Below are 288,358 nucleotides of genomic sequence, written 5' to 3' on the forward strand. Positions count from 1 at the left end.
AGTCAATACCTTTAGAGGAATTGATTGTAAGGAGAAGACAACAATTAATAACAGAATTGGAACAGCAGGTGAATGACATTAAAGTAAAGGTAGATGCATTCAATAAAAGATAATGAATACTATAGATTGCAATCCTCCTCCTCCTGATGTCGGCTGTGCTGTGAACTGGCGCGCACAGCGTGAGGTCACAGAAAGCACTCACACTGTGCGCAGCCTTCACAGCCGACAGACGAGGACCAGGAAGCGGTGAGTACAGAGCCTTCACCGCTTCCTGGTCCTCCAGTACTAATGAGTGCTTTCATAATGGAAGCACTCATTAGTATTCGCCCCATAAGACGCAGGGGCATTTTCCCACACTTTTGGGGGGAAAAAGTGCATCTTATGGGGCGAAAAATACGGTTTATGTCTGTGATTAAATGTTAGTACATTGTTGATGAAGAGCTGGCCAGTTATTACATATTTTACTGAGTTATCTAGGTGGTATAGCAGCCTGAGCTATATTCCAGTGAGCTCTCATATTTATATTACTTTTTGTTTACACAAAAATTGTCAGTTCCCATGAATCAGCGCTGGTATGGAGCCCTCCTTCTCATTTAGGATGAATTGCAGGCAGCATGCATCCAACTTTGTACAGGGGGTGGAGCTTATCACAGACAGCTTCTAAGCAAGGAAGCTGACTGCTGGTTCGGGGGCCCACCAAGGATTTTACTGGCTCTCCGGTGGGCCAGTCCAAGCCTGCCAAGGGAGATTGGTTGGCAAGTGCTCATGTGCACGCTCCATTTCTGGGGGGGAAACAAAAGACTCCATGTGTGACAATCGGAGAGCAAGTACGTTCTGACAGCAGGATTGCCAACCTGAATTTTTCTTTTTTCTGGACAACTTATCCCAAAATCACGGACAGTCAACATTTTTTATGGACAAATTGGAAAACCATAATAAATAGAGATGAGAAAATTGAAGTTTTTTTTTGAAAATCTTTATTTGTGTCATTTTCCAATAATAAAACACGCAAAGCACATTCTTGTACATCCATAAAAGCGACATATCCTTACAAAACATAGACCAAGATCTGTTAATCCAGCGGGATGACTGTGGAGCCCCACTCATAGTAGCTGGAAGACCTGAACTACATATAAGAGGTAACAGTATATAAAGTATACAATGAGCTAGGGTCGACTAACCCCTCCAATCATGCTGATATCTACTGATACCGTATAAATTATTTATCCAATGAGCGAATCTCTAACGTTTGGTCCTGTTCCATAATGATCAAGTTGGAATGTGATTTACGAACAAAAAGAACTACACATACAATAAACAGAGTTCAGAAATAAAGAAATAATAAGTCAGTCAGGATCTCAACACACGAGTATTTGGTTTTAGCTACTCAAAGTGAACCTCTATTCCAAATGTAGTAATAGGGATGACATTGCACATATCTTGCACCCTATTGAGGAAAATACATATCTGGTGGATCTACACAGCAGCCAAGGCATATTTCTCTTCCATATGTGAAAGCCAAGGTTGCCATATTTTCAAATAGTTACCCCTATTGTTATTCTCCCACCCCGCCAATTCCTCCATTTGACACAAAAGGTTCATTTTTTCATACCACATGTTCAAAGTGGGGGGATCTGTTTCTCTCCATTTAATTGGAATGAGAAGTTTTGCAGCAGTAATCATATGTGTGGCTAAGGAAGATTTACTTGGTCTGAACTCCTTCTCAGGAAGCCACAATAGAATCAAGGGGCCTGTAAGTTTAATTTGAGAACAGCACACCTTGTTAATAGCTGATTCAACCTCATGCCAAAAATGTCTCAGAGCCGGGCAGGACCACCAAATATGGGAGATATTACCCACTCCATTAGAGCACCTCCAACAATCATTAGAAGGGATCAGATTAATCTTATGAAGAAATTCTGGTGTGCGATACCACCTGGTAAGTATCTTTACCGAGTTTTCTTGGACTCTTACACACCTCGAAAATCCATGAGAATGGGAAAGTATAAACGCCTTATCAGGGTCATTTATTGTGATGTTTAGTTCTCTCTCCCACTCTCTCAAATATGCCGGCGTATGTTTATCCCTTTCAGTTAGCAAATGTCTATAAATTAATGACAAGCACTTTGGGGGAGTGGAAGGTAGAAGTACATAGTTCTCTAACCAGGTTGGATCTGGAAGAGGTAGGAAATCAGTCTTTGAAAACTTGGCACACGTACTCTCAAAGTCCCATTTCTGGATCATGTTTATTTCGGAAGCAGAAGTCCCAGTGAGGGCCTTGAAAAACTCAGAATTTGGTGGCGATCTAAATAGATCTCCTAATCTGTAACTTTGAACAAACTTCCAAGCCGTAGGTCTTTTGATGGGATTGCTTGAAAGTACATGTGGTAGCAAATGAAGCGGCATTAAAGGAGAAAGTCTCTTGCCACTCATGTTAAGTGCCGGAGACATATTACAATGAACAATAGTACACCTCGTAATTTCACTTTTTACCTCTCCTCTAACGGGGGTTTTGCCGTTGTAGCTCCAAAGAAGGTGTTCCCTATTTTTTCCCATCACCGCTCTCTCCATAGCTACATGAAGAGGAAAGGGTTGAGGCCTGGACAAAGCAATCCACCTCTCTAAATGTATAGCTTGGATATAGGCATTCAAATCCGGAAGGGAAATACCTCCTTGTTTCCTTTTCCTCGTAAGAAGAGAGAAGGAAAGTCTAGCTCTTTTCCCCGCCCATAGAAACTTTCCCATGAGTACCTTAAGACTATTAAGGAAAGATTTAGGGACTGAAATGGGGAGAGATCTAAAAGTATACATAACTTGGGGTAGCACATACGTCGTAAGGATGTTTTTCCTCCCTAGCCAAGACAGATTAGGCACTGAGGCCCTAGAGAGAAATGATTTGATTTTATTTATCATGGGGCTATAATTCAGTCGAAAGAGAAGGTTCGGGTTAGCCGGTACTAATATTCCTAAATATTTTATGGCCTCACTGGGCCACTTGAATGGGGTCAAGGCCATTATGTGACTCTTTGTATCCGGATCAAGTGATACTCCCAAGGCTTCAGATTTTCCCATATTTATTTTAAAGTTAGAGATAGCTCCAAAGCTCTTGAAAATCTCCAATACATGAGGCATTGCTTCTTTGGGGTTCGTTATCATCAGTAAAAGGTCGTCGGCAAACGCCGCCATCTTATGTTGGACACCTTCTAACTGTATCCCCTCAATATTGGTAGATTGTCTGAACTTCAGTAGTAAGATCTCTAATGTTAGAACAAAGAGGGAGGGTGAAAGGGGGCACCCCTGTCTAGTGCCGTTCCTAATCTGAAAGGCGTCCGACAGAGCTCCATTAACTAGCACTCTTGCGGATGGGGCTGAATATAGGGAAAAAATGGCATCAATAGTTTGCAAAGGGAAGCCGTAAGCTACTAAACAGGACTTCATAAACAGCCAATTAACTCTGTCGAACGCCTTTTCAGCATCGGTTCCTAAAAGTAACAATGGCGATTTCTTCTCCTTGGCTAGGAATATTGCATGCAGTACTCTACTGACGTTGTGTCTTCCCTCCCTGCCAGGCACAAATCCCACCTGTTCCTCTCCTATCAGCTCTGGGAGCAGCTTAGAAATGCGTTGGCTCAATAGTTTCGCCCACCACTTCAGATCTGTGTTGAGGAGTGAAATGGGCCTATAACTACCACATTCCTCTGGATCTTTCCCCTCCTTATGTAGAATGGTAATGTGAGCTAATTGAGCCTGAGGAGAGAGGGAAGACCCCAACATCAGAGAGTTGCACATTTTGGTGAAGTGTGGTATCAGGACCTCTTGGTACTTTTTATAGTAAGCAATAGGAAACCCGTCAGGGCCAGGGCTTTTTCCAGATGGGATAGTATTAAGTATTTGTCTTACTTCCAACTCCGTGAAAGGTGATAGAAGGCTATTTTTCCCTGCTTCTGAAATAGTTGGGATTTTAATGGATTGGAGAAAGGAGTCAATGAGGTTTTGTAGGTGAGAGGGATTATCTCCTGTAACATCTGAGCTTACCTCGATGTTATACAGTGATTTGTAGAATTTACAAAACTCTACTGCAATGGCAGGAGTCGTGATCAGCCTATTACTATCCTTATCTTTAACTGCGCTAACAAAAGTTTTATTCCTCTGAGCTTTCAAAAGAGAGGACATTAATTTGGAGCCCTTATCTCCATGCGAGTAATACTTAAACCTTAGCGACCTTAAAGTTCTAGCTGATTTGACATTTAGCGTATCTTTCAACTGGGAACGTAGCAGATTTAGAGCATTTTGTGTAGCCTCTGTCATGTTGGACTTATGTTGTTTTTCCAGTGCGGAAATACGTGATAGAATGTGTTCTATTTTTTCGGTTCTCTGTTTTTTTACCCTAGTACCTAGGCTGATCAATTCCCCTCTAAGAACTGTTTTGTGGGCCTCCCATATCGTTGTTTTAGGGATATCAGGCGTGTCATTATTCCTAAAATACTCTAAAATATTCTCTTTAATTTGGTCTCTATTAACCGTATCTTCTAATAGTGTGGTATTAAGTCTCCAAGACCAGGCTTTAGGTGGTATGTCCTTAAGCCTCACTTGCAAGCTAACTGAGGCATGGTCAGAAACTGTTATAGAGCCTATAGACGCGCCCATGACTGACCCCAGGGCCGTATTTGACAGGAATAAATAATCCAACCTTTGGTAAGACCTATGGACCTGTGAATAATAAGTATAGTCTCTCTCACCAGGGTGGAGGATTCTCCAGGCATCTGATATTCCCAAAGCTGCCAACCCTATCTGGAGCCTTCGGATTTGTTTCGGGGATATAGAAGTATGTTTAGAGGTGGAGTCTTTTGAGGGGTCTATTGCTAAATTGAGATCACCGCCCATGATGAGCGTTCCCTCAGCAAAGGATTTCAGTATGTTTAATGTCTGGCACAACCAAAGGACTTGCTTGGTGTTAGGAGCATACAAATTAGCCAGCGTAACCATGGAGTTTAAAATTTTACCCTTGATAAATACATATCGTCCTTCAGGGTCCACTATCTTATCCATGACCACCATAGGAATATTATTACTAATCCCAATTGAAGCACCTCTAGCTGCTGAAGTATAAGTAGAATGATACCAGTTTACAAAGTGTCTGTTTACTAAATTGGGTATATGGAGGTGTCTGAAATGGGTTTCTTGAAGAAACGCTATATCCGCTCTCTCCTTCCTAAGCATATGGTATATTTGACTACGTTTTTGTGGTATGTTCATCCCATTCACATTTAGTGTCACAACCGTAACCTTAGCCATTTGAGGAATACTTGAGCATGTACTCTATCATTAAAATTAAGATCCTGACTAGTTTAAAAAAAAAGAAGAACAAGAAAAGGTCATAAACCAGCGTCCACCTACCATATGGGTGGGGACACCTCAGGAACCTAAAACTAAACAAAGGTGAGACTACACACATAAAAATGCGTGTTGGGGGTAATAACATAGTGGTGGGAGCCAAAATCACATTCGGAGCACCACAACCACGGCTTAGGCAAAATGTAACCTGCAATAAGCTGTATACTGAGGGTCATAGGATGTCTCCCCAGGGTTGACCAGTCTAGCAGTCTAAAGAGAAATCATTGTTATGGCCTAGTCACCCCCAAGTATCCACCCCAAATCCCACTGTTAACCCTGCGATTCATAAAAACAGTGACATTACCGGCTACATACTAGACATGAAAAAGATAATTAATCAAAAAGCGTTGCATACTCCTACATCCTATAATAAGGGCTCGATGCATGTCCAGACATCAAAATGAACACAACTGTTGACTGACAATAGTGCAGATGAGTCCCTTCACTCGGACCTAAAAAGCAAAGGGTTAATTCAATAATCACAAGAGTCTCACGTGAGGGACCTCAATCGGCCGGAACAACCCTCTTCTTTGGAGACTTGAACTTCGCCACTCGATTCCATGGAGGAGGCGTAGATAACTGTGGGAGCTCCTCAAAATCGGCTACTGGTAGCCACGGTGGGATGTCCATTGGTGCAATATCGAGTGCTTCCCATATCTTTCGTAGATCTTCAGGCTGTTTCACTATGATCTGTCTCCCATTAATGGTGGTGCTTAGGCTGAATGGGAATAGCCATCTATGTGGGTGCTTCCTGGATCTCAGCTCCGATGTCAGCGGCCGAAGGGCTCTGCGCTTGGCTAATGTGCTTGCAGCGAGATCCTGGAACAGTAAGATCTTGTTGTCATCAAGCAGGATTTCTTCTTTATCTCTAGCAGCTTTTAGGACTTCTGAAGTGTCCAGATAATTGAGCAAAGCACATATGGTGTCCCTCGGGGGGTCCCCCGCCGGAGGTTTTGGCCTCAGTGCTCTATGCGCTCTTTCAATAGTGATAATGGCTGCGCGCTCCTCTCCCAGTAGCATGGCGAATATGCGGCGAACCGCTCCAGTTAGCTCTTCTGCAGGAACTGATTCAGGGATGCCTCTCAGCCTCACATTTTTTCTCCTTCCCCTGTTTTCTTGATCTTCAAGATACAGGTAGGCATTATTTATCTGTGAGCGGAGCGTTTGCACTTGCGACTGCATCCCTGTGCTATGTTGGACTATCGCGGCCTGAGAATCTTCCAGAGCCTCCACTCTGTGACCCATAAGCTTCACCTCCGATTTTATATCCGCCAGCTCCTTCATCACCGGCGTTAAGGCTTGTGCTAAGGTGTGCTTCAGGAAGGATCTAGTGATGGGCATCGGGTCTTTCCCGCCTCGTGCTTCGGACTGGGTGCACGAACTCGCGCCATCCGAGTCATCCTCTTCTTGTGCCGCGTCGCTGAAGTCAGCAGGCGCCATTTTGCGGCGCTCGGCCGTTAGAGACAACTTCTTCTGGAAGTAGTTATTCATGTCCCCTTGTGATTTCTTGACCCGTGTGGTAGCCTCCGGGTCCTTGCTTCTCTCCTTGCCGATCTTGCCCATGTTTAGGCAGGTGAAAATGCTATTTTAGCTGTTAAGCCGGGCTGTGTGGTGAGGAGCTCTGAGTTCAAGCGTCCTGCACCATGCTCCGTTGGCTCCGCCCCCGAGAAAATTGAAGTTGACGAAGTGGAATTCGATCCGAATTTCAGGAAAAATTTGATTCGCACCGAAAATCGATTTAGAAGTTCAAGGTGTAGGGAAATGATAGGGAGGCATCATCTACACTATAAAAGGAGAACAGGGTGCAATAGAACAGCCTGGGTAATAGGAGCGATTCTATTACACCTTGCTGCACTAATTGGGGGTCCAGATTGCTGTTATACTGATGCTTTTAGGTTATTTGCACTATATGATACATCAGTAATTCCAGCAAACCTTGCTTTTTATTGGGGTGCAAGTTCTGTGTGATACAGCCATTTATGGGGTGTATTAATAGGAAATATATGTACATCCTATTAGCCGCTCTGCATTGATTTTACATTGTTTAACTTTTTTTTTTGGGGAGGGGGGTGTATTAATAGGAGAAAAAAGGAAAAACATTTATGTCATAATTGCCTTTCAGCAGTAAAGTTACATTGTACTACAGCCATTTACGGGGGTGAATTAATAGGAAAGATACGTGCGTCCTATTAGCCGTTCTGTGGTGAATTCTGATTATTATATTTCTTTTTTTGGGGTGTATTAATAGGAAAAAGAATACGTCTTAATTGCCGTTCTGCAGTGAAGTTAGATTGTACTACAGCCATTTGCGGGGTGTATTAAAAGGAAATAAATGTACATCCTATTAGCCATTTTGCAGTAAATTGTGACTGTTATTTTTTTGTTTTTTGTTTTGTTTTTATATGTCTTAATTCGCCTCCACTGCAGGGACAATTCACAGTGCTCCTCCAGCATACCACATTATTATTATTATTTTTTTATTAATTATATTAATTAAAAATAATATGTTTTAATTGCTGTTCTGTGGTGAAATTACATTGTACTACAGTTATTTACGGGGTGTATTAATAGGAAATATACCTCTGTCCTAGTAGCCGTTCTGCGGTAAATTTTGATTGTTTTTCTTTGGGGGGGTTAAAAGGAAAGATATGTTATATTTCTTTTTTTGGGGGTGTATTAATAGGAAAAAGAAACAGTCTTAATTGCCGTTCTGCGGTGAAGTTACATTGTAATACAGCCATTTACAGAGTGTATTGAAAGGAAAAAAACGTACATCCTATTAGCCATTCTGCAGTAAATTGTGACTGTTATATTTTTTTTGGGGACGGGCCATTAATCGGAAAAATATGTCTTAATTCTCCTCTGCCTCATCATCCTCCACTGTGTCCTCAGCCTCCACTGCAGGGACAATTCACAGTGCTCCTCCAGCATACCACTTTTTTGGGGGGGTTTATTAATAGTAAAAATATGTTTTAATTGCCGTTCTGTGGTGAAATTACATTGTACTACAGTTATTTATGGGGTGTATTAATGGGAAATATACCTCTGTCCTAGTAGCTGTTCTGCGGTAAATTTTGATTGTTTTTCTTTGGGGGGGACTAATAGGAAAGATATGTACGTCCTATTAGCTGTTCTGCATTGATTTTATATTGTTTTACTTTTTTTGAGGGGGTGTATTAATAGGGGGGGGGGGAAGAAAAAATATGTCATAATTGCCGTTCTGCGGTGAAGTTGCATTGTACTACAGCCATTTACAGGGTGTATTGAAAGGAAATATTAATCGGAAAAAATATGTCTTAATTTGCCTCTGCCTCCTCATCCTCCACTGTGTCCTCAGCCTCCACTGCAGGGACCATTCACAGTGCTCCTCCTGCATACCACATGTACAGGGCACGGATGTGTCACGCTTTTCTGCTCCTAGTTTGCCTGGGCGAACAGAGTCACACAGGGGAGGAACTGCTCTGCGTCCTTCATCAAGAAATCAAATCCTGTCTTTCTCCTCCACAACTCAAAATTGGAACCATGGTGACAGACAATGGGAAGAACATGGTGTCGGCGCTGCGTCAAGGAGGGCTGAGTCATGCGCCCTGCATGGCGAACGTGTTCAATCTGGCTGTAAAGCAGTTCCTGAAGTCTTGACCCCATCTGCAAGACATCCTGAAAATGGCCAGGAAACTTTGCATGCACTTCAGCCACTCGTACACAGCAAAGCACACCCTTCTTGAGCTGCAGCTGTAGAACGGCGTCCTCCAACATAGGTAAATATGCTAGGTTTCCACCCGTTGGAATACCACCCTCCATATGTTGGACCGATTATATGAGCAGAGAAAGGCAATAAACTATTTCTTGATGATACAGGCTGACAGAGGTACTCCCCTGTGTAACTTCGATGGTAGCCAGTGGCAGCTCATGCGTGGCACCTGCCGTTTGCTTGGGCCCTTTGAGGAGGCCACTTTATTTGTCAGTCACCAGGACAACCGGATGAAAAACGTCATTCCACTGATTCATGTCCTGGAACAGATTATGCTAAATCTGGCTGGCCAGGGGACAGGAGACATGGCGACTACATCTCATGCCACATGAGCCCTGTGGGGGCTGAACTAGAGGAGGAGGAGGACATTCGAGCACAAGCAATGCGTAGAGAAATGGCTGTTTTTCTACACAGGTGACAGGAGAGGAGGAGCAGGAGCATCCTGAGGAGCTACAGTTAGATGAAAAAGATGAGCCAGAAGACCCAGACACACTGTGGCAGGGAGTCCCTCCGAGTCACTTACACAAATGGCCCAATGGATGCTCAACTGCTTGCGTAGTGACAGCCGAATTGTCACCTTTCGGCAGAAGGATGACTACTGGCACTCCACCATGTTAAACCCTTGCTACCAGTCCAAAATAGGGGCCTTTTTTACACCCGCTAAGGCCTCTTTCACACTTGCGTTGTCCGGATCCGGCGTGTACTCCACTTGCCGGAATTACACGCCGGATCCGGAAAAACGCAAGTGAACTGAAAGCATTTGAAGACGGATCCGTCTTCAAAATGCGTTCAGTGTTACTATGGCACCCAGGACGCTATTAAAGTCCTGGTTGCCATAGTAGTAGTGGGGAGCGGGGGAGCGGTATACTTACAGTCTGTGCGGCTCCCGGGGCGCTCCAGAATGACGTCAGAGCGCCCCATGCGCATGGATGACGTGCCATGCGATCACATCATCCATGCGTGTGGGTGCCCTGACGTCACTCTGAAGCGCCCCGGGAGCCGCACGGATGGTAAGTATACTGCTCCCCGCTCCCCACTACACTTTACCATGGCTGCCAGGACTTTAGCATCCCGGCAGCCATGGTAACCAGCGCCGAAACGACGTTTAGCTTAAGGCCGGATCTGGATCAATGCCTTTCAATGGGCATTGAATCCGGATCCGGCCTTGCGGCAAGTCTTCAGGATTTTTGGCCGGAGCAAAAAGCGCAGCATGCTGCGGTATTTTCTCCGGCCAAAAAATGTTCCGGTCCGGAACTGAAGACATCCTGATGCATCCAGAACGGATTTCTCTCCATTCAGAATGCATTAGGATAAAACTGATCAGGATTCTTCCGGCATAGAGCCCCGACGACAGAACTCTATGCCGGAAGAAAAGAACGCAGGTGTGAAAGAGCCCTAAGAGGGAGGACAAATTGAACTACTATCGAGACATCCTATGTAGTCAGTTGGCCACTGCCTATGTGCTCCATCGACCATCCTCACTCAGGTCTGACCGGGGGGCCCACTGCGCTCTTGTTCCACTGCCATGGCTGCTGGGGGGGCAGGAGCAGTACGAGCTCCATCAGCAGCAACTTAAGTCTAGAGTCGCTGATGAGCAGTTTTCTTCACCCGCCTACTAAAGAAACTACTCACCCGCAGCAGCAGCTATACATAGAGCAGAACCTGAACCAGCAGGTTGTGGCATACTTGGAGTGCACCCTGCTACCCCACATCAAAGATCCCCAGGACTACTGGGCAGCCAAACTCGATTTGCGGCCCCAGCTGGCTGAGTTTGCCGTGGACAAGCTTTCCTGCCCGGCAAGCAGTGTGGCATCAGAGCGGGTGTTTACTGTGGTGGGGGCCATAGTTACCCCAAGGACAACTCGCCTGTACACCCAAAATGTGGAGAAACTGACCTTTGTGAAGATGAATCAGGCGTGGATCAGCCAGGATTTTCAAACACCAGTGCCTGATGCATCAGATTAGATCATCCATGGTGCCACACCTAAACTTTGTCAAAAGAGACCTGGTTCTTCTGGCTACCTGCTTCAGCTACTATTCTAATGCTGCCATCCGCCTGATGCCACACCTGCTGCCAGGTACTCCTACTGCCACCCACCATCTTCAGCTGGTACTGGTATTGCCCTCCACCTCCCCACTCTGTCAGTGGGAAACTCTGTGGTCTCCTCATGCTGCTGCCACCTCACCACTATGTCACTGGGCCACTCAGTAGTCTCTTCATGCTGCTGCCACCTCATCGCTCTGTGGACTCCAAATGCTGCTGCCACCTCACCACTATGTCACTAGGCAACTCTGTGGTCTCCTCATGCTACTGCCACTTCAACACTCTGTGGCCTCCTCATGCTGCTGCCAGCTCACCACTATGTCATTGGGCCACTCTGTGGTCTTCTCATGCTGTTGCCACCTCAACACTCCATGACAAGGACACTATTTTGCCTTTTTGGCCTGGTTGACATCATCATTTATTTGACCCTTTGTTCTGGAAAAAAACATTTCCCGAACTCGGGTTCAGTTCCAAGGTACCACTTGGAACCGAACCCGAGTTTGGGAAATGTTTTTTTACAGTGCAAATTAATTTATGAAGTTATTAACTTTGGCTCTATCAGAGCAATAAAGCAATAACTATGGCTCTATCAGAGCCAATACATTCTAATACTGTACGGAGCTCCTGCTTCGTACAGTATTTGAACGAAGTTTTATGCCAATCGACTTCGGATGTTTCATCCGAAGTAGATTTGCTCATCCCTAGTTGTAACCATGGAAACGAGCAGTGTATAATGTGATGAAAAAATGTATCAAACCAGCAAAGCAAGGCAATATAGATAATTACAATACATTAGTAAATGCCTTGTATTAACTTCCTTTACATAATAAATGCCATTTGCTAAAGTGAGACAATCCCTTTAAGCAATCCAGAGAAGAAACAGAACAAATGAACACTGCATTATCCAATATCTGAAGGTCAAACGTCTAAAGAAGGTGCATGTTCGAACCAAAAACGTTCACTTGTATCTATTTATTTTGCGGATTGCTTAACAACTTCAAATCCGGGCCATTTCCCCCTTCCTGACAGAGCCTAATTTTGCAAATTTGACATGTGTCACGTTATGTGGTAACAACTTTGGAACGCTTTGGTGATCCGTTACATTGGTGGCAAGCAGTGGGATGGCGTCCTGGTGTGAGAGGAACAACACCCTGGAGACACAGGAATTATTATGGAGCGGCATAGAACCAGCGAGTCCCTGGACAACGCTCGAGGTAGGAAATGAATTTAACCGGAGGTTACAGAACCTCTTGGCACCACTGGTCAAGCCAATAGGAGAGGCAACCAGGTTGGACTGCAGAGAGAGCGCCCGACAAGAGATGTGGGAAGAAACCCTAGAAGGTGTCCAGCGTTGGCGAGGTGAGTGTCTTCCCAGCAAGGAGCAGCGGTTACAGGCCAGAGTGGCCCTACGGATACCTATGCTGGGAGAACAGGCCCAGGAGGAATTGGTGATGCAACTTAATTCACTGGCATGGAGGGAACTGGGTCTCGATGATGCATACCAAGCGCTACGTTGGTACGCGGTTCAGCGGGTTCCCGGAATGGCCAAATTTGACAAACCCGAGGGCAAGGATTATAATGGCCCTGGCTTATTATGGGGGACCTTTGCAGAACCGGAATTTGGGAGTGCAGCAGAGTCACGGCTTTGGGACATATTTGACTACAGAGAGGCCGTGCTGGATCTCCCTATGGCCGAGGACCTAAGGCCAGACCTCATTGAACTAGCTGTCCAGGAATGGGAACTGGAGCAGGATTACCAGCACCTGTTCAGCTCCAGTCAGTCACCCTATACCCTGCAAGTACCACCACAGCAGTGGGAGATTGAACGGTATTATGCGGACTTATATAATCAAGTGACACCGCCTGTCTCTAACCTGATGGGGCTTATGGACTGTACACCATTAGGAGCGGTGAGTTTCGTTCCCCCTCCCCAACAGCTAAGCCCGTCATCAGGAGACTTGCATTCGGTACCTCCTACCCCCCAACCAGCTCCAGAAATAAGGGACCTTATTGACTGGTCCTGGGAAGACCCACAGATGGCAGGTGGAGATGGGACTGCGGTCTCTCTACCGGCTCTACAGGGATGCTGGGCAGTTGGCCCAGATCCCCAGCGGCAGAATATTCCACCGGGAGGGGAGAGTCTCGTTCCCCCTCCCCAGCGGCAGCCTAGCCCACCAAGGGGAGACAGTAAGCCCCACAACAGTGCAGATGGGACCGTAGTCTCTGCACCTACACCACTGGGGATAGGGACAGTCTGTCCTGGTCCACAACAGCAAGACAAAGTATTGGAAGGGGAGACAGTCGCTTTTCCCCTACAACAAGAAAGGGTGTCGCAGGGAGAGGAGCCTGTTACCCCCTCTCCCCACTGGCAGTCTACGGTTCAGGGAGAGGAGCCTGTTACCCCCTCTCCCCAGCGGCTGAAAGTGTGTAAGGGAGAGGAGTTTGTTACCCCCTCTCCCCAGCGGCGGCCTAGCACACCAAGGGGAGACAGTACGCCCCACAACAGTGCAGATGGGACCGTAGTCTCTGTACCTGCACCACTGGAGATATGGACAGTCTGTCCTGGTCCACAACAACAGGACAATGTATTGGAAGGAGAGGCAGTCTGTTTTCCCCTGCAACAAGGGAGGGTGTCACAGCGAGAGGAGCCTGTTACCCCTTCCCCCCAGCAACAGCTTTGTTCCACCAGGGGAGAGGGCACCCTGGTTATCTTCCCCCCAAGCCATGGATCTACAACTGGGCACAAGTGGCAGGGGGCCATAGGGACAACTACACCCTTTGAGAAAAGCCGGCTGACTATCAGAGCCCCAGACCGACTGGAGGTCTGGAGTCTGGATAGTCTCAATGGGAAAGGGGAGAAATGTGGCGGAACCCGCCTCGCCACTGGGCATTGGAAAGGACTGGCTACCCGCCTCCTACCTGCTGACTATGGCCCCTGGTAAATTTGTACGTTTGAATGCAATTTGGGCATGTGGTGTTTTGTGTTGCTGCTGCTGGCCCTTTGGGGACCATCCGTGGACATGTGACTTTTGGGGAACAATGGCCTTTGAGACTGTGTAACAGATTGCATTCGGGCTGTCTTGAATATTGTGTATGTTGTTATGGGTTCGGTTGGATTGTATTGCGATGTATTGTGGGCTGTGTGTATCTTGCTCTTGCTGTGATGTTAAAGGCATTGCTGTTCTGTGCCTCTTCTCCTCCCCCTTTTCCTGTCCCCCCTCAAATCTCCCATCAGCCCTTGCTATTGTCGGGCCCCACCCTTCCTTGTACCATAGCCCTCCATGTGCCCTATTGTATGCAAATGAGGCTGTTGGGGGGGTTTAAAGTAGGTGTGCTATGTCCAAATAAAGTCAGTTCCTGTTTTTACCCTCAAGGTGAAGTGTCGTCTCATTCTTGGGGGAGGATTTATTGCATGCTGTCCCAGTTTGACTGCTAGGAGTGTAAACCTATTCGTATGGTTTCCTATTCAACTGTCTACAGCATTCATATGCTTGAAGAGGATTTCTATGCTGCTTCGGTTCGGTGATTGTGGTGTCTGCCAGAGTGCTTGGAGATCTCAGGAAAACGCTAGGAGCATCCAGCAACGGAGGTACTCAGTCGGGGTGCCAGGTGATCGGTTACAGCTTTTACTTATCCAAGCCATTCTGGGATTGTTTTCTCCTGACACATTGTACTTCATGACAGTGGTAAATTTGAGTCAATATATTTCACCTTTATTTGTAAAATAATCCAAAATTTACCAAAAAGTTTGAAAAATTAGCAATTTTCAAAATTTCAATATCTCTTTTTAATAAAAAAGTGATACCTCATAAAATATCTATTACTTAACATTCCACATATGTCTACTTTATGTTGGCATCATTTTGCAAATGTCACTTTATTTTTTTAGGATGTTAGAAGGCTTAGAATTCTAGAAGCAATTCTTAAAATGTTTTTAAAAAATCAAAAACCCACTTTTTAAGGACCAATTCAGGTCTGAAGTCACTTTGTGGGGCTTACATACATAGGCTTACATAGTGGAAACCCCCTATAAATGACCACATTGTAGAAACTACACCCCTCAAGTTACTCAAAACTGATTTTACAAACTTTGTTAACCCTTTAGGTGTTCCACAAGAATTAAAGTAAAATGGTCATAAAATGTTTAAATTTCATTTTTTGGGCAGATTTTCCATTTTAATCCATTTTGTTCTTTAACACATCAACACATGGGCGATTTTCTTATGTAGGGGCTCATTTTTTCGATTTTATTGGTTCCGTTTTGTGGGACATATGCCTTTTTGATCACTTTGAGTTGCACCGTTTGTGATGTAAGGTGACAAAAATGGCTTTTTTTGACACAGGTTTTTTTTATGGTGTTTATCGGACGGGGTGGATCATGTGATATATTTATAAAGCTGGTCATTATGGACGCGGACATACCAATTGATTTCTCCTGTAACTGGGACTGACATAGTAGCCCCAGTTGCAGGTGAAATACAGCTTCCAGTGAGGCTTTACAGCAGAATACAACACTGTACAGCCTAAGTGCAGGGCTGATCATGGTCTGTGAAAGACCCGACAGCTCCTGCACTCTCCCGGCCCCGGCAGACACATGACCACCAGGCCGCTTCCTGATCTCTATACACAGCGCTCCCTGAGCGCTGCATATGCAGCGATTTAGAAGGCAGGGACACCTGGGAACTGTCCCTGCCATCTCCAGCTGAACATCCATTCAGAGATAAACATCCACCCATAGGACGTTTATATCCTATGGGCGGATGTGAAGTGGTTACATTTGCAGCTTCCATTTTGTTAACCACTTTATTACCGATGTGTTTACCACCCGTCCTTACCAGGCTAATTTTGAACAGGAGGATAATGGTTCAAATGGTTCAATGGTTAAGGAATTTTAAACTAAATTCAAATCCCATGGAGCAAAACTGGGAGACTTTAATAGCAATATTCTGTCTATTGCTTTAAAAAAATCTTACTACCCATGGGTTGGAAGCAAAATTCCTATGGAAAAGGGCAGAAAGTGCAGAAACCTGGAACTTTTAGGGTACTTTTAGCTAACCCCCAGATAACCCTTTTTTGTAGAAACTCCAGAATCTGGAAAATAGATGTTTCTGAAGGAACAGAGCCTGACCTGATCCCTCGAAATTCAAGGTATTTCCTCCAGACTCTCACGTAAATTGATATGGTAACCTCTTTCTTGCTCTTTAGCAAGGTGGACACCGCAGCCTCAGAAAACCCCTGGTTGATCAATAGCGTCCTTTAAAATTCCAGGCTGTCAGATTTAAACCTCTGAAGTCTGGATGGCAAACAGGACCCTTTATGAGAAGGGAAGGTCTCTGCTGAACTGGAGACCTTCTCCTCAAACAGGAAAGAATTGTTGGCAGTCAGACTTGCCCTACAAAAAGAAGTCCCCCTAATCTATTTAGATCATATAAGAATATTATCAGACAATCGTGCATTTATATAGTGGCATATATAAATCACCGGGGGGCACAAAATCCAGATCCCTCATGAGGGAGAGTTCCCTTCTGTTTTAGTTTGTGGAGGGGAAGATTGGACAGATCTCGGCTCTCCACATAACGGGAAAAAACAATGTCCAGGCAGATTTCCTGAGTCGCCAACAGCTAAGACAGGGGGAATGGTCACTAAATCAGATTATCTTTAGAGAAATAGTCAGTGCATGGGGTCTTCCGTCTATCGTCCGGTTTGCCACCTGAGCAAACAGGAAAGTGGTCATGGTCCATATCAGAACCAATGACAAAGTTAGAGGAAGGGGGGGAGTCCTTAAAAATGATTTTAGGGATTTAGGTAAAAAGCAAGGACCTCAAAGGTAGTGTTTTCCAAAATACTGCCTGTACCACGAGCCACACAAGAAAGGCAGCTGGAGATTAGGGAGGTAAACAAGTGGCTCAAGAACTGGTGTAGGAAGGAGGCGTTTGGGTTCCTGGAGAACAGGGTTGACTTCTCTGTCAGCTACAGGCTCTATCGTAGGGATGGGCTGCACCTCAATGGGGAAGGGGCAGCTGTGTTGGGGTTAAAGATGGCTAGTAGGTTGGAGGAGTGTTTAAACTAGGTACTGGGGGGAGGGTAATTATGTTATAGGATGGGAAGATAGGGCAGATAGAGACCCGGGGCAAGGTAATGGGACTGGGGGAGGAATGGAAGGAGGGACTAGAACAGTTCAGAAGGATACATAAACCTCTTAATTGTATGTATACTAATGCCAGAAGCCTGACTAATAAAACTGGTGAACAGGAATTAGTGATGTGGAAGGAGGACTATTGCATAGTGGGAATAACTGAGACATGGCTGGATGATAGCTATGACTGGGCAGTTAATGTAAAAGGTTACAGTCTGTTTAGAAAGGATTGTCAAAACCGGAGAGGGGGAGGGGTCTGCCTTTATGTAAAGTCCTGTATAAAGCCCACAGTCCGAGAAGATACAAGTGAGGGACATGAACATGTGGAGTCACTGTGGGTAGAAATACATAGAGGCAAAAATAATAATAAATAACTAATAGGAGTTTATTATAAACCACCTAATATACCAGAGTCCACAGAAAATCTACTACTAAACGAGATAGACAAGGCGGCAAATCATAATGAGGTGGTTATTATAGGGGACTTCAACTACCCAGATAAAGACTGGGAAACTGAGAGCTGTACATCTCATAAAGGAAACAGGTTCTTGGCAATAACCAAAGACAATTTCCTTTCCCAAATGGTTCAGGACCCGACTAGAGGGATGGCCATACTGGACTTAGTATTAACTAATAGACCTAACAGAACAACAGAAGTGCAGGTTGGGGACACCTGGGAAATAGTGACCATAAAGGAATAACCTTCCAATTATCCTTCAAGCGAGAATTTCTACAGGGAGGAACAAAAATACCAAACTTCAAAAAAGCAAACTTTGGCCAACTAAGAGGCCATAGGCCTAACTAACTGGGACAAAGTCCTCAAAAATAAAAATACAGCCACAAAATGGGATATTTGTAAAAGCATCCTAAAATCTAAATGTGAGAGGTACATACCTTATAGGACTAAAAGGTTAAGGAACAAGAAGAAACCAATGTGGATAAATAGAACTGTAAAGAAGGCAATAAAATAGAATATGTAAAAAACAAATAAAAGCCGCCAAACTAGAGACCGAGAGATTAATTGCAAAAGAGAGCAAAACTAACCCTAAAATGTTCTTCAATTATATAAATGGTAAAAAGTATAAATCTGAAGGTGTCGGCCCTCTACAGAGTAATGAGGGGGGAGATGCAGAGAGTGATGAGGAAACTATAGGTCGGTAAGTTTAACATCTGTTGTGGGTAAACTGTTTGAAGGTTTTCTAAGACATGCTCTCTTGGAGGATCTCAATGAAAACAAGCAAATAACATCATATCAGCATGGCTTCATGAGGGATCCGTCATGTTAAACTAATTTAATCAGTTTCTATGAGGAGGTAAGTTCTAGACTTGACAGCGGCGAATCAATGGATGTCGTATATCTGGACTTCTCCAAAGCATTTGACACTGTACCACATAAAAGGTTAGTATATAAAATGAGAATGCTCGGACTGGGAGAAAACATCTGTATGTGGGTAAGTAACTGGCTCAGTGATAGAAAACAGAGGGTGGTTAATAATGGTACACACTCAGATTGGGCCCAATTTTTGCAGATTACACTAAACTGTGTAAAGTAATTAACACTGAAGAGGACACTTTACAGCTACAGATGGATCTGGATAGATTAGAGGCTTGGGCAGATAAGTGGCAGATGAGGTTTAACACTAACAAATGTTAGGTTATAATAAATTCAAGAGAGTTTAAGACGCACAGGTCTGAATAACCACCATACGGGGTGCCCACAGTCGAGTAGTAACACCCCACTACTCAAAAATGGAAATTGTATATATTAAAAAGAGACTGGGCACACCTCCAGATATTTGGCCACTAATTTTAATAGTTAAGATGGTTAAAATAATTTAGACAGACAATAGTAAAAATAATGTTCAAGATAATATTGAGACTGATAATTGGATATTCAGACAAATAGTGATCATAAAACTTCCAATAGATAGTGAGCACTAGTGGATAAAATACTAAATAATCAGTATTACTAAAATACTTGACTCATAAAACTTCAAACACAATAAAAGACTTAGGTCACATGAAATATCAAAGCATTAGTGGTGGTTTAAAATGGAGCTCGATAGCAGTCATATGAGTGGCATATTGGTCATAGCCTAGTTGCGGAGAATGGCTAGCACTAGTATGGGAGAGTTCATTGAGAGTTGCCGTAAAAGGAAATAAACTCCGTATCTCACAGGCGGCTTTGTACTGCCTATATAGCGCATGCAGTGAAAGCAAGGAGAAGTTGAACAAACAGCGGCGTCCCGCTGTATGTGTGCTTCTGCAGTGGTGTCCTGTTATATTGTGGGTATAATGACCTCTAGGTCGGAATGGTCTTACCCTCTTGGTGCGGCTCCAGCCGTCCTGCAGAGATCGAGTATACTTGCGTTGTCTTTTCCTCCAAAATATCTTACCCTGGCGTAGACTTGTACACGTGGGTCCGCCGGTTTGGCTTCGGATCCAATTGAGTGTAATTTTCTACGTGGGTTTTCAATGGACACAGAATAAGGTCTTTGTCCTTGTGGGTAGTGCACTACTCCTTTGGTTGATGGGGGGTCCGACCAGACGCGTTTCGGGGCTGAGATATCCCCTTCTTCAGTGGTAATCAGACCTCCCCCCCCCCCCCCCGAAGTGTCTCTTTTATAGTGAAAAAGGCTTGAAATCTAGGTTCGGCTCAGGTCATCACCCGGAACTATTCCCAGCTTTTTGTTTATTTAACCCTTGCATATCTTTTTCCAGCTTGAGCGCAATGGTTCCATTCTTTAATACATCCTCCCATTTTTTCTTTATTCGTACGTATAGCACACTCATCTGTAGTTTCATATATATTATAGATGACTGCAATGTATGTGTACAAATATCCCTATATTTTTCCTCATAATTGTCCATTTTATTTTAAAACAGTGTTTATATAGTGGCGCTCTATAACTTTGATATAATTACATCTAAATGAATAATGATAAGATATATAGAATATATTATAAAGTACATCATAGATTATGTTTTAAAATATGCAGTACACGGAAAACAGGGCACGTAATATCCCGAATTTATAGTTAATATTGTGAACACGTACATTTAAAATTATAAAATATATAAAATATATATTCTGTGTCCATTGAAAACCCACGTAGAAAATTACACTCAATTGGATCCGAAGCCAAACCGGCGGACCCACGTGTACAAGTCTACGCCAGGGTAAGATATTTTGGAGGAAAAGACAACGCAAGTATACTCGATCTCTGCAGGACGGCTGGAGCCGCACCAAGAGGGTAAGACCATTCCGACCTAGAGGTCATTATACCCACAATATAACAGGACACCACTGCAGAAGCACACATACAGCGGGACGCCGCTGTTTGTTCAACTTCTCCTTGCTTTCACTGCATGCGCTATATAGGCAGTACAAAGCCGCCTGTGAGATACGGAGTTTATTTCCTTTTACGGCAACTCTCAATGAACTCTCCCATACTAGTGCTAGCCATTCTCCGCAACTAGGCTATGGCCAATATGCCACTCATATGACTGCTATCGAGCTCCATTTTAAACCACCACTAATGCTTTGATATTTCATGTGACCTAAGTCTTTTATTGTGTTTGAAGTTTTATGAGTCAAGTATTTTAGTAATACTGATTATTTAGTATTTTATCCACTAGTGCTCACTATCTATTGGAAGTTTTATGATCACTATTTGTCTGAATATCCAATTATCAGTCTCAATATTATCTTGAACATTATTTTTACTATTGTCTGTCTAAATTATTTTAACCATCTTAACTATTAAAATTAGTGGCCAAATATCTGGAGGTGTGCCCAGTCTCTTTTTAATATATAAAATGTTAGGTTATGCACATGGGAAGGAATAATGCAAATCACCCGTACATACTAAATGGTAAAACACTGGGTAACACTGACATGGAAAAGGACCTAGGAATTTTAATAAACCGCAAACTAAGCAGTAAAAACCAGTGTCAGGCAGCTGCTGCCAATGCCAATAAGATAATGGGTTGCATCAAAAGGGGCATACATGCCCTTGCCCTACCACTTTACAAATCACTTGTCAGACCACACATGGAGTACTGTGTACAGTTCTGGGCTCCTGTGAACAAGGCAGACATAGCAGAGCTGGAGAGGGTACAGAGGAGGGCAACTAAAGAACTGGAATGGGGCAACTACAGTACCCTAAAAGATTATCAAAATTAGGGTTATTCACTTTAGAAAAAAGACAACTGAGGGAGATCTAATTATTATGTATAAATATATCAGGGGTCAGTACAGAGATCTCTACCATCATCTATTTATCTCCAGGACTGTGACTGTGACGAGGGGACACCCTCTGCGCCTAGAGGAAAGAAGGTTTGCACACAAACATACAAAAAGATTCTTTACGGTAAGAGCAGTGAGACTATGGAACTCTCTGCCTGAGGAGGTGGTGATGGTGAGTACAGAATGAGTGAGTAAAATAATTCAAGAGGGGCTTGGATGAATTTCTGGAGTGTAATAATATAACAGGCTATAGCTACTAGAGAGGGGATGTTGATCCAGGGAGTTATTCTGATTACCTTATTGGAGTCGGGAAGGAGTTTTTCCCCCCTGAAGTGGAGAAAATTGGCTTGTACCTCACAGGTTTTTTTTGCCTTCCTCTGGATCAACTTGCAGGATAACAGGCCGAACTGGATGGACAAATGTCTTTCTTCGGCCTTATATACTATGTTTCTATGACTTCTCCTGACACCATTCCAGACTCTTCAGAATTTTCGATGAGATTTTTATTTTTGTCTCTAAGGAGTTCCCCTGGATTCTGAAGGCGAACAGGATCTCCATTTATAGGGCTCGAGTGTGGAATTGAGCGAACGCTACTGCTGGGATACAAGATGTCAGTGACCCCAGCAGAGACATGGCCTTCCAAATGGACAGGTGATTTGAAGATTTTAACATATGACGCTTCCTCTGTATCCTTGAAATTTATTCTTCCGTAAGAAACACCCTCTGGGATCTGGAATCCAGGAGGAGACCTAGGAATAATTGATGCATTTTTGGTGCAGCCGGGACTTCTCTTCAGATTTATAATCCAACCTAAATACTGTAAATTCTTTCTGAACTGCATTTACACAATTCCGATTAGAGTCTGCAATGATGAGGAAATCGTCTAGGTATGGTAGAAACAGTATGTCTTCTTTCCTTGAAGGATGTCACTTCTGAGATGACCTTCGTAAAAATTCTTGGTGCCATGGAAAGACCAAATGGAAGCGACGGATACTGGAAATGATGAATCTGGCCTCTGATTTTTATAGCCACTCTGATGAACTGCTGGTGAGAATGGTGAATGGGGACATGGCAATACGCGTCTTTCAAATCGAGTACTGACATGTGACAATTTGGGAAAAGAAGTTGAATTGCGGATTTTATTGTTTCCATCTTGAATTTTCTCTGAACAAGATGATTGTTTCAATGTTTGAGATTTATAATCGTGTGAAAGGTTCCATCAGTTTTTTTTTTTTTTACCAAAAAGAGAAGAGAATAGTATCCCCTTCCTTGTTCCCCTATTGGCACCGGAATTAGGATCTGTTTTTCCACTAAACGTAATACTTCCTTCACCATTGCTGACTGACCTAAATCTGAGACTTGAGGATCTGTGATCCTGAATCTTTGAGGTGGGGGGGGGGGGGGGTAAAATGGAATTCTAGTCTCAAACCTTCTTTTATTATTTTTTTAACCCAACTTCTTCCCAAGCGGAAAGGAAGTATTTTATTCTTCCTCCCACCCAGCTTCTGGCATCATGGTTGCTGTTGGGATGGTTTTTTAGGTTGGTATGAGGCATTTACAAAAAGGAAACCTCTGCCTCCAAATCCTCTGGACTTAGCGTTCTGGCTTCTTTTATTACCACGGCTCCTTGTTCTAAATCCGGGGGGCGCAAAAGGAACGCCTGGGTCTTGAAAAGGAATTTTCAGGGAACCCTGAAGACACAGCCTTCTCAATTAAGGAATCCAAATCAGGCCCAAATAGGAATTCACCCTGACAGGAAATGCCACATAAACGTTGCTTTGACACTAGGTCACCTCCTCTCCAAATCTTTAGCCACAGAGCCCTGCGTGCTGAATTAGAAAGGGAAAAGGCCTGGGCTGACAGTCTGATAGAATCTGCAGAGGCATATGCCAAAAATTCTGCTGTTTTCTGTAAGGTAGGAATGGAGGATGGGATCTGATCTCGGGGACATTTTTCATGAATCTGGGCCTCTAACCTATCTAGCCAAACAGTTGAGGCTATACTAGGTCTAAAGGCGGAGGCTTCCCAGATACTCTTTAGGCAGGAGTCAATCTTTTTATCTAATGGATCCCTTAAGGACCCCAAGTCCTCGAATGTAAGAGAGGATTTTTTTTAGATATTTTAGAAATGGCCACATCAATCTTAGGCACTTTGCTCCAGGAAGAAGCAACCTCCTCCTCAAAGGGATAATTCCTTTTAAAAATTTTGGGACTAAAGACTTTTTTGTCCGTTTTTTTCCACTCTTTATTAATGAGGGCTATAACACTCTTATGTAAAGGAAAGCATCTTACTTTTTTTCTGCTGAAGACCTTCAAAAACCGTATCCACCACCGACCTATCTTCTTTAATATCCTTCAATTCTAAGGTAGATCGGATCGCTTTTTAATAACTTTTCTGTATCTTCTGCTGGAAATAAGTTACTCTTCTCTAGATCTTCCCCTGAGGATGAGGAGTAGTCAGAATTACATATCTCCTGCTCTTGGTTACTATCTGAAGAATCTGCTTCTGATGACCAAGCTTCCGTCGATCTTATTTGTTTTTTACAGGATTTTAAGGAGGATTTCACTTCCGTCCTAATGAGGGATTTTATGTTCTTGAGAAAACAAGGAGACTATTCCGCCACTGTTTTGTCTATACATTGTTGACACAACCTTTTAGTGTAGGAGGAAGACAAAGAGCATCTACACAGGGCAAATTCTTAGTTTTTACGTTTTGTGAAAACTTTCCTGGGTCTTGTCTACAACAAAACAGATAAATGACCCCATCAATCTCTCTCGTATAGTCTTGGGTACTTACCCCTATGATTTCTAGCCTCTGAGATGAAATAACGGCTCAGGGTTTTCTCCTTCCGCCAAGTTGGGTCTCTTTTCTTCTTCCATACTACTAGAAAAAAATACATATTGAAAGGATGCAGAGTACAAGCAGCCAAGATCCAGGCAAGGAGAACCCGACACTTTAGAATTTTCCTGATGCCAAATACCTGGCAGGAGGGCAGACAGCTTACAGGGATCAGCAGATAGGACCACACTTGTGTCACTGCTCTAGCAATTTAACACTAAACGCGCTCCACCCAGGACTTCCTCGGCATATCCAGCCAGAAAAAAGGGTAGTGGAACGAATGCCACCGGTAGTGCATCATGTGAAACGCACCCGTCATCCAAAGGGGACTCAGTGGAGCGCCCGCCGCCGGAAGTGCTTCATCTGCTTAGCGGAAGCTCCTGGAAGGCGTCCCTCGCTGTCTGCAACTGCACACCGGGAAGAGGTTCTTTCAGCTGCGCGCATAGGAGCGCATCACTCCGACTGAGGCTGCTTCCAATACCCATTCTTACGTGGCCTGACTCCAACCGGAGGGGCGCACGTACCTGCCACAAGTGACTGTGGCAGGTGATAGACCCCAGCAGGTTAGTCTGCCAGCTAGCCCTCCAGAACCTCTGGGACTTGCAGACTAGTGGCACCTAAAAGTAAACTGCAGGTTCCCAGCTCCAGGGACCGGAAACCACTGAGGTGGGAGAGGGGCGCCTCCCTTTTATTTCTGCAGGTTTCCTGTCCCTGGGGGCGGATCCCCTCTCTCTGTGGTGCTGTCATGGGGGAAGGGAAAAATGCTCATATTCAACAGGGAAGGATAAGGAAGGGGGGGGGGAGTGGATGATAAGGTAGGTCAATTTAGAGGTAATCATCATTTCACATTTTTATTTTTCTCTTTTTTCCCCACTAATGTTTTTCTTTGTTTTTAGTATTCACAGGCGCATAATTGGCACAATTGTTGGACATTATTTCACTCTCATAATGGATCCACTGGAACCTCTTACCTACCCGATGTCCTGGCTCACGAACACTTATTGTATACTTACTTGGAGGCATATGATTTGTATAATAATGGACATCTTTCTATTCTTACTACTCGCTTTCTCCATTACATAGTGGATCCACTGAAGCTTTCCATTTTATATGATATTCTGGTCCCTGGCTGCTATTACTTATTTTACATGAATTAAAGAAAGAAGAGGAGAGAAAGAGAAAAATGTAGTTTTTTTTTTCTCCCTTTCCTGGTGTCCTGAATCCTGTGTTGTGCTGCAACTTTTGTATGAATTTTTGGGATTTTTATGGTATTTATTATGGTGAAATTTTATAGATTATTTATTATATATACACTGATATTATGAGTTATTAATTGGATCATTAGTTATTATAGCATTTATTGGCCAATAAATCATGATATGGATAATTTATATATATTCTTAAGTATTATATATTTTTATATATTTTTTAATTATCATGTGCCAAATTGATTAATCATGAATTTTGAGTTTTATTATATTTTTTTCGTATCTATATATGTATTTTAATTATATTTTATATTGTAATACATACTTTTGCAAATATAGTTTTTGTCACTTTTGGTTATTAGGGTACGAGTGCCTTTCAATACAAATATACATTACAGACCAAAAGTTTGGACACACCTTCTCATTCAAAGAGTTTTCTTTATTTTCATGACTATGAAAATTGTAGATTCACACTGAAGGCATCAAAACTATGAATTAACACATGTGGAATTATATACATAACAAAAAAGTGTGAAACTACTGAAAATATGTCATATTCTAGGTTCTTCAAAGTAGCCACCTTTTGCTTTGATTACTGCTTTGCACACTCTTGGCATTCTCTTGATGAGCTTCAAGAGGTAGTCACCTGAAATGGTTTTCACTTCACAGGTGTGCCCTGTCAGGCTTAATAAGTGGGATTTCTTGCCTTATAAATGGGGTTGGGATCATCAGTTGCGTTGTGGAGAAGTCAGGTGGATACACAGCTGATAGTCCTACTGAATAGACTGCTAAAATTTGTATTATGGCAAGAAAAAAGCAGCTAAGTAAAGAAAAACGAGTGGCCATCATTACTTTAAGAAATGAAGGTCTGTCAGTCCGAAAAATTGGGAAAACTTTGAAAAGGGTCCCCAAGTGCAGTCACAAAAACCATCAAGCGCTACAAAGAAACTTGCTCACATGCGGACCGCCCCAGGAAAGGAAGACCAAGAGTCACCTCTGCTGCGGAGGATAAGTTCATCCGAGTCACCAGCCTCAGAAATCGCAGGTTAACAGCAGCTCAGATTAGAGACCAGGTCAATGCCACACAGAGTTCTAGCAGCAGACACATCTTTAGAACAACTGTTAAGAGGAGACTGTGTGAATCAGGCCTTCATGGTAGAATATCTGCTAGGAAACCACTGCTAAGGACAGGCAACAAGCAGAAGAGACTTGTTTGGGCTAAAGAACACAAGGAATGGACATTAGACCAGTGGAAATCTGTGCTTTGGTCTGATGAGTCCAAATTTGAGATCTTTGGTTCCAACCACTGTGTCTTTGTGCGACGCAGAAAAGGCGAACGGATGGACTCTACATGCCTGGTTCCCACCGTGAAGCATGGAGGAGGAGGTGTGATGGTGTGGGGGTGCTTTGCTGGTGACACTGTTGGGGATTTATTCAAAATTGAAGGCATACTGAACCAGCATGGCTACCACAGCATCTTGCAGCGGCATGCTATTCCATCCGGTTTGCGTTTAGTTGGACCATCATTTGATTTTCAACAGGACAATGACCCCAAACACACCTCCAGGCTGTGTAAGGGCTATTTGACCATGAAGGAGAGTGATGGGGTGCTGCGCCAGATGACCTGGCCTCCACAGTCACCGGACCTGAACCCAATCGAGATGATTTGGGGTGAGCTGGACCGCAGAGTGAAGGCAAAAGGGCCAACAAGTTCTAAGCATCTCTGGAAACTCCTTCAAGACTGTTGGAAGACCATTTCAGGTGACTACCTCTTGAAGCTCATCAAGAGAATGCCAAGAGTGTGCAAAGCAGTAATCAAAGCAAAAGGTGGCTACTTTGAAGAACCTCGAATATGACAAATTTTCAGTTGTTTCACACTTTTTTGTTATGTATATAATTCCACATGTGTTAATTCATAGTTTTGATGCCTTCAGTGTGAATCTACAATTTTCATAGTCATGAAAATAAAGAAAACTCTTTCAATGAGAAGGTGTGTCCAAACTTTTGGTCTGTACTGTATATTATACCTCATTATTTTCTATATTCATCATGTAATTGTTTATTTATTTAACACAATCATGTTTTTTTAAGGATTCGCTTTATATTTCAGGATTAATCATTGCCACATAACTTGCATTATCTCATAGATCAAGATGTATTCACGTTTCATATGGAACGCATTTGCGTTCCATTTGGAAGACGCGCACTTCCGGTATATAGCGTCACATGATTTGTGAGATTTCCGGTTGTGCGGCCATATTGGTTAGATGCGATGGTCACTAGATTGTACTTCCGGAATGAGGTGTGTTTCATTACTTTTGATCACATGTTACTTTACATTTCCTGTTTGTGGATATCTTGCACATGCGCAGCACAGGGTCCAGGACGCTGGGATCATATAATTATGTACCTTAGAATACAAAGGTGATGGCCTTTACAATTTTGATTAATTACATTGGTGTATATAAAGGACTCTATCACACACAGACATTTACCCCTGAGGAAGCTGGATGGTGATGGCGATACGCGTGGGGCGCAATCCTGTGACCCATATACACCCTTCTAGTCCGAGACTCACATTTTTTTTTTATTCCTTTCAGGTATTATGTAATGTTATTTTTTGATGCCACATTATCATTATTTATTGTGAACCTGTTTGGGTTTAACATTGTATGTCATTCTGTCTCAGACTATATACACTGTGTCCCTATTTGTGGACTTTGGTGGACACTGGGTCTGCGCTTGGTTTTACTTTTACCAGCACATGATGTATTGTATAAAAATTTTAATTTATGTTTGTGTGTCTTTGTAGTCCAATAACATTGCTCTATTTTACAATTTGTGGATATGCACATTATTGCGGGTCTCTTGGGCCTTGTGGCCTTCTTTGGGTAATTTTGGCAATGTCTGAAGAAGGACCAAAAACGTTCACTTGTATCTATTTCTTTAGCAGATTGCTTAAACATTTGCAGCTTCCATTTTTTTAACCACTTCATTACCGGTGTGTTTACCCCCCTCCCCCCCATCCTTACCAGTCTAATTTTTCAATTTTCACAATAGGCCCATCTAACTGCAAAAACAGCAAGGTCCTAATTTATCATTCCTTCACTCCAGAATTATGGCATCAAAAAGTCGCAAAATAGGGCTTTTGCGACTTTCTTTGCACTCACTCACGTAAAATGTGCACAAAAATTTTCGACTTTTTACACTCACTTGTGCAAAAATGTTGCGACTTTTTGCATTTGTACACCACTTAATCCAGTTTTGTAATATGGGTGGAAAAATGGGTGTGGTTAGCTATGTTAATGAGTTTCAATATAGATTTATCATTGAGCCTTTTTTAAAAGTCACAAGCTCACTCCAGGAGGAGGGTGGAGTAGGAAAACTGGAGTAGCTTCTCTAGACAGAAGTGTTAGGTTTAAGGACAAGCCAAATTTATCAAACAACCTGTGACATTTGATAAATGTGGCACAAAGTACACCAACACAGACTCCAGACTGACTTCAAATATACTCCTCATGATAAATCCCCCCCATCCCAAGCATTTAACTTCTGAGCTAACCTACCTGTATTTGGTATTATTTTTCACAGAATACATTTCTTATCAATGTCTGTTCTGTTACAAAAGATTTCAAGACAAACATTTCTAAAACAATTACCATATGTTTGTACTATGAAAATGGATGCTACTTGTGCAATTTATCTACTGGCTGGGCCCAAAGCAAGACTTCAGTGGACCAGAACGCATTTTGTATTTTGGCAGCCTATTTCTATTGCTGGGTCTAAATATTAGAAACTCCTTCAAAATTATTTTTTATGTTGGCCTAAGGAATCCATCTTGGAGAAATGTAAACATTTTAAACTTTTGGCTTTTTTTATTTTTTCATAAAAGTGTATGTTTTCTTTATATTTAATGAACACAAAAAGCTAAGCGATACTAAATATAGCTAAAATGAATACCTAAATAAAAACAATTATGATATAAAAAGGGAAAAAATTTGTATGTACATAGTCTGCTAATACTCTTTTGTTAACTTCTTATTTTTTTAAGAAAAAAAGTGAATTATTAGAATTCATGGGCAGTAAGCTCACAGCTAACTTTTCAACCAGCAGGGGTTGCGCTCACATCAAGGATCTTAGTTGAGAGCACCCCTGTCTGTTCAGTTACAGCCTGTCACAACAATCAGATGGATATGTAAAAAATACAAAATACAAAAGAGGGTTAATCAGATCTTTAAGGAAAAGGTTTTTTTCCAAAGATAAGAGAAACTGGAGGCACCAGTGGAGGGAAGGAGACCCGAAATGTTATGAATTCCCAAGTGGGAACGGTAGAGTGAATGAGCGCTCGTACAGAGCACACTAATGTCACGATGGAAGATGCCTAAGGAAGTGTGATATAGTTTAAAACATCCATTACCTTGTGAAAGGGAATGGGTCCGCATCCATGATGCGCAGTGCACAAGGGCCGGTGCCCGTGTATTGCAGACCCGCCGGCCACGGGCACGCGACGTTCGCGTGCAAGAGGCCTAAGGCAGACTGTTCGATCATAGACGTGTTGGGTGGAATTTATCATGAGAGCAATTATTGAAGTTGATTTCGCTTTGTATCTGCTATGTATTAATTTACATCAAATGCATTATACATTGCAGGGTATTTGATAAATTTGGTGCTTTTTTTTTACGTCAATTTTTTTACCCCTAGTAAGTTATTTTAGCCTTTAAGGGGTGATACCAGGTTTATAAAAATAAAAACATCAGACATACAGGGAGTGCAGAATTATTAGGCAAGTTGTATTTTTGAGGATTAATTTTATTATTGAACAACAAACATGTTCTCAATGAACCCAAAAAACTCATTAATATCAAAGCTGAATATTTTTGGAAGTAGTTTTTAGTTTGTTTTTAGTTTTAGCTATTTTAGGGGGATATCTGTGTGTGCAGGTGACTATTACTGTGCATAATTATTAGGCAACTTAACAAAAAACAAATATATACCCATTTCAATTATTTATTTTTACCAGTGAAACCAATATAACACCTCAACATTCACAAATATACATTTCTGACATTCAAAAACAAATCAGTGACCAATATAGCCACCTTTCTTTGCAAGGACACTCAAAAGCCTGCCATCCATGGATTCTGTCAGTGTTTTGATCTGTTCACCATCAACATTGCGTGCAGCAGCAACCACAGCCTCCCAGACACTGTTCAGAGAGGTGTACTGTTTTCCCTCCTTGTAAATCTCACATTTGATGATGGACCACAGGTTCTCAATGGGGTTCAGATCAGGTGAACAAGGAGGCCATGTCATTAGATTTTCTTCTTTTATACCCTTTCTTGCCAGCCACGCTGTGGAGTACTTGGATGCGTGTGATGGAGTATTGTCCTGCATGAAAATCATGTTTTTCTTGAAGGATGCAGACTTCTTCCTGTACCACTGCTTGAAGAAGGTGTCTTCCAGAAACTGGCAGTAGGACTGGGAGTTGAGCTTGACTCCATCCTCAACCCGAAAAGGCCCCACAAGCTCATCTTTGATGATACCAGCCCAAACCAGTACTCCACCTCCACCTTGCTGGTGTCTGAGTCGGACTGGAGCTCTCTGCCCTTTACCCATCCAGCCACGGGCCCATCCATCTGGCCCATCAAGACTCACTCTCATTTCATCAGTCCATAAAACCTTAGAAAAATCAGTCTTGAGATATTTCTTGGCCCAGTCTTGACGTTTCATCTTGTGTGTCTTGTTCAGTGGTGGTCATCTTTCAGCCTTTCTTACCTTTGCCATGTCTCTGAGTATTGCACACCTTGTGCTTTTGGGCACTCCAGTGAATTTGCAGCTCTGAAATATGGCCAAACTGGTGGCAAGTGGCATCTTGGCAGCTGCACGCTTGACTTTTCTCAGTTCATGGGCAGTTATTTTGCGCCTTGGTTTTTCCACACGCTTCTTGCGACCCTGTTGACTATTTTGAATGAAACGCTTGATTGTTCGATGATCACGCTTCAGAAGCTTTGCAATTTTAAGAGTGCTGCATCCCTCTGCAAGATATCTCACTATTTTTGACTTTTCTGAGCCTGTCAAGTCCTTCTTTTGACCCAGTTTGCCAAAGGAAAGGAAGTTGCCTAATAATTATGCACACCTGATATAGGGTGTTGATGTCATTAGACCACACCCCTTCTCATTACAGAGATGCACATCACCTAATATGCTTAATTGGTAGTAGGCTTTCGAGCCTATACAGCTTGGAGTAAGACAACATGCATAAAGAGGATGATGTGGTCAAAATACTCATTTGCCTAATAATTCTGCACTCCCTGTAATATAGAGCATAACAAACTTTAACAATGCAAGAACCAGCCCTGTACCTCACATGGATCCCGAGATTTTCTCATTCATTGCCCCAATTGCTATGACCTTTCTCAAGTATTCAGATCCAGGGGCTGGTTTGAAAAATGTAGAATATTTTTTATGGGGCAACTCTTTTAAAGACCAGTGATTTTTTGTCCTCTTCTGTGTTTCGGCAGTCATATTTTGTTATTTAATGTAGCTGTATGAGAATTTGAATAATAATAATAGTTTTGATAGGAATTATAGGGTATGTATGATGTATTAAAGGGTTGTTCATGTCTGGGACACAGTCACGCCCTGCCCTGTGGGTTTTCTGAGACGACCTGTCAGAATTGCTGCACGTGACTCGATCTGACAGTTTGTTTTGGGTTTGAACAGAATCCCACCTCCTATCGGGTGTGGTTCGTTTGGTCATTGGGGAGGCTATTTATTCCTACCTCCCCTATAGCCTTTGCGGGTTATAGTTCTTCCTTGTTTGAGTGCTGGAAATTTTGGTGGATCGTCTGCTCCAACTCATCTATAGATAAGTCCTTTTGCCTTTTTCCTTTTGTGTCTGTTTTCACTAGGCCCCTAGAGTGACGCTAGCTCTTTCGGTGGTTGAAGGAGCTGGTGGTCTCTTTCCCTTTTCCCTACTGCTGAGGGTTTGGTCCAGTGTGTTACAGCTTTAGGTACGTGGGCCTGTGCACATCTACCATCGAGATATGCACATGGGCATAGCAGCGTAGGGAAAGTCTTTTAGGGATTGCTAGGAGGTGACCCCTTTGTTCCCTAGCTTTTGGGGCCTAGTCAGTTGTTTTGTTTGCTTTGCCGTATTCCTCTTTCTTTCCCTTATCTTACTTACTGTGACAAAACACAGAGACTCCACAGTTTCTCTGTCAGATGGAGGATAAACCACACCCAGATGAGAGTCCTGGCTGTTTTTTATTACATAGGCCAAAAAGACCCGGCCTGGAGCGTGGGGAGAAGCCACCCACCCAGCACATTGGCTACTCCCAGTAAGAGCCGGCCCGGATCGGCTTTACAGCCATACTAACAGAAAACTGTGTCAGTTAGCACTAGCTGCCGCTGACACTTAAAACTCCCTGCTCTTACCTCACCGAGGCCAGAAATCTCAGTGACACATACCTTCCATCAATGACGGCCCCTTGCGACTTCCTACAAACCTCCCTCCTTTGTTCAACCCTGAGGGGGTGAGCACCCACCAGACAGTGTACCCAGGACAGGGCATCTGCATTTCCCTGTAACCTGCCTGCCCTATGTTCCACGGAAAACTTGAAGTTTTGTAAAGATAAGAACCATCTGGTGACTCGAGCATTCCTCTCTTTGGCTGGGCTCATCCACTTGAGAGGGGAGGGTCGGTCACTAAACTGAGCTTTCTCCCCAACAGAAAATAGCGGAGAGACTTGCATGCCCATTTGAAGGCCAGGCACTCTCTCTCCACTATACTGTACCTAGTCGTGGCTGGGGTAAGCTTCCGGCTCAGGAAAATAACAGGATGTTCCCCCCCATTGATGTCCTGAGAGAGTACAGCTCAGAGGCCTACTTCAGAGGCATCTGTCTGTACCACAAACTCCCTCTTGAAGTCAGGCGTCACCAATACCAGGGACCCACACAGGGCAGACTTCAAAGCAGAGGAAGCCTTTTCCGCCTGCTCATTCCACTGAACCGTCACTGACTTGCGTCCCTTCAAAAGGCCTGTCAATGGTGCGGCTACTGTAGCAAAATTGGGGACAAACCTCATATAATACCCCACCATACCCAGGAACGACTTTACTTGCCGAGTAGTGACAGGTCGGGGCCAATTCCTAATTGCCTCAATTTTGTTCACCTAAGGTTTGATAGTTCCGCACCCAATTACATACCCCAGGTACTTGGTCTCTTCTAACCCTATTGCGCACTTTTTGGGGTTAACAGTTGAGCCAGCCTTCCTAAAGTAGTCCACTACAGCCTGTACTTTAGGTAGGTGACTTTCCCAGTCGGTTCTGTGGATAACGTTATCGTCCAGGTACGCCGAAGCGTACCGACGATGTGGACGGAGTATAATGTCCATTAGCCTTTGAAACGTGGCGGGAGCGCCATGTAGACCAAAGGGTAATGCCTTTTACTGATATAGGCCCTCTGGCATGCTGAAAGCCATTTTTTTACTTGGCAGCCTCTGTCAAGGGTACCTGCCAGTAACCTTTGGTGAGGTCCAACACAGAAAAATACAGGGCTTGGCCCAACTTCTCAATAAGCTCATCCACTCGGGGCATGGGATATGTGTCAAACCTGGACACCTCATTCAGTTTGTGGAAGTGGTTACAGAACCATAATGTCCCGTCCGGGGGTATTAAGACTATAGGTATGTCGGTCTATGGAAGCGCATCCAGGGAGGTCCGAGAACACATCTGTGTTTCGACTAATAAACTCCCTGGCTTCCTGAGCCTGCTTAGAGGAGAGGCTGTCAGCAATTTTCACTGTGGCAGCCGCTTCCCTTGCTTCAGACAGAGGGGCCAAAACCGCTTCCCCTAGGAACCCTGGTCGCGGGCTGTCTTCCGTACAGGTTTCCCTATCTTTCCAGGGTTTGAGCAGATTCACATGGTACACCTGCTCTGACTTACGCCTCCCTGGATGGTGTACCTTGTAATTTACCTTTCCAATTTTTTCAAGCACCTCATAGGGCCCCTGCCATCTAGCTAGGAACTTACTATCTATGGTTGGTACCAGAACCAATATCCGATCACCCGGGTTAAATGTCCGGACTCGAGCCTGCCGATTATAGATCCTACTCTGGGCTCGCTGCGCTGCCTCCATATGCTCCCTAACCAGAGGAAAAACTGTTTCCATCCGTCCTTGCATCTGGGTGACATACTCAACAACACTTCTGTGCGGTGTGGGTTGTTGTTCCCACACCTCTTTGGCCACATCCAACAGACCACGAGGGTGTCTGCCGTATAGCAGTTCAAAGGGCGAGAACCCAGTAGAGGCCTGGGGCACCACTCGCACTGCGAACATGAGATAGGGCAGAAGAAGGTCTGAGTCCCTCCCATCCTTAGAGACCTCTTTTTAGCATATTTTTTTATGTTTGATTAAACCTCTCTACCAGGACATCCGTTTGCGGATGATACACAGACGTCCGTAGCTGTTTTATGTGGAGCAACTTACAGAGTTCCTTCATGACCTTGGAAATAAACAGGGTCCCTTGGTCAGTCAGAACCTCCTTAGGCAGACCCACTTGAGAAAACATCTCCATTAACTCCTTAGCTATGAGTTTGGTTGATGTATGACGCAGTGGCACTGCCTCCGGGAACTGAGTGGCGTAGTCGAGGATAACCAAGATGTGTTGGTGTCCCCTAACAGACTTCGGTACCGGGCCTACGAGAACCATAGTGATTCGCTCAAACCGGACCTCAATAATCGGGAGGGGTACCGGGGGACACGGAAATGTGGCTGGGAGCTTGTTATCTGGCAGGTTGGGAAAGACTTACAATATTCTTCTACCTCTCTAAACACACTGGGCCAGTAAAACCGCTGCGCTTTTTGCATTCCCAGATGACCCCCGAGAACATGCTGGTGGCTTAACTGTAACACGAGTTTGCAATGAGCCTGGAGCACCACCAACTGTTCAATGGATTCACCTCGCAGCTGTTTTACTTGATACAACATCTCTTGACAAACCACAAAACGGGAAAACATTGACTCTGCCCCAGGTTGTTGTGGTTCCCCATCTATTATTAATACATTTTCCCAGGCTCGGGATAGGGTTAGGTCCCGAAGTTGTGCAGTACCAAATTATCCCCGGAGACATTGAGGTTGACTAGCTCCGGACGTGGCGGAAAGTCATCCATGTCTCCCACCATCACACTTACCAGGGCCACCGTTGATATAGAAACCAGGGTGGTGGGATAGTCCTTTAAACGAAACCTCTCACCGGGATTTTGGGTATAGAGCTGATGACATGGGTTGCTAGGTGGCCACTAGCACATCCGCAATACCCAGTCCCCGTAGCTCTCTGTGCTTTTATTTAATGTGTAAAAAAACGATTTGATACATATGCAAATTAACATAAAATAGTCATATCTTACTTGTGTGACCAGAGAAGAGTCATATTTTCAAGCTCTGACTCATCTCAGGTTAATTTGCATATGTATCAAATCAGTTTTTATACACAATAAAAGCACACAGAGCTATGGGGACTGGGTATTGCGGATGTGCTAGTGGCCATCTAGCAACCCATGTCCTCAGCTCTATACCCAAAGTCCCCATGAATGCACTCAACGCCGACCTTTCGGCCAATATAATCGACGGACCGCACCAGGGCAGCTGTTGCCAGGGACACCAGGCGCCCTGAATCCAGCAGTGCCATGGCCAAAGTGTCCCCCACTTCCACCTGGCATAGGTGGCTATTGTCTACAGTTTCAGAGGTACCTGTGGCACACAGCTTCCTGGCATACAATGAGTGGCATACAATGAGTGGCGGTAGCCATAGTTGGTATCCATGGGCTCATCCCAATGGGGACAGTCGGCCCTTATGTGTCCAGGCTCGTGACACCGCCAGCAAACCACCGGGGCTGGGTCTGCAGGGGATACGTCCCAGGCGGGTTTGGCAGGCAACCGACTGCCGGGTCTGGGGTGGAGATTTCCGGGGTTTGATTGCCCCCCTCCCAAAATACCCCCCCCCCTGCAAATTTCTGGTGCCCTCGTAGCGCTTTACCAGGTCGACCATCTCTAAGGCATTACCAGAAGACACCTGGCCGATCCACTGCTGGAGAGGGTACAGCAAAGCCTTCCAAAACCCATCCGCCAACAGACGGTCCAGCATTGTAGTGGGAGTCAATGTGTCAGGCTGCAGCCATTTCTGAAACCGGTGTAGCAGGTCATAATATTGTGGTCTGGCGGGTTCAGCCAAGTTAAATTCCCATTGGTGCACCCGCTGAGCCCGGACCAATACATTCACCCCCAGTCTTGCCAGGATCTCACCTTTTACGGTCGGGTAGTCGTCTGCTTGATCATTAGGGAGATCAAAAAAACACTTGCTGGGGTCCAGACGCCAGGTGTTCTGTCCTCCTTATGTGTGAAGGTACATAACTTGACAGACAGCTAAATCTTATCCCGGCAATGAATTGACAATGGAGTAACGTCCAACTTTATCTTTATTGCAAGGATGTAAATGCGCGGTAAAACTGGGGAACAGAAAAAACAATGCGCTTACTAATGGGGTCTGACATATAATAATACATTTCTATGCATAGCAATGCAATACAAGCAGAGATGCATCTAACCAGAGCATGTTTCTTATCTGCATAACAAGCATGGTCCCTAGCTGCTAACTGTAAGCTGCTATAAAGGAGAGGAAAAAGATATGCAAAATACATATACAAACAGGCTGTAATGTGGCTATGTGACATACCAGCGATGCTACTGTCAGCTTAGATGTAGAGGATGACTCAAGAGACTTCCAAGCCATGTGCTATCCTCATGCATTGATGACTGTGAATGAACAAAATGGCTGCTATGTGCAGGGATGATGATGTCACTAAGATATGGAAGCTGAAGTAGACCAAACTTGTAGTGTGAGTAGCTGCAATTGTAAGTAAAATAACCACTAGATGGAGCTGTTACACAATCAACAGAGAATGATACAGAAAACACATTAACTATGTATGAAAGTTATGCATAAATTAACAATAAACTTGGTGAAGGCATGAGACCAGGAAAGGAGCGACGACCTCAGCCCACTGATCTCGGGGCAGTTTCTCCCTCTCGGCCACCTTTTCGAACATCGCCATGTTGTAATAGCAGCTAGTTCGTTTCCTGCTGATGATTGTTAGCCTTCCGCTGCTGCAAGTTAGTCTCCACGAGGGCTTTCACGACCGCCTCCATTTTATCCAGGGACACGGGTCGTAACCTTGCCGGCTTAATATAGGACATGCACTTGTGCACAGAAAAAACGAAAAAAACTTTTCGGCTTTCAGGCCTGCCTCACTGCATTTAGCCGCATCTGACACCAATTGTGGGGTTTTACTCTGGTAGACAGGCTAGCGGACACAGTATAGAGGCAATCACAAAGTCTTTAACTTAAACAGTTTGGTGTTTATTCACATATAAGGAAAAACTAAAATGACTGTTCACAGTCTTAGTGTTTGTTCACAACATGCAATGTCCATAGAACAAAATCTTCACCTGGTTAGCAGTTTTCCACCCGCAGGCTTTAGGGGCTTGTTTCCCAGCATGCGGCTCTCAGCACTTTAGCACGGCACAACTTCACAGGTCCCAAAACACACAGACTCCCCAGCTTCTCTGTCAGATAGAGGATAAACCACACCCAGCTGAGATTGCTGGCTGGGTTTTTTATATAGGCCAAAAAGACCTGGCCTGGAGCGTGGGTAGAAGCCACCCACCCAGCACATTGACTACTCCCACTAAGAGCCGGCCCCGATCGGCTTTACATCCATACTAACAAAAAACAGTGTCAGTCAGTACTAGCTGCCGCTGACACTTAAAACTACCGGCTCTTACTTTACCGAGGCCAGGAATCTCGGTGACACATACCTTCCATCAATGACGGCCCCTTGCGCTTTCCCACAGTATGTGGAGAGTGCATGTATGACTACGTCCATGGCTGCAGTATGAAAGGTACAGAGGCTAAAATACTTGTGGATATGTAGAGGTAAATCAGACATGTCTATTACAATTGCAGCACAAGTTTTAAAGGGGTTGAGTTGAATATAAACTCCGTCAGCAACTATAAATGTTAAAAAACAATAAAGCTGTGCTAAAAATGACAATAAATACAGTAAATAAAAAGTCACAAAATAGCCATATGAGAGGGGTTTGTACAGCAGGAGGGGGTTTGTGAAGAAGTGTGTAAGTGTAATTTGCTGTGGGGCCCAGTCAGTTCTAGCTATGCCTCTGCTCAGGATAGCTCACTAGTTTCAGATCTGAGGGGGTAACAACACTCAGGACCCCCGTCGACTAGCTGCAGCCTCTTCCTTGGCCAGTGAGAGCTGAAGCCTCTTCCTAGGCCAGTGATATCACTGTACATTGGTCACATAGCCTAGTTCCAGCTCAAACCAGTTCAAGTCAATGGGGCTGAGCTGCAATACCATTGTCCTTGGAAAGCCTCCATCGCTTACTAGAGCTCCCGCGAGCGCAGAAGCTCCCTGAAACAACTGATCGGTGAGGGTGCTGGGACTTGGACCCTACTGCTGTGATCCTGAGGATAAGTCATCATTGTTATTTCCCAGATAACCCCTTTAAGGATTTACTTGCTGTTAATAGCTATGCGATTTTAAGCTAAATCTTGAAAGAGATTTCTGGGCTTCATGAAAAATACAAGCATTCCGTGGACCTGTGGAATAAAGATGGTTTCATTAATCCTTACCCTTCCCTTGCTCTGCCAATGTCCCCACTGCGCTAGCGCAGGCCGTGAGCTCTTCTCCTCGTGGCCCGACTGGATGTGTGCACATCTTTTTCTGTTCTTCTGCATTTACTACCATGTAGCTGAACAGGAAAATAAGCACACACATGCAGTTGGGACCTCTGTACGTACAGCACCCTTAGGCATTAGGGATGATTATTATTATCATCCACAATCAGTATGTTACTCTTTTTATCACCCAAATGCACTGGAGTATATCTGATGCAGTCTGTTTTACTGGGAAATAAAATTTTTGTTTAGAAGGCTCGAATTAATAAATTGTTAATGCACTTAGAAGCATCATATTGTATATTTGTAGAGAAATCCTGTTTTGTCCAGCAGGTGGCATAGCTCCCATAGTAGTAGAGTAAAAATACTGGTTAACAACACTTATTGTACAGTACATGGCAATTAAGTGTAACATCTTTTTTCAATTAATAAGCACGATTAAATAATTAACACAATAAAATACATAATCAAAAAACACAAAGGGCAGCTGTGGCATAGGGAGTGCTTCTTCCACTGGTGTCTATCTTTGTCATGCCTATAATGTACATATACTATGTTCTTTTACTGTGACCATTGTAAGAAGGTAGAAGGAATCATCATGGATGATAGGTACGTGTCACCGAGGTTCCTGGCCTCGGTGGAGTAAGAGCCTGTTTTTATGTGTCAGCAGCAGTTGCTGTTTGACACCTTAATACTTAGTATGGCTGTAATAGCTGATCAGGGACGGCTCTTACTGGGAGTAGTCAAAGTGCTGGGTGGGTGACTACTCCCCATGTTCCAGGCCAGGCTTTGCCAGGCCTAAAAACCAGCCAGCACTGCCAGGTGAGGAGGATTACCTCAGTCTGTCAGTGGAGCTCAGGAGGTGTGTGTGCTGGAATCTGAGGCTTGTGTCGCGCTGGAGGGCTGTAAGGGAAATGGGCCCCCTAAAACCCTGCTATGGACTGCTGGAGGCAGAACTGCCAACAAGGTGATTTTTGCTTTGTGCACTTTCCATTGTGTGTGAACTAACACCAAGACTGCAAAGTGATGCTTTGTTTTTGCTTTATGTGTGAATAAACACAGAATTTTGATTTAAGAACTGGTAATTTGCCTCTGTACTGCGTCCGCACACCCTCTGTATCAGAGCAAATCGCCACACCATACACACTTGTGTGATTAACAACAGTACATGGCAGTGGCTGTATCTTCTAATAACGTACTGTATGTCTGTTTTTTGTCCCTCCATTTAGGGCTTACAGCCAAGTTAGTTAATTTCCAGCGTTCCCTCTCTCCATCCCGCATGACATTCCTCAGTTGCTTCAGTCACTCTGAAATTATACTGCCTCAACCATACTACATTGCTGCATTAACTGTCATACTCCTATTCAGCTGTACTGTATCAGGTCTACATTCTGCCACTCCAGTTTTCTGGCATTGCTACATCTGCTCCACTCTACCACACCAGCGCTTCCTATCTGTGAGGCTGAAGACCTGCTGTTAGAGAATCCATATCATCAGTTGGGTACATAACAGAATTATCAGGCCATGAATCCCAAAGGTGCAGCACCATCTATACTGTACAATTGTTGGTAGAACTCGATGAATTGGCTGGTTTTGTTTACTACAAGTCAAGGAGAAATAGTTCAGACTGTGTGCAGGGGCGGACTGACCATTCGGGCACTCGGTCATGGACCGAGGGCCCGCGGCCACTAGGTGGCGTGGCAGCAGCAGGGAGAGATAAGCGCTTCCATTGTGGAAGTGCTTATGATTATATTCATCTGCATCACCGTCCGGAGGACGGCGATACAGATGAACGATGGGGGGTAGGGGAGAGGCTTCTCCCTTGCCCGTTCCTCTGATAGGCTGCAGGTATAGTGCCTGTAGCCTATCAGAGGCCGGTGCAGGAATGACGTAATCGCGCCGCCTGAGCCATACAGAGCGGGACACAGGCCGGAAGAGGCCTGCATCACATCACTGAGAATGTCATGGAGATAAGTATAAGTGTTTATTATTTTAATTATTTTTAGTATAGTATGGCAAGAAGGGGGGTGGGGGGAAGTAGCACTATGGGGGCATCTATTGGGGGCCCCTATATACTGGCACATTATGGGGGTGCACTATGGAGAGGGGGGAGAGCACTATGGGGGCATCTATTGGGGGCCCCTATATACTGGCACATTATGGGGGGCACCATGGAGAAGGCGGGAGGAGCACTATCGGGGCATCTACTAGTGGTTCTATATACTGGCACATTATGGGGGGGCACTATGGAGAAGGGGGGAAGGATCACATTGGGGGCATCTACTTAGGGCTCTATATATTGGCAAATATGGGGGGCACTATGGGAGCTTCTACTGGGGGCCCTATACACTGGAATGCATTATGGGGGGGCACAATGGAGAAGTGGGGGAGAAGAGCACTATGGGGGAATTATATAGGGGCATTTAATACTGGCACCCATTTCGGTGCCACTATGGGGAAGGGACAGTCTATAGGGGCATTTTATACTGGCACATTATGGAGGGCACTATGGGGACGGGGGGAGCACTATGGGGGCATCTTCTGGGTGCACTATATAGGAGTATTTTATACTCGCACAAATTATAGAGGCAATATGGGCACCTTAGCTCAACTGGGTGGCACACAGTACGGGTCATTTGATCACATGAGGGCACTCTGGGGACATTGGCTGTACTGGGGGCACTAAGAGTTTTTTTTTTTTTTTTTTTTTTTTTTTTTTTTCTGTCACAAGACAGGACATTTTTTGTACTGGCGCACATTATAAGGGAGCTTTATTACAACTGGGGGACTATGGGAGCATTATTAATTCTGGAACACAATTACTCTTGGGGGCACTGTAGGAGCACTATTACTACTAAATGCACTCTGGCACAGAATTATTTCTATTGCTGGGATTTTGGGGAGCACTATTACTATGGAGGCACCCTGGCACAGTATCAGCTTAGCATAGTTATTTTTAGGGGACATTATGGCTACACTATTAGTGTCAGGGGCACTGGGTGCAGATATTTTTTAGAGCATTGTGTTCCAATAATTATTGAAGGGGGCGCAATCTGTGTGTAACTAGTATTTTCAGGGGGTTTATCTGTTTCTACAGTATAGTTTTGGGGGGTACAGCGTCTCAGTATTGGGGGTGCATGATGGGATATTGAGAAGGTGGGTGTCACTGTAGGTAAGATAAGGGAAGGAAACAGAACAAGGCAAAGCAAACAAAAACAACTAGGCCCTAAATGCTAGGGAACAAAGGGGTCACCTCCTAGCAATCTCTAAAATACTCTCCCTAAACTGCTATGCCCATGTGCATATCTGAATGGTAGATATGCACATGCCCATGTACCTAGGACTGTAACACACTGAACCAAACCCTCAGCTGTAGGGAAGAGGGAAAGAGACACCCAGCTCCTTCTACAACTAAAGGAGTTAGCGTCACCCTAGAGCAGTGGTCAGCAACCTGCAGCTCTAGAGCCACATGCGGCTCTTTAGCCCCCTGATATTGGCTCTTCCAGGTGCGGGCTCACATGTACAGTACGATAGCATTTTCGTTGCCCTTAGCAAAAATAGGTAGGAGGGTGAAGACCAGGAAGCGGTGAAGGCTCTGTACTCACCGCTTCCTGGTCCTCGGTTTTGGGCTGTGCAGGGCTGCGCACAGTGTGAGGCGCTCTGTGATGTCACTCTGTGCACGCCAGTTCACAGCACAGCGGACAGCAGGAGGAACACAGAGCGTGGGTGGTGAGGAGCAGCGGCATCCAGGAGCCGGAGAGGTAAGTGCTTTTTTATTTTATGAAACTTGGGGCTGATCTGAGGCAATGAGGTGATGAGAATCATAATGGGGGATATGAGAGGCATCATGGATGATGAGAGGCATCATGGATGATAATGGTGATGATGAGAGGCATCATGGTTGATAATGGGGATGATTAGAGGCATGGGGCTCTTATCTGAGGTCTGATTGAGGGGGTCATTTACTTTGGGGTCTGAGCTGACATCTGATCTCAGGGAGGTCTTATTAACATTGAGGTTCTGCTTAAGTGCTTGAGGCATAAGGTCACTGACTTTTTGAATGTTCGTATTGCGCTTCAAACAATACCTTCATGGGAATAGGGGTTCTAAGTTAGTCTCCAACCTTATTAAGAACCAAAGAAATAAATCCTTTATTCAAGCCATCAAATCAGCATCAGGCCCCCGACTTATTAATACTCCAGCGATAGCTCAGGAGTTTTGCTCCTTTTATTCAAATCTGTATAACCTCCCAATACCCCTCACCAGCCAGCAAATCGAGACACGCACATCGGAGTTCCTTAGCTCTATTAACATCCCAAGAATTTCTGAGGTCGATATACATCAGCTGCTTCAACCGTTTACAACGGAAGAGGTAGAAAAGGTTCTAATGTCTATCCCTTCAGGCAGGAGTCCCGGACCTGACGGTTTTCCAAGCTCATATTACAAAAAGTATAAAGATATTTTAGTCCCACATTTTTGCACGGCATGCAATCTCCTCCTTACAGGTGGCTCTCTGACCCCACAAGCCTAGGAAGCGCACATAACGATTATCCATAAAGAAGGGAAGGATAAGGAAGCATGTGGAAGTTACAGGCCGATTTCACTGCTGAACACCGATTTGAAGTGGTGGGCTAAACTGCTTAACAGCAGGATGTCAGGGTTGCTCCCTGGGCTTGTGGGTGAAGAACAGGTAGGTTTCGTTGCAGGTAGAGAGGGTAGGCATAATATCAGTAGAGTCATACATGCGATCACTCACGCCATCAAATCTAAGTCCCCTCTTGTACTCCTGGGCACAGATGCGGAGAAGGCGTTCGATAGGGTTAGCTGGGCCTATATGGAGAAAGTACTACAAGCCTTTGGCTTCCCTGAAGGCCTCATCAGAGCTATCTATACTCTATACTCTGCACCATCTGCGAGAGTACTAGTCAACGGCACCCTATCGAACGCCTTCCAAATTAGAAACGGTACTCGTCAAGGATGCCCATTATCCCCCACCTTGTTTGTACTCACCCTAGAGACGCTTCTTCTTAAGTTCCGCCAATCCCACACGATCAAAGGAGTGAAACTAGGCAGATTTACTGCTCCTGATGATTTACTGCTCCTGTTGTCAAATCCTGAAAAGGCTTTGCTGGAGGTTATGCAGATTTTCGAAACTTTTGTGGTTATCTCAAATTTTAAGATAAATTTCGATAAGTCGGAAGGCCCTTGGCGTTTCCCTCCCAGCTGTCCTGCGTACTAAGGTCAAAGCCCTCACACCATTCAAGTGGCCTACACAAGCAATAAAATATTTGGGGGTGACGATCCCGATGGACCCCAAGTTGTTGTTTAGTCTTAATTTCCCCCCGCTACTCTCCAAAGTCACCTCTATTCTCTCTAAGAGCAGCTCTCCTTTCCTAACCTGGCTAGGCAGGAAAAATGTCCTCACCACCTACATCCTGCCGCTGATAATGTACACCTTGAGAGCCCTACCCATATCGGTACCTGTTAGTTTCATTAATAAACTACAATCCATCAGCAGTTATTTGTGGGATAAGAAGCGCACTAGAATGTCCTTTCGCCTTCTTTCCCGAAGAAAGAAACATGAGGGTATCTCCCTCCCTGACCTATCAACCTATATACAGGCTATTAGTTTGGAAAGGTGGCTTAAACTGGCCAGACAAGAGACATTCTGTATGCATGTAGATTTAGAATTGGCCCTGTTGGGTAAGGAATTGTTCCATAGGTTATGGACACCTGAGAGGACAGGAGAAGGGACCAAAGTAGATAGCGTACTCACCAGAGGAATGCTGCATATTTGCCATAAGTCTTTGGTCTTAACATCTGCTCAGGACAAGATTTCTCCCTTAGCTCCTATCTCAGTTATCCCCACACTACTGTTCCCACAAATTAAATCTCCATCAGACATTTGGCTATCAATGTCACATCACAGATTAGGAGATTTGAAAGGGTTACAGATCACTTCCGACTTCTATACTGCCCTCTCGGGTGTACCTGCCCTTGGTAAAGATTTCATTCAAAGAAATGACTTTGAGAATGCTTGTAGGCAGTTTATGATTTCCAAATTTACCCCTCTCCCTGATCCATCATGGTTGGAGAATTATGTTCTGCTGCCAAATTTACCTCATAAATGCACCACCCTCATTTATAGGCAGATTCTAAGTGAGAGCTATTCTAGCGTACCGCCCTGGGTTGCTGAGTGGGGAAAAGAACTCCACCTTGAATTTAGTGACACTGACAGTAAATGGATTCAGAAATCTTTGCACGGCTTTTCCAAGTGCATAAAAATTCAAGAAAACTCTGTTAAGACAGTGTTGCGTTGGTACAGAACCCCCGAGTTCCTTTTTTTCAAATTTCAAAAGAGATTTCAAACATTGAGGTTCTGATTAGTGGTCTGACCTGAGGTGTAATGAAAAATATTTTTTTTCCATATTGTCCTCCTCTAAAACCTATGTGCGTCTTATAGGGTAAAATGTTGTGGAGTGAAAGAAGATGTAGTGTCGAGGATTGAGAAAAGTATGTTCAGATGGTTAGGAATACCCTTATGAAGTAAATAACAATGTACCTTCCTATATATTTGAAGTTTAAAAAATTTGGCTCTCAAAAAAATAAAAATCGCTGTTTTGTCGATATTTGGCTCATTTTACTAATAAGGTTGCCCACCACTGCCCTAGAGGCCTAGTAAAAACAGACACAGAAGGGAAAAGGGAAAAGGACTTATCTTGAGATGTGTTGGAGCAGACGATCCACCAAACTACCAGAGCTCACACAAGGCAGAACTATAACCTGCAAAGGCTATAGAGAGAGAGAGGAATAAATAGCCTCACCAATTACCTAAAGAACAACAGCTGGGAGGAGGTGGGATTCAGCTCAAACCCACAACAAAACAAACTGTCAGATTGAGTCACGTGCAGCAATTCTGACACATCTCCTCAGAACACTCACAGGGCAGGGCGTGACAGTGGGAGGAAAAGTAGGAAAGTAAGATGTCTGTCTGTCAAACTCTGCAGAGATAAGAGATGGCTGAAAGAAATCATCATGTCGGTCTGGTCTGAATGTAGAAGATGAAGAAAGAGAACATCTACATCAAAGGAGACGTCACTGGATGTAAGAGGTATGTGGCGCTGTATTAGGCTGCCTTCACATATGCGTTAGTGATTTTGGCAGGTTGTTCCGACTGGATGCAGACAGAATGCCCGCCGGCCACATTAACTATAATTAACTTTTATTTTGAACATAGTGAAGAGAAATTCTGTACATGGTGTAGGTGATGTAGGCGGCCCGATTTGTGGTTGCGGCTGTGTGTGGCTTTAGGGTGGGCAGGGACACAGAGGCCCCATAATCTCCTATTGCCTGGGGGCCCCATGAGTTGTCAGTCCGCCCCTGGATCGAATCAAATTTTTCCCCAAAAATTCGGCGAACCTGCGAATCATTTTTTTTTTACATTCGCTCATCTCTAGTTCTAAGGTTGGGGAAGCAGAAAGAGAGGTTCCTAATGAAAGTAATCATAAAGAAAAGAGTAATGAAAGGTTTTCAGGAGTTTCTGTTATTGTCTTCAGGGTAAGGCGTCGGCTGGTAAAAAGGGGAGCCTGGAAACTGCTATTGAATCTAAAATAGATACTTGGGTTGTTGCTTAAAGAGGACCTTTCACCATGATACATGTATTGAAATAGTTATATTACCTTACAGTGCGGCCCCCAGTGATGCCTTTCTGCTAGAAGATAACCGCGCCCAGGACAAATTCAAGTCCCCGCCTAGTTGAACCAAATCGCCTCATTAGCATATGAGGTGCCAAAACAAATGGGGACCACAGCGGATGAAAGGGGGGGTCCTTTTAAAAAAAAAAAAAAAGCAGAAAGGCATCACTGGGGGCCGCACTGTAAGGTAATATAACTATTTCAATACATGTATCCTGGTGAAAGGTCCTCTTTATAATGGTGGACAAAAGGTGGATACAGGGTTTGCGTCTTTGTTTGAAGGAGGCATTTCTAGTGAGGCAGCAGGTAAAGAAGATATATGTCCAGACCCTGTTATTGGAGAAGGTGAGAACATGGAGTGTCAGGAGGAAGGAAGTGAGGATGATGGGATTACGCCAGGGCAGCAGGAATTGCAGAGTGAAGAAGAGGTGGGTGAACTGGATAGCAAAAAAAAGAGATTGATATTGATGAAGATGTGGTGACTGGTTCCCAAAGAAAGCATTATAAGTCAGGTGGTAGTTATTCAGGAAGACAGGAAGATGCAATCGATCCTGGAATTTATCACAGTGACAGGGACTCCTTGGTGGGGTCGTTTGATGTTTGATGTTGATTACAGCTTAAGTAGGAAGATTGGTGGGTATGACAGCAAATCAGAGTCATGATGGATAAGTTTCAGAAAGCATTATTTTTTGTGATGAGTATTGTTATAGACACACTGAATATGAGGAGCCTCTGCTCCAGCTTCAGGAGGCAGGTAGTTTTTGATTATTTGGAGAATGTGCAAGCTGATATTATTTGTTTACAGGAATGTGCAATAAGATCCTCTCCTCAAGAAAATGAATGGAGAAAAGGACAGTTCTTTTGGTCAACTGGTCTGCATAACAAAAGCGAAGGAGTTGTTTTTTTTAATTAGAAGTAGTCATGTTGTTTTAGACTGTAAAATAGTTTTACCTGGGCGTTTTATGATTTTAAACTTGGAGTTTTTAGGACAAAGGATCCATGTTTTTAACATATATGCTCCTGCTGAGAAACAAGCACAGTTGCCATTTTTAGAAACTCTAAAGTTTTATTTGCCTGGTAGAGATTTTAAAGTGGTAGCTGGTGATCTTAATTGTATCAGATCTGTTAACGCTTAGGCTACCAGCCCCGTACATGTACAGCGCTGGTGCGATGTGTAAACATGACACCCGCTTGCAAGTGCAGATGGTGTCATGGCTGGAAGATATCTGCTGTTTCACACAGCAGAGACCTGCGGCTAATTACCGTGACCGGCAATAATGCCGATGGCGATAATTAAATGCTTTAGATGCCATGATCAAGTGAGATCACGGCACCTAAATGCGCTTCCTACCTATGCCCCGTGTGTCCAATTCGGGCATAGGTAGTTGCGTTGAATATTGTAAGGCTAGGTCTACACAACGACATTTGTCACGCGACAATAAGTCACGTGACAGATAGGGCACAACTACACTGCAACATTTGTTGCGCGACATTTTGTCGCACCGATGTCACACAACAATTTTTATAATAATAGTCTATGGTGTTGCACGGCAACATGAGACGTGCTGCGACTGCGACGCTGAAGTCGCAGAAAAATTAATCTTGAAAAGTCACGCATACTCCAAAATGGTATCCATTAAAAGTACAGATTGTTCTGCAAAAAATGATCCCCTAATGAGTTCAGTAGACATAAGTATAAAAAAGTTATGGGGGTCAGAATATGCTGATATAAAAAAAAAATTCTCAAAGGTTCAATTTATTTTTACACTATTTAGACATAAAGAACCTATGGATATGGGAAATTGTTGTGATCATACTGACCCAGAGAATGAAGGGTATGGGTCAGTTTTGCCATAAACAAAACACTGTGGGAGCAAAACCTGTAAAACTGTGGAGGGATTGCGTTTTTTTTCCAATTCCACCCCATTTGGAATTGTTTTACCGCTCCCCATAACATTTTATGCCATAATTAATGGTGGCATTAGAAAGTACAACTTGTCCCGCAAAAAATAAGCCCTCGTAAAGCTATATGACCGGAAAAATAAAAAAGTTATGGCTCACGGAAAATAGGGAAGAAAAATGAAAATGCAAAAACAAACAAAACCTCTGGTAGCCAAAGGATTAAAGATAGAGAAGGCACTTGAAACGAGGGTAGACGCTACCTCACCTGTGCTAAATGACATAATAAAAGACTTGCAGCTCACTGATGTGGGGCGGATGGTGAATAATGAGGAGAGATCAGGGCCGGCGCCACCCGTAAGCAAGGTATGCCACTGTGTAGAGCGCACTCTTGCTGGAGGCGCTGGCCCCCGGCCCGCGGCGCCACCTCCTAGCTAATTTATTCTGTACATGGTGTAGGTGATGTAGGCGGCCCGATTTGTGGTTGCGGCTGTGTGTGGCTTTAGGGTGGGCAGGGACACAGTGGCCCCATAATCTCCTATTGCCTGGGGGCCCCATGAGTTGTCAGGCCGCCCCTGGATCGAATCAAATTTTTCCCCAAAAATTCGGCGAACCTGCTGTTCTTGTATCTAAGCTGGAAGCCTTATATAAATTCAGACAGATAGGATTAGAGGTGAATCAAGAAATTGTGCAGGTTAAAGAAGAAATAAAGGCGAATCTAAAGAACAGAGGGAAGAATATAGTGTATCAGGCCCAGGGCCGGCCTTTGGGGTGTGCGGGCTGTGCGGCCGCACATAGTGCCATAGCAACAGGGGCGCCGGGCGGCCGACAGCCCGCCGCAAACTAACTCTATCTAGTTACTAGTATTTTGTTGCGGCCGCCGCCCGCTGGCCGGCTAACAGCACGGAGTCACGGACTTTAGAAAAAGACTGAGTGAGGAGGGGGCGGGGCCCGCTGCCGCTCTGCGCTCTGCTGCCTGGCCTGCCTGTCTCTTTAACAGAGCAGACCAGTGGCTGCTGGAGCACGACGCAGCTGCCGCACAGGCACGTCTTTGCTTTTGACGTTGCCACTGAGCTCCGCCACCAGGGCCCCAGTCACAGTCAGAGAGAAGGAGGAGGTGGAGTGAGCCCGAGCGCCAGTCAGCAGCCACAACAGACACAGCTCAAGCAACTAAGCAAGTTCCACCAAAATGCCCGGTGGGGGGGGTGGTATGACAGGCAGGAGGGGCAATGTGTATGCGGGCCTTTGTCCTGCATTCGCTCGGCTGTGCTCGCATACATATCGTGCCCTGTGTCCACTGTCCTGTGCCCACTCTGCTAAAGCCTGGCACAGCCCAGCTATGCCCTGCTTTGCCAAAGCAGACAGGCAGGAGCCGTGTGGCGATCATATTTATTGTATGTATGTGTGTGTGTCCGTCCCTGTGTGTGTGTGTGTGTGTGTGTGTGTGAGAGACTGTCTCCGTCACTGTGTGTGTATGACTGTCCGTCCCTGTGTGTGTGTGTCCCCGTCTCTCTGTGTGTGTGTGTCCGTCTGTGTGTGTGTGTGTGACTGTCCTTCCCTGTGTGTGTGTGTGTGTCCGTCTCTGTGTGTGTGACTGTCCGTCCCTGTGTGTGTGTCCGTCTCTGTGTGTGTGTATGACTGTCCTTCCCTGTGTGTGTGTGTCCGTCCCTGTGTGTGTGTCCGTCCCTGTGTGTGTGTGTTCGTCCGTATGTGTGTGTGTGTTCGTCCCTGTGTGTGTGTGTGTCCGTCCCTGTGTGTGTGTGTGTCCGTCCCTGTGTGTGTGTGTGTCTCTCCCTGTGTGTGTCACCATCACCATGCCCACAGTGTTCCTATGTCTTGACGCAGCTGCTTCAGAACGTTCTGTGCAAGAGAAAAAGAAGAAGATGGAAGAGGAGGCAGCGCCAGCATGAAGTCCGTACGATAGACACAGGATGGCACACTAAGGATGAAAGCAACCCTTCCACATGATCTACACTAGTGTTATCTGTGGTTTTACATAGGACTGCAGGTAACACTACTACATCATCAGCACTAGTGTTATCTGTGGTTTTACATAGGACCGAAGGTAACAACACTACTACATTTTCGGAAATCAGAAAGCCATCAGTGTGTTATCCGTATTCAGAGAGCTATGTGTTATTTGTGGTGTCACATAGGACTGCAGGTGACATCTACTATATTATCTGTAGACTGTACTCAGAGATTTTTTTTCCTCTTTGTGTATGTTTATGTGAACAGGGGTAAGGGGGGGGGGGGGCGCCACAAGGTTAGCTCGCACAGGGCGCCTGAACACCTAAGGCCGGCCCTGATCAGGCCAAAATACAGAAGTCGGATCATGCAATATGTTTTCAACACAGGCATTTTATCAAATTCCATGAAATAAGGTGTGCATAAGAAGGGGGATAAAAGAGATACTAAAAACTGGCACCTGATATCCTTGTTAAATAGTGACTACAAAATTGTTACTAAAATCATAGCAGATAGGATGTCAGAAATAATTGGTTTGTTGGTAGGGGAGTATCAGACCTGTGCAGTACCAGGTAGGAGAATGTCTGATAATCTGATGCTTTTAAGGGATATGGTGCATCATACATATTTTAATAATGGGGTTTTACTGGCTGTTGATTTTGAGAAGGCATACGACAAGGTATCTCATAGGTTTAGGTTTGCAGCACTCGCACGTTTGGGGGTCCCTGAGAAGTTGCTAATTATAAAGGGGTTTACCATAGTGCTACCAGTCAGATTTTAATTAATAGACATGTCGGAGAGAATTTTAGTATATTGTCTGGTGTGAGGCAGGCCTGCCCGCTGTCTCCAATACTTTTTATTTGTATTATGGACGATCTACTGAAAAGCATGCAGAGGGACAAGTGTGTTGATGGTTTTCTGATCGCTGGTAGTAATGGAGGAAATGTGAAGTCTCTGGACTATATGTATGATGTGTGTTTTTTTTTTTTGTAATTCACAAGCAGATTTGAATAGGGTTAATTTGCATATACGAATATTTTGTTGTATAGCAGGGATGTCAGTTAATTGGAGCAAACTCAGTTGTGTAATTTTGGTAGGATGGTGGATGTGGAGGTGGAAGGAATGATCAAAAAGAATGAACTGAAAGTGCTGGGGATTGTTTTTGAAAAAGATCTCAAAGGAGAAAGAAGTTACAGAGCTGGAAAAGAAAGTGAACATGAATATTCATTTTTGGAATTTAAGAAATTTGTCACTGAAAGGGAAGATTTTAATTATGAAGACTGTGATTCTCCCTTTGCTGCTATACAGCAGTGATTTTTCCACCTGCACAGTTATGGACTAAAAGGATGACAAGAAAGCTTTTTGTGTTTTTTTGGGGGGATCAAACATGGAGAAAGTGAGCAGTAGCAGAATGGGAGGATATGATTTCCCAAACATTGATTTATTTTTAAAAATGCATTATTTTCCACAGTTTTTTTTCCCCTCTTCCTTCCCCTATGCATGTTCCGATGCTCCTCACCCCATAAAAGAGAGAGCCAAAGATATCTTCAGGGGTCGGAAGTTGGAGCGTGAGGAGTGGAAAAACGGAGGTGGTTTTGTAAAACTGCACAGTACTGGTATGAGGGGGTGAGTGTCTTTTTGGAGGAAAGAAAGTAAAAAGTGAGAGAAGTGGGAGTAGGGGAAAGAAAGAAGAAGAAGAAAGAAAGGGGTGAAGATACCTTGTCGGCCGTGGACTCCAGGGTATAGCTGCCGGTTTATTTGTATTTTTGGAGGAAAGAAAGTAAAAACTGAGAGAAGTGGGAGTAAAAAAATTAAATAAAATGGGGTGAAGATACCTTGTCGGCCGCGGATTACAGTGCACAGCAGTTGGCTTATTTGTATTCAAGCCCCTACTGCTACCTCCATTTTGACTTCGACTCTAATCCTCTGATGAAGTTCTTCTAAAAGGACTAACCCCCTTTTAACACCTCCAAAACTCTTCCTATTACAGGTTTAAAAGTTAGAATAACTCTACTAAACTTCTCTGGACTAACCACGCTTTCCCATACGCCTGGATTATAGGCCTTTGGTCCTTGGCTCTTTCGGGAGGCTCAGGCTCAAGGTCTAATTAACATCACAGATTTTTTTTTTTTTCCCTTCTCTTTTTTTTTTCCTCTTTTGGATTAATTAGTGTCTAAATATGGACTAATTTGCTGTTATTTGTTTGTGTCTTGATCTTTATGACTAATTTGAAAAGGGGTTTATATTTTGTTTTATCACTGTGTTAACAGGGTTTATACTCTGTCTTATTATTACGTTAGCGGAGGTTAGTAAGTATCTGTAGTTCTTTTCTTTTTTTTCTCCCTTTTCTCTTCTCTCTCCCTGACTCCTGTTAACAATCTTGTAACTAATTGTCTGATAAAATAGGTAGGGGGAAGGGAGAGAGGAGGAAGAGAAGGGAATAGAGGAGACTTTTTTCCAAGGGCTTATATAGTAAGGGGGGAGGGAAGGTTATGAAACTGAAAATGCCATCAAAAAGAAGGGAGGAACAGCGTGGCCCAACAGGGAGTACCGCCAGGCGATCAGTAACAGGGCTAGAAAGTGGATCCAAACAACAGGGTTTAAATAAATATTTGCTCCCGAATTCACCTGGGCCTAGATCCCCACAAAAAGAAAAAACTGCAGATGCTAGACTTCAGGGCCCAACACATGAGATAACACCTGAGGGGGGAGAGGGGGAGAGGGGAACCCCAGTGATATATACAGAAACAGATGTAAAGATGGTGCAGGATATACTTTGCACTGTTTCGCGGATGGAAAATCTAATGGGCAATCTGGTAACGTAGCTCGGGGCAGTGCAAACTGATGTTATGGTTATACGAGGTGAGATGGAGAAAGTAAGGCAGCGTTTGTATGAGATGGAGAAAAGGATCCCCACCCTAGAGCAATCTGTGCAGAAGTTAGAGAAGGAGGTGGTATCTTTAAAACAGATAAATGGTAAGATGGAACAAATACTGGTTGATCAGGAGGATAGATCAAGAAGATCTAACATAAGATGTGTGGGGGTCCCAGAACGAGCAGAGGGAGATAACTGTACTGAATTTATGGAGAAATGGATAAGGGAAAATAGTAAAGAGGGTACTCTCTCCCCTTTATTCTCTATCGAAAGAGTACATAGGGTCCCCACAAAAAATAGGGTCCCAGGGGACTATCCTAGGCCTATATTGGTGAAATGTTTATTGACTAAGGACTGGGATGGAATACTATTTGATGCCAGAACTTCAGAAAAATACCATATACAGGGTGTAAAGATTAAACTTTTTCCAGATTATTCACCCAGTACTAACGCACAAAGAAGAGAATTTATAACCGTAAAAAAAAAGATTAAGGGAGGTAGGTCTAAAGTATAGCTTGCTCTTTCCGGCAAAATTAAGGGTGGAATATAAAGGCAGGAGCGTTTTTTTCCAGACTCTGGAAGAATTTAGTGAATGGGCGGACGGGAGGCCCTTTGAGGCCGGGGGTGGTGGAGGTGAAAGGAGTCTCTATGCTAAGCTATGGAGTCGCCCAGACTGCTGGTTAGCAGAAGGGGTGATTATTTGCATAGGGGGGTATATATGGGATGTGGGAGGGGGAGACGTGTGTGTTTTTTTTTTTTCTTTTTTTTTTCTTTTCTCCTTTTCCTCCCCCTCTGCTAGAAGATGGTTAGGATCCTTTCATTGAATGTGAGAGGGCTTCGCGAGAGGGTTAAAAGATACGCTATCCTTGAGTGGATGAAGAGGTTTCTGCCAGCCATCATCTGTCTCCAGGAGACACATTTGGATAAGGAATCAGTAAGGTGGTTGGAGAGGAAATGGATGGTAGAGGGATATCACTCTGTGTATACTACCCATTCTAGAGGGGTCTCAATTTTGATACACAAGAAGATTAAATTCGAAGTTGTGGCATGTGAGGCCGATGACTATGGCAGATACCTCTTCTTACATTGTTACGTAGAAGGGATTAAAACTGTAATTGCCAATATATATATCCCACCACTTGTATAGATTTATGTTGAACAAACAGGAATGTATATTGATTGCAGTGGGCGATTATAATGCGGTTATGGATCCACTCAGGGATAGAACGTCTGGCAGAGGGGGAGGAGCACAAAATGTAGATTTATGTAAGCTAGCCCAGGAATTTAATTGGGTAGATGTTTGGCGCATTCAAAATCCGGACGAAACTATGTACTCCTGTTATTCAAAAACACATCAAACCTGGTCAAGAATAGATATGCTTTTTGGAAATAAAAATTTAATCTCCCAAAATAGGACCAGGATAAAGTATATACCTATGGCTTTGTCAGACCATAATGCAATGGTAATTGAGCTAGACTTGAATAAAAATAATATTGTGCCGTTGTTCAAGTTTAACCCTCATTGGTTAGCATTGATCACAGATAAAGAGAATATAATTGAGGAGCTAAAAATTAAAAGCTAAAAGTATTTCCTAAAGCTTTATAAGTCTAGGGCACAATACTCAAAACAAGAGTTAGATTTATACCTAGATAAGATTCCTTTCAGTAAGATATCCCAGGCCCAAAAAGAATATTTAGAAAAAGAAATATCGGTGGCAGAAATAAATTCAGTGTTGGGGAAGGTAAAAGCCGAAAAAGCACCAGGGGGTGATGGGCTCCCTTTTGAAATATATAAAACCTTCTCCCAGGTTTTAGTACCTGAGTTAAAAACAACATTGGATGAAGCCCGAAAATTGGGTGATCTACCCAACTCCATGAAGGAAGCAATTATTACATTAATCCCAAAAAAGGGAAAAGAACAATTAGATCCCGGGTCATATAGGCCAATATCTCTTCTGAATACGGATGTAAAAATTTTGGCAAAGGTCTTGGCGGATAGGCTGTCAAAGGTCATTAAAGTAATAATAAATAAAGATCAGACAGGCTTCATTCCGGGTAGAACAATATACTCAAATATAAGAAGGTTGTTCCTTAACATCGAAGCTAATAATTTAGACGCAGGGGAGAAAGCGATACTTTCATTGGATGCCCAAAAGGCATCCAATGAATTGAATGGGAGTAACTATGGACAGTATTAAAAAGGGTTGGTATAGGGGAGGGATTTATAAGGTGGATTCAGTTAATATATCTTAACCCAAGGGCCAGAGTGGTGGTGGACGGGAGCTTGTCCCTGCCGTTTGCCCTATATCGTGGCACTAGGCAGGGATGCCCTCTCTCCCCACCGTTATTTGCTATTGCAATTGAGCCTCTGGCAAGCATAATAAGAAATGATAGGGAGATCAAAGGGTTTCAATATGTGGGTGGAGAGGAAAAAATGTTAATGTATGCGGACGATATTTTACTTTTTTTGCATAATACTGGGGATCAGTTCAATAGAGTGATAGAAATAATAGATAAGTTTGGTTTGTTTTCTGGTTTAAATATTAATTGGGGGAAATCACCCATGCTACTATTAGGAGATGGACAATCACAGGGAGATTCACGGGTTCATGTCCTTGAAAAAAATGAGAATTTTAAATATCTTGGTATACAAATCTCTGGAAATATAGAAGAATATGAAAAACTAAATGTCCTCCCCTTAATAAAAGAATTAAGAACTAAAATACTGAGAATATCGCAGAATATTTTTAAGCTATTTGATAGCCTAATGGGGGAATTTATTTGGAAGGGAGCTATCCCTCGGATAAAGAAAGAAGTCCTTCAGCTTCCAGTGCGGGATGGAGGATTAGCGGTTCCTAATTTGTTTTTCTACTATCTAATAACACAAATATGGGAATATAAAGGGTAGTTTAGAAAGTTTAGTGGGTAGTCAAGAAATAAATAGATGGGGATGGAAAGAGGAGTGGAATCACTTAGAGGTGTTGAAATCAGGTTTTTTGGGGAAAAAAATACTGGTAACAGAATACTAAACTTAATAGAATACGTATGGGGGGAAATTAAAAAAATATTAGAGATTAAAGGATTTTTGCATTATACACCGATTTGGAAAAATCTTAATTTAAAGGAACTAGAAACGATCAGGGTTTATATAGACTGGGGGGAAAAAGGAATGAAATATATAGATCAGATCTTAGAGGAAGACAATCTGAAGGACTTTAATACAATGGTAACGGAATTTGGGATTCCCCATAGAGATATGTATAAATATTTTCAGTTTAGGAATGCGCTGCGGACAGTGGAGCAAGATGATAGGTATAGAAGGGAAAAATCGGATATGCTGGATAAATTTATTAGAGGAGGGGAAGGAGGAGGAATAACCGCAAGGAGATAGGGGATTTTGATGGCGGGAAAGAAAAAAAGGATTATAATGCCGGCCGTAAGAAAATGGGAGAAAGAACTAGAATCTTTTACGGAAGAGAAATGGAGAGATGCCCTTAGAAATTATGCGAGGGTCTCTGACAGGGGTTCACACAAGATCTCACAATTCTTCATACTGCATAGATTACATCGATCTCCATGGATGTTGAAAAGAATGGGTGTGAGGGAGTCAGATAAGTGTTTAAAATGTTGGGAGGAGAAAGCCGATTTAATACATTGCTTTTGGAGATGCCCCAAACTTTTTAGATATTGGACAGAAATAGTAGAAATCATATTTTTGCGTTTGAAAGTTCAGCTGCCCAATGACCCAGTCATCTGTATTTTAGGGGCAACTGAACATTTGAAGTTAGATAAAAAAATACGATTGGTTTTGAATAAAGTATTATTCCAAGCCAGACTTCTTATACTTAGGAAATGGATAATGGCAGATCCACCGACAGTGGGACAGTGGAAAAAAGCAATAGATAACTTAATTATAGAAGAACGTGCGATGGAGAGTTATACTAAAAAATCACAAAATCTTGATGAAGTATGGAAAAATTAGCTATTCTAGGGCTGGATGTGTTTTTTTTTTTTTTTTTCTCACGTCCCCCCCCCCCCCCCTCTTCCTATGGGTAGTGGGAGGGTATAAATAAAGATAAATTACAATTATGAATTGTTAATATCTATGTTCTTTTATTATTAGATTAATGTGTTTTCTGGATGTTTTTTCTATGAAATTGAAATAAAGACTAATTTAATAAATAAAAAAATGCATTATTTTTTAAATGTTTTCAAGACTTAAGCATTCTTTTAGAACGTCTGAAATGTGCAGATTTTAACAGGATGGTTTTCTATCAAGTGGGGCTCGTGTGAAAAGGATTTGAGGAGACCAATGTAATTTGTACTGCCTTCCTTCTATGTGGTCCTCAAGTTCTTTAATGATCAGTATAAGCTAAGCTCTTTGGGTAATCCTGGGGTTTTTGCACGAACGCCCCATCTGCGTATGTGCATTTTGTAACCACTGAGCACCAATCAGTAGTGTCCATTACTGATTGTGTCTGCTCAGTTTGCACTGCAAGTTATTTATTTTTGTGTTGCAGAAAATACTTTTTTGTGCAGAAAATACATTTTGTGCAGAAAATACTTTTTTTGTACAACTTTTCTTCTAAATTTAATTTAAAATGTATTACAAGCCCCTTCACATGTGAAAACACTACATACACACCCCACACTAAATAAAGGTTTACACGTTTCACACATCACACCCCAATAAAATAAAAATGGCACATCCGTTCCAATGTGTATAAATGCTTGCCTCCGATACCGAGTCTGCCAGTGAGGGAGAAGAGGATGCCACTTTCCTCTATTCCTCTACCCCATCATCATCATCCGCTGATGAGGGACCCTCTAGAAAGCACCCCAGGGTAGCAAAGGAGGCAGCCCACCAGAGTGAACCCTTATGGACCCCACCCCCTGACGAATATCAGCCCCAAATTCCAGAGTTTGTGGGAAACTCTGGAATCCAAATTGACTGCACAGGATTCACAGAAATTTATTTAGGAGATGGGCTACCGATACTGAGTGGAACGATCCTGCTCTCCATAGCCAATTCTGTCAGGGTCTCTCTGGACACGTTGGCTTTTCATGAAAATCCTGTGCCATTGGATTCAGCTATGTCCCTTGCTGTACGTCTAGATAGACACCTGAGGGAGAGATCTAGGGGTCCTCACCTTTAGGACATACTGTCCAATAAGGGTACTGCTTCCTTTGACACTTATGGTGGAGAGACACTGGTAGTTGCGCCTTGTGATGAGCCTATGCAGTCAGGAGGAGATACTCCTGGCAAAAGCTTCGGTCATGTGAAAGGAGTCTGCTTTTATTGTGGCAAGAAGGGACATTTTGTGAATATTTGTCTGTACTTGCAGCATCAAGGTGCAAACAAAAAGGAAAAAACTTTTAATCCTCAAATTACTATTGGTGGTGTGGATGGGGAGCAAGTAAACCTACTTTTGTCTTTTACTGGTAGTACCCGTTTTCTCCTGTCTGCCGAGGTGGCGCTAGAGTCCAAAACTGTGAAAATCAAAGCATTTATCGACAGTGGGGCAGGAGTTAACTTGATTGATGGAGAGTTTGTATGCATTCATGGGTTGACTACTAATGCATTAGAGAAAATAATTTCTGTCTTTGCAATTGACTCAGCACCTCTCACCCAAAAATGCCTGTCGCAGATAGTGAATGACATTCATTTAAGAGTGGGTGATTTGCATCAGGAATCTATCTCCTGTTATGTATTGGAGGGTCTGCCTGCTCCGTTGGTGTTGGGCTTACCATGGTTAAGCAAACATAACCCTAACATCGACTGGCAAGCGAGACAGATTCTCGATTGGAGTGACTTTTGCATGGACAACTGTCTTAATGCATCATTCTCTTTGGTTACCACTAAAACTGTACCCTCGTTCATTTCAGAATTTTCTGATGTTTTCTCTGAGAGTGGAAATCAGGAGTTGCCTTTGCACCGGGAGTATGACTGTCCCATCAATCTTATTCCCGGAGCTAAATTGCCCAAATCTCGATTGTATAATCTTTCGGAACCCGAAAGAAAGGCCATGCGAGAGTATATTACCGAGAGTTTGGCAAAGGGACATATTAGACCATCCAAGTCCCCAGTGGCTGCTGGGTTTTTCTTTGTAAAGAAAAAAAATGGTACCCTGAGACCAAGCCTGGACTTCCGTGAGCTCAATCGTATTACCGTCCGTGATCCTTACCCCATTCCTTCGATTCCGGATTTGTTTAGTCAGATTGTCGGTGCCAAGGTGTTCTCTAAATTGGATCTGAGGGGGGCATATAATCTGGTAAGGATCAAGGAGGGGGGGGGGATGAGTGGAAGACTGCATTTAATACCACTGAGGGTCGTTTTGAAAACCTGGTCATGCCCTTTGGGTTAACCAATGCTCCTGCAGTTTTTCAACACTTTTTCAATAACATCTTTCATCATCTGGTGGGGAGGTTTGTCGTTGTATACCTTGATGACATACTAATTTATTCGCCTAATATAGAGACTCATCAGGATCATGTGAGACAATTGTTACAGATCTTAAGAGAGAATAAGTTGTATGCTAAGAAGGAAAAGTGTGTATTTGCTGTACAGGAAGTGCAATTTCTGGGTTACCTGCTCTCATCCTCAGGTTTTCGTATGGATCCCGAGAAGGTCCGTGCCGTGTTGGACTGGGATCGACCCGAAAATCTGAAAGCGCTTATGCGGTTTTTGGGGTTTACGAACTACTACCGTAAATTTATCTTGAACTATTCATCGGTAGATAAACCTTTAACAGACATGACTAGGAAGGGTGCGGATATTTCTGTCTGGTGTGATGCGGCATTACAGGCCTTTTCTGCTGTGAAATAATGTTTTGCTTCGGCCCCTATTCTGATGCAACCGGATGTGACTCAGCCATTTATTGTTGAGGTTTACGCGTTCGAGGTAGGGGTAGGAGCAATATTGTTGCAAGGTCCTTCACCTAGTAAATGGCGCCCATGTGCATTTTTCGCTAAAAAACTCTCTACTGCTGAAAGAAATTATGATGTGGGGAATAGGCAATTGCTGGCTATTAAGTTGGCGTTCGAGGAATGGCGGCATTGGTTGGAAGAAGCAATTCACCCTATTACGGTAATTATGGATCACAAGAATCTGGCCTACCTGGAGTCGGCTAAGTGACTGAACCCAAGGCAGGCCAGATGGTCATTGTTTTTCACCAGATTTAACTTCATCGTCACTTACCACCCTGGGGTTAAGAACGTCAAGGCGGACGCTTTGTCGCATAGCTTTCCTGGGGGGGGGGGGGGGGGGGTGAGTCTAATGACCCTAGTCCCATTTTATTTGAAGGGGTAGTTGTATCCGCTCTTTATCCTGATCTTGAGGCTAGGGTGTTGGAGGCACAGGAGGATGCTAGGGACTCTTGTCCTCCGGGGAAGTTGTTTGTTCCCTCCGAATTTTGTCACAAGGTGTTTGAGGAACATCACTGTTCAGTGCTTGCTGGGCACCCTGGGAGCAGATCGACTGTTGATCGACTGCAGATTTTGGTGGCTGGGGTTGCGTAAGTGTGTTGAGGGCTATGTGTCAGCCTGTGGTACCTGTGCACGTGCTAAGGTGACACATACTCGGCCTTCCAGATCTCTGCTTCCATTGCCCATCCCGTCCAGACCTTGGACCCATTTGTCCATGGATTTTATCACGGATTTACCGAATTCTTCGGGAAAAACTGTGATTCTGGTGGTTGTAGATCGTTTTAGTAAAATGGCACACCTTATTGCATTGCCTAGTCTACCCAATGCTAAAACTCTTGCACAGGTGTTTGTCGACAACATTGTGAAACTACATGGCATTCCCTCTGATGTGGTGTCCGATAGAGGGACTCAGTTTGTTTCCAGATTCTGGAAAGCGTTCTGTATTCGTCTGGGTGTACAATTGTCCTTCTCTTCGGCTTTTCATTCTCAGTTGAACTGACAGACGGAGCGCACTAATCAGAATCTGGAGACTTACTTGAGATGTTTTGTTTCAGAGAATCAGGAAGATTGGTCTTCACCCCTTGTGAAAGTGAAAAATTGGGGTCTGCTAGTAATTTTTCATTTTTACAAATGTGTGCTTTGAAATTCTTTCACCAGTATTTTTGTCTTCTGTGAGACACCCATTTGCTGAAAAGTACCCTTTCCACCACTTAAAATGTTTGTACGGGGGTACTCTTTGCAAAATGGGGTCACTTCTTGGGGTTTTTCATTTCTGGGGAGGTCAGAAAATGTATTTAATACAACATGGCACCTAAAATCCATGTCTGTTTATTCACGGCTACAAAAAACTATTTTTGCACTTTGCCTCTAGAGACCTGCTATGCACCAATACAGCAGGCTACAAGCACATATGGGGTGTTTGCAAAAAGGGGAGAAAATGGGGAATATATGCAACATGCCAGTCTATAGGGGTAGAACACATGAGGTTCACGGTGGGCCGAAGTGTACAAAACAGTTTATCGGTTACTCACGGTTTAGCAGATGCCTCCCTGGGCCAGCAGTGCAGTGAAGGGGAGAACTAGATTCTCCAGGGCACACTCGATTACAGGGGACACCGGCCAGGAGGTGATTGAGGTGCCCTTGATGGTGATTGGGTTGTGCGGCTGGGCCCCTGAATTAAGTAATGTCGTGACGCCAGCACCTTGATGGTGCAAAATGTTGATAGTGGTAGTAGTATGGATATAGAAGAATGAGGCAGGTTTGAATCCAACTGAGAACTTTACTATAACCAGGTTCTTGATGACAGATTACATCCAGTAATAAAGTAGTCTCTGATACACATGCAAGTTTGATGTGATGAATCCCAGTAACAGGCTGTACTTGTAGTTATGTCTCAGGCTACGGTAGTAAATTATGTACTCACTGATATTCTGCTCTTTGCCTTGCTTCAGTCTCAGTTGAGGTAGTTCAAGTCTTAGGCATCTTTCACACGGGCATCGCGTGTAAGGCCCGGATAGGATGCGGGTGCGTCGTGGGAAAATTTTGATGCAGCGTCTTCAGGGGGATGGAGATAGTAGCTCCATCCCCCTGAAGACGCTGCATCGCGGTGAAACATGTTGGGGGAGCTGTGTCTTTAACGTTTTAACGATTATGGCAGGGCTAAGAAAGGACTAGGGATAGGCGACCTGCAGGCGCCGAGCCCACTGAGGGTCAGTTCGGATAGGACAGTACAAGTAGTACAGATACTGAGAGATTATCAGTCAGGGATACATGTATATAACCAAGGGAAGTCCCTTTAGGAGAATATGTAGCCAATAAAGGTGCGGCTTAGATGAACAACGCCTGGTGTCGGCTGACACTAAGGATACTAAAAGTGTAACAACACAGGGTAGATACAAATAGCCTGCACCTGGCTTTTAGTGATACATGGTTCCCCTTATCTTAAAATTAGAGGAACTGCCTCCAAAAGTCCAGCCCTCCATATGTATTTTTAATAACACACTTTATGTTTTTTGTGGTATATTGTTTATTAAAAATAAAAATAAAGGTGATATTTTAATCACAAAACCAGAAACAGAAATTATAGTCGGCAGACTATTGAAATATTCAATTTGATCTTCTGGGTTAGTGGGTCATTTGAAATGTTACACCTCCTTTGGGGTCTGCTAGTGATTTTTTTTCTCACAAATATGTGGTTTGAAATGCTTTTACAAGTATTTCTGTCTTCTGTGAGACACCTGTTTTATGAAAAGTACCCTTTCTAACACTTAAAATGTTCGTACTGGGGTGCTCTTTCTGAAATTAGGTCACTTCTTGGTGTTTTTCATTTCTGGGAATCTCAGGAATTTATTTAATGCGACATGGCACCTAAAATCCATGGCTGCCAATTCAGGCCTGTCAGCAAAATTCATATATTGCTGTTCGCCTGCTATGCGCCAATATAGCAGGCTACAAGCACATGTGGGTTGTTTCATGAATGCGGAGAAAATTGGAAACACAACCTGGCGTGCATTTTCTCCTTTAACCCCTTGTGAAAAAAAATTGGGGTCTGCTAGTAATTAACATTTTTCACAAATATGTGGTTTGAAATGCTTTCACAAGTATTTCTGTCTTCTGTGAGACACCTGTTTGCTGAAAAGTACCCTTTCCACCACTTAAAATGTTCGTACGGCGGTGCTCTTTCCGAAATGGGGTCATTTCTTGGGGTTTTTCATTTCTGTGGACCTCAGGAAATGTATTCAATGCGACATGGCAGCTAAAATCCATGTCTGTTTATTCAGGCCTACAAAAAACTATTTCTGCACTTTGCCTCTGGAGACCTGCTGTGCGCCAATATAGCAGGCTAAAAGCACATATGGGGCGTTTTCAAAAAGGGGAGAAAATGGGGAACATATACTGTGGTGCATTTTCTCCTTTTACCCCTTGTGAAAGTGAAAAATTGGGGTCACTTGCTCTTTCTGAAATGGGGTCACTTTTTTTTTTTTTCTGGGGACCTCAGGAAATTTATTTAATGTGACATGGCAGCTAAAATCCATGTCTGCCAATTTAGGCATGTCAGCAAAATTCATATATTGCCGTTTGCCTGCTGTACGCCCATACAGCAGTCTATAATCACATATGGGGTGTTTCCTGAATGTGGAGAAAATGGGGAACACAACCTAGCGTGCATTTTCTCCTTTAATCCCTTGTGGGGAAAAATTTGGGGTCTGCTAGTAATTTTTTTATTTTTTTTTACAAATATGTGGTTTGAAATGCTTTTACAAGTATTTCTGTCTTCTGTGAGACACCTGTTTGCTGAAAAGTACCCTTAAAATGTTCATAGGTCCACCTCAGGGTGTCTTCACATGCGACATAGCTCTCAATTACCATTCCAGCTAAATCCTCTTTCCTAACGCCCTATGGTGCTCCTTCCACTCTGAAGCATGCTGTGCACCCATACATCAGTTTTTGAGCACATATGGGATGTTAGCGTATTCGTGGGGAAAGGGGGAACAAAATGCGGGGTGCATTTTGTCCTGTTACCTCTTGTGAAATTGAAAAATGTGGGACTAAAGCAACTTTTTCTTGAAAATATTGTAATTTTTCATTTTCACAGCCAAGTGTTTCCTAATTCTGTTAAACGCCCGATGTGTCAAAGGGCTCACTACACACCTTTAAATATTTCTTGAGGGGTGTAGTTTCTGGAATAGGGTCACTTTTTGGGGGTTTACACTGTAGGACCACCTCAGGGTGTTTACACATAAGACATAGGTCCCAATTACCATTCCAGCTAAATCCGCTCTCCTAACGCCATACGATGCTCCTTCCACTCTGAAGCATGCTGTGCGCCCATACATAATTTTTTTTGCACATATTGGGTGTTGGCGTATTCAGGGGTAAATGGGGAATATATGGTGGGGTGCATTTTGTCCTGTTACCCCTTGTGAAAGTGAAAAATGTGGGTGAGAAGCAACTTTTTCTGGAAAAAAAATGTATTTTTCATTTTCATAGCCAAGCGTCTCTCTGTGAAATGCCCGATGAGTTAAAGTGCTCACTACACACCCTTAAATATTCATTGAGGGGTGTAGTTTCCGAAATGGGGTCACTTTTTGGGGGTTTCCACTCTAGAGGTACTTCAGGGTGTGTTTAATTGCAAGATGGCGCCTGTCAATTATTCCGGTGAAATCTGCCTTCCAGAAGCCATTTGGTGGTCCTTTCCTTCTGAACCCTGTGGTACACCCATATAGCAGTATACAAGCACATATGGGGTATTGCTGTAATCAGGAGAAAATGGGCAATAAATAAGGGGGTACATTTTCTACAGTTCCCCCATGTGAAAGTGAAAAATTTGGGCCTAAATTTAATTTTTCAGGAAATAAATTTAATTTTCATAGCCAATTCCATGAATCACTGTTGAGGACAAAATTCTCACTACACATCTTGAAATATTCCTTTAGGGGTGTAATTTCCAGAATAGGGTCACTTTTTGGGGGTTTCCACTCTAGAGGTACCTCAGGGTGTCTTCATATGCAACGTAGCTCCCAAAAGCCAATCCTGCAAAATCTGTCCTCCAAAAGCCCTATGGGGCTACTTCATTTTTGAACCCTGCCATGCATCCATACATAATTTTTTTAGCACATATGGGGTGTTGGCGTATTCGTATTTTCATAGCCAAGCATTTCCTAATTCTGTGAAATGCCAGATGGGTCAAAGTGCTTACTACACACCTTCAAATATTCCTTTATGGGTATAGTTTCCGAAATGGGGTCACTTTTTGGGGGTTTCCACTGTAGGGTCACCTCAGGGTGTCTTCATATGCGACATAGCTCCCAATTACCATTCCAACTAAATCCACTCTCCAAAAGCCATATAGTGCTCCTTCCACTCTGAAGCATGCTGTGTGCCCATACACCAGTTTTTGAGCACACATGGGGTTGTTTCTGTAAACTTCAGATTCAGAGTAATAGATTTAGAGTGTTTTTTGGCTGTTAACCCTTGATGTGTTGCAGAAAAAAAGATTAAAATTTAAAATCAGCAAAAAAAGTGAAACTTCATTTAATTCTCGTGGGGCACCTAAAGGGTTGACAAAGTTTGTAAAATCCATTTTGAATAGCTTGAGGGGTGTAGTTTCTAAAATGGGGGGATTTATGGGTGGTTTCTAATATGTAAGCCCCAGAAAGTGACTTCATAACTGTACTGGTCCTGAAAAAATTGGGGTTTGGAAAAGTTCTTAAAATTTTAAGATTTGATTCTAAACTTCTAAGCCTTCTAATGTCCCCAAAAAATAATTTTGATAATGGTCCAAACATGAAGTAGACATATTGGGAATGTAAAGTAATAACTATTTTGGAGTTATTACTATCTATTATAAAAGTAGAGAAATAGAAATTTGTACATTTTCGAATTTTTCATAATATTTAGTAAATGTGCTATTTTTTTTATAAATAAAAATGAATTTTTTTTACTCACTTTTACCACTGTCATGAAGTACCATATGTGACGAAAAAACTATCTCAGAATGGCCTGGATAAGTAAAAGCGTTTTAAAGTTATTACCACATAAAGTGACACATGTCAGATTTGCTAAAAATGGCCTGGGCAGAAAGGTGAAAAATGGCCCGGTCCTGAAAGGGTTAAAGAATCTGAAAGGCATTTGTTGTGATAAAGAATTAACTTAGTAATGGTGGATCATGCTGAAGATTAGTGTTGAGCACGAATATTCGAATAGGGAATTTTAATCACTAATATCGGCACTTTGAGAATTCGTGAATATTTAGATTATAGCGCTATATATTCGTAAAATCTAATATTTTTTTTTTTTTTAACACAGTACACATCAGGTGATCATCCCTCCCTTCTTCTAGCTTGTGTGCCAATGAGAATGCTTTGTCACAGCTTAGCAACATCCCTATCAACCAATAGAAAAGTTGCCTACCCCTTACTATTGCTGAAAATTCGCAAATATATTGGAGCACTCTATCTGCATATAAAGCTATTCTAATGTTCTGCCGTGCCAACCATTTTCTCCAGTCTCAGGAAACTTATGCCAGCTTGAAAAATGTAGCATAAGTGTCCCACACCTGTATTTCAAACGCATTACGTGAATATTACATTGCCGATTTTCGCAATCAAGAATATAATCTTCAATTCAAATATTGGCCCTGCCGCTCATCATTATTGGAGATTATGAATTCAGTACACTGGCCAGTGAGGATTTGTTCTGTCTGTAACCTCACTTAATCTGGTATTGTATTGTCCAATATAATACATGAAATGAATCGCCACCTTGAATGCTCCAATATCTCCCAATGTAGAGAGGGGTCTGCTTGTGTGGACGAATGTACTTAAAGAGGACCTTTCACTGATCCTGACATTGTGAACTAAGTATACAGACATGGAGAGAAGCGCCCGGGTATCTCACTGCACTTACTATTATCCCTGGGCTCCGCTCCGTTCTCCCGCTATGCCCTCCGGTATCTTCGGTCACTAAGTTATAGTAGGCAGAGTCTGCCCTTGTTCTACTGTAGAGCTCGCAGAGCCTGGGAGAAAATAACCTCCCAGGCTGTGAGCTCTGCGCTGCGACTGGCCAGCGCTACAGCAGAACAAGGGCAGACTCCGCCTACTATAACTTAGTGACGGAAATCTCTGCCTACTATAACTTAGTGACTGAAGATACCGGAGGACATAGCGGGAGGCCGGAGCGGCGCCCCGGGCGCCGCTCTCCATGTCTGTATACTTAGTTCACAATGTCAGGATCGGTGAAAGGTCCTCTTTAAAGGGTTTCTACCACCAGATTTTCACCTATTTAGCTGTCTGACACTAGCGATCTGCTGTACCTAACTATGTTCATGTATTACCTTTGTATGGCGCGGTTAAGCTTAAAAACGTAGCTTTATTGATATGCAAATGAGTCTCTAGGTGCTATGGGGGCGTCTTTTCAGCACCTAGAGACTCCGTCTACTCACTATTTCTGCCGCCCATCTCGTCCCTCCATCCCGTCCCTCTTGTCTAGATTGACAGCCTACTTCTCTCTATCTCGGCCGAATTCCCGCGCCTGCGCCGTGTGCTTCTGTATTCGGCGCAGTGACTGTCGGACTGCTCCCTGCACCGTAATCGGTGCAGGCGCAGTGAGGATGCCGGCGCAGGGAGCGGTCCGACAGTCACTGCACCTGCGCCGAATACAGAAGCACACGGCGCAGGCGCGAGAATTCGGCCAAGATGGAGAGAAGTAGGCTGTCAATCTAGACAAGAGGGGCGGGCTGGACGGACGAGATGGGCGGCAGAAATAGTGAGTAGACGGAGCCTCTAGGTCAGGGGTGCACAACCTGCGGCCCGGGGGCCACATGCGGCCCTTGATACCATTCTATGCGGCCCTCAACCATCTGGTAACAGACATGTATGCCTATGTCTTGTGGCTGCTCTCATGTATTTTTCATGTATTTCTCCCATTAGATGGGAGTCCTGAAGTGTAACTAGACATTAATGGTATATAATGTGTGTTCAATATGCCATAAGTACAATATTTCAGTTGTTAATACACCTTTAAATTTTAATTTCGGCCCTCGTCATTGGTTCAGTCTGGCATTGTGGCCCCCAACCAGGAAACGTTGTGCACCTCTGCTCTAGGTGCTGAAAAGATACCCCTATAGAACCAAGAGGCTCATTTGCATATCAATAAAACTACGTTTTTAAGCTTAACCGCTCCATACAAAGGTAATACATGAACATGGTTAGGTACAGCAGACACTAGCAGATCGCTAGTGTCAGACAGCTAAATAGGTGAAAATCTAGTGGTAGAAACCCTTTAAATAAGAATAGAAAACTTTCTTCAACATCATGTGTGTGATTTGTGTCTTTTTCATGACATTCCCAAGTACAAAAGTTTTGGAATTGTACACATAGACTCGCAGGTTTAATAATATCTTTATTATCAATATTTTATAGAAAATCATGCAATTTACAGTTATTAAAGCTGATCAATCACCTTTTATTTCCAAGGACAATGACAATGTTGTCCACCTATCTCTTCAGCCCCAGCCACGAGTACTTTCTCTCCAGACTATGCACATCGTACATGTGGATGTATTGAGGTGGGACACTATGGAATGAAAGTATCACACTAAGGCCCCATTAATGTAGGCTGATAAAAAGAGCAAAGATCGAGAACGAGTTGTTCATTGACAATAATTTCCTACTCTTTTAGTTACATTTACATGCAGCAATCAATATTCCCTTCTGAATGAAGATGAATGATTGCTACCGCCATCGCTCACCCCCATACAGATCATTTGTCCTGTCATTAGTTGGGAGATTGACAGCACATTTACATGGGCCAATAATCGTGAAAATGCATTCATTGTAATGTTCGTTCTTGATAGTTGGCCTGATTCTCCACCCATGTAAATTCTCGACCCATGTAAAAGGACTTTAATACTAGTAATCTTCCATTATTAATTCAAATGTACTTGTTGCCCACATAAAAAAGGAGGTAGCCATTTTGCAACCCAAACAAAGTGTTTTTGGGCCAAGTGACATGCATGAGGTCTTTTGTGACCATTTCTTTACAAATACATACTGGTCATTTATTACTAAAATAGTATCTAATGTTTCATGAAAAAGGACTTAACCTATATGACCCAAAGTATGTGGACAACCCTCATAATTATGGAGTTCAGCCACACCCCACTGCAAACAAGGGCATAAAAAAAAAAATCAAGCACAGAGCCATTAAATCTCCATAGACAAAGATTCATAGTAGTAGTAGTAGTAGTAGTAGTAGTAGTAGTATGGGTCACACTGCAGAGCTCAATGGGTTTAGCTGTGGCACTATTATAGGATGCCACCTTTAGCCTAAGTTAGCTGATTCTGTCTTGTTTGCTCTGCCTTGGTGAGCTGTGTTATTGCTGGAAAGTGGCAGCATCTAGGTACATAAAAAAACATCTATTCTAAATTGTATCACTCCCTACATAGTTTTAAACTGTCTCTGGAAGTGACATCAGCACAAGAACTGTGCTTTGGGAACTCCAGGAAATGGGTTTCCATGGTTGATCAGTAACACAGAAGCCTCAGGTCACCATGAACAATGCCAGGCATTGTCTGGAGTGGTGTAAAGCATACCACCATTGGGCTTTGGAGCAGTGTTTTCTCTGTATTGAAAACACAAATTTCACTATCTTGCAGTCTGATTGACCAAACTGGGCTTGACAGATGCCCAGAAATTGCTGCTTGCTGGGATTCTTAGTGCCTACTGAATTGTTAGAGCAAGGATGAGTATGGGGCTACTCCAGGATTTGGACTAAGCCCCTTATTTCCAGTGAAGGGTAAGAATAATACTATAGCATACAAAAGGCATTTAAGACAATTGCCCCTTCCAACTTCAAGGCAACAGTTTGGAAAAGGTCCATTCCTTTGTAGCATCACTGTGTTCCTGTGCAAAAAGTGAGACCCATAAATGGGATGGGTGCGATGTGGAGAACCTCGAGTTGCTGCTCAGAGAACTGAGCACAACCCTATCAAACACCTTTGGGATGAATTGGAACACCATTAGTCAGGTAGACTTTCTCCTCAAACGTCAGTCAGCACCTGACCTCACAAATTTACCTTTCGACTGGATGTTAATACATTTCCACAGACGCACATCAAAATCTTGCAGAATAACTTCCCAGAAGAGTGGAGGCTGATAGAGCCACAAAAGTGAGGGCCAACTGTATGTTACCATCCATGGTTTTGGAATGGGATGTCCAACAAGCTCATATAGGTGTGAAGGTCAAGTGTCCAGTCCACATATATTTGACTATGCATTCTAGGTCACAAAATGGCTACATCAATAGATACATGTAGAGGCTTTTGCACTGTATCCAACCATCTCCCATTGCCTGTGCAGTGTAAAATCACCATAATTACATAGGATGGACAGAACAATTTCCATAGATGGTGTAGGCTTTGAAGTAAATGATTATCTCCACCCTAGTATGGCATGTTCCTGTTAGCTTTGATTTCAATTTAAACATCTTCACATAAAAAAATAAAAAAAAAGCAAGAACAATATGGAATGCATGTTATTGCAGCAAAAACATTATGGTTCTTATGAGCAATTCCATTGTCTTGACAGTGTTCATAATAATAACCTATGAACCTTTTTTTTATCAACTACACTTGGACCTTTGATTCTTTCCATGAGCACTGGTCCCACCATGATATGTAGACAGTGTTTGACACATTCTGCTTTCATCTTTTCTTATGAAGGGTATAATTTATTGGGTTAAAAATAGCTTGGGATAGAAACAAAAACGAAGATAACTGCATGTCATATAATTGTACTTTATGTTTGGGCAATAGGGGGCCACATGCAATAGGTTTTTGGTTGTTAATATTAATAATATGTGGCATTTAAAGGTCTCTGTGCAAGACTGTGTTTAAAGTTACAAACGTATATTTATAGGATAATTTCTACCAAGATTTAAAGCTTTCTAGTGAAGACTATTATTTATGGGTATAAGGAGATTGATTAACTGGCTCAAATGTGATTACTCAGAGCCAGTCTAAAACCCTGCTTAGTAGACATGTCAGCTTGTATTTTCATTTGATGCCCTGTGCGTGTCTAAACACAAAAAAAAAACATATCGAAAAAGTTAAATTGTATAAAAATAATAACAATCTCAACACTGGCAAAATGCAAGTTTTAATGATCAAGTAGTTTTAGCTATTATATTGCCGTTAGCAACGGATCACTTGCGGAGGAATTGCTCCCCCAATTATAAACACGCTACAGTGTTTGGGGGTTTTGAGCATTTCCTCCCATTTAGACTACTTTATTAAGTGATTTTTCTTCACATGTATTGAATGTGCTAATGCTTGTCATTGGTAACATTCTGGTGCACCTGGTAGCCTGTGTAACATGGCCTGTTATAGGTGGGGCTCGCAGCCTCCTCCTCCTTCCCGTTGTATTAGGGATCTTACTATGGAGGTATGTAGGAGCTTGGCTGTGAGTCGGTTGTTAGCACCTATCAGACCGTGTTCACACACGATAGGTAGTTTAGCGGTAGGACCCACGCCACACTGAGATACCTTTACAGGATGCACAGGGCTTCGATCTGTTCCTGACTGGAAGATATTGGCTAAAGTCTCAGATTTTAACATCAGTGTGATGGTCTAGCCAGTATGGTCAGTCGCATATTATTGTGGTGCACCTTTTTTCAGTGATTTATGTATTTTTATATTTTCATCCACACATTATTTAATCTTGTGTAGGATGTTTTTGTGGTGCATGTGGTCCGCTGCTGACATCCTCCATTGTATGCATTTTTGCTGGGGATTGCTGTTATCATCGGATCACTTGCGGAGGAATCGCTCCCCCGATTATAAACATGCTACAGTGTTTGGGGTTGAGCATTTCCTCCCATTTAGGCCACTTTATTCAGTGATTTAGCTATTATAGTCCGTAACTTTTGAGGACTAATGAGTAGTTACACACCATATTTTCACATATGTATCTGCAATATCACAGGGCAGACAACAGTATTAAGGTATGTGCCTTTTCTGTGCTTTTATACCTTTGGACTTTCCAAAAATACAAACATTTTATCATGCATTCCCTTTCCAATATGTGATATCGTAACATTCAATAGTCAAGGTAAGGGATTGGTTGGTAATCAGGATGGACACCATCCTTTCTACAAGGATAAGCGCTCATGCTGTGAGTAGAGTGCCTACATTATATGGTAATACACAGAGTCCTAAACGTTTACTACGCAGTTCTAGGTATTCTATGTGCTGCCATAAAAGGCATCATTGCTATATAAAGATTTTCTGTCCTAGAAATAATGGATCTTCCAATGTATAATGCCAAGATGTTTTGATAGTCAGATTCCACGTGAATCTGCCAATACAAAATTCTTCATGTTTCTGCATGAAAATGGACATACAATGCATATGATAAGTCTTCAGGCCCTTTCACTCTTCTTCACATTTTGTTATTTTGCAGCCTTGTGCTAAAATAAAAAAAATAAAAAAAATCAATTTTCCCCCCATCAATCTGAACTCAATGCTCAATAATAAGAATGTGAAAACAGAATTTTAAGAATGTGTATAAACTATAATTTATCATGAACATAAGTTTTCAGACCCTTTGCTATGACACTTGAAATTGAGTTCTAGGGGACTCTGAATTCTCTTGATCATCTTTAAGATGTTTCCACCAGTGGTAAATTCAGGTGATTGGACAGATAATTTGGAAAGACCTACCCCTGTCTCACAGCTCAGAGCAAAAACCAAGCCATGAGGAGGAAAGAACTGCCTGTACAGCTTAGAGACAGGAATATGTAGAGGCACAGATCTAGAGAAGGGTACAAAAAGGTCAGCCATCACTGCTATACTCTATGAATCTGGGCTTTATGGCAGAGTGGCCACAAAGAAGCCTCTCTTCAGTAAAAGACACATGAAAACCCTCCTGTAGTTTAAAATAAAAGCACATAAAGGACTCTCAGACCGTGAGAAACAAGATCCTCTGGTCTGATGAAACCAAGATTGAACTTTTTGGCCTTAATTCTAAGCCTGTATTACACTGGCAGATTCAACAAGCGATTGTCAGGATTGAAGCGTTCCCTCCTGGCAATCGCCTGCTCGCTAGCGAAGACTGCTGCTATTACATAAAGAGATCTCCTTTGCGGCATAGGGAGAAGAAATCGCTAAGCCATCACATGTTCCCATTCTGTCTAGTGGTTTTCCGGCGGCAGATCGTAATTAGACACCACAATCTGCCGCTGGCAAACAATGATTTTTAAGCGCATTTAAAAATCACAATTGCCTGATAACCAAGTGTTTGCTGATTCATTGAGCAATTGGAGCCAGTATTATACTGCAAGATTATTACTAACGAGCGTTCATACGAATGCTCATTAGCAATCATCTGCTGAAAAATCAGCAGGTGTAATACAGCCTTAAAGGGGTTCTCCGGGAATTAAGAAAATGAAAATACTTAAATATTACTTTATTATAAATACAGACGTGGACAAAATTGTTGGTACCCTTTGGTCAATGAAAGAAAAAGTCACAATGGTCACAGAAATAACTTTAATCTGACAAAAGTAATAATAAATTAAAATTCTATAAATGTTAACCAATGAAAGTCAGACATTGTTTTTCAACCATGCTTCAACAGAATTATGTAAAAAAATAAACTCATGAAACAGGCATGGACAAAAATGATGGTACCCCTAGAAAACACAGAACATAATGTGACCAAAGGGACATGTTAATTCAAGGTGTGTCCACTAATTAGCATCACAGGTGTCTACAACCTTGTAATCAGCCATTGGGCCTATATATATGGCTCCAGGTAATCACTGTGTTGTTTGGTGATATGGTGTGTACCACACTCGACATGGACCAGAGGAAGCAAAGGAAAGAGCTGTCTCAAGAGATCAGAAAGAAAATTATAGACAAGCATGTTAAAGGTAAAGGCTATAAGACCATCTCCAAGCAACTAGATGTTCCTGTGAGTACAGTTGCACATATTATTCATAAGTTTAAGATCCATGGGACTGTAGCCAACCTCCCTGGACGTGGCCGCAGGAGGAAAATTGATGACAAATCTAAGAGACGGATAATCCGAATGGTAACAAAAGAGCCTAGAAAGACTTCTAAAGAGATTCAAGGTGAACTTCATGCTCAAGGAACATCAGTGTCAGATCGCACCATCCGTCGTTGTTTGAGCCAAAGTGGACTACATGGGAGACGACCAAGGAGGACACCATTGTTGAAAACGAATCATAAAAAAGCAAGACTGGAATATGCCAAACTACATGTTGACAAGCCACAAAGCTTCTGGGAGAATGTCCTGTGGACAGATGAGACAAAAATCGAAGTTTTTGCCAAGGCACATCAGCTGTATGTTCACAGACGAAAAAATGAAGCATATCAAGAAAAGAACACTGTCCCTACTGTGAAACATGGAGGAGGCTCTGTTATGTTCTGGGGCTGCTTTGCTGCGTCTGGCACAGGGTGTCTTGAATCTGTGCAGGGTACAATGAAATCTCAAGACTATCAAGGAATTCTAGAGAGAAATGTACTAGCCAGTGTCAGAAAGCTTGGTCTCAGTCGCAGGTCATGGGTCTTGCAACAGGACAATGACCCAAAACACACCGCTAAAAACACCCAAGAATGGCTAAGAGGAAAAAATTGGACTATTCTAAAGTGGCCTTCTATGAGCCCTGACCTCAATCCTATTGAGCATCTTTGGAAGGAGCTGAAACATGCAGTCTGGAAAAGGCACCCTTCAAACCGGACACAACTGGAGCAGTTTGCTCATGAGGAGTGGGCCAAAATACCTGCTGAGAGGTGCAGATGTCTCATTGACAGTTACAGGAAGCGTTTGATTGCAGTGATTGCCTCAAAAGGTTGCGCAACAAAATATTAAGTTAGGGGTACCATCATTTTTGTCCATGCCTGTTTCATGAGTTTATTTTTTTACATAATTCTGTTGAAGCATGGTTGAAAAACAATGTCTGACTTTCATTGGTTAACATTTATAGAATTTTAATTTATTATTACTTTTGTCAGATTAAAGTTATTTCTGTGACCATTGTGACTTTTTCTTTCATTGACCAAAGGGTACCAACAATTTTGTCCACGTCTGTATATTCTCAAATACCTTTCATTATTTAGAATGGCTCGTTTTGTCTGGGGAGCGATCATCAGGGGAAACAAAATGGCTGATGTCCCATCAGTTCACACAAAACCTGTCCTAATTACACAGCAGGACAAGTTACTTTACAACACTGAGGTAAAGAGCTGCTTCATCCTCCTCTCTGCTTGTCAGGGATTATGATCCTGAATACAGATAAGATTTTTAGCTGAATCGCTTGGGAATTTAGTTCATGAGGAGACATGAAGTACATAGAGGATGGACAGGACAGGCTGTGGTAATGTAGGACTATGGTAATGGAGACTGTAAATAAGTGCTGCTGCTCATTATCCATACCTCACCCATCTCTCATGTCTCCTCATCTTCTCTATTTCCACAGAGATTCACCTACATGTTTAGGATCATGATTCCTGACAAGCAGAGCTGAGAGGAGGATGAGGCAGCACTATGGCTCAGTCATTGTGGTGCAGTAACTTGTCCTCCTGTGTGATTAGGACAGGTTTTGTGTGGACTAATAGGACGGCGGCCATTTTATTTCTCCTAATGATTGCTCCCTAGAAAAAATGAACCATTCTAAGTAATGAAAGGTATCTGTGCATATATTTATTATAAAATAATATTTAGGTATTTTAATTTTTTTAATTCCTGTAGAACCCATTTAAGCATCATATCTGGAAGAAACCAGGCACTGCTTATCACTTGTCCAGCGCCATCCCTACAGTGAAGCATTATGGTGGTGCCATAATGGTATGGGAGTGTTGGACAGGGAGACTGGTCAGGGTGATGAAAAACTGACTGTGGTACCCAGATCCGAACTTCTTCACTGAAGTTCAGGTTTGGGTTCCGTGTTGTGTAGATGTAATTATTTTCCCTTATAACATGATTATAAGGGAAAATAATAGCATTCTTTAATACATAATGCTTAGTAGAAGGTCAATTGAGGGTTACAAAAAAAATACAAAATTAACTCACCTCCTCCAATTGATTGCGTAGCTGCCGGTCTCCTGTTCTTTCTTCAGGACCTGTCAAAGGACCTGTGGTGACGTGACTAAGCTAATCACATGGTCCATCACCACGGTGATGGACCATGTGATATGACGTCACCACAGGTCCTTTAGCCAGCAGCTCATGATTAAAGAGATAAGAAGAGATCGGCAACTACGTGATCAAATGGAGGAGGTGAGTTCATTTTATTTATTTTTTTAACCCTCAATTGACCTTCTACTAAGCATTCTGTATTAAGAATGCTATTATTTTCCCCTATAACCATGTTATAAGGGAAAATAATACAATGACTAGACTTTCATCCTAGCAACCATGCGTGAAAATCGCACCGCATCCGCACTTGCTTGTGAATGCTTGCGATTTTCATGCAGCCCATTCACTTCTATTGGGCCTGCGTTGAGTGAAAAACGTGACGCGTGAAAATGACCCCTCATCTGCAAAGCCCCATAGAAGTGAATGGGTCCAGTTTCAGTGCGGGTGCAATGCGGAAATCTCGCCTGTGTGAACCCAGCCTAAGTGGCCCAGTCAGAGCCCTGACTTGAACCTAATTGAACATCTCTGGAGAGACCTGAAAATGTCTGTCCACCGATGGTCCTCATCGATCCTGATAGAACTTGAGAGGATTTGCAGGGAAGAATGGCAAAAAATTCCCCAAAGCCAGGTGTGCAAACTTTGTCTCATCATACCCAGGAAGATTGGAGGCTGTAATTGCCACCAAAGGTGCTTCAACTAAGGACTGAGTAAAGGGTCTGAATGCTTATGCCAATGCAATATTTTAGATTTTCCTTTTTAATAAAAATGCTAAGATTTCATTATGTTTCCACTTTGTCATTATGTGGTATTGAGTGCAGATGGGGAAAACTTTATTTTATCTCAATGCCACAGCATAGTAAAATATGAAAAAAGTGAGAGGTTCTGAAGAATTTCCAAATGCACTGCATATAGAGGAACAATATGGACTTGTACACTTATTAGGATGCTGTTTTACTAGAAAATGAACACAACATATAATAGGAAGCTGGTCACACTTGTATATAATGACGCCCAAAGTATATAAACGTTAATTGAATTATGGATAGTCTTAAAAGATAAGTCTTTTGCTGTTTTACTAGAACCCAATGTTTGTATGGAGCCATTATATGGCTCAGTGTATGGGACCTTATTATGATTTTACATAGTGAGAGACATTTATCAAGGCTTATACGCACAAAAACGTTGCATATTATGGCGCATAACATGTGTGCACCATAATTTGTGACTTTTTGAGCTTCGACACTTTTCAGAATTGCAGAGAAAAGGGGTTGTGGCTTCACGCCGCCACCACATTTACTATAGCTTTCGCAAGAATGTGGCGGAAGTTATAGCTGAAGTCTATGCCAACCTGTAACTGGCGAAGAGTTCACTTTCTGGCGCACACCAGGGCAGAGATATGCCTGATTTGTTAAGAGGCTTCTGCCTCTTAACAAATCAGGCACATCTCACGCCAGTGCAGGGAGATCAAGACTGGCAGATGGATCAGCCAGTCTTTGTATATCTCCCCCAGTTAATGTCAAGCATCTGCCTTCTGAATGAAGTTAGATTGTTATATGTCAGCAACAATGTTATATGTTATATATGTCAGCAACAATGTAATGATGATGGAAGCTAAGTTTTGACAAAAGAATCTGAAGCAGAAGTCTAAGTAAATAAGTGTTTTATCTGCCTGAACACTTACTCAGATTATCCTTTCTCCAGCACCGGTATATCAAGAATTTATACAATTACTGCAAATTAAATTCATAAAATGAATTGCTTGACCTGCACCTTAGGTTTCTGAGAGCTAACACAATGGAGCATGCAGAAGATGCAAAATGCTCTATTCTTGCATCTTCTAAAGATTTTTTTTTACACATTATTACTGGCCTATAATCTGTGCATGGTTTGCAGCCATACACAGGGTTCAAGTATACCAGGAACACATGTCAATATTACACCAAATAATTGTCACATTTTCCCATTTTTGTAGAGAAATTTTTCTAGATTGTAGATTTTAATTTCTGTTCTAATCCGTTTATTTTCAAACAGCTTTGGTATTTTAAATTCTGACCAAAAAAAAAATCTATTAATTTACTGCACACTAAGCCTTCCATACTAATTTGTCTACACATACTTACAGTGGTGTCTCAGGACGCAGCTCTAAAATTATTCTCAGAATTTTTAACTAGGGAGCCGGAAAAACAAACCCTGCTCTCAATATTAATCCTCAGATTAAACTTTACTCAACAGCAAATCTGTTCTAACCCTTCAGAGGCCACCTATGCAATAAGGGGTGTAGCCCCTTCGGTGGGAAAAGGCCTCTCTGATTATAGTTGAAAACATTTCATGTACTGGTTACTTTTCATCTTCATCTCCTTCACTCATACTGCTGATTGAAGCAGAGGTTGCACCTTTGGGTGATAATGGTGGCGAGGGCTTATTTAGCATCCATGGCACTATAGGCGAAGGAGAACGAGATGGAGAACGTTCTCGGGTTGGACTGCTTGAAGGACTCTGTCTTGGAGATAGTGCTTGAAGCATCCTCCCACTCCTCTCCTGAAACATCTGCTTCTGGAAGAAAATGAACATTGTCAGTTCAGTTAATTATGTAAACCATGTGATTTTTTGAAAATAATTTATTCCTATTACAGTATATGTAATGGGGTCTTATTATCAGAAAATACAGCAGAAATAACTTTTCTACTACAAAGGATATAAACTAATTCTTATGTTCATTAAAATGTAAATCTTTGCAGGTTGCTTAATTACAACAGAACTACTGTGTCAGTGTTCCTTTGATTCATTGTGAATCTTGACAAAATATAAAACCCAAATGATCTTGGCAATGCCTAACCATAATGGATACACTTTAAGATTATCCATGTATTGTTAGAGGGGTTCCCTAATGATAAGCAGGAAAGGTGTTCTCAAACTGTAACCTGTGTTCAGTTTTCCTGCAGCACCACCATAGATGAAATGAAGCATCTATATAATGTGTGGGTGTGCTGGGTCCTCCAGTGTGGGAGACACTTTGGAGCTGCTTTCCACTTGGACTTATAGAGCCCTTACAGGAACTCAAGATTCCCAATAAGGCATATAAAAATGAGTTTTCTAAATCAGGCATGCTCAACCTGTGGCCCTCCAGCTGTTGTAAAACTACAACTCCCACAATGCCCTGCTGTAGGCTGATAGCTGTAGGCTGTTCGGGCATGCTGGGAGTTGTAGTTTTGTAACAGCTGGAAGGCCGCAGGTTGAGCATGACTGTTCTAAATAATGCTTGCCCTGAGTATATACCTATCTATACGTAAAGCAAAATCAAAAAATTGTTAGCACATACTATAAAATGAAATAAATGTGCAGGAACGCTTCTCTGTGGCTGAAAATACAAAAGCAACTCTTTTTTTGCCCTGTAAGATGCACTTTTTTGCCCCTAAAAATAGGGGGAAAATGTCAGTTTGTCTTATGGGGCAAATACCAATTAGCTCTTCTATTATGGAAGCGCTTGTTACTATAGGAGGACCTGGAAGCTGTGAATGCAACGCTTCCCGGTCTCTGTACTCACTGCTTCCTGGTCTTCCGCTGATACTGCCTGTGCTGTGACTGCGCACAGCGTGAGGACATCACAGCACAGTGTGCGGCCTGTAGACCAGGAAGCAGCGTCCAGAGCAGGAAAGGTAAGTTAGATTTTTTTTTTTTTTCTGATCTCAGGTCTGCTTCACATGGGGACCTATCTACAAACGAGTCTGATCTGAGGTCTGCTTCAAATGGGGGCTTATTTACAAGGACGTCTGATCTGAGGTCTGCTTCAAACAGGGGCTTATTTACAAGGACGTCTCAGCTGAGGTTTGCTTCACATTGGGGCTTATTTACATCAAGGTCTGATCTGAGGTCTGATTGGGGGTCTTATAACAACTGGGTACATGATTAATGGTTTAATTGGGGGACTGATCTGAGGTCTGAGGTCTGAATAGGAGCCTTATGAACATTGGGGGCCTAATCTGAGACCTAATTGGGGTCTTATTAACATTGGGAGTCTGATCTGAGGTCTGATTGGGGGTCTTATTAACATTGGGGGTCTGATGCTGAGGCCTGACTAACATTAGTCATCTAATTTAAATTGGTCATCTAAAAAATGTTTTTTAATTATTTTACTCTTCTAAAACCTAGGTGCGTCTTATGGGCAGGTGCATCTTATAGGGCAATTATATTTTTTTTAATGTGGATTATACATTTTACTAATGCTATATTCACTATGTAAATGAATTGCACCCATCCACCATGACGGGATAACCTCTCTTAGATGGGACTCTCTCCTTGTGTCAACAGGACTGCCTGTCTGTGGAGGCCAGCTCCAGCTGCCACGTTCTGTCCTCCCCTCCAACTCTTAGTAGTTATCCCTAATTAAGATATGGAGGAGGGGACTATAGAGGTGAGATGTTGGACACACTATGGAGCCAGCCCTACCTTCAGAATGTTGCCTGGTTTTTCAGCACTACTAAACATACAGAAGAATACAGCACTACACCTATAACTGACAGTGATGTTTCCTTCCTTCCTTATCTTCTCCATTTGACCACCATGACAACTTCTCCCAACCAAGTCTCATCTATCCACAGTTTGACACACAGACTTCTTAGGTTCTTCAATTTCCTATCACACTCTTCACCATCTCAACACAAACTCCCCATCCTGATGCTCAAGCAGTGTCATCCTGCTGCACCCCGATGCTCCCCATCCTGATGTTCCCCCTATGCTCCCCCAAACCTCCAAATGCTATACTGCTGAAAGATCAATGCCATACAGATAGTTTCCATGAAAGTAGTGTAATAGTACCTTACAAAAATAATTGTGCTAGGCACAAATGCTATACTGCTGAGAAATCAATGCCATACAGATAGTTTACATGAAAGTAGTGTAATAGTACCTTACAAAAATAATTGTGCTAGGCACAGTGCCCTCAACATTAACAGTCCACCCTTATAATGCCCCTAGTACTAATAATGCCTCATATAGTAGCTTCAATAATAAGTGAGACACTCTGTATTCTACTTAGTTACACAGGCGCTTCTACCTCTCAACAACTGACGCTGCGGTACAGCAGCGGTACCGCTGCCGCTGCTCTCCAAAAAAATAAAAATAAATTACATTGTATATTGTGTTTTCAAGGCACTGACAACAGTGAAGGTGGGTAGGGAGTGCATCGTGCAGTACCATAGTATATAATATAGCTTCAATAATAATTTGCTCTCCCAGAATGCCCCCAGTAGTAATAAAGTCCCCCCTACGGGGCCACCAGTAGTGGTAAAGCCCACTGTAGTACCATCATTAGAATTACTGCCCCCAGTAAAAAAAAATGCCCCCTATACTTCCCCAGTAACAATAATGCCCCCTATAGTGCCCCCAGTAATAATGATCCATATAGTGAACTCAGCAGTTATAATATTGTCCCTATAGTTACACCAGTAGTAATAATATTGGCCCTATAATGCCCCCAGTAATAACAATTGCTCCAGTAGTATGTTCCCCCAGTGTGGCTCAGACTATGAAAGAAAAAAATACTAATACTCACCTGAACCCCATTTAATGCTGCATCTGTGGTGCAGACAGGACTGGTGCAAAGATTTTTCCCACCCTAGGCAAAGGCTAATTTGGCCGCCCACTTGACTCCGCCCATTGACTCGCCCCTTTTTTGTCCTCACATCCTCAGCTGTGATCTATAGGCTCCCATACTATGTATACACATCCTCAGTCTGATCTATAGGCCCCCGTGCTATGTATAGACATCTGTCACCTGTATGTCACCTCTCCATCCCATAGCCCAGCTCAGTCCCAGCCTCTCACACATCCTGCCAGCACTAATCCCATCATCGCTTTTGCATGCTGTTCTCCCCTCATTTATTCCCCGCTCTCCCTCCCCCAGGACAGCACGTCCCCATACAGCCCCTATCCGGCAACTTACAACTCTTTTACCAGCACCATGGCCGCTCCTTGTGCCCCCCAATCTTCTCCTCCATTGATCCTGGACCCGAGGGATGGTAACCGGCCACTTCCTACTGCTCACCGCGCTGGGGGTGGGGCGTTGCTGCAGCAACTACTACGTCACTGCCAGAGTGGCGCCCCCAGCAAGAGTGCGCTCTACGCGGTGGCCTACTTTGCTTATGGGTGGCGCAGGCCCTGGGTGCAGGCTACAAGCGTTTTGTGGACTGTGACCTGAGAGTCTGTGTCCCAGCGCAGGGGGTTGTGATAATGTTGCTGATACACTATGTCATAGGCTTCATGCCTAATAACCTGTTCCTTACAAGGGTGAAGAATGGGACAGGGAGACACTGGAAGCTGTGCCTTGCTGTTAGTGAATGGTATCATCATCCTAAGGACAGCAACACAGTTGAACTGAGAAAGAAGGGTACCTGCGACTCATCTTCCAGACCTTTCCAGCCACTGGACGGGTCTATAAGGACCTGACACTCTCAGCAATTAACTCTGGCAGCATCAGGTTTTTATGTATCCAATGGTGGCCACAAGGAAGTTTCCCAGTAGGGTCCATGGTGTCACGGACGTTCCTGTGGCAGGTACCAGGAGATCGGAGAGACTGGCAACTCGTGGGTTAAATAGACAGGTTCCCTGTGGATCTTATTGTGTCTGTGTTTTGGTGAATGCCACACCCCTTGATTCAGGTGTTGCTTGTTGGTAATTTACCTTTCCCATAAGTAGCCGCTTCTCACTCTTGAACATGTGGTTTATAGATTTTCTTCCTCTATTCTAACTAGCTGGTCGGTACTCTGTGGTGTTTCTGGAGTTGCCAGTTTTCTACTTTCAGCTAAGTCTTGTCTTTTCTTATTGTATCGTGTTTGTTATATTCCCTGTTGTATCTGGGCCTTAGACAGAGACTTCCATTCGTCCATCTGGGGAGGAATGGGTTTCTCTGGTCTTAACCTCATTCCAGGGCCTTATAGGGATAGGTATACAGCTTATGAATATTCCTACCTTCAAGGTCTATTCATATTGATAGTTAGTTAGGGCCCGGATTAGGATTGTTTATGAGGTGACCTGTTCCTTCCCTAGTTTCCAGTCCCAGTTACTGTTCTCTTCCCTCCTGTGTTCAGTGAGGAGTTTTCACCCAACACTGATCATGACAATAACCGTCATTTTGTTGTCTGTATCAGTTCAGCCATGGGTGCTATCGCTGCACTGACAGGGGCTGTCTCTTGAGGTGGATGACCTCCGCACGACCGTCTCACAGATGCAGAGACCACTGTTGGCTGATCCTAGTTGTGGTTACCTGACCTGTCCTGAACCTAAAGTTGCTCTCCCGGATAGATTCTCGGTGGGGGTGATAATTTTATTTCGTTCAGGGAGGCGTGCAAATGGTACTTTAAGCTATGTCCACACTCATCTGGGGACGAGAGTGGGTGTGATTATTTTGTTGCTTAAAGGGGACGCCCAGTCTTGAGCTTTTTCTCTGCTGATCGGATCACAGTCTCTCCGATCAGTAGAGGCATTTTTCTGAGCTTTAGGTCTCAACTATGATGACCCGGACCGAACCTCCCTGGCCGAGACTAAATTACGTGGCCTGCATCAGGAAGAGCGTTCGGCGGAGATCTATTGTTCTGAATTTAGGAACGATCCAGCTCTCCGTAGCCAGTTTTGTCAGGGATAATCTGAGAGGCTGAAGGATGCTTTGGCCTTTCATGAGAATCCTGAGTTGACCGAGGACCGAGTGTCCATAATCTGTGGTGTTCTGTAACCAATACTGTGTTACATCAGAAAACAGTGTCTGTATTGCAAATTCCAATATTCCTGGCATAATATAGTGTCCATAATATGTGGTGTTCTGTAACCAATACTGTACTATATCAGAAAACAGTGTCTATATTGCAAATTCCAATAATCTGGGCCTAATATAGTGTCCATATTCTGTGGGTTTCTGTGACATATACTGTCCTGCATCCGAAAACTGTGTCTTTAGCGGTGTCACGGTGGGGAGTGGGGAAAACCCCCTCACCGTACAATGCCATTGATATAAGGTAGCAACTAAGCCTGGATGCTGGGAAAAGGGAGCAGGTCACCTCCTAAAGCATCCCTAAATCTGGCCCTAGTCTCCCATCTGTATGAGCTGACCCAGATGGTATGAGGGCTCATACGCCGGAACCTCAGAACACTGAAATACCTGAATTACCCTGAGATAAGGAGAAAGGGACAAGAGACCAACTGGTTCATCCACAGCACGGATGAACCAGAGTCTCCGACAGGCCAAGAGACAAAGGACAACAACACCAAGGAAATGACAGGTAAGTAACCAGTGGCCAGAAACAATGAACCAACAACAACAGTAAATCTGGTCACTTACCTGCTGCAGCTGCTAGAAGACGCCATAGAAGAACACAACTGAAGTAACCTGGAACCCAAACAGACGCGCTGCCATTCAAACACCTCCCGGATGCAGTCCGTACTGACACACATGAACCAGGACTACAGCAACTGCACATCCTAGGAAAATGATTCACCCCTCCGGGAAACCAACCCCCTTCCGTAGGGACAACACACACAGGGAAACATCTTACACTCATGCAGAGACAAACACTAACAACATCCCAGACACGTAATAAACAAGACGTACAAAAAATCCTGAACATAAACCGACACCAAACATACAAGTGAGGTTGGGTACATATAGGATACAAGGGAGACAAAGGAATGACATTGCTAAGAGACCTCAATGTCCAACAAGGTGGCCATCAATGACTGGGCAGATGGAATAGCCACAGCCCAATGAGCATAGCCCAAAGCAAGGCTAGAGCACAACTAACCTCCAAGCTACAAGCAAAGGCTAAATAGCTAGAAGAAATCGTAAATTGAATACAGCGGCTCACCCCTATTACGTATGGGTAGGTGCTCACCCTCTGGTCCTACCCTCAGGACCCCAAAAGATTCAAAAGGTAATAGGTGAAATGAGGGGGCACACACACCAGGGAAACAATTGATGGATGAATAATTAATATTTATTACTCTAAAAACACTCCCCTAAAAAGATATATATAAAACATACATAAAGGGTATTGATAACAACCTATAATTCATGTACATCTAAATCCACTGGTATAAATGATAATGTCCACTGTTCAACTGCAGTGCTCTGGATACTGTTATGGGTACAATAAAATAAAGTTCATCCAAATGATTACCCAGTTCGCACGGTGCTAAGAAGATGTATAATAGCACAAAATGGTACGGAGTAACCAGAAGATGGCACCAACGGGTGTATTCAATTCAAATGCAATGGAACAATACTGCTGATTGAATGGCAATGTCCAGTATAACATATATGAATGTATGCATAGATCCACAGATTACTCACAGTGTCCAGCCGCTTGCAGTCTCCCAGTCTCACCCGGTCTCACCCCTCCTTGTTGCACGGCTGTAGCGCTGATTTTCCAGGTAGCCGAACACGGCCGTCTGTGGCGTCCCACGTGACCTAATGCTCTGGGGTTCCGGGCGGACGCTTAGATGACGTCACTGCTATGCGGCGGTAATTTCAAATCTGATAGCGGATCTCATGTGCTGGCAACTTGATATTCTGTTTCTTTATTCTTTATTCTTTTGCTTTCCTTGAATCCACGCTCACTCCACAATGCCAGACGCGTTTCGGGGTCTTACGCCACTGAGGAAGGGGCGTAAGACCCCGAAACGCGTCTGGCATTGTGGAGTGAGCGTGGATTCAAGGAAAGCAAAAGAATAAAGAATAAAGAAACAGAATATCAAGTTGCCAGCACATGAGATCCGCTATCAGATTTGAAATTACCGCCGCATAGCAGTGACGTCATCTAAGCGTCCGCCCGGAACCCCAGAGCATTAGGTCACGTGGGACGCCACAGACGGCCGTGTTCGGCTACCTGGAAAATCAGCGCTACAGCCGTGCAACAAGGAGGGGTGAGACCGGGTGAGACTGGGAGACTGCAAGCGGCTGGACACTGAGTAATCTGTGGATCTATGCATACATTCATATATGTTATACTGGACATTGCCATTCAATCAGCAGTATTGTTCCATTGCATTTGAATTGAATACACCCGTTGGTGCCATCTTCTGGATACTCCGTACCATTTTGTGCTATTATACATCTTCTTAGCACCGTGCGAACTGGGTAATCATTTGGATGAACTTTATTTTATTGTACCCATAACAGTATCCAAAGCACTGCAGTTGAACAGTGGACATTATCATTTATACCAGTGGATTTAGATGTACATGAATTATAGGTTGTTATCAATACCCTTTATGTATGTTTTATATATATCTTTTTAGGGGAGTGTTTTTAGAGTAATAAATATTAATTATTCATCCATCAATTGTTTCCCTGGTGTGTGTGCCCCCTCATTTCACCTATTACCTTTTAAATAGCTAGAAGAGACCACACCCTAACCAAGTCAGCATATTAACCCCACGCACGCCACGCAGCAGGGAGACACAACTTAAAGAGAAAGTGTACGTGCAAACCACACGTTGCCACAAGCAACAAGTCTGCACGGCAACAGCGTCACGGTCAAACACCAATATGACAGTGACAAGCAGACTGTGAAACAATCTGCACCACATCTAGTGACAAAACCATTAATATGAAGAAGGCGAGCACTAAGGGATGGGGAAGTGCAATGAAATTATGCCTACTGCAAAAAAAAAAAAAAAAAAATATCCACCGTACCCAGCTTCATGTCCAACTTAGCTGGGCAGTGCAGGACAACACTGTCCAAGTCAGACCAGTGCGAACAGTTGGTCGGTTGGATTGCTGAAGATAATGCTTCCAGTCGGTTAAGCACCACCCTCTCTTCCATCAAGTCCAGTCTTTGTAGCCAAGAGTCTGGTCAACAGAATCCTCACTCTGATCATCCTTCCTTCCACCATGGAGAGGCTTGCCAAACGAGTGATCTCACACTCGGATATTACGAGGAGCTCTTTCCAGCACCACTATTACATTTGGCCCTTGCGCCCAGCACGCTTGAAGAGGGACCTGAGATATTGTGCCCTGATTCCCAAGCTCTTGAGCCTTCACAGTCTCAAGAAGATGACGGTGGTGAACGGCAATCATTCGTTCATGAGGTGGATGATGATGAGACACAGTTGTCAATCACTGAAGTTGTGGTTAGGTCAAGTCAGGAGGATGAGCACAGTGAGGAAGTGGAAGAGGAGGTGGTGGATGATGAGGTCTCTGACCCAACATGGGAAGGTAAAAAGCCGAGCGAGGACAGCAGTATAGAGGGGGAGGGATCCGCAGCACCGCAACAGGCTGGAAGAGGCAGTGGGGTTGCAAAATGGAGAAGTCGGCCCACACCAAACAGGCCTGCAACCGTTACACCGAGCACCCCCATGCGTAAATCTACCTTGCCAAGGGGTAGGCATTCTAAAGTATGGCGATTTTTTGAGGAAAGTGAAGACGACAAAAGAGTGAAAGTTTGCAACCTGTACCATCCAAAAATGAGTCGGGGTGTGAACACTAGCAACCTCATCACCACCAGCATGATCTGCCACATGGCATCCAAGCACCCTAATAAGTGGGCCGAACGCCTGGGTCCACAATCTGGGTCTGCGGGTCACATCACTGCCGCCTCTTCCCCTGTGTTACGCAGTGCTGGCCAATCCCCTGTTGAAGGTGCAGGCCCCATGAGCCATCAGCAACAACATCCACTTCCCTGTCCCAGCACAGCGTCCAAATGTCCATAACACAGTCATTTGAACGCAAGTGCAAATACCCACCCACAGGCCATAGCACTAAATGCGCAACTTTCGAAATTACTGGCTCTTGAAATGTTGCCATTTAGGCTTGTGGATACTGAGGCCGTCCACAGCCTGATGTCGGCGGCCGTCCCTCGGTACGCAGTCCCCAGCCGCCACTATTTTTCACGGTGTGCCATGCTCCTCTTACACCAGCATGTGTCCCAGAACATCCCCCGTGCCCTGACAAACGCACTTACTGGGAAGGTCCACTTCACTACGGACACATGGACAAGTGCTGGTGGCCAGGGACACTACATTTCCCTGACCGCACACTGGGTGAATGTTGTGGAGGCTGGGAGTGAGTCGTACCCTGAGATGGCACAGGTGCTACCTATGCCCAGGATTGCAGGCCCTTCATCAATCAGTGTCTCCGCCAGCCGCTATGTTACTGGCTCCAACCCTCACTTCTCCTCCTCCGCCGCGTCCTCCTCCGCCGCGTCCTCCTCCACTTCCACCTCCAGCAGCAGTCAGCCATCAGTCGCTAGCTGGAAGCAGTGTAGCACTGCTGTGGGTAAGCGTCAACAGGCCGTGCTGAAGCTGATCTGCTTAGGGGACAAACAGCACACCGCCGCAGAGCTGTGGCAGGGTATATGGGACTAGACCGAGCTGTGGCTCTCGCCACTCAACCAGGCATGGTTGTGTCTGACAATGGCCGTAACTTGGTGACGGCTTTGGAACTTGGCAACCTGACACACATCCCATGCCTAGCCCACGTCTTAAACTTAGTGGTTCAGCGGTTTATCAAAACCTACCCCAATTTGCCAGAGCTACTAGTGAAGGTGTGCTGAACAGCATGCACTAGTATATAATGTTTTAGAGCGTCAGCTGAACAGCATGCACTTGAATATAATCTTTTAGAGTGTCATTTGAACAGCATGCACTCGCATATAATGTTTTAGAGCGTCAGCTCACCAGCACGCCCTCACCCCTAATGTTTCAGAGGGTCAGCTCAGCAGCAGGCCCTCGCCCCTGAAGTTTTGGATAGTCAGATCAGCATGCCTCTGCTCCGAATGTTTTTATGGGTCACTAGCAGGCCATCAATCATAATTTTTCAAGGGTGTTTATGATGCACTCCTTTATGTGTAAAAAAAAAGGGTGTATTGTAGTGCCAGTTCCTTGTAATTTTTGACAGCCCTTTCACTTAGTGCATAGGCTTTATGAGTGTAGGAGTCCCACTGCCTGAACAATTGAATGAACATTGAACCACAATGTGAATGAGGCCCTCCTTTATGTGATATACAGGCTGTTTCGGAGTGCCTCTTGCTTGCAATTATTTGCAGCACTTGCACTTTATATACAATTGAATATACAGGAAAGAATGTTTCCTAACAATTTTTCCTGTAAAATAGATTTTTTTTGGGGGGGGGGGGAGGGTTTGTGCGTACTTTTGTCAGTCTGCAAAAGTGGCTTACAACTCGGACAACATGGTTCCCAGCAGCGACCTGGGAGTCCAACATGCATCCAGACATCGTCCCCATGCTGTTCCTGATCCATTTTGGTGGTGTTTGTCACTTTCTGATGTTTTCCAATGGACCAGGCACACTCCCCTCTTCAGAGCAGGGGGTGCCTGGTTGTCTCCCATTGACTTCCATTATACTCGGGTGCTCGGTCGAGCACACAAATATAGCAATGTGTTCGGGCCAAACACCCGAACACCGAATACTTTGGTGCTCGAGCATCACTAATGCCAAGGTGTCCTTCAAGTTGGACTTAAGAGGGGGCATATAATCTGGTTAGGATCAAGGAAGGGAATGAATGGAAGACGGTTTTTAATACTCCTGAGGGGCACTTTGAGAACCTGGTCATGCCTTTCGGGTTGACCAATGCCCCGGCGGTCTTCCAACATTTTGTGAATGACATCTTTCATCACCTGGTGGGGAGGTTTGTGATCGTGTATATGGATGACATTCTTATTTATTCTCCTGACATGGAAACAAATCAGAATCATGTGAGACAGGTGTTACAGATCCTAAGGGATAATAAATTGTTTGCAAAATTAGAGAAGTGTGTACACGAGGTGCAGTTCTTCGGCTACCTGCTGTCATCTTAGGGTTTTCGAATGTATCCTGACAATGACCAGGATCCATAGACCTGTCAAGAGATCACGTCAGGTCTTATTTAAGCCACAGGGTTAACTGTACACATTGGGAGAATTTTCTATGTCTAAAAACATAATTTCCATGCAATGTACTAGTATTTACAGATTCATCTCTATAGATACCAGTACATTGTATTTGTTTAAAAGGATAACAGCAAAACGACTATTTATTTAGGGATCCGTCTACCAACATGTGTCAAATTTATCTTTCACCTTGAACAATTGTGATATATTTTGCATATCTTTAGACTGTCTAGTCTAAGTTTACGCTATGTAAATATGTGTGTGTATATATATATATATATATATATATATATATATATATATATACACACACACACACACACAGTATATACTGTATATACTGAGATAGCATAATGTTAAAAGAGATGGATCAACCCCTTAAGGACCGGGCTCATTTTCACCTTAAGGACCAGGCCATTTTTTGCAAATCTGACCAGTGTCACTTTAAGTGCTCATAACTTTAAAACGCTTTGACTTACCCAGGCCGTTCTGAGATTGTTTTTTCGTCACATATTGTACTTCATGACACTGCTAAAATTGGGTCAAAAAAGTTATTTTTTTTGCATAAAAAAATACATTTTTTACCAAAAATTTAGAAAAATTAGCAAATTTCAAAGTTTCAGTTTCTCTACTTCTGTAATACATAGTAATACCCCCAAAAATTGTGATGACTTTACATTCCCCATATGTCTACTTCATGTTTGTAGCATTTTGGGAATGATATTTTATTTTTTGGGGATGTTACAAGGCTTAGAAGTTTAGAAGCAAATTTTGAAATTTTTGAGAAATCTTCAAAATCCCACTTTTTATGGACCAGTTCAGGTTTGAAGTCATATTGTGAGGATTAGATAATAGAAACCTCCCAAAAATGACCCCATTCTAGAAACTACACCCCTCAAGGTATTCAAAACTGTTTTTTCAAACTTTATTAACCCTTTAGGTCTTCCACAAGAGTTAATGGCAGATGGAGAAACAATTTTGAAATTTCTATTTTTTGGAAAATTTTCCAATATAATCAATTTTTTCCAGGAGTAAAACAAGGGTTAACTGCCAAACACCACTCAAAATGGGTTGCCCTGATTCTGTAGTTTGCAGAAACACCCCATATGTGGTCGTAAACTACTGTTTGGCCGAACGGTAGCACATAGAAGGAGGGGAACACCATATGGGTTTTGGAAGGCAGATTTTGCAGGACTGGTTTTGTTTATACCATGTCCCATTTGAAGCCCCCTGTTGCACCCCTAGAATAGAAATTTCAGAAAAGTGACTCCATCTAAGAAAGTACACCCCTCAAGGTATTCAAAACTGGGTTTACAAACTTTGTTAACCCTTTAGGTGTTCCACAAGAGTTAATGGCAGATGGAGAAACAATTTTGAAATTTCAATTTTTTGGAAAATTTTCCAATATAATCAATTTTTTCCAGGAGTAAAAGAAGGGTTAACTGCCAAACAACACTCAAAATGGGTTGCCCTGATTCTGTAGTTTGCAGAAACACCCCATATGTGGTGGTAAACTACTATTTGGCTAAACGGCAGGACATAGAAGAAGGGGAACGCCATATGGTTTTTGGAAGGCAGATTTTGCTGGACTGGTTTATTTACACCATGTACCCTTTCAAGCCCCCTGATGCACCCCTAGAGTAGAAACTCCATAAAAGTGACCCCATCTAGGAAACTACGGGATAAGGTGGTTGTTGTTTTGGGACTATTTTAGGGGTAAATATGATTTTTGGTTGCTCTATATTACTCTTTTTTGAGGCAATGTAACAAAAAAATTAAATTCTAAAATTGTTTCTACATTCGCTATTTAGTTTTGTGGAACACCTAAAGGGTTAACATAGTTTGTAAAGTAACTTTTGAATACCTTGAGGGGTGTAGTTTCTTAGATGGGGTCACTTTTTTGGAGTTTCTAGTCTAGGCTACATCAGGGGGGGCTTCTAATGGGACATGGTGTCAAAAAAAAAACTGTCCATCAAAATCTGCCTTCCAGAAACCGTATGGCGTTCCCTTCGTTCTATGCCCTGCCGTGCGGCTATATAGCCATTTACGACCACATATGGGGTGTTTCTGCAAACTACAGAATCAGGGCCATAAATATTGAGTTTTGTTTGGCTGTTAACCCTTGCTTTATTACTGGCAAAATGGATTTAAATTGAAATTTTGCCCAAAAATAGGTGTTTTGGCACAGTTTTTATTTTATATTTTTAACACCGTTCATCCGAGGCGTTTGGTCAAAAGTTATTTTTATAGCGACGACTTTTACGCACGCGACGATGCCCAATATGTATGGCTCTCAGACTTTGGACACACTAAGCAGGCATCCTAAATCTGCGGCCCTCCAGATGTTGTAAAACTACAATTCCCACTATGCCCTGATGATGGCTGTAGGTTGTCTGGGCATGCTGGGAGTTATAGTTTTACAACATCTGGAGGGCCGCAGTTTGAGGATGCCTGCACTAAAACTAATATTTTTTGGGGAAAGAAAAATAGTTTTCGTGTCTCCAAAGTCTGAGAGCCATAGTGTTTTATGTTCTCTAGTGAACTGTTGGGGATTATAAAAATTTAGTACTCCATGGAAGTGTGATACTCCCTGAAGCAATTGATAATGCAGAGGCCCGGATGATCGGGGCACGTGTCACACTGAGTTGTGGTGTCCTTCCGTATCCCCCTCTTGTGACACACTCTGCACTTTTTTTGGGTTCGTCCCTTCTTTCCAGTATTGGGGACCACACCTGGAAAGTGTTGGCCAGGGACGATCCGGGCGCCTCCAGTTCCCGAGGTACTCCGGCCTGCTCTTTCCCGGTCCGAAAAGATCAGGTCCTTGAGGACTGCCTCATAGAATTGGAGGAATGTCCCTGTGCTGCCAGCGCTTCGGGATAGTACAAAAGAGTTGTACATGGCAACCTGCACCAAGTAGACCGCAACTTTTTTGTACCATGCCCGGGTTTTGCGCATGGCGTTATATGGCGTGAGGACTTGATCAGAGAGATCAACTCCTCCCATATACCGATTGTAGTCGACGATACAATCGGGCTTGAGGACCGTTGCCGCGGTACCTCGCACAGGGACTGGGGTGGTGCCGTTACCGTGGATTGTGGACAGCATAAGGACATCCCTCTTGTCCTTATACCTGACCAGCAACAGGTTTCCACTGGTAAGTGCACGGGTCTCACCCCTGGGGATAGGTACCTGGAGGGGGTAGGCAGGGAGGCCGCGCTGATTTTTCCGCACGGTCCCACAAGCGAACGTGGATCTGGCGGCAAGGGACCTGAACAAGGGAATGCTGGTATAAAAGTTATCCACGTACAAGTGGTAACCACTATCCAGCAGTGGGTACATAAGGTCCCACACGAGTTTCCCGCTAACACCCAGAGTGGGGGGACATTCTGGGGGTTGAATACGGGAATCTCGCCCCTCGTACACACGAAATTTGTAAGTGTACCCTGAGGTACTCACAAATTTTGTATAGCTTCACGCCATACCTCGCCCGCTTTGTGGGAATATATTGGCGGAAACTGAGTCTCCCCTTGAACGCAATGAGCGACTCATCAACCGCGACCTCCCTTCCAGGTACGTAGGCCTGCTGAAATGTGGCCCCAAAGTGATCGATGACCGGCCGTATCTTATACAGCCGGTCATAGGCAGGATCACCTCGGGGTGGACATGCTGCATTATCGGAATAATGCAGACATTTCCGGATGGCCTCAAACCGGTGACGTGTCATGACCATACTGTACAGTGGGGTCTGGTACAAGACGTCCCCACTCCAGTATTGTCTGACACTGGGTTTTTGGACTAGACCCATATGCAGCACGAGGCCCCAAAATGTCCTCATTTCGGCTGCACTGACCGGCGTCCAGCCACCGGGTCTAGCCAAAACTGAGCCTGGGTTTTGAGCGACGAACTGTTGGGCGTACAGATTCGTCTGCTCCACCATCAAATTCACCAGTGGGTTACTGAAAAAAAAACTAATAGTCTATTTCAGTAAACCCCACTGTGGGAATCTGGATTCCAGGATTGCCAGCGAAATCCGGAATCTCAGGCTCAAAGTCCACTGGGGGACACCAGCTAAGTTCATCGGCAGGGGTCTCCGGTGGACTTATTTGGTGGGCCGGGAAACCAGTAAGTGTCAGGGGGGGGTCTGGGTTAGGGTTAGATGGATAGATGGAAGTTTGGATAAGTTTTTTTTTTTTTTTTTTTTTTTTCCTAACTTACTTTTCCCTTCTTTCCCTGCCTAACGGTGCCTCTCCCTCACTGACCCTAACCTACCTGGGTGGCGATGGGTGCAGGAGGGTGATGGATGCCGATTAGGGGGACACAGGAGCTGGTGCTGGACGATGCTGCCGGGTGCTCGTGCAGAACAGGAAGAGGAGGGGAGAGAGGAGCGCAGGAAGTTTGAATCTCGCGCCTCTCTCCCCTGCACCAATCAGCACCCTGGACAGCAGTGTTCAGCACCAGGGCCAGCACCGCCTCCTCAAATCCTCGGACTGCGATTGGTGGTGTATAATTACGCCACCGATCGCAGTCTTTTTCCGGTTCATCGGGTCACAGGACACCCGAATGGACCGGAAACGCAGAAAACCGCAGGTCTGAATTGACATGCGGTTTTCTGCGATCGCCGATACGGGGGGGTCAAATGACCCCCCCCCCTGCGTTGTTACGGGATGCCGGCTGAATGATTTCAGCCGAAATCCCGTTCCGATTAACCCCCGCGGCGCCGGAGTTACGGTTTTAAGTCAGGACGTACCGGTACGTCCTCGGTCCTTAAGGACTCGGGAAATAGGGCGTACCGGTACGTCCTCGGTCCTTAAGGGGTTAAGACTATCTATAAAAGGCAAATTGTGAACGTACCCAGGCACCATCAGGACCAAACAGCTCTAGAAAATTTCCAATAAACTCCCTTGACTTCTCCTCCCACTTCTGGATTAAGTCATGACTCTTTTCTTCCACCTTGTAGACAAATTCTTTGGATTTTTCTTCCACATTTTTCACTTTTTCTTTCATTTTATCAACTTGGTTTTGAAATCTGTATTTTTTCTCCTGATGACAAACCAAAAAAACAGTTCAAAATATTCTTGAGGTATTCTACAGCAGACATAGAAAGTGCCAGCAGGCATATACCGTAACTGGAACACTAGTTAAATTAATGTGAGGACATATTCAGATGGATGATTTTCTACGACAAATAGGTGCCAAAATTCGCCTGAGAACTACGTTTGTTCTGCCTCCTACTATTTTCAGTAGGAATTAGTGCTGTAGTTGACATGGCGCAGTATTTTCATGCACAGATTTGAAAAAAGTGGAACCCAAAGCAAGTAGCCACACACAGATTAGCCCATTGAATGGGGATAATCAGTGTACAGATCAGTTGCAGTGCACATTGCAAATCCATGCAGAAATCTGAAGCTCACGACAGATTTTAGCACATATTTGTTAACTAGCAGCTGATCTGAACATATACTAATTTATATGCATCTGCTGCCCTGTGGGTAATTGGGGAATGGACTCATCCTTGTTAGTGAGACTAAAAGGCAGATAGAATTACCTGAAAGGAAGCAGAGATCTGTCTGTTTTAAAAGGGTTGTTTCACCATTAAATATTAATTTAATTCAGCATGAAAAAACTATTTTCTTTTGTAATTTAGTTTGTTAAAAAAATAATGCTCGAGCTTGTGAAATATTCTCTTTAGGCCTCTTTCACACAACTGTTTTTTTTCCCCATTTACGGGCCGTTTTTTGCGTTCTGTATATGGTCCATATACGGAACCATTCATTTCAATGGCGCCGCAGAAAAACCTGAATGTACTCCGTATGCATTCCGTTTCCATATTTCCATTTTTCAGTTCCGTTGAGAGATAGAAAAGGTCCCATTATTGCCCGCAAATCATGTTCCGTGGCTTCATTCAAGTCAATGGGTCCGCCCAAAAAAATGGAACACATACGGAAATGCATCCGTATGTCTTCCGTATCTGTTCCGTTTTTGCGGAACCATCTATTGAAAATTTTTTGCCCAGCCCAAATTTTTATATCTAATTACTGTATACTGTATATGCCTGTGACAGTCAGTTATTTAGCTCGCCCTTCCAGCGGCGAAAAGGTAGGGGGATTAGTCAGATTATGTCGCTGAAGGAGACCTCAGGAGACAGAAGTGCATTTCCACTGGCGTCCTGCCAGCTTTATTTCACAGGTTGCATTTAAAGCACAAAAACATAAACGGAACACCTAGCCTTATCCAGGCTCTAACTAAACAATAGGTCCTTCTCTAGGACATGGATGAGCTAACCTCAGTCCACGCAAAATAAGCACGCTGTCTGTACAGCAACCTGTGATACTTGCAGTTTGCAGGCTCTGGACCTTTAGGGTCCCTCAGTGAGATGTGGCTTCTCTCACTCCCAGGGAGTTCTGACCAAGTGTGTTGACAGCCCAGTTTTTCTAGCAACTCCCCAGGTGCAGCTCATCAGGACCCAGGCTTAGGTTTTTCTTAACCCTTTCCTAAACAACTTTCTTCAGCATATGCTAAGAACCTGGGAGACACGTATATACCCTCAATTACTTCACCCTGTGAGACACCACAATGCCATACGGAAAAACGGAACAGACAAACTGAACAGAAATGGAAACAAAAAATCTGTGAAAAACGGACTGCAAAATACTGAAAAAGCCATACAGTTGTGTGAAAGAGGCCTTAGGCCTCATGCACACGACCGTTCAGTTTTTTTGCGGTCCACAAATTGCGGATCCGCAAAACACGGAAGCCGCCCATGAGCCTTCCGCAATTTGCGGAACGGAACAGGCGGCCCATTGTAGAAATGCCTATTATTGTCTGCAAAACAGACAAGAATAGGACATGTTATATTTTTATTGCAGGGCGACGGAACGCAAGCAACAGATGCGGACAGCACACGGAGTACTGTCCGCATCTTTTGCGGCCCCATTTAAGTGAATGGGTCCGCACCTGAGCCTCAAAAACTGTGGCTCGGATGAGGACCAGAACAACGGTCATGTGCATGAGGCCTTACAGTGAGAGAGCTGCAGCACAAACGGCATGCCCCCTGACAAAGGACGTTCCCCCCAAACTCAAAATCGAACTAAAAGTAGAGGAATTGGAGTAATGGATAGGGAGATCTCTGGAGCAATGTGAGGTACAGGGCTGGTTTTATCTTTGTCAGAAAGAGATTGTCATCTACTTTATGATATCTGATTTTCATTTTTTACATCAATCGTGGCATAACCTCTTTAACAATATTTTGTGCAAAGTTAGTGGAGGGGGTGGGAGAGTAGGCCAGGTGCTATGTACTGACTAATGGCAGAAAGGGTCCTGAAATGTAAATTACTCTAGTGGATCCATTTTATCATTAACATTTCCTTGGACCGTCACTATAACAGAGGTTTAGCAAAGTTTTCACATTTCTTTACCAGTCTTCACTAATTTTTTATTTTTTTGTGAGTTCATGTATCCGTAACGCCAGAATATTTCCGGCCACCAAAACCATCTTACGAGGCTCTGTCCCTACCACATTTTTTCAGTTTTCCATCACAAGTTCTGGTGTTTTTGACGGCAAGAATATAGAAGTCAGCACCTCTGTTATTGCTATGCAGAATACTGGACGTATAAGTCAAAGGCATCAGTTAGGATTCACTGGAGTCCTGAAAACAAATCCAGCATGATTTTCATGTCTCAATCATATATGGAAGCCGTGTCTCTAATGAGAATAGGACCTAACATTTTAGGATGGGAAGCAAATATATGATTGGGTAAAGAAAGGCTATAAGGCTGGGTTCACACGGGCGTGTCCAGATTAGGTCCGGATGCGTCCCGGTGTATTGCGGCAAACCCGCGCAATTAGGTACGCAATTGCAGTCAGTTTTGACTGCGATTGCGTTCCGATGTTCAGTTTTTATCGCGTGGGTGCAATGTGTTTTGCACTCGTGTGATAAAAAAAACGACTGTGGTACCCAGACCCGAACTTCTTCACAGAAGTTCAGGTCTGGGATCGGTGTTGTGTAGATGTTATTATTTTCCCTTATAACATGGTTATAAGGGAAAATAATAGCATTCTGAATACAGAATGCTTAGTAAGTGATCAATTGAGGGTTAAAAAAATAAATAAAATTAACTCACCTTCTCCTCTTGATCGCGTAGTTCCCGGTCTCTTCTTTACTTCTTTAATGATGAACTACCGGCTAGGACCTGTGGTGACGTCAGATCACATGCTCCAATCACATGGTCCATCAGACCATCACCACGGTGATGGATCATGTGATTGGAGCATGTGATCTGACGTCATCACAGGTCCTTTAGCCGACAGCTCATCATTAAAGAAGTAAAGAAGAGACCGGGAACCATGTTATAAGGGAAAATAATACAACCATGCATGAAAATTGCTTGCGGATGCTTGCGATTTTCACTCAGCCCCATTCACTTCTATGGGGCCTGCGTTGCGTGATAAACGCACAATATAGAGCTTGCTGCGATTTTCACGCAACGCATAAGTGATGCGTGAAAATCACAGCTCATGTGCACAGCCCCATAGAAATAAATGGGTCCAGATTCAGTGCGGGTGCAATGCGTTCACCTCCTGCATTGCACCTGCGCGGAAATCTCGCCCGTGTGAACTCAGCCTAACAATAAAAATGAACCTAGAACACAATTCTCAAGATATAAATGTATTTCTATATTTTTTATCTGATTGCCATGTATATGGAATGTATTTCATATTTATTATGCAGTGCTCTGGAAAATATCACTGCATATACATAAAGTATATTAAATAGTGGACAGTGGATTGTGGACCATGAGGGAATTTATTGTTCCCTTTGCCAGAATTCACTTGGAATCATCAAAAGGTTGCATCAAAAGGGGCATGGATGTCGGTGATGAGAACATAGTCCTTTACAAATCACTAGTCAGACCACACATGGAGTACAGTTCTGGGCTCCTGTGAACAAGGCAGACATAGCAAAGCTGAAGAGGGTTTCCAAGGAGGGCAACTAAAGTAATAACTGGAATGGGTGGACTACAGTACCCCTAAAGATGATCAAAATTAGGGTTATTCACTGACGACTGATTGGAGATCTAATAACTATGGAACTCTCTGCCCGAGGAGGTGGTGATGGTGAGTTCGCTAAAAGAGTTCAGGAGGGGCCTGGATGTATTTCTGGAGTGTAATGATATTACAGGCTATAGCTACTAGAGAGGGGTCGTTGATCCAGGGAGTTATTCTGATTGCCTGATTGGAGTTGGGGAAAGTTTTTTTCCGCTAAAATGTGGAAAATTGGCTTCTACCTCATGAGAGAAAATGATGAATAAGGCCTCTTGCACACAAACGTTGTGTGCCCTTGGCCGCATACGGCGGGTCCGCAATACACAGGCACTGGCCTGTGTGCACTCCTCATCACGGATGCGTACCCATTCACTTGAATGGGTCCGCAATCACGGAGATGCGGAAAGCAAGCACGGATCGGAACCCCACGGAAGCACAAAAAAAAAATAATAGAACTTGTTTAAGTTGAATGGGTCTCGATCCGTCTCGGCCACTGCACGGACATTGCCCGTGCATTGGGGACCGCAAATTGCGGTCCCCAAAGCATGGAACGGATGCACAACCTTCGTGTGCAAGAGGCCTGAGAAAGGCCTGCTGGCCCGTCCTCTTCCCCTCCCACTGTTTCTAGACCTGGCGTTAGCGGGAAAAAGTTACAGATTGCGGCACAACTAACCGTTTTGCCTCTGTCTTCACCAGAAATATGCCTAGTATAGGCGTAAATGACCCCCTATGTTACTTTTTGCACAAAATATTGCAACTTTTTGTGATTTTACACCACCCTCACCACTTTTGAAAAGGATGTAGAAAAGTCGTGCATTTAGCTATGTTAATTAGGAATATTTCTCTCCTAGGGGGATGGAGTAAAAAGCATCTCTAGACAAATGTGTATGTTAAAAGATGCACCAAATTGCTCAAACAACTTACAACATTTGATAAGCTTGGCTGGATTTATGGCAACACCTGCTGAACAAAAACTGACATCAGAAATCGGCCACATGATAAATTCCCTCCATGTGTCTCGTCAGGTGATGCGGGGTTATCATTACAAACCGTTCTCACTGGGATTTCTAACGCTAAACATTATTATCAGGAATAAGAAATGAACCCTGGTATTACATGTGGAATTCATTTAGGTTTAGGAGGGGATTATATGTCTAATCCCCCTATAATCCATCAAAGTGTAGTAATAATTTATGATTTTGCTCCCATGTTGTACATAACACTGCGCACTCTGCATTGAGAAGGCGCAGCAAATGACACGGTTTTAAACACTGTGCTTAACAAAGGGGGGGAAAGTCGGCGCTCTAGGAAGCGGCGTTGTCGGCATCTTTTTACTTACGTTTATAAAGCTAACATTTAGCTCCTTTGCAGTGTATCCCCTCTGGAGATTGCGCCTGGCATAAACATCATAATCACGGACGATTCTAGTGATTATGTCTGACGTTGAGATACCTTCTGTCCTCTGTGTTGGTACAAACATGCCTGTCACAGAGAGGAAAAGGTGCGCTGGATGATAGGATTTTATTTGAATGTGGTTACAACATGATTATCTACCAATCTCATGGATATCATCTGTAACCCACACAGTTTTTACCATTAATCCCTCAGAACAAATATTGCTTCAGACGCTGTAAAAAACGCGAGAAGTCAATGTGAATCTGGTCATTTTACAACGTTGTGAACTTTGTTTTTGGCAGATCTATGGTAGCTATCATGACTATAGCTGTCTAAATGGAAAAACTGTCTATGTTGCCCATAGCAACCAATCACAGCTGTCCTTGTATATTTTTTTATTTGTAAGCTGTGATTGGTTGCTATGGGCAACAAAGACAGGGCTTTCTTTTAGACAGTTTACTAAATCTGCTATATTTGTAAGAAAAAAAAAAAACACATTAAGGGTCCATTCACACATCTGCAAGTTGCAAATTGCGGATCAGGCCGGCCCTGTGACAAAAATGCCTTTTGCAGTCCCATTGAAATGAATGGGTCCGTGCCCGTTCCGCACAATTGCGGAACATATATGGACCCTGAACTACGGATGTCTGAATGGACCCTAATCCGGCAGATTTGTGAAAACTGTCTAAACAAATCCTGTCTTTGGTGCCAGTAGCAACCAATCACAGCTCAGCTTACATTTCATATCCTGCTCCTGATAAATAAAAGCAGCACTGTGATTGGTTTCTATGGGCAACAAAGACAGGAATTTTCTTATGGAAAACTGTCTAAAAGGAAAAAAACTAGTTGCCACTATCAACCAATCACTGCATAGATTTAAAAAAATACAACAGGAAAGATGATGTGATTGGTTGCTATGGGCAACAAAGACAGTTTTACTGTTAGATGGTTTTCATAAATCTCCACCAACTGGGGCTTTATCAAGACTGGTGTAAAAGGAAACTGGCTTAGTTGCCTACAGAAACCAGTGAGATTACACCTTTCATTTTCTTGAGTGGTCACCTCTCCCACTATACCCAGTCATACCTATATTTTAATAGCCACAGGACTTTGCACATGAAAAATCACACTGTTGAAGCAGATGATACAGTCACGCCTCAGTCTTTTGGATGTCTAACTGTACAATTAAGAAATGCTCAACAGAGATGTCTCATTAAAATAAAGCAGCATTTTTTTCACTTCATTCAATAGAGTTAAGCCATGAGCAGGTCCGCGGTATTTAAAGCAAACAACCACGGCGGAAAACACAGCATGAAAATCCGCCATGTGAACGGACCCTTAGTGATTCAGTTTGTAACCTTGTTCCCACAATACTTCTACAGTAGGATACATTTTATGATAAGGGATTTTGGAACAAGACCTATTTCTTCCCCTTGAATGGACCTCTCTGTGTGTAGATGCTACCCTCCTCCCCCACCGGAACACCTTGCAGATCCCAGGCTGCATCATAAAGCAGATTACCTGCCTCCTTTATGTGTTTGTAGACATCATCAGAACCTGCTGATGAATATGGGATGTCATCATGTGCCACAAAATCAATCTGGAAATAAAGGATACAAAACGTTATTGAACTTTAAAACCTACACGTTATTATACAGGACATGAAGTCAATGAAACCAGTTAATACCTAGTTAATACCAGTTCCAGGGCACAATGCTCACTGGAATATATTGCTTCTGTGAAAATACTAATGTAGAGCTTCACCAGACTGGCCCATAGACATAAAATAAACTATAATCTGATAAGTATAAAAGAAAGATCAGCAAATTCAGCCTAGGTCTAGGTCTGGCAGGGAAGTTCTATGGAACTGTATGAAAACATAAAGAGATTCTGTCACCAGGATTAACGCTATAGCGATATTTATACAGTCCTGATCAAAAGTTTAAGGCCACTTGAAAAATTGCAAAAAATCATGTTTTATATTGTTGGATCTTAACAAGGTTCCAAGTAGAGCTTCAACATGCAACAAGAAGAAATGAGAGTGAGACAAAAAAAAATTGAGCATTCAATTAATTGAAAATAATGATTAAACTGAAACAGGCTGTTTTTCAGCATATCCAAATTTTAGGACCACATGCCTTTAAAAGGCCAAATCTGTGCAAAGATGTGGATTCATTGTCATTTTCTGTCAGGTAGTCACACGTTGTGATGGCAAAGGCAAAAAAACTCTTCCTTTTTGAACGTGGTCGGGTTGTTGAACTGCATAAGCAGGGTCTCTCACAGCGCACCATCGCTGCTAAGGTGGGACGCAGTAAGACAGTCATTTGGAATTTCTTAAATGTCCTGAGGGTTATGGAACAAAAAAGTAAAGCGGAAGACCCCAAAAAATTTCATCAGCACTGAGCTGGAGGATCCAGTTGGCTGTCCGTCAAGACACTGGATGATCCTCGACCCAAATGAAGGCCCTTACTGGTGCTGACTGCAGCCTCATAACCATCAGACGGCATCTAAGACTGAAGGGCTTCAAAAACATAAAACGTCTTCAAAGACCTCGTCTCCTTGAACGCCACAGAACTGCTCCAAACATGGGACATTCAAAGGTGAAAGAAAGTTTTATTCTCTGATGAGAAAAAAATTGACCTTGATAGTCCTGATGGTTTCCAACGTTACTGGCAGATCCCCAGATCCCACTTGAGATGCGCCATAATGGTCTGGGGTGCTTTTTCCTTCAGTGGAACAATGGAGCTTTAGGAAGTGCAGGGGCGTCAAACGGCCGCTGGCTATGTCCAGATGTTGCAGAGAGCATTCCTCATGACTGAGGACGCTCGTCTGTCTGGTAACAGACGAGGACAGGACAACGCTATAGTACAAAATGCCCGCAGGACAAGGGACTTCTTCCAGGAGAATAACATCACTCTTTGGCCCATCCTGCATCTTCCCCTAATCTAAATACAATTGAGAACCTTTGGGGATGGATGGCAAGGGAAGTCACCACTTGGAGAAATGTTCCCACTCACCTCATGGAAACGCTTGCATCAAGCATGCCAAAACGAATTTTTGAAGTGATAAACAATAACGGCGGAGCTACTCATTACTGAGTTCATGTTTGGAAGTTGGAGTTCTGTTTTGGGGGGGTTTAGTTTTTTTTGGGAGGTGTGGTCCTAAACTTTTGATCAGCTGAAAAACAGCCTGTTTCAGTTTATTCGTTGTTTTCATTAAATTGAATGCTCAAAAAATGTTTTGTCTCACTCCCATTTCTTCTTGTTGCATGTTGAAGCTCTACTTGGAAACTTGTTAAGATCCAGCCAGTATTTGATCAAAGCAATCAGTATGGGCTCATTCACACAGCCTTAGGTGGGCCGTTCCGTGCAATTTGCGGTCCCCAATGCACAGGCAACCTCCGTACTGTCGCCGTGATGAATACTTGAATGGGTCTGCATTCGTCTGTTCCGCAAAAAGATAGGACATGTTCTATCTTTTTGCATAACGGAAGTATGGAACGGAACCCCACAGAAGCACTTCGTAGGGTTCCGTTTCATGCTTCTGTTCCGCACCGCTCCGCATCTCCGGTTTTGAGACATATTCAAGTGAATGGGTCCCCATCCGTGATGCAGGATGCACACGGAATGGTGTCCCTTTATTGCGGATCCACATATGCTGTCCGCAATACGGAAGCAGAACCCATACGTTTATGTGCATGAGCCCTATCTCTGTAGAGCATGCAAATACAGTAGGATGAAGAAGAGATCAAGGGAATATGGGAATCATTTCTTCCTAATTTGCTGTCACATCTAAATTATTAATTGTGCTACAAAACATGCTCAGCATTCTGCTTTCCATAGGTAAGGTCATGGGCATGTTCCATATATACTGCTGATAGGGTCCTGCATATGCTGATGTCTATATATACAGTGTATATATACAGTATGTAGATATATATAGAGAGAGAGAGACCACAAGAATCTGTAATAGGACATTGTGAATGAAGCCTTAATCACAGCTGTTTTCCAGTGAACGGGTTAGTTTAATGGGTGTCAACAGACCTATTACCACCCATGATTTTTTTAATGATCTTTTCTATAAGGAGGTCATACAAAGTTATATTAGGAAAACCCCTTTAAAGTGTAACTGTCATTTTCAGTTTTATATTTTGTAATGGAATGTACTTTATTAAAGGGGTTCTCCCGGAATAAAAAAAATGAAAATACCTAAATATTACTTTATTATAAATATATTCCCAAATATCTTCCATTAGTTATAATGGCTAGTTTTGTCTGGGGAGCAATCATCAGGGAAAATAAAATGGACGCCGTCCTATTAGTACTCACAAAGTGTGTCCTAAGCACATAGCAGGACAAGTTACTTCAGAATACTGAGGTAAAGAGCTGCCTCATCCTCCTCTCTGCTCCACTTGTCAGAGATTATTATCCTAAGTATACAGATAATAAGATCTTCAGCTGAATCTCTGTAGGAATGGAGATCATGAAGAGACATGAAGTACAGAGATGAGGTGGAGGTGAGGCTGATGAGCAGCAGAACTTGTCTGCAGTCTCCATTACCACAGTCTGTCCTGTCCATCCTCTGTACTTCATGTCTCCTCATTAACTCCATTCCTTCAGAGATTCAGCTGAAGATCATATTAAACTGTATACAGGATAATAATACTTGACACGCAGAAGAGAAGGATGAGGCAGCTACTTACCTGAGTGTTGTGAAGCAACTTGTCCTCTTGTGAGTAGGACAGGTGTTGTGAGCACTAATAGGACGGCAGCCATTTTATTTGCCCTGATGATTGCTCCCAGACAAAATGAGTCATATAACTAAAGAAAGGTATTTGGAAATATATTTATAATAAAGTAATATTTAGGTATTTTCATTTTCTTAATTCCTGGAGAACCCCTTTAAGGCTACTTTCACACTTGCGTTCGGGGCTCCGCTTGTGAGTTCCGTTTGAAGGCTCTCACAAGCGGCCCCGAACGCATCCATCCAGCGCTAATGCATTCTGAGTGGATGTGGATCCGCTCAGAATGCATCAGTCTGGCACCGTCTGTCCTCCGCTCCGCTCATCAGGCGGACACCTGAACGCTGCTTGCAGCGTTCGGGCGTCCGCCTGGCCACGCCTGGCCGTGCGGAGGCAAACGGATCCGTCCAGACTTACAATGTTAGTCAATGGGGACGGATCCGTTTGAATTTGACACAATATGGCTCAATTTTCATACTTTCACACTTAGAATTTTTTCTAGAATATAATGCAGACGGATCCGTTCTGAACGCAAGTGTGAAAGTAGCCTAAGTGAATTTGTACATTTGTGTGAAAAAAATAAAATGTCTCTGAAGTGTCCCTTACCAGCGCTCTCTAAATTAGAGTTGCTGAGGAAAAACCGTCTTCGCAGAGCAGTACTGAAATGTGAAGAGAATGCTTTACACTACGCTGCTAAGGGATACTTAAATGGAATCTGTCATCAGTGACTTCCCTATCAAACTGTTTGCATAGACACATAGCTGTGGTTCACCTCATTAACCCTTTCCGGGCCTACACCGTACATGTATAGTCGGATTTCTGCTGGCAATTGCAGACATTTAAGCCCTCAGATGCCGTGGTCAAATGTAACCAAGGCACCTGGGAGCACTAAAACTGAGAGACACGTGCTTCCTGGCCAGAGCCACCTTGCCTGGCTGAGATCGGGTAAGGCCTACAGGCCAATTAGTAGTATATTCCACTGCAGATCTGTAGGTGGCAGCACTGCATCGAAATATACAGAATTCAGTATTCTGTAATGCATTGATATGCACTACAGAATACAAGATGCAATCTAATAATTGCATGTTATAGTCACCTAGGGTGATTTAAAAAAAGTAAAACAAATTAAAAATAAAAACATTTAAAAAATATATAAAAATATAAAAATTCCACTCACCCCTCTATCCCCAGAATAAAAAACAAACACATAAACCATAAAATAAAATAAAAATAAACATCATGGGCATCGTCATGTCCGAAAACTCCCATACTATTAATATATAAAAATAAAAAAATAAAGGACACTTTGTCACTGCATCTCCCAAACAAAATGTAATAAGTGGTCAAAAAGTCACAACACTCCAAAATAGTATCAATAAAAACTACAGATCACCCCACAAAAAATGAGCCCTCTCACAGAAATGTAAACATAACTATAAAAAAGTTATGGGGTTCAGAATATGGTGATGAAAAGAGAAAAAAAAATTCCAAAGATTTTCCAGTATTAAAACCAAAAAAAATATATAAATGTGGTATCACCATAACCATACTGACCTGGAGAATGAAGGTGATAAGTCAGTTTTACCGCACAGTAAACAATGTAAAAACAAAAACCATAAGGGCTCATGCACACAACGGTATTTTGCGTTCAGTATACTGACCGTTTTTTTTAGTTCAGTATGCGGTACATATACTGAACTATTCATTTCAATGGTTCAGCAAAAAAAACTGAAGTGTCTCCGTGTGCATTCCGTTTCAGTATTTCCGTACTGTGAAAAGATAGAACATGCCTTATTCTTGTCCGCAAATCACGCTGCTTGGCTCCATTCAAGTCAATGCGTCCGCAAAAAAAGGAAATGCATCCGTATGTCTTCCGTGTCCGTTCCGTTTTTGTGGAACCATCTATTGAAAATGTTATGCCCAGTCCAATTTTTTCTATGTAATTACTGTATACTGTATTTGGCATACGGAAAAACGGAAAGGAAACGGAAACACAACAGAACAACGGATCCGTAAAAAAACGGAAAGAGCCATACGGTTGTGTGCATGAGCCCTAAAACGGTGTTGTTTTTTTTCCAATTCCACCTCTTTTGGATTTTTTTCCAGCTTCCCACTAAATTGCATGCAATAATAATGGTGCCAATAAAAAGTAATACTTTCACCACAAAAAACAAGCTCCCATAAGCTATGTGAATGAAAAAAAAAAAGGTAATACTGCATGAAGGCAGGGAGTGAAAAATGACAATGCAAAAATGGAAACTTACAGGGTCCTGAAGAGGTTAAAATGCTGTTTTTCTTTTGTTGATCTGAGGCCCTTTTCCCAAGTTATGATACTTATTCTGATGTGCAACTTAGGGTGGGTTCACACTAGCGTTATGGAGTCCGTTAGCTTTCCGTTATAACAGGGTTATAACGGAACATAACAGAATCCATAGGATGGAATGCAAAATGGAAGCCTTTAAAAGGCATTCCATTTTGCTCCGTTTTGCTCCGTCCTAATGGAAAGTCTATGGGAAAACATAACGGATCCGTCTGGGTCCCGTTATGCAAGACGGAAAACAAAGTCTTGTCGACAGGACTTTGCTTTCTGTCTTGCATAACGGGACCCAGACGGATCCGTTTTGATTCCCATAGACTTCTATTAGGACAGAGAGCAAACAGAATGCCTTTTAAACGCGTCCGTTTTGCATTCCCACATAATGCAAGTCTATGGGCAGCAAAACGGATCAGTCCTTCCGTCTTATGGATTCTGTTATGTATAACAGAAAGCCATAACGGACTCCATAACGCTAGTGTGAACCCACCCTTAGGCCTTTGGTTCAATGAGGATGTTACTAATGCCCTTGTTGATCACAAGCTCCACTCCTTTCTGTGTTCAGCCCCTTCCTCGCTTCTTTCATTGACAGGGCCGACAGTGGCAACGGAGCAAGGGGGGGTCTGGCCACAGGACAGTGGGGAGCTTGGGTGCAACAAGAGCAATCATGATGCTCTCATTGCACTGAAAGACTAATTTACATATTACGAAGTATCATAACTTGAGAACCAAGCCTCGGATCAACTATAGAAAAACAGCAGTTTAATCAGGTGAACCACAGCTATGTGTCTATTTAAACAGTTTGATAGGGAGGTCGCTACTAGTTGTCCCATGAAAAATATATTAACATTTTTCAAACTACCACCAGGATCTACCGTAAATACTTTTGCAATTGCATGTAATTAAAAATGTATTATACCTACTGAGTTAGTCAATGAAATCTATCTGCCCGAGTTTTATTTTAAGATAATCCCGTTAAATATTATAGGTTGTCCAGTATTGTCCATGACGGGTACATAACCTGTGGGCAGGTGGGACACTGTTTTTGGAAGAAAGCAGATATTTTTCTAACCCTTAATACATCCTGAAGTATTTTCCCCATGACTTAAGTGCTGCTACTCCCATGTTTGATATTTAACATAATAGTTTCTGCCTCCTCGATGGATCCTTTTTTGTATCAGAAGTACAGTCACAAACTAAGAGCTCATGCACACAAACTGATTTTCTTTCCGTGTCCGTTCAGTTTTTTTTTTTTGCGGATGCAGAACCATTCACTTCAAAGGGACCACAAAAAAAACTGAAGTAACTCCATGTGCATTCCGTTTCTGTATGTCCGTATTTCCGTTCTGCAAAAAAATAGAACATGTCTTATTATTGTCCGCATTACGGACAAGGATAGGACTGTTCTATTAGGGGCCAGCTGTTCTGTTCCACAAAATACTGAATGCACACGGACGTCATCCGTATTTTTTGCTGATCCGCTTTTGCGGACTGCAAAATACATACGGTCGTGTGCATGAGCCCTAATTGTGATGACAGGAAATTAGGTTAAATATGAATTATTAGACAGATAGGCAGATCAGTCAGATAGACACTTTTCACATGTGCGTATTTGGCATATTTGGTAAAATGACGGACACCATGACAGAACCCAATGATCCTATTATAAGTCACTGGGGTCCGTCAGTCTTCATCGGTGTCCATCCTGTGATGAACAGAATAGAAAAACTGAATTCCTTACACAGATGTGAACTATAAAGAATAATGAATACAGATTTTTGCAGTTCATAATTACCTTATGTTTCTCTAAAAATTCTGGGGTCAGCGTCCACGGTGCATCGGTGATCACTTCATCCACATACCTACAATGGCGGAGAGCCTCATAGCGTTCATTCTCATTCATTACTGTGAAACCTTTGTACTTGTGAGTTAGCTCATCACTGCAAACTGACAAACGCCATTAGAAAACTGTTCCTGTGGTCATTTCTGCCTTCAGATACTGTACAATGGAGACAATAACAACACCTATACACAATACCCATGGCTAATTGTTTACTTTTCCTAATATACACTCATTGGGGCAGATTTATCATAGCCCAGCACGCCTCGTGATAAATTAGGCGGAGAATCTAGCACTCCGTGCTCGTGAAGAGAAGTCTACACCCTCACTATGCCCCCTTTTCTGGAGAGTGGCAAGGCACCTGCGCACAATTTTCTATGCAACTGCCATTGAAAAAGTCACAAACGTGTAGTCTGCAACTTTTTTACGCCACAAATTTTGACCGTTTGCATAAAAAAATAATGCACCAAGAAAGAGTTGTTGGAATCAATGAAACTTTCTATGTGTGAATGTAATGATGATATATGTAAGTGATTACAATATTAGAGAGAAAGGACAACTGTACAATGGAAAGAAGGCTCTAATATCCTGTTGGGCCACCTCTAGCCTGGATACAAGATGAGATATGGTTGGAGGCACGAAGTTAAATAATTTACTAGTTAAAGGGAACCTGTCGCCGGGATTTTGGCCATAGAGCTGGGGACATGGGCTGCTAGATGGCTGCTAGCACATCTGCAATACCCAGTCCCCATAGCTCTGTGTGCTTTTATTGTGTTAAAAAACAGTTTTGATCGATATGCAAATGAACCTCATATGTGTCCTGTATCCGGAGATGAGTCAAGCGGAAAGGAGCCCAGCACCGCCCCGTGTCCTCCGAATCTCCTCCTTGCTGGCTGACGTCACAGAGCTGGAGCGCCGAAATCCCGCGATGCGCGAGCTAGCGCATGTGTAGTTCGTTCCCTGTGCTGATGCCAGCACAGGGAATGAACATGATGCCGACACTGCGCATGCGCTAGCTCGCGCATCGCGAGATTTCGGCGCTCCAGCTCTGTGACGTCAGCCAGCAAGGAGGAGATTCGGAGGACGCGGGGCGGTGCTGGGCTCCTTTCCGCTGGACTCATCTCCGGATACAGGACACATATGAGGTTCATTTGCATATCGATCAAAACAGTTTTTTAACACAATAAAAGCACACAGAGCTATGGGGACTGGGTATTGCAGATGTGCTAGTGGCCATCTAGCAGCCCATGTCCCCAGCTCTATGGTCAAAATCCCGGTGACAGGTTCCCTTTAAGCTCTCTGCATGGCATATTTGTATTTAAAGGGACAGCCATGAGAGCCCCTACAAAAAGATCACCACTTTCTCCATTTTATAGACATCAATGAGTTTGAGGAGATAGAAGAGTGTGCAATGAACTGGTACTAAAGGCTAATTACTAAAGCTTCATTCACATCATCGTTCAGTCTTTCCATTCTCCTGGCCCGTTTAGGAGCAGAAAAACGGAAAGGACAGATTCGGCACATAACTGAGCCGAACGGAGCCCATGGGCCCCATAGACTATAATGGGGTCCGTTAGATTTCCGCTCAGAAGAAGATTTTTGAAGCGGAGACAAAAGTCCTGCATGCACAACTTTTGTCTCCGCTCAAAAATCTTCTTCTGAGCAGAAACCTAACGGACCCCATTATACCCATGGGCTCCGTTCGGTTCAGTTATATGCCGAATCCGTCCTTTCCATTTCCCTGCCTCTAAACGGGGCAGGAGAATAGAAAGGCTGAATAGTGATGTGAACGAAGCCTAATCTGTTGTAATAACTAAATGAAACATTGATATGAACATTAGCTTCTACTGAGGATAATTCAATTCCTTTTCAGTGCATACAAGGTCTAAACCCTTAGTTTCCTAAGGTTATGTTCACACCATTCTGCTCCTAGTGCATACTATGCACACGTCAATACACCAAAAGGATACCAAAGGAGTGTCCTTTTGGCATCCACCAGGCAGGTATACTGTTTCTTTTGTATAACCTGCTTTCCAATAGAGGTGACCACACCAAAACACTGTATGCAATGCAGGAGGTTTACTTTTGAAGCATTTCTCTAATAAAAATAAAAAAGTTTTTTTTAAAGGGTTTCTACCACCTCATTTTGACCGAATTAGCTTTCAGACACTAGTGATCTGCTAGTGTCTGATCTCCATAACCATGCAATTCTCAGACCTTTGTGTGGAGCCGTTTCATAAAAAAAACTAACTTTTATTCCTATGCAAATGAGCCTCTAGGTGCTGTGGGGGCGTCTTTTCAGCACCTAGAGGCTCGGTCTACTCACACTGTATGCCGCCCCACTCATCCGTCAAGCCCGCCCATCTCGTCTTGAATGCCTGCCTTCATCTAAGCAATCGGACGAATTCTCGCGCCTGCGCCGTTCACTTCTGTCTTCGGCGCAGGCGCAGTGAGTGAATGATGCGCTCCTGGTGCCGGATTCCTCACGGCGCAGGCGCGAGAATTAGTCTGATGGCTGAGATGGAGGCAGGCATTAAAGACTGAGATGGGCGGGATTGACAGACGAGCGGGGCGGCATACAGTGTGAGTAGATCGAGCCTCTAGGTGCTTAAAAGACGCCCCCATAGCACCTAGAGGCTCATTTGCATAGGAATAAAAGTGAGTTTTTTAATGAAACGGCTCCACACAAAGGTCTGAGAATTGCATGGTTATGGAGATCAAACACTAGCAGATCGCTAGTGTCTGAAAGCTAATTCGGTCAAAATGAGGTGGTAGAAACCCTTTAAAGGTAGGCCAATAGAATAATGCAATAAAGCAGACTGAAAAACTCATAGCTGGGTATTTATATTGCATTCCTATTTGATAAAATTATAATTTCAGGATCTATTAAGACAAAATATTTTTTGTCAGTCCATAGTTTACCTCCAACTAGCAGGTAACTGTTTGGGAACAGGTTCTTGGCTTGCATAAGGGCTCTTGCATGACCTGAGTGGAAGAGATCAAAGATTCCATCCGCATACACCCTGACAGGTCGGTCAACTGGAAAAGACAAAGGAAAGACCTCAACATGTGTCTCAAGAGCTCTGCAACTTTCTTTTCATCCTGCACTTAGGGAAATCTAAGTATGGGGTGAATTTATCATAAGGGAGATATTTGAAGTCAGCTTTGCTTGAGTCTGTGTTGAAGTACTTTATGCCACATTTATCAAATGTCTCATGTTGTTTGATACATTTGTCTTATCCTTAAACCCAACACTTTTGTCTAGAGAAGATCCTCCAGTTTTCCTACTCCACCCTCATTCAGGAGTGAAATTGCGACTTTATAGCAACTTTTTTTTTTTTTTTTTTTTAAGTCTCAATGATAATCCTGAAGTGAAACTCATTAACATTTCTAACCACACCCACTTTTCCACCCACATTACAAAACTATAGTGAGTGGTGTAAAAAATTCGAAAAAATGCAAAATTTTGCACAATCGCTTAAATTTTGTGCGAGTGTAAAAAGTTGCAAAAGCCTGAATTCTGGAGTTAGATATGATAAGTCAGGGCCTATGCCTTTTTTTTTAATTCCAAATCCACTTCACCGAGTGTCCACATGCTCACTGGAAATCTATGCAATAAGCATACATAGCATCAGGGGCGTAGCTATATACGGGAAGCCACTGCTTGACAGCCTATTTAATGCAAGATGCAGAGGCCAGCTACTGTCCCCCTTACAAGCTCCCGTGCTGTGGAGTCAGACATACATCTCTTCACTGCTCCTACTTCTTGGAGGGTCTTCTCTCCATTCTGCAGAGCAGGACGTCTTCCGGGAGTGCGCAAAGGCAGGAGCAGTGAAGAGATGCAGACAGCCTGCAAGTGAGTCTGCACTGTCTCTTCTCTGTGGAACGAGGGAGGTCGGGGTACTCTTGAAACTGCTGCTGTCTGGCTTCAATGCTTATTTAATAGTATTTACTGCCTCATTAAGCAGTTTGTTTGCCTCCATAGACTCCCTGACACCTATTCAACCCCCTGACACACATATCCCGTTCTTTTCTTACTCACTCATCCTCACCAAGCCCCTGTTGTCCCCTTTCTTCCCTCATGTATCCAGGGCTTTTATTCCACCCCTCCTATCTCCTATTGCTGCCCTTGATGTGTCCACCCCCCCTGTCCATACACGGCCCGGTTGCCTGTCTAACTTCTCTGCCACATGCATCATAAGGACCTTCTACCATCACAGGGTCAAGTGACTGTGGCCCCTACCGTATACTATGCCACCTTATACCCTGCATTGTTCCCCCTTACCATACCCTGTACAGTGTCCCTATTCATTCCTTGTACTGTGCCCTCTTATACTCTATACTATGTCCCCATATACCCTGTATCCAGTCACTGTATGGCGACATTACCCAGTTACTGTATGGAGGTGTTATCCAGTCACTGTATGGCCATGTTATCCGATAACTGTATGGTGGTGTTATCCAATCACTGTATGCTGGTGTTATATGGTTATTGTATGGTGGTGTTATCTGGTCACTGTATGGTAGTGTTATCCAGTCACTGTATGGCGGTGTTATTTATTCATTATATAGAGGTATTATGCAGTCACTGTATAGAGGTGTTATGTAGTCACTGTATGGAGATGTTATGCAGTCCCAGTATAGCAGTGTTATCCAGTCACTGTATGGTGGTGTTATCCATTCATTGTATGGCAGTGTTAGGGTGGGTTCACATTAGCGTTATGGAGTCCGGTATGGCTATCCGTTATGATAGGGTTATAGCGGAACATAACGGAATCCATAAGATGGATCCATTTTGCTGCCCATAGACTTGCATTATGAAGGAATGCAAAACGGACGCGTTTAAAAGGCATTCAGTTTTCTCTCCGTCCTAATAGAAGTCTATAGGAATCAAAACGGATCTGTCTGGTTCCCGTTATGCAAGACGGAAAACAAAGTCCTGTCGCAGGACTTTGTTTTCCGTCTTGCATAACGGGACCCAGAGGGATCCATTATGTTTTCCCATAGACTTCTATTAGGACGGAGCAAAACAGAATGCCTCTTAAAGGCTTCCGTTTTGCATTCCATCCTATGGATTCCGTTATGTTCCGTAGCCATAGCAGACTCTATAACGCTAGTGTGAACTCTAGTGTGAACCCACCCTAATCCAGTCACTGTATGTGGTGCTAGCCATTCATTGTATGGCAGTGTTATCCAGTCCCTGTATGGTGGTGTTATCCAGTCAGTGTATGACAGCATTATCCAGTCACTGTATGGCAATTTTCCAGTATGGCAGTATTATTTAGTCTCTGTATGTGGGTAATATAGAGTCACTAGATCTATTATTATTTGGGGGGTAGGGCTAATATATTTACAGTATATACTGTGGATTCAAGTAAGTGATACTGCAGTGTGTCCTGTATTTCCCAATAGAGTAAATGGGCCTTGGGGAACACAGTCCACACCACTGACCACCAGGACAAAGCTGTGCACTGTCAGCCCACTGTACTATAGCATACAGTACATGGCAGACTCCCCTCTCTGCCACACTGCTGAACTGTGTACTAGTGCTTATTTTGGCACACTAAAGCTGGGTTCACATCGTGTTTTTGACATCCGTTTAGATTATATAAAAAATGGATAAGTTAACGGATGCCTCAGACAGATATCATACAGTGGCAACCGCACCCAAAGAGCTCCATTGTAAAAAAAAAAGTGTATGTTAACATATATACGCCCTTTTACTGGACTCTGAAGGATAACCGTGGTGTGCTGCGTTTTTACGTCCCTTTTTTTTCTAATGTATACGTCAAATGTATGGGAAAAACATGACATAAACCCACTCTTACACATGTACACATATGAGGCCAGGATGGTTATGGGGGGAACCCATACAAAAATGTGCCGTTTATTTTGTTTATAGAAAAAAGGTAGACAGATATCTAGATAGAGGGAGCAATTGGATGCACAGTTAACATGCTTTTAAATCTCGGCCACCATGTGGATAGATGGTCTACATGAGAACTACATCAGATTTTCACACAAGTGGATAAAGATAGTCAAATCAAACAAATGAGTAAAAAATATTAGACTTGGTCATTTGTTTATTGAGGACAATGATCCAATATCACATGTCTGTGAGGGACAAAAGTATGTGAACCTTTACTTTCAGTATCTCGTGTGACCTCATTGTGTAGAAATACGTGTAACTGTGACTAAATGTTATAATTGTTAATTAGTCACATCAACTTGGAGGAATTTTAGCCCATTCCTCTGTTCAAAACAGCTTTATATCTGTTATGTTGGTGGTTTCCTCGGATGAACTGCTCAGTTCAGGTCCTTCCACAACATTTCTATTGGATTAAGATAAGGACTTTCAGTTGGCCTTTCCAAAACTTTAACTTCTTCTTTAACCATTCTTTGGTATAATGACTTGTGTGTTAGGGTCATTGCCTTGCCGCATGACTCACCATCTCTTGAGAAACAACTCCTGCCATTTTCTTTTAGAATTTGCTGGTATAATTCAGAATGTATTTTTCCATCAATGATGACAAGCTATCCTGGTTCAGATGCAGCAAAACAGGTCCAAACCATGATACTACCATGATACTACGGGGATGAGATAGATAGATACAATGCATTTGGAAAGTCTTCAGACCCTTTTTACATTTCGTTATGTTGTGGGCTTGTGTTAAAAAAAAGTTTAACTTTTTCCCCATCAATCTGCATTCCTGCATACTGTCCCCCATACTGACAAAGTGAAAACAGAATATTAGAAATATTTGCTAATTTATTGAACAGGAAAAACTAAAATCTTGCATTGAGATAGGTGTTCAGACCCTTTGCTTAGTACTTGGTTGAGGCACCTTTGGCAGTGGTTACATTGTCCAGTCTTCTTGGGTCTGATGCCACAAGGTTTGCACACCTGGATTGGTGTTTTGCAATTTTTCTCTGCAGATTCTCTCAAACTTTCAGGTTGGATGGGGAGTGGATTAAAGGCAGGGCTCTGGCTGGAAAATTCTCAGAGTTATCCCTAAGCCACTCCTGTGTTGTCTCGGCTGTGTGCTTAGGTCATTATCTTGTTGAAAGGTAAACCTTCGGCCCAGTTTGTGGTTCAGAGTACACTGGATTAGGTTTTAATTAAAAATATCTCTGTACTATTTGGAAGTTAAGATGTAAGAGAATTTGAGCATTTTTGTCCATGTTGAGGGAGATGACCACACGGAGAGGGGAAGGGAGTTGGGGGGGACTGGGAGATTTAATAAAGGTTTATTTGATGCAGTGTTATTGACATGCTGATTTGGATAAAGTATGATTGATTTTACTGTATTGATATCCTATTGTCATATAATGTATGGTTTATCTGAATAATTGGCTGTATGTAAAACCTTTAATAAAAATGATCTGATTAAAAAAAATATATATCTCTGTACTTTGCTACATTCAGCTTTACCTCAAATCTGACCAGTCTCCATGTCCCAGTTGCTTAAAAATACCTTCACAGCATCATGCTGCCATCACCATGCGTCACTGTAGAGATGGTAGTGGGCAGTGCCTGGTTTCCTCCAAACATGATTCTTAGAATTGAGGCTCAAATGTTCAATCTTGATTTTACCAGACGAGAGAATTTTGTTTTCTCACAGTCTGAGTTTTTAGGCACTTTTTTGCAAGCTTTCATGTGTCTTTTACTGAGAAGAGGCTTCTTTCTGGCCACTCGGCCATTAAGCCCAGATTGGTGGCATGGTGCAGTGATGGTTGACCTTCTGGAAGTTTCTGCAATCTGCACACAGGATCTCTATCTAAGGCCTTTCTTCTCAGGTTACTTTGTTTGGTGGAGCAGTGAGCTCTAGGAGTCCTGGTTGTAATTTTCCAAATTTCTTCATTTAAAGGAAATGTGTCACCAAAAATGTTATCTGTCAGTTAAAACCAGATAGTAACACATATGCATTTTTCTAATCTGTTTTTATTTTCTGGTTGCAGATTTTGTTATTCTATTTCCTGAACATGATTATGGGAGCAGCCATCTTGCCTGAGCTGTTCTTAACATAATTAAGAAAGCATTAAGAAAATTGCTTTACAGCAGCCACATGGTCCATAGACACAATGGTCAGGAGGGGACCCTATTGACTTATATGGGAGAGTTTTCTAGGTATGCTCTGTGACCTGTGCTGAGGTCATTATACAAGGAAAGAATAGATACACTTTGACAATCAAAAATTGTGAAAGGTGCATCCTGTCCTATTTTATTTTAACCCTGCCTGTAATTATCTCACCTCTGTGTATAGATACAGTAAGGCCTCTTTCATACGAACATGATGGATTAAGTCCGGATGCGTTCAGGGTGCGTTCAGTGAAACTCACACCATTTTGCAAGCACGTTCACTCAGTTTTGTCTGCAATTGCGTTCAGTTTTTTCACGAGAGTGCAATACACGTGATAAAAAACTGAAGGTTTACAAACAACATCTCTTAGCAACCATCAGTCAAAAACGCATTGCATCCACACTTGCTTCCGTATGAAATGCGTTTTTCACTGAAGCCCCATTCACTTCTATGGGGCCAAGGCTGCGGGAAATACGCAGAATATAGAACATAGAATGATGCTTTACACCTGCGTGGAATCATGCATTACACCTGCGTGGAAAACCCGCTCGTGTGAAAGGGGCCTAAGCTGTAACTGCAGTAAAGTGATCTGTACAGAAGAAGTGGTGCCTATTATTAGGCTTAGTGGCCAGTGCCAATTGTATGATTTTATTTAAATAAAGATAGTGAAGTGGAAAATTAAAAATAACATCACCAAAAATTATTTTAAAAAATCTTAAACATAAAAATATGATTTAAACGATAGGTCATTTTCTGATATCACATTTCCTTTAAGAATTTTAGAGGCCACTGTGCTCTTGGGAACTTTCAGTGCAGCAAAATTTTTAGTACCCCTCTCCAGATCTGTGCCTCCACACAATCCTATCTCTGTGCTCCATAGGCAGTTCTTTCCTTCTCCTATATAAACAGGGCTGTGTTTTTCCAAATCATGTCCAATCAACTGAATTTACCACCAATCAAGGTGTAGAAACATCTCAAATATGATCGAGAGAAATGGGATGCCCCCAGAGCTAAATTTTAAGTGTCACAGCAAAGGGTATGCATACTTATGTCCATGCAAAATTTAATTCCTTCCTTTTTAATAAATTTGCAGATTTTTCTAAAATTCTGTTTTCATTTTTTATTAAGGGGTATTGTGTGCAGATTGATGGGGAAAAACTGCATTTTTTTGGTTTATTTTAGCATAAGGCCGCAACATGACAAAATGTGAAAAAAAAGTGAAAGGGTCTGAAGACTTTCCGAAAAAACTGTAGACAGATAATACATGGGTCTCAATCAGCTTTTTACCTGTGGGCACTGTAATTGTTCCACTTTGTCCTTTACACAACTCTTTAAGCTCTGTCAAGCTACATGGTGATATTACGTGTGCAGCTATTTTTAACTCTAGCTACAGATCCTTAATTTTATTGAGATCCAGACTCTGTTTTGGTCTTGTTTTTGTAACTAACTTTATATTTGGGCCTGGTCTTACTCAGAATCTTTTACCAAGTTGCAGTCAGATTTCCCTGGAGTTTTCTGTTTTTATTATAATCAGTACTTTCACAAGTCTTCCAGAGAACAATGTAGAGAAGCATACTCTGAGCATAATTGCAACAAACAGCTGTTCTGCTGCCGGCATGACTTAACTTCTCTTCCACGTTGACTAGACTCCACAGGGTCTCTTCTTGAAGTTTTGAGACTGCACCCATCACTGTATTCTAAAGGTGGCCATACACATTAGGCTACTTTCACACCAGCGGTTTTGCTGGATCCGTCATGGATCAGCAAAAACACTTCAGTCAGAATAATACAACTGTCTGCATCCTTTATGAATGAATCCGGTATATTCTTTAACACAGCTATGGCGGACAGAATAACACTGTAAGCAGCGTTTTTTTATCCGCAATGTGGTGCGGAGCAAGACGGATCTGTCATGCCTCACAATGTAAGTCAGTGGGGACAGATCCGTATTCTCGGACACAATAGAAAATGGATTCGTCCCCCATTGACTTTGAATCGTGTTCAGGACAGATCCATTTTCTATTTATGTGAAGCCTGCCTGTTACCAAGACCCTGCATATGAAACCAACTGAAACCTGTATATAGTTGAACTGTTCAGTAAAAAGGAGTTCTGGTTCACTACAACTGTGTGTACCTCAATTATTTCTACATTAAATCTATAAGGGATCTTGCCACCGGCACACTAAACCTACAACACCCAGGGCACCTCACCTACCACCAGGCCTGGTCTCTATACCCAGAGACTGCCCCAGAGGATCTATGTGCCAGCCTCTCCATCACTGCTGTACTCCTGCCCAGGGTATATTAAAAACTGTAAGTACCAATAGCAACCCTCGGTCTGTTAACTGTACCCTGTGACCTCACAATCGCTCACACTGCTGGACTGGCGTATTGCATATTTGGGCGTCACGAACAGGATGCAAATATTTATACGCCATAGTGGAATTTGAACTGTGTGCCATAATTGCCTACTAAGTGATAAATTGCCCTATCCGTTTATTTGAAAATTTGGGGCCAAAGAACTGTCAAAAAAATCGCGGTGTGAAACTGTATATTGTGGACTGTTTGTTGATTTCTGAGCCACCACTTGCTGTCAATGAATTGACAGCATTATGCTTAAAGATGGCCGCCTAAGCTGACTGAAATTTCTGCTGCACCATCGCTGTATTGTATTGGCTGGAAGAATTTGGCGCCTTCTGCTGAAAAGAGCGGGAAGGACTGTATTTTCGTGCCACTGCCTCTAATTTGCATATTATGCCAAGATGGACTCCGCCTCCCCCATGTTAGAGTACCTAGGGGGCGGCCTCCAAGAGCAGTAGGAGGTCTTGTTTGAAGTACTCCGTGCCGCCCTGTTATGCGCAGTAGAGGGATCAGGCATGTTGGAGAGTGAGGATTCCTCAGACAGAATGGCTTCACCTGCAGACAAGACCACAGAGCCTGCAATGATCGAAGAGGTAGAAGCACCACCCGCCTATACTCCGGGATCGGAGAGGCCACCTTGCTCCCCACTGCAGTCACCGCCCGAGCCATGCTTTGGCTCGCGTGGGGGATTTGTCAAGCCCTCTGCGCAATGGCCCCTGCTGATGGCCAAGATACGCGCTGGGGCTATACGAAAAACAACTGCAAAAAAAAAATACTTTAAGGAGCTTGCGAAGACGGTATACAAGCACCATGCGAATACTCAGCCCCCTCTGGAGTGGTGGTAACATTCGATAAAGGCGGAGGTTTCGGGTTCATCAAGGACTTCTCCACCGGCCGAGACCTTTATGTGAATCGGAGGTCTGTGAAATGCAGTTACTTACCCGAACATTTGCATAACCTCCGAGAAGGGGAAAAAGTGGAATTCACCCCGGCCGAGGGCCTGAGGGGTCCTTACGCAATGGCGGTAACCCGTCCCAAGTCAGAACCGGAGGATTGGGAAGAGCCTGAGGAGCCTACCAGTCCAGCATGCGAGCCAGAGAATCCGGCAGAGCCGGCTCGCAACACTTACCAGGAGAAGGGTTCCTTCACCGGCCCCAACATCTTCTGGCAGCCCACGGTGTCAGAGAAATGGGTGAGTCCATATCCTTCCCCTGAATTGCCCTGCAGGGAGAAGACACAAGTAGAGATGGAAAATATGCAGAAATTCCATGAGACCCTTGATGTCCTGCGGCAAGGAAAGAGTCATGATTCAGCGCCTGTAACTGCTGCGACAGCACCGGATCCCTGCAGCGGAGCATCACATGAGACTCTGGAGGAATAGATCTCCAGGCTAGAAGTCCACCTCGATTGCCTGTGTCAGATTGCTGCGTCCAGAGTGGCACCAATACCACCTGACAGTAGCGATTCATCCAAGAACTCTGATGTCCCCGGGCCTGCAGCAAAAGATCCCGTCGCCACCAGTTCATCAACCACCATGACTGCGCCAGCAGAGAAACTTTGCTACACCAGGTGTCGGGTCCATCGTATAAAGCCAGTGACACCCAGACCTATGGAGCCTCCTGCATCATTTTCCTCTAGGCTTGCGGAGCCTATACCGTTGACAGGCCCATTTGTTCTTCAGTTGCCTGTTAACACTATTTTGTGGGCCCAGCCAAGTGAGAATTTCCGTTGCACCACGTCTGATGATCAAGACGAACTGGACACATACCTGTGAGTAGGCCTGCTAGGCCATTATTGCTGAGGGACCCTTACAGCGAATTTAACTGTTTCAGGACAGGAGACCTATGTTTTGGCACAATGAGCTGCTGCCAGTTTTCCCACGGCCCAGTGGTGGTTGTAAGGCCACTGAGAATTCCAATTGCTCTTCTGCCATATTGTTTTCCAGGACAACTTGCCTGCTTTAAGTGCCATTCCAAGTTGTGCCTGCTGTTTTTGCATCTTTGAGTAGGGGATATTACAGCACTTCTTTTATCTACCAGGACTTGCCAGGGGAAAATATCCCTGAGATGTGGAGTTTTGTGCTGTGACTTTTATATGCCATGCTAATTCAAGAACTGTGCCCAGAGATGACCACAGTGCTTGTGGGCCTCTGAGATGTTGTTTTATAGGACTGCTGTATTTTATTATTATGGACTATACTGGTTATTCCTGATACGCTGTACCAGGTCAGCGCCCCTGTTCCATGTGCCAACTTGAGAAGAGAACGACGGCCCTTTTCACCGCACTTGTTCCTTTGCCAGCGGAGCTGCCTGATATTTTATTGCAAATGTAGTGAATGTTGTATATGCCTGCTTCGCATTTTTGTCTTTCAGGTTACAGTAAATGTGGGCACCACTCAAGGGTCAATTGGGTCACATTGTTCCCCACCTTTACGTGGAACATGGTCATTGTATTTTGTATTGTATTTTAATGTGTATTATCCTGTTATCTCCTGTACCAGGCCTGTTAGGGGTGTAGTTCCTCCTCCTAGGCAGGGAGCTAGGGAACCCCCTAGTATATATAGTCAGGTCCAGTTCAGGGAGAGCTAGTGAAGGAGAGTGTATGGTTAGAAGCCAGTGTGTTCACTTTAGCTAGAGAGTAGCTGAAGTGCAGCTTCTAACATGCAGCTAGATAGCCCAGGTTTCTAGCTTGCACCCAGGAGAAGAAGTTTCCTCCTGAAGTACCCTGCATTTTGCCAAGTACAGAGGAGAGACAATTTTATCCAGACAAGTAGAAAGCTGAAGGGCAGAAGGATATTTACAGCAAGAGGATTTATACCAGAGCAAGGTTTCCCTACCCAAGGATAAAGCCAGCAATAGGGCATACGGGCCTTGGAGAAAGCCAGACAGGATCTAAAGAAAGTACAGCCTGATCTGTAAGTGTTTATACCCTATGTGTATCTTGCAAGAACTTTGCCTGCCACTTATGTGAAGCCTGCCTGTTACCAAGACCCTGCATATGGAACTAACTGAAACCTGTATATAGTTGAACTGTTCAGTAAAAAGGAGTTCTGGTTCACTACAACTGTGTGTACCTCAATTATTCCTACAATAAATCGGTGTGCCACCATTATGGGCACTGGCGTCACGAACTATAAGGGATCTTGCCACCGGCACACTAAACCTACAACACCCAGGGCACCTCACCTACCACCAGGCCTGGTCCCTATACCCAGAGAGTGCCCCAGAGGATCTATGTGCCAGCCTCTCCATCACTGCTGTATGCCTGTCCAGGGTATATTAAAAACTGTGAGTACCAATAGCAACCCTCAGTCTGTTAACTGTACCCTGTGACCTCACAATCGCTCACCCTGCAGGACTGGCGTACTGCATGTCCTCCTTTTCAGTAGCTCACGCACATTGTGCTGTCTGAGCGTGAGCTGCAGCAACTGACCGAGGCTTCTCTCACCCCCAGTCAGTCACTAGAGCTGCAGATAAGGCTCTGTGTGGCTTACTGAGGGGGAGAGAAGCACCCCGGCTGCCCCTGCTCACCTTCCATTCACAAAGTTCTTCCCTCTCCTCCCCCGTGTTTTTCGGGCCGGCGGTGGGGGCGTGGCTTTACGGATGCGGGGGTGCGGCTTCATGTGGTTTGAGGCATGGTTTGGGGCTTTGTGGGTGTGGTTTGGGGCATTGTGGGTGTGGTTTGGGGCATGGCCGGTGAGGTCCAGCATTCTAGGGTGAAGCCAGTGGCCACCCTACATACACAGAGGGGTTGCAATCCTTTGAGGCCTATCAAAACATGATTTATTTTTTCTGAAGGGAAGTCCAACATATGTGAAAGTTACTGGTAATAACCGGAGAGCCCCTTAGATTTAGTGCCTCACTTACAAAAATCTCAAAAACTCCCTTTTAATTTAATTAGAATATAGAACCTTTTTTCCGAATGATAACAGAATTTCAGACACCTCTTTACCCTAACGTTGGCCATGATGTCTTCCAACAGTGGGTTTATTTTTGCCACTGTTCATAAAGGTGTATCCAGGTAAACAACATTGGTTGTACACACAGTCATACAAAAAGATGTATATATCTGTTTCAGAGTTGTCATAGGTCATTGCCATTTTTTAAAGGCAGGTGTGCAGGGTGCACAGAGGAGCTGCTGCAGAGGTTGGGAGTGGTAGTGGCCCTTATAAAGTGTTGTGTCAGAGTGTATTCCCTCAGGCCATTGCTCCCGGGGAATCTGTGCTGTGGAAATGTAATATTGAAGAATGAGGCCAGAATTAAATATATAACAGTCCTATTTTACTAAGTGCAATGTAGAACAGAACATCATATACATCCAGCAGCAGACTTCAAGTACAAACTTTTCTGGCACCAGCAAGGATTATGGAGTCAGGTTGGGCGGCAGCAATTTCACATTTTGGTCGTACTGGCCTAGTGATATTCTGGGTGATGGGTGTCTTAGCCGTAGTCCCTCACCTTTCAGCAGTGTCTATAGATACTGGTTATAACAGTGTAGTCTGCTGTGTAGCATCTCAAGACTTAATTTGAGGCTTAAAGTAAGCTGATCTCTCTGGAGAATCCTATATAGGAGCAGGAGCTCAGGCTTGTGCTTCCTCTTCCCTCTATGGTAACTTAGGAACTTCCCCTCCTGGCAAGTAGCAGGACCAGCCCATTCCTAACAAGAAGGGAAGAACAGGGTGATTAGCCCTGTGCCTGTCAACCACTGCAAAGAATATTTACATCAATATTCTTTAAAATAATCACTTATGAAGCTAGCTGTAGTTTGTAATGTACTGTTTTTAAATTTATTGCCCCAATCCTCTGTTCTGGGCTGTAGTCACATAACTGTGTCCATGCAGCTCTTTCTTATTTCCTGTGATGTTACTAGATGGGCGTTGTTATGGGTGGTGCTGGAGTTGTCTTGTCCTGACTCCCCCATCCTCCCATGCATGAGCCAAGGATGCATATGTTCTAAATAGGGAGAGAAAAGAAAGCTGGTGCAGTCAACCACTGCCATATCTATCTGGAGCAAACAGCCAGAAGCATATAAAATAACACATAACATTACAATATAAAACTATTTACAAAATTGTAGTACACCCCCTCCCCCCCCCCCCCCCCCCCCCCAGGTCTTTGGTATTAAACTTGTACCAGCACATCTTACACCTTGTTCTGTCTGACAACCTTTCTGGTTTTCAGTCCACTTTTGTCTGCTGTTGTAGATGTCAACGATTGTGGATCTACATTATATGCCACACAGGGGTAGATTTGGCATTTCTGGAACCCCAATCAAAGTTATGTCTAGCAGTTTCTGTTGCACCTCCAAGTTCCTCCACATAACACCATAAAGCTCTGCCTCTGGCAGCCCGCTAAACTCCACACTCAGGTTAGCAGTGCAGCCTGTGCACTTCTGCTACTGCTCTACAGCTGGAAAGGGCCGTTCTTCCCCCTGGGTCCCTATGCAGCTGTATCGACTGCACAGAAGGTATGTCCACCCTCTTAGTTTTTTCTTTCAGCCAACCGCTAGTGGTCATCATAGGCCCCCTGATCTCTGGTTGATATGTGTTCTGATAAAGAGTAGGGTTCTGTCTGTATAGAAAACAACATGAGAGGTGCTCTATTGAGTGATAACTATTCAATATAAAACTATCAGCAGTTGAGGTAGTTTCTTGGCTTCAATACACTTGTGTAGGTTTACACCACGCACCCATTACCTGGCGCTGTCATAGTCTTGTTACACAAGCTTCTGCCACTCAGACAGATAATGTTTCTGGATAGTATTATAAATAAACATTTTCTACTGGAAGTATTCAGAAAGTGAGGGGATTTGGAGGTGGCACACCCCATTTTCTTTCTATAGCCATTCCTCTGAATAAAAGATGAACTGTTGTGTTCACTATTTGGAATTGATATAATGCAATGGTCCATTGAGATATCATCATTGAAAGGAAAATTGCAGGATCAACTGTGCTTCTCTGAAGAAAAGAAATTTTCATGGCACAATACAATTTGTATTATCACAAAGGCTACGCTACTCTTCTTTTATGCGCCTGTAATTTGTTTGTCACCTAACAAAGAAATTCCTTTCCAAATGAGAACTCTTGTAACATTTAAGCCTTCTATTCTCGGCTCTTCCTGCCATCTGTGTTCTCAGGCCAAACACATCCGTGAGTTGATTTCTATGCTTCACGCTAATCTTCTTCAAAGCATTAAAGTGTTGCTTCCATCGCCATATGGTATAGACGCAATGCAAACCCAGAAATATTACACAAACAGGAATCTACTCAGTCTAATACGACCTAATACAATCCCCACAGAGAGGGATCTACTCAACCTAATTAAAAGAGGGATCTACTCAACCTAAATCACATTCATAGATAAACGCAATCAATGACAGTAATGCTATATGGTGCATATAAGGCTACTTTCACACTAGCGTTCGATCGGATCCGTTAAGACTTTATGGGATTTTTTTTTTTTTACTGTGAAGTGATGTAAGAACTAATCTGAGACCGTAGTGGATTACTTAATCTGGCAGCATCATAGGTTACTACTACATCTGGATCAACTGGACTCCTATCACAGTTGTAAGAGATCCGATTTTAAGAGGAATGAATAGTGAAGAAACCATTAATGTAGGTACACACAAAATGGATACACTGAAGTTTTGACACCATGGATTTGGGTGCAGAAAATCAACTGCATTTTATAGTACTAGCAAAGTGGATGAGAGTTCCATCCAAGTAATTTCATCCATACAATATGGACAAACTTGTGGTACAGATTTTAGATCTGCAGTGTGTCAATTTATGCTGCAGATTTGCTCTATGGTTTTTAACCCTTTGCAATGCATACTGTAGGGTGAAATCCACATAAAATTGATGGCAAATGTGCAGAGGAAATTCTTAGAGTGCTGTGTTCCCAAATGTGGAAGTGTTGCCTTGCTAGTCGAACCACATGACGTCAGTGATGGCAGGGACTCCCAGTGGAGAGGGGACCTTAGAAACCATGAATAGAAGATGCAATCTTTGATGTTAGGCACTGATTATTGAATACTCTATTTTACCAGTTGTCAAGTTCTCAACACAATTGTTGTGAAGGTAAAAAGAGAGATGGTCTTCTACTCAAATTTTCTTTTTACTAAATTTTACTAAACAATGGTGTTCATGTACCATTATGCACCAGTTTTTTGGCATAAAACAATTATGACTTTGTATTTTTTTTAATACCTACACCACTTTTCCAAAAAGTGGGCAGGGTATGGGCAAGAGTAGGCAGGGGCAGAAGCTCTACAGCCCAACTCATTTAGCATATTAACAAGACAACTGCCGTATATAACATCAGAAACCCCAGTGCCTGCTGGAGTAGATTTCTGTTCTGGTGCATGGACAGCAGAAGATATGAGAAATTTAAGAGGTGGGATTTCTTATTAACCCCTTTCCGACATACCCCCTAGCACGTATATAAACGTCATGGCAGCTCTTTAATACAAGAGCTGCACAGCGCTTGGATTAAAGCTTCTGCCCCAGCACTGCTGCTGTCAGGGACAGTGCAGAGTCCAGTAATGCTGGCAAGGGACCAATCAGAGTGGTCCCTTGCCGGCGATCAATCTGATTCGTTAATCTGTGTAGAGACTGTGTGGTAAAGTGCTTGTTTCAGGCTCTGATCTGCACTCTGCAGTTCAGAGCCTGAAATCAGGTACCATATCCTCCGTGCCCCCAATCTGTGCCACCAATATGTGAGCCCCCCTGTGCCGATCTGTGCCCCCTTCTGTGCACTCTGCCTCCAGCTTTGCAAGCTGTGCACTGTGTATGTGCCGCCAACTGTGCCCGCCTGCCCCCATCCATGGCCTCTGCCCCCATCCATGTCCCCTGCGATCTGTGTCCCCTCCCCAGTCCTCATCTGTGCCCCCTTGTGCGGTGCCCCTGCTGTATCTGATGGTGGCGACTCTCTTCCTGAGCCACCACCATCAGCAGCAAGTGTCAGCTGTATGCTGACACTCTGCTGTAACCCCTTAGATGCCACTGTCAGTGACATCCAAGGGGTTAATAGAGGAAGGGGGCTCCCTCTCTTAACCATTGAGCTGCCGCGCTGCGATGGCAGTATCCCGATGGTTGCCATGGGAACCGGACGCCTTGCAATTTTTTTTATAGTATTATACTTTGCAATGCAAGAGCATTGCAAAGTATACTACAGCCATTAAGCCCCACTGGATCTTCAAGATCCAAGTGGGACTTGATTAAAAAAAAGTAAAAAATAAATGTAAAAAAAATGTATTAAGTAAATTAAAAATAAAATTGCCTTTTCTTACATCCGCTCATTTATAAGAGATAAAAATTTAAATAAACTACACATAGTTGGTATCGCCACGTCCGTAATGACCTGATCTATAAAATGATCATAGTACCAATCCTACATTGTGAATGCTGTAAAAAAAAAAATTGTATGGTGTTTTTTTGCTTCACCTCCCAAAAATATTTAATAAAAAGTGATCACACAGTCATAAACGGCTCAAAAATTATACCAATAAAAACTACTGCCCATCCCACTAAAAATAAGCCCTAATACAACTATGTTGATGGAAAAATAAAAAATGTATGGGTTTTAGATTTTGGTGATGCAAAAAGTTTAATAAAAAGTGATTTTATGATTAAAAAGTGGTAGAAAATGAAAAAACGTTACAATTTTGGTGTTGCCATAACCGTATCATCCCACAGAATAAAATTATATCAAATATACCACATAGAGAACTCCATAAAAAATTGAAATAAAAAACAGTGACAGAAAAGCTATTTTTGCCCGCTTTACCTCCTAAATTTTTTTATAAAAAGCACTAAAAAAGCCATGTCGACCCCAAAATGGTACCAATAAAAATTACAGCCCATCCTGCAAAAAAACAAGCTCTCACACAACTACATTGATGGAAAAATGAAGGTTTTCGATTTGGTGATGCAAAAAGAAAAGTTTAATAAAAAGTGATTTTATTATATAAAAGTGGTAGAACATGAATATAAAACAATATAAGTTTGGTATCGCTATAACTGTATCAACCCACAGAATACAAACATCTTATCAAGTATACCACATGGAGAACCCCATAAAAAATAAAAATAAAAAGACACTGGCACTTCACGTCATAAAAAATTAAATAAAAAGTGATAAAAAAGTCACATGAACCCAAAAAGGGTACCATTAAAAACTAAAGCTCACCCTGCAAAACATGAGCCCCCACGCAGCTCAGTCAACAAAAAGATAAAAAAAGTTATGGCCCTTAAAATCTATTTTAGCAAAATAATTTTAGAAAATGCTCCTTTCCGTTTGCATTCTGCCGTCTGCTCATACAGCAGTTTACAACCACATATAGGGTGTTGTATTCAGGAGAAATGGGTAACAAATTATGGGGTGCATTTTCTCCTGTTATCCCTTGTTAAAGGGAAAAATTTGGGCTTTTTGGCGAATTTTTCTTGTAAAAAAGAAGAAAATTAGCTTTCACAGCCATGTGTTTTTAAATATTATGAAATACCTCTGAGGTAAAAGTGGTCAGTAAACCCCTCAATGAGTTATTTGAGGGGTGTAGTTTACAAAATGGAGTAACTTTTGGACTGTTTCTACTGTAGGGATGCCCTAGTGTGCCTTCAAGTATGATGCAACACTCATGTGATTGGACCATGTGATGAGCACAGTGACGTCACCACAGGTCTTTTGCCAGGTCCTGAAGATAGAACAGAGACCGGCAGCTATGGAGCAGGTAGGTTAACCATGTTATAAGGGAAAATAATAAAATCTACACAATACCGATCCAAAACCTGAACTTCAGTGATGAAGTCCGGGTTCGGGTCTAGGTACCAAACATGGTGATTTTTCTCACGCGTGTGCAAAACGCATTAAAACGCTTTACACTCGTGCGGAAAAATCACGCATTTTACAGCAACGCACCCGAATCTTATCGGGCCCTCACACGCCACGCTCGAGTAAAAGAGGCCTAAGCTTTCTAACAACCTAAAAAAATAAAATGTGATTTTCAAAATGATGCCAACATAAAGTAGACATATAGGGAATATTAAGTAAAAAATATCTAATGAGGTATCACTATCTGACTTTAATGCGTAGAAATTAAAATTTTGAAAATTATATTTTTTTTCAAATTTTCTGTACGTTATGAATTTTTTATAATATAAAGGTAAAACTTTTTGACCCAAATTTACCCCTAACAGTAAGTAAGTGATGTCACGAGAAAACAATCTCAGAATGGTTTGGATAAATAAAAGTATTCCAAAGTTATTAGCACATAAAGTGACACATGTCAGATTTGCAAAATTAAGCCTGGTCATGAAGGTGAAAAATGGCTTGGTCTTAAAAGGATTAAATAGTAAGAACACCCACATGTCCTGCAACAAAAGAAGCAAAACATTTTGGGGTAGACTAAGAAAGCCGTTTTTATTTTCCTATAAAGAAGGCTACGGGAAAACATCTGAAAAAAAAAAAAAACGCCACACCCAGAGCATGTTGCAATAAAAAAAAAATCACCAAGGAAGTGCAATTATTTAATGTTTTTTATATTTTGTCAAAGTCATTTTTTAATACTGCTGTACAGATGATTTGACATCACAAGGGTATATAATTTCCTATATAATAATGCAGGCATTGCTGTAACACTCCTTTAAAAAGGCATTTGCTCAAATACACTATTAGGTCAAAAACACAGAATTAAAATGCAACATGGCAGGTGTTTTTGAATAATTTTTTTGCAAAGAAAGTCATATCAAAATTCCATGTGGCAACAACCATAGGGTTGATGCACGCTAACTTCTTTTTTTTCCAAAAACATTATGTGGGAAATTTATCATTCCCCTACCCTATGTTTTTGCCATTAATAAGTCATAAAACCCAGGTTTAAACACCATTGCGACTAAATATCGTCGCAACTAGTGTTTTTACACCACCCTTTCCCGATTGGGGTGCCAGCGTAGCCATCGGCTCTGGCACATTCATCCTCATTTCAGCCAGAAACTGTTGTAAATGATGACTGAGATCTATGCCAGCTACTGTATGAGCTGGAGTAGATTTTGGTCTGGCTCATGGGCTGCCATAGGCTACATATAGAGTATGATGAGATCTGCACCTCGTCATAAATGAAATGCCTCTTTCTGTGTGCCCTATCAAGACATGCCTGTCTTGGTAAATCAGGGCCTATATTTTTGTAATGACTGAAATTTATGGCAGCTCTGAGCTTTCATTCTGCTGCATGGACTTCCAGTGGAGGCATGTGTTTTATGAGGCCTGCACTTCTTCATAAATTTTATGCCCCCTCCGGCAGTGCAGACCCCATCAAGACTGGTGTAGCACATGCCGGTCTTGATAAATCAGGGCCAAAGGTTGACATTTAGAATTCAGTATTCCAAGAAAAGGCAAATTTTGCTATTGTCATAAAGGCCCAATACACCCTTAGTCATGAAAGGGTTAATGTGTCATTGCTGTAAGAATTTTTACAGTATTCATTGGGATATTTTTCTTTTTGCTGTTAACCTCGGTGGGTGACAGATTGGTTGTCACTTTTTCAGCATTTTTTTATTAGTGCAAATTAGCTGCAGAGTGTACACAAGCGAAAAACATACTGTATCTGAAATGGAAAAAAGTCTGGATGCCTTTCTCAAAAGTAATTATATTACAATTTATCTGTAGTAGATTGCCGGAGATGATGGAAATCCATAGCATAAATTAACAAACTGCAGATTTAATATATGCACCACAGGTCGATTTCCGCTGCGTGTATTTTCCACAGCATTTCAATGAGATTTTATAAAATCTATTCCACTTGCTGGTACTGTAATATGCTACAGATTTTCTGCTGCAATTCTGCAGCGGAAAATTTTCAGTATACTCTAATAGTTGCTGGGACGCACCTGTACATCTGTATATGTTATAGCTTCAAATAACATGTACAGGTGCAGCCCATAATCCAAACATAGATCCCGCTGATAGACCGCATCCTGATGGCACTCTAAAGAATGTTATTCTTCCTTGTTCTCTTGGACTTTTCACTCTCCAGCTACTTCTTCTTTGAAGAGGGATTTACAGGACCTGTCATGTCTTTTATAAATATAAGCTGAGTACCTAACATAACTCCCACCAGTGTCCATATTTCTGAAATAAGGAGGTCACATTAAGGGAAAAAAAAGAGGGCTTCTCAGAGGGCCAGCATAGAATTAGGTTAGTTAGCATGGTGGCTGGTAAAGTACTGGAGGGTGTCTATATCTCACCCAGTATGGTCAGATGGATGAGGTAAAAGAATACAGGAAAGATGGGTTGTTTCAGCAACGTGTAGTTTGCTGAGGCAGTTTTCTTTAAAGTGTTTTATGGGCCTGGATTTTAATGGAATGACATGCAGGTGTTGGTAGTAGTACATGCCATTCCCTCCCCACTCCAGTACAACACTTTCCTCCAGCCTGAGGAAAATCCAGGTGTAGCTGCTGGATTAATATGGAGATAAGTACAGAGCTAAAATGGTCATTCAGGGTCAGAAGCCTGGAAGCTGCCTTACCCGTTCGCTGTGAAAAGCTTAATCTCCCATGTTATGCTGAGACTATAGGTGAGAAAAAAGCCTATTGTTTAGTTAGTGCCAATACATGCAAAGTTTTGTTGTTCATGTTCTGTTTTGGTACCGTGGATTCACTCAAGTGACTATAACTTGGATGGAAAATAAATGGTATTGGACTGTGGAATCCTGTGAAATGTGTCATCACCGACCCCATTCACACACCAATTTCAACAGTTAGGTACTCAGTTTTCATGAGTAAAAGTCACGACAGGTCTTAAATGCTTGATATGTGCAGGTCTCATCTGTTTCTCTCTAATGTGTCGCTTGGGTTGACTCTATCTGTAATTCCCATAGACTTCAATGGAGAATGGTTGTTACCTTTGGGACCCTGACTTATCAGATATTTATTTTACTGTATATACAGTGGATATTTAGTAATTGCTTAAAATGGGAATACCACTTTAATGCATTAAGAAACATCTACAACGCATACATTTTCTCTGAAATATGTAGGATTAAATAATTTATGTTTTGAAAAAATAAATAAATAACTTGTTTCAAAAGCATAAAACATTGTGACTCACCCGGTGTTCCTAAATGGGCCTGTGCAATGGTTAATTTCTCATGTGGAGCTTGGCATTGGCAGATTGTGTCAACAGCAAATGGAGCAGGTATGGCAAGAGTCTAGAAAATAATGCAGAAGAGAAAAGAAGCCATTATTTCTTATGTGTGCAGCTCTAACTAGGACATCACTATTCACAAGTGTGCTGTATACCATTATGCCCTGCTGTGTTTTGTTTGATAAGAATATGCTTCTGAAATCATTTTAATTACGAATACGTGATTGCCCTTTTTGTCTTGCTTGAAATATATTGTTAGATCCAGAAACCTCCCTCTCATTGATGAAGTGCAGAATAAAATCTTCAACACTGATGCTACGACTGACAGGTCCTCTGATACAATCAAAATGTGTGATATTTCCAGGGTACGGACATACATTGTAGTCACAGGTATAAAGCAGACTTTTTATTTATTAGTCAAAAAAGTACAGCACATTATAATCCAATAAACAGGGGAATATCACCTCATAGAGACATCATGCCCAATTCTTCCATATAGATTACACCACAATTAAAGAGGACCTTTCACCAGGATACATGTATTGAAATAGTTATATTACCTTACAGTGCGGCCCCGAGTGATGTCTTTTTTTTTTTTTGCTGTGGTCCCTGTGGTCCCCGTTTGTTTTGTCACCTCATATGCTAATGAAGCGATTCGGTCAACTAGGCGGGGACTTGAATTTGTCCTGGGCGCGGTTATCTTCTCCCTGGCTGTAAACGCATCCAATCAGAGCGCCCCGCTCTTAGCCAGGGAGAAGGAGCTCAAGTTCTTGCAATATTCGCGAGAACTTGAGCTTCTACACATCCCGAGCTGTGCGCCATCTTGGCGGAGAGCATCACAATGGCGACAGCAGCAGCATCCTGTGGGTAAGTATGAAAAACAACCCTAGAAAACAAGCAACTTGTTCAACCTTTACTAATACTCCCCCTAGGCAAATGAGCATGATGTTAGTTTTACAGATTTACCTCCCACCACTCCCTAAGAGACATTGAATCTTGTGAGAACTTGAGCTCCTTCTCCCTGGCTTAGAGCGGGGGGCTCTGATTAAATGCGCTCACAGCCAGGGAGAAGATAACCGCGCCCAGGACAAATTCAAGTCCCCGCCTAGTTTAACCGAATCACCTCATTAGAATATGATGGCGCCAAAACAAACGGAGACTACAGTGGACGAAAGGTGGGGGTCCTTTGAAAAAAAAACGCGGAAAGACATCCCTGGGGGCCGCACTGTAAGGTAATATAACTATTTCAATACATGTATCCTGGTGAAAGGTCCTCTTTAAATTGCATACATAAATATTTCAGTGAGAGACAAACAGGGGCCTATCTGGGGATGGCAAACGGGAGTTGGATTCCAGCGAGAGAGGAAAAAATATAATAAAAATTATATTTAGATATATGTATATAAATAAACATAATAAATAAGGATCTCTAGCTATTGTGAAGTCCCCACAGGTAAAAAGCAGTACAATTTAAAAAGATCCATTTTGGAATAAATCCGCATGCCGCACAGGTTTTCTGCCATATTGGGGCTGCACGTGTCTCTGTAAAAGAGTTGACTTTTATATCTCAGTGCGTTATTTCAGTTTGCAGATGTAATTATTGAAGGATCTTTAGGCTTAGACGCTATAGTTCCTAAATTCTGTGACATCTAGAGCTTATCAATGCAGAAATGTTCTACTCTGAATTAAGCTGCATTCTAACCATTGTGTCAAGCAAGTCTATTAATGCCGACATAGACGAACGGTCCTTTCACAAGAACCGGTAATCAGGCCAGTCATCAGGGATGAGTGTTTGTACAAATACTTATTCCCAATAATTGGCCTGTGCTAAAGATGCCAGCAATCACCTGATGAACAAGCAAATGTTCATTCATCACATGATTTTTAAAACAATAGTCATGAGAAGTATTGACAGCAAGCTATCTGATATTTTCGTTTATTATAGAGTACATTTTTTGCTACTTTGGATAAAGAAAAGGTCATTCATCGGGTGATTGTGTCATTCAGCCAGCAGCAAAAATCATAGTTTCTGTGTAGCAGATCACGCGATGTAGACAGGGATCTGCTGCCCAGAAACAAAGATTTTCTATGGGGACAAGTTATTGCTGTTGCGATTGATTATCCTCATACAGTGGAAGCGATTTCTGCATGCAAATGGAGCCCTCATCTTCACTGAGGATCAGGCAATTATCAGGAACATTTGGTTTGTTCCCAATAATTGCATGAAACATCAGTCTATGTAAAAAGACCTTTAGGTTCTGTTGACATCTTATTTTTTGACCAAAAAAGGCTTGCATGTAGTGAATTTAATAATCCTGTATAGACTCGCTACATAGAATCTGGAAGCATTAAAAACACTGCAAAAAACTGTAAAAAATAATAAAAATGGTTATCCTGTTTGGATAACTCTTGTCCACATGTCCTAAGTATACTCTCTATTAGATAAAGTAGAGAGCCACTGTAAAGATTGGCTGCCAAACTGAAGGATACACAGCAACTATGTAATACATGGTCACCCATTCCTTTGATACTACATGCAGCCACCCACAGCTTCCCCAAGAGATAACTGCTAGAGGCTGCTCATTTAGAGAAGGGTTTATCCAGACGAGACAAACCTTTTAAAGCAAATGTTCCTGCTTTGAGTTAATAAAATATAATCCCACTGTGAACTTTTAATAGTTTAAAACATTTGTTATGAGAAAAATTTATAGCGTGCTATCCCATATTGATTTATTACAGACTACATTTTTTTACTACTTTAAATAATGAATGCATTCTTACTCAGGTATTTTCCATGTGTCATATATTAATCTAAATGGGATCTGGAAATTCATTGTTAAACCAGGCACAATGCCTTGAAGGACTAGCTCAGTTGAATCTTACCAATTTGTTGCTTTATTCTAGTACTTTTAATCCATATGCAAATGAGCAGTTAAGGGCAGGCCAAAGCGGCTCTGTGCACCTTTGCTCCTCAAGCTTCCTCTGCATGCCCCTCGCCTCCTTCTTGATTGAAGCAGCTATGGCAGGGTCATCATCTGTCCTTTTTCACTTTCTATGATCCACCTCTAGTGCCTTATCAGATATCTTCCCTGACCAAAAATTGTTATGTTTTATCTTTCAGTTCTTTTGTATTTCTTTTTCAATCTGCTCCAATCCGTAATTCCACATGTGTATGCAAGCAATTTGTTCCCTCTCACTTCGACATGAAATTGTGATTTTCTTTCTCTAAGGAATGGAAAACCCTCTATAATTTATTTTCTATTGCTGCCTTATTCCACCACAGCCTGTGGGGAAAAGATGATGTCCAAAATACCTTAGGACATTACTCTACGATGTCGTGGTCAAAATTTATGCACTATATTTTGGCATTTCACAACTGGAGGAATTTGCCCATACTTCCATTAAACTGACCATCAAGCTCACATGGAAGTATAGTCAATCCTGAGTGTAATTCCTTGATGTTTTGACTGAAAAGGACAGGGGTAGATTTATCTCCAAGTGTATAGAAAAAATAAATTGACCAACTGCCTCTTACATGATGGTCTGGATCCTCTGACTATCGCCAGGCACAAAAAAAAAAGCAATTCCAGTGGGTCAGTTTTTATGGATGTACCACATCTGCTCCAATGATGTTAAGTTTGAGAGACAAGCAAGCAACCTAAAAAAGGGAAATCAAGAAAGGGACTATACCCAGAAGGATATAAAGAAAGGATATATAGGAGCAAAAAGATCTTGCTGTGAGTTCCTCTTTGTGAGTAAAACATCTGATAAGAAAAAATATGTAATGGCTAGGTTTATTACTAGTGATGGACGAACATTTTTTTCAATGCGAAATATCAGCAATATAATTTTCGCGTACGCGCATGTGGAAATGGACTATAAAGTACCCAAATGCACTATAAAGAAAGTATATTGGTATATAACACCCTGCTTCAATCAGGTTTTTTTGGGGGGTGACTGGTATATCAGACCAGTAGAAATTACTTGTTCCAATAACGCTTGTCCCTCTATATACCTGCAGTATCGCAGCAGAACCGCACACAACTGCCGCTCAATACAAATGCACTATAATATACTTTCTAACATAGAAAGTATATTATAACATTGTACAAGGAAGGCAATCCATTAGAATATACATAAAGATAAAACGTAACCTTTAATAATGTTACTATGAGGGTCCATAAGGAAAGCAACTAGGCCTGAACACAAGGATAAGTGTGTCCGTAACTCGGTGTCACGGTGGGGAGTGGGAAAAACCCCCCACCGTATGATGACTGAGGGATAAGGAAAGCAACTAGGCCTGAACACAAGGATAAGGGAGCAGGTCACCTCCTATTGCATTCCTATACCTCGCCCCCTAACTCGTCACCGTATGAGTGGGCCTGAATGGTAGGACAGCTCATACCCTGGATACCTGAGGCCATGAGTCGCTCTGAAAATCCCTCACAAAGAAGCTAAGGAGAGGCGCCCTGTTCTTCCAGGACACAGAAGAACAGGAGTCTCAAAAGGCCTAGAAGAAGGGAAAGGAAAAGACCATATGCAGCAACTGGATCGGCAGGTAAGTGTGTTTTCCGGTGTTCTTACCTGCCGATCCAGTTGCTGCATATGGTTTTTTCCTTTCCCTGCTTCTAGGTCTTTTGAGACTCCTGTTCTTCCATGTCCTGGAAGAACAGGGCACCTCTCCTTAGCTTTTTTCTCAGGGTGACTCAGGGCCTCAGGTATCCAGGGTATGAGTCGTCCTACCATCCAGGTCCGCTCATATGGTGAGGAGTTAGGACGAGGTATAGGGATGCAATAGGAGGTGACCTGCTCCCTTATCCTTATGTTCAGGCCTAGTTGCTTTCCTTATCCCTCAGTCATCATACGGTGGGGGGTTTTCCCCACTCCCCACCGTGACACCGAGTTACGGACACAGTGCAGCTCCCATCTGCTGCTATGGAAGTTACAGTGGAGTGCCGGCTGTTCTGCCATTTCCTTATTTATGCCTCGCTGGCCAGCGCTTATTGCATTTATTCCCATCTCCTTGTAAAAACCCCAGGAAGACATCCAATATGAAATCCTAACCTTATCACCGTGTTCTCAGTTCAGTCTGGACTCTCATATACTCGATTCATGGCCTGGATTATGTCTTGTGTAGATTATTGGCAGAAGATGTCAGTGCTGACATGTGGTAGTGCTAATTTCTATTGTCTAGTACTATTTGTCCCTATCACTCCCTCTATAATAAGAATATATACTTTTTTTTTTAATATAAAGATCTTGTCAAATAGCATGGTCAAATAGTACAAATGATACATGAACAACAAAGAACACATTTTTTTTTGTTTTCAAAATGTTATTTTTGAGCCTGGATTATTTTTGTTCCAGTGTGAATCAATACATTTACAGGGTGTAATCTCTACTGCAGCCAGGCAAAGAAATAGCCCCCATCACTTAAATCTCTGTTTAGCCATTTTTACTACTATTCCACTTTTGATTCTTACAATATATAGATTTGTCATATTCCTTTTGATGACCTAAAGAAATTGCTGGCGTGTTTTTTACACCATGACTCAGGGCATTTAACTTGGAAGCAGACACACTACATCTCAATCAAAGGACGCGGTAAAATCGATCAATTGAAAACAGAATTCTAAAAAAAACACCAGAGTAACTAGAGTTCCTGGAACAGGCTCACAGCAGGGAATGATTGTCTCCTGAAGGTCATACTAGCAATCAGGAGGAAAGTAAGAAGAAAAGAGAGAAAACTCACTGCAGATATACTGGAATTGCTCAGGTATTTCTACTTCTGAAATCTACATACTAGAAATATTTCAACCCCTTTCAATCTTACAAGTTATACATGTGAGTGAAACTGCGCATGCTAAATGGCCCTTTTAAGTGCTGGACAATATTGGGCAGGAATTAAGTGTACCCTATATATCTATGCCCAACAGAAACATTACAAAAAAACACTAAATTTGTATTTAAGGCTACATGCACTCGACCGTATGTGTTTTGCAGTCCGCAAAAAAAAAAAAAAACGGATGACGTCCGTATGTCATCCTTTTTTTTTTGCGGATCCATTGTAACAATGCCTATCCTTGTCCGCAAAACGGACCATGTCAAAACAGTACCATGTTCTATTTTGTTTTGTGGGGCTACGGAACGGACATACTGATACGGGCAGCACACGGTGTGCTATCCGCATATTTTGCTGACCCATTGAAATGAATGGGTCCGCATCCTATCCACAAAAAAAACAACTGAACGGACACAGAAACAAAATACGTTTGTGTGCATGTAGCCTTAAGGAATTGTCCAGGACTTGGAAAGCATGACTGTTTTTCCCTAACAATTGTCCATGGGTTATATCTGTTAGGCCTCATGCACACGGCCGTTGCCCGTCAAACAGTGGGTCCTCAATATGCGGGCACTACAGAACATGTTCTATTTTTCGTGGTGCGGCCGGATCACGGACCCATGCAATTTGCGGTCCCCAATGCATGGTATGCATGAGGCCTTATTGTAGTACCATTGCAGTGAAAAAGACTAATAGGGGCAGAGTCTAGTTGGCTTCCAAGCATGTTAGGCCTCGTTCACACTTCAGTGTTTGGTCAGTGATTTCCATCAGTGATTTGTGAGCCAAAACCAGGTGCAACTTTAAACACAGAACAGGAGCAGATCTTTCCCTTCTACCTCATGTCTGTGGAGGCTCCACTTCTGGTTTTGGCTCACAAATCACTGATGGAAATCACTGACCAAACACTGAAGTGTGAACGAGGCCTGATTGGGAGGCCTTGGGCTGCCATAGTAATCTGTCAGCACCACACGATCATGTTCCAGGGTCTAGGGGGAAATGTGGCAAAGGCCTCCTTCTGTCTAATTATTTAGATCCCGCAGTCAGTATTGAGGGTTAAACAGCTGATAACCGATCCTGGTTATGATAAGGGTATCAGTTATATGATACACTCAGCACCCCTACTTGGTCGCACAGCTACAGCTCTTGTGACTGTTCAATTGCTGCAGCATAATAGAACAGTGTCTGGCGGGTACTACTAAGACGCAGGGTTGGAAGGAGTTACTATGTAGTAATTTTTTCATGTGTACTTATTACAGACCACTATCACTACAGGAGATTACTTGGAGAACCAAGCAATATCCTGTAGTATGGGAGTAATATGTAATAGAGACCTTGTATATGACTTACAGAGTACAATTTCAATATTTGCAGATAATATGCTCTCTGTAAAGGAATGAGAATAATATTATTACAGAATGACTTGGCAGAGAAAAGACGAATGAAGATTAATGCTGATAAGGGATCCTGCACACAACCATATACGTTTTTTCCGGTCTGTCAAAACATGGATACTGCCCGAGAGACTGCCATGATTTTTTTTTTACTCCTTCACAATGTCCTATCCTTGTCCACACAACGAACAAGAATACAACATTTTCTTGCGAGGCCGTGGAACGGACTTACGGATGCGGACAGCACATGGGTGTGCTGTCCACATCTTTTGCAGCCCAACAGAGATGAATGGATCCGCATCTAATGTGCAAAAATTGCGGACCAAAACTACGGTCGTGTGCATGAGCCGTAAATGTAATGTTATGCACTTGGGGTAGGAAAAAAAATGTTAAGGCTCAATTCACACAATATCTATATTGCAACGTATCAACATATCTAATAGAAAAAATGTCCCAGAGAAAACACTGACATCGCCATAGGCTTTCATGTGCAAACAACTGACAAAAGGGTGTTCATTTGGCTTATGTTTGGTTGCAGATATACTGTATAATAAAAACATGCATATCACACAGTTTACAGTACCGGAAAAATGCAGTCACTGACATACTTAGGCCTCTTCCACACAAAGTTTTATTTTTTCCGCTTACGATCAGTTTTTTGCATTCCGTATACGGAACCATTCATTTCAATGGATCCGCAAAAAAAAATGAAGATACTCCGTATGCCTTCCGTTTCCATTTTTCCGTTCCGTTCAAAGATAGAACATGTCCTATATTCTTTATTTGATACCAATGGTAGTTATAGTTCACCCACTAGTCACCAGTTTGTAACATCTATGGTGTACGATGTTCCTATTGCTACCAAGGGCTATTACAGCCTATCCGGTAGCCAGCAATATGTCACATCTTTTCATCAGATTTATATATATTGAAAACATGTGATTAACTAATCCCTGTCATTGTGGTACCTTGATGTTGTCAGATACATTATTGTTGTATATATACACTGCCGTTTGGTCCCTCATTCCCCAAGTAAGAGTGTTTTGAAACTTCACACGTGATCGCTCCAAGGAGGTGGCGGACAAGATGGGCGGGGTTCAACTGCGGCATAGCCGCACCCCTTGATCCTCCATTGGCCACTCCAGGTGCTTTATTCGGCTAAGGGGAGGGGCTTCCTCCTAATCAGCTGCGCATCCTTGCGGCTGCGTACGGCCATTGTAGCGCTGTTGCCTCTGCCTCTGGACGGAGGCTGGTGGCTTTTTTGTTGTTTGTCCATCCCCACATCTAATCTGCTCCTGATGAGCCCAAAATGGCGAAATGCATAGAGCTGTTAGTGGGGACAAACTTATGATACACACAGCCAGGTTTAGTCTGTTTGATTTGTGTTCACACCGCAGTAGTGGCCTGTATTTTCAGCCCTCTGATGAGTGTGGGCAGATGTTTATCAAACAGTGTGCTCATATGCAGGCATCACAAGTGTCATAGGGCTGCCTAGTAAATACCTCCCTTGATTCGTGCTCATGCAGCAGCGGATGACAGCACTTGTGCAATGAGCAGGACCGTGGTACCGTTACGTGGACGCCAAAATATGCAGTGGGTCCGGATATGGGTATAGAAGTCTATTGTTTTTGTTTGTGACGCCAATTGCAGTGTGCACAGGGTACAGTCTCAGGGCCCTTTAAAGGATAACTGTCACATTTAGACCCTAATTTCAATTTCCATATATGTAGTTACTAATGATATTCCAGAATCAGTTACTATTAGACTGACTTACCCCATATTTTATAAGATTCATCCCTTAGCAACCAGTCTGCATTAAACTGCAATTTCACTATTCAGTTAAGATGGCCGCCACTGCCCTCACCCTGAGGCTAATCCCGCCTGCCCTCACTAGCCAGTAACAATAGCCCCCCAAAAGTGTCAGTAACCAGAGCCCTCCCCCTAAAGGGTTAATTTCCTGCAACACAAAGGGGTCTTCTTACCATATGTTGCTTTCATTTATACACTGAGCAGATGGCAGATCTCCCTTCCCTGCTCTGCACTGCTTCAACTCTACTTCTCCAGCTCTGCTGAGTGAGGGAACGTCTGCCAAGCGCAGGGACAGGGAGAAGTGCACACACCCAGGCACTGTTATCAGCTGCTGGGGAGGACCTGGCTTTAATCATTTACTTACAGTCCCTGGCTGTCAGTAATCTGACCTTGCACGCAGCCTGCTTCTGCGTCCTCCGTCCTTCAACAGATAGACGGACCTGCCTAGCAACCCTATTTTAAGCAGAGGTAAAAGTAGGCAGTACAGGGAACAAAAATGTGGAATTAAGGGGTAATTGAATACACAGTGAAAAGTTGAAATAGGGCCACCAAGGAGATATTAATCACCACAATCCAATACTCCCCAAAAAAAAATACGACAGTTATACTTTAAGGTGTTGCGACTCTCGTACCAGGTTAGGAATGCCAGAGTGGGGTAATGTCTCTGTGTAGTAGTAGGTATAGTGTCAACGGTGTCTCCTACCTTGGTACGGCTGGACTCCTGGATCCTGGCTCACTTGCAATAAATTAGTGTGTTGCTAGTAGGAGTAATTGAGGAACTTGGTAGTAATGAATGAGATCCAGACTTGGAATATAATTCAACTTGTCTTTACTGGAGGCAGCATTTATCCACATGAATATATGGCAGGGATCAATATCTCTTCTGCTCCTATCATGTGCCTGGAGAATATGGCAGGAATCTATCTTCTGCTCTGTCTATCTTCTGCTGTGTATGGGACTGACTAGCTGAGGAGGAATTTGGCTTCTCCTGGTCTCTGGATAGTACTCACAGTTATGCTCACAGGTAATGGTTCGTCCTGGAGTTCTGGAGGTGCTGCTTGCCTGTCAACCAGCTGAGGCAGAAGGCTCAGAATGGGCATGAAGATCTTTGGTCTCAGCGGAGACTCAATCCTGGGTTGGGATCCCTAGAACTGGGAGCTCCTACCAGCACAGCCTTCCCCTAGCTGGGGTGGCTGGCACACACTAACTGTAACTTCCTTTCCTCCCCATGAGGGAGGACATAGGCCAGCCCACTTCTGCTCATAGAGGGGGAGCTAAATTGGAATGTACTATTCCAGTCTAGATATGCTAAACTGTCTCTAAGTCCCTGGTAACATTGCTGCCACCTGCTGATGTACATGGAAATTACAGCAAATACATTTAACAGGCTTAGAAAATGCACATTTGTGAGGAATATAAAATAAAATCATATTAGATGACAAGGCACATGTTACCAACAAATAGTAGCGGTGGAAAAAGAGTTCAGTAACATAACTCTGGGATGTTACACTTGCACCACACATCACAGTGGGCATGTGCATTAATTTACAGGTCGCAACTGCTTAGCATGGGCCGATGTTTATCAAGGAGTTTAAAATTTCTAGGGCAAGTAATTTAGTGGCATGGCCGGACAATTGAGCATTGTCACTTATTGCCACTTACACCACAGTGAATACACCCGCCTTGTATGTACAAGAGTGGTTTATTACTGCTCAGGATTATAGAGCAGTGTTTACTGCCTAGTGTCATACTGCTGTGGACCAAACATGTGTTCGTGGACCAACACACGTGTGTAGTTTGTTCCACTTACATTGTTTCCCAAATTGACTTGTGTTCACACCTGAGCTACAGGGCAGGCTGGGTCTTGCGCAATCGCATTAGACCAGCTGGTGCCATGTTATCTGTCGCCTGTATTGGTGTGGATATATGTTTGTCAATTGTGAGTTTTTACATTAGGTACAGTTTTCCCTCCTGTTAACATTTTAATCAAGTTTCAATAAAGATGTAGTTTTACTAATTCTTTCACAACATTCCTTTGGTCAGTGAATGATATTTGAAAAGGGTGGAACGTAAACCGCTATTTATTTTTTCACTGAATTAATTCCATGCTGAGTTTTAGAAAGCAGGAGGAGAAGAAGGAGGACATAGCAGATTCTGTAAAAAATAAATAAACAAAATCTATGCCAAACTTACCAAACTAGGCCTCAAATGCACATGATACTCATTCTGTTTTAAACCCTACAGTGTGCCCAACAGTTTACGACCTCGTATGGAGTGTTACCGTATTTAGGAGAAGATTGTTAACAAATTTTGGGGTCCATTTTCTCCTGTTAGGCTAGGTCTACACGACGACATGTGACACGGTAACAAATCGCATTTTTACCTAAAATGGCTGCTGCTCATGTTATTCTTCACAATTCTTTGAAAGACCACAACAAGTGCTAGAGTGGATGGAGCAAATGGGTCTATGATATTATACTCTGTAAAATTATGATGGAGGGGGGGGGTAAGGCTAGGGAGGGGGAGAATGGCCAGAGGTTAGAGATTCGCTGACCAGCTCGGGCGGATCAACGGAGAGGGGGGGATGGGAGGGAGCAGGGGGAGGGAACCCACCTTGCAGGTCTTTTTTTTTTTTTTTTTTTTTTTTTTTTCTCTTTGTTGTGATTGATGGCTACTAGAATTGTAGCATGGAATGTCAGAGGGCTCGGGGAAAGGGTCAAAAGGCAAGCTATAATGGATGCACTAAAAAGATATCTCCCAGCAATTATCTGCATAGTAGAAACCCATCTTACTAAAGAAACCGTGTCCCGTTTAACAATGGGATGGTATTCTCAAGCCTATCATTCCACCTTTAGTGGATCCTCTAGGGGCGTTTCAGTTCTGATCCATAATTCTGTAGATTTTACCCTGATAGAATCTTATATAGATGATCAGGGCAGATTTATTTTTTTGTATGGCGAGCTGTATGGCTGCAGTTATGTTCTTGCTTTCTTCTATATACCTCCGCCATTCTCGATGTATCCACTAATCCAGCTATTGTTTTTTCTTGAAAAGAGACCAGAATGCCGATTAGTTTTGATGGGGGACCTCAATGTGGTCATGGACCCTAAAAGAGACAGATTTACATTAGATGCAGAATCGGGGAGGAATCCGTGTAATTCGCCGCTGCCTCAGTTTTGTCTGGAGGCTGGAGTGGTGGATATATGGGAATATCTTGGCGGAGGAAAGAAAATATACTCCTGTGTCTCTAGGGGAGGTAGAGCAATGTCTAGGATTGACCTAGCATTTACTAATGAGAGCAACCTGATCAATATCCGGAAAATGCGATATGGAGTAAGAACAGTCTCGGACCACTCACCAGTACTAATTGAGGTATGCACTAGGGAGAATAAGGACAAGAGGGGGCTAGGATTCAAGCTGAATCCATATTGGCTCACCATTTTGGACAACTATCAGTCTATTAAAATACTGATCTCCTCCTTTTGGGAGGTGAACCTCCCCTCTGCCAACATCAATATAGTATGGGATGCTTTGAAAGCATATTTGAGAGGGGTCTTTATAAGCGAGATTGCTGCAGCAAAGAGAATATTTAAGGAAAAGGAGAAAGAACTGGTCAAGATTGCTGCACTCACAACTGAGCGATACACGAGTCATCCTACTGAATACAATAGGGAAGAAATGCAGAAAGCGAGCTGCTCCCTTGAGAAATATTTAATCGAGAAAGCAAATCATAGAATATTTTTCAAGGGGTTAAAATATTTTTCGGAGTCTGGACGCCCCGGTAAGCTCCTGGCCAGAATAATCACACAACAAGATAAGAAAAATAAACCTATTCTTTCGATTCGCAACCCAGAGGGGGAAATTATAGTAGAACCAGAGGGGATTGCGGATACTTTTCTGCAGTACTTTGCCCAGTTGTATAGATCCTCTCCTGGCCTGTCATCTGACCTGGCGATGCGGTTTTTGGATGGGATTCCATTGCCGACCTTAAGTACAGCCCAAATGGAATGTCTAGAGGAGGAGTTGTCTCTGCCGGAGCTGCAGGAGGCTCTGGGGTCTGTCTCGGGGAACTCATCGCCAGGCCTAGATGGCCTCCCATACGAATTCTATCGTAGGAATGGTGAAGTGATTCTCCCTCAGATGCTAGAGGTTTTCTCTCATGCAATGAAGGGAGGGGACTTGCCATGCTCTATGATGGAGGCCCTCATTGTTTTGATTCCTAAAAAGGATAAGGACCCGATAGAATTGAGCTCCTATAGACCAATCTCCTTACTAAATACTGACGTTAAGTTACTATCCAAAGTTCTGGCCAGGAGGCTCTCTCGGGTTATACCCACTATTATTCACCCAGACCAGAATGGCTTTATGCCAGGAAGGGGCACACATTATAATTTACATAGATTATTTATGAATATTCAGTCTCCGGGGTGTGGTACCCGCTCCATCCTGTCGCTGGATGCTACTAAAGCCTTCGACAGGGTGGAGTGGATCTTCCTTTGGGAGGTGATGAAAAAAATGGGCTTTGGCCCCAGATTCATGGCGATGGTTCAGCTATTATATAGCTCTCCAGTTGCCAGGATCAGGATCAATGATACGATTACAGAGAGCTTCTCCTTGGGAAGAGGCACTCGCCAAGGCTGTCCTCTTTCTCCCCTCTTGTTCAATATCTATATTGAACCCTTAGCAGCTAGCATAAGGCAGGATCTGCAGGTGTCCGGCTTTGGCATAATGGGGAGACAGGATCGTGTATCCCTTTATGCAGATGACATCTTGGTCTTTGTTTATCAAACAGAAACTACCCTCCCTCGCATAATGGATTTGGTTGGCGCTTTCTCCGCTCCATCGGGTTTGGAGATTAATTGGGAGAAGACCGTTCTCCTCCCTATAGATGAGTTGCGAGGTGACTGGGATAACCAGTTAACAACTTCTGGTTTTATAAAGTACCTGGGGATTTTAGTTTCTGCTAAACCTCAGGAACATCTACAACTCAATTTAATTCCCTTGTTGTCAAAGCTGAGGGCCAAAATTAAGATATGGCAAAAAATTCTGCCTGCAAGGGCGGACAGAATTTCTCTAATAAAAATGGTAGTGCTGCCCCAGGTTCTGTATGTTCTGCGTAACTCACCTGTATGGATCGCGGACAAATATTTTAGACTTATAGAGCAGATGCTTAACGATCTACTGTGGGGGAGGAAGCGGGTCAGACTGAAGGCACTGTATTTTTCTATGCCTTATAATCAGGGAGGTCTTAACCTCCCTTACTTTAAGGGCTATTTTGTGGCCTCTCAACTTTGCTTTTTTAATGACTGGGAGAAATAGCCATTTCTGCAATAAAATGGTGAAAGACTCAGGTCTTTCAGATTTCTTTTCAGTACTGGAGTCTGACTACCTATCAAATATACAGATTGGGTACACACTTTTTTGCAGAATGGCTATAAGGACTTGGCTGGTTATAAGAAGCTGGTGTGGAGTTAAGGCATCACTTGTTTGCACCCCACTATGGCATAATTCAAAGATCTTGAATTTAGGGGACTTGAGCTGCTGCCAGTACTGGAGGACTAAGAACGTTCAGTACCTACATCAGGTGGTCAATGGCGGACAAATTTTGCCCCTGATCGAGCTAAGGCAAAGGGCAAATCTGGGTGAGGTAGCTTGGTACGCATATTTTCAATTGAGGTCGGCACTTTCTAGCACTTTGAATAGTCATCTTTTTTTTATAGATACTCCTGAATTTTTACACGATTTAATCAGTAAAAAAACAGCCACGAGAATAAAAATATCACATTGCTATAGACATTTAATGAAAAAAATTTTTGGGGTGTTTTCTCTCCAGGACAAAGATCCTGGTCTTCTTTACTTTCAGAGGTGGGTCCTCTAGATTGGGATAACATAGGGGAAAGTCTAAAATTAGTTTCACATAACTTCAATCACATTGTTGTACAATTCAATATTCTTCACAAAATATATGTGACACCCAAGTGGCTATATAGGAGAGGATACAGAGCCTCCTCTGACTGCCCACGATGCGGCAACACCAAGGCAGATCATTTACATCTGTTTTGGGATTGCCCAATGCTGAGCAGCTATTGGAGATCGGTCCAAACCAATTTGGCTCACAAACTTAATATTGCAGTTCCTCTGTCCCCCAGGATATGGGTCCTGGGAGACCTATCAGAGGTTAATTACCAGCCTATAAAACGCCAACTACTGACCAAAGTAATGTTTCTAGCCAGGCTTCTTATTTCCAGATCATACAATTTTTTTTTTTTTTTTTTTTTTTTTTTTTTTTCCTTTTTTTTCTTTCTTTTCTTCTTTGTTTCCTGCAAGGTGGGGTGGGGGGCGGATGGGGAATGATTTATTAGTAATGTATTATGTAAATGAATCTTTTGTATATCAATAAAAAAAAAATATATAAATTAAAAAAAATTGTGAGTTTTTACATTAGGTACAGTTTTCCCTCCTGTTAACATTTTAATCAAGTTTCAATAAAGATGTAGTTTTACTAATTCTTTCACAACATTCCTTTGGTCAGTGAATGATATTTGAAAAGGGTGGAACGTAAACCGCTATTTATTTTTTCACTGAATTAATTCTATGCTGAGTTTTAGAAAGCAGGAGGAGAAGAAGGAGGACATAGCAGATTCTGTAAAAAATAAATAAACAAAATCTATGCCAAACTTACCAAACTAGGCCTCAAATGCACATGATACTCATTCTGTTTTAAACCCTACAGTGTGCCCAACAGTTTACAACCTCGTATGGAGTGTTACCGTATTTAGGAGAAGATTGTTAACAAATTTTGGGGTCCATTTTCTCCTATTAGGCTAGGTCTACACGACGACATGTGACACGGTAACAAATCGCATTTTTACCTAAAATGGCTGCTGCTCATGTTAGGACATGGAGCGAAGAACTCTGGGAAAGAGGGATCACCCACAATGCCATGCATGCAGCCAATCAGCAGCCAGCCAGCCCTGTAATGGCACAGCCCTTTAAATAGCCTCAGCCATCTTTGATTCAGCCATTTTCCAGTGTACTTAGTGCAGGGAGAGACATTAGCAGGCGCTAGGGACAGTGCTAGGAAAGACTTGAAAACATATATTCTGCTGAATAGAAGTACAGAGAAAGAGCATTAGAAGTGTAGGGAAAGGATAGGTAGGAATTATTCCACAGTACTGTACCAAAACAGGGTTCAATGGGGGTGTTTAAAGCATGGGTAATAGAAACAATCCTATTACACCTTGCTGCACTGACTGCAGATCCCAATTGCCATTATACTGCTGCTCATTTCAGGTTTGCAATATCTTTGTAATTCCAGCAAACCGTTCTTGTTATTGGGGTCTTATTAGCCCTAGTGTGGTGCAGTTATATATATGTTCTGTGAGAGTAATGAGGTCACTGTCAATATTATACTCATATAAGGCGGGTATCATTTCAGGTAGATTGTAATTAATTGATTTATGTTAATTGATTTATGTAAATATTTTATTGACTAATTTGAAATGATATGGTATTGTTATTGTGTGTATGATTTTGCTACTAACTTACACAAACTGTAGAAGGTGAGGCGTGTGTTTGACAACGTGAATTTTGTCTTGTCATTCTATGTCCTGTGAAGGGTTAGCTGATTACAGTAACTTTGAGCAGCGTGTGAGTGAAGTGGCAGCCTTTTTTTTCGTGTATAAGTGGGGGAGGAAAAAAGGGGCTTATTAGCCGTTGTGTGTTGAAGTGAGAAAATTGCACACCCCTTTTTGGCGTGTATTAGTGGCAAAAAAAAATATTATTTGCCGTTTACGACCGCAGTTATATGTTCTAAACCCTTTTTTTGGCGTGTATTAGAGGGGGGGGGGGAAGGGGCTTATTAGCCGTTGTATGGTGAAGTGAGAAATTTACTGCTCTTTTTGGCGTGTATTAGTAGCAAAAAAAAAAATATTTGCCGTTCACGGCCGCAGTTATCTGTTCTAAAGCCTTTTTTTGGCATGTATTAGTGGGGAAAAATAAAAAAGGCTTATTAGCCGTTGTGTGGTTAGGTGGGAAAATTACAGCCCCTTTTGGTGTGTATTAGTGGCAAAAAAAAAACTTTATTTGCCGTTCACGGCCGCAGTTATATGCTCTAAACCTTTTTTTGGCGTGTATTAGTGGGGAAAAAGAAAAAGGGATTATTAGCCGTTGTGTGGTTAGGTGGGAAAACTATAGCCCTTTTTGGCATGTATTAGTGGTAAAATTATAAAATTATTTGCCGTTCACGGCCGCAATTATATCTTCTAAAGTATTTTTTTGTCGTCTATTAGTGTGGAAAAAGAAAAAGGGCTTATTATCCGTTGTGTGGTGAAGGGAGAACATTAAAGCCCTTTTTGACTTGTATTGGCAAAAAAAACTTTATTTCCCGTTCAGTTGTAAAGTTCCATTGTACTACAGCCATTTATGGGGTGTATTAATAGGATAGATAAGTACGTCCTATTAGGCTACTTTCACACTAGCGTTCGGGTGTCCGCTTGTGAGTTCTGTTTGAAGGGGTTCACAAGCGGACCCGAACGCATCCGTCCAGCCCTAATGCATTCTGAGTGGACGCGGATCCGCTCAGAATGCATCAGTCTGGCAGCGTTCAGCCTCTGCTCCGCTCAGCAAGCGGACACCTGAACGCTGCTTGCAGCGTTTAGGTGTCCACCTGGCCGTGCGGAGGCAAGCGGATCCGTCCAGACTTATAATGAAAGTCAATGGGGACGGATCCGTTTGAAGATGACACAATATGGCTCAATCTTCAAACGGATCCGTCCCCCATTGACTTTCAATGTAAAGTCTGGACGGATCCGTTCAGGCTACTTTCACACTTACAAATTTTTTTACAATATAATGCAGACGGATCCGTTCTGAACGGATCCACCGTCTGCATTATATGAGCGGATCCGTCTCAGACGGATCCGCTCTGAACGCAAGTGTGAAAGTAGCCTTAGCCGTTCTGCGGTGAATTGTGATTGTTATATTTTTTTAGGGGGGGGGGTGTATTAATAGGAAAAAGAATACGTCTTATTAGCCGGTTTGCAGTGAACTGACATTGTTATACAGGGAGTGCAGAATTATTAGGCAAATGAGTATTTTGACCACATCCTCCTCTTTATGCATGTTGTCTTACTCCAAGCTGTATAGGCTCGAAAGCCTACTACCAATTAAGCATATTAGGTGATGTGCATCTCTGTAATGAGAAGGGGTGTGGTCTAATGACATCAACACCCTATATCAGGTGTGCATAATTAGTAGGCAACTTCCTTTCCTTTGGCAAAATGGGTCAAAAGAAGGACTTGACAGGCTCAGAAAAGTCAAAAATAGTGAGATATCTTGCAGAGGGATGCAGCACTCTTAAAATTGCAAAGCTTCTGAAGCGTGATCATCGAACAATCAAGCGTTTCATTCAAAATAGTCAACAGGGTCGCAAGAAGCGTGTGGAAAAACCAAGGCGCAAAATAACTGCCCATGAACTGAGAAAAGTCAAGCGTGCAGCTGCCAAGATGCCACTTGCCACCAGTTTGGCCATATTTCAGAGCTGCAACATCACTGGAGTGCCCAAAAGCACAAGGTGTGCAATATTCAGAGACATGGCCAAGGTAAGAAAGGCTGAAAGACGACCACCACTGAACAAGACACAAAAGCTGAAACGTCAAGACTGGGCCAAGAAATATCTCAAGACTGATTTTTCTAAGGTTTTATGGACTGATGAAATGAGAGTGAGTCTTGATGGGCCAGATGGATGGGCCCGTGGCTGGATTGGTAAAGGGCAGAGAGCTCCAGTCCGACTCAGATGCCAGCAAGGTGGAGGTGGAGTACTGGTTTGGGTTGGTATCATCAAAGATGAGCTTGTGGGGCCTTTTCGGGTTGAGGATGGAGTCAAGCTCAACCCCCAGTCCTACTGCCAGTTTCTGGAAGACACCTTCTTCAAGCAGTGGTACAGGAAGAAGTCTGCATCCTTCAAGAAAAACATGATTTTCATGCAGGACAATGCTCCATCACACGTGTCCAAGTACTCCACAGCGTGGCTGGCAAGAAAGGGTATAAAAGAAGAAAATCTAATGACATGGCCTCCTTGTTCACCTGATCTGAACCCCATTGAGAACCTGTGGTCCATCATCAAATGTGAGATTTACAAGGAGGGAAAACAGTACACCTCTCTGAACAGTGTCTGGGAGGCTGTGGTTGCTTCTGCACACAATGTTGATGGTGAACAGATCAAAACACTGACAGAATCCATGGATGGCAGGCTTTTGAGTGTCCTTGCAAAAAAAGGTGGCTATATTGGTCACTGATTTGTTTTTGTTTTGTTTTTGAATGTCAGAAATGTATATTTGTGAATGTTGAGATGTTATATTGGTTTCACTGGTAAACTAAATAATTGAAATGGGTATATATTTGTTTTTTGTTAAGTTGCCTAATAATTATGCACAGTAATAGTCACCTGCACACACAGATATCCCCCTAAAATAGCTAAAACTAAAAACAAACTAAAAACTACTTCCAAAAATATTCAGCTTTGATATTAATGAGTTTTTGGGGTTCATTGAGAACATGGTTGTTGTTCAATAATAAAATTAATCCTCAAAAATACAACTTGCCTAATAATTCTGCACTCCCTGTATAGCCATTGTTGGGGTGTATTAATGGGATAAATAGGTACGTGTTATTAGTCGTTCTGCGGTGAATTTACATTGTCATACAGACATTGTTGCGCTGCATTAATAGCAAAAATAAGTATTTGTTATTAGCCGTTCTGCAGTGAATTTACATTGTCATTCAGTGGTGAAATATTTTTGGGGAAACAGCCTTTTTTGGGAAAATTGATGGGTGATTATAGAGTATCTTCCTTAAGGACTAACAATTTTGTCAATTAGCCATTCAGTGGTGAAATTTGTTTGTGATACAGCCTCTTTTGGCAAAAATGGTCTATAGCTATAACCACGGTCAAGGACGATAATGTCCTTTATGGCCCACTGGGTAAATGTGGTTCTTGCCAAGCCACATCAGCAACTTGGCCAGGTGACGCCGCTTCCGCCTCCACGTTCTCACGCCGTTGGTCTTGCGACAATGTCCTCCACCGTGTCCTCAGCCTCCACTGCAAGGACAATTCACAGTGCTCCTCTAGAATACCACATCTGCAGGGCATGGCAGTGTCACGCTGTTCTACACCTCGTTTGCCTGGGCGAACAGAGTCACACAGGGGAGTAACTGCACACCGTCCTTGAGCTGCAGCAGCAGAATGGCGTCCCCCAACATAGACTGATATGCGACGTTTCCACCGGTTGGAATTCCACTCTCCATATGTTGGACATATTATACGAACAGAGAAAGGTACTTCCCTGTGTAACTTCTATGTTAGCCAGTGGCAGCTCATGCATGACACCTGTCATTTGCTTGTGCCCTTTGAGGAGCTCACTTTATTTGTCAGTCGTCAGGACTACGGGATGAACAACGTCATTTCACTGATTCATATCCTGGAAAAGATGCTGGTAAATCTGTCTGATCAGGGGACTGGAGACATGGCGCCTACATCTCACGGCCACATGAACCCTGTGGGGGCTGAACTGGAGGAGGAGGACATTGAAGCACAAGCAATGTGTAGCGAAATGGTTTTTATTTCTACACAGGTGACAGGAGAGGAGGAGCAGAAGCAGCCAGAGGAGCAAGAGGGAGATAAGGAAGATGAGGCAGATGACCCATGTACACCATGGTAGCATGCAGTAGAGATGGAGGCAGGGAGTCCCTCCGAGTCACTTGCGCAAATGGCCCGATGAATGCTCACTTGCTTGCGTAGTGACAGCCGAATTGTCACCATTCAGCAGAGGGATGACTACTGGCTCTCCACCATGTTAGACCCTCGCTACCGGTCCAAAATGGGGGCCTTTTTTATACCAGCTGAGAGGGAGGACAAACTGAACTACTATAGAGACATCCTATGCAGTCAGTTGGCTGCTGCCTATCTGCGCCATCAGCCACCCTGTCGTGGTCTGACCAGGGGGGGGGGGCCCTCTGCGCTCATGTTCCACTGCAATGGCTGCTGGGGGGGGTGGAAGTAGCAGTACCAGCTCCATCAGCAGCAGCCTGACTCTAGAGTTGCTGATGAGCAGCTTTTTTCAACCGCATAGTGAAGAAACTACTCACCAGCAGCTAGACATAGAGCAGAACCTGAACCAGCAGGTGGTTGCATACTTGGAGTGCACCCTGCCACCCGTCATCGCAGATCCCCTGGACTACTGGGAAGCCAAACTAGATTTTAGCCGCAACTGGCCGAGTTTGCCCTGGAAAAGCTGACCTTCCTAGCCAGTAGTGTGGCATCAGAGCAGGGGTTTTAGTGCAGCGGGGGCCATAGTTACCCCAAGGAGAACCCACCTGTCCACCCAAAATGTGGAGAAACTGACCTTTCTCAAGATGAATCGGGCATGGATCAGCCAGGATTTCCACCCACCAATGCCTGATGCATCAGATTAGATCATCCATGCTGCCTCACCCAAACCTTAAACCTTAATAGAGACTGGTTTCTTCTGGCTACCTGCCTCAGCTACTATTCTGATGCTGCCACCTGCCTGATGCCACACATTTGATTCCAGGTGTTCCTTCTTACACCCACCATCGTCAGTGGGTACTGTTATTGCCACCCATCTCCCCACTCTGTCACCGGGTCACTCTGTGGTCTCCTCATGCTGCTGCTGCCACCTCCAGGCTTTTGCTATTGTCTGATTGCAAATAAGCATAGGGTGATTAAGGTGTTAAATTTGTTGTTGGGGAAGGAGCTTTTGTGGGAGTATGTGTATATATAGCAACATAGTATTAGCTTGCCTAATTATAGCTTGCAGCATTCTCAAAGTGCAGCATTACTAATTGCATCTGAGATATTTAGGAGATACTCAGGAGGTAATCTGAGGTAGATACAATCTAAAAAAGTAAGATGTGTTTGTTTAAAATCTTTCCCCTCTTTAAAATGGCAGAACTGGTTCTGTGCAGGAATTGTTGTACTTTTATTTCAGGTTCCAATCTTCAGAGGTTTGGATGCTGTCTGATCTGTAGACAGCTCTCCATAATGCAACAGGAAATTGCATTTTTGAAATCTGAGATTTGTAAATTAACTGTTAAACAAACTCAGGCTGGGAATGTTGCAATGCCACTGCCACAGAGGCCCCCTAGAAATGAAGGATGGGTTACTGCAGGTTCTGGTAGACTTAGAGTTGTGAATAGAAGACATGTCCCACAGTCTGTGGCTCTCCATAATTCATTTGTAGCATTTTCAGAGTGCAAGAGCAACATGGCTCAGGCACAGTGGTTGAGGAACAATCATCTGCTATGCCTAAAGTATGCAAGTTTGCAGCCAAAGACAAAAAGGATAAGGTGAGAACTGATAGTAAGCAGCTGTTGGTGGGCGATTTTATCATAAGAGGTGTGAAGTTTGAGGAAAATGGTTTTGTGAGATGTCTCCCTGGTGCTACCACTAGCAGGGACAGACAACGTATCCTTAATATTGTTTGGCAAGCAAAGCAGGAAAGAGAGGTGGATGTTATTGTCCATCTTGGGACAAATGATCTGGCTTGCAATGAGGTTTCAAAGGCGAAGGAAGGTTTTCACACACTTGGTAATGATTTACAGGAGTCTGCATCGACTGTTTCATTCTCTGCAGTTTTACCTGTGCATAACCTTCAACATGACAGGAAGATGCGCATTAAGGAATTCAGGGTTTGGCTTTGTGTCTCATGTTAGCTGTCGTTGGAATGGAAAAGAACTGTACAAGAAAGATGGTTTGCATCTTTCTCTCAAGGGAACGAATGTCCTCATAGAACAGTTCAAAATATTTGCTAAGGAGCATTTAAACTTGGAAAGGGGGGCAAAAGAGTGATAATCCAGCAGTCCGACTGCCCCCCGGAACAATGGCAAAAGATGCCAGTAGCACATAAGTTAAGAAATGACAAGCTCAGAGTCTTGTCTACAAATGCTCGCAGTTTAGGGAATAAGATCAATGAACTTGAGTCTATAATGGCATCTGACAATATAGATTTAGTGGCTATTACTGAGACATGGTTCAATGGGAGTAATGACTGGGATATAACAATACCAGGGTTCTCTCTATATAGGAAAGACAGAGAAGGCAAGAAAGGGGAAGGGTTGGCCCTGTATGTGAAAGATAGCATAAAATCTAATTTAATACAAGTTAGCAAGAACAATTTAGAGTCAGTTTGGTTTACGTTGCAGCTTGATAATCATAAGGTAACTTGTGTAGGTGTGATATATAGACCACCTAGCCAAGTCAAAGAATTAGATGATCTACTAGTTGAGGAAATAGCTAAAATGACATTGAAAGGGGAAGTTATCATTATGGGAGACTTTGATCTTCCTGATGTAAACTGGAAAACCAAAATAGCTAGTTCTGCCAGGAGTACAGATATTCTAAATTCCCTACTGGGATTATCTCTACAGCAAGTAGTTGAGGAGCCAACCCGGGAGGAGGCCATTTTAGATTTAGTATTCACAAATGGGAATTTGGTATCTTAAATTACTGTAGGGGAAAGCTTGGGTTCTAGTGATCACCAGTCAGTGTGGTTTACTATAAGTACAGTGACTGAGTCACACCACACAAAAACAAAAGTTTTAGATTTTAGAAAAACTGATTTTTCTAAAATTAGATTAGTGGTATACGAGTCTCTATCAGATTGGAACAGTTTCAATGGAGTCCAGGAGAAATGGGACTACTTAAAAGTGGCACTATTGAAGGCAACAGATAATTGCATTAGGCTTGTCAGTAAAAGCAAAAAAGGGAAGAGACCACTGTGGTACTCAGCAGAATCATTAAAAACAAAAAGATAGCATTTAGTAATTATAAAAAAAACTAAAACGACGATGACAGGCAAATTTATAAGATTAGGCAGAGAGAGGCCAAGCAAGTTATAAGAGCTTCTAAAGCACAGGCAGAAGAGAAATTAGCTCAGTCAGTGAAAAAAGGTGATAAGACATTCTTCGGATACATAAATGAAAAAAGGAAACTAAAACAAGGAATTACCAAATTAAAAACAAAAGAAGGAAGGTATATGGAAGAAGATAAAGAACTACCTGACTGCCTCAATGAATACTTCTGTTCAGTTTTTACAAAGGAAAATGAAGGAAAAGGACCTCAGGAAAGAAGACTAATGAATAGGGATGAGCGAACTCGAACTGTATAGTTCGGGTTCGTACCGAATTTTGGGGTGTCCGTGACACGGACCCGAACCCGGACATTTTCGTAAAAGTCCGGGTTCGGTGTTCGTCGCTTTCTTGGCGCTTTTGTGACGCTTTCTTGGCGCTTTTTGAAAGGCTGCAAAGCAGCCAATCAACAAGCGTCATACTACTTGCCCCAAGAGGCCATCACAGCCATGCCTACTATTGGCATGGCTGTGATTGGCCAGAGCACCATGTGACCCAGCCTCTATTTAAGCTGGAGTCACATAGCGCCGCCCGTCACTCTGCTCTGATTAGCGTAGGGAGAGGTTGCAGCTGCGACAGTAGGGCGAGATTAGGCTGATTAACTCCTCCAAAAGACTCCATCCAGTGATCGATCTGCAGCTGTGGATCATTGAGCTGCTGATACTCAATTGCTCACTGTTTTTAGGCTGCCCAGACCGTTTGTCAGTCACATTTTTCTGGGGTGATCGGCGGCCATTTTGTGTCTTGTGGTGCGCCAGCACAAGCTGCGACCAAGTGCATTTAACCCTCAATGGTGTGGTTGTTTTTTGGCTAAAGCCTACATCAGGGTGAAGCTGTCACACCAAGTGCATTTAACCAGCAATAGTCTGTTTATTTTGTGGCCATATACTACATCAGGGGCAAGCTGCGCCTGTCACCAAGTGCATTTAACCCTCAATGGTGTGGTTGTTTTTTGGCTAAAGCCTACATCAGGGTGAAGCTGTCACACCAAGTGCATTTAACCAGCAATAGTCTGTTTATTTTTTGGCCATATACTACATCAGGGGCAAGCTGCGCCCGTCACCAAGTGCATTTAACCCTCAGTAGTGTGGTTGGTCAAGCTATCACACCAAGTGCATTTAACCAGCAATAGTCTGTTCATTTTTTGGCCATATACTAAATCAGGGGCAAGCTGCGCCCGTCACCAAGTGCATTTAACCAGCAATAGTCTGTTCATTTTTTGGCCATATACTACATCAGGGGCAAGCTGCGCCCGTCACCAAGTGCATTTAACCCTCAGTAGTGTGGTTGGTCAAGCTATCACACCAAGTGCATTTAACCAGCAATAGTCTGTTCATTTTTTGGCCATATACTAAATCAGGGGCAAGCTGCGCCTGTCACCAAGTGCATTTAACCAGCAATAGTCTGTTCATTTTTTGGCCATATACTACATCAGGGGCAAGCTGCGCCCGTCACCAAGTGCATTTAACCCTCAGTAGTGTGGTTGGTCAAGCTATCACACCAAGTGCATTTAACCAGCAATAGTCTGCTCATTTTTTGGCCATATACTAAATCAGGGGCAAGCTGCGCCCGTCACCAAGTGCATTTAACCAGCAATAGTCTGTTCATTTTTTGGCCATATACTACATCAGGGGCAAGCTGCGCCCGTCCCCAAGTGCATTTAACCCTCAGTAGTGTGGTTGGTCAAGCTATCACACCAAGTGCATTTAACCAGCAATAGTCTGTTCATTTTTTGGCCATATACTAAATCAGGGGCAAGCTGCGCCTGTCACCAAGTGCATTTAACCAGCAATAGTCTGTTCATTTTTTGGCCATATACTAAATCAGGGGCAAGCTGCGCCCGTCACCAAGTGCATTTAACCAGCAATAGTCTGTTCATTTTTTGGCCATATACTACATCAGGGGCAAGCTACGCCCGTCACCAAGTGCATTTAACCCTCAGTAGTGTGGTTGGTCAAGCTATCACACCAAGTGCATTTAACCAGCAATAGTCTGTTCATTTTTTGGCCATATACTAAATCAGGGGCAAGCTGCGCCCGTCACCAAGTGCATTTAACCAGCAATAGTCTGTTCATTTTTTGGCCATATACTACATCAGGGGCAAGCTGCGCCCGTCACCAAGTGCATTTAACCCTCAGTAGTGTGGTTGGTCAAGCTGTGACACCAAGTGCATTTAACCAGCAATAGTCTGTTCATTTTTTGGCCATATACTACATCAGGGGCAAGCTGCGCCCGTCACCAAGTGCATTTAACCCTCAGTAGTGTGGTTGGTCAAGCTATCACACCAAGTGCATTTAACCAGCAATAGTCTGTTCATTTTTTGGCCATATACTAAATCAGGGGCAAGCTGCGCCTGTCACCAAGTGCATTTAACCAGCAATAGTCTGTTCATTTTTTGGCCATATACTACATCAGGGGCAAGCTGCGCCCGTCACCAAGTGCATTTAACCCTCAGTAGTGTGGTTGGTCAAGCTGTGACACCAAGTGCATTTAACCAGCAATAGTCTGTTCATTTTTTGGCCATATACTACATCAGGGGCAAGCTGCGCCCGTCACCAAGTGCATTTAACCCTCAGTAGTGTGGTTGGTCAAGCTATCACACCAAGTGCATTTAACCAGCAATAGTCTGCTCATTTTTTGGCCATATACTAAATCAGGGGCAAGCTGCGCCCGTCACCAAGTGCATTTAACCAGCAATAGTCTGTTCATTTTTTGGCCATATACTACATCAGGGGCAAGCTGCGCCCGTCCCCAAGTGCATTTAACCCTCAGTAGTGTGGTTGGTCAAGCTATCACACCAAGTGCATTTAACCAGCAATAGTCTGTTCATTTTTTGGCCATATACTAAATCAGGGGCAAGCTGCGCCTGTCACCAAGTGCATTTAACCAGCAATAGTCTGTTCATTTTTTGGCCATATACTAAATCAGGGGCAAGCTGCGCCCGTCACCAAGTGCATTTAACCAGCAATAGTCTGTTCATTTTTTGGCCATATACTACATCAGGGGCAAGCTGCGCCCGTCACCAAGTGCATTTAACCCTCAGTAGTGTGGTTGGTCAAGCTATCACACCAAGTGCATTTAACCAGCAATAGTCTGTTCATTTTTTGGCCATATACTAAATCAGGGGCAAGCTGCGCCCGTCACCAAGTGCATTTAACCAGCAATAGTCTGTTCATTTTTTGGCCATATACTACATCAGGGGCAAGCTGCGCCCGTCACCAAGTGCATTTAACCCTCAGTAGTGTGGTTGGTCAAGCTGTGACACCAAGTGCATTTAACCAGCAATAGTCTGTTCATTTTTTGGCCATATACTACATCAGGGGCAAGCTGCGCCCGTCACCAAGTGCATTTAACCAGAAATAGTGTGGTTATTTTTTGGCCATATCCCAGTCTAATTCTGTCACTAAATCCATACCGGTCACCCAGCGCCTAAATACTAGGCCTCAAATTTATATCCCGCTAAATCTGTCGTTACCGCTGTACTGTTGTGGCTGGGCAAGTTATTTAGTGTCCGTCAAAGCACATTTTTTGTTCAGGGTTGAAATACAATTCCCAATTTAGCAATTTCATAATTTAGTGGTTTCTGCTATATCAGAGCTATTTGAAATCTATCCCTAAAAGGGTATATAATATTCAAGGTGCACATAGGGTCATTCAGAATAACTTCACACACACGCTACTGTGCATTTCCAAGTCCAATTCTGTTAGTAAATCCATACCGGTCACCCAGCGCCTAAATACTAGGCCTCAAATTTATATCCCGCTAAATCTCTCGTTACCGCTGTCCTGTTGTGGCTGGGAAAGTTATTTAGTGTCCGTCAAAGCACATTTTTTGTTCTGGGTTGAAATACAATTCCCAATTTAGCAATTTCATAATTTAGTGGTTTCTGCTATATCAGAGCTATTTGAAATCTATCCCTAAAAGGGTATATAATATTCAAGGTGCACATAGGGTCATTCAGAATAACTTCACACACACGCTACTGTGCATTTCCAAGTCCAATTCTGTTAGTAAATCCATACCGGTCACCCAGCGCCTAAATACTAGGCCTCAAATTTATATCCCGCTAAATCTCTCGTTACCGCTGTCCTGTTGTGGCTGGGAAAGTTATTTAGTGTCCGTCAAAGCACATTTTTTGTTCTGGGTTGAAATACAATTCCCAATTTAGCAATTTCATAATTTAGTGGTTCTGCTATATCAGAGCTATTTGAAATCTATCCCTAAAAGGGTATATAATATTCAAGGTGCACATAGGGTCATTCAGAATAACTTCACACACACGCTACTGTGCATTTCCAAGTCCAATTCTGTTAGTAAATCCATACCGGTCACCCAGCGCCTAAATACTAGGCCTCAAATTTATATCCCGCTGAATTTGAATACAATACATTGGGCCAAATAATATTTTTGTTGTTGTGGTGAACCATGACAATGAGGAAAACATCTAGTAAGGGACGCGGACTGTGGACATGGTCGTGGTGATGTTAGTGGACCCTCTGGTGCTGGGAGAGGACGTGGCCGTTCTGCCACATCCACACGTCCTAGTGTACCAACTACCTCAGGTCCCAGTAGCCGCCAGAATTTACAGCGATATATGGTGGGGCCCAATGCCGTTCTAAGGATGGTAAGGCCTGAGCAGGTACAGGCATTAGTCAATTGGGTGGCCGACAGTGGATCCAGCACGTTCACATTATCTCCCACCCAGTCTTCTGCAGAAAGCGCACAGATGGCGCCTGAAAACCAACCCCATCAGTCTGTCACATCACCCCCATGCATACCAGGGAAACTGTCTCAGCCTCAAGTTATGCAGCAGTCTCTTATGCTGTTTGAAGACTCCGCTGGCAGGGTTTCCCAAGGGCATCCACCTAGCCCTTCCCCAGCGGTGAAAGACATAGAATGCACTGACGCACAACCACTTATGTTTCCTGATGATGAGGACATGGGAATACCACCTCAGCATGTCTCTGATGATGACGAAACACAGGTGCCAACTGCTGCGTCTTTCTGCAGTGTGCAGACTGAACAGGAGGTCAGGGATCAAGACTGGGTGGAAGACGATGCAGGGGACGATGAGGTCCTAGACCCCACATGGAATGAAGGTCGTGCCACTGACTTTCACAGTTCGGAGGAAGAGGCAGTGGTGAGACCGAGCCAACAGCGTAGCAAAAGAGGGAGCAGTGGGCAAAAGCAGAACACCCGCCGCCAAGAGACTCCGCCTGCTACTGACCGCCGCCATCTGGGACCGAGCACCCCAAAGGCAGCTTCAAGGAGTTCCCTGGCATGGCACTTCTTCAAACAATGTGCTGACGACAAGACCCTGAGTGGTTTGCACGCTGTGCCATCAGAGCCTGAAGCGAGGCATTAACGTTCTGAACCTGAGCACAACCTGCATGACCAGGCACCTGCATGCAAAGCATGAACTGCAGTGGAGTAAACACCTTAAAACCAAGGAAGTCACTCAGGCTCCCCCTGCTACCTCTTCTGCTGCTGCCGCCTCGGCCTCTTCTGCTGCTGCCGCCTCGGCCTCTTCCTCCGCCTCTGGAGGAACGTTGGCACCTGCCGCCCAGCAAACAGGGGATGTACCACCAACACCACCACCACCACCTCCGTCACCAAGCGTCTTAACCATGTCACACGCCAGCGTTCAGCTCTCCATCTCACAAACATTTGAGAGAAAGCGTAAATTCCCACCTAGCCACCCTCGATCCCTGGCCCTGAATGCCAGCATTTCTAAACTACTGGCCTATGAAATGCTGTCATTTAGGCTGGTGGACACAGACAGCTTCAAACAGCTCATGTCGCTTGCTGTCCCACAGTATGTTGTTCCCAGCCACCACTACTTCTCCAAGAGAGCCGTGCCTTCCCTGCACAACCAAGTATCCGATAAAATCAAGTGTGCACTGCGCAACGCCATCTGTAGCAAGGTCCACCTAACCACAGATACGTGGACCAGTAAGCACGGCCAGGGACGCTATATCTCCCTAACTGCACACTGGGTAAATGTAGTGGCAGCTGGGCCCCAGGCGGAGAGCTGTTTGGCGCACGTCCTTCCGCCGCCAAGGATCGCAGGGCAACATTCTTTGCCTCCTGTTGCCACCTCCTCCTTCTCGGCTTCCTCCTCCTCTTCTTCCACCTGCTCATCCAGTCAGCCACACACCTTCACCACCAACTTCAGCACAGCCCGGGGTAAACGTCAGCAGGCCATTCTGAAACTCATATGTTTGGGGGACAGGCCCCACACCGCACAGGAGTTGTGGCGGGGTATAGAACAACAGACCGACGAGTGGTTGCTGCCGGTGAGCCTCAAGCCCGGCCTGGTGGTGTGTGATAATGGGCGAAATCTCGTTGCAGCTCTGGGACTAGCCAATTTGACGCACATCCCTTGCTTGGCGCATGTGCTGAATTTGGTGGTGCAGAAGTTCATACACAACTACCCCGACATGTCAGAGCTGCTGCATAAAGTGCGGGCCGTCTGTTCGCTGCTTCCGGCGTTCACATCCTGCTGCTGCTCGCCTGTCTGCGCTACAGCGTAACTTCGGCCTTCCCGCTCACCGCCTCATATGCGACGTGCCCACCAGGTGGAACTCCACCTTGCACATGCTGGACAGACTGTGCGAGCAGCAGCAGGCCATAGTGGAGTTTCAGCTGCAGCACGCACGGGTCAGTCGCACTACAGAACAGCACCACTTCACCACCAATGACTGGGCCTCCATGCGAGACCTGTGTGCCCTGTTGCGCTGTTTCGAGTACTCCACCAACATGGCCAGTGGCGATGACGCCGTTATCAGCGTTACAATACCACTTCTATGTCTCCTTGAGAAAACACTTAGGGCGATGATGGAAGAGGAGGTGGCCCAGGAGGAGGAGGAGGAGGAGGAGGAGGAAGAGGGGTCATTTTTAGCACTTTCAGGCCAGTCTCTTCGAAGTGACTCAGAGGGAGGTTTTTGGCAACAGCAGAGGCCAGGTACAAATGTGGCCAGCCAGGGCCCACTACTGGAGGACGAGGAGTACGAGGATGAGGAGGAGGTGGAGGAGGATGAGGATGAAGCATGGTCACAGCGGGGTGGCACCCAACGCAGCTCGGGTCCATCACTGGTGCGTGGCTGGGGGGGAAAGGCAGGACGATGACGATACGCCTCCCACAGAGGACAGCTTGTCCTTACCCCTGGGCAGCCTGGCACACATGAGCGACTACATGCTGCAGTGCCTGCGCAACGACAGCAGAGTTGCCCACATTTTAACCTGTGCGGACTACTGGGTTGCCACCCTGCTGGATCCACGCTACAAAGACAATGTGCCCACCTTACTTCCTGCACTGGAGCGTGATAGGAAGATGCGCGAGTACAAGCGCACGTTGGTAGACGCGCTACTGAGAGCATTCCCAAATGTCACAGGGGAACAAGTGGAAGCCCAAGGCCAAGGCAGAGGAGGAGCAAGAGGTCGCCAAGGCAGCTGTGTCAATGCCAGCTCCTTTGAGGGCAGGGTTAGCATGGCAGAGATGTGGAAAACTTTTGTCAACACGCCACAGCTAACTGCACCACCACCTGATACGCAACGTGTTAGCAGGAGGCAACATTTCACTAACATGGTGGAACAGTACATGTGCACACCCCTCCACGTACTGACTGATGGTTCGGCCCCATTCAACTTCTGGGTCTCTAAATTGTCCACGTGGCCAGAGCTAGCCTTTTATGCCTTGGAGGTGCTGGCCTGCCCGGCGGCCAGCGTTTTGTCTGAACGTGTATTCAGCACGGCAGGGGGCGTCATTACAGACAAACGCAGCCGCCTGTCTACAGCCAATGTGGACAAGCTGACGTTCATAAAAATGAACCAGGCATGGATCCCACAGGATCTGTCCGTCCCTTGTCCAGATTAGACATTAACTACCTCCCCTTAACCATATATTATTGGACTCTAGGGCACTTCCTCATTCAATCCTATTTTTATTTTCATTTTACCATTATATTGCGAGGCTACCCAAAGTTGAATGAACCTCTCCTCTGTCTGGGTGCCGGGGCCTAAATATATGCCAATGGACTGTTCCAATGTTGGGTGACGTGAAGCCTGATTCTCTGCTATGACATGCAGACTGATTCTCTGCTGACATGAAGCCAGATCCTCTGTTACGGGACCTCTCTCCTCTGCCTGGGTGCTGGGCCTAAATTTATGAAAATGGACTCTTACAGTGGTGGGTGACGTGAAGCCTGATTCTCTGCTATGATATGAAGACTGATTCTCTGCTGACATGAAGCCAGATTGTCTGTTACGGGACCTCTCTCCTCTGCCTGGGTGCTGGGCCTAAATATATGCCAATGGACTGTTGCAGTGGTGGCTGACGTGAAGCCTCATTCTCTGCTATGACATGCAGACTAATTCTCTGCTGACATGAAGCCAGATTGTCTGTTACGGGACCTCTCTCCTCTGCCTGGGTGCTTGGTCTAAACTTATGAAAATGGACTGTTGCAGTGGTGGGTGACGTGAAGCCTGATTCTCTGCTATGACATGCAGACTGATTCTCTACTGACATGAAGCCAGATTGTCTGTTACGGGACCTCTCTCCTCTGCCTGTGTGCTGGGCCTAAATATATGCCAATGGACTGTTGCAGTGGTGGCTGACGTGAAGCCTCATTCTCTGCTATGACATGCAGACTAATTCTCTGCTGACATGAAGCCAGATTGTCTGTTACGGGACCTCTCTCCTCTGCCTGTGTGCTGGGCCTAAATATATGCCAATGGACTGTTGCAGTGGTGGCTGACGTGAAGCCTGATTCTCTGCTATGACATGCAGACTGATTCTCTGCTGACATGAAGCCAGATTGTCTGTTACGGGACCTCTCTCCTCTGCCTGTGTGCTGGGCCTAAATATATGCCAATGGACTGTTGCAGTGGTGGCTGACGTGAAGCCTCATTCTCTGCTATGACATGCAGACTAATTCTCTGCTGACATGAAGCCAGATCCTCTGTTACGGGACCTCTCTCCTCTGCCTGGGTGCTGGGCCTAAATTTATGAAAATGGACTCTTACAGTGGTGGGTGACGTGAAGCCTGATTCTCTGCTATGACATGAAGACTGATTCTCTGCTGACATGAAGCCAGATTGTCTGTTACGGGACCTCTCTCCTCTGCCTGGGTGCTGGGCCTAAATATATGCCAATGGACTGTTGCAGTGGTGGCTGACGTGAAGCCTCATTCTCTGCTATGACATGCAGACTAATTCTCTGCTGACATGAAGCCAGATTCTCTGTTACGGGACCTCTCTCCTCTGCCTGGGTTCCGGGGCCTGAATATCTGAGAATGGACTGTTCCAGTGGTGGGTGACGGGAAGCCAGATTCTCTGCTATGGGACCTCTCTCCAATTGATTTTGGTTAATTTTTATTTATTTAATTTTTATTTTAATTCATTTCCCTATCCACATTTGTTTGCAGGGGATTTACCTACATGTTGCTGCCTTTTGCAGCCCTCTAGCCCTTTCCTGGGCTGTTTTACAGCCTTTTTAGTGCCGAAAAGTTCGGGTCCCCATTGACTTCAATGGGGTTCGGGACGAAGTTCGGATCGGGTTCGGATCCCGAACCCGAACATTTCCGGGAAGTTCGGCCGAACTTCTCGAACCCGAACATCCAGGTGTTCGCTCAACTCTACTAATGAATCTTTTGATGCATGTGTCTTTACAGAGGAAGAGGTTCTAAGTCAGCAGTCTAAAATTAATACAAATAAGTCACAGGGGCCTGATGGGATACACCGAAAGCTATTAAAAGAGCTTAGCGGTGAACTAGCAAAACCACAACAGATTTATTTAATGGACCACTGAGGAAGGAGTAAGACCAAAAATTGTACTCCGAAACGCGTTTGGGTCGTTCAAAGAAATCGGCTTCCAGTGCCAGCTGAGGAACAAACAACTTTAAGAAATACTGCCGGCAGCAAACATCTTGAAAAGACCAGCCTGATATGAAAATCAAGCAAACCTTCATCAACAGATACCAAGCAACCAGGAAGTGAGACACAGAGGTGATCCTGCGATAATATACCCTGAACCTTTGGGTAATGAAAGCAACACATGCTGACAACATGCGGTAAATTGGAAACCTTGGAACACGTGCAAGGTTGATAATAATCGTGAGTACTTCATGAATATTGTTTTATCGTGTCTACAAAAACTGCACGTAAGGCCGAAAAAAATCGAGAGGCCGAAAAAATCGTGAGTACTCTACGAACTTTGCTCTATTGTGCCTATACTAAATCTTTGGCATTAGAAAGTCTGCATTAATAATATATATGAACTTACGCATCATAAAATCGCCAGCACCTCATAAATACTGTACCACTGTGTCTATATCGAATGTTTTGAATAAGAAGGTTTGCATAAACGCAATACGCGAACATACAATATACTTATGAATATATAAGACTGGCCGTTTAAGTAAATGTGTACACTGAACTTTCGATTCAGCAAGTTTTCAAGCCACTACAACAGAATTGTGTAGCCTTTTGCAAGTTATCCAGCTACCTCTGCTTGCCTTAAAGGGGCCATACCTCTGTTTGCCTTAAAGGAGCCATTCACATTTTTTACATTTGTTTAACCATTAGTCATATACAGTATGTGAATTAAAATTTTCTATATATGAGTCTCAGGACTAATGTATGTACAATGTTTTAAATATTGAGTATTGGCCAATACATATTATGTTATTGTATGTATAGGGAATTTTAAATCAATACATTTTAATACTGTTGCATCTGCGTGACCCCTGTATTTGTGAATATCAGGAAGTATTACTTTAATGAGAGAGTAGTGGATGCATGGAATAGCCGTCCTGCAGAAGTGGTAGCTGCAAATACAGTGGAGTTTAAGCATGCATGGGATAGACATAAGGCCATCCTTTATATAAGATAGGGCCAGGGGCTATTCATAGTATTCAGTATATTGGGCAGACTAGATGGGCCAAATGGTTCTTATCTGACGACACATTCTATGTTTCTATGTTTCTTCACACTATGTCATTGTGCCACTCTGTGGTCTACTCATGCTGCTGCCACCTCTACACTATGTCACCTTGCCACTCTGTGGCCTTCTCATGCTGCTGCTGCCACCTCTACACTCTGTCATTGTGCCACTCTGTGACCTCCTCTTGCTGCTGCTGCTACCTCAACATTATGTCACCTTGACACTCTGTGGCCTCCTCATGCTGCTGGTGCCACCTCCACACTCTGTCATTGTGCCACTCTGTGGTCTTCTTATGCTGCTTCCACCTCACCACTATGTTAATGGGCCACTCTGTGGACTTCTCAAGCTGTTCTCCCACCCTCCCCACTTCATGACTGGGCCACTATTTTGCCTTTTCGGCCTGGATGACATCACCAATTTGACCCTTCTTCTGATCTGTCAGAAGGAAGGAAAAATGAGACGTACAATGGATCCTGTCTGTTTAGCAGCTGTAAGGCCCATATGGTCCCATCAGAATTGGCTTATGATTTGGTAGCCAAAAGCAGGAGTGGGTACAAAACACAGAAGACATGCAAATATTCCATTCACGTGTCATCTCTGTTTTGGATCCACTCATGTTTTTTGGGGCATTAGCAATACTGATGGATTACTGACCAAATGAAGACAGATACTCAACAGACAGGATCTGTTTTTTGGGGGTTATTGTTCTGATGGATCAGAGGAAGGGAAAAATAATCAGTATACACAAACTTATTGCTAACACCCTCTCCACTCTGTCAGGGGGCTCTACTTGTATAAGCATTTAATAGAACAGGTTCTGTAGACATCAATGTGGAATCAGCTGACAACAGTGTAAAAGGAGTAAGCTTGTTCTTGACGCTAGCATCGACCTGTAAGGCTGAGTTCATACTTGAGTTATTTGGCCTGTTTTGGCCCCGTAACTGCCCAAATAAGTGAAGTGTGCAGTGATTCTAAGAGTGACGCCTGTCATCTGCGTGTTATACTGACTCACAGTTATGTTTCACTACCAAAGCAGACTCCCTATGCGTGTTACTGCAAGGCACAGTGTTCTACACCACTATACAGGGTCTCTGCAGCCAGGATATAGCTGTTTTTTAACTTGATGGGCTGCGAATAAATTCGTATCGAATTCACTCATATCTAGTTACCACTTGAGAAAATGAAAAATCAGGCCCTAAAGCAACATTTTAATGGGAAAAAAAATATCATTTTTCATTTTCACAACCAAGTGTTTCTAAATTCTATGGAACACCTTTGGTGTCTAAGCACACACTACATGCCTCAGAAAATTCCTTGAAGATTTTCATTTACAAAATTGAGTACATTTTGGTGGGTTTCCACTGTAGGGGTACCTCAGAGTCTCTTTAGATGGGATATGGTGCTTGAAAACCATTCCAGAAAAATTTGCCTTCCAAAGGACATATGGCACTTCTTCTCTTTTGAGCCCTGCAATGATAACACTAAGGCCTCATGCAAACGGAGGGTCGGCAATCCATGGCCGCTGAATGGGTCCGCAATTCCCGAGATGCGGAACAGAGTCACTGAACGGAACACCGGAAGCACTACGGAGTGCTTCCGTGGTGTTTCTTTCCGTTGTTCCACACCGCAAATAAATATGACGGACAGACCACCGACCCATTCAAGTTGAATGGTTCTGGCCCGCTGCACAGATGTTGCCCGTGCATTGGGGACCGCATAAAGTGACACATTCAAATTGCGGTCCCCAATGCACGGAACGGCCGCACAATGGCCGTGTGCATGCGGCCTAATAAGAAGTATGATGTGTCACAAGACAAAAAATCTTAGAATCGCTTGGATAAGTTAAAGCATTCCAAAGTTATTACTACATAAAGTGACACATGTAACCCCCAGGAAAGAGGGGAAAAAAATAGAAAATAAATCAAATAAAAAATAATAAACATATGCGTTGGTTAAATTATTTCTGAAAGTACATTATATTGAATATGTGGAAATTTGGGGGACTGGAATTTTGTTTAAATGATTTTAATGTATCTTGATCTTTTTGATATTTAATAAAGTATTAAGAAAAAACACAAAGTGACACGTCAGATTTGAAAAATTAGGCAGGGTCAATAATGTAAAAAAAAAGCAGGGTCAATGGCACTATAAATAATAATAATAAAAATTATAATATTATAGACCAGTTTGGTGACTACATTTGTTTTTGTTGCACCAAGTAATATATTATGGAATTATGCTTCATATTATACATTTTTTTCTTCACAATCATGTACATTCAGAGCGGGAAAACTGTGGGGCATTTTAAATTCCTTCAGCCTCAACTTGCTCAATTTACATTAGTAAGGATAAAAGCTGTTATAAGTATTAGCCTACATTCTGCTGAGAGAATCTAAGGGAAACTGTAAAATGCCTGGCAGCTCATTGAGCTTATTATTTTATCATTTGTGTTTAAAGAGAGTAACCCTAGTAACAAGAATTTATATTAGAATGGTTGATGAATAATACATTAATGAGGATGTTTCATGCAGACAACGTGCCAATGTGCCCTTACAGTGAGAATTGAGAGCCACAGCATAAGGCCTCTTGCACACTGTAACGGCACCGTTTCGGCAGACAAGGGGTTAAAATCCGTTTAGGCGATATGCCCCTTTCCGAGAGACAGGCACAGCTACTGCAGAACACCAACCTCCCGAACTGGATACAAAATAGCACTCCAAACTGGAACCTCGCAAATAGCTGTCAGTCAGACGAACAGGAAAAGCGTACAGTCAGCTTACACTCCTGGCAATCAGTCTCCAACAGCATACATGGAATCCCCCCAATAACGAGACAAGGCTCCGTGTTGAGGGTCAAGCAGTGCTCTGATGTGCTGGCACACCCAGCCTGGTTTTTATTACAGTTTGTTGCAGATACAACATATCCCCACAATGCATCATGGTTTCCTCCCCTCTGTCCCGGAGACGACCGAAGACAATCCAATTATGTCTCAGGACAAAGGGGAGATCACCAATACACATGTGGAGACAACAGGACAGGAATCACCACCCAAACACACAATGGCACACCCCCACAGCAAACACAGACATTTAACATATCCCCAGATAGCTCAAGTCTGAGTGCATATCATTAGGTGAATGGCACTCAGAATACACAAATACAATAATATTAGCTATCTGGGTGCCCTCACATAACATACAATTTAACCGAACGCATAATAACATAAAATACAATTCTTCAGACAGATTTAAGCTGTGCGGCCGGTCTGTCTTCTCCTTTACAGTTACTATGGGCCATAATCCTGAGGCAAGAGGCTTTTAAACAGCCCTCTCCAAAACCCAGTGGCGAGGTTGGTTCCGCCACACATCTCCCCCCCCCAGGGAAGACTAACCAGATACCTGACCTCACGCCGGTCGGTACCTGAGTTAGTCTGGCAGCCCACCCACAACCCAATACTGGACCTGCTGAATTTCGTAGCCTGTCTCTGTCCAGTAAGTCCACCAAGGTTATATTGGTAGCTGGTACTCCCGGTCTCTGTGTTGCTCCCTGGCTTGGAGTGGAGGTTGCTTTGTGGGCAGGGATCAGCGGTACTCTGCCCTGGTGCCAGCGCTACCACGGAAGAAGCCTGGTTGGAGCCTGGTTGTTGGAGGGGGAGACCGACTGTCTCTACCCCCTGTGCTGTAAGTGCAGAGACCACGGTCCCATCTGCACTGTTGTGGGGCTTACTGTCTCCCCCTGGTGCGTTAAGCTGCCGCTGGGAAGAGGGAGTAACGAGCTCCTCTCCCATACATACTTCCAGCCGCTGGGGAGGGCGACCGACCGCCTCCGCTCCCAATACAGTGTCCTGCTGCTGGGGAAAGGAGACTGGGCTCTCTATTCCCTGTAGGACACTCTGCCGCTGGGGGACAGGACCGACCGTCTCTGCCCCCTGTAACTCCACCTGCCGCTGGGGAATGGAGACTCGGCTCCCAATTCCCAAAAATCATGCTGCTGCTGGGGGGCAGGAACAACTACCTCTGCCCCCTGTAACTCAGCCTGCCGCTGGGGAGGGAGGCCGTTGCTCTCCTCTCCCTGCATTTCACACTGCCTTCCCGGCATATCACTCTGCTGCTGGGGGGCAGGAACAACTACCTCTGCCCCCTGTAACTCAGCCTGCCGCTGGGGAGGGAGGCCGCTGCTCTCCTCTCCCTGCACTTCACACTGCCGCTGGGGAATGGAGACTAGGCTCCCACTGTCCCGCAACCGTAGCTTCCGATGGAGGTCCACCCAACGTGGCAGCTGACCGTCACCTTCTGCCCGGAATAGTAGGGTCTTAGACACTAGACTCCTCACGAACTTCACGTATTTCTCACCTGGATTGGGTCCGAAGAAGTTCAGCCGCAACCACATCATACGGTCAAATTCCTCCACAGAGTATCTGTACTCTACTGCTGGTTCCATCCTGGTGCTTTTAGGGTCACTGTACTGAGACATGCGTTGCCCTTAAGTTGTAAAATCCAAAGAAATGGTGTCTCTTGTAGCTGTCCTTCTGGCTGTAGGAACGATCCCACTGCTGCCACCAATGTAACGGCACCGTTTCGGCAGACAAGGGGTTAAAATCCGTTTAGGCGATATGCCCCTTTCCAAGAGACAGGCACAGCTACTGCAGAACACCAACCTCCCGAACTGGATACAAAATAGCACTCCAAACTGGAACCTCGCAAGTAGCTGTCAGCAGGCGAACAGGAAAAGCGTACAGTCAGCTTACACTCCTGGCAATCAGTCTCCAACAGCATACAGGGAATCCCCCCAATGACGAGACAAGGCTCCGTGTTGAGGGTCAAGCAGTGCTCTGATGTGCTGGCACACCCAGCCTGGTTTTTATTACAGTTTGTTGCAGATACAACATATCCCCACAATGCATCATGGTTTCCTCCCCTCTGTCCCGGAGACGACCGAAGACAATCCAATTATGTCTCAGGACAAAGGGGAGATCACCAATACACATGTGGAGACAACAGGACAGGAATCACCACCCAAACACACAATGGCACACCCCCACAGCAAACACAGACATTTAACATATCCCCAGATAGCTCAAGTCTGAGTGCATATCATTAGGTGAATGGCACTCAGAATACACAAATACAATAATATTAGCTATCTGGGTGCCCTCACATAACATACAATTTAACCGAACGCATAATAACATAAAATACAATTCTACAGACAGATTTAAGCTGTGCGGCCGGTCTGTCTTCTCCTTTACAGTTACTATGGGCCATAATCCTGAGGCAAGAGGCTTTTAAACAGCCCTTTCCAAAACCCAGTGGCGAGGTTGGTTCCGCCACACACACAAATGTTTTTTTTTTTCCATCTCTGCTCCGTTTTTGCAGATTCCGCTTGCGGTCCATATGCGGAACCATTTATTTCAATAGTTCCGAAAAAAATGGAATGTACTCTGTATGCATTCCATTTCTGTATTTCCGTATTTCCATTCCGCTGAAAGATAGAACTTGTCCTATTATTGCCTGCAAATAACGATCCATTCAAGTCAGTGGGTCCGCCAAAAAAAAGGAATGCATACCGAATGCATCCATATGTCTTCCGTATCCATTCCGTTTTTGCGGAACAATCTATTGAAAATGTTATGCCCAGCCCAATTTTTTTATGTACTTTCTGTTTAAGCAGTATTGTATACTTCCATTTCCGTTTGTCATCCGCAAAAAACAGATCACAAACGGAAACTAAATGGAAAAACGAAACGGCAAAATGTAAAGGAAGCGAAAACAAAAAAGGGAAAAACGGATCCGTGAAAAACGAACCGCAGAATACAGAAAAAGCCATACGGTCGTATGCAAGAGGCCTAAGAGTGCTTGGCCAAAATCAGGGGTGTAACTATTTAACCATACGTGGTGCACAGGTTGCAGTTGCACCGAGGCTCTGGAGCCTGAGGGTGCTCAAAAAGTTCTACGGATGCATGCGGTTGTATTATTGTAACAGAAGCATTTTTGCAGATCCATGACGTAACCTAAGTGGGCGGTACCTAGCGAGTTTGGGGGGCTAAGGGCAGGGCTTAAAGCGATTGTGTCACTTCAGCAAATAGCATTTATCATGCAAAGAAAGTTAATACAAGGCATTTACTAATGTATTGTGATTATCCATATTGCTTCCTTTGCTGGCTGGATTAATTTTTTCATAATATTATACGCTGCTTGTGGCTTCGCTTGCATAGGATAAAAAAAGCACCAGCCTATGTGAGCTCCCACAGTCCTGGTCAGCAGAGAGGCCGACATTTTTTTCTATAGTGTGCAAGCACAACCACTGATGATGGATGGCAGGGTGGTTGTAACCATGGAAACGAGCAGTATATAATGTGATGGGAAAATAAATCCAGCTAGCAAAGGAGACAATATGAACAATTACAATACATTAGTAAGTGCCTTGTATTCCCTTTCTCTATATAATAAATGTCACTTGCTGAAGGGACACAACCCCTTTAAGTGATACAAATTTACTAATACAAAACACCGATCTTAATAAATGACCCCAACAATCCCTTGGGTACATGTACTACAATTTGAGAATCTAGGATTTATGACAGCTGCAACTCATAGTAGATGAAGAGGACCTGTCACCTCTCCTAACATGACTGTTTCAGTAAATATTTGTATTCCTTATGTAATAAGAATTCTGGAGCACATATTCATATGACTCTTTGTTGTGTCATTCCTCTCTTATTCCTACTAGAAGTTATGAATGAATGTGCAGTAAAAGTCCTTCTGGGTGTTGCCAGTTGGGGGCGTGTGTCTGCACAGTCTGACACTATCTAATCAGTGCTGCCAGTGTCAGACTGTGCAAAAACACATCTACAACTGGTCACACTGAAATAGACCTTTATTGCAGACAGCTTAGCAATTCATTCATAACTTCTATCAGGAATAATAAAGGAATGGCACAACATGAAGTCATAAGAATAGATGCCCCTGAATTCTTATTACACGAGGAATACAAATAATACTAAACCAGACATGTCAGGAAAGGTGACAGGTCCTTTTTAATAGGAAAAGAAATGTAAATAGACTAATACTGTCTCCAGGAAAAAAAAAGTAGAGTCTAAGAAATCAGGGAGTGGCAGGAGAGACACATATAGAGTATTATCTGTGTGTAAAGTGTTGCCATCATGTCTGTTTTGTCATTCCCCAACCATGCATGCTTTTAGATATACCCTATTTTTCAAGAATTGTGTGAAACTGGGGGGGTGCAGGGACGTCTAAAGCCAGTCCAACACATTTATTATAATTTATAGAGATGAGCGAATCGAATCAGATGAAGTTGAATTTGATCCGAATTTCAGGAAAAATTTTGATTTGCAACGAATGCGAATTTTCTTGCGCTTCGTGGTAACGAATTGCAATTTTTCCTAAAATGAAGACTACAATGGTGGATACATGTGTGAGGACATGGGGCAAGGAACTCTGGGAAGGCGGGCAGACCCATAATGCCACGCATCAGCAGCCAGCCAGGCCTGTGATGTCACAGCCCTATAAATACGGCAGCCATCTTATTTTGGTGGAAAAACAAAATTTATTCAGCGTTCAGCACTGTAGTTATATGCGGTAAAAAAAATGTGGCGTATTTTGGTGGAAAAACGAATCTTGTTCAGCGCTGTAGTAATATGTGGCAAAATCTTTTGCAATGTATTTTGGTGGTAAAACAAATTGTATTCAGCGTCCAGCGCTGCAGTTATACAGGGAGTGCAGAATTATTAGGCAAATGAGTATTTTGACCACATCATCCTCTTTATGCATGTTGTCTTACTCCAAGCTGTATAGGCTCGAAAGCCTATTACCAATTAAGCATATTAGGTGATGTGCATCTCTGTAATGAGAAGGGGTGTGGTCTAATGACATCAACACCCTATATTAGGTGTGCATAATTATTAGGCAACTTCCTTTCCGTTGGCAAAATGGGTCAAAAGAAGGACTTGACAGGCTCAGAAAAGTCAAAAATAGTGAGATATCTTGCAGAGGGATGCAGCACTCTTAAAATGGCAAAGCTTCTGAAGCGTGATCATCGAACAATCAAGCGTTTCATTCAAAATAGTCAACAGGGTCGCAAGAAGCGTGTGGAAAAACCAAGGCGCAAAATAACTGCCCATGAACTGAGAAAAGTCAAGCTGTGCAGCTGCCAAGATGCCACTTGCCACCAGTTTGGCCATATTTCAGAGCTGCAACATCACTGGAGTGCCCAAAAGCACAAGGTGTGCAATACTCAGAGACTATGGCTACAAGGTAAGAAAGGCTGAAAGACGACCACCACTGAACAAGACACACAAGCTGAAACGTCAAGACTGGGCCAAGAAATATCTCAAGACTGATTTTTCTAAGGTTTTATGGACTGATGAAATGAGAGTGAGTCTTGATGGGCCAGATGGATGGGCCCGTGGCTGGATTGGTAAAGGGCAGAGAGCTCCAGTCCGACTCAGACGCCAGCAAGGTGGAGGTGGGGTACTGGTTTGGGCTGGTATCATCAAAGATGAGCTTGTGGGGCCTTTTCAGGTTGAGGATGGAGTCAAGCTCAACTCCCAGTCCTACTGCCAGTTTCTGGAAGACACCTTCTTCAAGCAGTGGTACAGGAAGAAGTCTGCATCCTTCAAGAAAAACATGATTTTCATGCAGGACAATGCTCCATCACACGCGTCCAAGTACTCCACAGCGTGGCTGGCAAGAAAGGGTATAAAAGAAGAAAATCTAATGACATGGCCTCCTTGTTCACCTGATCTGAACCCCATTGAGAACCTGTGGTCCATCATCAAATGTGAGATTTACAAGGAGGGAAAACAGTACACCTCTCTGAACAGTGTCTGGGAGGCTGTGGTTGCTGCTGCACGCAATGTTGATGGTGAACAGATCAAAACACTGACAGAATCCATGGATGGCAGGCTTTTGAGTGTCCTTGCAAAGAAAGGTGGCTATATTGGTCACTGATTTGTTTTTGTTTTGTTTTTGAATGTCAGAAATGTATATTTGTGAATGCTGAGATGTTATATTGGTTTCACTGGTAAAAATAAATAATTGAAATGGGTATATATTTGTTTTTTGTTGAGTTGCCTAATAATTATGCACAGTAATAGTCACCTGCACACACAGATATCCCCCTAAAATAGCTAAAACTAAAAACTACTTCCAAAAATATTCAGCTTTGATATTAATGAGTTTTTTGGGTTCATTGAGAACATGGTTGTTGTTCAATAATAAAATTAATCCTCAAAAATACAACTTGCCTAATAATTCTGCACTCCTTGTATGTGGTAAAATCTTTTGTGACTTATTTCGGTGGAAAAACAAATCTTATTCAGCGTTCAGAGCTTTAGTAATATGCAGTAAAATCTTTTGTGATGTATTTTGGTGGAAAAACAAATTGTAATCAACGTTGAGCGCTGCAGTTATATGTGGCAAAATCTTTTGTGACGTATTTTGGTTGAAAAACTAAATTTATTCAGCGTTCACGGCTGCAGTTATATGTGGTAAAATCTTTATTGACGTATTGCGGTCGAAAAACAAATTTTATTCAGCGTTCATCGCTGTAGTTATATGCGGTAAAATTTCCATGATGTCTCCATGTTAAATCTGCAGCATGGGTGCCCCATGTGGCTTCTACACACTTTCAAAATAATCCTTTAGCAGAGCGAATAGATGTTGGATGCCAGGGACGCTCCATGACCTTCCCAGGAGCTGCTGTCGGGAGCAGCGGTTCATTTCTGAGATGTCCGTATAGTGCGGGGGGAATCCGAAGACCTTCTCCATCTCCATGCTCCGTTAAAATCTTTTGTGACTTACTTCGGCAGAAAAACTAATTTTATTAAGCATTCAGCGCTGCAGTTATAAGCGTTAAAATCTTTTGTGACGTATTTCGGTGGAGAAACAAATCTTATTCAGCGTTCAGCGCTGTATTAATATGCGGTAACATCTTTTGTAATGTATTTAGGTGGTTAAACAAATTGCAATCAATGTTCAGCGCTGCAGTTATATGCGGTAAACTATTTTGTGACTTATTTCGGTGGAAAAACTAATTGTATTCAGCATTCAGCGCTGTAGTAATATGTGGTAAAATGTTTATTGAAGTATGTTGGTCGAAAAACAAAATTTATTCTGCGGTCAGCGCTGTGGTTATATGTGGTAAAATCTTTAGTGACTTATCTTGAATGAACTTCGCGACTCTTCCGTGCTCAAAGCTATCCTTTCCAACTAATGTCAATGTTGAATGGCCAGCACCTGTATCCTTTGATGTAACGTTACATCCGAAAAATCTCGAAAAGTCGCATGGCCATGCTTCAATTGTTTGTGGAATCTTTCATAGCATCAGTATCCAGCACCTGGTACTGGATACCAATGCTATGAAAGATTCCACAAACTATTGAAGCATGGCCATGCGACTTTGACTCTACGATTATCTAAGAATATGATCTTTCAATAATCTGAACAGCAAAGACAAGGAGAGACCTGAATCGGTGAATCTGCACTTCAACTCTCGCGAGAACTGCATGCAGAGTGGGACAGAGAGGCAGTGAAGGCAACGTGTAAGAAAGTTTTCACCGGAACACAGATACAAACCCACCTTGAGAATATATATTGGAGCGCACACCAGCCAGTGTGAGGACTACACATCAACAGGTCGGGTGAGTGCTCAGTGAGCAATCGATTATCCGCATGTTACCAGTATAGTGCAGCAACATAATCATTTGTGCCCCTTTCGGATGCGATTTCTGTGGATGCAGCGTTATATCCAAACACAAATGGGTGTGTAGTAGCAATCACTGACTCATTATATCAACTGAATATAGGACTATTGCTATTTGCGATTTTTTTCGCGAATTTCCTCTCGGTTTTTCTTGCAATTTTTCGGATGCAACGTTACATCAAAGGATACAGGTGCCGGACATTCAACATTGATATTAGTTGGAAAGAACATTATCTGCTGGAACGTGAGTTTAATCTGCACCTATTTCTACTCAGTTATACAGTGTGTTTTAGGCCTCTTTCACACTTGCGTTGTCCGGATAAGGCGTGTACTCCACTTGCCGGAAGTACACGCCGGATCCGGAAAAACGCAAGTGTACTGAAAGCTTTTGAAGACGGATCTGTCTTCAAAATGCTTTCAGTGTTACTATGGCAGCCAGGACGCTATTAAAGTCCTGGTTGCCATAGTAGGAGCGTGGAGCGGCATACTTACTGTCCGCGTCTGGAGCGCCCCGGGAACTGCATGGATGGTAAGTATGCTGCTCCCCCGCTCCCCGCTACACTTTACCATGGCTGCCGGGACTTTAGCGTCCCGGCAGCCATGGTAACCATTGAGAAAAAGCTAAACGTCGTATCCGGCAATGCGCCGAAACGACGTTTAGCTTAAGGCCGGATCAATGCCTTTCAATGGGCATTAATTCCGGATCCGGCCTTGCGGCAAGTCTTCAGGATTTTTGGCCGGAGCAAAAAGCGCAGCATGCTGCGGTATTTTCTCCGGCCAAAAAACGTTCCGTTCCGGAACTGAAGACATCCTGATGCATTCTGAACGGATTTCACTCGATTCAGAATGCATTAGGATAAAACTGATCAGGATTCTTCTGGCATAGAGCCCCGACAACTCTATGCCGGAAGAAAAGAACGCAGGTGTGAAAGAGCCCTTAGTTTTACTTTAGTTTTATACTATTTTAGCTATTTTAGAGTGTATTTTAATCTATTTTATTGTACCTATATCGTATATTAAATATTGTGCCTGCTCCACGGTGTTTGAGTGCTTATTCAAATTTGTTTAGTGTTTATGTATTGAATAGGGTGATTCAATTTTAGGTTCAAGCACCAAACCAGAGCTATAGGGGGGTGAGCCACTCTATCGACTCCCTGTCTTTACTCTTTGTCTTCTAATTGTGTGTAGCTACTTGAGGCATGTTCTTGCGAGGCAGGTTCCACCAGAAGTATCTTATTGTGCCATTCTGTGGCTTCCTCATGTTGCTGTGACCTCCATACTCTGTAGCCTACTCATGCTGCTGCCACCTCCAGACTCTGTCATTGTGCCACTCTGTGGCCTAACCATGCTGCTGCCACCTCCACACTCTGTTGCTGTGCCACTCTGTGGCCTACTCATGCTGCTCCCACCTCCAGACTCTGTCGTTGTGCCATTCTATGGCTTCCACATGCTGCTGCCACCTCCAGACTTGGTTATTGTGCCACTCCGTGGCCTCCTCCTGATGCTGCTGCTGTTACCTCTGTTGTTGTTCCACTCTGTTGCCTACTCGTGCTGCAACCACCTCTAGAGTCTGTCGTTGAGCCATTCTATGGCTTCCACACGCTGCTGCCACCTCTAGACTCTGTCATTGTGCCACTCTGCAGCCTACTAATGCTGCTGCCACCTCCAAACTCTGTCATTGTGCCACTCTATGGCCTACTCATGCTGCTGCCACCTACAGACTCTGTTATTGTTCCATTCTGTGGCTTCCACATGCTGCTTCCACCTCCAGACTCTGTCATTGTGCCACTCTGTGGCCTCCTTCTGATGCTGCTGCTGTCACCTCCAGACTCTGTTATTGTGCCACTCTGTGGCCTAACCATGCTGCTGCCACCTCCAGACACTGTTGCTGTGCCACTCTGTGGCCTACTCATGCTGCTGCCACCTCCAGACTCTGTCGTTGTGCCATTCTATGGCTTCCACAAGCTGCTGCCACCTCCAGACTTGGTCATTGTGCCACTCCGTGGCCTCCTCCTGATGCTGCTGCTGTTACCTCTGTTGTTGTGCCACTCTGTGGCCTACTCGTGCTGCTGCTACCTCTAGACTCTGTTGTTGCGCCATTCTATGGCTTCCATGCGCTGCTGCCACCTCCAGACTTGGTCATTGTGCCACTCTGTGGCTGTCACATGCTGCTGCCACCTCCAGACTCAGTCATTGTGCCAATTTGTGGCCTACTCATGCTGCTGCAACCTCCAGACTCTGTCGTTGTGCCATTCTGTGGCTTCCACATGTTGCTGCCACCTCCAGACTCTGTTGTTGTGCCACTCTGTGGCCTTCTTCTGATGCTGCTGCTGTCACCTCCAGACTCTGTTATTGTGCCACTCTGTGGCCTAACCATGCTGCTGCCACCTCCAGACTCTGTTGCTGTGCCACTCTGTGGCCTACTCATGCTGCTGCCACCTCCAGACTCTGTCGTTGTGCCATTCTATGGCTTCCACAAGCTGCTGCCACCTCCAGACTTGGTCATTGTGCCACTCCGTGGCCTCCTCCTGATGCTGCTGCTGTTACCTCTGTTGTTGTGCCACTCTGTGGCCTACTCGTGCTGCTGCTACCTCTAGACTCTGTTGTTGCGCCATTCTATGGCTTCCATGCGCTGCTGCCACCTCCAGACTTGGTCATTGTGCCACTCTGTGGCTGTCACATGCTGCTGCCACCTCCAGACTCAGTCATTGTGCCAATTTGTGGCCTACTCATGCTGCTGCAACCTCCAGACTCTGTCGTTGTGCCATTCTGTGGCTTCCACATGTTGCTGCCACCTCCAGACTCTGTTGTTGTGCCACTCTGTGACATACTCATGCTGCTGCCACCTCCAGACTCTGTTATTATGCCACTCTGTGGCTTCCACATGCTGCTGCCACCTCCAGGCTCTGTTATTGTGCCACTCTGTGGCTTCCACATTCTGCTGCCACCTACAGACTCTGTCATTGTGCCACTCTGTGACATACTCATACTGCTGCCACCTCTAGACTCTGTCATTGTCCCACTCTGTGGCCTACTCATGCTGCTGCCACCTCCAAACACTGTTGTTGTGCCATTCTGTGGCTTCCACAAGCTGCTGCCACATCAAGACTCGGTCATTGTGCCACTCTGTGGCCTCTTCCTGATGCTGCTGCCACCTCCAGAATCTGTCATTGTGCCACTCTGCAGCTTACTCATGCTGCTCCAGATTCTGTTGTTGTCCCACTCTCTGGCCTTCTCCTGATGCTCCTGCTGTTACCACCTCCAGACTCTGTCTTTGTGCCACTCTGTGGCCTAACCATGCTGCTTCCACCTCCAGTCTCTGTCATTGCGCTATTCTGTGGCTTCCACATGCTGCTGCCACCTCCAGACTCTGTCATTGTGCCACTCTGTGGCCTACTAATGCTGCTGCCACCTCCAGACTCTGTTGTTGTGCCATTCTGTGGATTCCACATGCTGCTGCCACCTCTAGACTCTGTCGTTGTGCCACTCTGTGGCCTTACTCAGGCTGCTGCCTTCTCCAGACTTGATCATTGTGCCACTGTGTGGCCTACTCATGCTGCTGCCACCTCCAGACTGTTTCATTGTGCCACTCTGTGGACTACTCATGCTGGTGCCACCTCCAGACCCTGTCATTGGGCCACTATGTGGTCTCCTCATGCTGCTTCAACCTCACCACTATGTCATTGGGCCACTCTGTTGACTTCTCATGCTGTTCCCACCCTTCCCCACTTCATGACTGGGCCACTAGTTTTGCTTTTGGCCTGGCTGACATCATCATTTATTTGACACTTTTTTTGATCTGTCAGAAGAAAGATAAAATGAGACGCTCAATGGATCCTGTCTTTGTAGCTGCTTTAAGGCCTGTATGGTCCCATCAGATTTGGCTTATGATTTGGTAGCCAAAAGCAGGAGTGGGTTACAAAACACAGAAGACATGCAAATATTCAGTTCACGTGTCATCTCTGTTATAGATCCACTCTTCCTTTAATTGCATTAGCAATATTGATGGATTACTGACCAAATGCTGACCGAGTGATGGCGTATGCTCCACAGACGGGATCAGTTTTTTTGAGGGGGCTATTGTTGTGACGGATCAGAGGAAGGGCAAAATAATCAGTGACGTGAACACAAACTTACTGTTGACACCCTCTCCACTCTGTCAGGGAGGGGGGGGCTCTACTTTTTAAGTGTTTAATAGAACAGGTTCTGTAGACATCTATGTGGAATCAGCTGACGAGGGTGTAAAAGGAGTGCGCTTCTTCTTGACGCTAACATCTACCTGTAAAGCTGAGTTGATACTTGAGTTATTTGGTCAGTTTTGGCCCCCGTGACTGCCCAAATAAGTAAAGTGTGCAGTGATTCTAAGAGCGACGCCTGTCATCTGCATTTCATACTGACTCACAATATTGTTTCACTACCACAGCAGACTCCCTATGCGTGTTACTGCAAGGCACAGTGTCCTACACCATTATAAAGGCTCTATGCAGCCAGGAAATAGCTGTTTTTTTAACGTGATTCTCCGCAAATACATTCGGATCGATGCAAATTTTTCCGAAAAATTAGCTCATCTCGAATAATTTACTTCAGGAAACTGCTATATATTATTGTAGAAGTCTAGATTTCCATTTTGGCGCAAAGACCTACACAGATACACCACAATTATTAAGAGATGCCTCTTAATAACTGTTGCACATCTGATGGCAGCGGGAGATTAAGACCAGTGTGTAAAACTTCAGTCTTATTAAGTGGCCCCTATAGATTTATAATAAATATCTGATTAAAATAGTGTAACTCTCAGATGATACAGTACATTTGCTTTAATGTAAATTCATAAAATCACAGCAAAATAAGCCTTATGAACCGAACCATGAACCACAAGGATGAGAAGGTTTGAGCCTTGTTTGTGGGATTCCCCTACACTGAAGACAGGAAAGATAATTTTTTTTTAAAAGTCCCAAATTACATATAATTTGAACTGGAATTTCTAAGGTGTGGTTCACATCTGTGTTGGAGGCTGTGTTGCAGACTCCATCAAAAACTACAAAGATAAAAGTTCTGCATGCAGGACTTTCTTCTCCATTAATGAAGCAGCCAACCGAATGGAAACCAAACAGACCCCGTTATAGTCAAAAGGATCCGTTTGCCTCCATTTGGGTCAGTTATGTGCCAAATCTGGCATTTACGTTATATTAATTGTCCACCAAATTGTTACCAGACAGAAAAAAATCGCTAAGAATTGCGGACCCACAAGGAGCCTTAACTACCACCAAAGAAATTGCACAAAAATCTTTGCATAGTAAATATAAATAAACTTTATTGACAATGTAAAAATACATACATAAAGATTTAAAAAAGGCAGCACAAAGGTGGAACACAAGTGAGAGGAATAGGACCCAAGGAGGGGCTGGGAGGTCAGCACACCAGGAGTCAGGGAAAAATATATTAAGATAATCAGATGCTGGTCACCAAGACACCTCAAGACAATAAGCCCCAAGCAATGGCAAATGGAGACAAATGTGAGGATAAACAGACTTGGTGATTAAGAAAAAAGGATAAGCATACCCTGAGTGGTGTGTCGATCTCTCAGCCACCTCCTGAGTCATATTAATTGTTCAGCTCCTTGAACTGAGAAGAACAATGGAAATCAATGGCGGTGAAGTGAACTAGGGCTACGCTCACATTAACGTTTTTTGTGGATCCGTCATGGATTTGCAAAAACGCTTCTGTTACAGTAATACAACCGCATGCATTCGTCATGAATGGATCCGGTTGTATTATGTCTTCTATAGCCATGACGGATCCGTCATGAACACCATTGAAAGTCAATGGGGGACAGATCCGTTTTCTATTGTGTCAGAGAAAACGTATCCGTCCCCATTGACTTACATTGTGTGTCAGGACGGATCCGTTTGGCTCCGCTTTGTCAGGTGGAGAGCAAAACGCTGCAGGCGGCGTTTTGGTGTCTGCCTCTAGAGCGGAATGGTGACTGAAAAGAGGCAAACTGATGCATTCTGAGCGGATCCTTTGCCATTTAGAATGCATTAGGGCAAAACTGATCCATTTTGGAGCTTCTGAGAGCCCATGACGGATCTCAGAAACGGAAAGCCAAAACACTAATGTGAAAGTAGCCTAACCCGGACATTTGTATTTTGCCTAATACTGCCCCTTGGCATAATATCATAAACCACCACAAATATTTATTCATAATGAAGGGGTTATGCCATGATTGATGTAAAAAGAGGATTCCGGCAGGCAGTTCCATTGCCGGAACTGGCTGCCGGATCCGGAAATCCGTGTGCAAACGGACAGCATTTGTTTCCAAATCCGGATGCGGATCCGTCTGACAAATGCATTGAAATACCGGATCTGTCTTCCGGTGTCATCCAGAAAAATGGATTTGGTATTTTTTTTTTTTACATTTTTAAAGGTCTGCGCATCCGGCATTAATATATTTCAATGGAAATTAATGCCGGATCCGTCATTCTGGCAAGTGTTCCGGAATTTTGGCCAGAGAAAATACTGCAGCATGGACATCATTCCGTGTGCATTCCGCATCACGGATGCAGACCCATTCACTTGTCACTTCTTATGACTGAATATTTTTTTCTCCAGGAGTAGGGAGTGGCCCCTTGTTATTTTAGGGGGTTTAACACAGAATAGCTGCCCTTAATATTTTTTTGTATGGTCTGTTTATATATTTGTATAGGTTAATCATGTCCCCCCTTAGACGTCTTTTTTCAAGGCTAAATAAATTCAGTTCATTTAATCTTTGCTCATAACTAAGATCTTCCAGGCCCTTTATGAGTTTCATTGCTCTCCTCTGTACTTTTTATGACTCCAGGGCATCCTTTTTATGGACTGGTGCTCAGAACTGAACCGCGTATTTCAGGTGAGGACGCACCAACACTTTATATAGTGCCAATATTACATCCCTGTCCAGCGAGTCCATACCTCTTTTAATACAAGAGAAAATTATGTTGGCCCTAAAGGCAGCTGACTGGCATTGTATGCTGTTATTTAGTCTATGATCTACTAATACACTTACAGCCAATGCATTACAATACAGTGTAATACCAAGCGATCAAAAAGTTGTATGTACCGCAAAATGATACCAATCAAATCTTCATCTCATCCCGCAAAAAATGAGCCCCTACCTAATACAATCACCCTAAAAATAAAAAAAAGTCTCTTAGAACATGATAATACAAAAACAAGATTTTATGCTATTCAAAAATGCTTTCACTGTGTAAAAGTTAAATCATACATATTAGGTATTGCCGCGTCCGCAACAACCTGCTCTATAAAAATGTCATATGATATACTCTGTCAGATGAACACTGTAAAAATAAAATAAGTAAAAACGATGCCAGAACAGTCATTTTTGTAACCTCGTCTTACGAAAGGCATAATATCGAGCGATCAAAAAGTCATATATACCCCAAAATGGTACCAATGAAAACATCATCTCATCCTGAAAAAAAAAATCAACCCCCACATAAGAGTCAATCATTCAAAAAATAAAAACCAATGGCACCCATAAACCAATCCATCAAAATGTGCAATGCAAAAGTCATGTGGTACTCCTTCCTTTCTGAGTCCTGCCATGTGCCCCCACAGCAGTTTACACCACATATGGGGTGTTGCCGTATTCAGGAGAAAATGGATAACAAATTATGGGGTGCTTTTTCTCCTTTTTGCCCTTTGTGTAAATGAAAAATATGGGGCTAAAGCAACATTTTATTGGAAGAAATTAAACTTTTCATTTTCACAGCCAAGTGTTTCCAAATTTCGTAAAAATCTTAGGGGGTCAAAGTGCTCAGTACACCCCTTAATATATTCTTTGTGGGGTATAGTTTCCAAAATGGGGTCAAAGGGTCACCTGTAGGGGTACGTCAGGGTCTCTTCAAATACAAAATGATGCCTAAAAACCATTCTAGCAAAATCTGCCTCCAAAAACCATCTGGTGCTCCTTTCCTTCTGACCACTGCCATGTGCCCATAAAGCACAACATATGGGGTATTTCTGTAAACTAAGAATCAGAGTCATATTGAGGTTTATTTTGCTGTTTATTCTTGCTGTATTGCAAGAAAAAATTGATTAACATAAAAAATCTACACAAAAATTACATTTTGAGATTTCGCCTCCATCAGTTTTTAATAATGTGAGGGGTGTAGTTTCTAAAATGGGGTCATTTCTGGGTGGTTTCCATTACATAAGACCCACAAAATCACTTTATAACTGCTTAAAGAAAAATGGCTTTGGAATTTTTTTTTACATTTAAGAAATTGCTTCTAAAATTCTAAGCCTTCTAACGTCCTAAAAATTTGTAATGACTTTTACAAAATTATGCCAACATAAAGCAGACTTATGGGGAATGTTGATTGCTAACTATTTTATGAGGTACTACTATTTGTCTTAAAAGTAGAGAAATTCTAATTTAGAAAATTGGCACGAGAAAACATTCTCAAAATGGCTTGGATAGGTAAAAGCATTCCAAAGTTATTAGCACATAAAGTGACACATGTCAGATTTGCAAAAATCGGCCTGGGATTTAAGTTGAAAAGTGTCTCGGTACTGAAAGGGCTAAAGGGGTTTTCCAGGCTTTTCATATTGATATCCTATCCTCATGATAGGTAATCAATAGTGATGAGCGAATTTATTAAAAGTTTGATTCGGCTGATTTGCCGAAATTTGCTTTGTGATGAATTACTTCGTCATGGAGCGCATTTTTTTGTAAGTAGTGGGTGCAATGACAGGGAGTTGCGATAGCGCCGCCCCCGTCATCGTACCCCTCAGATACCGCGTTCATACATGATCTCGGCATCTGAGCGTAAAATTAACAATAAAATCTTGCTTGAAGATCTCGGCCGAAATCCTGTGTGGCGCGAGATTACGTCATCACGCCGGCTGGCGTGATGACGAGGAAATTCGGCTTCTAGGCGAATCGAATTTATCCTAAAATTCGGATCGATTTCCATCTCTAGTCATCAATATCAGATCAGCGGGGATCCAACACTGGGCACCCCAGCCGATCAGCTGTACGAAGAGAAGGCACGTGCTGTGCACACGTGCCATCCTCTGTCTCTCTTCCTGATTGCCATAGACATAGCAGCAGTGAGCAGGAAGTGAGATGGGATAGGGCACAGCTGGCGGGGGTGCTTGGTGTCAAACCCCCCCCCCCCATCTGATATTGATGACTTATGCTGAGGATAGGTCATCAATATAAATAGCTTGGAAAACACATTTAATGTAAATCTTTAATGTTTTACATGATGTTCACACACAACAGATTTGTTGCTGAAATTTCTACAACTACAATTTTGTCCCAGGCATATGCATGGGCTTGTTTTGGCAGGATCACGTGGATTTCCAAAACTCTCTTTTATGGCACAGTCACAGAAATTTCTCTAGAGCAGAATTGGGAACTTTATAATATTGCTGTAGACTGATATATGTTCTACGGGTTCTATTATACTAGTTTCACACTAGCATTAAAATTGTTAATTGCATCCGGCATAACCAGAAACTGACAGAGCACTGCCAGACCACATTGACTATAATGTTACCCGGCGGGGATCTGGCCTGTTTTTGACATTAGTGCCAAGTTTTGGCCAGACAAATACCATTGCGAGCAGTGTTTCTTGTTGTCGGGGATATAAAGCAAATGCTTTATATAGAAGAAATGATCAAAGGAAAAATTTCAAAGGGAATTGATCCTCGAAGTGGATATATAGAACACCTCAAAAAGAAATCATTGTTAATTTAATTATGTTGTGCAATCTGTAAATCATGGTACAAGCAACTATGCAAAACTATAAATAATTTATTATACAATAACTTAAGATACAAATAAAGCTTAACGAATATAAAAGTCAATAATATGCAATAACACACAGTGATATGCAGTACCCAAAATTCTCCACTAGAGACGTCAATACACTTGAACTGCATGTTCTGCAAGGCAAACATTCCACCCATTTAGTGAATAGACAAGTCACGGTTAACATATATTTTCTGCCTTTTCATGAAGTTGTTACTGGTCCAATAAAGTCAATCTGGATGTCTGATCATGGCATGGACATCCCCCTTTTCAGCAACGGTTCCCAATGAGTGGGTGCTTGTGGCTGCAATTGAGGACATATTAAACATCCTTGACAATATGTGCTAACGTCTTGCAACATATGAGGCCAATAAGCGTAATCCAATAATAATAATTCATACTTTAACTTCTCACCTCGATGACCAGCCGTTGGGGCGTCATGGGCGTGCTGTAACATCAAACCTCAGAATGCCACGGGTACCACCCATTGTGAGATACCATTCTTCGAGGTTCTTATCAAAAATTCATCCTGTAAGAATTGGGACTTACTCTTCATCAAAATCTGTAACTCTTCTTTGCCTACACAGTCTTCCACAGTAATGGGACAATTCTGTGGATCTTCAATGTGTTTGTAATGACTGGATCCCCTTTTTGACTCGCGATGAGATCCTCACTAGGGGTATCTTGGCTCCATTGCACCACATTGGCTTCGGCCTCCTTTTGGGCCTGTCTTTTTGTCGTTGTCTCTACTTGAACAGTTCCCATAAGGTCATCAGCGTTCAGGACTTCTCCATTAATGGCTCCTTGTTTGGCAACGGAATCTGCCAAATTATTCCCTTCCTTATCCACACCTAGATATTTTGAGTGGCCTTTAACCTTTTTCCAGTAAATGGTGAGACCATGGGCGATAACCATCTTGTCGATCCTACAAAACATTTTACCATGCTTGACCGGCTTATTGTTGCTTCTTACCATGTTAGACCTTTTCCATCCAGGGAAGTACTCCACAAAGCTGTTGTGAACATAATTAGAATCTGTGATTATAACAAACTCTTTAATACCAGATTCAATAGCATTTGTACGGCTTTATACACAGCAGTAAGCTCTGCGACCTGGCTACTTTTGGGACCAATTTTGTACCCCACGGACACATCCGGGAATATATTATTCCACGCAACTCCGCTACCCGCAACCAATGTATGTTCAGTTCCTATATCGGTATGGAAAGAACAACTGTCTACATATACACATGGTAAGGATTTGCAATACTCTTCTTCATAAGATTTGTATGGAGACAAAGATTGTTCTTCCAGAAAATCATTCTCTGTTGATTCATCTTTTGTCCTGCATTGGTACAATCGTGTAGTTCAGCTAATCCTTGAGCAACTGGATTATTTTTATTTTGTTTGTATCATTAGGGACATCGTCCAGGCGGTTATCCTGCTGTTTGACAGATTTCCATCCTTGATTCTGTCACTTTGCAAATATTGCAGTGGTTGGTGTGCAGTTTCCACAATGATCTTTTCGCCTTGGATAAAACTCTTGAAATATTGCAAAGCCCACACCATTGATAGTAATACTTTTTCACAGTCATTGAATTTTGCCTCAACCGGTGATAAGGACTTGCTGGCATAGGCAATGATCTTATTCAGGTTCTCCTGTTTCTGGAAGAAGACTGCACTCACGCTTTTGTCGGTGAAGCCTGTTTCAATGAAGAAAGGTTTCCCACCTTCTGGGTAAGCAAGGCATGGGACTTGGGTGAGTCTGGCTTTGAGCTCATTCACAGCTTGCTCGTGGCGTTCACTCCATTTCACTCCTTTCTTCAGAAACTGCAAAAGAGGTTTCGTAATCTCAGCATAGTTGTCTATGAACAAGTTCATCATACCCAGGAAGGATCTCAACTTCTTGAGATTTGTGGGTGACTTCATATTGGTGACTGCTTTCACCTTCTTTTTCTGCGTGTTGATTCCATCAGCAGTGATTTTGTGACCTAGGAAATTGACTTTGGTACAACACCATTAAGCCTTCTGCAAAGAAAGTTTCACACCAGCTTTCCTCAGTTGGGTTAGTACATGCCTCAGTTCCGCAATGTGTTCCCCAAAAGTCGTGCTTTTGATCAGGACGTCATCCACATAGGATAAGGTACCTGATTCAGTGGCATCAGGCATCTCCTTATGCATGAACACAGCAAACTCATGGCCTGCATTAATGTACCGGAAAGGCAATCGGGTCCAGGCATATTGCTGCTTCCCAAATGTGAAGGCTAATTTGTATTGATCCTTCTAGTCCACCTTAATCATCCAATATCCTTGCGTACAGTCAAGAGCAGTGAAAATTTGGGATCCTTGTATTTGCACCAAACACTGGTCAATTAACAGTACAGGCCATCCGGATATATATACCTGTTTATTTAACTGCCTTAGGTCTGAACAGAGGCGAAACTGACCACTTGGTTTGAGAATCCCAAGTATAGAATGGTTGAATGAGTTATGCACCAGACGGATGATTCCCCACTTCTCCAAGTTCTTGACGATTTCCGACAGCGACTCGTAAGCTGCCATTGGAAGTCAGTACTGTTTGACATATACAGGGGGGTGCATTGGGATCTGTCTGGATTCTTGCAACGTGCAGGTCAGTTTCCCAACAGTCATAGGAGTCCTTAGCAAACATGTCCTGGAATTCTGCAAAGAGCCCCTTTAGCTGTTGACGCTCTGACTCATTGGAGCATTCGTCAGCTATAGAGATTTGCTTCCACCCGTTCCTGAAATTCTGGAAAGATTTCAGGTTGACTTAACTTATAAGCTTCTTAAAAAGCTCACTAGCTAAATTGTTTTGAGTATCCTTTACCTTCTCTCTTCCTTGTTGGCATAACTCGTACTCCTTCTCATTGATCTCATGGTTGAAAACCAAAGATGATTCTTCAGTGTGGCATGTACCTTCTTCAGGACTGAAAGGATAAACAGAGTGGATATTGAATAACCCCTCAGGTGTTGAGGAAAAATGTTCCACTACTTGATCTTCTGTCAAGTATTCATTAGGAATAAGTCCAATTACATAATTCTGGAATCCAAAAGTGTAATACTCCGAATCCATACCTAGACCAATTATAGTACCATTCTGTAAGGATATGCTGTGAGGAGCCATATTATAAATTACCATATGCAATGGATTCTAATGGATGTTTACCACCGGAGTGGGCTTTACCTTCAGGTTGAGTTGCTGTATCCGGTTAGACAAACAGATTAAAGCATCTGCATTCTTCAATTTTTGCCCCTTCTTTACTTGAATGGGAAGAACAAATGGCTTGCAGCCTTCAGGGATTTTAACCTCATGAGCAACCATAATACTTACAGCATAGGGCATCTGTTGTCCCCATCTCAAGGCTTGCTCTTCATCCTTTCCAGGTAATCTGGACCATAGAGTATTGTTGACCAGATCAATCTGCACTGCAAATCGGTGTAGAAAGTCATTACCTATGTACATCTAGTACCGTGGTTCAATTAATACGATATATAAATGTTCCGTAGTCTTATCTCCTATGGAAATAGACAATAGACATCTTGCAATCACATTATGACTCTGAGAATCTCCATCCAGATCATGAATCCATTGGTCCTGTGGATAGGAAACTTTTATCACTTTAGGGTTGGCGACCTGTTTTAAGAGACCTAGGCTTATATAACTGGCTTTGTGTTTCAGATCCAACTTGACATTTTTCACCTGGGCTATATTGATCATCTGTACGGGAGTCAATAAGTTATCATTAACCTTTTCAATCCGCACTATGGATTGAGTATGCTTGGTCAGGTCCACAACTTCGTAATTTCCTCCTTTAAGAGAAATAGTTAATACATCCCCATCCAAGGTTATCTTTTTAATTCTGTCCTTCTGGATGGTTATGGTATGAGTGGTACCATTGACATTTTCCCCAGGCTTACCATTTTTAGGATCATGACATCCGGCATTCGGTTGTTCCTAAAACGAACTTCAACAGAGTTAGGCCCTTCTTCTTCCTGACAACTACATTGGGATTGTGCATTGCAAGAATATTCATAGGCAATAGGTGCCTTTACCTCAGTCCAGATTACTTCATTGATGAAGTCTACTATGGAACTCAATCTATTCAGGAGGTCGATTCCTATGATCAGCCAATTGTAGGGAAGGTCCACAATGAATGTGGGATGTCTAATTACTTTCTTGCCTATTTTAAATTTTAGCCATGCTGTACCTCTTACCTACAAAGCGTCTCCACCTACACTTATCAAAGAGCCATCAAACGACTTCAATTTCGGCCTCTTTGCTGTCACATCCATAACCTGTTGGAAATAACTATATGACACTATAGTAGCTTGTGATCCCGTGTCAAGTAAACCCCTAATCGGCCCGATAAGTTCATCTTGGAGCTAAGAAGCAACAAAATATCGGCCTTTAACCTAAAACAATTCACATAAGAAATTAGGATGTTCACTCATCTGACGCTTTTTGAGGATTTGATCCTTTTTCAGCGGTGCGACTTCTGGAGAAACCCAAACATTCTTACTGCACGCGGCAGCAGCCCCCACATTTGGGGAAGACTGGATTACATCACAGCTCACAGATGGCGGCTCACAGATTGACGCTGAGATGATGGGATCACTCACTGGAGAAGACACATTAGAGCACGAATTTACATGGTTAGACTGCAAGATAGACAACACGTTAGACACCTCCTCTTTGGCCTCAATTTTAGAATCAGGAATGCTGCAAGGCAATATAGTATTAGGAATTATATTAAATTCTTCTACAATCAGTTTAGTAGCCTTGCGTTGGCCTGGGCTCTGACCCCGCCCTGCCTTATAGGGCTGAGCTGGGACCTGCAGCCGCCCCTAAAAAAGGCTCAGGTTGTTTCTCGATGGACACCTGGGACATTTTATTAACTATTTCAGTTAATTTAGCCACTTGATCTGCCAACTGATCAAACCGATCATTTGATTTGTGCACAGTTTGGTTTTGTGGTGTACCCTTACTAGAGGTGGATGACTGACTTCTAGGTGAAGTAGAGGGTTCAGGCCTACCTCGCTTCTGTTGTCTGGGCCTGTTATTCCAGCGCCTGTATCCCGGGGGACCCCTATTGTAATATTGGGGACGGTCGTTTGACCTCTTATCACCCTTATTAGCCCCCTCTGACCCATTGGGCCTATGAGGTTTTGTTTTCTTGGGTCCTACCTGTTGTCGCTGGGTTTGTTGGAAAGGTCCTGTGACTGCGTTTTAAATCCCAGGTTAGGGTTTATTTTAGCGTCAGCTAAGTTTTGTTCTGGGGACCTTTTGTATCTTCTCTCACCCGTAGTATGGCATTCACTGATATTATACAGCGAAGTGACAAGGGAGCTTTAAGATCGAGAACTCTAGCTAGGCTAAATTTAATTTGCATAGGCATTTCATCATAAAACAGTTGTTTGAATTCCCCAGATTCCCAATTTGGGGACCTATACACTAACCCATAGGCATTTTTAAGGATAGAAATTCCCGGGGACTTTAATTGGGTTTATAAATATCACGCTTTGCAGAAGTAATAGTCCGGTAAGGGCCGAACTCTAATTTCACCTCGTGCAAAACATCCTGCCAATCCCAGATCCCCCTATCCCTGAAGGAAATAAAGTAGTGGCGATGCTTATTTTCAAATGCCTATGGTAGGAATCTGATCATGTCCACATCAGAATACAATTTTAAAGAATCCATGGTGGAATGGTACAGTTCTAAGTGATCAGCAATTTCAGGAGAACCTCTCTTAGAGAATTTAGGGACAGTGGCATTTATAAATTTATTGATACTCGAGGAACTCTGATCCCCATCTGAACACTGAGCATTTTTCTTTCTAGAGACCACTTCAGCATAAGACGGTCACCTGGAACTCTCATCCTCCTTGTGGGCAAACTCATGCCTGCACGGTGGGGAATAAGCCACACACTTTTCCACATCACTGTCATAATTACTCATACTCTGCACACTTCCATCGTACCCACTTGGCACAGGTGATTTAACTCTAACATCCCTCTGTAAGGGAAGGTGTGGGGGGACACGTCGCTAGCGCCTAGCAAGGCAGTTACAGATTGAAACGCCTGACTTAATTGGGTTAAGGTCTCCTGTGTAATCATGCCATTGCCCTCGGGTGGCTTACGGTCTCGGATGGATTCCGCTTTAAGAACACGTGATAATGACATATCTATATTTTGGGGTGTGAGAGCTAGAGGATCCAAAAATCTCTAATTGTCAGACAGATCACTTTCAACATTGACTATAGAATGACTTGGTCTGTCTGTTTGCTAAAGTCTGCAATAATGGAGGTTCAGCTCATCTGCCTCCCTTTTTAGTTAATGATAGGCACCATGGCTGAGATCGAGCTCACGCTTTAAGTCCTTAATCAATTCTTTTGAATATAGGATATATAGGCCTGCATGTCTGTTATATGCATATGTCTACTCTGTAAGAGGGTACTTACTTCTAATATTGCATAAGGACTAGTGGCAACATCTTTAAGAGGTGTTGGTCTATATGGGTGTTACTTTTAAGCACACTAAAATAGGTTAGATGTCTCCTAACTGTACCAAATGATATACATACATCCACATATTCTATCTTGGCTTCTACCTGCAGCTCACTTAACCATGCAGTTACATCCTGATTCAAACACAACCGTGAATTTCACATATTCAACAATGTTATGGATAAGGCTACTTTCACACTAGCGTTCGATCGGATCCGTTCTGAACGGATCCGATCATATTAATGCAGACGGAGGCTCCGTTCAGAACGGATCCGTCTGCATTAAAATGGCAAAAAAAAGCTAAGTGTGAAAATAGCCTCGGACGGATCCGTCCAGACTTTCAATGTAAAGTCAATGGGGGACGGATCCGCTTGAAGATTGAGCCATATTGTGGCATCTTCAAACGGATCCGTCCCCATTGACTTACATTGTAAGTCTGGACGGATCCGCACGCCTCCGCACGGCCAGGCGGACACCCGAACGCTGCAAGCAGCGTTCAGCTGTCCGCCTGTCCGTGCGGAGGCGAGCGGAGCGGAGGCTGAACGCCGCCAGACTGATGCAGTCTTAGCACATCCGCTACATTCAGACTGCATCAGGGCTGGACGGAGGCGTTCGGGTCCGCTCGTGAGCCCCTTCAAACGGAGCTCACGAGCGGACAGCCGAACGCTAGTGTGAAAGCAGCCTTAACTGTTCCGGGCTAGATGGACTACCTCCTGTAGCTCCACCAGAACCTGCTTCACTACTGGCTGTGCTTATTTGCCTTGCCAATAATTAGTACACAGATAGATAAACAATCTGGTTAGCCAAGAAAATTATGGAACGTTTTACTATTTGCACAAATAATTAATAAATTAACATCTCAGCAGTACCTCCATCTTTGTGTCGGGGATATAAAGCAAATACTTTATATAAAAGAAAGGATCAAAGGAAAAATTTAGAAGGGAATTGATCATCGAGGTGGACATATAAAACACCTCAAAAAGAAATACTTGTTAATTTAATTATGTTGTGCAATTAGCAAATCATGGTACAAGCGTCTATGCAAAAATATAAATGATTTATTATACAATAACGTAAGATACAAATAAAGCTTAACGAATATAAAAGTCAATAATATGTAAAATCACTGGACCACTGAGGAAGGAGTCACTGCCAACTCCGAAACGCGTCTGGTGTACACAAGTCTCGAGTAAAGAAAGAAACCGCACCCTTTTATCTGCGCACCATCTTTGAATTTCCGGAAGCGCTTTTTGTACAGCGGACAGAAAGAAACACAAGTTTAGTTGTGTCTGGATCAAAAGACACCAAGCAACGCTGAACAGCACATCGGGTCCTGACTATCTTCGACCCCGGCGTCTAAACTTATTGTTTTTCCTGCCTCGGCAATCTACACACCTGCTTAAAAGAGCGGACCGGAGCTTAGACCATCGATGCTGCAACACGTGGGACGCCACGCTAAGCACGAGTGATTGGTCACTCCATCACATCGGAACAGTGAGTAGTGTGTTCACACACGGTGCGGTTTAGCAGCAGACTAAGTGACACATGCTGTGAAGATAACCTATGATCAAGACTGTCTATGTATTCTTAAATATTGGCTACGGCCTGAACTTTCAGAACCAAATAGAGATATTGCGCATTAGACCCTGTGCATCTGAATCATTTCAAAGTTTGTATACATAGACAAACACGATACGATCTAGTCTTATAAAGCTACCATCCATCAGTGACATTACCACTTATTATTATATAAGTCTCTCTATGTGGTTTTATGTTTTTTAGCAAATGTGTATGTTTTAATGTGATTATTGAGGATCCTCACCTTATTTTATAGTGTGGTGTTAATAAATATATAATTACACATACGTATTGGCTGGTGGTCCATGTGATTTTCATTTGTAGGTGTGCCCCTCATATCTACTTATTTAATATGTAAAATCACACATTGATATGCAGAACCCAAAATTCACCACTAACACCAAGACCAACGTATACACAGTACTTCTCAAACATAAAATGTAATACGATCCATCTCGACTACAATTATCAGATAAAAAAAATCAATAATGTTAATAATAGATATGAACCCTTGCTCTGCACAAAACTATGACGAATCTCGGATAATCGAGTAGGACTGTCACACAACTTATAAATTATCTAGCCTTGTATTGACTATGGAATGAAATGATTCCAATCAGAGAGTTCCTCTGAAATCAATATTTCGATATTTTATTCAGTAATATGCGTCTTTACTGATTAGTGACAATATTGATGTAGCACTTTTAACAACTATACATCTGCCATACAACGGGGAGTTTTCTAAATATTAGGCTAATTAATTTATATCAACACTACACGGAATAAAGTTATACATTACCCGAGAATGCAGATGACGCGCAGAGACTAAGGGAAGTCACCTCCAAAATCTGTTCTGGTCATTGGAATCTTTCTCCTGGGTGTTCTTTGTTTCTCTGTGTTTTCCTTGTTCCCTCTGTTCTTTCCCCTGTTGCTCTTTTTTTCCCTCATTTGTGTGTGGTTTATGATCACAAACTTATCAGTTAGACACGCCTTCCTAACTTGGAGTTTTCCAATCATCGTCGGCCAGGCGTGTACATATGATAATGACAGTGATGTCATTGTATTACCCAAGATGCATTTCTGCTGTTGGTATAATGTTACTCATTTACCCCTAGGTGACACTATTACCTAAGCTATTAGTATCATTCTAGTAAGGGTTAAATATCCAAGTATGAGTTTATCTCACATGCTATACACATGACATATGGAACCTTAAATCAGAGCTGAGGAATTAGTTTTGACACAAAAAACAACTAAAAAACAGATGTTTGGCCACCATTTAGACTATTCCCATACTCTCAAATTTATGTACCGATAAGAATGTAATGGATATTGTACTCTCACAGATGTGTGCGTATCCTCGGCTACTCCAATGGGTGATTGATGGTTAGTCAAAATAACACATCTTTCCATAGACATTAACATGGTTTATACTTAAACAGTTTTCATCATACTCTAGGAATGTATGCATTCCTATTGAGAAATATATATATGATAACAGATACATAAACGTCCTTCATAATATTCAATATAAAACAATACATAGGTCCTATTGATTTTCTGATACAAAAACTAAGGTTGATTATAAATGTATATAGATATTACAGATTTTCAGCTTCATTATTAGATACCAAACTGTAGAGGTAATTAGCACCAGCTGTGTCTAGAAAATATCCTTATCTTAGTAATAAATCTATAAGGAGACAAGAATGACTTTTCTCAGACTGGTACATCTATGAGAGAATAAACCTTATGAACAGTGTCCTTTCCATGAATTTCTTTTGTCCATCTTTAAAATACATACACAATGGTGAATATTAGAGTTGAGCGAACCCAAACTATAAAGTTCAGGTTCGTACCAAACTTTAAGTTTTTTGGTACACAGACCCGAACCTGGACTTCTTCACTGAAGTCTGGGTTCGGGTATTTTATTCTAATACTGAGGCGTTCCCATGGTGATGGGGATGCTTGAAGTTAAAATATACCATTGGATTGGAGAAAACTCATATCCGATGGTATATTCTAACACAGAGGCGTTCCCATGGTGATAGGGACACTTGAAGTTAAAATATACCATCGGATTGGAGGAAACTCCGATCTGATAGTATATTCTAACACAGAGGCGTTTCCATGGTGATGGGGACGCACCTCTGACAGGGCGCTGCCATCCAGGGGTTAATTGCACGGCTGCAGCTCCCTGTTAGAGGTCAGGTGACGGGAATGTTTCTACAATGTTTGCATTGGTGGGCAGTGTGCCCCCCTCCCCAGTACTAAAATCATTGGTGGGCAGTGCGCCCTCCCCAGTATTAAAATCATTGGTGGGCAGTGCGCCCTCCCCCCCTCCCCGGTATTAAAATCATTGTTGGGCAGTGCGCCCTCCCCCTCCCCCCCATCATTGGTGGCAGCGGCAGTTACGATCAGATTCCCAGCAGTGTAATGCTGGGGCTCCGATCGGTTACCATGGCAGCCAGGAAGCTACTTCTTGCAACTCACAGGTCTGTGCAGCGCATTGCTTATGCTTATAGCAATCCGCCGCACAGACCTATGAGTTACAAGAAGGAGCGCTGGGTGACCACAGCACATGTAAGTATATTGCTACAGAGTAACTGGCCATGGCAGACAGGACTTCAGCAGCGTCCTGGCTGCCATGATAACAGATCAGAGCCCCAAGATTACACTGCTGGGACTCCGATCGGAACTGCCTCTGCCACCAATGATAGGGGGGAGGATGCACTGCCCACCAATGATTTTAATACTGAGGAGGGGGAGGGTGCACTGCCCACCAATGATCTTAACACTGGGGAGGGAGGGGCGCACTGCCCACCAATGCAAACATTCTAGAAACATTCCCGGTACCTGACCTCTGACAAGGAGCTGCCGCCCGCACAATTAACCCCTCAGGTGCCGCGGATGGCAGCGCCCTGTCAAAGTTGCGTCTCCATCACCATGGGAACGCCTCTGTGTTAGAATATACCATCGGATCTGAATTTTCTCTAATCCGATAGTATATTTTAACTTCAGGCATCCCCATCACCATGGGAACACCTCTGTTTTAGAATATACCATCGGATCTGAGTGAAAACTCAGATCTGAAAAACCTAAGGGTACTTTCACACTAGCGTTTTTCTTTTCCGGCATAGAGTTCCGTCACAGGGGCTCTATACCGGAAAAGAACTGATCAGGCATATCCCCATGCATTCTGAATGGAGAGTAATCCGTTCAGTTTGCATTAGGATGTCTTCAGTTCAGTCACTTTGACTGATCAAGCAAAAGATAAAACCGTAGCATGCTACGGTTTTATCTCCGGCGAAAAAAACTGGAGACATGCCTGAATGCCGGATCCGGCATTTTTTCCCATAGGAATGTATTAGTGCCGGATTCGGCATTCAAAATACCGGAATGCCGGATCCGTCCTTCCGGCCTGCGCATGCGCAGACCGGTAAAAATGTGAAAAAATGTACAAGACGGATCCATCTGTCCGCATGACAAGCGGAGAGACAGATCCGTCCTTGCAATGCATTTGTGAGACAGATCCACATCCGGATCCGTCTCACAAATGCTTTCAGTCAGCGGCAGATCGGCGGATCTGGCGGGCAGTTCCGACGACGTAACTGCCCGCCGGATCACACTGCCGCAAGAGTGAAAGTACCCTAATAGTATTATTTTCCGTTACAACCATGTTATAACAGAAAATAATAAAGTGAAGTTTGGGTCCCATGACTTTAATGGGGTCCAGGTTCGGGGTCAAGTTCGGGTCCTGAACCCGAACTTTGAACTGAAGTTCGGCCGAACCTGGCGAACCCGAACATCCAGGTGTCTGCTCAACTCTAGTGAATATAGCACACATGGCCTACATGGCCTATTATATACCAAATCCACTATAATTAGGATATTTTTATATAAATGTTGTACCTATGAAAAAGCACAAGATTGTCTGGCCGAATCTCAGCAATTGTGACGGATTAATTATAATCAATGGGTTCCAGCAAAGAAAAGTAGTATCCGGCAGGCTGTTCATTAAATTAATGAGCAGCAAGGCATTATTAAAAAGGCATAGAAGAGACAATAATTGCTGAAGATTTTTGCTGTTAGCTTGATATTGCCGTTAAGTGGCTTGTAGTGTTGAGTGAGCATGATCGGCCAAATACCTGTTCGGCTCGAGCATTGCTATGCTTGGCACATGGCGGTACTCGGGCGAGTATCACAGGTGCTCGAGCACCATGCTCGAGTCTCCTCCGCGCACGTGTCGCGGATGCTAAGCAGCCAATAAACGTGCAGGTATGTACTGCCATCACTGTTATGCCAGTAGCCATGTTGGCTACTGGCATTACAGTGATTGGCTGGCCGGAACGCATCATCGGGTGCTATATAGCTCCCGATGACGCGGGTTCAGCTTATTGCGAGTAAGGGAGATCTGCATTTAGGAAGGGACAGATAGTGTAGGGAGTTTGTGATCACAATTTATTCAATTTTAAACAGTTTCAAAGACCCAAAAGTCCTTTTAAGGACTAATGTGTGTGGTGGCAGCAATTTAATCTTGCAAAGTAGTCAGATTTTGTTTTTCAAAACTTTGCGATTCTTTTTCTATAGAGGGTGTCTGCAGTGACTTGTGACACAGTAGAAAACAAATCCAGCTCACCCTGCATGTCGAATCTGTGCGCGGACCTAACCAGATGAGTTCATCAATCAGCAGTAGTAGAAAAGATAGTCCAGCACTTCAGAGAAGAATATCAAACTCCGTCTTTATTGGTTGAATGTTCCAATGTTACACATAGGGTTAATGGTGATTGCTCGAAACAGAGTTAATGCCCCACCTTACTCTGTGGCTGAATCCCCTCCCCGTCATAGTTACAGGTAGGGGAGTGAGTATTTAAGCCCGGAGTCAGGAAGGGACATACAGTTATGACTAAGACCAGTGTTTGGTCAAAACGCGTCAACTTGAAGGAGCAAGTGTGCTGTGGGGTCCACTATATGTTATCTTGAATTCAACCAATAAAGGAGTTTTGATATTCTTCTCTGAAGTGCTGGACTATCTTTTCTACTGCTAGTGACTTGTGACATCTGCTCAGCAATACTGTGTGTCAGGGGCAAAGATAGGAAGAATATTATTGAAAACAATTATATTTTTTCCATAATTTATCCACATTTTTCCAACAAACAGTCCCTGCAGTGACTTGTCACATCTGTGCTGCAATAGCATCTGTGTGTCAGGCCCAGATATTGGGAAAAATATTAGCGACAAAAAATATATTTTTCCCATAATTTATCCACCTTTTTCCTTTAAACGGTCCCTGCAGTCAATTGTCACATCTGTGCTGCAATAACGTGTGTGTGTGTCAGACCCAGATATTGGGAAAATATTAGCGAAAACTATTATATGTTTACCATAATTTATCCACATTTTTCCTATAAACGGTCCCTGCAGTGAATTAGCACATCTGTGCTGCAATAGCATCTGTGTGTCAGAGCCAGATATTGGGAAAAATATTACTGACAACAAATATATTTTTTCCATAATTTTCCTATAAACGGTCCCTGCAATGAATTGTCACATCTGTGCTTCAATAGCGTGCGTGTGTCAGGCCCAGATATTGGGAAAAATATTAGTGAAAAAAAAAAATAATTTTCCATAAATTATCCACATTTTTCCTATAAATGGTCCCTGCAGTGAATTGTCACATCTGTGCTGTAATAGCGTGTGTGTGTGTATCAGGCCCAGATATTGGGAAAAATATTAGCAAAAAGAATTGTATTTTTTCCAAAATGTATCCACATTTTTCCTATAAATGTTCCCTGCAGTGAATTGTCACATCTGTGCTGCAATAGCGTCTGTGTGTCAGAGCCAGATATTGGGAAAAATATTACTGACAACAATTATATTTTTTCCATAATTTAACCACATTTTTTCTATAAACGGTCCCTTATAACATATAACATTTAATATGAAGAAGGCGAGCATTAAGGGACGGGGAAGTGGCTGTGATACTGATGGTGCACGCAGAGGCCGTGGTCCTGGGTGCGTTGAAAATGTGCCTGCTGCCTGAGCACAAGAAAAGTTATCATCCAAGATACCTAGCTTCATGTCCCAGTTTGAAGGGCGGCGCAGGAGACCACTCTTGAAATCTGCCCATTGCAAGCAGGTGGTTGGTTGGGTTATAGCAGATAGTGCTTCCAGTCGGTTAAGCACCAGCCTGTCTTCCACCTAGTCCAGTCTCAGCAGCCAGGTGTCTGGTCCACACAATTCTCACCCTGATCCTCCTTCCTCCCACCATTTACAGACTGGCCAAACAAGTGATCCCACACTCGGATATTCCGAGGAAATCTTTGCATCGCCATTAATTGATTTGGTCTTCTCGCCAAGCACGGACCAAGAGGGACCTGAGATCTTGTGCCCCAATTCCCAACCTCTTGAGCATCCAGTGTCACAAGAACATGTGGAACGGCAATTAGTGTTTAATGAGGTGGATGATGATGCTAATGACTCAACCTCTCAAGAGGTTGAGGAAGAGGGTGACACACAGTTGTCAATCATTGAGGTTGTGGTTAGTTTAACAAATCAGGAGGATGATCAGGGTGAGGAAGTGGAAGAGGAGGTGCTGGACGACGAGGTCACTGAACCAACCTGGGAAGGTGGCAACAAACCGAGCGAGGAGAGCAGTACAGAAGGGGAGGGATCTGCAGCACTGCAACAGGCTGTAAGAGGCAGTGGGGTGGCAAAAGGTAGAAGGCTGGCACCACTGAACAGGCCTGCAACGGTTCCACGGAGCACCTCCTTGCGTAAATCTCCCTTGCCAAGCGGTAGGTGTTCAGCAGTATGGCGCTTTTATGAGGAAAGTGCGGACAACAAAATAGTAGTAGTTTGCAACCTCACCACCCCCAGCATGATACGCCATATGTCATCAGAGCACACTAATATTTGGGCCGAATGCCTGGCTCCACAATCTGTGTCTGCGGGTCACACCACTGCCTCCTCTTCCCCTGTGTTACCTGCTGGCCAATCCATTGTCCAAGACGCAGGCCCAAATGCCTCCCGCCCTGCACCTGGACCTTCGCAAGCACCATCAGCGACAACATCCACTTCCCTGTCCCAGCGCAGTGTCCAAATGTCATTAACCCTGGCTCTGGAAATGTTGCCATTTTAGCTTGTGGATACTAAGGCCTTCCGTGGCTTGATGTCGGTGGCCGTCCCTCGTTACGCAGTCCCCAGCCGCTACTATTTTTCAAGGTGTGCCATGCCAGTCTTTCACCAACATGTGTCCCTTAACATCACACGTGCCCTGACCAACGCAGCTACTGGGAAGGTAACCATAGACACATGGACAAGTGTATTCTGCCAGGGACGCTACATTTCCCTGACGGCACTCAGGTAAATGTTGTGGAGGCCGGGAGCAACTCGTACCCTGGGATGGCACAGTTGCTACCAATGCCAAGGATTGCGGACCCTACTTCCATCAAGGTTTCTGCCAGCACCTACGTTAGTGGCTCCAACCCCCACTTCTCCTTCTCTGCCACTTCCACCTCAAAAGTATCCACGTGCAGCACCAGTCAGTCATCTGTCAGTAGCTGGAAGCAGTGTAGCACTGCAGTGGAGAAGCGGCAACAGGCCGTGCTGAAGCTTATCTGCCTAGGTGACAAACAGCACACCGCCGCAGAGCTGTGGCAGGGTATAAGAGACCAGACTGAGCTGTGGCTCTTGCCACTCAACCTAGAACAAGGCATGGTTTTGTTTGATAATGGCTGTAACTTGGTGGAGGCATTGGAGCTGGGCAAACTTAGACACATCCCATGCCTAGCCCACGTATTCAACCTTGTTGTTCAGCGGTTTCTAAAAACATACCCCAATTTGCCTGAGCTACTGGTGAAGGTGCGCCTCGTGTGTGCACATTTCCGCAAGTCACCGACAGCTTCAGCCGGTCTGTCAACGCTGCAGCAACACTTGAAATTGCCAGCTCATCGCCTGTTGGCCAGGCTTTGTGAGCAGCAGAGGCCAATTGTGGAATACCAGCTTCAACGTGGTCGTCGCCTTTCCAGTTAGCTTCCACTCTTCACAAGCTAGGAGTGGGCATGGATGTCTGACCTCTGTTACGCAACTTTGAGGAATCAACACAGATGGTGAGCAGCGATAACGCTATTATCAGCATCACCATCCCGCTTCTGTATCTTCTCAAACGCTCGCAGACCACACTCAGTTCATTTTCTCAGCGCAAATTGGAGGCTGAAGAGGAGGAGGAGCAGGAGACGGTTTTCTCACTTACAGAGGGTAGTACCCATGGAAGTTTAATTCCATCTGTTCTGCGTGGGTGGGCAGAAGAGGAGGAAGAGGATGAGGAGATTGGGAGTGATCCTCCTGATGACGACAGCGAAGTCTCGCCTGTTGGTACTCTGGCACACATGGCTGACTTCATGTTAGGCTGCTTTTACCACGACCCGTGCATTATACGCATTTTAAACACGGATTACTGGTTGTTCACCCTTCTCGACCCCCGCTACAAAGAACTTCTCATCTCTCATTCCTCTGGTGGAAAGGATGGGCAAAATGGTGCAATACCAGAAGATCCTTGTTTGAAAATTGCTCCAAAATTTTTCATCTGACAACGCTGGCGGCAGAGTCTGTACTTTCTTAGCCAACCGAGGAGGGGAGACAAGGGGAACAAAAAGCAGTTCCAACAGAGGCAGGGAAACAATCTCCAAAGCCTGGGACAGTTTCATGACACCCCGCCAGCACCCTCACCCTGATGTGCGGCCTACTGCCACAAGGAGAGAAAAATTTTGGAAGATGGTAAAGGAGTACATAGCAGACCGTGTCAGCGTCCTCAATGATCCCTCAGTGCCTTACAACTACTGTATGTCCAAGCTGGACACGTGGCACGAACTGGCGCTCTACGCTTTGGAGGTGCTGGCCTGCCCTGCCGCCAGCGTTTTGTCTGAGCTTGTATTTAGTGCTGCTGATGGCATCATAACAGATAAGAGTATCCGCCTGTCAACTGAAAATGCTGACTCATATAAAAATGAACAAGGCATGGATTGACCATGACTTCTTGACTCATGTGTTACATGTGTTGTTTTTAATGTAGTTAATAGACTGTATTCCCATGCACCTCTTCCACCACAAACAAGGGTATATGGTTGAATCTTCCTTTTCTCATCCTCCTTCTTTTTTCCCGTCATATCAACATGCATTGTTTATTCGTCACATATAATGCCCTCGCATATATGGCCTTCGAATATCATTTTTTAGAGGGTCCGCTCACCAGCAGGCCCTCGCATATAATTTTTTAGAGTGTCCGCTCACCAGCAGGCACTCACATCTAATTTTCTACAGGGTCCGCTCACCAGCAGGCCCTCACATCTAATTTTTTACAGGGTCCGTTCACTGGCAGGCCCTCACATCAAATTTATTACAGTGTCCGCTCACCAGCAGGCCCTCACATCTAACTTTTTACACGGTCCGCTCACTAGCAGGCCCTCACATCGAATTATTTACAGGGTCCGCTCACCGGCAGGCCCTCACATTGATTTTTTTTTTTACAGGGTCCGCTCACCAGCAGGCCCTCACATATAATTTTTTACATGGTCCGCTCGCCAGCAGTCCCTCACATATAATTTTTACAGGGTCCGCTCACCAGCAGGCCCTCACATCTAATTTTTTTACAGTGTCCGCTCACCAGCAGGCCCTCACATCTAATTTTTTACAGGGTCAGCTCATCTGCAGGCCTGCAATTCAAATCTTTTACAGGTTCAGCTCACCCACAGGCCCGCAAATCAAACCTTTTACAGTGTCAGCTCACCTGCAGGCCCAAAACTCAATGTGAACGAGGCCCTCCTTTATGTGATATACAGGTTGTATCGGAGTGCCTCTTCCTTGTAATTTTTGGCAGCACTTGCACTTTATACACAAGTAAATATACAGGAAAGAATGTTTTCAATCAATTTTTCCTATAAAATAGATTTTTTTTACTTTGGTTTTGTGCGTAAAACCTTAATTATATTGTGGGCCTGGTGATCCGTTTAAGGACTTTTAAGCAGCATCAGCAGCAACATGGTGATAAAAATGAGGGGCAAGGTGACATACTGTGGCAGTATGAGGAGGCCACATAGTGGCACAATGATTGAGTCTGGATAAAAGACTAAGGCCACAGATTGTTTAGAAAGATGCAGATGTAAGCAAATCTGTGGAGCTGTATCACGGTCACCTGCAGATTAATGCAGACCAGTGGCATAGCTATAGGGGAAGCAGGGGACGCTGTAGCTTCAGGGCCTTGACCCAGAAGGGCCCATGCAGGAAGAGGAGGACTAAAGGATTTGTTCAGGGCCCCCTAAACAGTATTACACAATGAAATTATATACAGTGACAGTATAGACAGTGTATAAAATGGATGGAACAGCTGCCGGCCCTGGTCTGAGAGAGCGATTTTTACTAGCCACAGGAATGGGGGAGGCATGAAAGGAAGTATTCTCTAAAAAAGTACTGTGGGATGGAGCCCCATTCTAAAATTTGCTGTGGGGCCCAGTCATTTCTAGCTACGCCACTGATGCAGCCCACAAAAGCAAGTTGAGTTTATCGATTCCAAAACCTTAATTAAATTATGGGCCTGGTGATCAGTTTAAGGCCTTTTAAGCAGCAGCATGGTGATAAAAATGAGTGGCAAGGTGACATGGTGTGGAGATGGCAGCATGAGGAGGTTACATAGTGGCAAAATTACAGAGTCTGGATAAAAGACTGAGGCCCCAGATTGTTGAGAAAGATGCAGATGGAAAAAAATCTGTAGCACTGTATGACGGTCACCTGCAGATTAATGCAGCCATCAAAATCAAGTTGGGTTTTTCGGTTCCCCCTCAGCTCACCAGCAGGCCTGCAACTCAAATCTTTTGCAGGGTCAACTCACATGCAGGCCGTCGCATAGAATCTTTTAGAGGGTCAGCTTAGCTGCAGGCCCTCGCACCTTTATGTTTTACAGCGTCAGCTCACCCGCAGGCACTCGCATATAATGTTTAACAGGGTCAGCTCACCAGCAGGCCTTGCTTTGAAGTAGTAACCGTAGCAGTTTATCAGGCTCCCTCTCCGAAATCGAACAGTGATTCCCCGTTACCGGTGGTCACCATGTTAGTCGCATAAAAGAACATCAAAAGTTGATAGGGTAGATATCAAAATGGATCGTGGACGTCACAGGGATGTGCGATCAGGCAGATGTTATCTAGTCAGCAAAGCGGCAGCAGGGCCTCTCCTGTTTAATGTTTCCTCATCCAAAATATTGCAGTGACATTCCCTGTAATTTTTTATTACTCATTCCAAAAACAGGGCATCTTAAGAGTCCTGTATTGTCATTTATCGTCACTACACGAGTCGGGAGTGTGTGATTTGCGCGCCACCCGATTACCTTCCTTGGATGTGGTAGCCGTTTCTCAGGCTCCATCTCCAGAATCAAACACTGATTCCTCATTACCCATAGTTTACAATGGTTTTGAGCTGGCAATTACATCAAAAGTTGATAGGCCAGACATCCAAATGGATTGTCGCCTTCAAAGGTCGCGCCATCAGCCCCAGGTTAACTAGACTCACCAAAGTGGCAGCAGGCCACCGCCCATAATGTTTTAGATGGTTAGATCAGCAGGCCCCTTTCTCCTAATGTTTTTGAGGGTCACCAGCAGGCCATGAACCATAATTTTTAAAGGGTGTGTATGGTGACCTCCATTATGTGTAACTAAGGGTGTATCGGAGTGCCTCTTCCTTGTAATTTTTGGCAACACTTGCACTTTATATACAAGTAAATATTCAGGAAAGAATGTTTTCTGTAAATTTTTCCTCTAAAATTGATTTTTTTTCCCCCTTGGTTTTGTGCGTATTATTGTCATTATGTAAAAGTGGCATACTATTTGGACAAAATAGTTTCCAGCAGCGACCAGCGAGTCCAAGATGCATCCATACATCCTCCCCATGCTATTACAGAACCATTTCGGTGGTGTTACCAACAATTTCTGACATTTTCTTTTGAACCAGGCACCCTCCCCTCTTCAGAGCAGGGAGTACCTGGTTTAATTCTCTTGACTTCCATTATACTCGGGTGCTCGGTTGAGCCCCCGAATATCACCATGTGTTCGGCCCAAGCTCCCGAGCACCCGAGCACTACGGTGCTCTATCAACACTAGTGGCTTGTTATGTGACGGCGACTAACGATAATCTGCTTAAAAATTTAGTCACTGTAAAGCAAACAATTTATCATTTATCATTAGATTGCTGCATCCTACTACACGCAAGGATAATTACTCAAATTCAATTATACGAAAGTTCATATAATAATTGCTCCATCTAATGCATCCTTAGAGAGGTTATCCAAGTAAAAAAAAACTTGGGCAACTCTTGCAAATGTGCTAACAAAACAAAAGAAGCGATAATTACCCATTTTTCTCTCGTTGCTTCGAGTGATGTGCTCCTGCTGTCCACCTTACTGCTGACATCACATTCCTGGCTGCATAGTGACTTTCTATGCACACAGGTCACCGTATAGCCAATCACTGGCCTCAGTAGTATATGGGACATCATTGCTGAGGCCAGTGATTGGCTGCAGCGGTGACCTCTATGCACATAATGTCACAATTACAGCCAGGAAACCAACAGAAGAGATGACCAGAGCACAGTACAGGAAGCAGCGGGGGAGAAAATATGAAAGTATCAATTCTTTTGTTATTTTAGACCATATATTAGGATATGGCCACAGTGTAATGATCCAGTAACTTTAGATAATACAAATCTTTTATATTACTACTACTACAATGTAAGGTGGAAGCAGCAAATAAAACCATAGAGGGCACAGAGCCTGAATTATACTCTAGGTCTGTTATCTAGAGTCTTTACTGGAACGCATGATTTTGTAGGTACAATTGTTTTATTACATAATGACTGTATTCCTTTTGAATAGACCTCAAACCGTGTCTTTATCTCCAAGCAAGGTCAAGTTGCACTATGTATCATGTAGTCCCCTCCAGTTCATGCTGGGATAAAGAAGAAGGTTAGAAACTTAAACTAATAATAAGTATGGTTTGGGGGCCTGCAGCTGGTAATCAGTTTGTAGTCAGGCAGAGGATGCGCCCTAGGGGATTATTGAAAGAAAATAGGCCTGGGTTCCACCGTTTGTTTTCAAACAGAGCAAATTGTCCCAGCATTATTGTAGGCCATTTTACTATTCTAAAAGAAGATTCATCTGTGGAGCTAAGTACAAATAATTTGAGAACTGTCCACCCAGTAACATTTCCTAGGTGGGACTGCAGTCTCTGCAGAGAGATCCTTGCTTATGATCTGATCACTTATAGCTGATGTTATAAATGTTTTATCGTCTTCCACTTATATCAATGGTGGCAAAAATTTTATCAGATCCAACACATCAACTGGCAAGGCTTAAAAGGGAATACTTAGTAAGATTGCTAAAAATATGTGGCAAAATAAGCATTAATATAAAGTGGTCATCACCAGGCTTGGACTGGCCCACAGGGGAACAGGTGAATCGCCCAGTGGGCCCCAGAGCACTGTTGGCCCCTAATTGCCCACCCCCTGCACAAGTGGCATATGGCACAGTGGACTAACTGTACTACATATAGATAGGCAGCATACAGCATCTTGGGTGAGTGAGGGACACTTGTACAATAGATACACTTTTTTTGGCTCACATTCTGTCCTAGTCTTAAGTCCAAGGGTTGGGCAATAGTTGAGACTTATTAATACGTTGTTTGAGGGAGAGAGTGAGGAATCAGCGGCACTGCTGCTCTCAGCTCACCTGTACCCCTTACTGCAGCAAAGATCACGGACCAGCGACTCAGCAAATGAGACAGGTATACGTGGTGCTCAGCGAGAATGTAAGTAGACACTTGATACAATGCGGGAATAGAGGAAAAGAATTGCGGCACTCACCCGGTCTTGAAAATACTTCAGTGCTTTATTGCTTTCAATTCATAGCCAGGAGATTCGTAGGCTGGGGAGCGGATAGGCCGTAGGTGTGGATCGGCGGTGCGCTTGTGCGTCATAGCGATCCGAGGAAGCGCAAGCTGAGCGCGAAACGGCCATCACTGCCAATCCACACCTAGGGCCTATCCGCTCCCCAGCCTACGACTCTCCTTACTATGAATTGAAAGCAATAAAGCACTGAAGTATTTTCAAGACTGGGTGAGTGCCGCAATTCTTTTCCTCTATTCCTGCATTGTAATAGTTCAGACTTGTTTGTACTATCTCTGTGGAGTAGGTAGATTTTATTTATGTTCAATGTCAGCCTTCGTTAATGTGGTATGTAATTATTGCTAGCCTTTCCAGTGGTCCCTCACTTATTTGTTTCATCAATGCAGAGTGGACTCTTTCTTATATGTTTTAATGTGATGATTTAATAAAGAATACATTATTTTAAGATGATTTTGGATTATGTATGATTCTTGGGTATGCACATTGGTTTTGTAGGAGTTGTATTTAGAGATGAAGCCAAGAGGCCCATGGTCACTCTGGAGGAGCTTCAGAGATCCACAGCTCAGATAGGAAAATCTGTCCACATGACAACTATTAGTCGTGTACTCCACAAAATTAGCCTTTATGGAAGAGTGGCAAGAAGAAAGCCATTTTGAAAGCAAGCCATAAGAAGTTCCAGTTTGCCACAAGCCTTGTAGGGGACACAGCAAACATGTGGAAGAAGGTGCTCCGGTCAGATAAGGCCAAAGTTGAACTTTTTTGGCCTAAATGCAAAATGCTATGTGCGGCAGAAAACTAACACTGCACATCAGCCTGAACACACCACTGTGAAACATGGTTGTGGCAACATCATGCTGTGGGGATGCTTTTTTTCAGCAGGGACAGGGAAGCTGGTCAGAGTTGATGGGAAGATGGATGGAGCTAAACCGAGGGCAATCCTGGAGGAAAGTTTTGTAGAGGCTGCAAAAGACTTGAGACTGGGGTGGAGGTTGACCTTCTAGCAGGACAATAACCCTAAACATACAGCCAGAGCTATAATGGAATAGTTTAGATCAAAGCATATTCATGTATTAAAATGGCCCATTGCAAAGAAGAAAAAATTCAGCCGCTAGATATGCAAAGCTGGTAGAGACATAGCCTAAACTATGTGCAGCGGTAATTGCAGCAAAAGGTGGTCCTACAAAGTATTAAGCTGAATCCGAATGCATGCCACACTTTCCAGATTTTTTTTTCATTACAAATGAAAACCATATATCTTTTTCTTTTCACCGCATAGTACATACTTGCTACTTTGTGTTGGTCTATCACATAAAATCCCAATAAAATACATTTAAGTTCGTAGGGGTAAAGTGAACATTTTTTGAAAAGTTCAAGCGGGTATGAATACTTTTTCAAGGCACTGTATTCAAGTCAATGGGAGCTGATCTGCAGTAACCTGGCACGGCCTCTACACATTGAATGGAGCTGTGCTTCCAGCTCCAATCAAAGTGCTTGTTCTGGCGCGAGAGGCTACATTATCTCAGCACACTGGTGGCCGTTCCCCATCTGCTCTACTCCTTGATCACATCACATCCAGATATGGCTTGATAAATGTCCTTTTGGGACCGAAACATTGCTTGAATGTATCTGGAGTGTCTTGAAGCTGTGTAACATTGTTGCCTGGATTACTTTTTGTTATATGGATTAAGTAAAATTTACTCACTTTGCACCTTTCCAAAAGAAGTAGTGCCGTGATTTCTGTTATTGTCTAATTTGTCGACTGAGTCCTTTTGTGAGTCTGTTTATTTATTTTTTATTGTTTATTTACCTTGATTTTGGAGAAAGGGGATGATTTGAGTTTTTATATTTTTCAAAACTTTTTCTTTGCAATCATCAGATTGCAATTTGTATAGTATAATATAATTTGCTCCATTATTCTATAAAAAAAAAGGTATATTACAGTTCAGTGCTGCCACCTGCTGGATTGAACTGTAATACACAGGTAATGAGCCTAGCAGCCTAGTACAGGCTTAGGCTCATTACCAGCATAGAACACTTTCCCTGATCTCCGCCGGGGAAAAGCGTTCTTGACCCAGAATTTTCATGATCGGCATTACTGCTGATCACAGACATTATGACAGTATGAAACAGTAAGCACCCGGCGATTATGGCGTTTGCTCTGCTCCAGAGTGGGCATCATCTTTAAATGTATGGCGGATATCTGTAATGGGTTAAAGGAGTTCTCCAGGAACTATTCAAAATGGCTGCCAGCAACCTGTTCTAGAATGTGAGCAGGACTGTTTGCCGCCATGCGCAGAGCTGCCTAGGGGAGTGAGGGGTAGGCCCTACATATTAGGCTCGGGCAATTTCATGTACTACATATTGGTGAGTTTTTCAGTCAGGATGCTCAGCCTTGATGGCATATCATAGGCAGGATCTTATCATTCCCATCTATTGTAGAGCAGTGTAGTGAGGGCCTGCCCACTCACCCTCCTAGGCAGCTCTGCAAGTGGAGGCAACCAGAAATGATGAGTAGTAAATACTAAGCAGGTGGCTCACTCTGGTTTATCACGATCGGTGCACAGGTTCAAAAGAAACACCCCTAGTTCTAATTGGTATATGAATGTGGAATAGAACCGGCACTCAGAACTATGGGAATTCACGTGGGACCGAGATGTATAGTTAAAATTTTTATTAAACAATAGACCCTGTGTACACTGGGTTCAAGATACTTATAAAATGTCACAATCAAAAAGGTCACAATAAAACAATAAAAAACATCTAATTAAACATACTGCCCATATATTTTTCTATGCCAGGGAAAGCTGCATCCGTATCTTCCCCAATGGGTCCGACTCGTTTGGATCGCAGCTGTCTGTGGCAAAGCAAATCGGGGCTGCTTGTATCCCAATGCGGTATACAAATAGCATAGTTCTGAGTGCCGGTTCTATTCCACATTCATAAACCAGAAATGATGCCTGGAGAACCCTCATCTCTATAATATGACTTTCTTTTTTTTGGCATAATTATTAGGACTAATACCTAAGCACTAAAATATGTTTGAAGCATAAATAAAGCTGTGGTAAAATGAAGATAATGTTAAATTAGTCTTCAGGGATTATTTAACATGAAAATAACCAACCTAGGTGGATATTGAATCTGTACAAGAAGAACTAATCCTTATTTCCTTTTAAGGCTTTATGGGTACAATAGAGCAGAATGTCCTTGTTCAGGATTCCTCTGTTATCCACAGTGGAGAACTTATGTTGATATTTCCATGCATTACAAAGATATTTCACTAATTTCCCAGCAGCAAGGATGACTGTGATCCGTTCTACATTGGGGACTTATGCTCAATAGGTCTGTCCAAACTCCCAAACCTGTTAAAGGGAATGTGTCATCAGAAAATGACCTATTCTTTAAATCATGTTTTTATGTTAAACATATTATTTTGAATTTTTGGTTATTTTTTTTTCTTTACATTTTTCATGTCATTACTATATTAAAAAAAATTAAATCTTGCAATTTTCAAGACCGTTAAGCCTGTAAATGTCAAGACTAAGGGGGACACTTACAAAACCCGTTGATTTAGACACAGGTCTTAGTCCATGTCCACTGCTGCTTGAAGCTCTTAAGTTACAGTATAGAGGCACCATCCCCCACCATGCCAAAAATTGTAAGAAGAATAATTACTCACCTGCACCGAAACTGCTCCACTACTATAGTCCTTACTGTTGTCCTGGCTGGAAATGCCGCTCAGCTAATCACTGGCCTCATCAGTGACCATTCTCAGCTAATGGGCTCATGCACACAACCGTATGTATTTTGTGGTCTGCAAAAAATGGATCCGCAAAAAACACGGATGACATCCGTGTGCATTCCATATTTTGCGGAACGGAACTGCTGGCCCCTAATAAAACAGTACTTTACTTGTCCGTGTTGCGGACAATAATAGGACATGTTCTATTATTTTGCAGAACGGAAATACGGGCATACAGAAACAGAATGCACACGGAGTAACTTTTTTTGCGGACCCATTGAAATGAATGGTTTCGCATACGGTCCACAAAAAAAAACGGACACGGAAAGAAAATACATTTGTGTGCATGAGCCCTATGACAGATGTCATGCTGGCACATGTTTCACTAATAAGACTCACTATCTCTTCCTTTCTTTAAGTTATTCATTTAAAGTGGGAATCTTGCTTAAATGGAGCAAGAGGAGGAGTATACGCAGTACAGGGGTCTCATAAACTAAGATAGTGCCCACTGCTGGGACCACCAACAGTCCAAAACATATAGGGGCTGCAATGCTGTTTTAGCTTCCAGACACCTGCTATTCAGAGCATGGTAGCATGGCCCATTTCATTTTCATAGTGAGTGGCCAGTTTAAGATTTCTGGGGGCTTCACCAGTCAGACCTACACTGATCAGACAGTGATATGTCATGACTTGACATGAGATGGGAAAAACTTTATCGCTGCATTGGAGACACCACATGTTATACTTTAGGTGTAATCACCTGGGAAAACCATCCATTTACACCTACTTAGGGGATCTAGGAGTTTATGGTTAGTGTTGAAAATCTGCCCTTTAAACTGAAAGGAAACATTTAAAAGCTGTTTGATGTTTTATTGTGTTTCTATTTGCATCCCATCTTCAGGTATCCAAGTGGGGATTTAAAGGGAATATGTCTCCACCTCTATGAGGGCAGCATAAGGTTGTGACAGGCACAATGATTCCAGGGCTGTCTCTGTTCTAAGTGTATATAATGAAATGCTCCGATGCTCCCCTTGCCCTGCGCTGCATAGAGCAGGGCAAGGGCTTTCTCTTCAGATCCGGTGACATACCGGGCTATGCTAGGTGGAGGTTTCCGCCTAGCAGTGTTACCAGTGACATCACAGGGATTAATGGGCGGTCTTTAGCGCTGCCCTAGCCTGTAAAACAGCCTAGGGCAGCTCTAAGTACTGCCCATTAGTACCAGTGATGTCACTGGGAACACTGCTAGGTTGAAGCCTCGGCCCAGCAGTGTAAAAATGTAATCAAAACAGCCCTTGCCCTGCGCGATGTGGCACAGGGCAAGGGGGAACATCGGAGCATGAAATGCTCCAATGCTCCACTCATTCATGCTGAATGAGGAAAGAAGGGGTTATGTCCGGGTTCAGCTCTGAACCCGGACAACCCCTTTAAAGTTACCATTTATTAGCTGCAGTGCTGCATGGTGCTGTGAAGAAGGATTCCTCATATTAATGAGCTGCACAGTATTAGGGAGAGATCTGTCAAACATCATCGGGAGACCAGGGCTGGGCAGAGCTGTCCCATATGCTCGTGAATAGAAGGACTACTTTCTCACAGCACAATGCAATAAACAATCAGTTTCCCAAGAAACTACATTATAGACACATAACATAGACAATGATGGTATCAGCAGGCCTGTCACTGTTTTCTGTGGCCATTTAGATACTGTCAAAAAAATGGTAGGCTGCTGATGGATCTTGGACAGCTAACTTTCACTAAGTAGCTAGTGGCTGGTCTTCTGGGGGTACATTTAGTTTTTTTTGTTAATTTATATGGAAACTAATTTGATTCCAACGTGGATTGGACTTCAACAATTTAGTAATTTTTGTTTAGGAGATCTTTCATAATCAAGGTCACAGGTAGATAGCACCCCTCAATCAGGATTTTGTGGAAGAAGGTATATCGCAGCCCTCAAGCAGTTTTTTTGGGGGCAACAGGTATATCACAACCGTTGCAATTAGTTACTCCAATAGCGTTTGTCCCTCTATCTAGCTGCCGCATCGCAGCAGAACCGCACACAACTGCTGCACAATACAAATACACTATAATATAGATAATATGTTAGAAAGTATATTATAAGTATATCACACCCCTCTATATCACACCTATCGATAGCACACCTATACCAGTCCTTAAAAGGACTTTTGTGGCCCTATTACCTAGCGTTTGGTGTCCCTAACAGTCCCTGCTGCAAAATGCAACCTCTCCCTAATTGGCTGTTCTTTCCCACCTGATGCATGTGTCATGGGTCAAATTTCGGCGCTACGCAAAAGAATATGGCGCGTGCGAATGTCGCCATATGTTTGCATGTTTGGCGAATCGCAAATGAGTTCACCACAAAACGACCGCCAGGCGAACCGCAAGGCCATCTCTACATCCTATCACAACCCCAGCTGCACACAGAAAGTTGTTTCTTCTTTCTGTGCAGAAGGGTCTGGCTAACTAATGCCTCCTGATTGGCTGATCCAGCTGTCAACCTCTGAGCCAATCAGGGCAAGCTTGTATATATGACGTCCGTCAAGCATGTAACTCGTGGCACCCATGTGGATTTGGTGTCACTGCCATGGATTGCATGCAGGCCTGCCTCTTCTTCTCCTCATCCTACTCCATCCTCTCTCTCCTCCTCGGCTTACTCTTCCTTTTCCACTGCTACCGCCTCTTCCGCTGCACCCCCCAAGCTCCCCAGAACCTATTTGACGTGCCAGGTGAGACATTGCCATGCTGTGCTGCGGCTGTTGTGCCTGGAAGCCGAGAGTCACACCGATCCTGCGCTCCTTTCAGCTCTGTGGTCACAGGCTGATCAGTGGCTAACCCCGCTCAATTTGACAGTTGATAAAGTGGTGTGCGACAACAGTGCCAATCTTATGAGCGCGCTGAAACAGGGCAAAATAAAACACATGCCATGCATGGCACACGTCCTGAACTTAGTCGTGCAGCGATTCATTGCCAAATACCCTGGCCGTACTGGCCGACAGTTACATTTTTATCCTGTGACCGCCTAATATACCTCCAGCCACAGAATCCAAAGTTCTGTGCTGTCAGGTGTATGCCTATTGGCAAATATTTGGGGCCTGTACTGGCCGACAGTTACATATTTATCCTGTGACTGCCTAATGTACCTCCAGCCACAGAATCCAAAGTTCTGTGCTGTCAGGTGAATGCTTATTACCTAATTTTTGGTGCCTGTACTGGCCGACAGTTAGATTTTTTATCTTTAGCCACATATACACACTTGTCTCCGTCCTCTGCCTCTCATTATGGTGGCGTATAAACCGCATTCAACATAAGGAACTTGTAATGTCATAGGGTCATGTGACTGTGCACTCCACCCCATACTGTGCCCCTCACCCTGTACTGTACTGTGCCCCCTTATACCCTGCATTGTGCCCTCTTACCACACCCTATGCAGGGCCCCTAGTCATTCCCTGTACTGTGCCCTCTTATACCCTTTATCCACTGACAGTATGGCGGTGTTATCCGGTCACTGTACAGAGGTGTTATCCGGTCAATGTATGGCGGTGGTATCCAATAACTGGATGGCTATAACTGTATCCCTTTCCCTGCCCACGCCATCCTTTTTTAGACCTGGCATGAGCGGGAAAAATATGCAGATTGCGGGGCTTAGGACCTTTGCAGCACAATCTGTGTCAGAAATACGCCTAACATAGGTGGTCATTTATTATATAGAAATACGTCTAAGTGTATTATTATTCTGGGGTAGGGTTAATATCTTTATATTATATAGATTATAGTGTATTATACTGTGCCCTGTATTTCCCAGTAGAAAATGATCCTTGGGAAACATAGTCGTCATCCCTGACCACCAGGATCAGGTAGCACTCAGTACATGGCTGCCTCTCCCCTCTCCGCCATGCTGCTCCGCTGTGTACTGGTGCTTATTCTGACACTAGGGCTGTGTTCACATCCTATTTTTGCCATCCATTTAATGTATACCAAAAATGTATGCATTAACAGATGCCTCAGACTGATGTCGTACAGTGGCGTCCGTTCACCATACAGTTCCATGGTAGAATGAAAATTTACGTTAACGCATGCATTTTTTTTATGGACTCTGCAGGATACAAAAATGTGGAGTGCTGCACATTTGTATACATCAAACTGATAGGAAATAAAAATCTTCTAGGCTCCAGCAGGGCACATTTTTCAGAGTTTCCCTTTAAGACGCATAAAAATGACCCCTGATTAAAATACATATTTTTTGTGGGAATTTTTGCCAATGATCCTACTCTGGTATATCACTGTCCATGTTGCTGGTTGCAAAAATGAGCGGAAGGTTTTTCAGGTTCGCCTGCCATTTAAGTGAATGGGGCCCGCCGCAAACGCATGGTTTGTCAACATTTGATTGCGAACGCGCGTTCGCGCTGACGAATCATCCCAGCCGATATTCGTCCATCACTTATAGGATGTGTTGCAGCTGTGTCTGCCAAAAAACAATGGAAGACACAACCAATTTACTAGGGACATTACAGGGAGAGAATATGGAGAATTTGAATGAATTTGGTTAATTATAGATTTGTATCAAAGAAAGCAGAGTGAGTGAGGGACTGGTCGCCATCTTGTTTGTTGCAATTACAATTAGCTGTCAGGTTCTGCATTACAAAATAGTACTAGCAACTATTTTTTCGTATGAACAGCCAACTATCTTTTTTTTGCTAAAAAGTTTGTACAGTTCATAGTCTTATTGCTAGCACATCAAAAGCATACATTCTGCTGCAAACACTGAGAAATTTCCCTTTTTCTTCTAAAAACCATACTGTGTATTATTATTTTGTAACGGTCAGCAGAGGAAGAGACCGTAGAGCAGGACTCAAGTACAGTGCAGCAGACAAGGAGGCTGAAGTAGAAACCGGCTTTATTAAAGGAGAACTCTAACTGCCGGAGAAGCAGATTTACAATATGAACAGCTTGAGAATTCACAACAAAGATAATGGAAATTTGCATAAAGAACACAAATGAATCACAAACACAAGTACAGACAATAGCAGGCTACTCTCTTCTAGGTAGTCCTATCTGTCCCCGCTACCCGGGGTGCACCTCTACGGTGCACTAAACTAAATCCTATTCCACTATGTCCTAGCTCCGGTTAGCATCAGTGCACTCACAGTTCGGTGTCCGGCACATGCAGGCAGATACAGTCTGGGTCCCGATCTGGTTGCTTGCTTGCTTGCTTGCTTCAGCGTGGCTCAGCTCTGGCCTCTCTTTGTAGTCTCTGTAACTCTGGTTAGAGATAATCAGCAGCTCTGGACGTGTAATCAGGCAGGGCCTGGAATTCACTCACAGTTTCTCTGGTAAGTGCCTCACACTACAGCAGACAGCACACAGATACTGTGTCACAGCAGGCAGGGAGAAATCGCTCTAATCTTCCCTGTGGATCTCCCTCTCAGTGCACAGCGTCCTTCTTCCTGTGTACTCAGACACCTGCACCCCAGGCTCTCTGCTCAGCCCGGGAAAAACACTTAACTCCTTGTCCTCTGGAAACAACTCCTCTCACTGTCCTACTCAGCCACAGTGGCCTCTGGTGGCTGGAGGGAAACATGACAGTCTGCTATATATATATGTGTTGGAAATGTTGCTGGATGATCAGGGCTGCCTCTTACATGCCTCCCCACTTAAAGGTGGCCGTCCTCGGCCTTGCTATATAGTCCATAGAAATAATGGTTAATGTAACTTTTTATACAGCAGTACAACATTGTCCACAATACATACAGGTGGACCAAATGAACTCATCAGCAGCGTACCTGTTTGGTGGAACCCCTGCAGTAAGCCTACTGGATCTCCGGAGGTCCTGGCTATCTGTTACGACCTGACTCTCTCCACTAGGAACTGCCAGTCTGGATTCATCCACCACAATAGGAGGTTCGGGTGTGTCCGAGGGCCCCTCTCCATTACGGGCTGGCAATGGTTCTGTGACAGTGCCTTCATCACCTGTAACCTGGGAGGCTTCTTCAGTGTTGGGAGCAGTCCACCAGTCTTCACCATAATCTCCATCAGAGATAACAAGTTCTGAGTATGGGGCAGGAGGAGGTGTCCTCTGAACAGGTGCGGGATCTTTGGACCGGCATGGCCGTAACATATTCCTATGTAGAGTCCGTGAAGCAAATTCCTCATTCTCAACCTTCACTTCGTAGACCGGACCATTAGGGTACACTCTCTTGATCACTTTATACGGCTGTACTTCCCAACGCTCACTCAACTTGCCTCTGGGACGTTTCTCTCGTACCAGTACCCGATCCCCAGGCTGCAATGGAACCTCCTGAACTGGAGGACGGTCTGTATGAGCTCTCTCCTGTAACCGCTGACCTGCCAACCGGCGAATGGTCTGGAGACGCCGACGGTGTTCTTTCACCCATGAGGTGGTTGATCGCTCTATTAGGTCTTCTGGCTGTTCTAGGTTTAATTCCACGATCTCTCGACCAGCCCTACCGAACAGTAACATGTATGGGGTGTAACCGGTGGTGGTGTGGACACGATTATTGTAAGCCCAGACTAATTCTGGCAGGTAGTCAGGCCAGTGTGCCCTCTTGTCTTCCTCTAGCGTCCTCAGCATTTGCAGCAATGTGCGGTTAAAGCGCTCACAGGCTCCGTTTCCTTGGGGATGATAAGGAGTTGTCCTGGATTTTTCAATGCCGTACAGTCGATGTAGCTCTTCCATCACTTTTCCTTGAAAGCACGCCCCTTGATCTGAATGGATCCGCTTTGGACACCCATAGACCCGAATGAAGTCTTGACAAATGGCTCGTGCCGCGGACTCGGCCGTCTGGTCCAGAGTTGGGGTGACTACTGCAAACTTGGAGAAGTGGTCTATCATGACCAGGCAATACTGTGGACCTCTTGACGATTGTCCCACAAGAAGATAGTCTATCATCAACACTTCCAGCGGTTCTGTGGTCTGGATGGACTGTAGGGGTGCTCTCTGTTCTGTACTCTTCGTGAGTTCACACACTCGACACTGTCGGCAAACTTCTTCAACTGTGGCCTCCAGTCGCGGACAATACACATAACGCTGCAGCCACTGGTATGTCTTGACTGGCCCGAAGTGAGCGCCAAACTCATGAGCCTCTTTGGCTATCTCCCGTGCCATTCTTCTGGGTATCACTACCTGCCACCTCGCCTCTAGGTCGGCAGGCTGTTGCCACTTGCGGAACAAAACAGCTCCATGCACTTCCAGTCTGTCCCATTGATGTAGAACGGACTTCATCTCGGCATCCAGATCAGTCCTTTCTTCTTTGTTGGGTTTCCTGCACTGGGTTACCCAGCTTTTCATTTGCTGCAGTCCAATGTCTTCATCTTGCAATCTGCCCCATTCTTCATTAGTTCTCCCCAATGCTTTGGGTAGCTTACGGGCCTCCCCACTTGTTTGGGCCGCGACTGTTGGGGGAGCGAACTTGCGGAAGTCAGGAGTTTCATCTTCTTCCTTTTGTTCATCCATATCCCCTACTGGAGTTTCAAAAGTAACCCTCGAGAGACCATCAGCATTAGTGTTCTCTGTAGCGGAGCGGTAGCGAATTGAGAAGTCATACTTTGCGAGGCGAGCCGCCCAGCGTTGCTCCAGGGCTCCCAACTTGGCAGTACCCAGATGGGCCAGGGGATTGTTATCCGTCCGTACGAAGATCTTAGCTCCTGTCAGATATCCTGCAAATTTCTCCGTCATAGCCCACACCAGGGCAAGGAGTTCCAGCCGGAAGGAACTGTAGTTATGGGGGTTTCGCTCCGTATCTCGCAAGGATCTACTGGCATAAGCGATCACTCTCTCATGTCCATCTTGTACCTGCGACAGGACTGCCCCAAGTCCGTAGAGGCTGCCATCAGTAGCTAAGATGAATGGTTTATCAAAATCGGCATAAGCCAAGATGGGGGCCGATGTCAGGGCTTCTTTCAGGGCCTGGAAGGCCTCTTCCTGTTTCTGTCCCCAGGGGATACTTTGGCCCTTGGGTTGCCCAGCTGTTCCTCTCAACAACTCATTCAGAGGGCCCGCTATTTTTGCGTAGTCTTTGATGAACCGCCGGTAGTACCCAGTCAGTCCCAGGAAGGCCTTCAACTCACGCAGTGTTCTCGGCACTATCCATTGTCGTATTGCAGCCACTTTGTCTTGGGACGGTAGCACTCCGTCTTGGGACACCCCATGGCCCAGGTACTCGATCTCCCTCTTGAAGAGATGACACTTCTTTGGCTTTACCTTCAGGCCATGGGATCGCAGTCGCTCGAGTACCTGCCCTAGCCGATTCAAGTGTTCTTGAAAAGTAGCAGAGTATACGATGATATCGTCTAGGTATATCAGAGTGGCTTCAAAATTCAGGTCTCCCAGGCATCTCTCCATCAGCCGCTGGAAGGTTCCAGGGGCATTAGTCAGTCCGAATGGCATCCTGTTGAATTCAAATAACCCCATGGGGAGTATGAATGCTGTCTTTGCCTTGTCCTGCTCAGCCACTGGTACTTGCCAGTACCCACTTGCTAGATCCAGGGTGGAGAAGTATTTGGCTCGTCCTAGAGCCGTCAGAGACTCCTCGATGCGTGGCAGAGGATATGAGTCTCGCGCAGTGCAAGCATTCAACCGCCGGTAATCCACACAAAATCGAATAGTGCCGTCCTTCTTCTTGACAAGCACCACTGGGGCTGCCCAAGGGCTCTGGCTTCCCCGCACCACTCCGGAATCTATCATCTGTTTCAATAGCGTCTTCACTTCCTGGTACAACTTGGGCGGAATCTGTCGATATCTCTCCCGAATTGGTGGAGTGTCCCCCGTCGGTATATCATGTGTGATAGCATTCGTGCAGCCAAAGTCATCGGCGTGGCGGGCAAACGCAGCCTGATTCTCCCACAGCATGGTTTCAACTGCTCGCTGTTGGTCTAAACTGAGAGCCTTAACATCTATCTCCATTTGATCCAAGATGGTTCCCCCATTCCATTCTGGGGTCGGCGCCTCTTCTGCACTGGCAGTAACTGCCAGGGTCCAACCAGCATCCCCTACCGGAGCTAGAGTCACTTCTCTCCGACTCAGGATTTCTCCCTGATGTAGGTACACACGAGCCAGTTCCACCCCTGGCGTCAAGGGAACTTCTAGATAGCCCACATTCACAGCTCTTATGGGTACTCGTCCATTCTGGACCACTCCCAGTGTCCGGGCCACCAGGACGTCCTGACCCAGCTCTCCTAGGCCTGTTGGTTCAACGAACACCTCCATGCCTTCAAGATTACGGAAAGTTCCCACGGGTAACGTCAGCACGGTCTCCCGACCAGGGGGAAGGGTGAAGGTAGCCTTTCCTGGCGCTCGGATCGTTCCCACCGCCTGGTGTGCTGGTACACTTTTCTGTGTTCCACAAAAACGGATTAGCCGTTGAAATGCTTTCTGGGTAGGTTTGTGCGGGGTGGCTTGTTTCCAGTAACCCGGCCCCCGTTTGGTGAACATGATCTGATCCAATTCTCGCAGGATATTCATGCCCATTATCACCGGCACATCTTCTTTGAACGTTTCGGGGACCAACAGGATACCTTTCCGCCCCACTTCCTGTCCACATAGCCGTACATTCATCCACACGACCCCTGTGACAGGAATCTGTTGTTGGTTAGCCGCTGTAACCCGGACCAGTGTCTCTCGTTCTGGCTTGGCCAGCGCTTGAAAGTAACGGTAGAAGAATGACTCGGGCATAGTTGTCACTTGAGACCCAGTATCCACTAAGCAGTCGACAGGAACACCTTCGAACTCAGCTCGTATAGTGGGGCACCCTGCGACCAGGTGTTCGGAGCTTTGCTGGGTAACTTGGCTCTCCACCTCCCCTGCAGTACGCCCCACTACTGCAGGGGTCGGTAGTTTAACGGCGGCTCTTGGCGTCCAGCTGGATTATTCCGACACTCTCTGGCGAAATGTCCTAGATCTCCACACCGCCAACACTGTGCCCCTTGACGGCCCACTTTTTGCCTGCGAGTGGGAGGTGCCCTCTGAGCTTGGCTGGATGGCCCCACTGAAGGGTAATGAGGGGCTTGATGGTATGGTAAACTAGCATAAGGGCATTCGGGTGTAGGAACCCACGGAGTCGCCTGATAGGTTTGTTGTCGGGCTGGATAGGCAGCCTCAGTAGTATGGCGCGACTCTATCCGTTTCTCCAGGTGTGTCAACTTTTCGTGCATGGCACTCAGGGAGCTCTGCAAGTCTTGTACCACTCTGACCAGGACTTCCTCATTTCTTGTAACCCCGGGGGGTGTAACGGTCTGGGTCCGTATTACTCCAGAAGCATAGCCGTCTTCTTTGTTTCGCGTCACGGCCTCTGCCAAAATTTGTCGAAAGGTTAGGGTAGGGTCTACTCTGACTCGTTCCCGCAGAGCCTGTTTCAGGGGATTGCTGTAGAGCCCCAGAATAAATTGTTCCCGCAGTATCCGGTCTATGGGTCCCATGCCAGTAACCCCATCTGCCTCTTTTTTTTGTACCTCGGCCAACACTTCCTGTAGGGCTGTAGCGTACTGAGAGACACCTTCGTCTTCCCGTTGAATCCGGTAAAAAAACTTCGCCCGGAGGTGCCCTGCACTGGCTGTTTCCCCATATATTTCTTCCAGGAATCTCACCATCTCTTGCAATGTATTGCGCGTGGCTTCTGGCTGTAGGAGAACATTTCTTCGGGCCTCACCCTCGAGAGCGGCCAAAGCAATTTCTACTTGTAGTTCTGGGCTGACATTGTAAATCCTAACAGCACTCTGTAACCTTGTCACCCAGTCTGACAGTGTCATGTTCTGGCCATCAAATTTGGGTAGCAAGTTGAACAACGTGCCAATAGGAAGGGCCCTTGCAAGGGTTCCACCATTGCCTGAGGTACTCACATTAACATCATGCACATTGCCTTCAGCCGCCTCCATCTCTGTGACTGTACCCTGCTCGCAGCGCCACTTGTAACGGTCAGCAGAGGAAGAGACCAGTAGAGCAGGACTCAAGTACAGTGCAGCAGACAAGGAGGCTGAAGTAGAAACCGGCTTTATTAAAGGAGAACTCTAACTGCCGGAGAAGCAGATTTACAATATGAACAGCTTGAGAATTCACAACAAAGATAATGGAAATTTGCATAAAGAACACAAATGAATCACAAACACAAGTACAGACAATAGCAGGCTACTCTCTTCTAGGTAGTCCTATCTGTCCCCGCTACCCGGGGTGCACCTCTACGGTGCACTAAACTAAATCCTATTCCACTATGTCCTAGCTCCGGTTAGCATCAGTGCACTCACAGTTCGGTGTCTGGCACATGCAGGCAGATACAGTCTGGGTCCCGATCTGGTTGCTTGCTTGCTTGCTTGCTTCAGCGTGGCTCAGCTCTGGCCTCTCTTTGTAGTCTCTGTAACTCTGGTTAGAGATAATCAGCAGCTCTGGACGTGTAATCAGGCAGGGCCTGGAATTCACTCACAGTTTCTCTGGTAAGTGCCTCACACTACAGCAGACAGCACACAGATACTGTGTCACAGCAGGCAGGGAGAAATCGCTCTAATCTTCCCTGTGGAATCTCCCTCTCAGTGCACAGCGTCCTTCTTCCTGTGTACTCAGACACCTGCACCCCAGGCTCTCTGCTCAGCCCGGGAAAAACACTTAACTCCTTGTCCTCTGGAAACAACTCCTCTCACTGTCCTACTCAGCCACAGTGGCCTCTGGTGGCTGGAGGGAAACATGACAGTCTGCTATATATATATGTGTTGGAAATGTTGCTGGATGATCAGGGCTGCCTCTTACAATTTAATGCATACCATGCTGTAATAACAGCATGTATATACCAGTTAACCATTAGGACATTGTATGGCATCAAGATATCGGCATTATTACACAGTACACTCCCTTATTATTGAATGTGTCATGCTGCAATAACAGCATTTATATGCCAGTTAACTTTCCTTTACATTAATATAGCAGTTTCATTCCACTCATTGAATTACCATTGTAACTTGTAGAATGGGAGGGATATTTAATTTCCTTTTTTTTTAAGTACCAAAAGTATTCTGAATGTGGGTAGCAGTGCAAACAGCAGTAGCAGAACAATCCGTCCACCCGGTATTAGTAATAATTCACAGTTCTCCCTGGCTTCTGATCGGAGCCACATTATTATTGAGGACAAAGAAGATGAGATTGTGGACTGGATGTATCATTCCTCCTTTTAGTCACAGAAGGATGATATTGATGTCCCCTCTGAGTCTGACACCATGCTTTGGAGCCAGGGGTCACAGTATTCCTCCTGGTCCACCTCCTTGTGGCCCCAGAAAGGCCTTTCAGTTGCATTACCTCTGTCTTTGCTGGCCCCTCCTAATGAGACACTTTCTTTATGGAAGATACTAAAGATGGTCTTCCTGTTGATGACTTGTGTAAGAAGTGTCAGTATTTGAACTGCCCTGAGTAGAAAGTTCAGGCAGTTGAGTTGGTGCTGGTACTAATAGTGACACTTGTAGCCATGGTGGTGTCAGTAGGGGCAACGGTAATAACAGTGGAAATCGGGGAAAATACAGAGCAGAAAATCAGGAGGGGGCCAAGCATCCCACCATTACATATCACAGTCTCATAAAAGTGGCGGGAAGGGTCAGGACAATGATGATGATTGCATTTTGAACAGGACCTGGACGCCAGATCGGGGTGCTGAGGAGAAGGAGGTGACATTAGAGGAGAAGGGTGGTGGCCATCGCAGCCATAACCTCCAAAATAACTGGTAGGGCCAGATCTGCATCTATTGTGGTCAGCTCAGGGACTGATGATGTTGCTGCTACTATGTGCAGAGGCTCACAAAAGGCCAGACCTAGGCCGCGCTTGGCTGCTGCTAGTTCTGTGCAAATATCTCACATATAGCGTTTTGGCTCCACAAGGCCAACACACAAAACCACATCCACTTGCAAGATCTGCAGGATTAAAATAAGCCATGGGCATTCAAACACAAACATAGGTACCAGTGTTTTAATACAGCACATAAGGCAGCATCACCGAATCCTGTAGAAAAATAGAACCGGCCAGCATCCCGAATCATAACAAGTCTGTCCTCCTTCTCCAAGTCTTCTTTATAGCAGCCAGCCGACATCCTGAATCAGTGCAGTGTCTTTGGAATCATCAGCTGCTTCTTCTCTTTCTCAGGCTCTTCTTCATCGTTGTCCTCCGCCCCATTATGAGACATCCAAAAAGGTATGTGTGGCCATGAGAAAAATATTTGTGACCAGCCAAAGTTTTTACTATATCCCATCAGTCACTTTTGGCCAGGTGTCCGTAGTGGCACAGTTTTAACACCTAAAATTCTAAAATTGAATTTCCTGCATGCTGTCAGTTGGACTTTTTGTCAGACAGACATCCATAAAAACTGTCTTGTCATTATAGAAATGTGACGCAGTTCCATGCCTCCACCAAAATGTTATTCTGACCCCATGGACTTCTAGGGAGGCGTGGAACAGTGTCTGGAACTGCCCAGTTTGTTCTCTCTCTACTGTCTTGTCCAGGCTCTAGTATTTGGGGAGACAGGTGGCGTTGTCACCCAAATTTAATTCTGCTGTACGGCATTGGTACTCCTGACCACCTGTAAAACTTGATGATATTCATATTTCTGTCCAGGTTTTGATTTTTTTAATTGTTTAATTTTTTTGTTTTCCAAATGACTGCAGTCTTTACCCAGCACATACTGTTTTCCCAAACCCCATTAACTTCTAGGCAGGAAGATTGGAACAGTGGCTGGAACTGGCTCCGTTTGCTCTTGCTGTACTGTCTTGTCTAGCCTCCAGTGTCATCTCAGAGAGGGTTTTCAGTGCGGCAGATGGTGTTGTCAAATAGAATCGGGCATGGATCTGTGACGATTTTCACACACCTCTGGCTGAGGCTGATGAATAGCCGGGCCCATCAAACCACTGTAGCTGTCTGCCTGCATACCATCAAGTTCTGCACCATATGGTTGCTGCTGCAACCACTACCGCAGTTGCTACTCCTTGCTGCTAATCCTCCTACTGCCACTTTTATTACCCCCTACTGCTACTACCACTACCCCTACACAGCCGACATCACTATGACTACTACCCCAACACAGCTGCGAGCACATCTACTTGGTGCCTTGTTTGTTCCATGCTATGCTGCTTCTGTTGATGCAACTATGGCTGCCACTGAAGTTGTTCAACTTCATAAAAAGCTACTATTTCTTCTGACAATTAACACTTGTGTGTATAAATACAAGAAGGCATTATGCCTTTCACTGTTTTTCTGCAGAACAAGCCATTAACGTATGTATATAAACAGGGGCAGAGATCTGTCCCTGTTAAGACATTTTTGGAAGCTTGGTTCCAACAAGCCACAGTTTTTTTCTGATAACTAGGGACAATTTTTGGAAAGTTTCTAATATGAAAAAGCATAACAGATGCAGTGATGCAGTGTGTTTTTAAACACATTACTTGTTAACACCATCAACCATGCATTTACTCATAGCTATATATGTCAGTGTCACTCTGATATTATGTACTATTGCTTTTATTGCGTTAATGAGCTTAAAAGGATGGGGGGATAGAGGAGTAAAGATTAATAAAAATTTAAAGAAGATATAATGATATAACAGATATAAAAAAAAGTGCTAGGAGACCTCAGAGTGTCATATACCAATTTTCAGACCAATTGGAGCATATTTGATAAACATTTGACGATTCAGACATGAACAAATTTCAGGAAGTTCACTCATCTCTAGTTCCATAAATTTGTATAGCAACCAGGGACTAGAATAGACTTGTGACTTTTTGTCAGCATGATGCAATGATAAATCTGGATAAAAATGTAGCTCATAAAACATCTGGCTACCCCTTAGTATACATGTTGTAAATGTATACAAAAGAAAAAAAAACAGGCACTCACCATCTGTATCATCATAGGCATCTACAACATAGATACAAAAACATATATAGTAGCTCACTGCCCGTTTTATACTATGGTAGATGTGCTCTTCTTTTTGGTGACTCACCCCGTCATGAAGTTATAATAGGAAATATTTGCAAAAGAAAAAAACAGGCAAAAGTTAAAACACATCTATTTAAAACATAAATAACCATTACAGTGGCCATTGAGGAAGAAGTTGGAAGACCTCGAAATGTGTTTGGCAAAGCTATAGACTGCACTACCCATAAAGATTCATATTATCTTTTTTTTAACATCCATGTAAACGCAAAAGGAATCAGAGAAATAACCTCTGAAAACTCCACAATCACCGCCGGGATGACCTACCCCCGCATCACATGATTCACTGCAAACCACGTGGAACGCCATCCCCGCTGCAGAATTTACAGCACAGACTGATTCTACAAGAGAACTGGCATAGAGAGCGGCGCTTCAGAGGAGAATAAGGCCGGGTGGGTGGCTGTACACCGGGTGGGACGCCCCCGATGTCAGCCTATATACAAGTTAGTCTCCTGTGAGTAGAGACCTATAAGCTACGTTACTAACAAGACTCACTATTCGGCTCATTGGATAGAGATCCGGATTATAATTTTTGGCTTCTGGTATTTGTTTCCTCAAGAAAACTTTCTTTCCCCCAAAAAGTTTTTTTACACATCACGTTTTTGAACTTTTATCACTAATCATAAAGATTTTTGTTCCTTATGTACTCAGCTCAAACATGGCCTATACCGAGCCAATATAAAGTTATATCTACACACTTCAACCTGACAAGATATAGGACGACATTTTATCTCAACCACCTATAAATATTTATATGTACTCAGCTTTATATTCGCTGAGTACATCAAGGCTGACTACATACAGTTATAATTGCTTATCACAAGTTTCATATACTCAGCAAATATACTGTAAAGTTATAGTGACTAATCACAGTCTGATATAATATAAGAAGATATTGTTATTTAGTCACAGTTATCTTTGAATACTTCACATCACCAATTAACCTGTGCCATTTGTATATATATATATATATATATATATATATATAGTACATTTCGTCTCATTAGATACATTTTAATGGTTATTTATGTTTTAAATAAATGTGTTTTAATTTTTGAACCTATGATACAGATGGTGAGTGCCTGTTTTTTTCTTTTACAAATATCTCCTATTATAACTTCATGACTGGGTGAGTCACCAAAAAGCAGAGCACCTTTACCATAGTATAAAAAAGGGGGTGAGCTACTACATACATATTTGTATCTATGTTGTAAATGTAAACTGCCAGACACAGTACAAACCACCCTATAAATCATGGATGTCAAACTCATGGCCCTCCAGATGTTGCAAAACTACAACTCCCATCATTCCCTGATAGCTGTAGTATGCCCAGGCATGATGGGAGTTGTAGTTTTGCAACAGCTGGAGGGCCACGAGTTTGACATCCCTGCTATAAATGGTGCAAACACATCAGAAATGTAGCGTACAGGTACATTACCCCCAATGCACCACAAGGCGGCTATCACATTTAAACCACTTTTTATACAACCATGGATCAGGTGGAGGTATTTAAAACCTGTCTAAAACTACGACAAAAAGGTGCAAAGTAAGTAAAGCAGAGGCCCAAGGCTAATGTCTGTGACCGGCTGATAACATTGATCACAGATATTTAACCCTTTAGATGCTGTGGTCGAACTTTGGTTGAATTGCATTTTTTTCCAATTCCACCCCATTTGGAATTTTTGTTACCTGCTTTCCACTGCATCGTATGCAATATAAAGTGGCTGCTATTAGAAAGTACAAGCTGTTCCGCAAAAGACAAGCCCTAATATGGCTATGTGAGTGGGGGAAAAAAAGTTATGGCTCTGAAAAGGCAGGGAGGAAAAATGAAAACGCAAAACAAAAAATCCTCCCGGACTCTAGGGGTTAACTAGAAAGAGCTGTGTTTTTTTATGTTTCAAATAATATCTGTCTTCATGATAACTACTTCCCACATATCTCCAGTTCTAAGAAACTCTACAAACACTTAAACCGAAATGCTACATTGATACAATTGCAGGAGGAGCTGAGCAGATTGATATATTTTGTTAGGAAAGTTCCAGTATAACTTGTAATTCTGATAATAATGGTGATCCAGTAAATGACAGCTAATTCTGTATGTTCACTTACACAGTGAGCGCTGTCAATCACTGACTACCGTAGGTCCGCCCACTGGACTCCTAAGCTTGGAAAGAGCAGGGATTTAAATGAATAGGATCAAATTATACTGGAATTTTCCTAATTAGGCCTCATGCACATGACCGGTTTTAGGGTCCGCATCCGAGCTGCAGTTTTTCCGGCTCGGATGCGGACCCATTCACTTCAATAGGGCCGCAAAAGATGCGGACAGCACTCCGTGTGCTGTCCACATCCGTTGCTCCATTCCGAGGCCCCGCAAAAAAAATATAGCATGTCCTATTCTTGTCCATTTTGCGGACAAGAATAGCATGTCTACAATGGGCCACCGTTCCGTTCCGCAAATTGCGGAAGGCACACGGGCGGCTTCCGTTTTTTGCAGATCCGCGGTTTTCGGTCCGCAAAAAACAGCACGGTCGTGTGCATAAGGCCTTAGACTGTATATCAGCTTCCTCCTGCTCTATCACAGTGGACTATATTTTAAATGTGACAGGCTCACTTTAAATTCAATTTTTTTTACTTTTATAAGCTCTAACACTTTAGGATGTAGTGGCCCTTTAAGGCTGTTCTATCCACAGCAGATTTCCAGGGTAGGTTCCCTTTTGATTACATTGAAGCATGCAATAAGAACTAGTTATTTGCTAGGAGTAGTGAACGGAAATGAGGGGCAGAGAAGAATGCTTTCTCAGCACTGCACAGAAATGATGCTTTGTAATGCAACGTCCCTTGCTGCAGATCCTGTAGCAGACACACCGCACAGATGGATCAGTCTGCAGCTAAGTCCCTTCCATAACGCCTTCATCCCTTTGTTTGTCAGACTGTAGCATGTACTGTAGCATTTCAGTTCACTTACCGAGCGTGGCTGGGGACAAGTATGCTCCAGTTCTTCCATGGTTTCTAGGAGAAGATCACCACAAAGGGATTTTGGGATACCTGTTTCTGACTCAGCATCAAGGCTGAGAACTGGCATGGCCAGAAGAGGCTTTTCGCAGCTCCCTCCACAATGTGGAACTTCTCCGGGGGATTCAGTGTGGTGGATATTTTTCCGAGCTTCCAGCCTTATTCCCGGGTGGAATAGAAGATTGTTCTTCTAAGTAGAGGCGATGATGCACAGGCCCCGGGTTTATCTCTATAACAACCAGGCAGCAGTAAAGCACACGCACAGAACGCACTGGCCTCATTTGCATCTTGCCTTTTGGTTGGATCGTTTCATCCCAGTACAGTTACAAATGAATCATTCTGCATCCCGAGAAGAGGACAAGTTTGTCTGATGTAGCGTCTGACAGCAGGCATCCCTTGAACTCCACAGATTATTATAATACCCGTAAACAAACAGAAATTCTGAAGGATCCTTAAATAAGGCTGTGTTCAGACAATGCAGTTTTATTGAGGTTTTTAAGCCCAAACTGAGAGTTCAAACTTAAATGTCTCTTCATGTTAAGATCCATTGTTGAATTAAAGGGTAATTATGTCACAGAAGAGGATTTATCGATGTACCAAACTTTTGCCTTTTGTCTGCTGTAAATATATGAGAAATAGGGCACTCAGTGTAAAGTCATTTCCGAGTCAAGAAAAATGGCAGACCAAAAGTTTTTGTGTTGTTGTATTTATTTTTTAAAAAGGGGCATCTTATTTTCTAGACACTTTGGGGGTCATTTAAACAGAAGTACAGCAAATTAGATATATTTCTGGCGCAAAGGTCCATTGTGCCACAATATGTGACTTTTTCCTACTCACGCCAGGTCTGCACGTGGCACGGTCAAGGAAGCAGGCCCATCTCATTTACTATCTTCTAGCCACTTCATAACTCCGGCGGATCCACTGCCAGGTATAAGGGCTAAGACAGTAGTCTTAATAAATGTGCCCCTTTGACCCAGAATTACTATTAGACATGTGGGGGGGGGGGGGGATTTGTCAAAAGAGTTATAAAGGATAAACTGGCTTAGTTATCAATAGCAATCAATCATCAGATTCCCCCTTTCATTTTCCAAAAGAGCTCAAAAAAATGAAAGGTAGAATCTGGTTACTATGGTCAATTAAGCCAGTTTTAATAAATCAGCCCCAAGGAGTCTTTAAATGGAGCAGAACATACACAGAGTATGTCTAAAAATGTTAAGGGGTATTCCTATCTGGGATAATTATGGCATATCAATAGGATAAGTGTCCAATAGGTGTCGGTCCCACCTTTGGGACCTGCTCCTGTCTCAAGTTTGGGGTCCTACCATGAACAGATAGCACTTGCATGATCACCCTCTGTTAACTTCCAAAAATAGATGAACCAATGCTCAACTAGTTTTGTCCTATAGAGGTGAATGGAGGTGTGAATGTGATATCCTTTCATGATGGGGCCCCATTCATGACATAGGAGCAGGTCCCAGAGGTGGGATCTGCACCTATCAGATACTTTTCATATCAATATTCTATAAATGTCCTAGATGGGAATACAAATTTTCATTGATTTATCTTCTGTTATGAAATTTTGACACATTTTAGGCCACGTCCATGCCCAGTGAGCCACACAGGAGCATAACTATAATTCATAGAGCCTCATAGCAAAAATAAGATGGGGTCCTCACCACCTAGTGTAAGAAAATTGAAACATCATAAGTAAAAAATTTAAGGTATGCATAATAGCACTATATATCAGAAAACCCAGATTATACCAGAAAGCCGCCATATTGTTATTTCCTACAAAAAGGTACAATAATATTGCAGCTAACTGGGTCCCCCACATTCAATTGCTACGACTGCTGTGGCTATAGCTATGCCCTGTCTCCTTTTTAACAAAGCCACACACCCTGGCAAGCATGTAGGAAAACCACAAGATGCACCCAAATTTTAGATTTAAAAAAAAAATCAAGGTGCGGGGTCAATAGTAAGTATTTCTGCACGCATTCTGCTGTTGTCACTAATTCTCCTTCAGGTTGATATGGGGCTATGCCAACTTAAAGAGTAACCTATTATTCGACTTTATTTAAAACTATTCTAAATTACCTATAATTCATTTTTGTAATATACTTTATTGATTTTACTGTTTCAATGACAAAACACCATTTTGGAATCCATACATCAAGTGCACTCCTGACATGTATTCAGTGTATGGGTGTACAGATTCTACAGTACTGTTGGAATAGAGTTGCAGGGAGCTCTCATCCCTGCTCCTACCTGTGTTCTGCTCAGCTAAAGCTTGGCAAAGCACTATGGTACAGGAGCAGGGCCCAGGACCTGGTATTTCGGCGCCCTAGGCGGAGCAGGGAAATTGCGCTAAGCCCCTCCTTTACCCCACCCCCAAATAAAATAAAAGTAACTTTACTACTATGTTAAAACTTTATATACTGCATAAAACTATAAAACACATTTAAAATAAGCAATAAAGGGCAGACCCAGTGACTTACAGGTGACATCAACATGGATTTGAGTTCTTCACCTTCCTTTTCTTCTCCATTTGGTCCAGACCATAACAGGCAGGAGTCTTTGGTCGGTCAGGGATGTGCAGCCCCCTCTGCCACAAAAGAGTAAGAAGACACCAGTATTACTATATGGCACATGGGGGTCTGTTACAGATTTTTCAAATCAGCCCCCAAATTTATACAGACCACAAAACACTATATTGTCAGAAATAAGTGCCATACAGATCCCCCCATAGTAATAGTGCTCCCAGACTTTCCCCCCCTTTGGTGGCAGTATATATTGCTGCTCCCCCTGTGCAAGTATATAATGCTGCTACCTCCCCCCTTCCTTGGTGCCCTCAATACACCACTGCTTAGTGTTTAAAAAAAAAAACTCACTCCTGTCCTGTTTCCCAGCTGCCGTCTGTGCTGCAAGCTACAGACCTCTTCCGATCTGTGGCCTGTGTTACCGCCTCCTAGCACAGGTGGTCCACATGACATCCCTGCTCCTTCTCCGGGTTGATTACATGATCACGAGAGACCCGATGCAGGAGCTTGTGATGACGTTATTGCAACCTCTTGTGTTGCTCTACTCCCTCATAGACTTCAGGCCGTTATACTCTATGAGACTGAACGGCCACAGATGCAGCCATGATAGCCCCCACTCTTATGGGTGGCGAGGTAGCGCCCTAGGCGGATGCCTACCATGACCTACCCGTCGTCCTGGCCCTGCCTGAAGGACATGAGAGCCTATATAGGAAGAATACACTAAATTATCATCCCCGAAACAAGTCATTCTCCAAATTTTGAAAGACTGAAGAGGCATTACTTAATTCAAATGCCGTCATCGAATACTTAAAGTCTACCTCTGGGGTATAAAGGCTGTCTTCCACTCATCACCCTCCTTGATGCGAATTAGGATATAAGCGCTCATGAAGGCCCAATTTGGTGAACTATTTAGCTCCCTGAATCTGATTAAAGAGTTTAGGTATTAATGGCAAAGGATAGAGGTTCTTGACTGTGATCTTATTAAGGTCCCTATGGTCAAGATATACGATCGGAGACCGCCATCCTTCTTTTTAACAAAAAATAATCTTGCCCCCATAGGAGAAACAGATGGTCGGATATGATCCTTTTACCAGACTTTCTTTAATGTAGTATCTCATGGCCTTAGTGTTCTGGACCCGACAAATTAAAAATGCGCCCATTAGGGAATTTGGAGTCCGGCATCAACTCAATTGTGCCATCGTAGATTCTGTGGGGAGGAAGAGAATTAGAGCTAGGTTCAACAAACACATCCTGAAACTCATTAATGAGGTTAGACAATTGCAGAGGAATAATTTGCAACAAAGCCATGGATATAGTAGAAAGATGATCTGCACAACCTCTACCCGAACTCTCTAATTTACCTGTTTCCCAGTTAATAACAGGATTATGAACCTGTAACCAAGGTATTCCTAACAAGAAATCCCCACCGTCATAGTGATCCCTCCCCAAGATGATAGAATCAATTGCCGGTCAAAGCAAAGGAGATAAAGGAAGACAGGGACATCGCAAATTTCTCAGTAATGAAATTCGCTTTTATCAGTTAATTTTTTATTTACAAACTGTGTATATTCAATTAATTATTGCCTCACTGGTATATACATACTCTACATGCCCCAGATACTAATGATTAAAACTTAAAGGGGTTGTCAGGGTTAAGAGTTGAACCCGGACATATCCCCATCTTCAACCCTCCAGCCCCCCTGACATTTCATGCTCCGATGCTCTCCTTTTCCCTGCTCTGAATTGCACAGGGCAAAGGCATTTTTTGGAGATCTGGTGATGTACCGGGCTCTCCATAGGAAATGCTAGGCGGAGGCTTCCAACCAGCAGTGAGCCTGGTGACGTCACCGGCACTAATGGGTGGGCTTTAGCGCTGCCCTACCATGTAAAACCGCTAGGGCAGGGATAAAGCCCACCCATCAGATCCGGTGACGTCACTGAGGAACACTGCCAGGTGGAAGCCTCCGCCTAGCAGTCTACCAGAGTAAACAAAAAGCAGAGTGCCTGTGTCTGCGGAAATCCACCACCAGCTCCTTGGTTTTGCCCGTGTTGATCTGGAGCTGGTTCCGCTGACTCCAGTCCACAAAATCCTGTGTCCCCTGTCTGTACTCTGAGTTGTCCTCACCTGTCATAAGGCCGACTATGGCAGAGTACATCAGAGAACATCTGTAGGTGGCAGCCTGGAGAGTTGATGCCTAAGTCTGCAGTGTAGAAGGTGAAGAGGAACAGTGCCTGCACAGTTCTCTGTGGTGCCCTCGTAATGCAGATCAGCTTGTCAGAGACACAACCCTGTGATTTAACAAACTGTGGGTGTTCTGTGAGGTAGTCAAGTATCCAATGTGACATGTGGTGGTCCACCCCTGCCATCTCCAGCTTGTCCCTCAGAAGTCCAGGTTGGATGGTGTTAAAAGCACTGGAGAAATCAAAAGACATGCTCCTCACAGTGCTTCCAGGCCTCTCTAGGTGAGTTAGAGCTCAGTGTAGGAGGTAGATGATGGCATCATCTACCCTGATGCCAGGCTGGTAAGCAAACTGCAGTGGGTCCAATGAAGACCTCACCAGGGGGCGAAGACGGTTGAGAACCAGCCTCTCGAGGGTCTTCATCAAGTGTGAGGTCAGTACTACACCGGCCTGTAGCTGCTGAGGTCTTTCAGGTGTGAGGCCTTTGGCACTGGTACCACACAGGAGGTCTTCCACAGCTGTGGAACCTTCCCCAGCCTCAGGCTCATGTTGAACATGTGACCCATGATGCCACACAGTTGGTCAGTTGGTCTGATTATAATTATGTACTTCAGCTATTCTTGTTTTATATAACAAGCTACTAATAAAAGTTGAGTTTTAATCATTAGTATCTGGGGCAAGTAGGGTATGTAAATGCCAGTGATGCAATTAATTGAATATACATAAGTATTAGCCACCCCCAGATAGGGTCAAATTGATCCAGTTATTCCCACACTGAATGCAAATGGGTATATAGTAATTATTTTAGAGACGTCACTAAATACCTTTTTCCCGGATAACCTTTTCCCAACCTCTCTCGTCTCCATCTTTGTACACTGTGAAGGCCATTTGGGACACGACTTGACCCAGTGATTGGTAGCACCACAATAAAAAGAAAGTCCCTGATGTCTTCAGAGCATTCTTTGCTCTACAGAGAGAGATGTGGCACCAAGCTGCATAGGTGTCATGGATGATGTTGCAGATAGCTGGAAGTTATGAACAAACGTCCGACTGGCTTGATCCCAAACTAAGGAGCATATAGATGACCTCTATAAAACCCTAAGAGCTCACCCTGACTGCTAAGCACATGCAAGGGTCTCAAAGGTAGACGATTGTATGCCCACGTACCTAAGACTGTGTGACACCTGAAAACCTTATAATAGTGAGGGGACACGACCACCGGCTCCCTGCACTTCATACAGAGGGAGTCAGGGTCACCTAGAATCAAGCCAGCAAGGAAACACAATACATGAAAAGACTTATCTGAACAAGCAGCAGCAGAAGCCTCCAGCAGTGAACACTTCAATCCAGGAAGTAGAATAAACCGCAAAGTGAGGCAGTATGGGAGGGAATATAAAGGAAAGAGGATTAGTCTAAATAGGTGACACCTGGGAGAAGGAAATGAGATGAGAAAGTGAAACCAAAACAAAGAACATCATGCAAGAGGTAGAGAAGGACGTCTGTCAGACCTTCTCACAGAACTGGCGGTAACAATAGGTTCTTCTGGGTCAGGAATCAGTACAAGAGGAATAGGAGTCAGGATCTGGAAGGTATCTGGGGCCTTGAGCAACCATGCATTTCCTATTTCTCTTCCTTACCCGACGATCCAAACATACCACAAGCATCATACAGTAGTCTCGTTTAACAAGTCTGGGGCAGGGGAGCTGACAAGTAAATCCTGAAAGGCCCCTACAAAACTGACACTTTAACGCAGGGTTGTTCCCTTCAAAAGCAATACACCACTTCCTAAACTCAGTGCAATATTCCTCCGAAGGCTGAAAACCCTGTTTTAAACTGACGATCTCACTTTCGGTATAAGTCGTCTTGTCCGGTTCATCATACAATAGACCCAGAACACAAAATAAATTGTCAACCAAGACCAAAACAGGTGAATTGGAGGGAAGAGAGAATGCCCACTCTTGAGGATCCCCATAACAATTAAATGAAAATGTCTACTTGCTACTGCTCAGAACCAGAAGAAAGAGGCCTGAGTCTGAAGTAAAGTTTACAGCCTTCCTTAAAGGCAAAAAATTATTTTCTGTCACCCATAAATTTCTCGGAAAATTTAATTTTGGGTTTCATAGATGGGGAAGGCGAGGTACTGCCCAGCAACCCCCGGTTAGCCTCCTTTTTATGGACCCTCTGGGCTAAGTCCTGGACAGGATTCATGATGTGAAACAAAAGGCAGAGTTAGGTTTAGTGAATGTCAGGACAATGCAACAACATTCACACAGAATAGTGCGGCTCTAAAACTTCTCAGACCCATCCCTACCTACTTGCACGGTCACCCGAGGCAGTGACCCTGCAACTGGGTGGCAGTCCCTAAGCTAAAATACGTGCATGGACAACACACAAGCAGGGAACAAGAGTAGTCAGATGGAAAGGGTCAAAAACCAGGTGGAGGAATAAGTACCAAAATTGACAGAAGCAAATGAGACAACCAACACTTCAAAAAGTCAAGAACCAGGAGATCAATACAATACCAAATCACCAGAAGCCAAAACTTCTGGCCAGAGGAGTCTTCAGAAATACCACAAGGGAACAGCAGGGGGACAAGAAATTCAATGGCACATGCACATACAGGAGTCAACCTTATGTAGCGCACTGGAAATCACTAGCTTCCAGATTCTTTGCGTGTCGGGTGGAGCTAAGAGATTAGCTTGCTGACACTCCGATCCTATATTGGCCCGAGGCTGGGAGGGCCGCCTCACTGATTTAGTTTCCCTGCCAAACTGGATGCTGCAGCTGCACCGAGGTAGCGCCGTGACACCTAGTCGTAGGATTTTGTTTGAGTGCATCCTGGGATTTGTAGTTGCATAGTCTTATTGTTGTCGGTATTATAGTTGAGTTTGTTTTGGTTTCAGCTTTCTCTTTGCTGTTTGGATTTAGAGTTTCAACTTTTTTGTTGGATTCAGCAGTTTAGTGTAAATTTCTGCTAGTTTTTTTTACCTACATAAATCTTTGTCTACCTGTACACCATTGCCATCTGTTCCATAGCTAGACTCCATCTTTTTCATTCGTTGCCATCCTCATCAACTTTTCTGTCATCTATTGGTGAGTTTTATATTCTATATTTGTTGTCTGTCTGATACATGCTTCGGCAATCTTTTTTGGAAGTCAAGTTCTGCAGTCTTGAAAACAATCAGTATCATTACACAGCGGTGCTCAGAAAAGTGTAATGACTTTTCATTTATTTCACTGGTCTGTCTACCAAGCACTCCATCTACTGGTAGAAACAGTGCAGAATATTACCACTCTGTCCCATTCAACTGAATAAGATAAAACTGCAATACCCTGCACAGGCTCTGCTGAGTAAATGGTAGGGAAGTAGATGGACTGATGTAAACAACTTGAATAATATCAAGTTACTACACCGCTACTACATATATCGACTGATGTAAGAGGCTACAGAACTCTCGCAGGCACCTTAGACCCTAAGGTCTACTTACTTCTCCCACCACAGTAGTATATGCCTGGAGTTTATGTGCCCAAATGTATTAAATCTTGAAAAAAATTATGAGACAAGGGATTTTTCAATCCATTTTCTTGCACAAGCTATGACACATACCAAGATTGTTTATAGCCAAGATGATTGCTTTCAGGACGAGATGTTTTTCACAGAAGCATTGAAGCTGTCTGTGCTTATTTATCACTGCACCATTGCTAATTATTTTAAAGCTTAATGCACTCTTGAAATGCTGCCAAGTCCACCTGTACTCATTGATCTCTGCCTTGTCTCCAAGTACTCCTACATATATTCCTCAACACTGAATGACAACAGGCAACTGAGTTCAATGGCATTTTATAATCGAAGAGGTTTAGTACACTAATCATACAAATAAGATAACAATCAGTCAAACCTGCTAATTTCAGGAGGATCAGCAGACTCTCATATTTGGGCATCTTGACTCTCCCTCAATTGTAGCCGTCAGGGGCAGACTGATTAGCATCAACCGGCTTGATCCCTTATTTCTGTGGTTGATTAGTCACTGCCAAAGGAGTCTAGCGGCAGCTTTGTTCTTTCGCCAATAAAAAAAAAAGGTTCACACTTGGCTGAGCTGGGAGAAACCAGCCTAGGCCAACGGCTATATCATATATACACAGTCAAGTCACATTGTTGTGACCACTTCTTACTTTTGACAAATAGTCACCCTATGTTCACTGAAGAAGCTAGTGATTTTGTCTTAAACTGCCTATAAAAAGAGCTCTTTTAAGATTCAATATGCTGCAAGATCGCACCTCTACATAGGAATTTCCACCCTTCAACGCCTTATTATCTTTTATATATCTTTACAGAGGTCAGAGGCAGAGATAGATTTTCAAGATATACAAACCGGATTCCCAAAAAGTTGGGACACTATACAAATCGTGAATAAAAACTGAATGCAATGATGTGGAGGTGCCAACTTCTAATATTTTATTCAGAATAGAACATAAATCACGGAACAAAAGTTTAAACTGAGAAAATGTATCATTTTAAGGGAAAAATATGTTGAATAAGAATTTCATGGTGTCAACAAATCCCCAAAAAGTTGGGACAAGGCCATTTTCACCACTGTGTGGCATCTCCCCTTCTTCTTACAACACTCAACAGACGTCTGGGGACCGAGGAGACCAGTTTCTCAAGTTTAGAAATAGTAATGCTCTCCCATTCTTGTCTAATACAGGCCTCTAATTGTTCAATCGTCTTGGGCCTTCTTTGTTGCACCTTCTTCTTTATGATGCGCCAAATGTTCTCTATAGGTGAAAGATCTGGACTGCAGACTGGCCATTTCAGTACCCGGATCCTTCTCCTACACAGCCATGATGTTGTGATTGATGCAGAATGTGGTCTGGCATTATCTTGTTGAAAAATGCAGGGTCTTCCCTGAAAGAGATGACGTCTGGATGGGAGCATATGTTGTTCTAGAACCTGAATATATTTTTGCCTTTCCAGACATGCAAGCTGCCCATACCACACGCACTCATGCAACCCCATACCATCAGAGATGCAGGCTTCTGAACTGAGCGTTGATAACAACTTGGGTTGTCCTTGTCCTCTTTGGTCCGGATGACATGACGTCCCAGATTTCCAAAAAGAACTTCGAATCGTGACTCGTCTGACCACAGAACAGTCTTCCATTTTGCCACACTCCATTTTAAATGATCCCTGGCCCAGTGAAAACGCCTGAGCTTGTGGATCTTGCTTAGAAATGGATTCTTCTTTGCACTGTAGAGTTTCAGCTGGCAACGACGGATGGCACGGTGAATTGTGTTCACTGACAATGGTTTCTGGAAGTATTCCTGAGCCCATTCTGTGATTTCCTTTACAGTAGCATTCCTGTTTGTGGTGCAGTGTCGTTTAAGGGCCCGGAGATCACGGGCATCCAGTATGGTTTTACGGCCTTGACCCTTACGCACAGAGATTGTTCCAGATTCTCTGAATCTTCAGATGATGTTATGCACAGTTGACGATAATAGATGCAAAAGCTTTGCAATTTTTCGCTGGGTAACACTTTTCTGATATTGCTCCACTATCTTTCTGCCCAACATTGTGGGAATTGGTGATCCTCTACCCATCTTGGCTTCTGAGAGACACTGCCACTCTGAGAAGCTCTTTTTATACCCAATCATGTTGCCAATTGATCTAATTGGTGTTAATTGGTCTTCCAGCTCTTCGTTATGCTCAAATTTACTTTTTCCAGCCTCTTATTGCTACTCGTCCCAACTTTTTTGGGATTTGTTGACACCGTGAAAATTTGAATCAACGTATTTTTCCTTTAAAATGATACATTTACTCGGATTAAACATTTGATTTGTCATCTACGTTCTATTACAAATAAAATATTGACATTTGCCATCTCCACATCATTGCATTCAGTTTTTATTCACAATTTGTTTAATGTCCCAACTTTTTTGGAATCCGGTTTGTAATAAAAAAAGACTTGGAGAATACAGCACCACATACCTCTTACATCCAGGGACATCTCCTGTCATGTAGACCTTCTCTTTCCTCTTCTCCTCCATTTGACCCAGACCGCCATGACAAATTCTTTCAGCCGCATCTAATTTACAGAGTTTGTTACACAGACACATTAGATTTCTTAATTTTTCCATAAACCTTCCCATCCTGGTGTCCCGACAGTGTCATCCTGCTGCCACTCCTAATACTGTGCCTGTTGTGCTCCCCAATACTCTAGGTACTATACTGCTGATGTAGTGTCCCACTTATGTGTGTATGGGCCACTCCAAATTGCTATATGCCCTTTTATGTCATCTTGCACTAATCACTGTATTTTCCTTTGTCAATGCTGCTAAATTCCTATTACAGGCTGGTGAAATGCATTACACACTACCAACACTAGAGGTCTCTATAACACCATGTATATAGGTCAGCCACAGGAAGTTAGTTTAGTTGAGATTAGGAGTGAGGAGTTAGGAGGAGGAGGAGGTAAGCTACTTGAACTTTTGGAATCCAGAAGCAGGATTTAGTAATCCTACATTGTAGAGTCAAGGCCAGGCACTACTTGGGCTATAGTTTAGACCAGGGCCGTCTTTAATATTGATTGGACCCTGGGCAAAAATTTACTTGGGCCCCCTGGATCCCGCCTTCCCACACCTTAGCAGGCAATCACGCCCTCCACCACAACACACACACAAAAAATCCACACACCTGGTAGAGTACAGTAAATTACTGTAAATACTTCCAGTTCTGAAGACTCCAGCGGCTCAGGATCAGTGTTCTGGGCAGCTGGGCTCAGGCTGGAAGTGGGCACCGCTCTGCAGGAAGGAGACCAGGGCTCAGCTCACCCTAGTGTTACAGTGCACCCCAGCACCCCACAGTATGCAGTATAGCACCCTATAGTATACAGCACCACACAGTATACAGTATAGCACCCCACACTATACAGTACCCCACAGTATATAGTAGAGCAGTATAGCAGCCCACAGTATACAGCACCCCACAGTATACAACACCTCACTGTATACAGCACCCCAAACTATACACGATACAGCCCCCCACACTATACAGTACAGCAGTATAGCACTCCACACTATACCGCACCCACAGTATACAGACCCCCACAGTATACAGTACAGCAGTATAGCACTCCACACTATACCGCACCCACAGTATACAGACCCCCCACAGTATACAGTACAGCAGTATAGCACTCCACAATATACAGCCCCCCACACTATACAGGCCCCCCACATTATACAGCCCCCCACACTATACAGCCCCCCCCACACTATACAGACCCCCCACACTATACAGGCCCCCCCACACTATACAGCCCCCCCACACTATACAGCCCCCCCACACACTATACAGCCCCCCCCACACAGTATACAGGCCCCCACACAGTATACAGCCCCCCACAGTATACAGGCCCCCACACAGTATACAGCCCCCCCACACAGTATACAGCCCCCCACACAGTATACAGCCCCCCACACAGTATACAGGCCCCCCCACAGTATACAGGCCCCCCACAGTATACAGACCCCCACACAGTATACAGACCCCCACACAGTATACAGCCCCCCCACACAGTATACAGCCCACCACACAGTATACAGCCCACCACACAGTATACAGCCCACCACACAGTATACTGTCCCACACAATATACAGCCCTCCACAGTATACAGGCCCCCACACAATATACAGCACCCCACTATACAGTAGTTTACAGTATATTAACATAACAGCCCCTGTCACCTTTTTCTGATGTAATCTTCACACAAAAAAGCTCCACAGTTAACTTCTGCAACACTCCTGCTAGGACCTGTGATGACCTTATAGAACATCTACATCAAAGAGACGTCACTGGATGTAAGAGGTATGTGGCGCTGTATTACCCTGTATGTAGGGGTAGATGGAGAGGTTAGTAGTACAGTACTATCTGCACATTGTAAAAAAATAATCTCTATATTAACCCCTTAAGGACTCAGCCCTATTTGACCTTAAGGACTTGGCCATTTTTTGCAAATCTGACCAGTGTCACTTAAAGTGCTGATAACTTTAAACGCTTTGATTTATCCAGGCCATTCTGAGATTGTTTTTTTTCGTCACATATTGTACTTCATGACACTGGTAAAATGAAGTAAAAAAAAATCATTTTTATTTATAAAAAATACAAAATTTACCAAAAATGTGTAAAAAATTGCAAAATTCCAAGTTTCAATTTCTCTACTTCTATAATACATAGTAATAACTCCAAAAATAGTTATTACTTTACATTCCCCACATGTCTACTTCATGTTTGGATCATTTTGGGAATGATATTTAATTTTTTGGGGATGTTACAAGGCTTGGAAGTTTAGAAGCAAATCTTGACATTTTTTTAGAAATTTTCCAAAACCCAATTTTTAGGGACCAGTTCAGGTCTGATGTCACTTTGCGAGGCTTACATAATAGAAACCACCCATTCTATAAACGACACCCCTCAAGGTATTCAAAACTGATTTTGCAAACTTTGTTAACCCTTTGGGTGTTCCACAAGAATCAATGGAAAATAGAGATTCAAGATTTTCCATTTTAATAATTTTTTTTCCAGTTACAAAGCAAGGGTTAACAGTAAAACCAAACTCAAAATGTATGGCCCTGATTCTGTAGTTTACAGAAACACCCCATTGTGGTCGTAAACCGCTGTACGGGAACACGGCAGGGTGCAGAAGGAAAGGAATGCTATACGGTTTTTGGAAGGCAGGTTTTGCTAGACAGTTTTTTTTGACACCATGTCCCATTTGAAGCCCCCTGATGCACCCCTAGAGTAGAAACTCCATAAAGGTGACCCCTTTTAAGAAACTACACCCCTCAATGTATTAAAAACAGATTTTACAAACGTCGTTAACCCTTTAGGTGTTCCACAAGAGTTATTGGCAAATTGAGATAAAATTTCAGAATTTCAATTTTTTGGCAAATTTAGTGACAAAGCAAGGGTTAACAGCCAAACAAAACTCAATATTTATGGCCCTGATTCTGTAATTTACAGAAACACCCCATATGTGGTCTTAAACTGCTGTACCGGCACACGGCAGGGCGCAGAAGGAAAGGAATGCCATACGTTTTTTGGAAGGCAGATTTTGCTGGACTGTTTTTTTTGACACCATGTCCCATTTGAAGCCCCCCTGATGCACCCCTAGAGTAGAAACTCCAAAAAAGTGACCCCATTTTAGAAACTACGGGATAGGGTGGCAATATTGTTGATACTAGTTTAGGGTACATATGATTTTTGGTTGCTCTATATTACACTTTTTGTGAGGCAAGGTAACAAGAAATAGCTGTTCTGGCACCGTTTTTATTTTTTATTATTTACAACATTCATCTGACAGGTTAGATCATGTGATATTTTTAAATACCAGATTGTCACGGATGCGGCGATACCTAATATGTATACTTTTTTTTATTTATGTAAGTTTTACACAATGATTTCATTTTTGAAACAAAAGAAAATCATGTTTTAGTGTTTCCATAGTCTGAGAGCCATAATATTTTCAGTTTTTGGGCGATTACCTTGGGTAGAGTATGATTTTTGGGGGATGAGATGACGGTTGGATTGACACTATTTTGGGGTGCATATGACTTTTTGATCGCTTGCTATTACACTTTTTGTGATGTAAGGTGACAAAAATGGTTTATTTAGCACAGTTTTTATTTTTATTTTTTACAGTGTTCATCTGAGGGGTTAGTTCATGTGAAATTTATATAGAGCCGCTCGATACGGACGCGGTGATACCTAATATGTATACTTTTTTTATTTATGTAAGTTTTACACAATAACAACTTTTTTAAAACAAAAAAAATGATGTTTTAGTGTCTCCATATGCTGAGCCATACTTTTTTTATTTTTTGGGCGATTGTCTCAGCTACGGGCTCTTTTTTTGCGGGATGAGGTGACGGTTAGATTGGTACTAGTTTGGTGGGCAAAGGCCTTTTTGATTGCTTGCTGTTGTACTTTTTGTGATGTAAGGTGACAAAAAATTTTTTATTTTGCACAGTTTATATTTTTTTTATGGTGTTCATCTGAGGGGTTAGGTCATGTGATATGTTTATAGTGCCGGTCAATATGGAAGCGGCGATACCTAATATGTATACTTTATTTGGGGAAAATGACATTTTTGTTTATTTTTACTTTAAACTTTTAATTTTTGGGGGGGGAAACTTTATTTTTTCAACTTTTTTTTCACTTTATTTTTTGTCCCACTTTGGGACTTGAACTTTTGGGGGTCTGATCCTTTACAGTGCATTCCAATACTTCTGTATTGGAATGCATTGACTGTATGAGTAATACTGTGTGTATTACTCATACAGCTTCCGGCCTCTGATGATCCAGGGGGCCGGATCTCACAGACTCATCACCGGAAGGCAGCGCGATGCCTTCCTTATGCATCTCGCTGCCTTCCATGCCATCGGGTCCCCCCTACAGCCGAATGGGGACCCGATGGCACTGCGGTTTGTGGCGATTGCCGATATGGGGGGGTCACATGACCCCCCCGGCGTTGTGACAGGATGCCCGCTGAATGATTTCAGCGGACATCCTGTTCCTATTAACCCCCGCCGCGCCGCAATCTAGTTTTAAAGTTATGACGTACAGGTACGTCATGGGTCCTTAAGGACTCGGGAAACATGCCGTACTGGTACGTCATAAGTCCTTAAGGGGTTAAGGGACACTATAGTCACCAGAATCACAACAGCTAAACGTAGCAGTTCTGGTGTCTATAGCATGTCTCTGCAAGCTTTTTAATGTAAACACTGACTTTTCAGAAAAAAAGGCAGTATTTACATTACTGCCAAGGAACATCTATAATGGCCATTCATCATCATTCAATTTACTACTCTACGAGGTATGTGGATTTTTTTTTCTGTGTGTGTGTTGTGGTGGAGGACGTGATTGCATGCTAAGGTGTGGGAAAGAGGGATTCAGGGGGCCCAAGTCAATTCTTGCCCAGGGTCCAATCAATATTAAAGACTGCCCTGATTACAAACTACAAGTAAAGTTCCTGTTTGGTTCAACTACTGCCTCTCTCATCATTCTACATCGTCTCTTAATTGCAACTTACGGTGCTGGCGTCACAAACACAGGGGCCCAGCCAACAAAGCACCCTAAGCGTTACCCAACTACCATCAAGGGAACCTCAACTTCCATCTGGCTGGTGTTACCTGCAACAGAGAGTGCCCCGGAGGAATTAGTGATGTCTTCCCTTCCACTGCACGCCGGCCCAGGGAGCTACAGAAAAGTAAGTACAACTACTGCACCCATTCTCATCACTCTCACCGTGCCCTGTGGCCCGTCCGTCGCCCTGAAAAATAGTGACCAATATAGACATAATTGGGGTAATTTATCAAACTGGTGTAACGTAGAACTGGATTTCCAAAGGAGCTGTCAAAAATGAAAGGTGGAATCTGATTGTTTGCTATGGGCAACTAAGCTAGTTCTACTTTACACCAGTTTGATAAATCACTCCAAATGTTCCTATAGTGTCCACAGTGTTCCCTAGAGTGCCCCCAGTAATTATAATAATAATACCCTATATTGTGCTCCAGGTAAAAATCACTGTATAGTGTCCCCAAAAATAATAGAATTGTCTCTACAGTGCCTCCCCAATAGCAACGCCCACTTCGCTGCCCCCACACAGTAATTTCCCCCACATAGTAATTTTCCCCACACTGTCCCACACAGTAATTTCCACCAGACTGCCCCCACACAGTAATTTCCCCCACATAGTAATTTTTACCACACTGCCTTCATATAGTAATTTCCCCCCATACAGCAATTTCCCCCACACTGCCCCCATATAGCAATTTGCCCCCGCACAGTAATTTCCCCCAAATTGCCTCCACATAGTAATCCCCCTCATAATAATTTTCACCCACATAGTAATTTGCCCCACACAGCCAGACCCAATATAGTAATCTGCCCCCACACAGACAGCCCCAATATAGTAACTTGCCCCCACACAGCCAGCCCCAATATAGTTATCTGCCCCCACCCAGCCAGCTCCAATATAGTAATTTGCCCCCACACAGCCAGCCCCAATATAGTAATTTGCCCCCAATGTACTGTCTCGTCACTAATATCTCCTCCTGTGCCCCCCCAATGTCCCCCAATGTTGGCACATAAAATGAAAATAAATAAATGCTAATTACTCACCTACGTCCAGGTGCGTACATGTCTCTGTGCTGCGGCCTGGCAAAGGCGTGCAATGACATCATCACACGCACCTGCGCCGGGATTTCACTACTGCAAAGGTGGCGTGATCGGCGGCGGGGCAAGGAACTATGCGCTCCCGTGCCCCGCCACAGTATGTGGGTGTTAGGCTCCCCAGCGATGCTGTGCCCGGGGCTACGAACCCGAACGCCCCTATTATAATCTGCCATTGGTTATAGGGCCTAAGTCATTGTAAAAATTAACATTAGTCCAAAATATCAGGATCTAAATTGATAAAATCTACCATCTGTTTATTATGAGTCTTCTGTCATACATGAGAAACACCACAGACCTCACATCATGTTTTTGTCCTATGTTTAAAATACTAGGCTTTTCCATCCTGCAGATTCCAGCAGAAAGACCTATACTGTATGTTACGTTATTTTCATAATGAAACCCTATGGTGACAGATGGCACTGTATGGCATGCCTCGGAGGCACCCGTTTAACCCCTTAATGACCTGGCCATTTTGCACCTTCATGACCAGGCTTATTTTTTGAAAATCTGACATGTATCACTTTATGTGGTAATAACTTTGGAACACTTTTACTTATCCAAGCCATTCGTGACACATTGTAGTTCATGACAGTCATAAATTTGAGTCAATGTGTTTCCCCTTTATTTATGAAAAAATCCCAAATTTAAAAAAAAATCAGCAATTTCCAAACTTCAATTTTTCCCCTCCCCCATGACAACACCTTAGAGAGATGGCTCAGCCCCCAGGACAGGAAACCTGCAGCATAAAAAGGTGGAGCCACTCTCCCACCTCAGTGAGGTTACCTGTCCTAGTGCGGGAGCCTGCAGTTCAGTTTGTCCTGACCTGGAAGCCCTGGTAGTTACTGGAGGGTCAGTGACAACAATTTCTTCTTACCTGCCTTGAAGATTCCTCCCCCATAGGTGTGGGGTTGAAGTAATATGTGAAAGCGGCGATGATCGGGAGTCCGCAGCAGGCAGAAGGTGTTTGTCCTTCAGGTGAGGAGGAACACACCACCGTGGAGAGTGTGGCCAGAAGGCCCCAGCGTAAGCGCAGACCAGCCAGGATGCCACCGGACGCAGGCGCGCTGTGATGGCGTCATACAGGAAGTCCATGCGTTCCACGGCCGTGCGCTTCCGGTCAGGTGACCAGAAGTTCAGCATTCCCGGCATCTTTAAAAAGTTATCAGGTATGGCAGCGATCCGGATGTTTGAGTCTTCTGCGGCTGCATTCAGGGTGTCGGAGTAAAGGTGATAGACAGCAGAAGTTCTGTCCCAAGTGGTGTTCGTTGCGTGGTGGGTCTGCAGGATACAGTGGATATCTCAGATGAGAGGGACACTCTGGTAGCACGTGGTAACTATTTGCAATGTTGATTGTATGCAGGGTTACCTACTATTATGGAAGAGGAAAGCAGGTCTGAAGGCGCAGACATTGAGATCCTGGCGCCGGTATTGTGAGTTCTAATGTTTGGTCCTTAAAGGGTTAAGGCTGTTTCCTTAGATATGTGTATGTTTTCTTTTCTTAGACTGTGCCTAAAAAAGTGGTGGCCAAGAAAAAGAATAAGGAATGCCCTATCTGCAAATGTTCGCTGATATCTTCATATGCTAAGAAGCACTGTCAGCAGTGCATTGAAAAAACTGTGGCGGAAGAGACTCCGGGTATTCTAAAGGATTTGAAGTCTCTTATGTCCGAAGTTAAAGTGTCCCTGAAAGCCGGTAGAAAGAGGAGAAGAGTGGTGAGGCAGGAGTCGGATATGGAGTCAGAAGACAGCGAGTCTCATTCTGTGGATGGAGACTGATAATTCCTCCTCTTCAGAGGATGAAGCGAGAGAAAGGAAGTTCCTATTACCAATGGAAGATACAGACAAATTACTAAAAGTTATTCGATCTACCCTGGAGTAAGAGGACACCAGGGAGGATAGATCAGTCGAGGATTCCGTATTTTTGGGTCTTAGAGAAAGGAAGCGTAAATGTTTCTCTGTTCATAAATCTATTTTAGTGGTAATAGAGAAAGAATGGAATAAGCCAGATAAGAAGCCATTTATTTCAAAGACCTTTAAACGAAAGTACCCCTTTGAGGAAGAAGCATCTACATCCTGGGATAAAGCCCCAAGACTAGATGTAGCTATTTCAAAAATGTCTAAGAGATCCTCCTTGCCTTTTGAGGATATGGGGTTTTTAAGAGACCCTTTAGATAAGAGAATAGATTCTTCACTTAAAAATACTTGGGAGTCTTCTGCGGCTGCATTCAGGCCTAGTATAGCCGCCACAGTAGCCGCGAGGTCAATGTCTCTATGGCTGGATAGACTGGAGGGGCAGATCAGGGACAGGTGTCCTAGGGAGCAGTTGTTAGCATCCATACCCACTTTCCAAAAGGCCTCAGACTTTATTGCGGACGCCTCGGTGGATGCGGTAAGACTGGAAGCCAGAGCCGCATCCATTTCTAAATCTGCACACCGGGCCTTGTGGCTTAAAAATTGGAAAGGAGGAGATATGCCTTCGAAACTGAGGCTATATCATTCCCTGTGACGGACAATTTATTTTCGGGTCAGAACTAGACTCTTTGCTTGAAAAGGCTGCAGATAGAAAGAAAAAATTTACTCAAGAGTCCTTCACTCAGTTTAAGCAGTATAAACGGCCCTTTCGGAACCCATCCAGATTCCAGTGTAAAAAGCAGACGGGATACAGAGAGCAGGGAGCAAGGCTTAGATCTGGGAATAAGGTTTTTTTGTTCAGATCAGCCTCAACCCATGCAGAAAAACAGGGAAAGCAATGACGCCATGATACCATTAGGAGGAAGATTAAAGTTCTCCCTTCCTGCTTGGGAGAAGATTGCAGGAAAATGGCTGGTTGGACTTCTGCAGGAAGAGCTAAAATTGGAATTCTTGAAGTATCCCGCAGAAAGATTTGTGATCTCAAGATCTTCTCTCGCAATAATGCAAGAAATAAAAAAAATGAACAAATAAAAAGGTGTTGATTTCTGTCCCAGAGCTAGGGAGAGGTTTCTATTCTACTCTGTTCCTAGTAAAGAAACCAGATGGGTCATACCGGACGATTATAAATCTAAAGCACCTGAACAAATTTCTGAGGGCCCGAAAATTCAAAATGGAGACTATCAGGTCAGCAATCTATCTTTTATCTCCAGGATGCCATATGGCGGTTCTGGATTTAAAGGATGCCTATCATCATATCCCGATACATCCAGACCAACAGAGATTCCTCAGGGTGGCTGTAAAAACCTGATTCCGGTGTTCTTCACCTTCAGTTCCAGGCACTACCCTTCGGCCTCTATATGGCGCCTCGGATCTTTACCAAGGTAGTGGCAGAGATGGCTTCCTTCATCAGAAAGGAGAACATCACATTCATGCCTTACCTGGACGATTTTCTGGTGGTGGTCCAGTCTCGGGAGATGTGTGTCAGGGTGCTGAATCGGGTGATGGATGTACTTTAGTCCCTAGGATGGTTATTGAACTTCCAGGATGCAGCCATCAACAAGTCAGGTTTTCTTGGGTCTGGTATAGGATTCCAGACAGGAGAGAACTTTCCTCACAGTGCAGAAAGTTCCGGGGTTCAGGAGGCAGTTCAGAGGGTTCAGTCAGGAGAGGCCCTGTCCATAAGGAAAGCTATGTCCCTTTTGACAGTTCTGACATCCTGTATGCCAGCAGTCCAGTGGGCTCAAAGGCACTCTCGGCAACTACAAGGAGAGATCCTGGCCGCCACAAAACGGGCAGGGACGTCCCTGAAGTCGATTATAAAATTATCAGATCTAATGCTTTCATACCTGAACTGGTGTAAGGAAGCAGAGAATTTGACTCAGGGAGTTCCCTGGTCCTTTCCGGAACCAGTAGTAGTAACTACAGATGCCAGCCCCTGGGGATGGGGGGCTCATGTGGAGGATCAGATTTTTCAGGGAGAATGATCCCAGGGTCAGAGATATTTTCTTCAAATCGGAAAGAGTTACGGGCGGTCTTACTAGCTTTGAGAGCAGCTCTACCAATGATCCAGAACAGGCATGTGAGAGTAATGTCCGACAATCGGGCGGTCGTCTCATACCTCAATCATCAAGGAGGAACCAGGTCAGATTTCCTTATGGAGGGAGACGGAATGGATTTTCGAAGCAATAGAAGAGAGAGTTCTACATCTCTCAGCCATTCACATAAGAGGAGTCAAGAATTCTCAAGCAGATTTCTTGAGTCGCCACAGGTTACGTCAGGGGGAATGGTCTCTGAATCCAGAGGTTCTTTCCCAGATAGTGGATTTATGGGGTCTTCCATCAGTAGACATGTTCGCCACAAGGGAAAACAGGAAGGTTGAAAAGTTATTTTCCCTCAGTCCAAGGGAGTACCCGTTTGGAATGGATGCCTTCCTCCAGAGATGGGACTTCCCTCTAGGATATGCCTTTCCCCCCTCTACAGTTAATTCCACTACAGGGAGTGCAGAATTATTAGGCAAGTTGTATTTTTGAGGATTAATTTTATTATTGAACAACAACCATGTTCTCAATGAACCCAAAAAACTCATTAATATCAAAGCTGAATATTTTTGGAAGTAGTTTTTAGTTTGTTTTTAGTTTTAGCTATTTTAGGGGGATATCTGTGTGTGCAGGTGACTATTACTGTGCATAATTATTAGGCAACTTAACAAAAAACAAATATATACCCATTTCAATTATTTATTTTTACCAGTGAAACCAATATAACATCTCAACATTCACAAATATACATTTCTGACATTCAAAAACAAAACAAAAACAAATCAGTGACCAATATAGCCACCTTTCTTTACAAGGACACTCAAAAGCCTGCCATCCATGGATTCTGTCAGTGTTTTGATCTGTTCACCATCAACATTGCGTGCAGCAGCAACCACAGCCTCCCAGACACTGTTCAGAGAGGTGTACTGTTTTCCCTCCTTGTAAATCTCACATTTGATGATGGACCACAGGTTCTCAATGGGGTTCAGATCAGGTGAACAAGGAGGCCATGTCATTAGATTTTCTTCTTTTATACCCTTTCTTGCCAGCCACGCTGTGGAGTACTTGGACGCGTGTGATGGAGCATTGTCCTGCATGAAAATCATGTTTTTCTTGAAGGATGCAGACTTCTTCCTGTACCACTGCTTGAAGAAGGTGTCTTCCAGAAACTGGCAGTAGGACTGGGAGTTGAGCTTGACTCCATCCTCAACCCGAAAAGGCCCCACAAGCTCATCTTTGATGATACCAGCCCAAACCAGTACTCCACCTCCACCTTGCTGGCGTCTGAGTCGGACTGGAGCTCTCTGCCCTTTACCAATCCAGCCACGGGCCCATCCATCTGGCCCATCAAGACTCACTCTCATTTCATCAGTCCATAAAACCTTAGAAAAATCAGTCTTGAGATATTTCTTGGCCCAGTCTTGACATTTCAGCTTGTGTGTCTTGTTCAGTGGTGGTCGTCTTTCAGCCTTTCTTACCTTGGCCATGTCTCTGAGTATTGCACACCTTGTGCTTTTGGGCACTCCAGTGATGTTGCAGCTCTGAAATATGGCCAAACTGGTGGCAAGTGGCATCTTGGCAGCTGCACGCTTGACTTTTCTCAGTTCATGGGCAGTTATTTTGCGCCTTGGTTTTTCCACACGCTTCTTGCGACCCTGTTGACTATTTTGAATGAAACGCTTGATTGTTCGATGATCACGCTTCAGAAGCTTTGCAATTTTAAGAGTGCTGCATCCCTCTGCAAGATATCTCACTATTTTTGACTTTTCTGAGCCTGTCAAGTCCTTCTTTTGACCCATTATGCCAAAGGAAAGGAAGTTGCCTAATAATTATGCACACCTGATATAGGGTGTTGATGTCATTAGACCACACCCCTTCTCATTACAGAGATGCACATCACCTAATATGCTTAATTGGTAGTAGGCTTTAGAGCCTATACAGCTTGGAGTAAGACAACATGCATAAAGAGGATGATGTGGTCAAAATACTCATTTGCCTAATAATTCTGCACTCCCTGTAGTGATAAGGAAGATCAGGTACGAGGAAGCGAGAGTGATTCTAATAGCGCCCTTCTGGCGAAGAGGGCATGGTTTTCCCTTTTGAGAGCCATGTAAGTTTCAGACCCATGGATTCTGCCAGGGATCCCAAACCTGTTGTCGCAGGGTCCAGTATTCCACCCGGAGGTAGAGTCTCTACACCTTTCGGCGTGGAATTTGAAAGGTCAATTTTAGCTAGTCAGGGATTTTCAAAGGAAGTTGTTTCCACTCTGATGAAACGTAGGAAAGAGGTGACGAACGTTATCTATGCGCGAGTCTGGAGAAAGTTCCTACCCTTTATAGGCGTAGATAGAGTTTCTTGGCCGTTAGAATTCTCGGTTGTACAGGTGTTAGAATTCCTGCAGAGAGGGTTGTCCCTCGGGTTAGCAAAAAGTACACTGAAGGTGCAGGTGTCAGCATTGTCAGTCTTAGGGAGAAGGAGTTTAGCCATGGACCCATGGGTGGTTAGGTTTTTTCAGGCAGTTGACAGGGTGATGCCGGTGAAGGGCACCAGATTTCCTCCCTGGGATCTTAACTTAGTATTGAATGCCTTAACCAAACATCCTTTTGAGCCACTAGATTCTTGCTCAGTTAAATAGCTTACCCTTAAGCTGGTTTTGTTGGTAGCCTTAACATCAGCCAGGAGGGTTGGTGAGATTCAAGCCCTCTCCATTAACCCCCCTTTTATGTCTGTCTGAGAGGATAGGGTAGTGCGGAGACCAGATCCTGTTTTTTATGCCGAAAGTCCCTTCTAGGTCAAATAGGGCTCAGGAGGAAGTTCTTCCAGCTTTCTTTTCTGAACCGAAAGATAACAGAGAGAAGGAGCTGCATTCCCTTGATGTCAAGAAGTGTATTTTGCAGTATCTGGAAGTAACTAAAGATTAGAGAAAATCTTCTGCCTTATTTGTACTATTCGGTGGGGTTAGGAAAGGTAATACGGCCTCTAAGGCATCTATTGCCCACTGGATCAGAGAAGCTGTATCCCTGGCATATTCAGTATCTGGTGTTTCTCCTCCTGTTTCTGTGAGGGCACACTCCACGAGGGAGGTGTCTACTTCCTGGGCGGAAAGGACCAGCGTATCCATAGAACAGATTTGTCGGGCAGCTACCTTGGCTTCTCCGTCCACTTTCTATAAGCACTATAGGCTTCAGCTTGATTCTATTTCTGACCTACTCTTTGGCACAAAGGTCTTGGGCACTGTCAGCCACCCTGAGGATGATCTCTGAAATCTCTCTCAAATTGCTGTCGTGGGGGAGGGGAAAAATGATGATTACACTTACCGGTAATCGGATTTTCCTGACCTCACGACAGCACCTCTTTATTCCCTCCCTTTTGGTGTGGGGCTGTGTGTTTACGGGTGTCGCAAAAAAAAAAAAAAGTGTATATATGTATAAGATTTAAAACTAACGTAAGGGGGAGTCCCTCTCATGCTCTGGAAACTCACTGAGGTGGGAGAGTGGCTCCACCTTTTTATGCTGCATGTTTCCTATCCTGGGGGTGGAGCCATCTCTCTAAGGTGCTGTCGTGGGGTCAGGAAAATCCAATTACCGGTGAGTGTAATCATCATTTTTACTGCTTTTAAAACAGAAAGTGATACCTTACAAAATATTTATTACTCAACATTCCCCATATGTTCACTTTATGTTGGCATAATTTTTTTAAATGCCATTAAATTTTTTGGGAACGTTAGAAGGCTTAGAATTTTGTAAGCAATTCTCATTAAAATTTTAAGAAAATTTTCCAAAACCCACTTTTTACAGACCAGTTCAGGTCTGAAGTCACTTTGTGGGGCTTACATAGTAGAACCTCCGTATAAATTATCCCATTTTGGAAACTACACCCCTCAAATTACTCTAAAGGGACCAAGCACACCAAAGCCAGCTCCAAGGACTTCCCTGGCGTGGCAGTTCTTCAGACAATGTGCTGATGACAAGACACGAGTGGTTTGCACACTGTGCAATCAGAGCCTGAAGCGAGGCATAAACGTTCTCAACCTGAGCACAACCTGTATGACCAGGCATCTAAGTGCAAAGCTACAGTGGAGTAGACACCTCAAAAACCAAGAAAGGTCTCTGGCTCCTCCTGCTTCCTCTTCTGCTGCAGTCTTGGCCTCTCCATCCACCTCTGGAGTGACAGTGGCACCTGCCAGCCCGCAAACAGAGGATCTGCCAGCAACACCACCACCTGGGTCACCAAGCATCTCCACAATGTCCTACGGAAGCATTCAGCTCTCCATTTCGCAAACACTGGAGAGGAAGAGGAAGTACCCCCCTACCCACCTGTGATCCCTAGCTCTGAATGCTAGCATTTCAAAATTACTGGCCTTTGAAATGCTGTCATTCCGTCTGGTAGAGGCGAAGAGGCGGTGGGTGTCCCACAGTACGACGTGCCCAGCCGCCACTACTTTTCCAGGTGAGCCATCCCTTCCCTGCACAACCAAGTGGGGGACAAAATCAGGTGTGCACTGCGCAAAGCCATCTGTGGCAAGGTCCACCTAACTACAGAGACGTGGACCAGTAAGCACGGTCAGGGAGGTTATATCTCCATAACAACACACTGGGTAAATGCAGTGGCGGCTGGACCTGAGGCGGATAGCAGTTTGGCGCATGTCCTTCCACCACCGAGGATTGCAGGGAGCTTCAGTTTGCCTCCTGTTGCTTCCTACTCCGCTTCCAAGAACTAGACGACACATAGCTTGGAGGTGAACTACCTTGGCTGCTAGCTTGCAGCCCTTTTTATTACATGCTCCCCTGAAGGAGAGGGACACACACATTATCATACATTACCTGATAACATTGTAGTTACAACCCACACATATTCCTCCCCTCTGTCTAGGAGATAATTGAATCAATCACTGTGTCTCCCCCATTATCTCCTGAACTGAAAAGTTACTACACAATGGGACAATAGAACCCCACCCAGCATGGTACAAATGAATACATTAGGCCCAGAAACAGGGAAATAACATGCAATATGCCCAAGTTCTGTATTTAAAGGGCCAAATCGCCCAGGGCCCATAGTCACAGGGATTGTCACGGATACAGTCCAACAGTTCTCAATGTGGCTGGATTTGCCACAATGCTCCCCCAGAACCAAGCCGGCATACACAGTCTGATCCAAACGGATTGGCTTGGGGAGGTCCGGAAGAGTACCCAACGATCATTGTTCGAGGTCAGTTTGTCTGGACAACCCGTCGGCGTTACCATTCTGCTTCCCAGGGCGGTAGTGAATTGTCAAGTCAAACGGCTGCAGCGCCAAACTCCAGCGCAACAGCCGGGCATTGTCTCCAGACACCCTGTTTAGCCATACCAACGGGTTGTGATCGGTGAGTAGCGAGAACTGTTGTCCATAAATGTACGGCTGTAATTTCTTTAAGGCCCACACCACGGCCAGGCATTCCTTTTCGATGGCGGCGTAGCTTACCTCTCGGGGTAACAATTTCCTGCTTAAGTAAGCTACAAGATGCTCGCCGCCATCAGCTCCGACTTGGCTCAGTACTGCTCCCAATCCAAACATTGAAGCGTCTGTGTGGACAAGAAAACGTTTAGTTGGATCAGGAGCGGCCAAGACAGGAGCATTTATCAAAGAGTCTTTCAGTTTTTGGAATGCCTGTTCACACTCTGGGCTCCAGGTTACAATCTTAGGGAGATTTTTTCGGGTAAGGTCAGTGAGGGGTTTTGCTACGGCGCTATAATTGGGTACAAATTTCTGGTAATATCCAGCGGTACCTAAGAAAGCTAATACCTGGGTCTTGGTGCGGGGGGTTGGCCATTTGGCGACAGCCTCAATTTTAGCGGGTTCTGGCTTCTGTTTCCCACTACCCACCCTGTGTCCCAGATACTGAACTTCTGCCATCCCTATATGGCACTTGCTGGGTTTTAGGGTCAGGTTGGCTTCCTGGATCCTATCTAGGATAAACCCGATATGGGTTAAATGTTCTTCCCAGGAGCTGCTGAATATGGCGATATCGTCTAAATATGCGCACGCAAACTCCTTGGATCCTTCCAATAGCCGATCTACCATCCTCTGAAAGGTAGCCGGGGCATTCTTCATCCCAAATGGCATGACCTTAAACTGGTACAGGCCAAATGGGGTGACGAACGCCGACTTGGGGATGGCATCCTCGGATAGGGGAATCTGCCAGTACCCCTTACACAAATCTATCGTCGTGAGGTACTGACCACGGGCCATCTTATCTAAGAGTTCGTCTATCCTGGGCATAGGATAGGCGTCTGATACCGTCTTGTCATTCAACTTCCGGTAGTCTACGCAGAAACGGGTCGTGCCGTCCCGTTTCGGCACTAGAACTACCGGGGAAGCCCAGGGGCTGTCGGAGTGTTCTATCACCCCAAGCTCTAACATTTCGTCAATCTCCTTACGCATGTGTTCCTTGACAGATTCAGGGATGCGGTAAGGGGGTTGACGCATGGGCAGCTGACCAGGGGTCTCCACTCGGTGAGTGGCTAGGGGGGTATACCCTGGTACATTAGAGAAGGTTTCGCTTTTCTCTCGTAAGAGATCTACAATCTGGTCCCTTTCCTGCGTGTTTAATCTTTCCCCCAATTGTTCCGGTTCTCCATTCCCAGGCGATCAGGGAGAGGTAAATTGTCCATATCTTCTGCAGCAGAGGCGCAAATAGCATTTACCTCCTCTGGGCGTTCATGATATGGTTTTAACATGTTAACATGGAGCATCCGCCTAACTCCTGCTCCAGTACATGGACCGATCACATAGGTGGTGTCACAGACTTGTTCCACCACCTTGTATGGGCCCTGCCAGGAAGCCTGCAGTTTATCATTCTTAACAGGTTTAAGGATCAACACCTTTTCCCCCACTTGAAAACTGCGGTCCCTGGCACCTCTATCATACTATCGGCGCTGCCGGCTCTGGGCCGCCCGGAGGTTAGAGCGTACGGTCTCGGTTAGCTCCTCCAAGCGGTCCTGAAACTCCAGCACATATGGTACAACAGGAGTACCCTCTATCGTGACTTCCCCCTCCCAATGTTCCCGGATTAAATCTAAGGGGCCCCTTACCCTCCGTCCGAACAATAACTCGAAAGGTGAGAACCCAGTGGACTCTTGAGGCACCTCCCTGTATGCGAACAACAGGTGGGGCAAAAACCGCTCCCAGTTCTTCTGGGTCTCCATGAACGTACGGAGCATTTGTTTCAATGTTCCGTTAAACCGTTCACAGAGGCCATTAGACTGGGGGTGGTAGGCCGAGTTTATAATCGGCTTTACCCCACATGTTTTCCACAACTGGCGGGTGACTTCAGCGGTGAACTGGGTGCCCCTATCAGAAATAATCTCTCGGGGGAAACCCATGCGAGAGAATATTTTAATAAGGGCCTCGGCTACAGTCTCGGCATGAATATTAGTCAATGCCACTGCCTCAGGGTAACGGGTGGCGTAATCTACTACCGTCAGGATAAACCGCTTCCCCGAGGGGCCGGGTTTAGCTAGGGGTCCAATAATGTCAACAGCTACCCTACTGAAGGGTTCTTCAATTATAGGGAGGGAGTGTAACTTAGCCTTATATTTATCTCCTCGCTTCCCTACTCGTTGGCAAGTGTCACACGTTTGGCAATACTGCCGAATGTCTTTGGAGATACCGGGCCAAAAGAAGTTCTGCGTTAACCGGTGTTTAGTCCGACTAACCCCTAAGTGTCCTGACAGGGGGATGTCATGAGCAATGCGTAGTAACTCACGTCGGTATCTCTTAGGTACTACTAACTGTTGCATAGATACGGGAACTGTACCGGCTACTGTCTTATCTGCATATCTATACAGTAACCCCTTTTCCCACCCATATCTCTCCCCCTCTAACCCAGTTTGGCTTCCTGCTACTTTATCTTTATATACTTGCAAGGAAGGGTCATTAGCTACCTCACTACCAAACTCTAATGGGGGGGCCCAAGGGATAACAGGGGTATTGTTCTTTACCTGAGCCTCAGCATGATTTGCTGGTGGGTTGGTGTGGGCCTGCTGCCTGGTAACAACAGGTAAAGCTTCCTGGAGGTTCCGTTGTGGCACAAACGCCGAAGTCAGCTCCCCCAAATCGTTGCCCAAAATAATATCCGCTGGCAAATCTTGCATGAGCCCCACTTCCACATTTCCAGACCCCGCTCCCCAATTCAAATGTACCCGGGCAGTAGGAATCTTGTAGATATTACCCCCGGCTACTCGAACAGCTACACATTCACCGGTGAGCTGGTGAGCAGGGATCACGTGATTCCGAACCAAGGTGATAGTGGCGCCAAAGTCTCGTAATCCCGGGCGGCTCCTGCCATCTAGGTGGACAGCCTAGCAATGGCCTTGTCTGTTGTCAGATGCTGCCTGTATCGGGTTGGCCTCGTGTAGAATGCCCAAGGGTTCCCCTGTAGGCATTGGCACCAATTGCTGCTGGGAAAACTCATTTTGGAAGCAGTGTACTGCCGCTGGGTGATGAATCTGCTGGCTAGGGTTTCCCCAGTTGGAACGGTTTCGGTTCCTGGGACAATCTTTCTGGATGTGCCCCTGCTGCTTGCAAATATGGCATCTGACCTGCGGGCGAGACTGGTATCTGGGTGCTTGTTGGTAGTTGCCCCCACTCGATCTGTAGGGTGCTGGAACGGGGTTAGTTGTAGGGGCCCCGGAAAGGGGTCGTTGTGCAACCTTCTGTGCCCGCTGGGCGACTTGGTACTCGTCTGCCATAGTAGCTGCCACATGTACGGTATTGGGTTTGCGATCCCGTAACCAGTTTTGTAATTCGTCAGACAGTCCTTGAAAAAATTGCTCCAGTAATAACAATTGTAACAGCTCTTCCAGCTGGGTTACCTGTGCTGCTTGTACCCATCCTTTAGCAGCACGGGTCAATCTATGTGCCCATTCCGTGTGGGTATCTCTCTCGGCTTTCTTTAGCTCCCGAAAGCGCTGGCGGTATGCCTCAGGGGTAATGGCATACCCGGTCAATATGGCTTGTTTTACCTTTTGATAATCTGTGCTGTCCTCATCTGGCATAGTCCGGTATGCTTCCGCTGCCCTACCCGACAATTTGCCGGCCAATAGGGGTACCTTATCCGCAGGATCGATTTTATGCAGCTGGCATAATCTTTCGAAGTCCTGCAGGTACCCATCAATGTCCTCGGTTTCCACATAGGTTTTAAATGCATGATGCGGTAATTTCTGTTTTTCTGATATTACCGGATATGCAGGAGGGTTTGCTCCCCCAGGTGAAGTGAGGTTTGGTCGGGTGGCCGCTAGATATTCATTAATATCAGCTGATGTCCTTTCCAGAAATTCCTGGGAAAAAATGCCAGCCTTATCCTCATTTCGTTGGCCCATGCTGAGCTATATGTTTCCGTGGCTGCTGGTGTAACTGCTGCTTGATCGCCCTCCATGAGTTCCGCAATAATTACTCTTTTTGCTTTGTTACTGGCAATAATTCCTCTGGCTTCCAGTAATGCCTTTAGCGTTTCTCTTTTCAGCCTGGTATAATCCGTCCCCATTCGTCAAGTTATATCTCCATAACAACACACTGGGTAAATGCAGTGGCGGCTGGACCTGAGGCGGATAGCAGTTTGGCGCATGTCCTTCCACCACCGAGGATTGCAGGGAGCTTCAGTTTGCCTCCTGTTGCTTCCTACTCCGCTTCCTTATCCTCTACCGCCTCCTCATCCGGTCAGCGTAACAGCTTGTAGCAGAGAGGCAGGGTGAAGTGCAGTATCTCCGCTGGTAGACAGGAACCATCAGAATGAAATGCAGGTAGCGTGTATATATCCCATCCCTCCAAGAACTAGATGACACATAGCTTGGAGGTGAACTACCTTGGCTGCTAGCTTGCAGCCCTTTTTATTACATGCTCCCCTGAAGGAGACGGACACACACATTATCATACATTACCCGATAACATTGTAGTTACAACCCACACATATTCCTCCCCTCTGTCTAGGAGATAATTGAATCAATCACTGTGTCTCCCCCATTATCTCCTTAACTGAAAAGTTACTACACAATGGGACAATAGAACCCCTCCCAGCATGGTACAAATGAATACATTAGGCCCAGAAACAGGGAAATAACATGCAATATGCCCAAGTTCTGTATTTAAAGGGCCAAATCGCCCAGGGCCCATAGTCACAGGGATTGTCATGGATACAGTCCAACAGTTCTCAATGTGGCTGGATTTGCCACACAGCTTCACCACCAACTTCAGCACAGCCAGGGGTAAACGACAGCAGGCAGTTTTAAAACGTATCTGTTTGGGGGACAAACCCCACACCGCGCAGGAGCTGTGGACGGGCATGGAACAACAGACCGATGAGTGATTGGTGCCAGTGAGCCTCAAGCCCGGCCTGGTGGTGTGCGATAATAGGCTAAATCTCGTAGCAGCTCTGGGACTAGCCGGTTTGACGCACATCCCTTGCCTGGCACATGTGCTGAATTTGGTGGTGCAGAGGTTCCTTAAAAATTACCCCGATATGTCAGAGCTGCTGCAGAAAGTGTGGGCCGTCTGTGTGCACTTTCAGCGTTCTCACCCTGCTGCTGCTCGCCTGTCAGCGCTGCAGTGTAACTTCGGCCTTCCGCTTCACTGCCTCATATGCAACGTGCCCACAAGGTGGAACTCCACCTTGCACATGCTGGTCAGACTGTGCGAGCAGCAGCAGGCGATAGTGGAGTTTCAGCTGCAGCACACACGGTTGAGTCACTCTGCAGAACATCACCACTTCACCACTAATGACTGGGCCTCCATGCGAGACCTGTGTGCCTTGTTGCGCTGTTTCGAGTACTTCACCAAATGACCAGTGCCGATAAAGCCGTTCTCAGCGTCACTATCCCACTTCTATGCCTCCTTGAAAAAAACGCTTCTGGCAATGATGGAGGATGTGGCACAGGGGGAGGAGGAAGAGGAATCATTTCATAGGGTTTCCGGTCAGTCATTCACAAGTGGCTCAGAGGGTGGTTTCCTGCACCCACAAACGCCAGATACACAATTGTCCAGCCAGGGCACAGTTCTTGAGGACGAGGCGGTGGAGGATGAGGGGGAGGAGATGGAGGAGGAGGAACCGTGTTCCCAGCAGGGTGGCACCCAAACCAGCTCATGACCATCACTGGTGTGTGGCTGAGGGGATACAGAGGACAGACGATACACCTCCCACAGAGGACAGCTTCTCGTTGCCTCTGGGCAGCCTGGCACACATGAGCGATTACATGCTGCAGTGTCTCCACAACGACCGCCGAGTTGCCCACATTCAAAGTTGTGCTGATTTCTGGGTGGCCACGCTGCTGGATCCCCGTTACAAGGACAACATACCGTCCTTAATTCCGTCACTGGAGCGTGATCGTAAGATGCGCGAGTACAAGCGCACGCTGGTAGACACGCTGCTGTTGGCATTCCCACCTGACAGCGGAGGAACAGTGGAAGCACACAGCGAAGGCAGAGGAGGAGGAACAGGGTCACCAACGCATGGCCAAAATGTGGAAAAGCTTTGTTAGTACGCTGCAACAACCGGCAACACCAGCTGATATAGAACGTCTTAGAAGGAGGCAGCATTTTAGCAACATGGTGGAGCAGTATGTGTGCACACGCCTACACGTACTGGATGACGGGTCTGCCCCCATCAATTTCTGGGTCTCCAAATTGGGCACATGACCTGAGCTTTCCCTTTACGCCTCGGAGGTGCTGGCCTGCCCTGCAGCCAATGTATTGTCTAAATGTGTGTTTAGCATGGCAGGGGGCGTTATCACAGACAAGCGCAGCCGCCTGTCCACAGCCAATGTGGACAAGCTCACGTTCATTAAAATGAACGAGTCATGGATCCCACAGGACTTGTCCGTATCTTGTCCGGAATAGACATGTATGCCAGCCTTACCCAGCCATTGCTATACTACAGCGCATTTACTCATTGTTGTATTTTTGATATTTCTCACTCTTTTGGGGTGTACCCTAATTTACCCCCAAAAAAATGTAAACCAAAAAACAGTGTTGGCTATCTAATCCTCTTCCACCGCCGCTTCCACCTACACAGCTACATCCACTGCCTCCTCAACCTCCTACTCCATATGGACCTGCACCTCATACATCAAGATATTTTTTTTTATTTGTACGTTATTTTATTTTATGTCATTTCAATAATTTGTCTGTTACATTTTCAGGTGAAATTCACCAATTTTTGGCCCTGATATACCCCTGCTCTACCTAGTAGACAGGTAAACAAATTTCACTAATTTGTCTGTTACATTTTCGGGTGAAATTCACCAATTTTTTGCTGTGATATACCCCTGCTCTACCTAGTGGACAGGTTAATAAATTTCACAAATTTTTCTGTTACATAGTTGGGTGACATTCACCAATTTTGGGCTGTGATATACCCCTGCTCTACCTAGTGGACAGATTAACAAATTTCACTAATTTTTCTGTTACATTGTTGGGTGAAATTCACTAATTTTTGGCTGTGATATACCCCTGCTCTACCTAGTAGACAGGTTAATAAATTTCACAAATTTGTCTGTTACATTGTCGGGTGAGATTCACCAATTTTGGGCTGTGATATACCCCTGCTCTACCTTGTGGACAAGGAAATACATTTCACTAATTCGTCTGTTACATTCTTGGGTGACATTTTACCATTTTTGCAGTGAATAAACCCCTGCTCTGCATAAGTGACAGGGACCGAAATTTAAAAAAATCGTCTGTTCCATTGGTGGGTGACATTAACCCATTTTTGGCGATGAAAAACCACTGCTCTGCATAGGTGACAGGGAATTAAATTTCAAAAATTTGTCTTTAATTGACGCGCCCCCCCTCCTTTTATTCGATGCTTCAACTTTAACAACTTCTCCCACACTTCCACTCGATCCCATTGGAGCCATTGACCTCCCTTGGATGTGGTATCTCTTTCTCACGCTCCCTCTCCGGAGTGGAACCCTGATTCGCCGTTAAATGTGATCAACATGGTAGGCGCAGAAAAGAACCTCGAAAGTTGATAGAGAAGATATCCAAATGGATGGTGGACGTCACAGGGATTCAGGCAGGTTATCTAGAGTCAACAAAGCGGCAGCAGGGCCTCTCCTGTCTAACGTTTCCAAATCCAAAATACCCCTGTGACATTCCTTATCATTTTTTATTAATCATTCCAATAACAGGGCATCTTAAGAGTCCTGTATTTTTATTTATCGTCACTACCTTCTTTACTTGGAAGCTCCGGCTTCAATTATTTGTCCCACATTTCCGCTCGATCACATTTAATTTCATACATTGGCCTCCCTTGGATGTGGTCACCCTTTCTCATGCTCCCTCTCCGATGTGGAATCCTGATTCGCCGCTAACCGTGATCAACATGGTAGATGCAGAAAAGAACATCGAAAGTTGATAGAGCAGATATCCAATTGGATCGTGGACATCACAGGGATGTGCGACATGGTGGAGCAGTATGTGTGCACACGCCTATACGTACTGACTGATTGGTCTGCCCCCTTCAACTTCTGGGTCTGATATGGCCTGAGCTTGCCCTTTACGCCTTGGAGGTGCTGGCCTGCCCTGCAGTCTGAACGTTTGTTTAGCATGGCTGGAGGGGGTTATCATAAGCTATTTTTCCGAATGTTTTGGGGTGTACCCTAATTTAAACAAAATTTTTTTTTTTTTTTTATTAAAACCAAAAACCAGTGTTGGCTACCTCCTCCTCCACTGTCGCTTCCACCTACACCGCCACATCCACCGCCTCCTCAACCTCCTACTCCATATGGACCTCGTCCTCCTAGATCAAGATTATTATTTTTAATTTTTGCGTATTTTATGTTATTGTAAGTCATATTCCTATCCATATTTCTTTGCAGAGCACTTGCCATGCTCTTAACCACAATTTGATGCCATTTGCAGCCCTCTAGCCCTTCCCATGACATTTTTAGAGCCATTTTCGGGCCCCCTTTGACTTCAATGGGGTTCAGGTTCGGGGTCAAGTTCGGGTCCTCGAACTTTTTTGTGAAGTTAGGCCGAACCCATCGAACCTGAACATCCAGGTGTCCGCTCAACTCTAGTCACCACTCCTGAGGTGTCTTTTTTAGCAAATAATTGTAATGCTCATGAAATAACAATTCTGGAGCACGGTGTACTCGGTGTTGTCAAAGGAGCATGTCTCTACACGGTCTGGCACTGTCAGTACTGATTGGACAGTGCCAGCCCCAACTGGTAACACGCAGTAAATGTATTCATAACCTTCTAGGAGGAACAACACAGCACAGAGTTCGAAGAAAGGATGCTCCAGAGTTGTTTTTTCACGGGAGATGCATTTATTTACTTAAACAGACAAGTCAGGAGTAGAGTTGAGCGAACACCTGGATGTTCGGGTTCGAGAAGTTCGGCCGAACATCCCGGAAATGTTCGGGTTCGGGATCCGAACCCGATCCGAACTTCGTCCCGAACCCGAACCCCATTGAAGTCAATGGGGACCCGAACTTTTCGGCACTAAAAAGGCTGTAAAACAGCCCAGGAAAGAGCTAGAGGGCTGCAAAAGGCAGCAACATGTAGGTAAATCCCCTGCAAACAAATGTGGATAGGGAAATGAATAAAAATAAAAATTTAATAAATAAAAATTAACCAAAATCAATTGGAGAGAGGTTCCATAGCAGAGAATCTGGCTTCCCGTCACCCACCACTGGAACAGTCCATTCTCAGATATTTAGGCCCCGGCACCCAGGCAGAGGAGAGAGGTCCCGTAACAGAGAATCTGTCTTCATGTCAGCAGAGAATTAGTCTGCATGTCATAGCAGAGAATGAGGCTTCACGTCAGCCACCACTGCAACAGTCCATTGGCATATATTTAGGCCTAGCACACAGGCAGAGCAGAGAGGTCCCGTAACAGAGAATCTGGCTTCATGTCAGCAGAGAATCAGTCTGCATGTCATAGCAGAGAATCAGGCTTCACGTCAGCCACCACTGCAACAGTCCATTGGCATATATTTAGGCCCAGCACCCAGGCAGAGGAGGGAGGTCCCGTAACAGAGAATCTGTCTTCATGTCAGCAGAGAATCAGTCTGCATGTCATAGCAGAGAATGAGGCTTCACGTCACCCACCACTGCAACAGTCCATTGGCATATATTTAGGCCTAGCACACAGGCAGAGCAGAGAGGTCCCGTAACAGAGAATCTGGCTTCATGTCAGCAGAGAATCAGTCTGCATGTCATAGCAGAGAATGAGGCTTCACGTCACCCACCACTGCAACAGTCCATTGGCATATATTTAGGCCTAGCACACAGGCAGAGCAGAGAGGTCCCGTAACAGACAATCTGGCTTCATGTCAGCAGAGAATCAGTCTGCATGTCATAGCAGAGAATCAGGCTTCACGTCAGCCACCACTGCAACAGTCCATTGGCATATATTTAGGCCCAGCACCCAGGCAGAGGAGGGAGGTCCCGTAACAGAGAATCTGTCTTCATGTCAGCAGAGAATCAGTCTGCATGTCATAGCAGAGAATGAGGCTTCACGTCACCCACCACTGCAACAGTCCATTGGCATATATTTAGGCCTAGCACACAGGCAGAGCAGAGAGGTCCCGTAACAGACAATCTGGCTTCATGTCAGCAGAGAATCAGTCTGCATGTCATAGCAGAGAATCAGGCTTCACGTCAGCCACCACTGCAACAGTCCATTGGCATATATTTAGGCCTAGCACACAGGCAGAGCAGAGAGGTCCCGTAACAGACAATCTGGCTTCATGTCAGCAGAGAATCAGTCTGCATGTCATAGCAGAGAATGAGGCTTCACGTCAGCCACCACTGCAACAGTCCATTGGCATATATTTAGGCCCAGCACCCAGGCAGAGGAGGGAGGTCCCGTAACAGAGAATCTGTCTTCATGTCAGCAGAGAATCAGTCTGCATGTCATAGCAGAGAATGAGGCTTCACGTCACCCACCACTGCAACAGTCCATTGGCATATATTTAGGCCTAGCACACAGGCAGAGCAGAGAGGTCCCGTAACAGACAATCTGGCTTCATGTCAGCAGAGAATCAGTCTGCATGTCATAGCAGAGAATCAGGCTTCACGTCAGCCACCACTGCAACAGTCCATTGTCATAAATTTAGGCCCAGCACCCAGGCAGAGGAGAGAGGTCCCGTAACAGACAATCTGGCTTCATGTCAGCAGAGAATTAGTCTGCATGTCATAGCAGAGAATCAGGCTTCATGTCAGCCACCACTGCAACAGTCCATTGGCATATATTTAGGCCCAGCACCCAGGCAGAGGAGGGAGGTCCCGTAACAGAGAATCTGTCTTCATGTCAGCAGAGAATCAGTCTGCATGTCATAGCAGAGAATGAGGCTTCACGTCAGCCACCACTGCAACAGTCCATTGGCATATATTTAGGCCTAGCACACAGGCAGAGGAGAGGTTCATTCAACTTTGGGTAGCCTCGCAATATAATGGTAAAATGAAAATAAAAATAGGATTGAATGAGGAAGTGCCCTGGAGTCCAATAATATATGGTTATGGGGAGGTAGTTAATGTCTAATCTGGACAAGGGACGGACAGGTCCTGTGGGATCCATGCCTGGTTCATTTTTATGAACGTCAGCTTGTCCACATTGGCTGTAGACAGGCGGCTGCGTTTGTCTGTAATGACGCCCCCTGCCGTGCTGAATACACGTTCAGACAAAACGCTGGCTGCCGGGCAGGCCAGCACCTCCAAGGCATAAAAGGCTAGCTCTGGCCACGTGGACAATTTAGAGACCCAGAAGTTGAATGGGGCCGAACCATCAGTCAGTACGTGGAGGGGTGTGCACACGTACTGTTCCACCATGTTAGTGAAATGTTGCCTCCTGCTAACACGTTGCGTATCAGGTGGTGGTGCAGTTAGCTGTGGCGTGTTGACAAAAGTTTTCCACATCTCTGCCATGCTAACCCTGCCCTCAGAGGAGCTGGCCGTGACACAGCTGCCTTGGCGACCTCTTGCTCCTCCTCTGCCTTGGCCTTGGGCTTCCACTTGTTCCCCTGTGACATTTGGGAATGCTCTCAGTAGCGCGTCTACCAACGTGCGCTTGTACTCGCGCATCTTCCTATCACGCTCCAGTGCAGGAAGTAAGGTGGGCACATTGTCTTTGTAGCGTGGATCCAGCAGGGTGGCAACCCAGTAGTCCGCACAGGTTAAAATGTGGGCAACTCTGCTGTCGTTGCGCAGGCACTGCAGCATGTAGTCGCTCATGTGTGCCAGGCTGCCCAGGGGTAAGGACAAGCTGTCCTCTGTGGGAGGCGTATCGTCATCGTCCTGCCTTTCCCCCCAGCCACGCACCAGTGATGGACCCGAGCTGCGTTGGGTGCCACCCCGCTGTGACCATGCTTCATCCTCATCCTCCTCCACCTCCTCCTCATCCTCGTCCTCCTCGTCCTCCAGTAGTGGGCCCTGGCTGGCCACATTTGTACCTGGCCTCTGCTGTTGCCAAAAACCTCCCTCTGAGTCACTTCGAAGAGACTGGCCTGAAAGTGCTAAAAATGACCCCTCTTCCTCCTCCTCCTCCTCCTCCTCCTGGGCCACCTCCTCTTCCATCATCGCCCTAAGTGTTTTCTCAAGGAGACATAGAAGTGGTATTGTAACGCTGATAACGGTGTCATCGCCACTGGCCATGTTGGTGGAGTACTCGAAACAGCGCAACAGGGCACACAGGTCTCGCATGGAGGCCCAGTCATTGGTGGTGAAGTGGTGCTGTTCTGTAGTGCGACTGACCCGTGCGTGCTGCAGCTGAAACTCCACTATGGCCTGCTGCTGCTCGCACAGTCTGTCCAGCATGTGCAAGGTGGAGTTCCACCTGGTGGGCACGTCGCATATGAGGCGGTGAGCGGGAAGGCCGAAGTTACGCTGTAGCGCAGACAGGCGAGCAGCAGCAGGATGTGAACGCCGGAAGCGCGAACAGACGGCCCGCACTTTATGCAGCAGCTCTGACATGTCGGGGTAGTTGTGAATGAACTTCTGCACCACCAAATTCAGCACATGCGCCAAGCAAGGGATGTGCGTCAAATTGGCTAGTCCCAGAGCTGCAACGAGATTTCGCCCATTATCACACACCACCAGGCCGGGCTTGAGGCTCACCGGCAGCAACCACTCGTCGGTCTGTTGTTCTATACCCCGCCACAACTCCTGTGCGGTGTGGGGCCTGTCCCCCAAACATATGAGTTTCAGAATGGCCTGCTGACGTTTACCCCGGGCTGTGCTGAAGTTGGTGGTGAAGGTGTGTGGCTGACTGGATGAGCAGGTGGAAGAAGAGGAGGAGGAAGCCGAGAAGGAGGAGGTGGCAACAGGAGGCAAAGAATGTTGCCCTGCGATCCTTGGCGGCGGAAGGACGTGCGCCAAACAGCTCTCCGCCTGGGGCCCAGCTGCCACTACATTTACCCAGTGTGCAGTTAGGGAGATATAGCGTCCCTGGCCGTGCTTACTGGTCCACGTATCTGTGGTTAGGTGGACCTTGCCACAGATGGCGTTGCGCAGTGCACACTTGATTTTATCGGATACTTGGTTGTGCAGGGAAGGCACGGCTCTCTTGGAGAAGTAGTGCCGGCTGGGAACAACATACTGTGGGACAGCAAGCGACATGAGCTGTTTGAAGCTGTCTGTGTCCACCAGCCTAAATGACAGCATTTCATAGGCCAGTAGTTTAGAAATGCTGGCATTCAGGGCCAGGGATCGAGGGTGGCTAGGTGGGAATTTACGCTTTCTATCAAATGTTTGTGAGATGGAGAGCTGAACGCTGGCGTGTGACATGGTTGAGACGCTTGGTGACGGAGGTGGTGGTGGTGGTGTTGGTGGTACATCCCCTGTTTGCTGGGCGGCAGGTGCCAACGTTCCTCCAGAGGCGGAGGAAGAGGCCGAGGCGGCAGCAGCAGAATAGGCCGAGGCGGCAGCAGCAGAAGAGGTAGCAGGGGGAGCCTGAGTGACTTCCTTGGTTTTAAGGTGTTTACTCCACTGCAGTTCATGCTTTGCATGCAGGTGCCTGGTCATGCAGGTTGTGCTCAGGTTCAGAACGTTAATGCCTCGCTTCAGGCTCTGATGGCACAGCGTGCAAACCACTCGGGTCTTGTCGTCAGCACATTGTTTGAAGAAGTGCCATGCCAGGGAACTCCTTGAAGCTGCCTTTGGGGTGCTCGGTCCCAGATGGCGGCAGTCAGTAGCAGGCGGAGTCTCTTGGCGGCGGGTGTTCTGCTTTTGCCCACTGCTCCCTCTTTTGCTACGCTGTTGGCTCGGTCTCACCACTGCCTCTTCCTCCGAACTGTGAAAGTCAGTGGCACGACCTTCATTCCATGTGGGGTCTAGGACCTCATCGTCCCCTGCATCGTCTTCCACCCAGTCTTGATCCCTGACCTCCTGTTCAGTCTGCACACTGCAGAAAGACGCAGCAGTTGGCACCTGTGTTTCGTCATCATCAGAGACATGCTGAGGTGGTATTCCCATGTCCTCATCATCAGGAAACATAAGTGGTTGTGCGTCAGTGCATTCTATGTCTTTCACCGCTGGGGAAGGGCTAGGTGGATGCCCTTGGGAAACCCTGCCAGCGGAGTCTTCAAACAGCATAAGAGACTGCTGCATAACTTGAGGCTGAGACAGTTTCCCTGGTATGCATGGGGGTGATGTGACAGACTGATGGGGTTGGTTTTCAGGCGCCATCTGTGCGCTTTCTGCAGAAGACTGGGTGGGAGATAATGTGAACGTGCTGGATCCACTGTCGGCCACCCAATTGACTAATGCCTGTACCTGCTCAGGCCTTACCATCCTTAGAACGGCATTGGGCCCCACCATATATCGCTGTAAATTCTGGCGGCTACTGGGACCTGAGGTAGTTGGTACACTAGGACGTGTGGATGTGGCAGAACGGCCACGTCCTCTCCCAGCACCAGAGGGTCCACTAACACCACCACGACCATGTCCACGTCCGCGTCCCTTACTAGATGTTTTTCTCATTGTTATGGTTCACCACAACAACAAATATATTATTTGGCCCAATGTATTGTATTCAAATTCAGCGGGATATAAATTTGAGGCCTAGTATTTAGGCGCTGGGTGACCGGTATGGATTTAGTGACAGAATTAGACTTGGAAATGCACAGAAGCGTGTGTGTGAAGTTATTCTGAATGACCCTATGTGCACCTTCAATATGATCTACCCTTTTAGGGATAGATTTCAAATAGCTCTGATATAGCAGAAACGACTAAATTATGAAATTGCTAAATTGGGAATTGTATTTCAACCCAGAACAAAAAATGTGCTTTGACGGATACTAAATAACTTTCCCAGCCACAACAGGACAGCGGTAACGAGAGATTTAGCGGGATATAAATTTGAGGCCTAGTATTTAGGCGCTGGGTGACAGGTATGGGTTTAGTGACAGAATTAGATTTGGAAATGCACAGTAGCGGGTGTGTGAAGTTATTCTGAATGACCCTATGTGCACCTTGAATATTATATACCCTTTTAGGGATAGATTTCAAATAGCTCTGATATAGCAGAAACCACTAAATTATGAAATTGCTAAATTGGGAATTGTATTTCAACCCAGAACAAGAAATGTGCTTGAACGGACACTAAATAACTCGCCCAGCTACAGCACTAGGGACAGATTTAGCGGGATATAAATTTGAGGCCTAGTATTTAGGCGCTGGGTGACAGGTATGGGTTTAGTGCCAGAATTAGACTTGGAAATACACAGTAGCGGGTGTGTGTGAAGTTATTCTGAATGACCCAATGTGCACCTTGAATATTATATATGTAGGAGAGTCCCCGGAATAATAATGGACGGACGATACGTGCCACCAGAGGTCCTGGCCTCGGTGGAGTAAGAACCGGATCATTGCGGTTACAGCGGCGAATGCTGCTGGCGCAGCGTGTCCGGGCCGGTTCTTACTGTTCCCCACGGCCAGCCCAGGTTTTTGGTGGAGCTGGGCCTTTAAGAACCCAGCCTGCTGATGATGGGGGGGGGGGGGTGTGTCTTGCTGTGCTGGAGATTTCCACAGACAGAGTGAGTGCTGATGGAGGAGAGTCTGGGCGCCGCACACATTGAAGGATAGCCCTGGGACCTGTGGTGCTACAAGCCAAAGGGGCTCTGGCCTGAGGGAGACAAAGGCAGATAGCCTAGAAGCCTGCAGAACTGCTGTGGCCTGTCCAAAACAAGGTGACTCAAACCTGCTGTTTATTTTCTATGGAAGGACTTTTGTTTTATGCACTATGTGGATATGCACCTGTGTGGTCTGCACATTGCCTGTTATGCCGTTGGTGTGAATAAAGTCACAGTGTATCACAAAGACTGTCTGTGATTGCCTCAATACTGCCGCCGCTACCGTAGCCTACCACGAGCACATCCCCACAATTGGTGGCTTGGAGCGGGCATTCCTGCAGTGAGGCAGGCCTGAGGCAAAAGTTGTGTTGGACTGCATGTCATATATCAGGCCTGCAAGTTTTATGGTTCCTGACAAGATGGAGGAGGCCATTAAGCACCTGATTCAGAGTAATGTACAGCAGCAACAGGCATTGCAGGCTCAGAAGGAAAGACATGATGAGGCTATGTGTGCACAGCAGCAAACAAACAATCTCCTAATGCAGCAGCTGGTAGCCATGCAAGAGTCGGTGCGAACATCCCTGCAAGGAGTTTCAACTGCAACAACCCCGACTGTGTCTACCGCCAGGGACAAAGTCCGATCCGCCCTGAGGAAAATGGGTCCGGGAGATGATATAGAGGCATTCCTGATGGTATTCGAAAGAACCACGGAGCAAGAGAGGCTGCCGTTGGAGCAGTGGGCCGAGGTGGTGGCGCCTTTTCTGGTGGGGGACGCACAAAAGGCCTATTTTGACCTCAGCTGCGATGAGGCCAAGGACTATGAGAGGCTAAAAACTGAGGTGTTGGCCAGGTTGGGGGTAAACACCTATGTGCGAGCGCACAGGGTGTATCAGTGGGTGTTTGCCGAGTCCCGACCCGCCCGGTCACAAGCCTATGACTTACTTCACCTAGTAAAAAAATGGCTTCAGCCTGAAATATTGAGCACTTCTCAGATGGTTGAAAGGGTCGTGGTCGACAGGTTCGTGCGTACCCTCCCGAGAGCCATACAGCGCTGGGTGGGACAAGGCGATCCAGGCAACCTGGAACAACTGGTTAGCCTGGTGGAGAGGTATATGGCCACTCAGGATTTGGTGCGGGACTCAGCGGTACTACCGAAGTCACGTCAGCCCCCGTTGCCGACCCGGGATCCTGAAAAAGGGATCCCACCACATAAGGAGGGGAGTGGATCTCCAGTCCGTGGGAGGAATACCCTGGGGAGGAGGGAGGCTGCGAGGATCAGATGTTGGCATTGTCAGGACTGGGGACATGTGGCATCCAACTGCCCTAGGGCATCCGAACCCATGGACTGCGGGTTCGCTCGCCGGTCCTCTTTTTATGCCCAACCGGTGTATATAGCTGACCCCCTGCTGGCGGCGGACAACCCTCCGGTGTGTGATGTCGTTGTTAATGGACACTCCGTGCAGGCCCTGCTGGACTCTGGGAGCCTGGTAACTCTGGTCCATGAGTCGCTGGTAACGGAAAAACTCCCAGAAAGGCGAACCCTTACCATTGTCTGTATACATGGGGATCGCAGGGAGTATCCCACCACTAAGGTTACCCTGGCAGTGTGTGGAAAGGAGGTACCACATGTCGTCGGGGTGGGGAGACGGCTCCCTTATGCCGCAATATTGGGGAGGGACTTTCCCCTGTTCTGGACTTTGTGGAGGAACGGGTTGCCTACCTATGGGGAAGGAAAATGTCCAGGTCCCGAGCCCGAGGACCCCGAGGCAGGGACCCCAGCTGTAGGGGTCACCGTAGAGGAGGTCGAGTGTAACCCTGACCGGTTTCCCCTAGAAGTATTGGCGGGTGAGACAGTAGAAAGTTCGTCCATCCTGGATCTGGAGGTACCCCGAGAAACCTTCGGGACAGCACAGCTCCAGGATTCGACGTTGTTGCGGGCTAGAGAAGGTGTGTCGGTGGTTAATGGTGTTGCCCAGCGTCCCGGCGCCGATACCGTATTTCCTCACCTGGCCTATAACCAGGACCTGTTATATAGGGTAGACAAGGTGAGGCAGGAGGTGGTGGAACAACTGGTGGTGCCCCAGCCTTACCGGCGAATGGTCTTGGATTTAGCGCATGCGCATGTGTTGGGTGGTCATCTAGGGGTTAAGAAAACGCTGGAGCGAATTCTACAACGGTTCTATTGGCCTGGGATATATGAGGAAGTCCGGAGGTTCTGTCAGTCCTGTCCAGTGTGTCAGCTGACTAGCCCCCAACCTCACTATCGCAGTCCACTGGTACCTATGCCCATTATAGAGGTGCCCTTCGAAAGGATCGCCATGGATCTGGTAGGCCCCATTATTAAGTCAGCCCGAGGTCACCAACACATCCTGGTAGTGTTAGACTATGCCACTCGCTATCCGGAGGCGGTCCCATTGCGCCATACGTCGGCCAAGGTAATAGCTAAAGAGCTCATGAGTATGTTTGCCCGGGTGGGGATACCAAAGGAGATTCTGACGGACCAGGGGACACCCTTTATGTCCAAAGTAACAAAGGAATTGTGTAAGCTATTAAATATTAAACACCTACACACGTCCGTCTACCATCCCCAAACCGATGGGTTAGTAGAACGGTTTAATAAGACCCTGAAGTCCATGCTAAAAAGAGTCGTGGCTAAGGACGGGAGGGATTGGGACTTACTGTTGCCCTATGTTTTGTTTGCGGTACGGGAGGTGCCCCAGGCGTCCACGGGGTTCTCGCCCTTTGAGTTGTTATATGGGCGACATCCCCGTGGGCTACTGGATATCGCTAAGGAAGCATGGGAGCAACAGCCTACGCCTCATAAAAGTGTGATAGAGCACATAGGAAAAATGCAGGACCGAATAGGGGTCGTGTTGCCGATCGTCCGTGAGCACATGGAAGCGGCACAACTGGCCCAGAGTCGGGTATATAACCGAACCGCCCGGGTAAGGACATTTCACCCGGGGGACCGAGTTCTTGTACTCGTGCCCACGGTCGAGAGTAAATTCTTGGCCCGGTGGCAAGGACCCTATGAAGTTAAGGAGAAGGTGGGCCCAGTTGATTACAGGATATACCAGCCAGGGAGGTGGAAGCCCGAACAGGTATATCATGTGAATCTACTAAAACCTTGGAGAGACAGAGAGAATTTGTTTGCAGACAGCCCGCCCTCTGTCGGGACGTCAGGGAGTGACCCGGGGTCACCAGGTGTTCCGGAGAGCGCCGCTGGGGTGACGATAGGGGACGGACTGTCGACCAAACAAGCACAAGAGGTGAAAGAATTTGTTAGTCGGAATAGGGACGTATTCTCTGACCTTCCTGGACGTACCACCTTGATCGAGCATGACATTATCACCGAGCCCCGGGTGAAAGTCCGCCTAAGACCATACCGAGTACCGGAGGCTCGGCGACAGGCCATTTCGCAGGAGGTAAGATCGATGCTACGTCTAGGGGTCATAGAAGAGTCAAAAAGCGAGTGGGCTAGCCCGATTGTCCTTATTCCCAAACCGGATGGTTCATTACGGTTCTGTAATGATTTTAGGAAATTGAATGAGGTATCAAAATTTGACGCCTATCCCATGCCTCGGGTAGACGAGTTGATAGAGCGGCTGGGAAAAGCCCGGTATTTTTCGATCCTAGATCTCACGAAGGGCTACTGGCAGGTACCTCTGACGGAGGCGGCAAAGGAGAAGACGGCCTTTGTCACCCCAGAGGGGCTTTTTCAGTATAGGGTGTTGCCTTTTGGGTTACATGGCGCTCCGGCTACGTTCCAGCGTCTGATGGATGTCGTCCTCAAGCCCCATCACCAGTATACCTCTGCGTATCTGGATGATATAGTCGTGTTTAGCCCAGACTGGGAGGGTCATTTGTCAAAACTTCAGGCAGTGATAGATTCTCTAAGGAAGGCGGGGTTAACTGCCAACCCAAAAAAATGCTCGGTGGGACTAGAGGAAGCTCGCTATTTGGGGTATGTGATTGGACGCGGAGTCATTAGGCCCCAAGTAAATAAAGTTGAAGCAATCCGGAATTGGCCCAGGCCTCGTACGTCCAAGCAAGTACGGTCATTTTTGGGCCTGATTGGGTACTACATGAGGTTCATTCCCCATTTTGCCACCTTGGCAGCCCCGTTAACCGGCCTCTTGAAGGGTAGAAAGTCGGTGATGGTTCGCTGGGGGGAGAAGGAGGAGGAGGCGTTCTCCCGTTTGAAGTCGGCCCTATGTGAGTCCCCAGTTCTGGTGACGCCCGACTTCAAGCGGGAGTTTGTAGTTCAAACAGATGCCTCGGGAGTAGGACTAGGGGCTGTGCTTTCCCAAGAGCTCAACGGGGAAGAGCACCCCGTGGTTTTTCTAAGCCGCAAGCTTACCCCAGCAGAAACCCGGTATAGCATTGTGGAGAGAGAGTGCCTCGCCATCAAGTGAGCACTCGAGTCTCTCAGATATTACCTTCTGGGGAGAAGGTTCCGTCTGGTGACCGACCACTCCCCTCTCCAGTGGATGAGTCGGGCTAAGGAGGGGAGCGCTCGGGTTACCAGGTGGTTCTTGTCCCTCCAAAACTTTAAGTTCACTGTTGAGCACAGGGCCGGCCGCTTACAGGGGAACGCAGATGCCCTGTCCCGGGTACACTGCTGTGCGTGTGTTCACCCCCTCAGGCTTGAACGGTATGTTCAAGCCCTCAGGGGTGAACAAAGGGGGGGGATATGTAGGAGAGTCCCCGGAATAATAATGGACGGACGATACGTGCCACCAGAGGTCCTGGCCTCGGTGGAGTAAGAACCGGATCATTGCGGTTACAGCGGCGAATGCTGCTGGCGCAGCGTGTCCGGGCCGGTTCTTACTGTTCCCCACGGCCAGCCCAGGTTTTTGGTGGAGCTGGGCCTTTAAGAACCCAGCCTGCTGATGATGGGGGGGGGGGGTGTCTTGCTGTGCTGGAGATTTCCACAGACAGAGTGAGTGCTGATGGAGGAGAGTCTGGGCGCCGCACACATTGAAGGATAGCCCTGGGACCTGTGGTGCTACAAGCCAAAGGGGCTCTGGCCTGAGGGAGACAAAGGCAGATAGCCTAGAAGCCTGCAGAACTGCTGTGGCCTGTCCAAAACAAGGTGACTCAAACCTGCTGTTTATTTTCTATGGAAGGACTTTTGTTTTATGCACTATGTGGATATGCACCTGTGTGGTCTGCACATTGCCTGTTATGCCGTTGGTGTGAATAAAGTCACAGTGTATCACAAAGACTGTCTGTGATTGCCTCAATACTGCCGCCGCTACCGTAGCCTACCACGAGCACATCCCCACATATACCCTTTTAGGGATAGATTTCAAATAGCTCTGATATAGCAGAAACCACTAAATTATGAAATTGCTAAATTGGGAATTGTATTTCAACCCAGAACAAGAAATGTGCTTGAACGGACACTAAATAACTCGCCCAGCTACAGCACTAAGGACAGATTTAGCGGGATATAAATTTGAGGCCTAGTATTTAGGCGCTGGGTGACAGGTATGGGTTTAGTGCCAGAATTAGACTTGGAAATACACAGTAGCGGGTGTGTGTGAAGTTATTCTGAATGACCCAATGTGCACCTTGAATATTATATACCCTTTTAGGGATAGATTTCAAATAGCTCTGATATAGCAGAAACCACTAAATTATGAAATTGCTAAATTGGGAATTGTATTTCAACCCAGAACAAGAAATGTGCTTGAACGGACACTAAATAACTCGCCCAGCTACAGCACTAGGGACAGATTTAGCGGGATATAAATTTGAGGCCTAGTATTTAGGCGCTGGGTGACAGGTATGGGTTTAGTGCCAGAATTAGACTTGGAAATACACAGTAGCGGGTGTGTGTGAAGTTATTCTGAATGACCCAATGTGCACCTTGAATATTATATACCCTTTTAGGGATAGATTTCAAATAGCTCTGATATAGCAGAAACCACTAAATTATGAAATTGCTAAATTGGGAATTGTATTTCAACCCAGAACAAGAAATGTGCTTGAACGGACACTAAATAACTCGCCCAGCTACAGCACTAAGGACAGATTTAGCGGGATATAAATTTGAGGCCTAGTATTTAGGCGCTGGGTGACAGGTATGGGTTTAGTGCCAGAATTAGACTTGGAAATACACAGTAGCGGGTGTGTGTGAAGTTATTCTGAATGACCCAATGTGCACCTTGAATATTATATACCCTTTTAGGGATAGATTTCAAATAGCTCTGATATAGCAGAAACCACTAAATTATGAAATTGCTAAATTGGGAATTGTATTTCAACCCAGAACAAGAAATGTGCTTGAACGGACACTAAATAACTCGCCCAGCTACAGCACTAAGGACAGATTTAGCGGGATATAAATTTGAGGCCTAGTATTTAGGCGCTGGGTGACAGGTATGGGTTTAGTGCCAGAATTAGACTTGGAAATACACAGTAGCGGGTGTGTGTGAAGTTATTCTGAATGACCCAATGTGCACCTTGAATATTATATACCCTTTTAGGGATAGATTTCAAATAGCTCTAATATAGCAGAAACCACTAAATTATGAAATTGCTAAATTGGGAATTGTATTTCAACCCAGAACAAGAAATGTGCTTGAACGGACACTAAATAACTCGCCCAGCTACAGCACTAAGGACAGATTTAGCGGGATATAAATTTGAGGCCTAGTATTTAGGCGCTGGGTGACAGGTATGGGTTTAGTGCCAGAATTAGACTTGGAAATACACAGTAGCGGGTGTGTGTGAAGTTATTCTGAATGACCCAATGTGCACCTTGAATATTATATACCCTTTTAGGGATAGATTTCAAATAGCTCTGATATAGCAGAAACCACTAAATTATGAAATTGCTAAATTGGGAATTGTATTTCAACCCAGAACAAGAAATGTGCTTGAACGGACACTAAATAACTCGCCCAGCTACAGCACTAGGGACAGATTTAGCTGGATATAAATTTGAGGCCTAGTATTTAGGCGCTGGGTGACAGGTATGGGTTTAGTGCCAGAATTAGACTTGGAAATACACAGTAGCGGGTGTGTGTGAAGTTATTCTGAATGACCCAATGTGCACCTTGAATATTATATACCCTTTTAGGGATAGATTTCAAATAGCTCTGATATAGCAGAAACCACTAAATTATGAAATTGCTAAATTGGGAATTGTATTTCAACCCAGAACAAGAAATGTGCTTGAACGGACACTAAATAACTCGCCCAGCTACAGCACTAAGGACAGATTTAGCGGGATATAAATTTGAGGCCTAGTATTTAGGCGCTGGGTGACCGGTATGGATTTAGTGACAGAATTAGACTGGGATATGGCCAAAAAATAAACAGACTATTGCTGGTTAAATGCACTTGGTGTGACAGCTTCACCCTGATGTAGGCTTTAGCCAAAAAACAACCACACCATTGAGGGTTAAATGCACTTGGTGACAGGCGCAGCTTGCCCCTGATTTAGTATATGGCCAAAAAATGAACAGACTATTGCTGGTTAAATGCACTTGGTGTGACAGCTTCACCCTGATGTAGGCTTTAGCCAAAAAACAACCACACCATTGAGGGTTAAATGCACTTGGTGACAGGCGCAGCTTGCCCCTGATTTTGTATATGGCCAAAAAATGAACAGACTATTGCTGGTTAAATGCACTTGGTGTGACAGCTTCACCCTGATGTAGGCTTTAGCCAAAAAACAACCACACCATTGAGGGTTAAATGCACTTGGTCGCAGCTTGTGCTGGCGCACCACAAGACACAAAATGGCCGCCGATCACCCCAGAAAAATGTGACTGACAAACGGTCTGGGCAGCCTAAAAACAGTGAGCAATTGAGGATCAGCAGCTCAATGATCCACAGCTGCAGATCGATCAGTTAATCAAGTCCTTTGGAGGAGTTAATCTGCCTAATCTCGCCCTACTGTCGCAGCCGCAACCTCTCCCTACGCTAATCAGAGCAGAGTGACGGGCGGCGCTATGTGACTCCAGCTTAAATAGAGGCTGGGTCACATGGTACTCTGGCCAATCACAGCCATGCCAATAGTAGGCATGGCTGTGATGGCCTCTTGGGGCAAGTAGTATGACGCTTGTTGATTGGCTGCTTTGCAGCCTTTCAAAAAGCGCCAAGAAAGCGTCACAAAAGCGCCAAGAAAGCGACGAACACCGAACCCGAACCCGGACTTTTACGAAAATGTCCGGGTTCGGGTCCGTGTCACGGACACCCCAAAATTCGGTACGAACCCGAACTATACAGTTCGAGTTCGCTCATCCCTAGTCAGGAGCTAACAGATCCTCTTTAGGAGCTTGTGAATATGGATTTTTCACCTCTCTTTGACCCCTTTTACCTAATATGCGAGAATACACCTGTACAACATGAAGTAAAACTCGGTCTACTTTTACATCAGAGTTTTCTTTTCTGCTATTGAGATCCATCATAAGATCTCAAAACCAGAGGAAAACGCTTCAGTTTTGTCCCCATTCATTGTCAATGGGGACAAAACTGAACTGAAACAAATGCACCAGAATTACATGGGTTGTGGAGCATGATTGATCCAGCATGAAACACAATGTAACTCAATAGTGCCGGATCCGTTTTTTTGGACACAAGAGAAAAGTGTTTTAGTGCCGGATCCGTCAGGGCTATTTTAGAGATGATACAACCAGATCTGTTCATAACAGATGCAGACGGTTGTATTATAATGATGGAATCGTTTTTCTGATTCATGACGGATCCAACAAAAATGCAGATGTGAAAGTAGCCTAAGGCCCCTTTCACACGGGTGAGAATTCCACGCGGGTGCAATGCGTGAGGTGAACCCATTCACTTGTGCGTTGCGTGAAAATCGCAGCATGTTCTATATTCTGTGTTTTTCACGCAACACAGGCCCCATAGAAATTAATGGGGCTGCGTGAAAATCGCGAGCATCCGCAAGCAAGTGCGGATGCGGTGCAATTCTCACGCATGGTTACTAGGAGATGATAGGGATGAGCAACCCCGGACCCCATTAAAGTATATTTACTGTATTAGTTTCCCTTATAACATGGTTATAAGGAAAAATAATAGCATTCTTTGTGGTCGTGGCCACCAGGTACGTACCTGACCCTACCTGGGATACCTAACCCTAAGCGGTCAGAGTTGTGCCGCAACCGCGTCGTGGAGGGACGCCTGAAAGAGGGCATCCCTTTTGAGAGTAACAGGAAAAGGAGGTTGGGTGGGAGGGAGAACTCTGTACGTCGTACACGTGTGGGAGGGCGCCGGCCGCTGATGTAGGCAGCCAAGCCCCTCCCACAAATACAGGCCAATGAATCGGCCTTACACTTGTGGTCGTGGCCACCAGGTACGTACCTGACCCTACCTGGGATACCTAACCCTAAGCGGTCAGAGTTGTGCCGCAACCGCGTCGTGGAGGGACGCCTGAAAGAGGGCAAAAGACATACTGATAGGCAAAAGTAATTTATTGCGACGTTATTACAAAGCCAGGTTCTGAAAAGCTGTTGACATTTCAGTATCGGGGTGAGGTATATAACGGGTGAAACATGCCGAGTGCCAACGCCCTAATTTCTGAATAACGTGTGCTGGTACTTGATTCTTGGATGCTGCAGACGCAGCGCCTATGCGGAACGAATGTCCTGAAATAGTGGAGGGGTCACAGCCCAGGCTGGCCACCAGTGACCTGACGTGGGATACGAACTGATGGGTGGTGAGTGGAACCATCCCGAAGGGCAACAGCGGACTGTTAGGCCCAGACCCTGACAAGGCGGACCGTAGCTGACGGAGCTAGTGTGATGTGGGAAAGAAGGACACCGGGACAGGGGGGCCCACCTGGGAGGTCTTGGACGTCTTGAGCAGTAATGTGAACCCTTCGGTGTTCTGGACCAGCTGGCTGACCGTGAGAAACTTGCTACTGCTGGAAGAACAAGTGAACTCCCCAGGCCTCAGAAAGCCGTAAAAGGCTAAATAGATGGCAGATTTGAGTACCAAGCTGGGCAAAACCCCGAAAGGATTGCTGTCCAGGACGTCGGATAGATTGCGCAAAAGGGGCCCGGTGACCGCTTGCCTACGCCCTTGGCCTTGATGTCCGCATTTGCTTAAGCCCTTGAGTGCGGCTTTAACAGCGTGCATGGCGAACACTGATGGTCGTTCGGGATGACTAACAGAGAGGAAATGTTGTACACCCGCTAGGTACGACCTCACCGTACTGTGGGAGAGCTTGTGCACTGAGTGGCAGTAGCCAATGAACGCCAGGATGTGATCTGGAAAACTGGATTCCCCCTGAGGACATTCCCCTTGGAACCTGCAGAACATCTTCCACCCGGTGTGGTATGCTCTGGTCGTGTTGGGCGAGAGGGAATTGCGAATCAGAGCGTGGGCCGTCTCAAGGTGGTCGGTTACGCTAACATTAAGGACTCGTGAGGAGGAACGGTGGCGCCTGTCGCATCTGCCTCTGGCATGATCTGAAAGAAACGGGAAAAGTTTGCCCTCGATAAGGCGTCGGCAGCCAAGTTTCGCTCACCTGGCACATGCGCGCTATGAACGTGGAAATGGTGGTGTAGGGAGAGCTGTACTAACCGTCTAAGGAAACACATGACGTGGCTTGATTTTGATGACCCACTGTCTATGATGTCTACCACGGCTGCGTTGTCCCTCACAAACAGGACGGACTGATTCGCCCAAAGACTGCCCCATATGTGAGCAGATACCACAATGGGGTACAGCTCGAACAGTGCCGAGGTTTGGAGGAACCCTGGGATTAGTTCCGCCTCGGCAGGCCATCCGTCTGCAACCCAGTGAGTTCCAAATATAGCGGCAAACCCTGTGCCGGCCGCCACGTCTGAAAAGACTAAGGGGGGCTGACACGACAGCTCGGGAACGAATAGGGACCAGAAAATGGTCCCACATACGGAGATCCGCTAAGGCCTGACTGTCCAGACGCACTGGGCTGTCCTGTTCTGGGGCGGTGCTTAAGAGCGCCAGCAGGCGGGATATGAACGTTCTGCCCTGCGGAATGATGCGCATGGCAAAATTTAACATGCCCAGTAGCGACTGAAGATCAGTCTTAGTGACCACCGATGTGACTGAAAACCTGTGGATCACTTCTCTGACTCTCGTTAGCTTGTCCGCAGGTAACCTGGCTAACATGTGTTGGGAGTCTAACTCGATGCCCGGAAAGGTGATCACGGTGGACGGACCCTCTACTTTCTTTGAAGAAACTGGTACCCCCAACTGGGAGAAACACCTTAGCAGCTTCCCCAACCCCAGAGGAGTAGCCCCTGGCCTCTCAATCAGTAGGAAGTCATCTAAGTAATGGATGACGAATTCGCAGCGAACCTTGTGTACCAGAACCCAGTGAAGGGCCTGAGCCAGCTGATCGAAGAGCCAGGGGCTGCTCTTGGAACCGAAGGTGAGTTTTGTGGTGAAATAATACAGGCCTCTCCACCTGATACCGTGCCATTGCCAGAGTGCCGGCATGATGGGGAGCAATTTAAAGGCGTCCGATATATCGGCTTTGGACAACACGGACCCGGGACCTGTCTTCATGATGATGGCGATGGCCTGGTCTATAGAAGAATACCTCATACCAACTTCTTCCGAAGGAATGAGGGAGTTAAGGCTGGGGACCTGGGAGCCATGTGGGGCAGACAAGTCAATGATGAGTCTCTCCTTCTTACTGAACTTGCCTGTGACGACCCCCACGGGACTGACTCTCCACCGTTGAAAGGGGGGCACTTCGAAAGGACCAATTAAGAACCCTTTGTCTAACTCGGACTCTATGAGTGTGTCTACTGAGCCAGGATTCCTTTCGGCTGACTGAAGGTTCCTACACTCGTGTGTGACCTCTGGGGTCGTGATTAACCCCGTGTGGAAACCCTCATGAAACCCTGATACCAGAAACTGCACAAACCCTGGATTGTGATGACCTTGCAATTGTACCTGTAGACGACTAGTATTGACCACGCTCATGTAATTCTTCACCGATTTTAATGAGCAAGCTACTCGGGGGTGGGCCCTGAAGCAGTTGGTACAGATATGCAACAAACGGCATTGCCCGAAATTACAAGACGCGTAATTAAAATTGTTGCATATCTGGGCCCTACCTAACTGGACAATGGGTCGTCCTAGTTTATCTACCGAATTGGGGGGTCTGAAGATGTCGAGTGGTCCTGCTGAAGAGCCGGAGGGGTATGATGTCGTGCTGACAGCCGACTTATGGCACCACTCTACTGAGTGGAAGATAGACTGACAGGCAGAACAGGAGGGAGCTTTCAGGCCTGCAAAGTGTCTGCAGAACAACTCTGTGTCCAAGACGGACCAGTCTGTGACATGTTGAAATTGGGACAGGGCCGCAGCTGCTTTGGCTGAGAACGAACAGTGGTAATCATAGAACGCGTTCCCACCATACCTATGATCCAATTCTGTGACCCGAAAGAGGTACAGGTCTAGTTCCTCCCTCCTGTCCGGCCTGGCAGTACAAATGACGTCCCTAAAAAGGCTGAAAGCCATGACGAACTCTGGAATGTTCAATTTGCGATTGAGCCGGTGGTCGCGGCTTCTCAGCACCACCGAGACTTCCCCGCAAGCTATGACCTTGTTGTCGGAGAGGTCCCTGGAGGCTATTAGTAGAGAAGCGAGATTTACATCCCTACCCTCTAGGATGTCCTTTCTGATGCTGATGGGGACAAAATGAGACGGAGTCACGTTGGGGACTGGCTGGGCAGTGCGAATGTCTGCTGCGGCAGAGGTGGAGGCGACCGGAGGCTCGGGGGAAGAAACCGATACTGCTGAGTTGTGAGCCTCGACTGACTCTAGTCTAGCCTGTATGGACGTGACGGCCGACGTCAAATTGTTCAGCATGAGGTGTAATTGGGCCAGCGATGTTTGTATCGTGGTTGCGGGGGGATCACCGCTGCTGGGCACCAGGGAGTCTTTCCATAGCCGGTATAGCTCCGCTTTTCTGGCAGATGCCGGGAAAGGAACGCCCCGCATCGTCAGCTCCGCCATCAGCTTGGGAATAGTCCAAGCACGCAGGGATAGTGTACTGCCCCCTTCGGACGTCCCTGCAGCGTTTTCATCCACTGATGCTTCCATAATGTCAGACGCGTGCGACATCACGCTGTGGAAACAATAACGCAAGGTGACCGACTACCCTGGGCGACCACCAGTGTCCGTGAAGCTGTTTGACAACGTGGTAGAAAAGGTGCACTGTCCCTGTGAAGCACGCACACTAACCCCAGAAAAGCCGTGAAAGAGTGGCCAGGAACCGCCACCCGGAAGTACACGCTAGGAGACCTGACTTACTTACCAACTGAGGAACTCTGCGCTCTAAACCCCGCGGATGTTTTTAAATGGAAAAGGAACAACCTGGACGTAAAACAGTGCATGAGACCACTCCCTTGCTAACGATCAATACCTCCCGACCACTGATGTGAACCACCACTACCTTATTCGAAAGCAAACTCGAGTGAAATCCTAGACTGACTTCTCTTGTTTTTTTTTTTTTTTT

General features: G+C 44.3%; 1 protein-coding gene across 1 annotated transcript; it reads right to left on the reverse strand.

Annotated features, from left to right (window-relative positions):
* Positions 1-79,231: 79,231 nt before the first annotated feature.
* Positions 79,232-232,989, reverse strand: PCYT1B (phosphate cytidylyltransferase 1B, choline). Its single transcript, XM_044287475.1, has 8 exons — positions 232,873-232,989; positions 133,646-133,745; positions 113,023-113,139; positions 110,056-110,207; positions 102,727-102,805; positions 101,150-101,292; positions 95,619-95,807; positions 79,232-79,447 (listed from the first exon to the last, which is right to left on the reverse strand). Exons 1-8 carry the CDS (start codon positions 232,987-232,989, stop codon positions 79,232-79,234), a joined length of 1,113 nt encoding a protein of 370 aa, XP_044143410.1.
* Positions 232,990-288,358: the final 55,369 nt, after the last annotated feature.

Source organism: Bufo gargarizans, chromosome 3 (genome assembly GCF_014858855.1).
Source record: "Bufo gargarizans isolate SCDJY-AF-19 chromosome 3, ASM1485885v1, whole genome shotgun sequence".
Classification (NCBI taxonomy): domain Eukaryota; kingdom Metazoa; phylum Chordata; class Amphibia; order Anura; family Bufonidae; genus Bufo; species Bufo gargarizans.

What these genes read in the sequence shown, in the direction of transcription:
- PCYT1B (XM_044287475.1), bottom strand. Translation starts at nt 232,989, where the DNA reads ATGCCAGTTCTCAGCCTTGATGCTGAGTCAGAAACAGGTATCCCAAAA. An exon ending in GGCCCATTTAGGAACACCGG is followed by an intron (nt 113,140 to 133,645) that starts GTGAGTCACAAT and finishes TGTCTTTTCCAG; the next exon opens with TTGACCGACCTGTCAGGGTG. An exon ending in CAGTTACCTGCTAGTTGGAG is followed by an intron (nt 110,208 to 113,022) that starts GTAAACTATGGA and finishes GGCGTTTGTCAG; the next exon opens with TTTGCAGTGATGAGCTAACT.